This window comes from Mesoplodon bidens, assembly GCF_964165515.1.
Source record: "Mesoplodon bidens genome assembly, chromosome: 11".
Classification (NCBI taxonomy): Eukaryota; Metazoa; Chordata; class Mammalia; order Artiodactyla; family Ziphiidae; genus Mesoplodon; species Mesoplodon bidens.
In genome coordinates, this window is record NC_138167.1 from 39,099,344 (window position 1) to 39,387,701 (window position 288,358).

At 36.0% G+C, this 288,358-nt stretch overlaps 1 pseudogene across 1 annotated transcript; it reads right to left on the minus strand.

The window, feature by feature from the left end:
- Positions 1 to 189,535: 189,535 nt before the first annotated feature.
- On the minus strand, positions 189,536 to 191,011 carry LOC308625719 (small ribosomal subunit protein uS9m-like; annotated as a pseudogene). Its single transcript has 2 exons — positions 190,351 to 191,011; positions 189,536 to 190,118 (listed from the first exon to the last, which is right to left on the minus strand). The product of its transcript is annotated as a small ribosomal subunit protein uS9m-like (transcript).
- Between the last annotated feature and the right edge of the window lie 97,347 nt (positions 191,012 to 288,358).

The window sequence follows — 288,358 nt, forward strand, 5'->3', positions numbered from 1 at the left end:
ATTTAATTATTATTTTAATTTCTAATTCATTAAAAACAATGTTAAGTATCAACATTATATTTATTTTCTATCTGTACATTTTGGTGAGGTATCTGTTCACATATTTTGCTTATTTTTAGGTTGGGTTGTTTGTTTTCTTATTTCTGTGTTTTAAGAAGCATTTTTTAATATTTTAAACACATCCATTATTAGATACATGTTTTGGAAATATTTTCTCCAGTCTGTACTAGTTGTTTTATTCTATTAACAGTTTCTTTCCAGAGCAAACTTTAAAAAAAAGTTTAATAAATTCAGTTTATCAATATTTTATATCTTGTGTTTTTGGTGTTATACTTGAAAACTTATCACCAAACCAAAAATCAAATATATTTTCTCCTATATATGCTTCTAGAAATTTTAGTGTTGCATTTATCATTTAACTCTGTAATACACTCTGAGTTAATTTTTACATCCAGAATATAAAAGACACATGGTCTATGTGTTTATTCTTTCATCAATAACACACTGTCTTACTGTAGCTTTACAGTAAATCTCGGTGTATAATATTTTTTGTACATTTTATACATTGTAGGATAGATTTGCTAATATATAGTTGAAAACTTTTGCATCTATGTTCATGAGCAATATTTGTCTGCTTTTCCTTCCTTGTAATATCCTGATCTGGTGTTCATATTAGGAAAATGTTTGCCTCAAAGAATGAGTGTGGAAGTGTAGTGTTCCCTCTGCTTCTACATTCTGGAAGAGGCTATGGAGAATTGGTATCATTTCTTCCTTAAATATTTGATAAAAGTCACCAGTGACACAAACTGAGACAGATGTTTTATTTTTTTGGAGATTATTAATTTTTTATTTGGTTTCTTTAATAGATAAACAGCTTTTTAGATTATTTATTTGTCCTGTGTGGGTTTTGGTAATTTTTGTTTTTTAAGGAAATGGTCCACTTTATCTAAGAGATCGAATTCTAAGGCATACAGTTTTATAGAGTTCCTTCACTATGCATTTATTGGATCAGTAGTGAAGGTCCCTACTTTATATCTGACATTGGTAATTTATTTATTTTTTCTGCATTAGTGTAGTTAGAGGTTTATCAGTCTTACTGAGCTTTACAAATAACCAGTTTTTTATTTCATTGATTTTCTCTATTTTCTTGTTTTCAAACTAATTTTATATGCTAAATTTTATTATTTCTCTTCTTCTACATGCTTTAGGGGGTAATGGCTCTTTTTTCTCTAGTTTTCTAAGGTAGGAGCTTAGATTATTGATTTTAGATCTTTCTTCTTTTTTAAAATATGTATTCAGTGGTATAAATTACCCTCTAAGCATACCACACATTTTGATAAGTTGTATTTTCACTTTAATTTAGTTTAAAATATTTTGAAATTTGCCTTGAGACTTCTTATTTGACCATGTGTCACTTTGAAATATATTTTTTAATCTCCAAATATTAGGATATTTTCCCATTATTTTTTGTTATTAATTTCTACTTTAATTTCATTGTTGTCAAACATATGTTTTCTATTCCTTTAAATTTGTTAAGATGTGTCTTTCCACCCAAATCTTAACCATTATTACTTCAAATATTTCTTTTCCTCTATTCTGTTTCCTCTGTTGGTATTCCAATTATGCATGTTACATTGGTAGTTTGCCTGGTAACCTCAAATATTTGATGGGTCCAAGGAATATTATTGACTTTAGGTTTCATCTTTTTTCTTGTGATAAATATGGGAGTGATTACTTCCACACCGTTTACATGTCAGAGTTGAAATTGTAAGTCATCTGAAAGTTTTAGGAATCAATAATACAGAAAACTGCACCAACATTTGTACTCCTTTCATTGCACATATTTAGGTGTAGAAGGCCATAATGGCAGGTTAACAAAACTACCACTCTGTCGTTTGAAATTCTTTCAGTATGGTCCAGTAATAGGAGATATTCAAGCAATGGAGATATGCAATCATCAGGGATAATATCCTGTGACCTGAACCTGTTTGGAAAATATTTATTGTCATGAAGAATAGTATTTATGAAAGTTGGGTTAACCTCAAAAGTTACTTAGATTTTCAAGAAACAAAATAATCAAGTGTCAGTACATAGGATTTGATGTAAAAAACAAAACTGTACTTCAAAGATGTGTGGTTTTGGGAAAACTAAACATCCTAATTTGGGTTGAAGTTTTTTTAATAATAAAAGAAGGAAAATAATATAGCTCTTTTTTTGTAGTTTTTGAAAAGGTAGATGGCATGTAGAAATCACTCAATATTAACAATGATGATGATGATGATGGTAGAGTTTCTTTGTCATTGTTTCTGTAGTATTAAGCACAACTCAACTTTAGATGTCACAGTGTCTCCTGTAATGCTCTATGGCCTATTATTAAGCATTGTACAAAATTCAGAAGTAACCTTTAGAGAAAAGGACCAACTCTCACTGGTCTCCTTTGGGAGTGATGATCTAGAGCACATCTGATTGTTAATGTAGCAAATGAGCACAAAAGACTCCAACCAATTAAGTCTGTTTTGTTGACAGAGACTCTCTTGAAGGTTTTCAGAGAACATTTGATTGTGTTTTATTCCAATACAAGTGTGTTAAATCATCTTCCGATAAACAATGACCACTTAGTCACAAGTCTTTGAGAGTTTTCTGAAGCATGGTTCATCTAGTTGAGAGATGTTCATTATTAGACAACTATGTTTTCTTCAGGATTAATAGTGGGTAAGATAGGGGTTTATAATTTCAAGAATCATTGGTGTTTAAGCCTAAATGTCACTTCCTTAGACAAGCCCTCATGAAACTCTAAACTAAATCAAGACCCTGAGTTATACCTTTCAATTTTCATTTCTACCACTTACACAGTTTGCAATTATGTCCCCAAATTAGGTTTTGAAATCTCTTATAGACTAGATATAGTACAGACTTATGCAACTTTAGGACCTATGCTTGTAAAATTTTAAAAAATAGTTATGCAAGGAGATAACCGAGATACTAGCTATTTTGGTCAGGCTTTAGTGGGCTAATGGCTTTCTTATAAGCATAAAATTGGCAGAAATTATGCTGTGTGATTTCTGAGGCTACTTTAGAATAGGCAACGCAGTTTCCAGCTTAGTTTATGCAAACATTCACAGATGGAGCTTTACAAGTAAGCCAAGCCTCATAGAAAAGCCACACATAGGTGCTCCAATCAGTGTACATAGTTTTTAGCCTCTAAGCCTAGGTGCCAAGCATGTAAATGGATGAGACTTCAGATGCTTCCAGCCCTTAGTCATGAGCCACCCCAGCCTTGGAGTCTTTGCAGCTGAGGTTCCAGATATTGTGGAACAGAGCCAAGCTGTCCCCACTATAACCTTTTGAAATCTTTGATCTTCAGAATCTGTGAATGTAACATGTTTGTTGTTTTAAGTCACAAAGTTTGGAGATACTTTGTTACAAAGCAGTAGTAACTGGAACATGGAAAATAATGGAAATATCACAAAGACACTTTAGAATTTGGACAAAGAACTAACTCTATATGAATTTAGGATTCAAATGATGGGCTCTGAATGCACACTCTAATTGCATATAGTAAGAACCATGTAATAAGTGTTCACTGTATCCTAAGACTATGCTAATGACCTTATATGCATATCACATATAATTCTCATAATAACTCTATATTTATGTACTATAACTATCTCTATTTAAAAACAAGAAACAGAAGCTCAGAGAGGTAAAGTAACTTAAATGTCACAGATACAGTAGGCCTCACAGGTGCCAGTGGGATGCTCTGAAGCTGGAATGGCCCTTCAGAATTGTCCCAATTTTGAACAGGGAGAGAGTTCAGCCCTTTATAGCCTGTGTCAACCAATCACAGCATTCAGGCTGCTCCAGAGAATCCTCTTCAATCATAGAGTTGATAAACATGATACACTATTTTATGGTGATAGACATCAGGAGACATCAGGACATCAGTAGAAGGACTGGAAGGACAGACTAAGTATGTTTCTGGTGGTGCTTATATGAGTCTGTTTATTAATCTGGCTTTGGTTACAGGAATGTATTTTGCTTTTGGATATTCACTGAGCTACACACTAAGTTGTAAACATTTTTGTGTGTATTTTTGTACATGAAAATTTTTAAAAATCTGCTATTTGAATCCTGATTACCCATCAAAACAAAGTAGAGTTTATTCTAAGAATGCAAGATAGATTTAAAATTTAAAAATAAATTACTGCCATTCACCAGACTAGCAGAATGGAGGAGAAAAAACCCATATAACCACTTCAGTAGATGTAGTTAAAACAATTGATAAATACTATTATTGGAAAGAATTATTTGATAAGCATTATCTTCTCACTAACAAGAATATTTGGGCCATCTCTTAGATATGTTCTTCTCTATTTGCCTTTCACTCCTGTTTGTCTTCACTCAAGATGCAAATTTCCCAAGAGAAAATCTGATTGGCCTTATTTTGGTTATGTCCACACTTCTCTGACAAGGGTAAAAGAGTTACTCTGGTTCCTGCTGTACAAAAAGTAGGCAAAAATAAGAGATACTCACTTCAATGTTAACTTTAATAAATTTTTATTTAAATAAATCAGTGCACTACCAAGTTCAAAGGTACAGATACATACAACTAAATTTCATATATTCTGAGCTATAAATGGTTCACTGGAATTGGAAAGACAGATTAAGTGAGAAAATTCCTGTATATAAAACAGGAGAGGTAGACAAGAACCAGATCTCAAATGACCTGTTAGCTCATGTAAGTAATATGGATTTAATTATGAAGAAATAGAAAATTATTGAATGTGTAGCATGGCTGAGAAAAAATATAATGAGTGTAATGAACTTTCCAAGGAAAATGAAGCTTAGTTCTATCACCAATACTTTTGAATTGGTAATTCATGGTGCTCTTCATCAACTACATTATAAATGTAATGGTCTTTTAAAACAGAGAGCACATTGTTCACATTTTTTTGTTTTGATGCCTCAAGTTCTATTTTGAGCATCATATCTTGTACCACGTTTCTTTGTGAAATTTTATTTTTTTAATTCTTCTCATGTTCTTTGTGTCAATCATTGAAAATTCAACAGTAATGCTGCTTATTTCAAATAGCCTTTATGCCTTTTCTGCTGCCTTTAATCTGTCGTTGACTAGTAAAAAATATATCAAATCTTCTTATGAGTTATATTTAATATAAGAATCAATATAGCACAAAATGAAGCCATATGAGTAGAATTCAAGACTTTGGTTTGAGGAACTTTGCAACAAAAAATTTTGTTCCTAAACATTTTTTTCTTTTCATGTATTTTCAGAATCATGTAATTTGTTCTGTGGGACTGATATTCACAGAAATCAAATCTGTGTCAAAGTGAGACACTTCTCTATTGAAAAAAAGATTTACACAAGAATAATTATTTCCAAGTTGTTCTGTAGCTGAAATTATGCTTTTTCCTTAAATAGGAGATAAAATGATCTAGTGAAATTAGTACCTGCTTTGGAATCAGAAATATGAATTTAAATCACAGAGCAGATAATTCATTAAGTATGTTAACTTATAGAACTCAATTAATTTGTGAATCTTAATTACTTATCTACAAAGTGGGGCACAATCACTTATGTCACACTGTAAGACTTAAATGATATAACATACCAAAAAACACTACCATAGTGTCTGTTATGTGCCAGGGTAGGTTCTCTTTCCATATATTATTTATGTAAATCATGTATATATTATAGATATATATATATAATTTTTAGGATAGAATCTGATATACATAATCAGGATAGATTCTATTAGCCTAATAATAAAACTTTATGGCACTTTGAGCATGCAAATCACATGAGAAGAAAAAATCATCAGTTCTGTTTGGAGAACGAAACACCAAATCTAATAGTTCTCTTTTTCAGTATTAGGTAGGTATATAATATGTAATTCTTGTTATTCACGATTCTTCAATCACATGAAAATTGGCAATTACTGATTCTTTGTTATAAAGCTCTTCTAGAGATCCTAAAAACTCCAGAATGGTTCAGAATGCCCAGAGCTAGGCAAAAACGATTAACACAGGATGAGGCCCTCGAGTAATTTTAAGGCAAGTTTCCTGAAGACCTGTAATATTCACTCATGCATAGCCATGAGTAGCCAGGGTTTGGCTGCAAGAACACAAATAAACAAAAAACCTAGTCCTTGCTTAGAAGCTTTATGAATAATATCTGGAAAAATAAAAGTTCCTATCAGCATTTCAGGATGGGACCAGTGAAGATAATGATATAGTTGTGAAAAATTCAGAAGATTGTCTTATTTTTTTTGAGAAATGGACCCCAAAAATATGTGAAACTTGGAAAATATTACAACCAATTATTTTAAAAAAAACAGGCTTTGGTTATCAAAATGTCATAATTGTAGGGATTAGAAATCTTTTCTATTCCTGAGGAATTTCAAGATCCATCTAAAGCAATACAAATTGTTCTGATATCATTTTTACAGCCTGCACCATATTATTCATTATTAGGGATTTATATCTGCCCTTGGCTCCTGTCTGAGAATTTCTTTGAATACTTGCTGATCAATTACATTCTTTAGCAATGGGGAAGAAATAATAGGGATGAGATGTGTAACTCAAATCAACTTTTTATTTTTTACTAGTTTTTAACACCTTCCACAGTTCCTGTTGCTAAATAGCCTGAGCTTATACTTAATGCTAAAAATCTGTGCTATCTAGCAGATGTTAACAGAGATGAGAACAGTTAGACTGATGTAAATACAATATTCCCATGCGCCCAGAATCTTATTCCTGAATAGGCTTTAAAGAACATAAATCGAGGGAGTTTTGTCAGTCTATTTCCAAATACAACAGAAGTGTAGACTCTCAGAAATAAAGAATAAAGGTCATAAGTCAACTTGATGTGCCAGACTTGTAGAACCTGCAGGGAAGGTGGTGCCACAGAAGGATGAATTATCCACTCCTCAAACTTGAGGTGATCAATGATCATGTGCACTTTATGTGTGCACTAATCTCTTTGCAAAATGTGTTATTACCTCCAACACAGGAGAGATGTGAATTGACAGGATAAAAGCAATAATCCTAGAAAGTAACAAGAAAAAAATAAGTTATCCTATGTTGAATTGGAATCAAATTGTTGTCAAGACATTTAACATGGAGGAATGTGAAAAAGAGGGAAACAGACTCTACAGTTCAGTGGTTATCCAATGGAATAAGGTTCTGACTGAGCATCAGTAAAGAAGAAGGAAGTGTAACATGCAGAACACAGAAAGCAAGAGAAATCTGTTACACTTCCAAGGAGGCAGAACCTCCCTGAAATTGTGAGGTAGGTAAATGTTTAAGGAATACAGAGAGAGTTACACCTGAATAAACTTTGGATAATTTGTTTGGATAAGATGCTTTGGTATATACATTCTAGATTTTTTTAACCCGAGTTTCCTCATCTGTAAAATAGTGTAGATAACAACACATATTCTTTTCACTTTTTTGTGATAGACAACTGAGATAATGCATGAGAAGATGAAAAAATAGGAGGCAATAGTTATGGAATTGGTGGCAGATGAATAATGTCAGTGTTTTAGTGAAAATGATGTAATGTAGGAGAACACAAATCCCAATACAATTAGATCTGTAATAAAATGAAATATTATTTCCCTAAGTTTTGTATTTAATTTACCAGGATTGTGAACAAAATTTAATCACTAAATCCCTACTATTTTATTGGTCTATGAGCAAATACCATGTTTTTTTGTTTGTTTTGTTTTGGTCACACCTCATGGCTTATGGGATCTTAGTTCCTCAAGTAGGCATTGAATCTGTGGCCCCTGTAGTGGAAGCATGGAGTCCTAACCACTGGACTGCCAGGGAATTCCTAATACCATGTTTTTATGTATCAATTTTTAACTAAAATATGGGCACATTATCACTATTTTTCTACTATTCCTTTTTTTTAAGGTACTAATGGTAAAGCCAGGATCTACCATTACTGAAGGATACCATGTATTTATTTCAAAAAGAAAACTAAATATGGTTGAATGAACAACTAAATTAACTGCCAATTATTAAACATCTAAAATCAACACAAAATCGGGGATTTTACCCATACCTTTTTTGTATTTAACAGTGTAGTATATGTGTGACAGAAAGAGAGAGGGAGAGAGAGAGAGAATAAGTAGGTGTGGCCTCCTTTTTCAGTTGTAATGGACTGTTTTCCATCTGTCATGCCCCAGATTCTGTGTTATCAGCTGAATCAGTCAATAAATTCATATAACAGAATTTGTTGTCTAGCTTAGTTTTACTTCCTTACACACCCTCTTAAAAAGACTGTTGTTATACATCAGTAACCCCTTTCCTGAACAAATACCAAAATGTATACTTTTGTTTTTTACACTGTGGGGGAAAAAGCACATACACAGCATACGCCACACACCATTATTTACTTGGGTTTGGTGTTTTATTTGCCACAAAGCAGTTATCATAAATAACATCCAAGAGAGTACATTCAGCCTTTAATAATATTGTTTTGGGAATACATCACCTAGCACTAAAAATGTCATATAAAATTCATATCCATAACTGTTTACAGAGGGGGAAAAAGAACAGTTGCACTTTGCAACGCTAGCACAATTCTCCAAAACACTGTGAAAGATGCCATGTTCTCTGTCTTTTTCACACTTATTTTTGGTATCTGGAGCTATGTTTCAGGGTTATATTGATTTTCATTCTGGCTGTGGTTGATTAATGTTTCAGGAAGGAGTCAGGTGCATTAGTGCATAGCTGAATAGAAATATCACTGCTTTTTCTCAAGTCAAAGTGGGGCGGGGGTGGGACAAAACCCACCCACCCACTGGTTTTAGCTGGTAATGTGTACACACAATAAAATGAATCTCTAAAATTGACAACCACATGGACTGGTTAACAGGAAGCTCCACATTCTTTTCAACACTGGTTATTGTTATTAATGGCCTGTCAGCAACTTCTGGCAACAAATAAAATGTTAGTGTTTTGAGAGAACATCAGTGATCTTTTTATTTTTTCTTCAGATTTAATCTTTAGGTTAAGTGTGTTCACCTTATAAGTTTGCTTCCCAGAAGGTACATTCTTTAGTAATTGCTTTTCCTTGATAAGGATTTCTCACTCATTACAGGGAAACTGCAAATGTAATAGTTAAGAGACACGATTCCACTGTAGTAACATTTTTCATCCTGACCCTATTCCCAAGGTTAAGAAACTACTCGTCAGTTTAATGTTTTCCATTTGCTTCTTTGCCAGCTGCATGTTTCTATTTTGATAGCTCATTTTCCACCATCCACAATTCCCTTCTTCATATCAGCTTGGCTTTTTTTTTATATGACTGTTACATGATGCTCACAGATTTCTCTGAACCTATTAAATGTCCAACATATTGTCATCCAGATAAACAATCACACCTAATTAATGTGACTTGCAAACTCCCATTCATTTCTGAGAAGGAAATAATATTTTGTAGAAGTAACAGATAGCCATTTAGACCCACTGGTTATTACTGGGTTTGAAATATTACATTTTATTTAAAGAAATGTTAATGATTACAGTGAATGAAAACACATTTAATAAAACAGACTCAGTAATTCAATTTGGTTGTAATCAAAGTTTATCTTAATTTGAATTTTGGAAGAAATCAAAATTTTAAAAATTTTTAGCAGTTCTCACATTTGCTAAAATTATACAGCTTAGATGGAACATGACTAAAACTTTAGCTTAAATGTACGTTTAATACTGCCAAAGGCTAATCAACTTCAGAAAGTCCAGTAGCCATATAATGAGGAACTGATTATGAAACTCTAAATCAATAGAGAATGTCCCTAGTATAAAAGTCAAATGCACTCGTTTACCATACACTTCAGTTCTTTGAAACAATGCCACATGTTAGTTTGCTCCAAATGTGAACCATGTTTTTCTGTTTCCTTGAAATTACTGAAAAGCTTTCATTTCTTACTGCTGACCAAAAAAAAAAAAAAAAGGAGCAAATAATGTAACTTCTTATTCAACTTATTTATATCTAGTCTTAAAATCATATTTCCTATTACATTAGGTCCATTTATTTTCTCTGAAAAAAATCTCTTCTGAAGCCCTGAAGTTTTAATCTGGACTAATTGCTTTCTTGATACATTCCAAAATTCTTTACTTGAATATCTTCTGGGTTTACTGGAATCTCAATCTTCCTCTGTGTTGTTTTTGTTTTTGTTTTGTTTTTTGCATTGTTTTGTTGTGGTTTATTGTCAACTATCTTCCTCTGAAAGGAATATAGGGAAGAAAATTTGTGCTCTTGCATGTCTGAAAATATATTTATTTTGACTTCATGCTTGATTGTTCTTTGGATGGGCATAGAATACATAAATAAATAACATTATTAAAAAGTAATTTAACTTTCCATGTTGCCTCTTTTGTTTCATTGGTCTTTTTAAAATGTTATCATTTCTAAAATGTTATAATCTCAAGAATGTTATACAAACAGAATCATAATCTTTTAGAATGACTTCTCCATTAAGCATAATTCCCTGAAGATTCATCCAGGTTGTTTATGTGTCAATAGGTTGTTCCTTTATATTGCTCAATAGCATTCCATGGTAAATATGTAGCACAGTGTGTTAAACAATTCACTTGCTGAAGGATATCTGGACTGATTTCTTTTTTGCTGTTACAAATAAAGCTGCTTCTAATATTTCCATACAGATTTTTGTGTGTGAACATAAGTTTTTATTTCTCTGGGATAAATGCCCCTGGATGCAAGTGCTGGGTCATATGGTAGCTGTATGTTTAGTGTTTTCATACTCTACCAAACTATACCAAGAATGTCTGTACTATTTTACATTCCCATCAGCAATATGTCAGCAATCTAATGTCCAAATGCTCACCAAAATTTAGTGGTGTCATTATTTTATTACTTTACCCATCCCAATAGATGTGTGATGTCTCATCGTGATTTTAATTTGTATTTCCATAATGAGCTAATGATGTGAAACATCTTTTCACATGCTAATGGTCTTCTATATTTCATCTTCAGTGACAAATATGTTCATTTATTTTGTCCATCTTTATATTGTATTTTTTATGTTGAATTTTGGGATTTTTATATATTCTAGGTATTAGTGCTCTATTGGACACATGGTTTGCAAATATATTCTGTGGCTTTTGTTTTCAGTGTCTTCACATGGGCATTTCAGAGCATTTTTTAAAAAAAATTTTTATAAGATCCAATTTTTAATCAATTTTTCCTTTATGGATTATGCTGCTTTTGTAAGATCTAAGAACTTGTTGCCAGCCCCAGATCAAAAAGATTTTATATTTTTTAATGTTCTATATTTTTATGTATTACTATTCAATCTGTGTTTCATTTAGAGATTTTTCTTGAAGTATAATTGACTTACAATATTATATAAGTTTCAGGTGTACAACATAGTGTTTTGATGTTTTTATACATTACAAAATGATCACCATGATAACTCTGTTAGACAATAGTTCTAGTCTAATAACATACAAAGTTATTACAATATTATTGATTATATTCCCTATACAGTACATTACATCTCTGTGACTTATTTATTCTATAACTGGAAGTTTGTACCTCTTAATAGCCCTCACCTAACTCATTCATCCTTACACACTCCCCTCTGGCAACTACCACTTTGTTCTCTGTATCTATGAGTCTTTTTCTCTTTTGCTATGTTTGTTCCTTTGGTTTTTCGTTTTTGGTTTGTTTTAGATTCCACATATAAGTGAGATCATATTCTCTTATTCACTTTCTGTGTCTGACTTATTTCACTTAGCATAATACCCTCTAGGTCCATCCATATTGTCACAAATGGCAATATTTCATTCTTTTTATGGCTGAGTAATATTCTATCGTATGTATGTACCATATGCACTTGAAATTAAGGTGTATTCTGCTTCTCAATGGACTGTTCCATACATATCTATTAAGTTCATCTGATCTAATGTGTCATTTAATGCCATTATTTCCTTATTGATTTTCTGTCTAGATGATCTATTCATTGATGTAAGTGGGGTGTTAAAGTCCCCTACTATTATGGAGTTACTGTGCATTTTTTTATGTTTGCTAATATTTGCTTTATGTATTTTTGTGCTCCTATGTTGGATGTAGTATATTCTTGTTGGTTTGGTCCCTTTATCATAATGTAATGTCCTTCTTTGTCTCTTATTACATGCAGTCTTTGTTTTAAAGTCTGTATTGTCTGATATAAGTATTGCTACCTCAGATTTCTTTTTATTCCCATTTGTATGGAATAACTTTTTCCATTGGATATACTTTTTGTTTGAGGTATGAGGTTTAAGTTGAGGTTTATTCTTTTTCTTATGTATATCTAATTGTTCCTGGACTATTTGTTGAACAGGATATTTTTCCTCATTTGAATTGTTTTCCAATTTTGTCAAAAATCAGTTGGGTATATTATGTGGATCTATTTCTGCTTCATAGATCTATGTTACCATCCCTCCACCAATAATATACTCTCAATTATTATAGTTATATATTTAGCTTTAATATTGTATAGAGTAATTCTTCCTACTTTATTCTTTATCACAAGATATTTTAGCTATCTTGGGACCTGTGCTTTTCCTTTTAAATTTTAGAACAAATCTGTCCATATCTACACAAAATCTTGCTGGGATTTTGTAGGAGTTGCACTAAACCTATATGCCTACTGGGGAAGAATTGACATCTTTAGTGTGTTGACTCTTCCAATTCATGAACACCATTTATCTCTCCATTCACTTGGGTCTTCTTTGATTTCTTCTGTCATAATTTTGTGATTTTCTGCATTTGTATCTTGTACATGTTTTAAATGTATATCTAAGTATTTAATTTTCTTTGGAGTGATTGTAAGTGGTACAGTATTTATAATTTCTGTTTCCACATATTTACTGTTATTATATAGAAATGCAATTGATATTTGTGTGTTTATCTTGCCTCCTGCAGCCTTGTTAAACTGATGTTTTAGTGCTAGGAATTATTTATAGACTTGTTAGAATTTTTATGTAGACAAATAGATAGATTTATTTCTTAACGTAAAACTGTATGCCTTCTTTTTATTTATTGCTATCACTAGAACTTCCGGTACAATGTTGAACAAGAGTGGAGGGAGAAGACATTCTTGCCTTGTTCCCAGTCTTCAGGGAAAGCATTCAGTCTTTCACCACTAAGTATTATAATAAATGTAGAATTTTTGCAGATCATTTCTTTGCAGTTGAGGTAATTCCACTGTATTCCTAACTGGCTGAGTGTTCTTTCCATGGATAGGTATGGAATTTTGTCCAATTGCTACTGTAACACATCTATTAACTTCTTTGGTTACAACAACACAAATTTATTACCTTACAGTTCTAAATTTCAGAAGTCCTAAAACAATGTGTTGACAGCACCCTGTTCATTCTGAAGAATAGGAAAGAAGCTGTTGCCTTGCATTTCCATCTTCTATAGTCCTCCTGCATTTCTTAGCTCACAGCTATCTCTGTATGTTCAAAATCAGCAGCATAGCATCTTCAGATCTTCCCTCACATTCACTGCTTCTCCCACCTTTGCTTCCATTATCACATCTCATTTTCCAATTCTGACCTTCCTGCCTCTATTGCATAAGAATTCATGTGATTACATTGGTTCTACTCAATAATCTAGGATATCTTTCCAACTCAAAATCCCTAACTTAATCACATCTTCAAAATCCCTTTTGCCATATAAATGAACATATTCACAAGTTTGGGAATTAGGACATGGATATCTTTGGGGGAGGAGACATTATTTTGTCTACTGCAGATCTTATGATTTCTCTCCCTTAGCATGTTGATATAGTGGATTATACTGATTGATTTTGAAATGTTGAAACAGACTTGTATATCTAGGATAAATCTCATTTGGTCAATTTGTATAATTCTTTTTAGATATGATTGGATTCTACTTGCTAATATTTTGTTGAGCATTTTAAGTCTAAGGTCATGAGAAATGTTGGACTGTAGTTTTTGTTTGTGTGTGTGTGTGTGTTGTGTGTGTATGTGTGTGTGTTTTGTCTTGGTCTGGTTTTGATATCAGGATAATAATGCCTCATAAAATGTATTTGGAAGTGTTCCCTCCTTTCCTATTTTCTAAGTTACTGTGTAAAATTTGTATTCATTATTTGAAAGTTTGTTAGAATTCTCCAGTGATACAAAACTCAAATTACAAATTCCTTTGTTGGTACAGACTGCTCAGATCTCTGATTAGTCTTGCTTGAGGTTTGGTAGTTTGTGGTTTTTGAGGAATTGTATGATATTGGGGAAGAGAGAGTTTTTAAATTATGAATTCAATTTACTTAATGGTTTTAGGGTCATCCAAAAATATTTATTTAACATTAGGTGAGTGTGGTAGTTTGTGGGGTCTTTTTCAAGAATTAATCAATTTCATCTATGTTTTGAAATTTATGTATTTAGAACTGTTTTTATTATTCCCTGGTCATCCTTTTTATGACTGCAGGTTCTCTAGAGATATCCTTCATTTTATTCCTAATGCTAGTAATTTGTGTTTTCTTTCTTTTTTTTCACAAGAAGTTTGCCAATTTTATTGGTCTTTTCAAAGAATCAGTCTTTGTTTCAGTGATTTTATCTATTAATTTAATGTTTTCTATTTGATTGATTTCCATTGCTCATTATTTCCTTTCTTCTGCTTCCAATCCTTCTCAAACTCTTCCAAAAATTAAAGAGGAGGGGCACTTCTAAATTTACTTTTCAAGGTCAACATTACCTTGATACCAACGAGGACACTGTTAGAAAAAAAAAGTTACAGACTAATGTCTCTATAGACATAGATGCAAAAATCCTCAACAAAATACTAGCAAACTGAATTAAACAGCATGTAAGAAGGATCACACATAATGATCAAGTGGGACTTATCCCTGGACTGCAGTGATGTCTCAATGTATGCAAATCAATAAATGTGATACACCACATTAACAGAATGCAGGGTGAAAACCATATGAACATCTTGATAGATGCAGAAAAACATTTGACAAAATTTAACATCCTTTCATGATAAAAATTCCCAACAAATTAGGAGGAACATAGCTCAACATCACAAAGTCTTATATATGTCTACAGGTAACATCATACTCAATGATAAAAAACTAAAAGCTTTTCCTCTCAAATCAGGAACAAGACAAAGATGCCTACTCTTGCCACTTCTCTTCAGCATAGTACTGAAAATCTTAGCCAGATAAATCAGGTAAGAAAAAAAGAAGTCAAAGGCATCCAAATGGGAAAGGAAAAAGTAAAATTGTTTCTCTTGAGATCCTAGACTATTTCTGTGGGCTGTGGTTCCAATGACAGTTTGATTTTCTGGCTTTTGCAGTGTTATTTCAAACTGCCTCATTTAACTGGTGCCACCAGGGCCTCCACTGGTCTTTACTGGTGATGCCTGAGAGGACAGAAGGGTTTACTCCAGGTCAGGGTGCCAGATATATCCCAGTAGGGGAGAAATGTGGTTCAATCCTTCAACCATCCAACCCCTCCCCCATTTGCCCCAGTGTCTCTGGGAGAGAGAGGAGAATCTCTGGCCTAAGAGGACAAAGAGGCTTCCTAGTCAGTAGTGAATCTACTACTGTAGTGTATCTCTCGTGTTGGCTCTGCCTACCTTCTTTGATATCTCGTAGTGGAAAAGGGAAGTCTGGAGCCTGGTGGAGGAGAGTGCTTCCCCTGGCTACTTATTTCTGGCAGAGCTCCCAACCTATCCCCCTTTCCATTGGTATTAGGTCGGCATGCTATTGTTAGGAAAACACTCATTCCATCAAGGGAAACAATGAAGCTACCTGAACAGTCTTCTGTTGCTAGGTAGGGGGTCAGTACAAAAACAGGTCTGGGTAGTCTTCTGCTGCCTGGGAGCATACATGACTCCCTGCTGCTGTGCTGTTCCTCCTGTTCTGAATCCCCAAAGCAGCTCACCTTCCTAGCACCTTTCAGAGTTCTCATTTACTTGTCTTTTGTGTCTTTTCCAGGGATAATATAGTTGTGCTTAGCAGGGAGGGTTAGAGGAAAACAGGTCTATACCATCTTTTCCAGGCTGGAAGTCTTCATTTTTTAAAAAAATTCTGTCTTCCCTTGTTACTTTGAAATTTTACTATTTTATGTCTAGGTGAAAATTTAAAAATTTATCGTCATCTACACTGGGTAAACACTCAATGTGAAGGCTCATGTTTCTTTTCAGCAGTGGGAATTTTCCTTCCATCATTTCTTTGTTAACTTTGTCCCATACATTTTACCTATTCTCTTATCCTGGAACTCCTATTACTTGAATATTGGCCCACCTGTATTGATTACTTATGGCTTTTTAATAGTTTTCCCTCTGAGGATTATTATATCTTTATCATTTTGCTACATGTTCTACCATTATATTCAAGCAATTGTATACATTTTTTTCAATTCAGCAACTACATTTTTAATTTCTAAGAATACACTCTTTTTCACCATTTTTCATAACATTATTAAATTATTTCTGTAAGGCAATAACAATATCTTTTCAAAAAGCTCTGAAAACCAATTATAGGTTTTGTTTTTAAATTATTTCCTGTTCCCTGAATTATCTCTGATTTCTTGATGACTTAATTTTTTATTTTCTTTTCTCAGTCTTTCTTTTTTACTCTGTTACTGTTTTGAGTCTTCTCTGCTAAGCATGTAATACATGTCCAGTTACCAAGAAGCTTGCTGATAGTTAACTTGATGTATGAGAGGGGCATTCTCTTCCATTTACAGTGAGTTAGGTTTGCGGTCTATTGCTATGGGCTCTCAAATGCTGAGATGATGAGAACAATAGCAAGTCCCCACTGGTTTATTCAATGCCTTGTAAATTACCTCTACCATTTTTTATCTTGGGGCTGAATGCTGGATTGCATGGTATTTTTCATTTAGATAGTGTATGAAAAGATACAGCTGTTTTCTTAATTAATCCTCAATCAATTTCCTTGTTTTCAGCACCCCTTCTCATCTTGGCCCTCTAACAAACTGCCAAAGAGAAGCCTGGGTCTGCATTTGGCCAGGCAATCTGCATTCATGACGTACTGACATTTCCTCTCTGCTTCATGCATTAGCATTCTCCAGAGTCCAACTACATAAAAATTTAAAAACTCTCATCCACCTGTGAAGACCCTGTTGTTTCTCTTTGTTGTTGTTGCTCCATTCTTTTTCTATTTCTCCTACGTCTATGGAGTGTTGGGTATGCAGTTTAGGGATAATGGGATGTAAATTCTTGTGCTAAGTCTTCCATATTAAATTGCAAGTCTATTCATAACATTTAAGTAGTAAATTACACTTGTTATAAATAAACATTTGCAAGCAGAGAAAATCTCTTGAGCATGATGTTTACCAATAATTTCTAGAAACGGGAGCTGTCTGTTATATTATTATTTCCATGACAACCAAACTGTATTTCCCCAAAGGGTTAAAAAGGGAAAGTATACATTGGATTCTCTTAAGTTCCTGTAGATATTATAATATTTTTAGAGATCTCCTTTTTATCTACCTTGCACCCAAGAATAAAATATTCTTAAATTTCTGAATATTACTTCTTTTCCTGATTTTGTTGTGTTTACTTAAATATTTTTATAGTAAAACTGAAGCATGCAAAAGAGCATCACATTAAACAATTTAAATGATATTTGCTTGACTACCATGTCTATCTATAGGTAAAGCATAAGAAAATTATATTCTTTTTTATATTTATATGTATATATTTTTAAATTAGACCCAGAATGTTTTCTATTATTTGATCTTTCATTGACTAGAAGTGTGAGTTTAAAAAGTCATTTTATTTCCCTGGGTTCAGTTCTTCACGTGGGGAAAGAAGGGACTTTGCTAGACAAGTATATATTTTTCCTAGGATTTTACATTTCATAGAATACATGTTTTAGCCTGTATATGCAACTTATGTTTGGAACATCAGCAGTTACACTGAGGAATTTCTAGTTTCAGTGTTCTACTTTATTTGCTAATATTTAAATATCAATGAAATACTTTGACCATTCTGGCAAAAACCTTTAAATGTTACTTAACTGTTTCATTAACTTCAATAAATGTTATTAAGTCATTTCTATCAAGCCTCTGAAATTATTTTACCAACTGAGCTAAAGGCAGTTTAGAGGCCAACACAATACATAGATCAAATACACACTGGGAACATATGTATTTAAAAAGTACTTGCATGTACTGAAACCACTTTGAATTTATATACGAAGAAATATTACAATGGATGTATTTATTTGGCATGACTGTGTGATAGACATTTAAATGTACCTATTACTTACCCATTCACAGTCTTTTTTCTCTCTAATAGAACTCTGATATTTTCAGGAGTATAATGCACTAAGAAAACCTTCTAGATTCCCACTGAGTTACCTTTGTATAACTGACCCATATATCTGATCAATTAGATATAAGCTTCAGTCTACTGGTGGCACTTCCAAAAAGCTGTTGCTATCCTTAAAAAAAGTATTGGGTTGGCCAAAAGGTTTGTTCAGGTTTTTCTGTAAGATGTTAAATATTAAACTTGGCTGGTACTATTCTTTTGCCCTTCACTTTCTCCCTACTTTTCTTCATTCTTTTATTCTTTTTAAAATAGTTATAGCAGCCATCTTTCATAAGGCAATGAGTAACAGAGTGAGAGTACTGGGAAAGAAAGATAAAATCACCCTTGGAAACTGATTGTGTCATAGAACTATCCATACTAGCTCTTATCTCCTTTATGTCTGAAGTTTTCTGCTACATGAGAAAAATAGATCCCTATTTAGATAAGTCTGTAGTCACGTATTTCCATTATGTGAAGCTGAGTATTTTAATTTCACAGTTTATTCATTTTTCAATTGAATAGACACGTGCTGATTTAATAATATATGAATAGTATAATATAATATTGAATTGATCTATATTTATTGAGAATAAGGGAAGTCAGATGATACATCTGTTCCGCAAATTCAAAGTAACAAAATATTTAAACCTTCTCAGAGAGGTGGCATATGCTTGCTAGGAGGTGTCATTTATAAATGTGGGTAACAGTATTATAGAAGTGGTGAAATTTACATAGAGTTTCAGAAAAAAAGAAAGCTAGACATCTAATAACCCCACAGTTTGACCTGATGGATAAAGAGAAGTTCATTAGTTGGCCTAAATGTACAAGGACATTTAAAGCAGAAGGATCAACATGTCCAAATGTATAAAGACAAAGAGTTACATAATATTTTTAAAGAATGTCAAATAATACAATAATTATAATTTATAAACTCTGAGGACAGTGGAGATATTGTAAATTGAGCCTATCTGTAGCACTTAGCACTGTGCCTGGTATACATAGTAAGCACCTCAAAATTTAATGAAATTAATGAATATATAAATGCATTCATGAAAAATCGCAGAAATTTGGAGTGATAGGGGAGAAAAAGATAGGAAATATATATTCATTCTTGTCTAATGATTACTTTTTTCTTTTTTGTGTCTCTCACAACCAAATTCTTACTATTTACCATGATGAGAATAATTATCTTATGAAGGCTATCTTGCTGTGAATGATAAAACAATATACCCATACGGATTCAACATTAATAAGTGGGTATAATTTATAAGGGATTACTAAACATTTAATATCGGTCATGTTAGATCTTATAGAATTTTGAAAAACAAATGTCAGATAATTGCTTAATTCACTAAGTTAATTACATAAGAATTCAGTATTTTATGCATTTTAAAAATAATTTGGGTGTATCAGTAGTAAGACATATAAATCTGAAACATTTCAAGATGTTGCTTAATGAAGTTATATCTAAGGAATATATGTGTCTAGTACCAGGTCAGATGAGTTATTTAAAATAAATAATTTAGAGATTTGACTTTCTTAATTTATATAAATATTTCCTGCAAGATAAGATATATTCTTAAAAATTAAAATCTGTCTAGCCAATCTCCATTTCATCCTGAATTATAGCTTACTTTTACATCAAGTCATAAAAATTGCATTCTTCCAATTTCTGTTGGTAATCAACTGTGACATTAAATGGCATAAATCTTTGCTCAATTTATTTCCTGCTTCTTCGAAGAAATGAAAATAAAGTACATCTAAAAATGGTGATTATAGCAAGCACAAGATATTATTTTTTGCTAAGTTCTTGGAAGTTTAGATTTGAATTTAAACCTTTCCTGCCATTCATCTGTAGCAATAAAAGAAAACTTGCTTTATTTTTGAACTAAAGATGATAGCTTAAAACTTAAACTTTTTTATTATTTCAGATCAATTTGAAAAGTATCACTCAAATGTAGTCCTGTGTTTTCTAACTTGAACCTCAGGCAATGTCAGTGAACATAACAGCCTAATGTAAGGGAGGCCTGCCTGGCAGCAAGAGCAGATGAGTCCAGACCAATATCTCTGCTGAGACTGACTCAGTCTGTTGCATTGGGCACATTTCTAGACCAATCTATGTCTAAAGTTTTTCTTACCTATGAAAGTTAGATTTTTGATAATAGCTTTTGCAGAGGGATGATCTGTAGATTTGTGACTTAATTTATAGATTACTTTTGAATCTGAAAGATATTTTAAATTACAAATTTTAAAGTAGTTTTTTTAATAAAGAAAAGTTTCAAACACAGCAAAGTGGATAAAGACTACAGTCAAATCCGCAACACATATCCAATGTTCAAAAATTATCAAGATTTCTTCTTCTTTCCATTGTTATTAAAATTTCTTCACTAAAATTTTGAGAAATCTCAAAACTTATATAACCCCGCTCCTATATGTTTCAGTTTGCATTTTAAAAAATATTTATTTTATTTTATTATTTTTATTTTCCTTTTTTTTTTTTTTTGCTGTATCGGGTCTTAGTTGCGGCATGCGGGATCTTCACTGAGGCATGGGGGATCTTCTTCATTGCAGTGCATGGGCTCTTCGTTGCAACATGGGGGTTTTCTCTCTCTAGTTGTGGTGCGCAGGCTCTCCTGTTGAGGCATGCGAGCTCAGTAGTTGTGGGCACGTGGCATGTGGGATCTTAATTCCCCAACCAGGGATAAAACCTGAGTGCCCTGCATTGGAAGGTGGATTCTTTACCACTGGGCCACTGGGGAAGTCCCTCAGTTTGCATTTTTTTAAATAGGCAGTTTGTTACTAAAATGTTCTGCTAATATGTCATGCATACAACAATAAAGTTTGTAATCATCAAATACCCACTTTATTCTAGGACAACCACTAAAAATATATATATAAAAAAGGAGTATAGCTGATATGTTAAGAAAGGAGATAAACTCAAATAATATTTTTAAAATCCTCAATTTAAACCACAGAAGAAAGGAAGATAAAATTGGAACCAAGAGCAAGGGTAAAAAATAGAAAAAAGCAATGCATAGCTTAGATATTAATCCAACTATAACAATAATCACTTTGAATATGAAGGTCTAAATGCACCAATTAGAAAAGAGATTGCCAGAGTGGACCAGAAAACAAGACACAAATATATATTCTCTTCAAGAAACCCACTTTAAAGTTACATATAGATTAAAAGTAAGTAAATAGAGGAAAATATACCATGCTAACACTAATCAGAAGAAAGCAATAGTAGCTGTATTAATTTCAAAACAACAAACTTCAAACTGTGGAAAGTTATCAGGATGAGGAAATGCACTACACGATGATAAAAGACTCAATTCCCCAAGAAGACATACAATCCTTAACATGTATAATATGTACCCAACTGAGAGTCAAAATATATAAGACAAAAAACAATAGAATTGCAAGGAGAAATAGATGAATCTCTAACATACTTCAAGGCTTCAATACCCAACTCTTAGAAGTGAACAAATCCAGCAGACAGAAAATCAGAAAATCAGTAAAGACATAGTGAAACTCAACACCATCAATCAACTGGATGTAATTGACATCTATAGACTACTTCATCCAACAACAGCAGAGTTCACATTGTTCTCAAGCTCACATGGAACATTCAACAAACTAGATCACATTCTGGGTCATAAAATACACCTTGACAATTTAAAAGAATAGAAAATATACAATGTCTGCCCTCAAACCACCATGGAATTAAACTAGAAATCAATAACAAAAGATAACTGGAAACCCCAAAATAAATGGAGATTAAATAACATACTTCTAAATAGTATGAGCCAAAGAAGAAATATCAAGAGAAATTTAAAAGTAAAATTAAAATGAAAACTAAATGAAAATGAAAATACAAATTATCAAAATGTGTGGGATGTAGTAAAAGTATGCATTAAATGCTACATTATAATGATTTTTGTTACCATTTCCATTCCTTTAAGAGAGATGGGAGTAAAAGGTACTGGTGCTATGAAGAGAGGAAACTGCAATGCTTGATGTACAACTAGTCAAGATTTGAATAACATTCTAATCATTCAGGATGGGACAGAAAAACATCAGCACAAGTTGATTTTGAAGGAGAAGTAAGGAAAACCCTGACTAGGTTAAAACAACAAGCAGAAAAGGAGCCAACCACAACACCGTCACAGGTACTTTGAAGAGCTAGCCACAGTATTCATGATGAAGAGGTTCTATAAATGTTACCAGAAAGAAACTCATTAAAGAGGCTAGTAAATAGAATTCAAAACAGACATTGACCTCCAAACCAACTTTATTGCATAGAATTGAAATTCCAGAGGAATATAAAGTGACCAGAGATTGGAGAACCATTTCTCATGCACAATTCTACTATTTCGTTGCTCAAGATAACAAAAGAATTCTTATTTTCAAAACTTAGGACAATGTTCGATATTTAAGTGCCAATACCACATTATTCGGTGATGGCACCTTCAAGATAGTACCAACACAGTTCATTCAGTTATTTACTGTGCATGATGCAGTATTGGGTTATACTATGACATTGATTTATGCACTAACAATGAAAAGGTGAGAAGACACCCAGATGTATATATATGAGAAAGTACTTGCATTTGCACAGGAAACAAATCTTGACATTAACCCTTCTTTGTGTATGATGGATTTCGAGATTGCAAATATGAATGTGATTTGATTACTACTAACAAATGTGCAAGGAAAAAGATGCTTGTTTCACTTTTCACAATCACTGTGGTGAAAAATATGTTCTTTGGGTCTAACACACAAGTATATGACAATGGAAAGTAACACTTGTAAGGGTGCATCCATATTGTTTGGATTTTAATTTGTGCCTTTTGAAGATGTAAATGAAACTTGTGAGTACATTGTGGAGAATGCAGAAGAAAATTTAGATGACCTAATGGATTATGTTGAGAGACTGTATGTCTGTTGAAGTTATGGCAGGGGCAAAAGACCAGAAGCTCCAAGATTTCCACCAGAAACTTGGTATGATTGAATATCATTACCAACAGTAATTACAGAATGGACAAAGCAGAGGAAGGCTGGCATAGCAAATTTCAAAAGCTGATGATACTGCATCCATCATCTTTCAATTTTGAGATTTATTGAAGTGTTAAGAGATGAACAGCAAATGCAATGAACAAGTTATCACTCAGGTTCTTGGTGGCCATATTCAAACATGGCCACCAATTTCATGATGACACAGACAAAATCAAATTTTATAATTGAAATTGTTAACATACATAACAAATGTAAAGCCAGTAATTACATCGATATATATTTGAGAGCAATTCCTCACTGACCTAAGAGTAACCCTGCCAAAATTCATGATGAGGAAGAACAAGAATAAGTGTGAAACCCAAAATTCATCATGAATTACAATAAAAATGATTTAAATAAATTTAAACTTTCAAAAGTTAAATGTTTGTATTATTTAACAAATCATGGACCAAAAGTCTCAATGGATATTTTGGACAGGACCAAATTTCAAGGATCTTTTGGTGAAGTTAAATGTTTAATTATTGAATGAGTCATGGACAAAATGTTTCAATGGATGTTTTAGATGGAACCAAATATCCTATAATGCTAACAAATGTTTAATGAAGAAATTATACCAATTCTCTATAATCTCTTTCAGAGGATAGAAACAGAAGGAATACTTAGGTATTTCCCTAATATCAAAACCAGAGAAAGACATTATAAAAATAAACTGGAGACCAATATCTCTCATGAACATAGACAAAAAATCTTCAACAAAATATTAATATTAGCAAATCAAATCCAACAATGTATAAAAAGAATTATACACTATGAACAAGTGGGATTTATCACAGGTATGTAAGGCTGGTTCAACATTTAAAAATCAATTAATGTAATCCATCATATCAACAGGCAAAAGAAGAAAATCACATGATCATATCAATAAATGCAGAAAAAGTATATGACAGAATCCAAAATCTATACATGAAAAGAACTCTCAGCAACTAGAAGTAGAGGGGAACTTTCTCAACTTGATAAAACATATCTACAAAATACCTATAGCTAACATCATTCTTAATTGTGAGAAACTCAAAGTCTTTCCATTACTATTAGGAACAAGGCAAGGATATCCCCTCTCACTACTTCTTTCAATACTATATTGGAAGTCCTGCAAATGCAATAAGACAAAAAAAGAGAATAAAATGTGTATAGATAGGGAAGGAAGAAATAAAACTGGCTTTGTGTGCAACTTACCTCATCCTCTATTTGGCAAATTTGAAAGACTAGACCAAAAAACTCCTGGAACTAAGAAGTGATTATAAAAATTTTGCAGGATAAAAAGATTAAAAGATAAAAGCCAATCATTTTCCTATATACCAGCAATGTAGAAGTGGCATTTGAAATTAAAGACACAATACTGTTTACATTACCATCCTCCAAAATGAAATACTTAGGTATAAATCTAACAAAATATGTACAAGACCTATATGAGAAAAGCCACAAAATTCTGATGAACAAAATCAAATAACCAGTTCATTTAAAAATGTCCCAGATTATCTCACACATATCTCTTGGAGTTCAAAGTAAGATTCAAAATAAAGTGTATACATTACTTTTAGTTATAATATTTTGTCTCTTTTAACCTAGACTAGTTGGTTATTCTTCCTGTTTTATGCATCGATTGAAGAAATATCGCACTTTCATAAAGACCCATAGCTTTCTATATTATGATAATATTTCTCTCTCAGACTCTAGTGGTATATTTTAAATCTAATTTCCCAGCCTACAAAATCTTTAAATGTTGATGTTATTAGCAATATGGAAGTCCAGCTTATTCCTTCTAGTTTTGAACTGCTCAAAGGACTTCAGCTTACCTGTATCTCAAAGCCCACTCCAGCTCCACCCCATAATATCCTGTGCCTCATTATTTGTCAGAGACATGGGTTGGGATGGTTGAATCAGTGGAGAAGAAATCAAACAAGTTCTCAGAAACAAATCTACTCCTGTTATTTTATTCTAGCCTTTTAACCAGAAAACCTCAACACCACACTTAGAGCCAGTGCTGACTCTTCGAATATGCCATGAGAGTGATGAATCCACTCTGAGTGTCAAGCTGGGGAACTTGACACATGATTGTCTGAGACTTGGTTGCTGAGTTGGAGCAGAATGGCCTTGCTGATGACCTCATTTTGCAATTTATCACATAAACCTCAGCGTTTAGCATTTCAATAAAATATTGGTAATCCAGCTACATAAAAAGTTCTATAAAGAAAAAATATATGTGCCATTCATTTCACAAAGAAAGTCATTTTTCACAATATATAAAGAGCTTGTATATATAAATAAGAGAAAAATCAATAATAATAGAGGAATGAACATAAGCAATAATGAGATTTTTCAAGGAATGAAATGCAAAGGAATTTTAAAGGATAAAACATGCTTATCCTCAATCATAATAAAAAATATAAATTAAAATTACACTGATACAATTTTTTTCTCCTTTAATATTGATAAAGATCAGAAAGCTTGAGAACACATTGTGTTGACAAAGTCTGGGTAAAACAGACTTTCATTTACATTATTGGGGGATGAGAAATAGCAAGCAACTGGAAACCATCTAAATGTGTATCAGTAAGAGAATGGTTAATAAAAACCATTATTTTTATTACCATAAATAAGAGACTGGTTAAATAAATCATGGTCCATCAATGCATTAAAATTCTGTGTAGTTGGTTAATAAACTATAAGAAAGCTTTTCACACAATGAAATGGAGTGATTTCCAACAAATGTTAAGTAAAAGAGTCAAGCTGTACAATAGTATACAATAGTGTATAGTATACTATCAGTTATGTGAAAGAAGAGGATGAGTACATGTATTTATATGCACATTCGGTTATATAAATATAAAATATGTGTGGAAAGTAACCATAGGAAATGATAATAAAAGTTGCATTCAAGGAAAGAAAGTGTATAACTGGAGATCAGGTATGACAAATGGACTTTTTCACTGTTTATTCTTTTATACCTTTTTTTTTTTTTTTTTTTTTTTTTTTGCGGTACGCGGGCCTCTCACTGCTGTGGCCTCTCCCGTTGCGGAGCACAGGCTCCGGACGCGCAGGCTCAGCGGCCATGGCTCACGGACCCAGCCACTCCGCGGCATGTGGGATCTTCCCAGACGGGGGCACGAACCCGCGTCCCCTGCATCGGCAGGCGGACTCTCAACCACTGCGCCACCAGGGAAGCCCTCTTTTATACCTTTTGAATTTGTACTGTGTGAATGTATTACGTCAACAAAAAATACTAATTAAAAAATTTAAAGTTTCAGGTATGATGTGTGGAAGATACAATATACTAGCAGTCATAAATGTTTCATCACATTGTAAATCTATTTATTCAAGCAGGTGTATTCATTTACAATTCTGCCTCCCTCTTCAACATTTAAAGGATACCTTGTGATTACATTCAACCCCCTCACATAATCCAGGATAATGTCCTGATTTTATGGTTAGCTGATTAACACTCTTAATTTCATCAACATAAGCCTCCCTTGTCATGTAACATAACATTTTCATAGCTTCTGGGAACTAGGATGTAGACCTCTTGGTGGGGCCATTATTCTACCTCCTACATTAGGCAACCTCTGGGAAATGCCTCCCCTTTTACACACTTTGCTCTTGTGTAAATGGTGATATTACAACCTCAGAAACAATATAGGCTTGAGCTCTTTCTTCTACGTGGAAGTCTCAATTGTTCTATATTAAATAGCATAAGGTTAGAGTCAAGAGAGGCATAACTACCAACCATAGGGAGGTGTCACCTTCCTAAGATGTGACCTTGAGCCATGTCCTTCAATTTTCTTAGCTTTGATTTCTTACATTCAGTATAAGAATAAAAGTATGTACCTCATGGAAAACTATTTATCCTAGTGAGAAACGTGGAAACAAAGTGCTATTTACACTAAAAGAAAAAAAAACTGGCTCCAAAGAAACATACAGATTAAAAGCTTCTTATCAATAAAAAAAGATCTAATTACTATTGTCAGGATAGTCTTTTATGTAGCACCTGAACACTCAAGAGAGGATACCATCTGCGCAGATTTCAGCTAGATGGTGAAGATAGCCTAGCTGAAATGGCAGCAATAAAATCTGCTTTCCAAATCTTCCTGATTAAATACCCTTAGTGTAAATTCACTCAGAGTTGTTAGGAAAACCACAGAAGTTCATATAATCCTTAAAAATTATTCCTGAAATCTACAAATTGTTTTGAAGTCTCTTCTGTAACCTGACTCAAGTTATACATCCTTAATTGAACTATATTTGTCTGCCTTTTTCAGGGATGTAATTAAATCAGAATGATTCAACTCTCTATGATGACTGAAGAAGCATGTGACTTTAGTTCCTCTCTCCTTTTTAAAAGGTTGTCGGTTTGTCAATGAACTGAAATCTGTGGGGCTGGATTAAGGCAAATAAATCTGACTTCCAAAAGGAAATGTGTTGTCAAATAAACTAGTTGCTTTTGCTAAGTCTTCCTGTAGTGCAAAAATATGCTAAGATATTTCTACCATGTAAGGTTTGCTGATTTTATTACCAATAAAAAATCCTATTCATGGAATTGCTCCATCTTCTTTCCTTCCAGAATCAGAGCTTGATTTGAAAGTATGCCAGTGATTTGGAAACTCAAACTGGGATCAGAATAGGACTGTGAACATGTAGGAATGCCTACCAAATACCTTTAGTAATAATCTTCTTATCTAGTTCATGTGCACAGAAAAGAGTGAGAGGACTCTTCCTTTTTAATCCATTTGGTAAAGGCCTATTTTCCAAACTTTTACTTTCTTATTTTTCTATCACACACACACACACACACACACACACACACACACACACACACACACACACACAGGAAGTTCCACCCTTCTGTCCTTATTAATATATAGTTTTTCAGAAAGATGGACTTTTCCTAAACTGGATTATTATCTCCTCATTGAACCCATTGCCTTTGAACTTGATAATTGTCCTTAAGGTGTGATTATCATGAAAAATAATCCAAACACAGATTCTACAAATGATCTCCATACAAAATCATTTACTACTTTTCATAAACTGAAAGTGCAGTGGTCTGTCTGGTTGTCTTGGCTTCCTTTACCCTCATCCAGTCATTTCTTTTCACTCTGCCTTCAAGTTGAGTTTCATCATGGTCTTGAATCAATTGCGTTCTTAGTCAGTATAGGTGAGGAGATTTTTCCAATATTGAGCAGGCTTCAAAAATAAAGTAAAAATCAACATGTCATGTCTTAATACCAGAAAGCAGGCTTCTGCTTTCCTCCTACATTGTACATGAAAGCCTGAGAAACAGGGTCCCCAGCTTGCCAGTTCTCATGGAAGTCCAGCCCTAAAACCCCATCTGGAGCCTGAGGCCCCACTCTCTGTTCCATTCCTTCTTAGAATTCCATGCTCCTGGCTCTCTCTGTGCCATTTCTTGCTCATATGGGCTGCTTTGTCCTTGTGCAGTTTTGCCTGCTGGTAGCTACCTGTTCCTTCTTATTAAACCCTAACACATCCACTGCTAGTATGAATCACCAAGTCATCTGACATATCTTTCTGGATATCAGCAGCTAAATTGAACTTCATACCTGGCTCACCCTAGTAAACATCACTATTTTCTTAATATCTGACTCCCCTAACCTGACCTATCCCATCACTGACAGAACTTTAAAACACATTTCCGAAAAAACATTGAATCAAGTGTTTCTATTGAATTGTCTAGATAATTGACTAACTTTCCAATTTTAATATATGTCTATTGATGACAACATGGATGCTATGAACAACCTCTAGAATATGTATTAAGAGATCAGTTTCATCCAACATTTGTTCAGAAATACTTAATAATGAGTGCTGCCTGTACTAGCTACTGGAGTTACACAAGAGATATGAAAATGTCCCCGCTTTTAAGAAACTTTGTGCAGTGATACAGATAATATAATAGCAAAACAAATTATCATGATGATTTTTAAGTAGTGGTGTTTTTGTTTGTTTGTTTTTGCGGTACGCGGGCCTCTCACTGTTGTGGCCTCTCCCGTTGCAGAGCACAGGCTCTGGACACGCAGGCTCAGCGGCCATGGCTCACGGGCCCAACCACTCCGCCACATGTGGGATCTTCCCAGACCGGGGCACGAACCCGTGTCCCCTGCATCGGCAGGCGGACTCTCAACCACTGCGCCACCAGGGAAGCCCTAAGTAGTTTTTAATACTATGAAATAACAAAACAGGGAAAGATGAGAGCAACCACTAAGTATTAGCAGTCAACAAAGGCTTGAATGATGGTAAAGCACTAGCTACAGGGCAATCCAGAAAGACTGTTCTAAGGGAGAGAACAGCAAATGCGACATTTCTGAAGGAAGGATTAAAAAACGGTTAGATCATATATGTCATTAAAAAGTTATATCTCAAAATGAGGAAACTGACATTCAGATTGACACAGAATAATTCTAGAAAAGAGCATAAGATTCATTAATATTAAATCTCATTAATAATGTTAAATAAATTCCTTTAAGAAGGGCAAAGAAATTTGGACGTTTTCAGACACACTCAGAATAATTATTGTTCTCAGATGATATTCAGACTTCCAAAGGTCCCTAAAAAGACAGTTTATTGTTGCTATTTTTATCACCTTTTATTTGTATTTTTTTCTTCTTCATTTTGTTCCATAATTAATTTTCTCCCCAGGAAAATGTGCACAACTACTCTGAAATATCAGAATAGGCTTCCATTTCAACAATTCCACATTAAATGTTGTACAGCTGAGGATAATCATGACTAAAGAGAAAGAACCTGATCCGAACTGTAGGGGTCCTCTACTTTACTTGGTCTGTGTGAGCACGGAAGTTTAGAGAGCAATGACTTAGCTTTGTAAATGATTAAACATTGATCATCGTCTTTCATTTCTGACCTACCACCTTGAAACTATTGTACATTTATACTAAATGGACAAGATACTCCAGTGTTATCTTCTTTGAAAGTTCCCTGAGAGAAATGTTTAAATCTAAACTGAACACTATGTCACAGGGGAACGTGTTTGTGAATAGTGGTGGCAGCTGGAGTATCTTTAAAATACAGGCTGCAAGCAATAAATTGCCCTTTCTGTCTGATCACAGCTAACTTAAGTTTATAAGTAGCATTAAGAGATGTTATATTAATTTCATCACAATGGCAAACAAATCTAAGTTCAATTCCAACCTGTGCCACTTCTATACATCTCTAACTATTATCTATCTATTTATCTATCATGATCTATTCATCTACCTTTCAACCTACTGTAAATATTCAGTACTGATCATGACAATCACATTAAAAAATATCTAGTTTAAACACTTTATTTCACAAATGAGAAGAATTCAATGACATGGCCAAGATCATAGGCCTAGCTTATTGGTGATAATCCATAGCCCTCTTAGCCCTTCACAAATTTATCGAGCTAGTCTGATGACTGTCCCCATGAACCCATCAAAAGCATGTGAAGAAATAAATATTTTTCCACTATTTTTTTTCTTTTTGGTGCTGTTTCCTTACATTTGCCTTACTGTAACACAAAGGGTTCTCTTTTTAGTGTTATCACTATTTTCAGGTAAATTCTTGAATTGGGATTATACAGCAATTTAGCTTTCAAAAAACCTCTAATTTGATTTCTCTCTAAATGGATGAGGCAGGTAGAAATTATGCAAAATATTTAAATATATAAAAATAATTTTCATTTATTATCACTCAATAGGTGAACATATTGAGACTTGACAAAGTAAAATGATTCATTTCAAATTGTATGGAAAATTTCAAACTTATACAAAAGTAGAGTATAGTGAATCTCCACATACCAATAACCTTGATTCAGTGATCAGAAAATTATGGCCACTTTTACATATTATGTTCTTCCATCCCCTCCAGATTATTTTGTAGTGTATACTAGGCATATCATCAAATATTAAATAAATATTCATATTTTCTTAATTGTATTATAGATACACATTGCGTAAAACACACACGTGTGTGTATTCATAGCTCTACAGTTTATACATAGGGTAGATACGTGTGATTTGTTGACATGTTGCCTGTATCTATAGGACTGTAGACTATAATTCTTTGCCTTATCTATTATTTTTTTACTTTCTTACAAGATTTTGTTGAAGAAATCAGATTGTTACTACCACTATCTGAATTTTACTCATTTAAGCCTCGTGATATCCTTAAACATTTCTCCTCTGTATTTCCCTCTTGTTAAACAAGAGACTTGGTAAGATTCAGATCTAATCATTTTAGTGAGACTATTTCTAATGTCTATCTGCCTTTCTTTTTGTAATGTTAGCATCCATAGATTATCAATGCTCAAATCCATGAATTTTTAGAGGTTGAAAAATGTTATACTTTAAATCTATCATTATTTCTTCACTTATTGGCTAGAATAATTTCATAAAGATTTCATCAACTATTGCATTATCCCAGTGTAAATATTATGTCAAAAAAGGAAGATTAATATCTATTTTCTTCTGTTAATTCACCAGTTTTAAAATGATGAGTTGCTCTGTAGCATCCTCTGAAAGTAAAATTGAGTTAATTTTTTCCTTTTTGTTAATATGATTAACCTATGGCTTTAATGTACTTTATTCATTTTAACTTCTTGAAGTAATTATTCTTATCGATTCACAGATTTTGCTATCATACTTTATTCTCAGTGGCACTTGAGTTACTTTGCCATAATCTTGTGGTCTTTAAGAGTTTTCTTGTTTTCTAGTATTGTTACTGAAAGTGGGGGTCCGGCTGCTCACTGCTCAAAAGCCAATAAAGAGGCAAGTTGGTGGAAAGGAAAGCTTGCTTTATTTCGGAGGCCGACAACCTCGGGGGTGTGGGGGTGGACTCCTGTCCAAAGGCTGACTCCCCTCCCACTGATTATCTGTGGGCAAGGGCTTTTATAGGTGAAGGGAGTGAGCTACATGGAGAAACAGCACAGTCAGCTCTGGCAGTCATCTTGAAATTGGTGATGTGGTGGTCTGATCAACATCATCCTGATTGTTTTAAGTACAGTTAATCTTCAGTTCCAGGTTTGGTTTGTTTCCATTTCTTTGAGGCCAGTTCTCAGAATTGTCGCAGCTTATGTCATGGCTACAGTCTCTGGTCATCATGTAATTAACTTCTTCCACCTGGTAGGGGTTTTAGTATCTATAAGACAGCTCAAAGGATATGGCTCAGAATATTACCTATAGTGCTTGAAGAGGAACCAAAGGTCCTTGACCTTGCTTAATGACTAAGCTATTATTATTTGGTCTCCTTTGACTGTTTTCCTTTGTTTCTGCATTTTCTCACTTCTCTGATTATACTTATTCTTTGGCTAAAGTTTTTCCACAGACAAAAGGTAGGCTGAGGACATGGTGGGGGCGGTGAAGGACCGTAGTGTCCTGCTCCATTTCAGTATGACAAAATATTCTAAGCTCTTCCTGAATATTTCTGCCCCTGGATATTTAATCAGCTATTTCTTCAGAAAGCCTGGGTTCCTTTTGGTGATAAATAGTATTTAAAACCACAATTTATTTGCCAAAGTGTGCTCACTGCTACTGAGTTGGTCAGTTTCCAGGCTTTTCGGTAATAAAAGCTAGGAAATGTGTGCTTTGGTTAAAATATAGTTTAAGTTCACAGTCTTTCTGATTTCAAATCAAGACTTTGGGATTTTTATTTAGTGGATATATATTTTTGGTTATATTTGGTATGATAGTTTTTAACAATTTAAACCTCTCTCTATTTTCTAGAAACTGCTCAATGTTTACTTATCCTGCCTTAGTTATAGAACTCAGAACTGAGACTCATATAGTAGTTAAATACTTCCTACCACTGCATGTAATAAAAGAAATGGCACAAACTCCCATGTGCTCATTTCTTATTCTGGAATAGTTGGGAAATTCCCCCATGGAGTACCCAAGAGTGCTTGTAATAAATTCTAGTAAATCTTAGTACTTGAATCAGAGCCTGGACCTAGTCAAGCAGAATGCTTTCACTGAGGATTTTACTAAAAATCTTCTTGGAACGTCCTGGACTAAGAAGGCTGTGATTTTAGGATAGAGTAGAGTATTAGTCAGAATATCTTAGTTGTACCTTGTTTCCCAGTTATTCCATTGTCCATATGAAACAGCTTTTCCTGACATGGTTTACATAGTTTGCAGCTGTAGAGTCGTATGCATATGAAGAAACTGAGTATTTATAATACTTGTAGATAAAATAATATCTATCCTATGTTTCTTAGTCTTCAGTATGTAAAAAAGGTATTTATGCAAAGAAGCAAAGAGAATGGAGAAAGCTGGGAAAGATGGAGCTTACCTAGAAAGTATGGAAAATTAAATGTGGAAGAGACTTAAATGATTGTACTGTTCAGTGTTCTAATGCCCAGTTATACATAGAATCGCATAGGGAGCTTAATAAATAAAAATCTATGCCTGAGTTGTACTTTCAGAGCCTCTGGCTGATTTGGAGTAAGATGTGAGTATTTTTAAAGCTCTTCAGATAAATCTAATGTGCAGCCAGAGTTGAGAACCAATAATATACTCCAAGGTATTCATAAGATAATTGAAGCCCAAAGAAGTATATATATATATTGTGAAGAACACACACCTGGTTAAGCAGAGCCAGGTTAAGCAGAGCCAGTCTTATGCACAGGCCCATGTATCTCATAGGCCTGTATCACATGTTACCTCTTGATGGCTTTTTAAATTTCTCTGCTGGGTAAGCTACATTTTTTCCCCATTTTGTATTACTGTTCACATACAGTCATCATGTGTACTAGATACTCATGCAGTGAGTAAGGAAATATTTCCAGTAGGAAACACTGGACTGAACTTGGTGACAGTTCTTTGGCTGATTTCCCCTGGCAGCCCTTCCTATCAGGCTCTGTGTTGGCAGGGTTGTGCATGGAAGCAGCTTCAGAGATAACCAGCTTCTATTAATCAGGCTGTTTCCTACCCTTTACACTGTAGGTGCATCATATTGATAAAAGGCTTTGTACTTCTCAGTCTTCTGTGCATCTCCTGGAAATATATCAGCTCCTGTTAACTTACAGCATGTAATAATAACCAAAAGAAATGACAATCTGTAAGAAATTATGGCATTCTCAGCAAGGATTTTCACAGCTTACAAAAGAAAAACAAAAAGTCTCAACCTGCTCATTTCTTGTGGGCTCTTTTCCTCTTTTTCTATTACCTCTTGCTCTACTTAAATATTTGCATACTGAATGTTATAAAGCATAGGGCCCATATTTGTCATCTTGCTAAAGCGAACTATATATGCTGCAAATATTGGAATATTTTTTGCTAAGAAATCACTTAATTTAACCAAACCTTTACCCCGACAGTTTTCCAGAACTATCTGAAGGATATTTGAACATATTATGTCTTACCGAATTCCCATGGCTTAAGTCCTTGACTAGAATTTTTATTTGATGGAAGTAAAGAGCTGGCAAGTCTCTTTTTTAAAACCAGAAATGGTCTTTTCATTAGCTCTTATGATCTGGGACAAGAAAATTCAGATTTTATGTCTAATTGCATTAAGAAAGATGATTTGAGATCATCCTGTACAATAGGCAAGAGAAAACAGTTTACTAAAGCCAAGGTTGTCATTTGCACCAAACAATAGTTTATGTGTATCTTTTATAGAAATCACTTTGTTCTAAGACAATAGTTCTTATAAACACTAAGTGACTCTAAATCACCTGAGGATCTTATTCAAAGTCTTCTTCTGATTCAGTAGTTTCAGGGTGAGTCTTGAGATTCTGCATGTCTAGCAAGCTCCCAGATGCTCCCTGCACTGCTTGGACACAACACCTTCAGAAACATAGGACCTTCTTGAGTAAGAAGTTAACTTACTAGAATCCTGAGAAAAGGTCACAAAACAAAGATAAATCACTTTGACTGTCAAAGGGAATGTAGTCAAATTTTCCAGCTTGTCTTTTATTAACACTCTTTCAAGCTACCTATACTTATTTGGAGCTTGCAAGACTTCTATTTAAAGAAATATATATATATATATATATATACTATATAAATGATAAAGAAGTGGTAAAACTGGAATGACAGTTTAATAGCTATGGGTTTTTCTTTCTCTTTTTTATGGAGATATAATTGACATATAACATTCTATTAGTTTCAGGTGTACAACATAATGATTATATATATTACATATATAGTGAAATGATCACCACAATGTCTACCTCCACCACCACAGTTACTACTTTTTTTCTTGTGATGAGAATTTTTAATATCTACTCTCCTAGTAGCTTTCATATATGCAATATGGTTTTATTAACTATAGTTTCCATGCTGTATATTATTTATTTTATAAGTGGAAGTTTGTACCTTTTGACCCTGTTTTCTGTATCTGCAAGTCCAGTTTCGTTTTGTTTTTTTAGGTTTTATACATAAGTGAGATCATACAGTATTTGTCTTTCTCTGTCTGAAACAGGTCTTTGCTATAAGTTTTTAAAAGACAGGAAACAACATACTGTTACCTCCTCTCCTTCACCCTTATGATTAGAATCTTCTCTATGTTATAATTATATAAACTTACTAACTGAGAACACAGAGCTTATGTCAATATTTTGCATGTATTTACTTCACAGTGCACTACTTTAAAAAAAAAGCTCATATCATATCTATATGTATAATTCAGGTACACTGAGTCTACATTGCTTTTCCAAATAAAAAGTGAAAATAATATTTTACACCATTTTTTTTCAAGACTATAAACCAGTGGCTCTCTAAAACAATATCAATTTTCCCAAATGCAACACTATTTTAGTGCATTTAACCCCTAAAGTTGTTTCTAGAAACAAATCCTGTTGAGGAGTGGGGAAGTAAGAGATCCAACTGATCTAGGTTTCTTTTTTCTCCCCCCATACTTTCTTCTCTCTCTCTCTCTCTCTCTCTCTCTCTCACACACACACACACACATGCACACATATATACACACAGTTTATACATGCATGGCTTACTCCCCAGTCAAAGTTTCTGTTCACTTTAATTACATCATTTCCTAAATAATCCTTCAACATTTAGAAGGATGGATATTTGGAAGTTCCTGAAATTCCTTATAGAATAAAAAATTGTACTACATCTGTCATGGATGATGCTCTAGCTAAATAGAAATTATTTCCAGTGAGGAAACTAGTAACAGTAAACATGTTCTGATGGTCTTGTGAAAACATGTGATTGTTGAATTAAAGTCTAAAAAAGGGACTCAATCCATATGTCAAGGCCTTTATATAACACATAAAGTCTGCATAAGAAGTAATTAGATTGTGCTTTTTTTTTAATAAATAAAAAGAAAATTACACTTGGAGATTATGCTCCAAGAACATTTAGTTGGATCTAATTAGAGTAATGATCATCTATCAATGTGAAACTGAAAACTTTCTATTAGATTAACAGTTTTATTTTTCCAAACAAAAATACTATGAGATTTGATGCAAACCAATATTATCTGTACCAATAAAGTCTAAAGAAATTGATTTACCAAAACAATGTTAAATATCTTCTGATTTACTTTAAAAATAAATTATGAATATATTTGCTATAGTGAGCAACTCAAAAGAAAAAGAACAAGGAAAGTTATTTATATTTTTAATCTCTGAAAAATGTCTGCCAAGTTTTTGTACTGTGATATACCCTGCTTGGCTGAAATACAAACTCCTTACTAAATGAGCAAAATTCTAGACTTCAGGCCTTAGGATCCTCTATATTGCAGAGCGTTCGAATTTATAACCTGATAATTATAATCACCAATTGAAAAGTAATTAATATATTTTGATAATCATCACTTTAGCCTATCTTAATATGTGAGGGTATAATCTTTATCTTAAAAAATAAATTTTTAGACCCATGGAGTTTTCTTATCTAAGTATCCTAAAATAAGCCAATCTTTCTCTTTGTTTTTTCTTAATGACAGAATGCTAGTTCCATTCCTGCTCTTATGATGTGAGATGAGTACTGATTTTGCAGTGCATGGGACTTTGAAAGACTAAACACAAGGTAAATGATCGGAGATATAGATTACTTACTTTAGTGTAAATCTTAATTTTGAATGGATATCATAGGTTTCATATTTAAAAACAGCAGATAATTGTATTCTAAACAACAAAAAATAAATATAAAGAATAAGATCACTTCCTTTAAAACATTTAACATCTGAGGGAAATCCAAAATTAATATATTTTGTCACAAAAATATTGAATAGCAATGATAAGATACAGAAGAAAATGATAAGCATACAAGAGTCTTGCATTTTGATTACCATTGCACTTGTTTGGTATTCAATATTCTTCATTTTTTAAAGTCAAAGGGAACTGTCACATATACTAGTAGCACAAATGCATGGATAGAAAAGAACACTATATATTTCCAAGAAAACAACTATGAGCAAGAGGAGATATTTATTTGATTTGGCAAAGCTTTTTATAAAAACAATGCTAAGAATTATAAAATCATAAACAAGAATTGAGAAGTGTCTTATTTTAAAAAATGAATATAGTTATCCATGGTACCAACTTAAATAAGATTTGTATGGAATATATTTTTGAGCTAATATGATTTTATTTTTAGAATAGGTTCCAATTATAATAACAAAGCATTTATAAAAGTACTGTGAAGTTTAACTAAAATTAAAATAAGTGGCTGATCTTCATTTATTATTTGATACATAAAGTGAAATAGAAAGGATTAACTGGATATGTTATTGTGTTTGTGGATATTCAACACATGTTTTCTAGCCACAGGAGAATTGAAACTATATAGTAAGGAAAATAATTTTTAAGCTAGAACACTAGTATTATGCATCTAAATTAGTATTTCCCCCTTCAAGATAGTCATCTTGCTTGTCCAAAATATGTTTAATTATTCTATTAAAATTGTTTTCTGTGCCATAAAAACAATTCTATGAATAGAGTGAAAGACAGAAAAATTTTATCCTTTGAGACTGAACTCAATTTTATGGTAATAGTTGAATATAATAAAGCTAATGCTCAAGCGGAGTATTATCATTGAGGACCAAAGATAAGGTATGACTGAAAAGATTGAGGGAATTATTAAATGTGGAGTAGAAATGAGTTCAGAAATCACTTCTAAACAGTGTTGGGAAACTTTCATCAGAGGAAGCACTGATGCTTCCCAAGCACTTAAATTGCTTCCAAAATACCTTCCTTAGTGGATATCACTTATAGGGATATAAATGTTTTGGAATTACATTTTGAGAAACACTTGTATCAGAATCTCATAGAAGCACATGCATTTATAATAATTAATATTTTATTTTTCACTGGAGAGAATAGAACTAATTTTTCATACAAATTATAGAAATGATTTTTTTTCAAAATACTGAATAGAGATAGACAATTATGGCTAGCCTTGCTGCCTATCTCCTAATAGTTCCTCTCAGGATGATATAAAACAACAGAAGAAAAAAGTAATTCTACGTGGGCCCTAATTAAACTCAAAAGCTTTTGCACAGCAAAGGAAACCATAAACAAAATGAAAAGACAACCCACAGAATGGGAGAAAACAAAAAGACAACTGACAGAATGGGAGAAAATATTTGCAAATGATGTGACCTACAAGGGATTAGTCTCCAAAATTTACAAACAGCTCATGGAGCTTAATATCCTCAAAACAAACAACCCAATCAAAAAATGGGCAGAAGACCTAAACAGACATTTCTCCAAAGAAGACATACAGATGGCCAAGAAGCACATGAATAGATGTTCAACGTCGCTAATTATTAGAGAATGCAAATCAAAACTACAATGAGTTATCACCTTACACCAGTCAGAATGGCTATCATCAAAAAATTCACAAACAATAAATGCTGGAGAGGGTGTGGAGAGAAGGGAACCCTCCTAGGCTGTTGGTGGGAATGTAAATTGCTGCAACCACTATGGAGAACAGTATGGAGGTTCCTTAAGAAACTAAAAATATAGCTACCACATGATCTTGCAATCCCATTCCTGGGCATATACCTGAAAACATGGTCCGAAAGTATACATGCACCCCAACGTTCAGTGCAGCGCTGTTTACAATAGCCAAGACATGGAAGCAAACTAAATGTCCATCGACAGAAGAATGGATAAAGAAATGTGGTACATATATACAGTGGAATATTACTCAGCCATTAAAAAGAATGAAATAATGCCATTTGCAGCAACATGGATGGACCTAGAGATTATCATACTGAGTGAAGTAAGTCAGACACAGAAAGACAAATATCATATGATATTGCTTATGTATGGAACCTAAAAAAATGATATAAATGAATTTATTTACAAAACTGAAACAGACTCACAGACTTAGAGAATGAATTTATGGTTACCAGGGGGGAAGGGTGAGGAGGAGGGATAGTTAGGGAGTTTGGGATTGATATGTACATGCTGCTATATTTAAAATGGCTAACCAACAAGGACCTACTGTATAGCACAGGGAACTCTGCTCAATATTCTGTAACAATCTAAGTGGGAAAAGAATTTGAAAAAGAATAGATACATGTATATGTATAACTGAATCACTTTTGTACATCTGAAACTAACACATGGTTAATCAACTGTACTCCAATATAAAATAAAAAGTTAAAAAAAATACTGAATGGAGATAGACAATTATGGCTAGCCTTGCGACCTACCTCCTAATAGTTCCTAAACAACAGAACAAAAAAGTAATTCTACATGGAATAGAGGCCACAGGGAATAAACCTCAAAGTATAATTTATTTAAAAAGCCAGTTTTGCTTTAAGGGGAAGAACATAATTTAAAGAGCCAGATGCAATCTAAAGATTAGACTTTGAGACACATAGATTCCAGGGAAGAAAAAGACAAAAATAAAGGGAGAAGCACCCTTCTAAACTCAGGTATGAAAGGAAAAAGAAGAAATAAGGAAAAAAATTTAAGATCTTATAAGACAGTGAATCAACAAAATAAGAAGATTTACAACCACACCACCAGCAAAATGAACAAGGAAAACCACCAAAGTACTTGGACTTGCTCTTCTGACAGAAAGTGTACCGTAAAACTAGAAATCTTGTAAAATGCCTGAAAATGTTAAAAATGAAAAGTAGGAAAGACAAGTTCATAATAATTACAGAAATTCAAGAACAGCATTTCATACAACTGAGGAATGGCACAATATCAACTGAGGAAAATCCACATCCCTCACCTTGAAAACTCCACGAAACAGGGAAATTTTAAGTCAAGAGTCCAAAGAGAATTATATGTACTTGGACAAGCATTTAATGATATGAAATTACCTTGAATCAGAAATTTACAAATTACAAACAGAACTGGACAAAAATCAGGAAGAGAAGAAAAGATTTAAATGAACTCAGCAAAGAAATATAAAAAAGGCAAAATTAGCTCAGAAATAAATAATAAATTGGGAGTAGCCCAAAGTAGGAAAGGCTCAAGTGATAAATTAATAAAGGGCATTAAAGAAAGGCAGAAAAATAACCAAGCAAAGACAGTGACATAAAGAAAGAAGTAAAAGTGACTGGAGAGAAGGAAGTAGAAAGTGGAAGTGAGAATAATATTGGAAGTAATAAAAATGAAGGGAAGAAAAATATTTAAAGTATCAGAGTCCTTAAAGAACTAAAATAAAACAATGAAATACAGCTATTATTTAAAATTATAATCTAAGAAAACTTGCTAGTAACAAAAAAGAGCTAACAATATAAAGTTCCACTGGGCACCTAAAAAAATTAATCCAAATGATCAATCTGAGATTGATCAGAGTAAATCTTTTAGATTTCAAAGGTAAGGAATAAATCTTCTAAGCCTGCAGACAAAATGTTTAAATAATTAACAAAGGCAAAAGAATTATAATGGCTTTAGGCTTTTCAAAGCAACTTACAGGACTTCTTGCTTCATTACCACCATGTAAAGAACTTGAAGTAAGCTACCTAGTCTGTGGTACTTTGTTATAGCAGCCCTGCAAATTAGTACAACTGTTAGATTTTTAAAAAATGTCATCCTTAATGTAAGAAAGAAGAGGATATAAGAAAATACACATTTATCTTTCCATCTTTGCAAAAGAAGTGCAGGAAAAATAAGTCAGAAAATTAAAAGATTGGTTGCTTAGAGAGGCTGAAGGAAAAGGACAGGAAAGGAAAGTGAAATGAGAATTATTGGAACTGAGAAGGAATAACACTTCTCTTAGTATACATTTTTATATAGCCATAATTCTTAACATTAGAGTACTGCTTCACAAATGCTCAAATAAATAAATAAACAAAACATATAAGAATGATGGGAACAAAGTGGGATAAAAACAATAACAAATGAACTAAACTATGTTGCAAATGAATAACATAACTACACTGATCAAGAAAAGAACTAATATTTTACTTTGAAGAATAGTGTCTTGACTAGACACTGTAAGGCTAGAGAAAAAAGGAACTACAGAAACACTGCAGTCTAGTTAGTAAATTGTTTTCTCACATGGGTATGACCTAGCAATTCTGAAATGTCTTTATGTATAAACTAGAATTGAGGATATAATATGTATATTATATATTATGAACTTAATTTTTTTATGTTTGGAGAAAGAAGTTACTAATAAAGGGAGAAGCCTAGAATAAACTTTGTGTTATTGGATTAGAAACAAAGATAAATAAATTCATGTTTTTAAGTTTATAGACAAATTGATAGAGAAGTAAAATAGAGATGTGTATACATGGATGGATTAATATAGATACTTATAATTCCTAGTTCTGTTCACTGAGAGAGCCTAGATGCAATGCTACTCCAGCAGCAATGAGCACTCATAGCAACCAGGTCTTGCTTTCTTTTTTTTTTTTTTTTTTTGATTAAAGTTTTTTATTTATTTATTTATTTTTTAATTTTTTGCTTTATAACAAATTTAATCAGTTATACATATACATATGTTTCCATATCCCCTCCCTTTTGCGTCTCCCTCCCACCCTCCCTATCCCACCCCTCCAGGCGGTCACAAAGCACCGAGCTGATCTCCCTGTGCTATGCGGCTGCTTCCCACTATCTATCTACCTTACGTTTGGTAGTGTATATATGTCCATGCCGCTCTTTCACTTTGTCACAGCTTACCCTTCCCCCTCCCCATATCCTCAAGTCCATTCTCTAGTAGGTCTGTGTCTTTATTCTTGTCTTACCCCTATGTTCTTCATGACATTATTTTTTCTTAAATTCCATATATATGTGTTAGCATACAGTATTTGTCTTTCTCTTTCTGACTTACTTCACTCTGTATGATAGACTCTAGGTCTATCCACCTCATTACAAATAGCTCAATTTCATTTCTTTTTATGGCTGAGTAATATTCCATTGTATATATGTGCCACATCTTCTTTATCCATTCATCCGATGATGGACACTTAGGTTGTTTCCATCTCCGGGCTATTGTAAATAGGGCTGCTATGAACATTTTGGTACATGTCTCTTTTTGAATTATGGTTTTCTCAGGGTATATGACCAGTAGTGGGATTGCTGGGTCATATGGTAGTTCTATTTGTAGTTTTTTAAGGAACCTCCATACCGTTCTCCATAGCGGCTGTACCAATTCACATTCCCACCAGCAGTGCAAGAGGGTTCCCTTTTTTCCACACCCTCTCCAGCATTTATTGTTTCTAGATTTTTTGATGATGGCCATTCTGACTGGTGTGAGATGATATCTCATTGTAGTTTTGATTTGCATTTCTCTAATGAGTAAAGATGTTGAGCATCCTTTCATGTGTTTGTTGGCAGTCTGTATATCTTCTGTGGAGAAATGTCTATTTAGGTCTTCTGCCCATTTTTGGATTGGGTTGTTTGTTTTTTTGTTATTGAGCTGCATGAGCTCCTTATAAATTTTGGAGATTAATCCTTTGTCAGTTGCTTCATTTGCAAATATTTTCTCCCATTCTGAGGGTTGTCTTTTGGTCTTGTTTATGGTTTCCTTTGCTGTGCAAAAGCTTTTAAGTCTCATTAGGTCCCATGTGTTTATTTTTGTCTTTATTTCCATTTCTCTAGGAGGTGGGTCAAAAAGGATCTTGCTGTGATTTATGTCATAGAGTGTTCTGCCTATGTTTTCCTCTAAGAGTTTGATAGTGTCTGGCCTTACATTTAGGTCTTTAATCCATTTTGAGCTTATTTTTGTGTATGGTGTTAGGGAGTGATCTAATCTCATACTTTTACATGTCCCTATCCAGTTTTCCCAGCACCACTTATTGAAGAGACTGTCCTTTCTCCACTGTACATTCCTGCCTCCTTTATCAAAGATAAGGTGACCATATGTCCGTGGGTTTAACTCTGGGCTTTCTATCCTGTTCCATTGATCTATCTTTCTGTTTTTGTGCCAGTACCATACTGTCTTGATTACTGTAGCTTTGTAGTATAGTCTGAAGTCAGGGAGCCTGATTCCTCCAGCTCCGTTTTTCGTTCTCAAGATTGCTTTGGCTATTCGGGGTCTTTTGTGTTTCCATACAAATTGTGAATTCTTTTGTTCTAGTTCTGTGAAAAATGCCAGTGGTAGTTTGATAGGGATTGCATTGAATCTGTAGATTGCTTTGGGTAGTAGAGTCATTTTCACAATGTTGATTCTTCCAATCCAAGAACATGGTACATCTCTCCATCTATTTGTATCATCTTTAATTTCTTTCATCAGGGTCTTATAATTTTCTGCATACAGGTCTTTTGTCTCCTTAGGGAGGTTTATTCCTAGATATTTTATTCTTTTTGTTGCAATGGTAAATGGGAGTGTTTCCTTGATTTCACTTTCAGATTTTTCATCATTAGTATATAGGAATGCCAGAGATTTCTGTGCATTAATTTTGTATCCTGCTACTTTACCAAATTCATTGATTAGCTCTAGTAGTTTTCTGGTAGCATCTTTAGGATTCTCTATGTATAGTATCATGTCATCTGCAAACAGTGACAGCTTTACTTCTTCTTTTCCAATTTGGATTCCTTTTATTTCCTTTTCTTCTCTGATTGCTGTGGCTAAAACTTCCAAAACTAGGTTGAATAAGAGTGGTGAGAGTGGGCAACCTTGTCTTGTTCCTGATCTTAGTGGAAATGGTTTCAGTTTTTCACCATTGAGGACGATGCTGGCTGTGGGTTTGTCATATATGGCCTTTATTATGTTGAGGAAAGTTCCCTCTATGCCTACTTTCTGCAGGGTGTTTATCATAAATGGGTGTTGAATTTTGTCGAAAGCTTTCTCTGCATCTATTGAGATGATCATATGGTTTTTCTCCTTCAATTTGTTAATATGGTGTATCACATTGATTGATTTGCGTATATTGAAGAATCCCACTTGATCATGGTGTATGATCCTTTTAATGTGCTGTTGGATTCTGTTTGCTAGTATTTTGTTGAGGATTTTTGCATCTATGTTCATCAGTGATATTGGCCTGTAGTTTTCTTTCTTTGTGACATCCTTGTCTGGTTTTGGTATCAAGGTGATGGTGGCCTCGTAGAATGAGTTTGGGAGTGTTCCTCCCTCTGCTATATTTTGGAAGAGTTTCAGAAGGATAGGTGTTAGCTCTTCTCTAAATGCTTGATAGAATTCGCCTGTGAAGCCATCTGGTCCTGGGCTTTTGTTTGTTGGAAGGTTTTTTATCACAGTTTCAATTTCAGTGCTTGTGATTGGTCTGTTCATATTTTCTATTTCTTCCTGATTCAGTCTTGGCAGGTTGTGCATTTCTAAGAATTTGTCCATTTCTTCCAGGTTGTCCATTTTATTGGCATAGAGTTGCTTATAGTAATCTCTCATGATCTTTTGTATTTCTGCAGTGTCAGTTGTTACTTCTCCTTTTTCATTTCTAATTCTATTGATTTGAGTCTTCTCCCTTTTTTTCTTGATGAGTCTGGCTAATGGTTTATCAATTTTGTTTATCTTCTCAAAGAACCAGCTTTTAGTTTTATTGATCTTTGCTATCGTTTCCTTCATTTCTTTTTCATTTATTTCTGATCTGATTTTTATGATTTCTTTCCTTCTGCTAACTTTGGGATGTTTTTGTTCTTCTTTCTCTAATTGCTTTAGGTGCAAGGTTAGGTTGTTTATTCGAGATGTTTCCTGTTTCTTGAGGTGGGATTGTATTGCTATAAACTTCCCTCTTAGAACTGCTTTTGCTGCATCCCATAGGTTTTGGGTCGTCGTGTCTCCATTGTCATTTGTTTCTAGGTATTTTTTAATTTCCTCTTTGATTTCTTCAGTGATCACTTCGTTATTGAGTAGTGTATTGTTTAGCCTCCATGTGTTTGTATCTTTTACAGATCTTTTCCTGTAATTGATATCTAGTCTCATAGCATTGTGGTCGGAAAAGATACTTGATACAATTTCAATTTTCATAAATTTACCAAGGCTTGATTTGTGACCCAAGATATGATCTATCCTGGAGAATGTTCCATGAGCACTTGAGAAAAATGTGTATTCTGTTGTTTTTGGATGGAATGTCCTATAAATATCAATTAAGTCCATCTTGTTTAATGTATCATTTAAAGCTTGTGTTTCCTTATTTATTTTCCTTTTGGGTGATCTGTCCATTGGTGAAAGTGGGGTGTTAAAGTCCCCTACTATGATTGTGTTACTGTCGATTTCTCCTTTTATGGCTGTTAGTATTTGCCTTATGTATTGAGGTGCTCCTATGTTTGGTGCATAAATATTTATAATTGTTATATCTTCTTCTTGGATCGATCCCTTGATCATTAGGTAGTGTCCTTCTTTGTCTCTTCTAGTAGTCTTTATTTTAAAGTCTATTTTGTCTGATATGAGAATTGCTACTCCAGCTTTCTTTTGGTTTCCATTTGCATGGAATATCTTTTTCCATCCCCTTACTTTCAGTCTGTATGTGTCTCTAGGTCTGAAGTGGGTCTCTTGTAGACAGCATATATATGGGTCTTGTTTTTGTATCCATTCAGCCAATCTGTATCTTTTGGTGGGAGCATTTAGTCCATTTACATTTAAGGTAATTATCGATATGTATGTTCCTGTTCCCATTTTCTTAATTGTTTTGGGTTCGTTATTGTAGGTCTTTTACTTCTGTTGTGTTTCTTGCCTAGAGAAGTTCCTTTAGCATTTGTTGTAAAGCTGGTTTGGTGGTGCTGAACTCTCTCAGCTTTTGCTTGTCTGTAAACGTTTTAATTTCTCCATCAAATCTGAATGAGATCCTTGCTGGGTAGAGTAATCTTGGTTGCAGGTTTTTCTCCTTCATCACTTTAATTATGTCCTGCCACTCCCTTCTGGCTTGTAGAGTTTCTGCTGAGAGATCAGCTGTTATCCTGATGGGGATTCCCTTGTGTGTTATTTGTTGTTTTTGCCTTGCTGCTTTTAATATGATTTCTTTGTGTTTAATTTTTGCCAGTTTGATTAATATGTGTCTTGGCGTATTTCTCCTTGGATTTATTCTGTATGGGACTCTCTGTGCCTCCTGAACTTGATTAACTATTTCCTTTCCCATATTAGGGAAGTTTTCAACTATAATCTCTTCAAATATTTTCTCAGTCCCTTTCTTTTTCTCTTCTTCTTCTGGAACCCCTATAATTCGAATGTTGGTGCGTTTAATGTTGTCCCAGAGGTCTCTGAGACTGTCCTCTGTTTTTTTCATTCTTTTTTCTTTATTTTGCTCTGCAGCAGTTATTTCCACTATTTTATCTTCCACCTCACTTATCCGTTCTTCTGCCTCAGTTATTCTGCTATTGATCCCATCTAGAGTATTTTTTATTTCATGTATTGTGTTTTTAATCGATGCTTGATTCATCTTTAGTTCTTCTAGGTCCTTGTTAACTGTTTCTTGCATTTTGTCTATTCTATTTCCAAGATTTTGGATCTTGGAAATAGAATCTTGGATCATCTTTACCATCATTATTCTGAATTCTTTTTCAGGTAGACTGCCTATTACCTCTTCATTTGTTAGGTCTGGTGGGTTTTTATCTTGCTCCTTCTCCTGCTGTGTGTTTTTCTGTCTTCTCATTTTGCTTATGTTACTGTGTTTGGGGTCTCCTTTTTGCAGGCTGCAGGTTCGTAGTTCCCGTTGTTTTTGGTGTCTGTCCCCAGTGGCTAAGGTTGGTTTAGTGGGTTGTGTAAGCTTCCTGGTGGAGGGGACTAGTGCCTGTGTTCTGGTGGATGAGGCTGGATCTTGTCTTTCTGGTGGGCAGGTCCACGTCTGGTGGTGTGTTTTGGGGTGTCTGCAGACTTTTTATGATTTTAGGCCACCTCTCTGCTAATGGGTGGCGTTGTGTTCCTGTCTTGCTAGTTGTTTGGCTTAGGGTGTCCAGCACTGTAGCTTGCTGGTCGTTGAGTGAAGCTGGGTGCTGGTGTTGAGATGGAGATCTCTGGAAGATTTTTGCCGTTTGATATTATGTGGAGCTGGGAGGTCTCTTGTGGACCAGTGTCCTGAAGTTGGCTCTCCCACCTCAGAGGCACAGCACTGACTCCGGGCTCCTCAATTTGGGATGATGTGTTGTCTATTCATGTATTCCACAGATGCAGGGTACATCAAGTTGATTGTGGAGCTTTAATCCGCTGCTTCTGAGGCTGCTGGGAGAGGTTTCCCTTTCTCTTCTTTGTTCTCACAGCTCCTGGGTCTCAGCTTTGGATTTGGCCCCGCCTCTGCGTGTAGGTCGCCGGAGGGCGTCTGTTCTTCGCTCAGACAGGACAGGGTTAAAGAAGCAGCCTCTTCGGGGACTCTGGCTCACTCAGGCCGGGCGGGAGGGAGGGGCACGGAGTGCGGGGCGAGCCTGCAGCGGCAGAGGTCGGCGTGACGTTGCACCAGCCCGAGGCGCGCCGTGCGTTCTCCCAGGGAAGCCGCCCCTGGATCCCGGGACCCCGGCAGTGGCGGGCTGCACAGGCTCCCGGAAGGGCGGTGTGGGCAGTGACCTGCGCTCGCACACAGGCTTCTTGGCGGCGGCAGCAGCAGCCCCAGCGTCCCACGCCCGTCACTGGGCTCCGCGCTTTCAGTCGCGACTCGCGCCCGTCTGTGGAGCCCCTTTAAGCAGCGCTCTTAATCCCCTCTCCTCGCGCACCAGGAAACCAAGAGGGAAGAAAAAGTCTCTTGCCTCTTCGGCAGCTCCAGAGTTTTCCCGGACTCCCTCCCGGCTAGCTGTGGCACATTAGCCCCCTTCAGGCTGAGTTCTCGCCGCCAGCCCCAGTCCTCTCCCTGCGCTCTGACCGAAGCCCGAGCCTCAGCTTCCAGCGCTGCGCGCCCCGGCAGGCAAGCAGACAAGCCTCTCCCAGGTCTTGCTTTCTAAACAGAGTTCTCCAATAAAAAAGAATCAGGGCTCCTAATTATAGCAACAATCAATAGACATTATCTGTAGCAATTATTACTATGATATTTTCCTAAAGATGATTTTCTAGTTCCTTCTTTCTTTCTGCATTTATTAATTGGAAAATTTCTGTAAGCATGCATATTCTCACCCCAGTCATGAGAAAATAACAGACAAATCCAAAATGAGGGACATTTTTACCAAATAACTAACCAGTAACCTTCAAAAGTACCAATCTGATGAAAGGTAAGGAAAGACTGAGAAACTGTCACAGATTGGAGGAGACTAAAGAGACCTAACAAGTAAATGTAATGTGGAATCCTGGATTGGAGTCAAGAGCATAAAAAGGGAATTAGTATGTTGACCTGAAACAAACAGACTGCCAGCAAAAATAGGTTTATTTGAGATCAGCAGAGAATTGCAATTACGGGTCTGCAACCATGGTGAGCCACATGAAAGTCCCTGCAAGGCAAGGGAAGAACACTTTTATAGAGAGGAAAAAGAAGTTGGGAGGGCTATAGTAAATAAAGAGTCCATGGCTTTTCATTGGCTGAGACCTTGCCAGGAAAGAAGAAGAATTTTTATTCTTCCTGTTGGGCTCTGCTATGGTCACATGAGAGCTCCCTCTTCTGGCCTCCTAACTCTATTTAATTGAGGTTTCTGTTTATTGATTTTTATACCATGAAAAAACTGGTGAATTATGAATAAGGTCTATAGTTTAATTAATAACATTGTGCTAATGTTAACTTTCTTGGTTTTGAGTATTTTTGTATTGTTATATAAGATGTTAATGGTAGGGGAAGCTGGTGAAAAATATGAATGAATTCTCTGTACAACTACTGCAAATATTTCTGTAAGTTGAAATTATTTCAAAACAATAGAAATTTAAAATATATAAATTGAATGCCAAATTGGTCTCTGAGAACAGAAATTTAAGGTAGTAGCTCATCTTTCACATAAAGGATAGAAAGTCATTGAAAGTCTTCACTAGAAACAAGGAGTAAATCTTCACTAGAAACAAGGAGAGTAAAGAAATTGTGTTACACACTGTATGGGAGAAGGAATTATGATTATGTGGAGAGGTTAAAAGGCATATTATAATTATCTTTAAATATTTGAAGTGCTGACCAGTGATAATCATTTTGAACTAGTCTATACAATAATGCCTTCAAGGAAGTGTTGATGTAGTTTTAAAGTCCATAATTCCAGTAAGACTCTCACTATTCATTGATATCATCAATTGGTTTTGTGAACCTTACAAGCTGTTCTAGGAATACATGGCTTCCAGTTCTCATTCAATTTGTAATGCAGGCAATGAAATTCTTTACAGAAATTCTGGAACCTACATTAACTCTAAATCCCTTTTAAGGGAAAAAGTTCATGATAAAACCTTTCATCAACAGTATATTGCCTTGCGAATTTTTGTTGTTGCCCAAAAATATTCAGGGATTCCTGAATTATGTGGGAGATTGGACTCAATGACTTATTAAATCTCCTTCCAGCCTACAATTCTGAATTGTGATTTTTTCACTTTAATCACTTTGTGATTTTTTCACGATAATGATGTGAAGAAACATATTCATTAGAAAACCAAACTCAGAATACAGTTTTCTCACATTTTACATATAAGTACACTTTGCTTTTAAATTATGCAAATTTATAACACAATTCTATCCAAGAGTTATGATTCAGTGATAATACATAATCAGGGAATATTCTTGACAACAGAAAATAATAAATTGTAAGCATATTACCTTTAGTGTTAGGCATTTGGTGATTTGTAAATCATTGGCACTAGTATTCCACATAAGCTATATTGAGTATTTGTTTTTAACAGTATTTTTGACAACGTAAACTATTTTGTCTTTTAATGATAGTAGCAAGTAGAATGTTTAGCTTTTTCACTTACTTTGATCTGTGGTGAAAGAATTAGACCCTGAATGCTTCAAGAACCACTATGTTCAGGCACTCTACTATAAACTACCATCTATTTCTCCTCTGGTTCAGTACTTGCCACACATAGATTTGATCAATAGCACCTTCTTTCTTTTCCCACCCTGACAGTGTACACTCAAACTCCACCAATCTTGCATTATCCCTGTCTCTGACACGCCATCCTCAAATCTCTATGGTAATAAAGTAGAGATTTTGTAGCATATATAATTACTTGATTTTGATTTTCAACCCCCATTGCCATTCTCCAAAATGGTAATAAGTCTTGGGCTAATCAGAGAAAGGCAGGTACACAAAATGTAAGCTCACTGCCCTGTCAGAATTCACAAGAGTTAATAGGCACCGGTTTCATGCCCCTTGATGTTTTTTGTATGGATTTTCTGATTCTGCAGTTTGACCCATAACATACTGTAATATTCAGATTATGTGTGAGTTATTAGTAGCTTTTCCCATTCAAGGTTCTTCTTGGCCAAATCTCAACAGGCAGCCTAAACTGGTAAGATTTACTATGGCATCAAGAATATAAATAAGGCCATGCTACACAAAGCAGAACATAATTAGTACCAAAGCCTAGTTCTGCCTGCACATTTACTGTCTATTTGAACTACTGAAAAGTGCTAGACTGGTTCAAATAATCAAGTCCTGCTTGAACTTTCAGTGACCTAATTTCATGGAACAGAATTGTGCTCCAACTATCAGTAAAATATCTTCAGTTGATTTACAAAATATTGATATGGGAAGTGTTATAACTGTTATCAGGAATACTCTGGGACATTTTTCTGTATTTATCCATTCTTCATCTTGTCATTTGTACTCAGTGAGGACAGAAATGCAAAGAGGTTTAGAGATACTTTGGAGAAATATGCAATTTCCGTGGCTAAGCCGAGTTTGAAGCATTTCATTTAAACCAAGTTTGAATTTTTTTAGGGTGGTTTAAAAAAGATTCAAAAGGCTCTTAAAAAAATCAAAGAAAATATTTAGTTCTTATCCTGTGCCAAGTGATTTTCATTATTTTAAAATTTACATAAATAATCCATGCTTATTTTATACAAATTCGGCAAATACAGATAGCAAAAAGGAAAAAATGCACTTATTTTCTCACTCCTAAGAGATAAAAAGTGTTAGAATTTGGGCTTCCCTGGTGGCACAGTGGTTGAGAGTCCGCCTGCCGATGCAGGGGACACGGGTTCGTGCCCCAGTCCGGGAAGATCCCACATGCCGTGGAGCGGCTGGGCCCGTGAGCCATGGCCGCTGAGCCTGTGCATCCGGAGCCTGTTCTCCGCAACGGGAGAGGCCACAACAGTGAGAGGCTCACATACCGCAAAAAAAAAAAAAAAAAGTGTTAGAATTTGATATATATCCAACCAGAATTTTCTAAAAATATAGTACTTAAAAATAGTAAACAGTGTGTTTCATTGGCTACACATTATTCTATCATATACTTTATAATTATAAATAGCTTTTCATTAAGCTTCCTTACAAATATTTGTCTGCTTATCTGATTATTACCTTATTCATAAAATTAGAAAACTTGGATCAGAAGAAAAACATGTTCTAAGGATTTTGACACAAATTAGGCCAACTTCTTAAAAATTATGTAGTGTGAATTTTTCTATTCTCAAATATTCATCATAAATATCTAAAAATCTTTTTATTAAGAAATTCATTTGCTAAGATTTTGCCCATAATTCATCTAGGTGAAATGTTTTATACATATGTATTTGAGCATATGATTTAAAACAATCTATGATAAATTATTAAACATTATTCTCATGAATAAAAAAATTTGGAAAAAGATATATCTCATAAAAGGAGAAAATAGTAAGGAAATGGCATTGACTGAATGACTTTTTTGAGATGGGAACAAAAATAAGTGCTTATATATATTATTCTGTTTTATTTAATTCTCACAATTCAGTATGAGAGATCCATTGCTGTCTTTTTCTTTTCTCTCTTCCAGAAGAGGACAACATGGCACAGTGATTTTAAATAATGAACCATATTAACTTAACAAATTAGTAGTAGAAAAAAAATGTGAACTCATATTTCTATGCCTCCCCCAATTTCTCATTCCTTTGTATTATTCCACAAATGTAATTTTAAGATGCCTTTTTTCTTTATAACAATGAAGGATTTAGAAATCTTTTCATACAGGGAAATTGGAACTTGAATCCTGGAAACTAAGAATATCTAATATCTATCTAAAGCTCTCTCTAAACATCTAAGGGCTAGTCTAAGTAAAACAGAATAATTAAGATATTTCTCAAAGTGTGTTGTGTAAGATGTTAAATCATATCCTAATACAAGTAAAAAAAAATGGGGAAATTCTGAGTTGCACTTGATAGTCATGTTTGTTTGAAGGAAGAGATTACAGAGCCTCTAAATATCCACTATGCTGTGTGAAGATTTCAAAGTGAGAGAAATAATATGAAGAATTTCATGAATGTGTATTTATAAGGAAGGCTGTAGGTCCTGTGCTCCAAGGGGCATACTTTGCTAAAAGCTTTGGTTGTTTAAGTGAATGAGGCTTGTCTAATATTATCAGGTCAAATGAAGGGAGATGGTGCAGGAGCCTTTACGATTATAACCACCAGGCTAAAAACAAATGATCACCCACAGATCCATGCCAACTCCTTCTAGGAATTCATACTGTGTCTGCTGAACTTGCTGTTCTACTTTTCTGCCTCTGCATCCATGAAGAGTAATTTGCCTTTAGTTGGGATATATCTACCTTCTACACAGCCCATCTTTTTTTGCTCTATCCACTTATTTATTTTAGGCTTGATACATCTGATAACATTTTGTTTACCCCTCTTTATTCTCTTTCCTGCCTTTATTTTCATCTTAATCCAGAAATCCCTCTGCCTCTACTCTATTGGTTCCTGCATTACAGTCTCAACCCACTTCTGAACCATATATAAATTTATTCCTGATCCTTCCTAGCTCTCCTACTGTCCTTCTGAATTACTTCAGAATCCTGTATTCTCTCTTACTGCTTTGGCAGACAATTTGTTAAAGTTATGTCAAGTTCTACATTTTGACATCTTTACATACTTAGACAGCACATTACATCCATCTAATTCAATTTTTAAAATACCCCAAATAGCATAAAAAGATTATATATAATCATTAAATTCACCTAAAATTGATTAAGATCATTAAATGCTAAAATAATTCTACCTTTTAAAATATAGCATTACTTTTGGAAATATATATTGTCTTTCTTAGCTTTAAGGTGGCAACACCAGGTTAAAAAAAAAAATGAATACCACACATGCAATTACTTTACCTACAGAAGCTGAAAGCATCAAGAGGCACTCATGATTTCCAATCCTGGAGGAAGTAGGAATAATTCTCACACATTGTTCTTGACTGAACAGCATTATAGTTTGCCACCAGAGCAGTTTTAGAAGTGTCTGGATAAGTGGTCTCCTCGCCTCAGGGTAAGGACCAGGCACACAGCTGATTAACTGAATAGTGAGTCAGGAGCCTAAAGCAAGAAAGGACAAAGTGTAGATTGAGGGGGTGAATAAAAGTTGCATGACTTCACTTGAACAATAGGAGAAACACTAAAATTTTTCAGTATACCCCTCTGATTAGAAGTATAGATACACAATAATTTACATTTCCTTCTGTGAGGAAACAGTCCACTGCTGCAGAACCAAGAATCCAAGGCATGGAAAATATCTCATTAAGACCAAGGGGACTTGATAAGCCATGTATCTCTACTTTCTTCGAGTAGACTTTGACTGGATGTGAAGAATGTAAGTGGAAACCTTGCAGACAATAGCATTAAAATTGTATAATGTGAATTTTTATCTGGCTCTACTACTGTTAGAGTAGTAAAATAAAAGAGTTTATGCTCTGATTTTTCTTTTCTTCTTTTGGCTTATTTACACTATCTTAAAAATACTGTTTAAGAACTTTTCAAGTTACAAATATTAGATCCAAGTACAGATAGTTTACTGCAATTTTATGTGCCCTGAGTTTACTATCCAGACATTCTGCTTTTATGTGCTATTTCTTTGCCTTTTACAAGAACATTTTATCCACTTTATGGAACTGCAATAGTTAGTTCAGTTGTTAGACACTACATACAAACAAATGTTTATGAACAAACAACTTCAGATTATATTTATTTAATGTAAGCATTTATTTTTGTCAAATTGTACATGTAAAATAGGTGTTGATACCTTGAAAATGTAACACGTTTTGTTCTGTTTTTCTTTGTTTTAATTTAGATAGAATTGTTTATTTTTTTAGGAAAAAATAAAAAACATTTTTTAAATTTCTAAAGTTGTTTCTGTGTTTAGAAAGATGAGATAGCATCTCTTACTCATAAATCACAAAAAAACTACGTAATTTAGCCATAAGACTATGTACTTTTTCACCCAATTAAGAAATTAACCATCACAATATTATAACATAAATGTTAGCTACTTCAAAGTAGGAAATGGTGAATAGTAATATATAATGTATGAATAAGATATGATACAAATATACAGCTGGAAAGTTTTCTTGATGATAAGAGATATGAAGAAATAAACTGTCTATACTGAGAAAAAAATTATTGAATTAAAAAAAAAACTCTGCACAATAGGAATTATAGGCAACAAATCCACATTTAGGGACCTAAAGAACTGTTACTAAAGATACATAAATAAATAAATAGTGAGGAAGTAAAGCAATTCACCTAATAGAATGTTTCCAGTTGACCTTTAAGAATTTTCAGACTTGGACTCATCCAACTTTTATGACAAACAAACTTTCCAGTGAATAAAATAATGTTTTGGTTTGACACATGAGTATAATCTTCACATAAAATGTATTCAAATGTTAGATTATTAATAAGGATATTATAAATAAATGAACTTTTAGAATTTATTGTATAGTTGTTGGCATACACTGCTACATTCTCTTAAAAAATTGCACAAAGTATTTCAAGAAAATTAGTGTAAAAGGAAGGTTACAAATACATAGATCCTGATGCCATATGATTGTTTTGTTTACTGTGAAAACAATATCTAAATGTCAAAGAAAATTATAACATACCACTATGGAATGAAAATGAAGATTTCCCAAAATTATAAATAATTCGTTTTGAAAGCATATGCCACATTATATTAAAAAATCCAGTTTCAACAACAGTGTGAAATATGCAAAGATATTGGTAAATATAACCCATTCAGAAAAAAAAATTATCAATAAAAACTGTCCCTGAGGAAGCCCAGATGTTAGATTTACTAAACAAAGACTTTAGATCAGTTATTATTAAATATGCTTAAGGGACTAAAAGAATGTCTGAGAACAATGTCTCACCAAAGATAGAATATCAGTAAAGAAAGAGATAACATTTTAAAAGAACTAAATAGAAATTCTGGAGCTGAAAAGTACAATTGAAATACAAAATTATGGTGGAGGCTAAGCCAATTTCATCTAGCAGAAGAAAACACTCAGTGAATTTGAAAATTGGGCAACAGAGATTGTTCAGTCCATATAACAGAATGAAAAGAGTAATAAAGAAAAATGTATAAATCCTCAGAGATCTGTTGGAGATCATCAAACTTACGAACATAAACATAATTAGAGTTTAAGAAGAAAAGGAGAGAAAGAGACATAAAGAATACTTAAAGATATATTGTCAGGGCTTCCCTGGTGGCGCAGTGGTTGAGTCCGCCTGCCGATGCAGGGGACGTGGGTTCACGCCCCGGTCTGGGAAGATCCCACATGCCACGGAGCGGCTGGGCCCGTGAGCCATGGCCGCTGAGCCTGCGCATCTGGAGCCTGTGCTCCGCAACGGGAGAGGCCACAACAGTGAGAGGCCTGCATACCACAAAAAAAAAAAAAAAAAGATATATTGTCAGAAAACATGTCAAATTTGTTGAAAAACATCAGTAAACACATCCAAGAAGTTCAAAGAATTTGAGACAGGATTCTGACACAAAGAGATCCACACTTGGACACATCATATTCAAACTGTCAGAAACAAAGGACAAAGAATATCTTGAAAACAGTAAGAAAGAAGCAACTCATCATGTACAAACAATCCCCAATAATATTAAAAGCTGATTTCTCTGCAAAACCATGGAGGTCAAGAGGCAGGGATGTTATATACAAAATGTTGAAAAAAAAAGACTGTCAACCAATAATTCCATATTTAGAAAAAGAATCTTTCAAAAATTAAAGAAAAATTACATTTAGAGAAAAGATTAAAACAGAATTCATCATTATCATACCTGGACTATAAGGCAATGGGCACAATAAAACAATGTTCAACATCATTAGGCACTAGAGAAATGCAAATTAAAATCACAATTAGATGTCATTAAAAACCCACTAAGATGCCTATAACCAAAATGACAGATAATAAAAAGTGTTTCTGAGGATGTGGAAAAATTGGAACACTTTTACATTTCTGGTGGCAATATGAAATGGTGCAGCTGCTTTGGAAAACAGTTTGGTAGTTACTCAGAAAACAAAATATAGAGTTACCATATAAGCCTGCAATTCCACTCCTAGGTATATACTCAAGAGAATCAAAAGAATATATGTACACAAAACCTTATTCATAGCAGGATTATTTATGATAGCAAGAGTGGGAAACACCCAAATGTCCATCAATTGATTAATGGGTAAACAACAGTGGTATGTCAACAATATATGGTAATGAAATATTAGCCAAAACAAACAAAAAAGAATGAAGTAATGATTCATGTTACAATGTGGATGAACCTTGAAAACATTATGAAGTGAAAAAAGGCATACAGGAACGACCATGAGTTGTATGATTCTATTCATATGAAAGGTCTAGAATGAGAAAATCCATGGAGAAAGAAAGTGATTAGTGGTTACCAGGGTTTGAGGGGACAGGCAATGGGGAGTGACTACTAATGGGTATTGGATTTTTTCTGGGATAACAAAAAAATTCTGGTATTAGATAGTGGTATGGTTGCACAACTTTGTAAATATATTAAACTCTATCTAATTGATCACTTAAAATAAAAAGTAACTTATGTGAAAGAAAAATTAATAAAAATAATAAAGAAAATCAATCAAATCCAAAGGTTATTAGTTGGAAACATCAATAAAATAGATAAATCTCTAGTCAGACTGACCAAAAAAAAAAAGAAGAAGAAGAAGAAGAGAGAAGAATTGCCAACATCAGGAATGAAGAATGAGACATCACTATGGACTCCACAGACATTAAATAGGATAAAGAGGGATTACTACAAGCAATTATATGCCCATAAACTGGACAATTTAAATTAAAATGCATGAAATTCTTCAAACACAAATACACACAAACTAACTTTCATTTAAGAAGGAATTAAGTATAGTGGACCTTCTTACCAAAACCATGGGTTCTGTATCCCAGGATCAGTCCACAGTGGTTGAATTCATGGGTGCAAACCCACGAGTATGGAGGGCAGATTGTACTAGGCCATTTTATATAAGGGACCTGAGCATTCACAGATTTTGGTATCTGCAGAGGTCCTGGAACCAATCCCCCATGGATACCCAGTGACAATGGTAATCTAAATAGCTCTATATCTATTAGATATATTGAATTATGCCTTAAAACATTCCAAAAATATAAATCCCAGGTCTGGTTTCTTTTAATGGTGAATTGTCCCAAAGTTTGGGAATTCTACTACACATCAATGAAAGAAAAATAACAATTCTACAAAATCTCTTTGAGAAAATAAAAGAGGAAGAAACACTTTGCAACTTTTTTTATAAATCCTTCACTGATAAACCAGATAAAGACATTTCCTGACAACTACTGACCAACATCTCTCATGAATGTAGATTCAAAAATTCTCAACAAAATCTTATTAAATTTAATTCAAGAATACATATAAAAAATAATGTATCACAACTAAACAGATTAATGCTAGGAATGCAAGTCTGGGTCATTAATCAAAAATAAATCAATGAAATTATATTAGTAGACTAAAACAAGAAAAAATATAATTACCTCAATAAATGCAGGAAAAAATGACACATGTCAATATCCATTCATGATTAAAAACTCTCAGTAAGTCAGGAATAGGAGGGAACTTCCGTAACCTACTAAAGTGTGTTTACAAAAACATATAGCTAACTACTTAATGACAAAACACCGAACGCTTTCCCCCAAGGACATTGAACAAGGCAAAGATGTTCTCTCTCATAGGCGCTGCTTAAATTTATACTAGAATTCCTAGTGAAAGCAAGAGAGAAGTAAAAAGAATTTTAAAATACAGATTGTAATGTATTAAAAAAACTGTTTCTATTCACAGATAAAATATTATCTATGTAGAAAATCTTAAAATTTTACAAAATAGCTCCTAAAAATAGTAAGTTTAACAAACTGTCAATATACAAGAATCAATTAAATTACCACGTACCAGCAATCAACAATTTGAATTGGAAATTATCAAAACATTACTATTTACAATAGCATCAAAGCAGTTAAACACTTAGGAACACATTTAACAAAATATGTACAGCATTTCTATGCTGAAAACTATAAAACACTTATGAAAGAAATCAAAAAAGATGTGGAGAGATATATTGTGTTTATGAATTAGAAGATTCAATATTATTAAGATGTGATTTCTCCCAAAATGAAATTTTATTTTAAAAAGCAGTAGTAATAGAACTAATAGAACAGAATAGAGAGCCCAGAAATAGATCCACACAAATATAGATGCATGATTTTTTACAAAGAAACAGAAACAATTTAATGGAGAAAGGATAGTCTTTTCAGCAAATAGTGCTGGAACATTAAATATCTATATATTAAAAAAAAAAAAAACCTCGGAACATACCTCATACCTTATATATAAATTAACTCAAATTGGATAATAATCCTAAATATAAAATTAAAATTCTAGAATTTTTAGAGGAAAATACAGGAGAAAGGATATGGGAGTTTTGGTTTGGCAAAAAAGTTTTTAGATACCACAACAAAAGCATAATCCACTAAAAATATTGATAAATGGCACTTTTCAATATTGAAAACATTCACTCTTCAAGGTACGTTTTTAAGAGAATAAAAAGACAAGCCACAGTTTGGGAGAAAATAATTACATATCACATATATGATAGAGGACTTCCCCCCCCACTATATATGAAGAACTCTTAAAACATAATTTTAAAAAATTTAAATAAGAAAAGATATCTATAAAGACATTTTACCAAAGAAGTAATACGGATGGCAAATATGTGCATCAAAAAATGCTAGATATCTTTAGTCATTATGGAAATCCATATTAAAAATATACCTACTACTACAGTACATGCCTATTTAAATGACTAACATAAAAAAATACTGACAATACTAAGGACTGGTGGGAATAACTGGCACTATCATACATTTCTGGCTAATACAAAATGGTACAACCATTTTGGAAATCTATTTGGCAGTAAATGCAGTTAGCCAAATAACATAAAACTAGCGATCTCACTTTACGGATTCATTCAAGTGGATTAAAAATGTGTATTCACACACACACACAATCTTTATGCAAAAATTCATAGCAGTCTTATTCATATCACCAAAATCTGTAGACAACCTAGTTTTTCTTCAATAAGTGAATGGATAATATTTAGTCCATACATACAATGACATACTTCTCAGCAATAAAAAGGAATGAACTATTAATCTATGCAAAAACATAGATGAAACTTACCTGCATTTTGTTATATGAGAGAAGCTAGTCCCACAAGTTTCGTACTATATTATTATTTTTTACAATAAAAAATAAACAGACAATTTAATCCAGGGAACACACATTCAAAAGTCTGCCAGGGATGCTAAATAATATGTATGAAGTAGGCCAGGTAAGATAGTAAGTGCTGAACTGATTGTATTTATTATAACCCAATTCTTATAAGTATTAAAACACAAACTAGATGTTAACAACAACAAAACAGTATGTCTAATAAAATAACCCCATACACCAAGTCTGCTGAGCTTGGAAAGATTTATCTATATCTCATGTATAAGAGGGGATACTAACTTCAGAAAACAGTCCTTCATTTCCACTCAGGCCAAGATAAAAATCAAAACATGAGAATATTTATGGGAAAACATTTCTCTAAAACATTTTTGACCACCAGGATGAGTTGTCAAAGGAGATTACAGAACATTTTCCCTGAAATGTTTACAACCATTTTAAAACATGGTTCCTAAACCAAACTCTGAGAAATTGCTGTATGTTTATTTCAGCCTTCAAGTTCTATGAATTTGACAATGAGTTGAGATGGTGTAGTCTGCATACTCTGTTGTTTAACCTAAATCAATTCTGATATTGACTTTCTCTAAATATACAACATGCAAGTCAGCATCAAAATCGATAGCACTGGTCACCTGACAAGAAAACATCTGTGAAATCCAGCCCAACATGCATCCTCTCCTTCATTCACAGCACCCTGCCCAAAACACTCACCCTAACACTCTGAATAAATGTGTGCTATTCAAATAATAATTTTTCAAGTGTGAGATCAGTTTGGAATTGACAATTAAAGGAATGTGCAATCCTTCAGGAAATGAAACCATAAGGCCATTTTTTTTTCTATTTGTCAACAAAATGATCATGTATTGGGGTATTTCAGATGGAGGAGCATCATTCATAAAACGTAGATTTGATCCAAACCATGAAACGTTTTTAATGCATTGCATCAAAAATATCAAAGCAACAAGTAGTGGGCTAGGTTTCTGAAAATATTTGACTTTCAGGGAGAGCCTGAATATGTAGATTAATATACAAACACTGTACAAATGCACTATTAATTCTCTGTTTATCCTTTCTTCGCTGTGACTCCTGAAGCAATTGGAGGTATTCACCATAAGTAATCAGATTCTTTGCATAAGGCTGAAGTAACTTAAGTCCATGGGGCCTTGTGTAGCTATTTTTGTTACAAGTTCAAATTACTTATTCTTTGAATAATGACTACCCAGAAAAGAAGTAGCCTTTAAACATCATATACATAAAACTGAGTACCTTTTCTAAATGACATTAGTCAACCTGCAACCCTTTTGTTTTTCTTCTAAAACCTTCTATTACATTTCTTTTCCCTCTGATTCAAGATAAGGATCAAACTTGAAAACTGACAATAATTATACTTGGTGACATTGGAGTGAATTTATATGAGAGTAAGTTCTTTCACGAAGAAAATTCAATGAAATTCAATAAAATACAATTCCTATATTAACTTTAATGAAGCTCTACAAGAGTTCAGATGCTTAGAAGGTTTTTAAAAGAAGGTAAGTTGGATGCCAGCTGGGTTTTTCTCAGCTCAGTCAGATTAAGCAAAGAACACTTGTGCAGCTTTATTAACACACACAATTTAGCAGAGTAACAATGAGGCTTCTCTATTTCATGGGTTGCTTGCTTACTGGTAATATCATTCCTGAGAGACTTCAGGACTTTTAATTATGCTGTGAATAGTTTACAGTATTGAGCTATGGAATGACAATTAAACTGAGGATATTTTATTTGTACGCTGGTTAATTAAATAGGCAACAGCAAGCTAGACTTATAGAAACCTCAGCAGACTTGGTCTGTCGACCATGTGTGAAAATATTTTTTTTCTTTTTAAGTTCAATTAGCAACCCACTGTGCTAAAATGAAACTGAGTCAAAAGTGGGTTTTGAAGTTTTACCTGGGTAGATAAAATGACCCAAGGACTTTTAAATATTCAGTAGATATTCACAGCTCCCAATAAATGCACTCTACCTTTTCAAGTTTATAGTAAATGTATAAATCATGACTCCTGAAAAGTACAACTCATTGTTAACTCACAGTATATCTAAAATAATATAAAAAGAGAGAATGTTTACATGAAGTAATACAATTTTACAGAGCTGTCGAAAAAGCTACTTCCCAGTATTAGAAAGTAATGATAAAATTCTTTAAAATTTGATTATTAAAAACTGATGTAGTTCTGAATATTTTCACATACGTTCAAAGGACATTTTTGAGCCTCTGCTGTATAACTTGTGTCTTGCTAAATGCAACAGATTAGTAAAATTTGATATTTTTTCTTAAGGATCTTTTCCAAATCAAAATTTTGATGATTTGTGATCCTGCATAATATCCTTCAGTCATCTCTTATTATTAAGATAAAGATCAAAATCTTTAGCAAGGCTTACAGGGCTATGGAGGATCCTTGCCCTGCCCACCTATAGTGTCTTATTTACAACACTTTCTTTTTGTGTGCTCACATATGGCCACAATGATCTTTCTTCAATTCCTCAAATGTGCTAGGCTCCTTCTTGATTTAGAGCCTTTGCTCAATCTGTTCCTATTCCCCTGAAGGTTCCCTGTTCCCAGCTCAACTTGAAATTTTCCTTCTCTTTTTTCTTCAATATTTATTACAAATGCTGATGGAAACCTTCACTGAACACCCTAGATTATAATCCCATTAACTTCTCTAGTAATGGATCACGTGACCTGTTGTTGAGCAAGTAATTGGGTATATGAGTCTAGAGTTCTAGGAAGAATCCAGGTTGGAAATATAAATCTGGGGTTAACAGTATTTAAATGTTGTTTAAAGCCACAAGGCTAAATGACATTACACAGTAGTGAGTACAGGCAGAAAAAAAAAAGTATTGGTATACTCCAAGCCTTTATTGCATTTGTCAGTCTTTGTCTTTTAACTGGTGACTTTAATCCATTTCTATTAATTCTTAATATCAATATATTTATATCTGCTTCAATAACATAATGTATCTTACATTTGTCTTGATTTTTTAATATTTTTCATCTTACCTCACTTTAAAAATATTTGGTATCCATATTTTTAGCCTAAGAATAAAATAATTTTCCACATTCTTAAAACTCTTGATATCCACCCAAATTCATCATACTATTACATAGATTTCTAAGACTGGATTTTGATGATTTATTGATAGATAGATGATGATAGATAGATAGACAGACAGATAGATCAGTCTAGATAAATAGATATAGGTATACATATTTTAAGACAGTAATAAATGTTACTAAGGCATCTGTTTGTCTTTTCTTCAGATATCTCCTGAATTGGTGTCTACTTTTATTTATATACTCCATACATAACTGTATTCAATGTAGTTTTTGTGTAGCAAACTTTCTAAAGCTTTGTATAGCCAAGACTATATTATCAAGCACTCTATTTAAATGGAAACTTGTTGGAATAAAATTCTAAATCCTTTTCCTTCAAACACTAGAAATACAGTCCCATCATCTTCTCTCTTTCATGTTTTTTAAGCTATTGTCCATGTCCTTTGTCTTGCTCTTTTATCTGTGGTCTTCTCTTTTTTCTTATAATCATTTTATCTTTGATATTTTAAAATTCACTTTATCTGGAGGACTGAAGTTTTTCCTATCTCTTTGGTGATGCATGAGTCCTTTCAATAGCATAAGATGTCATCAATTTCTTGCTTTGTTTTTATTACAATGCATTTATCTTCATTGTTTTTCAAATATTTTTTCTCTTCATTTTTATTTTTCAATCTTTCTGAGACTCCTATGATCTGCATGTTGCTTTTTATTTTTATTATTCGTATCTCATATGTTTCTCTCTTGAGGTTTATACTTCTATGAAATTTCTGATTCTGATTTCACAATTTTCTAATTGATAGAGCTCTATCAATATTTCTAATATCTCTAATAGAGATACTAGAAAATATCTCTAGCACTATATATTTCATCTGTTGACTTCTTGTTTCAACTCTCATATTTTTCATATCAAATATTTTACTGGTTCTTTGTGATTTTTTTGATAATATATTTCTTTATACAATTTAGTATGATTTTTAAGTTACTATGAAATTCTAGGCCTTTCTTTATTGATATGTCTTCTACCGATACAATTTGTAATACAGTGCACTTTTTTTCTTTTTTTTCCCTGAGGTATATTTGGCAAGTAGAGTTGTATATATGTCAAGTGCACAACATAATAATTTGATGCATATATACACTGTGAAGGGATTAACTAATTAAGGTGATTAACACATGCATCTACAGATTCAGTACAGCCTCTCTCATAATTCCAATGGCATTTTTGACAGAAATCTTTTTTTATATCCTAAAATTTGTATGGAACTACAAAATACCCCAAATAGCCAAAACAATTCTGAGAAAGAAGAACAAAGCTAGAAACATCGCACTTCCTGATTTCAAACTCTATTATGAAGCTGTAGTAATCAAATAATATGTACTGGCATAAAAACAGACAGACCAGTGGAACAGAACACAATGCCAAGAAATAAATCCATGCATACATGGTCAAATAATCTTTGACAAGGGGGCCAAGAACACACATGGGGAAAGCTAAGTCCCTTCAATAAATGGTGTTGGGAAAACTGGATATCCACATGCAAAAGAATGAAACTCCCCAGCAGAAGGCATCAGCACTTGCTTACATGATCCTAGGTCTGAAACCTTCTTACAACAAGGCCATACCCAGGCCTGACTGGGCAACTTTCACTTACCATCAGGTCCCCTGGATCCCACAGGCACCTCTTTTATGCTCCCATATCCCTGATCTTTATCATTTATCACTGTCTTTATCAAATATTTATATAAACCTTACTTTTACTATGTGCCAGTTACTGTTCTAAGTGCTTTACTTAAATCCTCAAAGCAACCTATGAGACAGGGACTACTGTTATAATTCCCACTTTACAGAAAAGAAAACTGAGCCCAGAGAAGTTAAGTCACTTGTGCAAAATCACTGATAAGGGGTAGAGCCAGATTCAAACCTGGGCAGTCTGGCTCCAGAGGCCTCCGTGTTCTTAACTGCAGACTGTGTTAACTCTGTTGTATCTGCCTGTTTTCTTGTCTGGTTCCCCAGTCTGTAAACTTTGTGAGGATAGGGTCAGTGTCAATTTTTTTCACCTTTATCAACATAGTAGTTAGCATAGTGCCAGGCCCTCAGTAAAGAAAGAAACAAAGACAACATACAAATGGTCGACAGGTACATGAAAAGGTATTCAATATCACTAATCATCAGGGCAATGAAAATCAAAACCACAGTGAAATATCACCTCACACCTGTTAGTATGTATATTATTAAAAAGAAAAGAGATAACAAATGCTGGCAAGAATGTGGAAAAAAAGGAACCCATTTGCACTGTTGGTGGGAGTGTAAACTGGTACAGCACTTTGGAAAACAATATGGAGGTTCCTTGAGAAATTAAAACTAGAACTACCATATGATCCAGCACCCCTATTTTTGGGTATTTGAAATGGCATGAAATCATTATCTCAAAGAGATATCGGTATTTCTATGTTCATAGCAGCATTATTCACAATAGCCAAGGTATGGAAACAGTGTCCATCGATGGATGAATGGATAAAGAAATGTAATATATACATATATATTTATATTTATGTATATTTAGTGTAATATATTAATATATATTTAATGTAATATATATATATTTAATGAATATGTATTTAATGTAAGTCTATTCTGCCTTAAAAAAGGAAGGAAATCCTGTCACTTGCAACAACATGGATGAACCTAAAGGGCAATATGCTAGTAAAATAAGCCAGACAGAGAAGGACAAATACTATATGATATCACATATATGTGGAATCTAAAAAAAAAAACAAAAGTCAAATTCATGGAAAAAGAGAGTAGAAAAGTGATTGCTAGGGGTGGGAAATAAGGGGAGGTTGGTAAAAGGGTACAAATTTTCAGTTATAAGATGAATAAGATCTAGGTATCTAATTTTTAAAAATGAAGGAAACTGGAACCCTATCTTACACCACTCACGAAAATTAACTCAAAATGAATTAGACTTAAATGTAAGACCTGAAATTGTAAAACGCCTAGAAGAAAACACAGAGAAAGTGTCCTTTTTTCTTTCCTTTTGAAATAGAGATGCCCTGCAAATATCTTGTAATTGTGTTTTGTGAACTCATTTGCCTCTGGGATGAATGGTTTCTCTATCAAATAATGTATATGCGGGAGGCCAGGCACAGCTCTGGTCAGCCTTCATGAGTTTAAGAGGTAGAGGTGTATGAGTTCAGCCCAACTTGGGGGAGGGAGCCAGCAGTCTTGTGTTTTAGTGTCTCTTCCTAGGACACTGTGAGTTTTAGAGGAATGGGAGATGCAAAGAAAATACCAAATCAGACTGTTGAGGAGCAATAGAGTAAGAGATCAAAAGAGACAGTGATGTTCCAACTGAATGTGGTGCTGATCAAAAAGAAGTAGAGGGCTTCCCTGGTGGCACAGTGGTTGAGAGTCTGCCTGCTGATGCAGGGGACAGGGGTTCGTGCCCCGGTCCGGGAAGATCCCACGTGCCGCGGAGCAGCTGGGCCTGTGAGCCATGGCCGCTGAGCCTATGCTCCGCAACGGGAGAGGCCACAACAGTGAGGAGAGGCCTGCGTACCACAAAAAAAAAAAAAAAAAGAAGAAGTAGAGCAGTAACTAGATGTGGAAGTAGGATGCCAAGATGCTGTTTGTAAATTTAGAGAAATTAAAGTACACACTCCATGTGCCAATATCAAAGTTCTTCTCTGGAATATATGAGTCAGTCATGTTAAGCTTTGTTAATCACTGTATTTTAATTTGTGTTCACAGTATATTCACTATAAATTAACATTGAAGATGTATTTTTTATTTCTAGAAAGATTATCCAATTTTTTAATTTCAAAAATTTTTAATTTTAATTTAAAAAATACACATTTCATAAAAAATAAATGTTAAGCAAGCTCAAAGATACATTCATATTCCCTTTTTACTATAAGATTCTTTTATTACCTATCTATATGAATTTTGTAAATATTAATACCTTTCAGATCCTTATTCTTAGCACCATTCTGACTCTCATGGTTTTTAACAAACTGTTCGAGTAATTTGAGAAGGCAAATCAGAAAATGTGTCAGTGCTTATTTAATTGCCATTCACCTTTAATACATGCTGATATATGCCTGTTTTGATTCTAGTTTAGCATGCTATTAGGAAATAATGGGCTTGTACATATTCATTGTTATAACTGTCCTGTTACAACAACTGGCTAGCAATAATGCCAAAACAAAGATTCATTACAAGTAGGCTAATTTGTTTTAGTAAGTATCTCACTGTGTGACCCCATAATCATTCAATTTGACAGACCAGCTAAAAAGGCCCAATAACTCTCCCACTACACTATTTAATTTTTAGTAAATAAATACCAAGTATGAGAAAGCTTGCCCTCTCTGCCATTACCCCACAAATCATTGTTATTCTTATGTCTAAGTCCTTAAGTCTGTGGGCACAGCCTATGGATAAGTGGGTGTTTGTATGTCTCCAGAATGGCTCTGAAGGCATATATTGATAGAAACAATAATTAGTCAAGCATATTTCCAAAAACATAATTCAAAGTAGAGAACTTGAGCAAGCTTTTTCATGAAACTAGACATATAATTTGTAATATAGATCACCAAGTGTTGTTGTTGTCTTCCCAAAATCACATGGGCAATTCTAAACAATCAGTTCTGAGCTGAGATGTTTTGCATATTTTTCTTTGAAATAAATAAGCAAACTCTACCAAACTAGTTTCATGCTACCAAATAAAAGAATTAAAAAAAGGCAAATTTGGCAATCTAGTAAAATTAAACTTTGTCTTGGGACTAATAAAGGCTTGAGTCCAGAACTTCCCTTGCTACAATTAACTATGTGACCTTAGGCAAATTATCTATTCTCCCAGAGCCTTATTTTTTACCTCTTAAAATACAGTTGCATAATTCAAAGAATTGTGATGATTTATGAAAAGGATTGTGATGATTTAGTCAAGAAAAAAACCTCTAAGAGAGAGCATCTAGTATAGTCCTCGTCACTTGAGAAACGTTAGTGCTTTAAAAAGTTATTATTATGTCCATGTTCAGTGGGATGAATGAAGAGGGAAACAGATAGAATTTGTAAATCTGTAGTTTATCTTTATTTCTCTTCCTCCTCCTCTTCTACTTCTCCTCTTCCTTTCTCTTACTCTCCTTCTACCTCTCTCTCTCCCCCTCCACCCCTCCTGCACAGAATCTACAAAATTTTTCCACATTTGTGGAATTCTCTTCTTTTGATGATATCTATTGCTGCATAGCAATCTCAAAATATAGCAGTTAAACAACAATGTATAGGATCTCTCATGGCTGTGGATTTTGTGGGCTTCCTAGGCTTAGTTGACTAGTTCTTGCTTGTGATTTCTCACCACGTTGCAGTCATGTGTCAGCTGGGACTACAGTGGTCTTAGAGTTTGACTGGGCTGGATATCTAAGAGCTCTCACTCACATGGCTGAGAGTTGAAACTGACTATCAAATGGAAGTTCAACTGAGCCTATCAATCAGGGCATCTACACATGGCTTCTTGGACTTACCACTATATGGTAGTGAGGTTTCAACAACAAATGTTCCAAAAAACTCAAGTGGAAGCTGTAGGGATTTTTTTTTTTTTACCTCCATCACATCTTGTTGATCAAGAATAGGTTACAGAGTCAACCAAATTCAAGAGGAGAACTCTACAGAAGGATATATAAATGGATGGTGGGACAGGTGCCAGATCCCTTTTACCCATCTTGGTGAAAATAACTCCAAAACGTTGAACATGCCAAATCCTTATTTTCTTGGTCACTTGCTGCTAGGACACAGACATATGCCTTAGACTCAGCTGCACACATACAGCTCCTCAGGACTTAGAATCTGTAGCCAATGACACAAGAAAGATGTGTCTATGGAAAGTCATTTCAGGCAGAGGTTTTAACAGTGGCAACATCAATTAGTTCCCAAGGGCAGCAAAGCCTGCATCAGTAACGGTGGTCTCCAAAGAACAAAAAGAAAGGTCAGGGTCACGGCACAAATAGTTGTATCTAGTCTGTGGCAGAGCAGGTTCAGCTTCTCTGTGTCTTGATATTAGATGCGATTTTGTCCTTATGTCTTCTGAGTCTCATCCAGTACGCTTTTTAGTGATTCTTTTTCCCACCAACGATCTTTTAATATAGTTATTTTTTGCTTACTTCAGTCATGCTAATTTTTTACTTCCTGTATTTAAATATTTTGATTGATACAAAAATAATTATGTTAATGAGTTTTTTATTAAGTGAGGCACTTCCGTAAGGTCTAATACTAAACTATGTCATCTGGTCATACTTGAACAATCTCTATAGAGTCAGACATCAATACCTATAGCATTCTAAGATTTAAGGACTTAACAATATAATACTGAATAGTTTTATATTTCACTGAATATATAATAACTATCTGTATGATAGTTAACTTTAGCTTTTCCAGTTTTGCCTTCAAATTTTTTGTTTTTATTTTTAAATATTAAATGTTAGAAGAACCCTGTGAGAAAAACCTGAAGCAGTGCAACTGTTCAGTAAAGTTCTGATAAAATTGAGTCATCTAACCCACCTGCTGAAAGCCAGAACAGAAAAATTCATAGGACTTGGGTTACCAGGAGCAAGGAGTGAGGGCACAAACTGACCAATGGGACTATAATAAGTAAAGCAAATGGAAAATTTCCAGAAAAGATTCATCTTAAAAATATCTGTGGGGCCTCCCTGGTGGCGCAGTGGTTGAGAGTCCGCCTGCCGATGCAGGGGATACGGGTTCGTGCCCCGGTCTGGGAGGATCCCACATGCCGCGGAGCGGCTGGGCCCGTGAGCCATGGCCGCTGGGCCTGCGCGTCTAGAGCCTGTGCTCCGCAACGGGAGAGGCCACAGCAGTGAGAGGCCCACATACCGCAAAAAGAAAAAAAAAAAAAAAAAAAAAAAAAAAAAAAAAAAAAAAAATATCTGTGGCAGGTTACTTATTGGGTACATCAGATTTTTCTCACAGAACTAAAGATGTTAAAATTAGCATAAAGCAGAGTACCAATAACAATGGCATATTGTAATTTTAACTCTTATTCTGATAGTCAAAGAAAAATTAGCAATAATATAAAACCAACCTGGAAAGCACAATTGTATGTAAAATAAAAAGGGGAAAAGGTATTAACAAATACTACCTGGGTTACATAATCAATTGCAGCTAATTCTTAACAAATATCATACAGGAACTGAATATGCCTCATGTCTGAATAAAATTCTAGAGTGCTGAATTTTCCTGACCTTATATTCTTACATGGTTCATTTCTCAATGAATAGACTACTTAGAGTCTCTGTTGAGAATACTTTGTATCAGATGAGCATGTGTGTGTGTGTGTGTGTGTGTGTTAAAGAGGGAGAGGAAGAGAGAGATTGGAAAGAGTTGAGTGTAGGGCTTCCCTGGTGGCGCAGTGGTTGAGAGTCCACCTGACAATGCAGGGGACACAGGTTCATGCCCCGGTCCGGGAAGATCCCACATGCCGCGGAGCGGCTGGGCCCGTGAGCCATGGCCGCTGAGCCTGTGCGTCCGGAGCCTGTGCTCCACAACGGGAGAGGCCACAAGAGTGACAGGCCTGCGTACCGCAAACAAACAAAACAAAACCAAAAATAAAAGAGTTGAGTGTAAAATATTATGAAGAACCAAAATAAATAATGTAAATTTTACTCATGTCAATCCTTTTCTAGTTAGTTCAGTAGCAGGCCATTTACCAAAACATGAATATCAAGGTGTCAATCAAACTTCCAATGAGAGCATAATATATCTCCCAAGAAAACACTTCTAAATGGGTGGTTTTCCCCAAGGAGGTTGTAACTAAGTTTCATGAAGGAGTTCTTCAGTTTTGTTAAAACACCTGAAAATTCATTAGTAAGTGAGAATAAATATCATAGAATATAACATTCATAATATTAACTGAATTAACCTACACCTGACTTCTGAAAAATAAATTATATTCTGAATATTCTTCTATCCCTTAGGGGACAATGACTATGTCATAAACATTTTTTATGTCCTCTATCACTCCCTTCCCAGCACTTCTCTCTTTATTAGGATGACGTATGGTTAGTAAATATCTACAATGGTCACGTTATTAAACAGGTTAAAGAGTAGTTAAAGAAGGCAAGAATGTCTTATCAAGTCATCAGCAGAATATGGATGACTCATGACTCATATCCATAGTCTTTAGAAATTGACTCAGCGATGCTCATGTAGATATTTATTTTAATGAACTTGATTACCATTATAGCAATGTTTCAAATGAACTGGCTAACATAAATGATCAAAACAATCTCATATTTCCAAAATAATTGTCAAATTCCATAAAGATAATAACAGCTATATTAAAACAACAAACCTTGTATATGCCTATAATGAGCCAGATTTTCTACTGAGTTAATTCTTAAGGCAACCTCAATGTCTGGGTATTATTATTAATACCCATCTTATTTATAAGGAGATTAAAAGAAGAGGAGTTAAGAAACTTGCCAAAGATTATGGCACCTCTCCTGACATGGCCTCTGAATGCATTTCTGAGGATTTACTGACTTGAAGTTATCTTAATTTTCAGTCATCATTAAAAGTTGTTCAATTACTTAAAATACAAGCACTGAAGTACGCTTTAGTGATTGAAACAGGGATTCTAACTAGGAAATGAAGTGAAAACAGCACACTTAGAAACAAAAGCCCTATTTTGATTTGAGAATGTGGTGAATCAATGGAATAATGCTTATAATTGTTTGTCCATACTGGAGATTCTCTGATTATGATACTATTATTTCTTACAGAAAGTCAAGAGGGCTCTTTAGTCTAAAAGGGTAGTCTTAAAGGCTTTGCTGTTTATGACATATTTCCTCAGAGAGAAATACTGCATGTTCTATTCTAAAGAAAGACCATAAAATATGAATATTTAAGAGTAGCCCTTTGGGCATTAGCATTTATTCAGTTTGTCTGCCCAGCTCACACAATTTAACTAGATGACAAAATAAGAAATCTTGTTGTAGTGGCATAAACCAGATTATAATTATCTTATCTTTTAACTCAGGGAATATCTGATCATCAGATAATGAGAACAGTACTTAGATTAAGATTTAAGTCAGGTAAGATGTTATATACTCCTTTATTTCTAAATCCACTCATTGTCTTTAAAATGGGAACAAAATTATTCTCCAGTTTTTAGAGCAGTTTTTTATTTTTATTTTTTTACTTTGGTGCTTACCTCACCCCCACCCCATTGCTCCATAATTCACTGATGATGTCCAGCTCAATTCTCCCTTAGGAGTAGTCTGTAAATATTTGAAAATGCCATTAATAGTACAGGAACTTTTTAAAGTAAATAGGTTGAGCTGAAATTACATATCAACACAGTTTACCTAGTTACAATTACCAAGTTTCAAGATTGTTTGAAAAGAAATTTTATCTGATTTTAAATAAAATTTGTCAGTCATGTCCATTCAGCCATTTAATATGTATTAATTGACTACTCTTATTTTCTAGAGGCAAGTGATATAAGAGTGAACAAACGAAGTTCATGCTTCAGTAAAATTACATTCTAGTAGGGGAAGACAAAAAAAACATAATTAAATAGATACAATATATATTTACGATAAAAGCTATGTTGAAAAATTAACAAATTATACAATATAGAGTGATTGGAGGGTTATGCTATTTTAATGCATGTGGTTACTAGAACCCTCTCTAATGTGGTGGCATTTAAGTGGATTTGAATGTAATGAGGACACTGGCCCTCTCGCAAGCCAGGCAGTGTGGGAAAAGCGGGTAAAGTCCTGCCATAGGAGAAGTTTAATGTGCTCAAAGGAGAGCCCTGAGACCCAGGTAGCTGAGTAGCATGAGGTGAGGGGGCAAGTTGTAAAAGATAAGAAGAGTGACTTGAAATTTCATGACTTATATATATATATAACTATAATGGAAAGCAGTGTTTCCAGTGACAGGTAAGAGGGTAACTTTGTAGTTGTAGAATCTCTAAATTGTGGATTGATATCTCTTCCCATCAAGAGGCACATAAGACACCACAAAAACCTCATTATTAGAACATCATAATATGATACGCAGACATCATAATTAAAGTATGACAGGGAGCAAAAGACCAAATGATAATAGATGGATGCTTTGATGTCTGTATAGTTCTCAGACAGAGGTAAGATGTGACTGAATATTCTAATATGACCTCATTCCAGTACTGCTTGTATATTTTTAACCAGTCACCATACCTTCATTTTCCTCCCTCTCAAATGTCACCTTGCACACACCAATTCATCTTTTTAAAGTTTACTTTTTGTAACATCTTTCCTTTGCAGAGCATATGGATAAAGGTTAAGATTTAGAGTGATAAATGCAAACATATTGTTATAAAATATCACTTTAATATTAGGAACCATGAAAATAGCAATAGCAAGATCTTAATATGGTCTAAACACAATTTTAAACATTCTAGTTGGGACCACATCATTTAAATCTCACAACAATTCTATGTAAGTAGTTTTTAAAAACTGTTTGCATACCCATTTTCCAGATGAGGGAACTGAGACAGATTATTCCTTTTTGAAACTGACATAGCTGCTGAGTGACTGGCTTAGAATCTGAACCTGAGCAATCAGGCTTCAGAATCTGCACTTTAACATAATTTATTTTATATTATTATTATATAGTATATACATTATTGACCATATATTATATATTATATCATATCATATTATATCATATATAATACACATATTAACAATCCTTACCAGAGAGCTTACTCTTATCTATTTCAAAACTCATGAGAAATGTCAATATTAATATCATTTTAAAAATGATTATTTCAATATTTCTATACCACACTGAGTAGTATACTGGTATTAATTATTTAGGATGATTCCAGCATTGCAAAAATCATCGTTTTTGCATGTAGGTATCATTATGCTTTCAGGGTAGTATCTTGAGGAGAGATTCTACACAATGGGATTAGAGTGTCTAAAGAGACAAACATATTTAATGCTCTTGATGCATGTGCTGTTTACAGTTTTTTTTTTTCTGGCATCTAAATGTCTGTAAAGCCAGATGATAATTAATAACCACATCTCCTAAGAATTCCAATAATATATTCTGTATGCTAAGGCTCATTATCTGAAGCTGGGCCAGTGTGAGTATTTTGTCATAAGGAAGCAGCAGTGCAGCTGGTAAACATGAAGTCAGCATTTAGGGATGAGTAAAACACTTAAGAGCTTGGAGGAGGGGAGTAAATAATATTCCAAATTGAGAACTTGGTACCTCTCTTCTGATTGTTTTCACTTTAGAAAACATTCACAGTTATACTGTCTGTTACTGGATTATTTTCAAGCCAGCTAGATAAAAATTTAAAGATCAATGTAATTCTAAATTACAAGATTTTAAACAACCTTGTTTTTCTTGGAATGATCACTGTAACAACTAACTGGGGATACTTGATATATTGCCAGAATTATTTTGCATCACTCCGACTAAAGATGGTGGTCTGCATATCCTGGCATACATGTGACAAAAACACATGCCTTTCCAAAATGTCAATGTTAAGTTATTGCTCTTTCCATAATTTTCAATATTTAATGTCTAGTGACTCATGTTGACTGATTTTTGTCATGATATATTATTATATGTGTTAAAAATTAATAGTGGTGCCGTCAGGAAACTTCATGAGGCATTTAACATATGAGCTAATGTTTTCCATAAATATTTCCATGCATTCATATTCACATCTTTACTTATCTCAGATGAAAGCCTATGAAAAAAACTTCATTAAAGCATTATGAAAAAGGTATTTACTGAGAGAAAGATAAAATGATTAATATATAGCAGTCATGGAACACATTTGAACTGATGGTGTTGCCATTAAAAGGAACTATAAACACTGCTTGAAATGATCTTCATTAATGTAACAGCGCCCTCTATGTTCAAGGGTCTACAATAGAGAGGGGAGTGATAATCTTTGAACAGTTAATGAAACCTGACTTTTCCATATCAACTTTTTATACATAATGGTGAAATTAACTTTTTAACTTGTTTGTCAGTTTTATAGTCCACTTCCATAAAGCCACAAGGATACCCATTAAGATTTCATAAGCAGGGCTTCCCTGGTGGCGCAGCGGTTGAGAGTCTGCCTGCCGATGCAGGGGACACGGGTTCGTGCCCCGGTCCAGGAGGATCCCACATGCCGCAGAGCGGCTGGGCCCGTGAGCCATGGCCGCTGGGCCTGCGCGTCTGGAGCCTGTGCTCCACAATGGGAGAGGCCACAACAGTGAGAGGCCCGCGTACCGCAAAAAAAAAAAAAAAAAAAAAGATTTCATAAGCAAAAATAAATAAAATAGAATTTTAAATCCACAGCTGTTCATTTCTTTGGAGAATAGCCACTCACCTATTGTGCTTCTATATCAAAAGCAGAGACGATTTTGAGTGGGAAAATAATACAATTTTAATACCGACAAGTAACATTTGAAAGTCTTCAAAGTAATAGAAGAGGGCTTCCCTGGTGGCGCAGTGGTTGAGAGTCCACCTGCCGATGCAGGGGACATGGGTTCGTGCCCCGGTACGGGAAGATCCCACATGCTGCGGAGCGGCTGGGCCCACGAGCCATGGCCGCTGAGCCTGCGCGTCCAGAGCCTGTGCTCCGCAGTGGGAGAGGCCACAGCAGTGAGAGGCCCGCGTACCGCCCCCCGCCCCCCCAAAAAAGAAAAAGTAATAGAAGAATATTTTAATTTGACAGAAACCATAGCACAAATTATAGGTTTCGTTTATAAGGCAACTTCTTGCAAATTATAATGAAAGCCTGCCTGAATTATACAGAAACCTTCTACAAGGGAGATTTATCCTAGAACTAATACCACAGGAGCGGATGAAATTTACTGTTTTAGAAACTACTCTCTAGAAGGAAGGCTTTACTTCTTCCTCATCCTATAGTATTTATAATGTATCCATAAATCTCCCAATGTAAAGCTTTGGATTATTTAACAAACCTTGCCTTTAAAGGGTTAAAGGCAAGGTAAAAATTAGAATAGAGAAGCCCAGCTTTATTGAGTGCTTACTTAAATAGGACTAGTTCTAAGCGTTTTTATTTGTTTTTATTAGTAATTTAAAATGTTTGATCTTTTAAGATTTCTGTTAGCTTACATTAATTGTTGTAGGTTATAAACATTTATAAATATTGAATTTTCTGATATCAAATGAAATTCATAAAATGGAGGTTTTGATTGATAATTTTTAACTTTTTCATTTAACTGTGATACTAAGTATATTGCTAAAAATAAGAAGAAAAAGAAGGAAAATGTGGACTAAACATATAAAGCTGGAATTTTTCGTAAAGAAAGTGTATCAAATTAGAAATGGGAGTGGCCCTAGGATGTCTAAGAAATATTTAACATTTCTGTTATACACTTTAATTTTTACACAGTTCAAGACATTAAAGTACTATGACAATTTGAAGAAATAATTCTATACTTTTTTCTCCAAGTGTCAAACTTATTTTTCATGATTTATAATATGATGCTACTGAAGTTTGAATGTATAACACTTGAGAGCAAAGATTAGACAGTCCAAGTAAAACAAACTTTAACAGAAGAAAAGTTAAACACAAATATATTCAAATCCAACCCTGTGACTTCCATTAAATGTACTAATAAGCCATGATACAACTAATAAAAAATTAAGCATAGACATGTTAAATATTGTCAGGGGGCTTAAAAATAGAATTTATTCCGAAATTTATGCCTGTCAGATCTAAACATAAAATTGGAACTTTTCAAATCTCCAAATATCTTTTCTTTTTTTTTGCAAGAAAATGAGGGCCTGAAAACAGGGAGTATGAATGCTTATGTTTTTGTTTCAAGAATGTGGTGGAAGAATGAACTGTTTTGCAAATTATAATTATATTCTACCTTTAATATTTAAAAAGTAATTAAATTGTTGAATATATTTTTCTAAAAAACAAAAATGTAATTTTAAAAGTTTGCACTTTATAAACTTAATATAAATTTAAAAACTAAAAAACACACTAAAACCAGAAAATGAGTGAATTTACTTTTTAAGGGTAGAGAAGAAAAATTAAACAACTATTTGAACATTTTTGTTTTAAATACCGTGAAGGAGAAGAAACATTTACATATGAAATATTATAGAGCAAACCTATCTATACAAGAACCAATTGCACAGCACAGAAAAATCAATGAACAACTAGTTACTAAAATAGGTCATCAATTTGGGAAGTTACCATCTTGTAACTTTTTGACTAGATTAGTAGATATTTTGGGGAAAGAGAGATTCACTAACCACTCATCACCATGCTACTCACTATTTAATTGAATGTGACTCTATCCCAGGAATGCTGAAAAGAAAAATGTCCAAAGAGTCAAGGTTTTCATTAGCCAGAATATAGTAATTGTGAATTTAATGGCAAAGGACCTGAAACCACTAAATTCAGTCCCAATTAATAGATTAGGCAGATGTTGGGCACACTTTAAAATCAAGAATGCTTGGATGCAATGACCTGACAAAGATTATGATTCAGAGTCAAGGTTAAATTAGGAAACAAGGGCTAGAAATACAGTGATGAGGATATATAGCACCTGCTCTCCATCTAGTCCCAACTTTACAAAAGAAGCTGGGGTCTAATTGCCTCCTCCATCCAATATATCCCCATCTCTGTCACCAAGACTTCCTTGTTGCTAGATCCTGTGTTCTTAGCTCAGGCAATTATCCCTGTTTGCTTCCTACTCCAGCTCCCTCTATTTGGTCTTTCTTTGTGACAATTTATTATTTATATTGCAACAGATTGCCCTTTCAAAACCATCAATCCAGATAATAAGCTCTATGAGGGAAAGGACCCTGACAGTGACGAATTCACTGCAGTCTGTAGCTCCTAACCCAGGAGCCTGTGCCTGATGCACAGTACACAGAGCAAGCCTCTAATGAATATTGTTGAATGAGTGAGTGAACAAATACAAAACCTACTCATGGCATTCCCTTCAGTGGCACCACATAAATTTCAGCTTTATTAATGCGACCTAGAATGCATTGCACACACAAATCTCATCCTTTTTAATCTCTCGCTCCATGTGCTCCTTTTCCCCACAATGGACTCTATTATCCAAAAGCAATGCACTTCTTTCAGTTCCTCAGAAAAAGAAAGATCTTCATTTTAAGTCCTTTTCACTCACTTTCTCTCAGTCTGGAATATTCCCACACTCCTACTCTCTTTTCCTCTCTAAACTGCCCTTCTTAAGGCTAACACCCACTCATCTCTTGGCCTCAACTGTCAATATATCACTACTGATCCCTCTCTCAAAGCTCCCAGAATACCAAGGACAAATCTCATGTTGAATTTAGCCTAGAGTACAATGCCAGGCACATGGTGTATTCTCAGTCAACGTGTACTGAAAGAAAGAATAAGAAATGTCAATTAATAACTGATCATTTTAAGGTCATTCAGTCATTTTGTAGATCAAAATGAACTCACATTTGCACTTGTTTTGCAAATTTGATTATTGCTCTCATGACAAAATTTCAATTCTTTCTAACCAAGTTTCCAAGATAAAATTGTTGTCTAGGAAAATGATGATCATATCTGGTTCATATATAATAAATCTCAGGTACAAACACTGCAAATATTCAGACATGTATGTAAATTTGTATATATTCATAGTAATTATGGATGCATTTAATAAACCAAAAAATCACTGATTGACAATGTAACAGAATAAGACAAACATGAAACGAGTTATGCAGCCACCTGTGCTGGAATCTTAAGACCTGCCAATTCAATTTTTCCTGTGTTGCATTAGTTACTTCATATCTCTGAGGCTCACTTTCCTCATGCCTAAAATAGAAATAAAAACACCTTGTGGTGTGGTTGGAAGGAATGTACAGAGGCTGAAAGGTTGTAGGTGTTCAAAAATAGGTATCATTATTTCAAAGTCCTTGTGTTGAAATCTCTATCATTGAATGTTGTCAATATTTTAATGGAAAGTTATTAACAAATAAGAGAGAGTATCACTCAAGAATACCATAGTAGATATCTTTATAAACCTGCTGTTTTCCTATTTAAGAAGATAATTAAGACTTGACCATGACTAACTACCTTAGAGATAGGTTTCCTGCCTCTATTGCAAATTAATTTGTGTCACATAAAGTGCACTAAAACATGTATTAAATTAAGTACTCAGTGTCTGGTAATCAATTCATCTGAAAAAAAAGAGTTAAACATTTGTAAGTGTAACATTGATGCCTTTTATAATTTTAATAAGATTAAAATTATGTAATATTATTAGATGGTCCCTCAAACTTTTAACCCTTAATCTTTTACTTAACTGAATTTGCAGTTAAATATCTAGAGTGAGTCTACAGGATTGAAAAACAGTCTCATATTATTCATAGTGTTTAGCTTATCAGATTAATTTGGAATTATTTCTAAAATGTTTCTCATGTGTCAGGCACAATTCTAGGTGCTAAGGATATAACAGTGAACAAAATGGGGAAAAACATCTCTATTCTTATTACAGCTTAAAACAGCACCTATTTATTATCTCAGTTCTGTAGGTCAAGAGTCTGACTTGTGTTGGCTGGGTCCTCTGTTTAGGTTCTCACAAGGATGAAAAAACCAGTCAGCAGGGCAGGGATAGGCTATTATCTGGAGTCTCTGAGAAAGAATTTGCTTCCAAGATCATTAACATTGTTGGCAGAGTTCATTTCCTTGCAGTTGTAGAATTGAGGTCCTCCTTTGCTTATTGGCTCTCCACCAAGAATCACTCTTAGCTCCTTGTGACTGCTTCTTGTATGTGACCCATTCCATCTCCAAAACCAGCAATGGCATATCAAGTTCTCTTAATTCATGTATCTCTGTCTTTCCTTTCTGCTACCAGCCAGAGGAAACTGCTTTAAAATGGCTCGCCTGATTGAGTCAGTTCCACCTGGATGGATGGATAGTCTCTGTCATCTTAAGGTCAACAGTTTTGGGATTTTACTACATTTGCAAAATCCCTTCACAGCATATTAATGTTTGAATAACCACCAGATGGAAATCTTGGGGCAAGAGCATCTTTAGAATTCTGCCTGCCACAACAGACAGTGCTGATATTTAAGAAAATAAGTGAAATACATGTTATGTTAGAGGATGATAAGTGTCATAGAAAAAATAAAGCAAGTAGGATATAATAAGTGCTCACGTGGAAAAGTATTGTAAGCTTATAGTCTATGGTCGGAAACATAAGACATGCCCAGGGAGACCTGGGCTTCTGGAGGTGACAGGCTAAAAGGAACATTGAGATTTCCCCCTGGAGTTTAAAGCAGAAAATAATGGAATAGAGCTGAATTATGTCTGAGAGGAAGAAGGAGGGCGAGATCTTGGCAGGAGCATTTAGCGTTTGGTGACTCTACTCTTAACCCCTATCAATGGCTGTCCATAGGCCAAGGGAAGAGGGGGCATCCTATAAAAAATATAACCTAAGCTATGCCAACTTCAGAAAAGTACAAATAGAAGCTGCACACGTCCTCAGTTGCATCTCCTTCCCACAAACCTAAATGTGGTATTTATTAGTCCAGTTTATGTTATTATACTGATCCTTGAAATAGAAACCATACTTTCAAAACAGTCAAAGGACTCACAAAACAGATAAACTGTACAAAAGCATGGCATGCAAGATAATCTATCTAAGCTCAAATCCCTTTAACACCAGTTTATTCAGACCCGTATGTTTCAAGCTAAAACACAGACCAATTGACCAAATAGTAACCCTGTAGAGACTCATATATTTTAAAGGTATGGCACTGATCTTCCAGCAGCTCCTTATTTTACAAAATCAGTTCAGTCCCTGTGAATACCATCTTATGAGTAATTCTAGTATCCAAAATGCTATAAATAACTTTCCCAGCTTCCCCATTTTGAGACTCCTCATCGGTCCTCACAGTTTGCATTTTTCCTTTGCTGTAGCAAGCTAATAAACCTACCACCAGAGTGACTTGGATGGTCTTAGCAAGCGGAGCCCCAGTGAGACTTGGCCACATCCCTCGTTCAGCTTGACAAGGAGCTCACCTCTGTAACAGTGTGCACATCTGAGATACCTGGAGTCTTCCCCAGCTGAGCCCACCTGCTGGTGAATATGATGTAAGTTTTATGCTTAATCAGAGTTCCAATTATTTCAGAGTCCTCAGCCTTATGTTTTCTTCTCCATTCTGAGAAAAGAATCCCCCAGACTTGTTAGCCATTGGTCAAATGTGCCCACATTTTTCCTTTGCATGGATCTTCCATAGCATTAATTTACCACTAACTGCCAACTCTACCTGTCTATTGTCTGTAAGGATTTATGTCTCTAATAAGGTTCAATAAATGTTTTTCTGTAAAAGGCCAGGTAGTAAATATTTAGGTTCTCTGGGCCAGACAGTCTTCGCTGCAACTACTCGAATCGGTACTGTAGCCGGAAAACAGCAGACAGTATGTAATGAATGCACAAGGCTGTGTTCCAGTAAAACTTTATTTATACAGATGTTGGTCTGAGTTTAACCTTCTGGCTGTAGTTCGCTGACCCCCGTTTATAGGATGAAGTTCAAAGGGCAAGAGACAGATAGAGGTTGGAAAAATTGTCCTCTCAACTGGATTGAAGCTGATGCTTTCAAAATGTCATGTTGCACTTTGAAAACCTTATAAGGACATTCCTCAGTATTGTCTTCATGTTTCTGAGAATATTTTATTTAATTCCCTCTGCCAGGCCAGGGAGCTTCTCTGGGCCACTAGTCTTTGGTGACAACTAATTTTTGGGCCAGTTCTGGAGACACGTGGTTTCAAAACTGTAATCTTTACTGACTATTGCAGTTCTCATGAAGTTTCTTAAATGTGTGTTCCCTCCAGACTAAATATCTGCTTCCTTCATAACTCTTGTTACAGTCTTAACTCATATGCGTATTTCTTTAATCGGCATAATTTCACCAAGGGCAATTTGGAATTGCTGTGACAGTAACAGGAACTTTTGATATGAACAAGGGTGTTCATTTGAAACGCTCCATAAAACAAGGATTCAGTGAATCAGATTTTAAAGTTTCTTACAAGCTACTGGAGCGCAAGTTCTAATTGATACATATTTAGGATTTACATAAATTGAAAATGAAAAAATTCAAGAAATTTAAAAATATGTTTAACTTTTAATGTATTAAAAGTTTTGACTCTTTTAAAGAAAACATTTTTTCTCCCCAAAATAGCTCTGTTACAGGTTGGACAGTAAATTTTTTTCGGTAAAAAAATATTCTAAAATTCTGTGAATTAAGGTAACATCCTTGGTTGTGGTTAGAGATAAAAAGAAATGTGTGATATTCAGAACTTTTTAACATAACTTAGAGTCTTTTAAAATATGATTTATGAACACAGTTTATAATTTGTATTTATTAAAGTTAATTTAGTATATTTCTGATAAATAGAAGGATTTTTTAATTAGTTACTAATATTGGTTTTAAAACAACTCTTTATGTTTTCTTTCTAATTCTATCACAGTACAAATATTCTACCTTGTATAGGACTAAGAATCATGAGTTCCTTATATATTTTGGATATTAACCCCTTATCAGATAGGTGGTGTACAAATATTTTCTCCCATTCTATAAGTTGCCTTTTTATTTTGTGGATCATTTTTTTTCCTATGCAAAAGCTTTTTAGTTTGATGTAGTCCTGCTTATTTAGCATTGCTTTTGTTGCCTGTGCTTTTGTTTTCATATCCATAAAACTATTGCAAAGACCAATGTCAAGGAGCTTGTTACTTTTGCTTTCTTCTAGAAGTTTTGTGGTTTCAGGTCTTACATTTAAGTCTTTAACCCATTTCAAGGTAATTTTTGTGAGTGGTGTGAGATATGGGTTCATTTTCATTCTTTTGCATGTGAATATTCAGTTTTCCCAACACCATTTATTGAAGACTATATTTTCTCCATTGAGTATTAGTCAAAGATCAGTTGACCATATATACATGAGTTTATTTCTGGGCTCTCAATTCTATTCCATTGGTCTATGTGTCTGTTTTTATGTGAGTACCATACTTTTTTGATTACTATAGCTTTGTAATATAGTTTGAAATCCAGAAGTGTGATGCTTCCAGCTTCATTCTTTCTCAGGATTGCTGAGTTATTTGGGGTCTTTTTTGTTACAATACAAATTTTAGAATCATTTTTATCTATTTCTAGAAAAATGCCATTACATTCAATATAAAAAAAATCAAATAACTCAATTTAAAAATAGGCAAATGACTGGAATAGACATTTTTCTTAAGATATTCTAATGGCCAACAGATACATCAAAAGGTGCTCAACGTTACTAATCATGAAGGAAATGCAAATCAAAACTACAATGAGGTATCACCTCACACCTATAAAAATGGCTGTTATCAAAAAGACAAGAGACAAGAAGTGCTGATGAGGATGTGAAGAACAGGGAACACTTGCACACTGTTGGTGAGAATACAAATTGGTACAGAAAACACCATAGAGGTTCCTCAAAAAGCTAAAAATAGAACTACCACATGATCCAGCAATCTCACTTCTGGGTATATATCTGAAGGTAGTTAAATCAGTATCTCAAAGAGGTATCTGCACTCCCATTTTCACTGCAACATTATTTGCAATAGCCAAGACATAAAAACAGCCTAATTGTCCAGCAGTGGATGAATGAGTTGTTTATCTAGGAAGAGATAAAAGTAAAATATTTTGTTTAAAAGAAAGAAAGTTATGGTTGTACTAAAATATGAAAGAAAATAATGAAATATACTTGAAGATACGTAATAAGTGTAGAGTGTATGAACAAAATGTACTTTGTGCACCTGAGCTATAATAAGTGCAAATAACAGTTTAGATAGAAGCAACAAAATGTACTTAAAATTTAACAAAATTGGCTAAATATGATAGGTTTATTCACAAGGAAACAAAAAGACTTGTTACTCCTTTACTGCAAATTTTTAAATTTATAATATGCAAATAAAAACAGAGTAACTAGAATTTGAGTTTTCTCTCTGTTAAATACTGGTTATTCTGTGCCCAAATAACAGAGTTTCCTTTTATCACAAATATAGTTACACATGATGGAAATGTAAACTTTGAGAAAGCTTTTAGTTTCATCTTATACACATTTGAACTTATTGGACCTACACTTAAAATCTGTACATTTCAGTGTATCTGTTAAACCTTAATGAAACAAATCAATCAGTCAATTGATAGATTATATAAACACCTGCGACATAATGCCCTACTTCTTGCCTCATCCTTACCCTGCCTCTGAACTCCAGCCAGTTGTCCTGGCATCTTCTATTCCTGTGACCTTACCCTGAAGAGGTTCTTTGGTACACAGAAGTTCTAGAAACCCTCTGCCCTTATCCATTCTGAATGTTTTGTCCAAGTCACCACAACACATCATTTCAACTTACATGTTTTTAGTAAGACCAGCTAACAAAGCAATATTAAGATAGTCGATGATGAAACAGATTTTCAAGCATTCTTTAATTAAACTTATGTTTGTTTAGGAACTTCATGAGAAGCAGGAAAAATAGATACTTCAGCAATAAAGAGGCTCAGGCTAAGAATGATCAGTGCCTGGGAAAGTGGATAAGGTTGACAGTGCGCAGGAATTTTTGACCACTTCTATAGTTTTTGAGGTTGGGGATAAATAATGTGCATATAAATTAGCCTCTTGGGCTTCCCTGGTGGCGCAGTGGTTAAGAATCTGCCTGCCAATGCAGGGGACATGGGTTCGAGCCCTGGTCCAGGAAGATCCCACATGCCGTGGGGCAACTAAGCCAGTGTGCCACAACTACTGAGCCTGTGCTCTACCGCCCGTGAGCCACAATTACTGAGCCCGTGTGCCACAACTAGTGAAGCCCAAGTCCCTAGAGCCCATGCTCTGCCACAAGAGAAGCCACCGCAATGAGAAGCCCATGCACTGCAACGAAGAGTAGTCCCTGCTTGCCGCAACTATAGAAAGCCTGCAAGCAGCAACGAAGACCCAAAGCAGCCAAAAATAAATAAATAAAATAAATAAATTTTAAAAAATTTCAATGTATAAACAATATCCTTGATTGTCTATTTTTGAGGCATCTTATAGTATGGTTGGAAAATGGAATCCAGTTAAATTCATGGTGTTTAAATGCCTATTCATTGAAATAACTACTGATAATATTTTTTAAAATTTTATTGAAAGAGATCAAAATGTCTTGGGTAAATATGGAGAATTTTGAAAAGAAAAGAAATCTCCTTGGATACAAAGATTATATATTCTCACCACTTCTCCTTGAGATTCTAAATTATTACAGTCTACTGCAGTGGGAAGGATAATAGGCCCATAAAATTAATGAAAGAAATAACTCTGGGAGGAGAAAGAGACATGAGACACGAGCAACAGAACTAGTACTGCACTAGTAGAAAAAAGATGGTTATTCTGGGTCAGAGACCTCACCTAATCCAGTTAGTGGACAAACTTTACTCTGAGGATGTGGCAGTCTGAGTAAATCCAGAGGTTTTTTTAGTTTAGTTTAGTTTTGTTTTTTGTTTTTTGCAGTACGTGGGCCTTTCACTGTTGTGGCCTCTCCCATTGCGGAGCAACAGGCTCTAGACGCACAGGCTCAGAGGCCATGGCTCACGGGCCTAGCCGCTCCGTGGCATGTGGGATCTTCCCGGACCGGGGCACGAACCGGTATCCCCTGCATCGGCAGGCGGACTCTCAACCACTGCGCCACCAGGGAAGCCCCAGAGTTTGTTTTTAATATTAGGAATTTAAGTCAGTTTGGGTATGGGGTGCCACTTGGCTGAGCATCATCCTGAAATGGGGGAAATCATTTTATTTCACATCTTGAAACACTCCTGTCATCTTAGCATCATTTCACACTAGAGAGAGAGGAAATGACCTGTACTGGAAGACTGCCTGCCCGAGGACTTCATCTTGCAACATGGTTGTAGTTCCAACAGATGCTGCAATGTAGGAGCATGGCCAATGGTCCTGAAGCAAACAAATGCCTTAAATCTGTATGGGTTTCAGCTGTCTAAACTTGGCTGTAGTACAAGAGATTCAATGACTCTTCAAAGGGGCTCGTTCTAGGACAAGCTGCTTCTGGGAAGAAACTGAGGAAGCCTCTTAGTTCATGTGAGTTCCTTTCTCAGCATAGTGAGGCAAAAAACAGCAAGACTATCTTTTGGGACACTCTTAAGCATCCACACATTCCTGGACATACTAGGGGAAAAGATACATAACTGGAAAATAGTACTGATCGCTGCACTTTGAGACTCCTTGGGCAGAGGTGGGACATTATTCTTAACCTGATCTGTGAATCAAAACGTTCTAGTAGCTGATAAAACATGGTTTTTACCATACAGCCTTCATGGTTTCATTGTATTTTCTCCATTGTTAAAAGTAAATTTCATTTGACTTTTTTTTCCTCTTCTTTATTGCTATCAAGTTCCCATGGGTACCAGTTGATTAGTGATTAATTGGTGGATGGAAACAGTTCTAAAGATAGACATGCAAATGATATGCATGTAAGTAATTCTAAGGATCAGAAATTTATTAATAGAAGTGATTGTTGTGCAAGTATCATATTTGCACTCATTACAATAATTAGAAAGAAAAAACTGAATGCTTCCAAATTTTTTTATAATGCACTTAGGACCGAAGTAAGAAATAAAATAAAAACCAGCGACTTTAATAATGTAGAACAGGACACAAGTAAACTGTTTTTTCTCTTCCAAGCATATTTTTCGTGGTTCTAGGCAATACCACAAGGGCAATAACACTCTGTCGTTGTCGTTGTTAAACACCCTATTTTATCCCTCTGGGTAAAAATACTCATCTATAATAACAATCAGTGCTTTAGTAATGTGGGAATCTTTGTAATTGTTATGATGATCAGGTAATCACTGTGGTTTCTGCCTTAAATATTTTTGAGGACACTGATTTTTTTTTTCTCTGCACTCTCTAATAGAAAGACATTTGATGCACAATGTTTCTGTTGTAGCCACTCCATAAAAGTAGGATAGATCAACCTATTCAAAATTTGGTTCAGATGTCAAGATGAAAACAGACAACACATATTCACCTATAAGGCATAAAAAACATGATTAATCACAACACTGTAAATCAACTATACTTCAATAAATTTTTTAAAGCATTATTAATGAATTAAGTCTTTCTGGGAAGAACAAAGTGGCATTCAAAGTTGGCCTGAAAATGACTTCAGATAGTAGGGAAAGGAGACCGGTTCATCTTTTATGATGATTAGGGTGGGCCCAGTGTGAGGTTTCCCACAAATCTTGCATGACTTGTGTGGCTTGAACTTGCTGCTGGTGCCAAAAGAGAGAGCAGCCAGGATATCTTATAAGATTGCTCAGATGGGGAGCAAAAGGTGAAGGGGGAGTGGTAAAGCTTGAAATCTGTCAGCGGTCAAACATCAAAAATGGAATTAGACAGTATTTCAATACATCTTGATATTTGATGACTAAAATGTGTCAGGTTTAATTTAATTGAATTTGAACCTGAGGCATTTTGTTGTTCTGTGAGACCTGTAGCCCAGTGCTGACAAGGGAAGTGAAAAGTCCTTAGCATCTCTTACTTAAGAGCCTAACAATATATATTTTAAGAAGTAAAATGAGTGCCCTGGTCACTCTCAATAATATCTAAACTCAGAAAGGATTGAGGAGTATATTGATGAGGACTTGCATAGTGGTTTTGGTATTAGTAGAGATATATGTGCTCTGGAATTATATTTTGAGTATCTGTGAGGCAAGAGTTTCCAAAAACTCTATCCCAAAGGCAGGTTTATTGGCTAAAGAATTGTTGCTGGCATTGACTGGACAAGATAGCCAGCCCATTGACAATGGCCAAAGAGTCTATAAAAACATACAGATGGGGTGTGGGCCAATCCAGTGCTAGGATCACTGACTGAAGTTCTGCCAATTGTACTAGCCCTTGGGTTTCATGGTTGATCAGAGATATTCTGGTTAAGGGGTAAGAAGCAGCAGCTCTCCAGCAAGCTCTATCACATATGAGGATAGTGCTGCCATACTTAAAATATAAAACTCTCTTTGCTATTCACTCAATTCATTCTGTAAGTCTCTCCAAATAGAGGGGTGGGAGAGAGAGTAACCACCTACAGCACAATGTGCCTGACAAAGGAGGCCATTCCCCCTGCAGCCAGGATAGGTCAGAGAACCCAGATTTAGCACTATCTTGTGGGTATCCTTTTTATCTTATCAAGGAGACCTTGGTGGGTGCTGTTTTCATGACCAAGGGCATAATGAGCAGCTGGATATGGAGGTTCATAGGTATAGAGCCTATGTGAGCTCAGTACACAGTCAGAACTGACGATCTAATGGTGTGTAGTGCAGAAGTCCATAGACACTTTATGCTTCGGAAGTCCAAGGGAAATTCATTGACGTCATGGTTGATCCAGTTACTCCAGGAGATATAAGAGGAGGTTACTAAAGCTTCTACAGTAAAGGAGTGTCTGGGAAGCATTAAAGGGAGTGCCTTTTTATTTATTTATTTATTTTTTTTGTGGTATGCGGGCCTCTCACTGTTGTGGCCTCTCCCATTGCGGAGCACAACCTCCTGACGTGCAGGCTCAGCGGCCATGGCTCACGGACCCAGCTGCTCCGCGGCATGTGGGATCTTCCCGGACCGGGGCACGAAACCGTGTCCCCAGCATTGGCAGGCGGACTCTCAACCACTGCACCACCAGGGAAGCCCCAGGGAGTGCCTATTGTATTACAATTTGGATGGATTCTAGAGCGTTTTCTAGTAAAGTACTCCATTCAAAGTGGGCTGATTTGCAAGTAGCTTCATAAATGGATTTATGTAAAATTTATAAATTGAGAAGGTATTACCTTCAGAACACAAAAAGGCCTAAAAGATGTCTAGCTCATGTTAACATCGCTGGTACTGAGCAGGTCAATATTTGTTTCTTGATAGTGTCAGTGACAGAGCAACACTTGACTGACCAAATAATTTTTAGAAATTTAACCAAGATGGTGGGGGCTTGTTCTATGGGTGGGTCAATGACCCATCCCCTTTTGGTAAAGCTCCTTTTTGAGTTTTTGTATGTCCTGAATGAGTTTGTCAAATGAATCTCCTTGGAGAATGATGTCATTGATGTGGTATTATAACTATACTCCTGGAGATAGTTGAATGGAGTTAAATTCTTTTCTATAAAGATTGTTTGAGATGGCAGGGATGTTGAGGTACTCCAAGGTGCATTATATTCCCAAAAGTGCATTATATTTATTTGAACTTAAAGCCAACTGCAGCTGAGAGTCTGTTGAAATAGACACTGAACAGAATATATTAGCCAAATCTATGACTGCAGAGTATTTATTAGTTTCTGCTTGGATGGAGTCAAGAATTTCAATAATATTTAGTATAAGTGACTTAATGGGGGAAACCACAGTATAAAGATTGCTGAAATCCACAAGGAGACTCCATTCATTCTTTCCAAGTTTAAAACCAGGCCAAATTCTGCTGTTAAATGGAGAAATGATAGGGAAAATCACTCCTTATCAAAATAAGTTTTTATAATGGGTTTAAATCCTTGAAGGCCTGTTTTAATTTATATTGAATCATACTGACTATTTTAATTGGGTGGGGACAGGGGAGGTCTATGGCAGATCCCATTTTTGTCAAGCTGATTGTTAAGTGCCAAGACTTAAAAATTTAAATATATTACTCATTGGATCAAAATGTCATGCTCACTATGAGATATTTTAGGGTAATAGGTGCTATGACCATGGGGTATTTTAGGCAAGGCAATAGCTACAATAGTTAAGGTGAGACTTTTAAATTTGGTAACTCCCCCAAGAGAATAGGGGTACCTTATTTAAATTTAGTGGTATCCCAGGTATGAATGTAACTTGAGCTTCAGTATCAGTTAAGGCTATTAAGGTTTGCCATTTGGTGCATTTCAGCCGATGTTAAAGTTAATTCAGAACCTGTGTTGTAGTGGCATAAAAGCCAAATCAGCACTGTTTTATCCTTTTTTTTGTATAAATTATTTTAGCAAATTTTGGATTTTCAAATGGGTCAAATTTGGGGCCTCTTTTATTTTCTTTGTTTCCTTCCTCTATGTCTAGGCAATGACTACTACTTCATCTCCTTTCTTCCCCTCCCCCTCCTTCTTCTTCATCTTCATTACTAGCTCTACTCCGGCGCGGGGGGTGGGATTCTTTCTACTCTGGGTACATTTATAAGTTTCTTCCATCAGAGATCCTTAAATCAATATCATGAGGGGTAGGGGGTTCCCTTGTGGCAGTGTTTGCTTTATATGGTTTAAGGACCCCCAGTTTGAATTAATCCTGTGATTGTGCCATAGGGGTGCCATGGGTATTTTTCCCTAACACCCCAAGAAACAGTATCTTTTCTTTGACCACAGAGGCATAGGCATCAGCAACAGCAGAAGCATTTTGTAGCCATCTGCTTTTAGGAATATGACCTCAACATACAACATGGTGACTATTCTTCCTCCACGCAAGCGAACACCCAATGGAGCAATGTGTTGCAAAGAATATCAGTTTTCCCTCTATGTACTCTATAGAATGGGGGTTTAGACACATAACAGTGGTCACAGGGTAAGAGTTGTTCTCCTGAGCCTAGCATCAGTCATGGCTTATACTGGAATTGAGACACATGATTCAATCTAAGACACAAAGATAGTCTGGGCCAAGACACTCAAGTCAGGGTCACTTTAAGGAGGACCAAGTCCCATACTCCTTCCCTTAAATGTGAATTATTGAAACTTCAAGCATAGTTTTTTAATCTATGCTCAGTAGGACTCAGCAAATACAGCACAGAGAAGCACAGCTCAAAGAAAATGCTTGCCAGAAGGCAGCAAACCAAAGCAAAAATAATGACGACTAGTGATCATTACCTAGACAAACTGCTTACAGTGCCAACTGTTGTAACCAACACACGAAGGTGGGATGGACACTCCACACGGCATTTGGTTCAGGTCTTGAGACTGGTGATGCTAAACACACACACACACACACACACACACACACACACACACACACACACCCCAAGAGGGTATAAAAAAATTTCTTACTTATATAATGAAGCTTTCTGGGATGAGAGCAGGATAACGTCCCAAGATGGTCTAAATGAAGACAAGCTCTGCTTTATGGTCAGGGAGTGGAACTGAGTGAGGGTTGTTATACATGGGCCAGAGATTACATACTTTGAATATCCTATAAGCACAAAAAGAGAGAGCACCCAGACTTACTTTACCAGCTTCACCAAATGTGGAGGAGAAATTGTGGGGCTTGAAAGCTGTCAGGAATCAAACATCAAAAATGAAGTCAGTCTTTATTATAGTTCCAAATGATCCCTGTGGTCTCTGATTATTATTCAATATCTTTGTGAAAGAACATTATGGTAATATTAAATATCTTTTGGGAATAAGGTAGGTAAAAATAAATGCATGCCTATATAACATTAATACTAATATATGACAAAGGCCCAAATTTAAAATTGAAGAACATTAAGAAATGAATGTGGAACACATTAAATGAGACCAAAGCTAAATTAGAATTGTATGTAAAGGAGAGTATAACAATTTAGATTATAATATGAAATGATATACACATGTAATTAAAGTTTCAGTTCCTTTATAAAGAATTATTTTATAGGTTGTACCAAGCTGCATATGATATTACCTTTCAATGTTCATGTAATCAGATTTCATCCTGAATAGCCTAATTTATCTGCTTAAATTATCACACATTAAAATTGAATTTAAATAATTTAGTATTGAATATGTATAAACAGTAAGAGAGGAAAGAGTAGCTATTTATTTCACCACCAAAAAATTAAAGCCAGCTGAAATTCTAAATACCCAGCAAATACTACAATGACCAAAATGACAATATTCAAGATAGAAATAGAAATGTATTTTTTAAACTCACTAAGATTTAGATAACAGTTTACAGTCTGTTAAGCCCCTCTAAACATCTCAGATATACATGAGTCATGTTTTGCACTATACCTTAAATAATATGATCATACATATTACCATCAAACTTACGTTTTAAATGACATTTATTGCAGATAATATTCTCTGAAAAAATGCATTAGAGATTTCCCTCTTTTTAAAGAGGAAAGTAAGTATTAAGGTTAACTAAATATCTGTATGCCTGAGTCTTTGAGGTCAGTAGAAGGAAAAACTAATATTTTGCATAAATTCTGTGTGTCTTTCCTGTCAGTCACACTGACTTCCATATATAATTTTAAATAATTATGAATTATTTTCCCTTTTTATTAATTACAACCATATTTTTGACTATATTGCAATTTTTAAAATTTTAGTACATACTCTTTTAAATGTTCTTCTTGCCTCTAAAGAGAAAATTATGGAGTTAAGAGTTTAAAAATCTATGAGAAACAAAAAAATTGTAAACTATTTATTGAAATAGGGTGCTTTTATTTTGAGGGAAACCTAGGATATTACAATGCTAGAGAAGCTTCAGTATATGTCTAAAAAATTAAATATCCAAGATGTAATTTAAGACATGGATTTATAAAGCTCTAGTTAAATAACTTACTTAGGATTAATGGCTAATTAATTGCAAAATCAGACTTCAACCCTCAAAGAAGTAACTGTAAGATGCCATTGTAATCAAGAGACTAATGAACATCAACTCTTGACTATAAAAGATACAATGTCTACTAATAAAAGTAAACAATTTAATTAGAAATGTGAATTTTTCCATGCAGTTGGTGACCAGTATAAAATAATGGAAAATAAGCTTACATAGACAAAAGCCACTGTACATTAAATACTGTCTGCACAAGAAATGCACTGGAAATAAAACTATAGGAGCAATTTTATCTCTAAAGAAATATCCTCAATTTTGTGTGATAGGATTATTTCAGTGGGTTTTCTAAAGTTTATACTAAATAATCCCTTCTAATAAAATAATAAATATTTTATTATCTTTTGTATGATATCATGTTTACTATGTGTCAGGGGAATGCTTTGGTTTCAATTAACAAAATATGTGACTAATGGTCACATGAAATATAAAGACATTTATTGTTAAATTAATACATCATAAAACTAGATGTTATTTACCCAGCTGTTAAACAATGTATTCAAGGAACTGGGATCTTTCTATGTTAGTGCCTTACTATCTTAAACATGTTGGTTTTTCTTCTTCATGCTATCCTTCTGTTTTATAAAATGGTAACCACAGCTCCACATATGCATTATCAGCAATAATAAAAGGAAAGGGAGGGGGACCTTCAAGGTGGCGGAGGAGTAAGACATGGAAATCACCTTCCTCCCCACAAATACATCAAAAATATATCTACATGTGGAAAAACTTCTACAGGACACCTACTGAATGCTGGCAGAAGACCTCAGACTTCCCAAAAGGCAAGAGACCATTGTTTCAGGGTCCACAAGGAGAAGGGATTCCTTCCCTGTCTGCCCACAGAAGGCAGAGCACAGCCTAGATGAGCTCCAGAGATGGGCGTGAGCCACGGCTATCAGCTCAGACCCCAGAGACAGGCATGAAACACTAATGTTGCTGCTGCAGCCACCAGAAATCCTGTTTGCAAGCACAGGTCGCTACCCACACCCCCCTGGGAGCTTGCGCAGCATGCCACTGCCAGAGTCCCGTGATCCAGGGACAATTCCCCAGGAGAACACGTGGTGCTCCTAAGGCTGTTGCAACATCATGCTGGCCTCTGCGGCCACAGGCTTGCCCCGCATTCCAGTTATAATTACCATGCCCCTCCCTCCCCCTGGCTTGAATGAGCAAGAGCCCCCTAATCAGCCGCTGCTTTACCCCTGTCCTGTCTGGGCGGGAACAGATGCCTGAGGGTGACCTACACACAGAGGTGGGGCCAAAACCAAAGCTGAGCTCCAGGAGCTGTGTGAGCAAAGAAGAGAAAGGAAATTTCTCTGTGCAGCCTCAGGAGCAACAAATTAAATCCTCACAATCAACTTGGTGTACCCTGCATCAATGGAATACCTGAATAGATGATGAATCATCCCAAAATTGAGGTGGTGGTCTTTGGGAGCAACTGGAGGCTTGGGATTTGCTGTCTGCTACTGATTAGTTTCTGATTTTTATGTTTATCTTAGTATAGTCTTAGTATAGTTTTTAGCTCTTGTTATCATTGGTGGATTTGTTTATTGGTTTGGTTGCTCTCTTCTTTTTTTTATTACTATTATTTTTTATTTTAATAATTTGTTTTATTTACTATTTTTGAAATTTTTTTGTCTTTCTTTTTTCTCCCTTTTCTTCTGAGCCATGTGGCTGACAGGGTCTTGATTATCCAGCCTGTTGTCAGGCCTGAGCCTCTGAGGTGGGAGAGTTGAGTTCAGGACATTGGACCACCAGAAACCTCCCAGCTCCACATAATATCAATTGGCAACAGCTCTCCCAGACAGCTCCATCTCAACTCTAAGACCCAGCTCCACCTAAAGGCCAGCAAGCTCCAGTGCTGGATGCCCCATGCCAAACAACTAGCAAGACAGCAACACAACCCCACCCATTAGCAGAGAGGCTTCCAAAAATCATGCTAAGTTCACAGACACCCCAAAACACACTACCAGACGTGACCCTACCCACCAGAAAGACAAGATCCATACCCACCCACCAGAACTCAGGCACCCCTCCTCTCCACCAGGAAGCCTACGCAAGCCACTAAACCAACCTCACCCAATGGGGACAGACACCAAAAACAACGGGAACTATGAACCTGCAGCCTGTGAAAAGGAGACCCCAAACACAGTAAGTTAAAAAACATGAGAAGACAGAGAAATATGCAGTAGATGAAGGAGTAAGGTAAAAATCCACCAGAACAAATAAATGAATAGGAAATAAGCAGTCTACCTGAAAAAGAATTCAGAGTAATGATAGTAAAGATAATCCAAAATCTTGGAAACAGAATGGAGAAAATACAAGAAACATTTAACAAGGGCCTAGAAGAACTAAAGAGCAAACAAACAATGATGAACAACACAGTAAATGAAATTGAAAATTCTCCAGAAGGGATCAATTGCAGAATAACTGTGGCAGAAGAACGGATAAGTGACCTGGAAGAAAAAAATAGTGGAAATATCTACTGCAGAGGAGAATAAGAGAAAAGAATGAAAAGAATTGAGGACAGTCTCAGAGACCTCTGGGACAACATTAAACAGGGGTCCCAGAAGAAGAACAGAAAAAGAAAGGGTCTGAGGAAATATTTGAAGAGATTATAGATGAAAACTTCCCTAACATGGGAAATGAAATAGTCAATCAAGTCCAGGAAGAGCACAGAGTCCCATACAGGATAAATCCAAGGAGAAACGTGCCAAGATACATATTAATTAAACTATCAAAACTTAAATACAAAGCAAAAATTTTAAAAGCAACAAGGGAAAACCAACAAATAACATACAAGGAAATCCTCATAAGGTTAACAGCTGATCTTTCATCGAAACTCTGCAAGCCAGAAGGGAGTGGCAGGACATATTTAAAGTGATGAAAGGGAAAAACCTACAACCAATATTACTATACCTAGTAATTAGAAGTAAAACTGTCACTCTTTGTAGATGACATGATACTATACATAGAGAATCCTAAAGGTGCTACCAGAAAACTACCAGAGCTAATCAATCAATCTGGTAAAATAGCAGGATACAAAATTAATGCACAGAAATCTCTTGCATTTCTATACACTAATGGTGAAAAATCTGAAAGAGAAATTAAGGAAAGACTCCCAGTTACCATTGCAACTAAAAGAATAAAATACTTAGGAATAAACCTACCTAAGGGGACAAATGACATGTATGCAGAAAATTATGACACTGATGAAAGAAATTAAAGATGATACAAACAGATGGAGAGATATACCACATTCTTGTATTGGAAGAATCAATATTGTGAAAATGACTATACTACCCAAAGCAATCTACAGATTCAATGCAATCCCTATCAGACTACCAATGGCATTGTTCACAGAATCAGAACAAAAAAATCTCACCATTTGTGTGGAAACACAAAAGACCCCGAATAGCCAAAGCAATCTTGAGAAAGAAAAACAGAGCTGGAGGAATCAGGCTCCTCGACTTCAGACTATACTACAAAGCTACAGTAATCAAGACAGTATGGTACTGGCACAAAAATAGAAATATAGATCAGTGGAACAGGATAGAAAGCCCAGAGATAACCCATACACCTTATCTTTGATAAAGGAGGCCAGAATATACAATGGAGAAAAGACAGCCTCTTCAATAAGTGGTGCTGGGAAAACTGGACAGCTACATGTAAAAGAATGAAATTAGAACACTCCCTAGCACCATACACAAAAATAAACTCAAAAGAGATTAAAGACCTAATGTAAGGCCAGACACTATAAAACTCTTAGAGGTTTATAGGCAGAACACTGTATGACATAAATCACAGCAAGATCCTTTTTGACCCACCTCCTAGAGAAATGGAAATAAAAACAAAAATAAACAAATGGGACCTAATGAAACTTAAAAGCTTTTGAACAGCAAAGGAAACCATAAACAAGACGAGAAGGCAACCCTCAGAATGGGAGAAAATATTTGCAAGCAAAACAACTGACAAAGGATTAATCCCCTAAATATACAAGCAGCTCATTCAGCTCAGTATCAGAAAAACAACCCAATCCAAAAATGGGCAGAAGATCTGAATAGACATTTCTCTAAAGAAGATTTACAGATTGCCAAGAAACACATGAAAGGATGCTCAACATCACTAATCATTAGAGAAATGCAAATCAAAACTACAATGAGGTATCACCTCAAACCAGTCAGAATGGCCATCATCAAAAATTCTACAAACAATAAATGCTGAAGAGGGTGTGGAGAAGAGGGAATCCTCTTGCACTGTTGGTGGGCATGAAATTGGTATAGCCACTATGGAGAACACTATGAAGTTTCCTTAAAAAAACTGAAAATAGAATTACCATATGACCCAGCAATCCCAATACTAGCCATATACCCTGAGAAAACCATAATTCAAGAAGAGTCATGTACCACAATGTTCACTACAGCACTATTTACAATAGCCAGGACATGGAAGCAACCTAAGTGTCCATCGACAGATTAATGTGTAAAGAAGATGTGCCACATATATACAATGGAATATTACTCAGCCATAAAAAGAAACAAAATTGAGTTATTTGTAGTGATGTAGATGGACCTAAAGTCTGTCATACAGAGTGAAGTAAGTCAGAAAGAGGAAATCAAATGCCGTATGATAGCACATATATATGGAATCCAAAAAAAAAAAAAAAGATTCTAATGAACCTAGGGGCAGGACAGGAATAAAGACACAGACATAAAAAATGGACCTGAGGACATGTGAAGGGGGAAGGGTAAGCTGGGACGAAGTGAGAGAGTAGCATTCACATATATACATTACCAAATGTAAAATAGATAGCTAGTGGGAAGCAGCTGCATCTCACAGGGAGATCAGCTCGGTCTTTGTGACAACCTAGAGGGGTGGGATAGGGAGGGTGGGAGGGAGACGCAAGAGGGAGGAGATATGGGGACATATGTATACATATAGCTGATTCACTTTGTTATACAGCAGAAACTAACACAACATTGTAATGCAGTTATACTCCAATAAAGATGTTTTTAAAAAAAGGAGAAATACCAGCCAGATCGTGAAGTGTTTTATCAATAAAGCAACAGCTTTCTCAGGATCCCATGAACCCCATACTTTCAATGATAACTTATTGGTTATATCTGGGACAAATGGCCATTTTTAACTCAGGAGAAGGTAAGGATGCCACTACAGTTGGAATTAGCAAGAGAGACCCGTTTTGCAAATGGAAGTTGTGCTACCCAACCAGTGGGATCAGCCACATCAAGCAACTTTAGATCACCAGTTTTTCCATAAGGAACTGTGGGAACTGTGACTAGAGAGAACACACCGATTCTTAAAAAGGAATATCTTTCAGTTAATACATTGGGATTATATATATATATATATATATATATATATATATATATATATACACACACACATATATATGTATATATATATAATGTATTTTATACATGTATATACATAGTGTAAATTTTATTTACGTGAAACTTTGATAAAAGTAAACATATATGGAAAATAGGGAAAATCCAATTTCTGCACTACAAGGCCATATGCTACCGTATGGGATAGCAACTGTCATGAGGGGCTGCTTCTATATATCTTTTCCTGAGTTAAAAGCCAAAACGCTTTGACTTCCTTGTTCAAGCAATAAGTGTACTGTTTTTGGTTTGTTTTTTTTTTTTGTTTTTTTTTTTGGTACGTGGGCCTCTCACTGTTGTGGCCTCTCCCGTTGCGGAGCACAGGCTCCGGACTCGCAGGCTCAGCGGCCATGGCTCACGTACCCAGCTGCTCCGCGGCATGTGGGATCTTCCCAGACCAGGGCACGAACCCATGTCCCCTGCATCAGCAGGTGGACTCTCAACCACTGCTCCACCAGGGAAGCCCCTGTATTGGGTTTCGAGTTGTGCTAATTATCATTACTCTTCCCTTCATATAGATTCTGCATAAAGTGAGAAATATATATAGGTTTCAAAGATATTGGTATCAGCTTCGTTGGTAAATCTGGACTGAATAATGCAACTTTCATCAGGGGCTGAATGTTGGACTTCCTCCTACTTCCCCAGTTATATAATCCACTCATATTCATGGAGGATCATAGTGTTATTAAAACTCATTGTAATTAAGAGTTAAAGAGGAAAGGCTCAGGGAGACAGAGAGACAAAGACAGAAGGAGAGGGAACTCAATCTGCCTTAATTAAGATATTTGCTTTCTTGGAGGTTCTGATGTGTGTGAAGAGATTGCCCTTTGTTATTTGAGCAATTCCTCAGTATGCATGTTGATGAGAAGAGTCTTCTCCTACCACAAAACCTGAAAAAAAACCAGATATTTGCTTTACAAATAACCCTGTGTCTGAGGCAAAGGTACTAGTCCTAGACTCCACTAAGCAGATGCCTCTCTCCCAGACACTAAACTGGGGACTAAAGAAACATGGACTGTGTAAAATCCCCGATGGCGGTGGCTGTGGAAACAGCAATTCTTTTCCGGGACAATGATGGTGGTGGCATCAGGATTGGGATTCAGTGTTGAATAGCAGTGGTGACAGCAGTACCAGCATTCAAGCACATTTTTCCATGTAGGAAGAATCAGTATTCTCACTGAACTGACAGTCACATCATTTTGGATATGGTCAGTTGGACCTAACATACTAAATTCCATTCAACACAAATACACAGAAAATAGAAAGGAAGGAAACTCGCTGCCATTAGGGGCACATGTGACAGTTCTTTTTGCAGTTCAGCAATGGAATTTGGAATGAATAGCTTTAGGAGGTAATGGAGAAAGGCTGATGGTAGTCAACACTGAAAATTCCTAAATAGGAAAACTTCTGCTCACTGCATTTTTTAAAAAAGAAAATGAAATAACCACATGAAAGAGAAGTACTGTAAATCTGTTTCCATTTTTCTTCGCTTTCACTGGAAAACAAATATTGTGTTATCCAGTAAAAGGGGAAAAGCTAATGATAATTTAGATCGTTTAAAATTTGAAGTTGCAGAAATATGAGAAGTACGAATGTAATAATTTTATTCAAACACAGTACATAGCTATTATTATAAATTATTAGCTAGACAGTTAAATGAATTGTGGATTATGCAGTAGTGTAATTTTAGAAAAGTAATATTATGAGAAATAACATTTGCATTTTTTCTGACTTCTTATTTGGAAATTTCAGCTATTCTTCTAAATTAGTTTTCTGAATTAGCTTCTTAGGTTTTTAAGGGAAAGAAGAAAAGGATGACAAAGCAGAGAAAACATATGTATATTTTGGATAGTCACAAATCTGTAATTATATTGCATTAGTATATTTTATTATAAAACTCAAATGTTTATAAACCAGTCTTTAAATCATGATGACTTTCCAGGGGACTATATTTATGCAAATAGCCCAGTGCAAATTGTCTTTGACAGCGAAGAGGCAGCCATGACAACATGGCTTTTAGAGGTCAAAGAGCATATATGACATGCTGTATATTGTTAATAGGTATATGGAAGGAAAAAAGTTCCTGACTGGTTTGAAGTATTCATAAAATGCAAGTCTTTTTCAATTAAAAATTAAAGACATGGAATATTTGATGGAAAATATAAATAACAAGAAAGAAAGGGGATGGGAAAGTGAATTATCTATTGATTAAATTAAAATCGATAAGGCATACTGCTAGATGCTCTAAATGTGTTGTATCATCCACACAGAATTCCTATGAAATTTACTCCTATGAAATAGGAGTAAAGAACCCTATTTTTGCAGTTCGGAGAGTTCACGTTCAGAGAGATAAAGTAATTTTCCCAATGCCACATGGTTGGCAAAGGGCAAAGCTAGACTAGAATCATTCAACGTTTGTACATCGGACTAGGACTTTAAAACCAATGACAAAATCTAGAGATACAGACATTATGGAAGAAGAAAAACGATACCAAATAAACGAGATATTCCACAGATATCTGCTCTAAGTAAAAAAAAAAAAAAAAAAAAAGGAAAAGCAAGTAGTCACCTAACTTGAAGTTCCTCCGAAAACACCTGCAACCTCATTACATGCATGCAGCCCAGTTGTGTGGTAAATGTCAGTCATCACAGTTCATTCATTTTGAACATGTAACATCTATACATATACGGCTACACTTAAAACTTAAAAGTTAGAAAAGGCGGACTTCCCTGGTGGTGCAGTGGTTAAGAATATGCCTGCCAGTGCAGGGGACATGGGTTCTAGCCCTGGTCCAGGAAGATCCCACATGTGGCAGAGCAACTAAGCCTGCACACCGACCCTGACGCTGCGCTCTAGAGCCGCGAGCCACAACTACTGAACCTGCATGCCACAACTACTGAAGCCCACACACCTAGAGTCTGTGCTCCACAACAAGAGAAGCCACTGCAATGAGAAGCCCATACACCACAACAAAGAGTAGCCCCTGCTTGCTGCAACTAGAGAAAGCCTGTGTGCAACAATGAAGACCCAACACAGCCAAAAATAAATAAATATTTTTTTTTAAGTTAGAAAAGGCAAAGAAGATTAATGAAAGCATGTTTTATATTTCAAAATGCATTTAAACTTAACAGCTTTATTGAAGTATAATTGATATAAAAAGAACTGTACATATTTAACACACACAATTTAATGAGTTTGGTCATATGTAAACACAATACCATCACAATAATCAAGGTAATAGATATATCCAACACCTCTGAAAGTTTCCTTGGAGAAGTTAGGTGGTAAGAACACTTAATATGAGATCTATCCTCTTAGCAAATTTTGAAAGGCACAATACCACATTGTTAATTATAGGCACTATGTTATACAAGCAGATCTCTAGAACTTATTCATCTAGCATAACTGAAACTATATTCTTTCTAATAGTTCTCTGTTGCCTATGGGACACTGGAGGAAATATTGAAATTCAAGGCTCTGCATTATCTGGTATTTAACTGTCTCACATTATTTCTTATTCTTCATTCCCTCTTGACACAACAATGAATTTTGCACTCCAGCTAGGCTTACAACTTGACTCTACTTGGACTAGTCACTTGCATTTTCATCTCTAAGATCTAAAGCAAAGAGATAGAAGCAACATATCATTAATGTTAAGACTCAGACTTTATATTAAAGGCAATGAGGGGATACTGAGGAGTTCACCTTGCCTCATCAAGAAGAGGAAGATAAATCTTTAAAGGCTTTATATGGTGCCTTATATTTCTTTTGATTCTCTTTTATTTTATTTATTAATTAAAAAAATTTTTTTTCCAGATAAACACAGTCAACTTTATTTTTCAGGCATTTCAAGATAAACATAGTCAAAATGAGCATTCTTACCCTCCTGCTCCTTCTCCCCAGTGTAGCAGCTAAGTTCCCAGGGGCTTTTGGGCTTCATGGTATTGGTGAAGGGCCACTTGGTCCATGATTGTCCTCTGTCCCCTGTTGGGACCCACAAACATGTGTCTCATCTTGGTCATTTGCTCATTGATTCTCTTTTAGCAGTCAGTGAATAAAACACAAATAGCTAATTAAATAGGATATGCTCAATAGTTAACAAGGTCAAAAAATTTTATTTTTATTAGATATCTGAATTCCGAGCCAGAAAAGATAGAATAAAACAGAGACTTCTGAATGTTTTTATCAGCATATTCTTCTTTCTGGGCCTCTGCATTTCAGTTATAAAAATGAGATTATAGTCTATAATTTATTGAATGGTAGCATAATATAGGAAAAAAAATTTCATTGACAATAATGGAAGCTGAAGTTTTCTTAATCCCAATTTAATATGTGTGAACATATTCAATAATTTTCTTAGTTTTTTTATATTGAACATTCTAACAATATAGATAGAAAATAGGATACAATAACTTATTCAGATTAATTAAATTTTAATGTGTCTTAATATTCATGTGTGTATAATGGATTTTCTTTATACTATTAGACACCCGTTTTAAATGAATTATGTCGAGTAATGCCTCTGTGTGCACATTAAATGCTGTATAAATGTCTGGGAAAATCTCGTATTTATACTTTATTTTACTGAGAATTGAAGTATATATTTTGTTTTCTACTCCTGCCTTTCTATTATGGCAATCATTTGGGGTTCTAAATTTGGTTTAATCTCCATGACACCTCCAAATGAAATTTGAGGCTGAAAAATATAGAAATTTTGACACGTGAGTAATTTTTAATAGAAACTTACTTAGAGTTAATTACATTGAGAGGACTAAAAACAGGATTTGTAAAAAAGTGAAAATTACAGCCAAGACTATGACAATAAGGTAAGTATATAAAATATACAGATGATTAAATCCACTAAATTTTCCCTGTGGTCATGTACATGATCATGAGAAGAAAAATGTCAAATTACTTTCCAAGTCGATTCTTAACTCTTCATAAAATAACATTAAAAGTCAGAAATAATATCAATAAGTTACAGTTTATGAACTTGTGTTTATATGTTCCCTTGACTGCATTTGAAGATTGAACTCCCTGAGCACTGCCCTTGAACCCTTTCTCAACAGCTGGTTCTCTGTTGCCCAGGGGAAAACTACTCAACTTCTGACCATTCTGACTTTGAACACTGAGTTTCCTGTATGTTACTTTTGCTGCTTGATTAACAACAAGCATAAGAGATATTTATATAAACTAAGTAATGAGATCATTGTCTCCACAATTCTGGATGTCACCTACCTATATATTTTCCTAATTGAATACTTGAAATTGCTAAATCTTGACACTGCATCTTGTCTCTCCCCATCTGAAACTTGGTTCCTCTGTGGACATATCTCCCTGTTTTGTTTTGTTTTTTAATTCTTGAATGTGGTCTAATGTCAGAACCCACTCCCTCTCACTATTTGCTTGTCATCAGAAATCTCAAGATGTGGGATTATATTTTCTTCAAAGCTAGGTAATATATTTTAAATCACTTTCTTTAAAACATCTATGAAAGAGACACCTTTTGTCTCAGGGTATAAGAAAATGAATATTCAGTAGTTATTTAGAAATGATATTGCTATAGTCTCCAAAGAGTAAAAAGATCATGCTTAGAATCTATGATGAAGCTACTTCTGAATTTTCTAAATTTTCAGACATGACTCATAACTTAGGAGTTTCACTCTTAGATGTTTCTCCATTCTATTAAGTTATTTATCTGAACTAAGATAATATGACCATGAGAAGATATTGAGTTAGTATGTCAAAAATAATGTTAATTCTTATTACTTATAGTTTATTATTTGAATCATTTATTTATAGCAATGCTCTATGTTTAGAAAAAACCATAGGACAAAGTTTTTGTCAACAAGTGTCTTCCAGTCTAGAATGGAGAGGCAAACATAAAAGTAAATAACTTTATAAAGAATTGTGTTCCTTTCTTTATAATAAGTGATTTTACAATGTATTACAATGAAAAATATAGTAGTATCAGCTTTGGGATATACATATATTACAAAAGGATATGTATGTTTCCCTTATTCTTCTCTTTAAATTTTATAATTTAATTGGAATTGCACTAAATATATAAGTAAATTTGAAAAAAAATCACCTCTTCTGCCAAAAGGTTTCTTCACAATTATCTAAATCTACTTTTGATCTCAATCAAATATGAACACAACATAGATATCTTCAATATTCACAGAGTCAAGTTTACCTTCCATTCTTCTTTGCTGAAGAAATCACTTGAAGGTAAACTCTACCAAAATAAGTGTGTTGGACAAGTCATTACCATGGAAATTATGGGAGGATTCACATTAGAGAGGCATGTGAGCCAAGCAGGCTTAGGTGTTGAAGATTAGCCTTGGAACAATGGAGGGGTGAGATGTGTACATTCTAGGCCAAGAGACTAGTGTGTAAGGAACTGCAAGATTATAGCTTTAGCTGACACATAGGGTATGAGATGAGGCTCTGGACAGCAATTTCAGTCAAATGGTGAAGGACCTTACATGCTGTACTAAGGAGTTTCAGTTTTATCCTATGGATACTGAAATCGGTCAGCAAATAAAAGCACACATTTAATAAGAATATAGTACGTACTAGAGATGAGGCAAGGAAATCTAAGTAGGGAATTGGGTAGCTATATAAGTTAAACAATACAAATGACAGGTACCTAGTCCAACATAAGATACAGGAATCATGGAGAAATACAGCTTGGTCGGTCACATGGCTTGATACTAAGGCACTCAGAGACATAGGAACTAGTGTGACTGGCAATGTATATTACACAGACCTTTGAGGATCTGAATAGATTAGTTCTCCTCCCTTGAGCAGGATGTGATAGAAGAAAAGAAATGAATGTCTTAAGGGTCTGAGAAATTAAATCACTCAAATAGTATAAAACTGGAAGACTAGTAGTTATAAGAGACAATATTATTCTCTCACAATTTTAGTCAAGCCAAGAAAATATGTATGGTGTCATTAACATTAAAATTTTTCTCCTTTCTTTTTTTCTAAATTACATGTAAAAATCAAAATTACTTCCTCTCTCTCTGATTGGTTATTAAAAATTAGATGTTAAAAATAAGAGCCATAGTGAAATATTACCTAATAAGTAGCTCACTAACATCAAAAGTACTTCCTCTCTCTCTGATTGGTTATTAAAAATTAGATGTTAAAAATAAGAGCCATAGGGGCCTCCCTGGTGGCGCAGTGGTTGAGAGTCCGCCTGCCGATGCAGGGGATACGGGTTCGTGCCCCGGTCTGGGAGGATCCCATATGCCGCGGAGCGGCTGGGCCCGTGAGCCATGGCCGCTGGGCCTGCGCGTCCGGAGCCTGTGCTCCGCAACGGGAGAGGCCACAACAGTGAGAGGCCCGCATACCGCAAAAAGAAAAAAAAAAAAAAAAAAAAAAAATAAGAGCCATAGTGAAATATTACCTAATAAGTAGCTCACTAACATCAAAAGTATGATTTTAATGCATAAAAATAGATGAATTTCAAACTAGAATTAATGCATAGTATTTTCCCACAAAACAAATATTTTCTCAGTCATGATAACTATCTACAAAAACATGAACAATAAGCATGAGAGAGGCAAGGTTACTCATCCTTTGATTTTCAATAAACCTGACGCAAATATTGTTTTGTGTTCATTCACCTATTCTCAGTATTCAGTTTATCTTTCTTATTCAAAGCAGAAGCTTAACAAAAATGACAGCACCGATGGTGTCATTTTCTTCTTTACAAGTCAAAGTGATAAGCCTTATAAAAGACTGTCACATGCATCCTCTCACCTGTCTGGTACCTTCTGTGCCCCCATCTGCACAGCGCTAATCTGATGACTTGTATTTCCTTGACCTCTTCAAAACCAGACTTTCAGGATTAGTTCAGAGAGGAAACTAGTTATATTTAGGTTATATTTTTAATTGTATAGATATTATATTATCAAATCAGTTTTATGACATAAGATCATGGTATGATGCATAATTTTTTAAACTTAAATTTAAAATATCTTTAACTTTCATGATTAATAGCTACTGGAAGTTTATATACTCTGACCAAAATCTCCCCCATACTCCCACTCTCCAGCACTTGGTTACCATCATTCTACTCTGCTTCTATGAGTTTGGCTGTTTTAAATTCTACATATAAAAGTGATATCACACACAGTATCTCTCTTTCCCTTTCATAGATAGATAGGTAGGTATGTAGATAGATAGATACATAGATACATAGACAGATAGATATACACACCACATCTTCTTTACCATCAAGCTAAGAAAATAAGAACCAAACCAAGGTACTATTTGAACTGAAAACAATCTTCTTTTTCCCTATCCTGTTGAATAAATGCAGATACTACTACATCAATGTCAATTCTATCCTTCCAGATGAGCACTGTTCATATGTCTTATTTCTTCAAAAATTTGCTATAATACAATATTTCTGGAGATTTCAAAGAGTTGTGCATTTTCTCCCAGCTCTGTAATCTGTTATCATTTACACCTGAAAAAGGCTGACATTCTACTCTGTTCCTAACTCTGAATGGATCACACATTCCCTCTTTTCCAAAAGTGCCAATCTTTTCCCTGTATCCTTCAAGTCATAGCTTCAAATATATGCAGATCTGCCTTGGTTCTGACGGTAAAAACAAACAAAAGTAAAAAAATAAAACAACTTTCACTGGAACCCTAATAACTCTTTTTATTTTCTTTCCTCCATTCTTTCAAACAATGGATTTATTTCAGAATGTTTGTCTGCTGATGGTAGTTTCCAAATATTTCTAATTCATTGTCTTTCTCTTGTCTTTCATTCTGACTGCTATATTTACTATATGGCTTAAATAATTTGCTTCAGCATATATTGGGCATGTCATTCAGGGCACCTGCCAGGTCCAAATTATAATAGATATAATTACCCATACACAGCCTCTGTTAAGCCAGAGTTCTCAACTGTGTTTTATCATGCTTGGCAGATGATTGGATTGTGATCAGGAAACTAACCCAACTGAAGATTATTACTAACGTCTACCAACGCATGAGGTTGCTAGAAGCAAAGAGCCAGGCTGTCCATGAATTCATCAACAGGAATTAGGGCTTCCCTGGTGGCGCAGTGGTTGAGAGTCCGCCTGCCGATGCATGGGACACGGGTTCGAGCCTGTGCTCCGCAACAGGAGAGGCCACAGCAGTGAGAGGCCCACGTACCGCAAACAAAACAAAAACAAAAACAGGAATTAGGCTAATTTTCAGAATTCTCATGACTGATTGTCTCTACAACATATGAAGACAGTGGGTCCATTTTATGATTAAAGAATGAAAAAGACACCCAGAAAGAAGCAGAAAATTATGTGAGCAATATACAGACCCCTAGAAAGATTCAAAGGATTGTTGCCAGAGTTTCCTTATGCCTTGGTGATGTTCAAGTGTGATCAATGTGTATCCTCAGGAAGCAATGTGACCATAGACAATACTGAATAATCCCATCTTAAAGAAGAAGCAAATATGATATTTTTATAATTATAATTGTGATTGGGGCTACAGGAAAGAACACAAAGTAGCAGATACAGTGGAAATTGATTTTGCCATCATTTGCCTCAGGAGAGTTTTATCTTGCAGCAGCAACTGACAGTCTCTAAACTCAAAGAATGAGGGAATTTAGATAAATTTTAATAACATTACTAAGTTTTGTTTTGTTTTTTTTTGGCGGTACGCGGGTCTCTCACTGTTTTGGCCTCTCCCGTTGTGGAGCACAGGCTCCAGATGTGCAGGCTCAGCGGCCATGGCTCACGGGCCCAGCCGCTCCGCGGCATGTGGGATCTTCCCGGACCGGGACACGAACCCGCGTCCCCTGCATTGGCAGGCGGACTCTCAACCACTGCGCCACCAGGGGAGCCCATTACTAAGTTTTTATATTGATTATTTTTATAGTTACCTTCTATTTATGGTAACTTAATTTAGTGTTCTATTTATAGTGAGAATGTCATTTCTTTAAAACTCATTTAAGGACCAGACTTTCAGGCTTGGAAGGGTTAAAATTATTGTAAGAATAGAAATAAGATCCTTCTGGCAAAATGGAAATAGGTCAGGAAGGAGCCCAACTCAGTGCGTATGCTTATTCCCAGCTGCAGCAAATTTAATCATAGCGAGGTGGCCAGGTTCTTTAGCAGCTGTAACCAGGACACTGGTAATGGATGTCAGATGATAACAACAGACCATTTGAACTTACAGATTCACTTACCAAGAGGGAATATAACCAGCAATGGCCATCTAGATATTTGGAGGTGGGTTCCCTTCCCCATTCCCTCAAGGTTGGATTGGTTTCACCAACTGCATTCACCAACCAAGACTCTGCTCTAAGCAAGGTGGTTATGTTATCAATGTGGGGGACACAGAATAAGCAAGAAGGCTGGATAACAAGGATGTATGGATTCATTCTTAAGTGCAGTTGAGGCACTACACTGGGAAAATCTAAGGTGGAAATTTGTTTATTTATTCTTTTTTATTATGGAAGCATACACATAAAAGAAGAAAGAATTTTGTAATAATATCATAAAATCCCATGTACCCATCAGCCAGCATCAACAGTTAACACTTAAAGATTTTTCTTTTTTTTGTGTGTGAAAGGTTTAAGCTACCTAGCTTTGTTAATTTTTTTTTTATTTGTGACTTTACTTTTTTAGAGCAGTTGTAGGTTCACAGCAAAATTGAGGGGATGGTACAGAGATTTCTCATATATTCTCGGCTGCTCCCACACATGCATTGCCTCTGCCATTATCAATATCCCCCATAGGAATGATACATTTGTTACCACTGATGCACTGCCATACACATCATAATTCCCCAAAGTCCATAGTTTACATTACAGTTCACTCATGGTGTGGTACATCCTATGGGTTTGGACAAATGTATAATGACATGAATCCATCATTATGGTATCATACGGAGTATTTACACTGCCCCCCAAACCTTCTGTGCTCCACCTATTCATCCTCCTGCAGCCTCAATCCCTAGCAACCAGTGATGTTTTTACTTTGATGTCCTGTAGTTTGAACATGATGATGTAGGAGTTTTTTGTTTTAGGTTTTTGTTTTTGTTTTGCTTTTATCCTGCTTGGTGTTCTCTAAGCTTTCTGGATCTGTGGTTTGGTGTCTGACATTAGTTTGGGGAAATTCTTAGTCATTATTGTTTCAAATATTCCTTCTGTTCCTTTCTTTTCTTTCTGGTACTCCTATTATGTGTATGTTACATCTTTTGTAGTTGACCCACATTCCATAGACATTCCACTCTTTTTTCCTCAGTCTTTGTTCTCTACTCTTTTTGGTTTTGGAAGTTTCTATTGATATGTCCTCTAGCTTAGAGGTTCTTTCTTCACTGTTCTCTTTTACTAATGCGCCCACCAAAGGCATTCTTCATTCCTCTTACAGTGATTTTCATCTCTGGCATTTCTTTTTGGTTCTTTCTTAGGATTGCCATCTCTCTGCTTACATTGCCCATCTTTTTTTACATGTTCTCTTTACCATAACAGCCCTTAGCATGTTAATCATAGTTGTTCTAAATTACCATTTGATAATTCCTACATTCCTACTATGTCTGGTTCTGGTGCCTCTCTGCTCTTCAAATTGTGTTTTCTTTAGCCTTTAGAATGCCTTGTAATTTTTTCTTGATAGCCAAACATGATGTACTGGGTAAAAGAAACTACTGTAAATAGATCTTTAAGGTTTAGGAGGAGAGGAAGCATTCTACAGTACTGTGTTTAGGTCTCAGTCTTCTAATGAGCCTAAGCCTCTACACTGCAAACTTTACAAGTGTTTCTCAGTATTTTTCTCCCCCTTAGGTGGGGGAGGATGGCTAGAATGGGTTGTATTTAGTATTTCTCTTCTTTGTGGTAGGCGAAATATGGCTAGAATTGGGTTTTTCCCATCCCCAGGTCAGTTTAGCTCTGATAATAGTTTTAGGCTCAGGCTAACTAGTTTCCTCTGAGGTCAGGCCATGTTAAGAAGAGTGCTCTGGCGTATTTCAAAATGGTTCCTTTTGCCTCCCCCTGCTGAAAGCAGGAAGGGATATTCTTTGATATTTTCTCTGGGAATTTAGTAGAGCTCCTGTAGGTAAACCTCACAATTTTGTGGGCACCCACTGCCCCCACACCCCTGACCATCCATGGGCTCTCCTGGAATTTTTAACTCTCAGACTTGTCCACACTGAGCCTTCAGCAATTATCAATTACAGTTCAGATTTTCCTACCCCAGCACTGGTTCCTGAGGCAGTTTCTGCTTGTGAATCTGCCCTTGTAAACCTCGACTCCCTGTATTCACCTGTTTCTTCAATCCTGGGGGTCAGTGGATTGCCCTATGTCCTCTCCTCTCTCATGAATTCAAGAAGAATTGTTGATTTTTCAGTCTTTTCAGCTTTCTGTTTGTTGTTAAGTTGAAATGGTGACTTCCAAGGTCCTTATATGCAGAACTGGAAACTCAACCTCTACTTTATTTTTTTACCAAAGCTACAGTTGGATTTGATTGGGATTGATTAGTAGTTACAAGTATTTTCAGCTGTGGTAGGCAGACTTTTAGCGCACCCAAGTTCCTGGCCTTGGTTAGTCAATCAAATACTAACCTAGGTACTGCTGTGAAGGGACTTCAAAGATCTAATTATGAGAAAGAGATTATCTTAGATTAAGTGGGTGGATCCAGTCTAATCACCTGAGCCCTTAAAAGCAGAAAGGTTTCTCAGTCTGGGGTCAAAGAGAAGAGGTAACAGGAGAGATGAGGCAGAAGGGGAAGTCAGTGATTTCATAACACGGAAAGGAGTAAAACTGTTGTTGCTGACTATGAAGATAGAAGTGGCCTCTAAAGCTGGGAATGACCCCCAGGCAAAAGCCAGCAAGTAAATGGGACCTCAGCCCTACAACGACATGGAACTGAACTCTGCCAAAAACCTAGATGAGCTTAGAAGTAGATTCATCCCCAGACCCTCCAGGAAGAATGAAGCCCTGCTGGCAACTGGGTTTCTGACTTGTGAAATCTAGGTAAGAGAACTGAGTCACACTGTACTTGGACATCTAATATACAGAACTGTGAAATAATAAATATGTGTTCTCTTAAGCCACTAAATTTGTCATAATTTATTATGACAACAATAGAAATTTAATACCTCAGATTTATTTCTTTTATAATTTCCCTATCAGCCTTTCACCATTTCCCCATCAGCCTTTCACCAAATGCTTTTATCATTCACTATTGATCATTGCCTAGACCCATTATTTCATTAGAGACTGCAAAATAGTAGTATAACATTTTTATCATTCCTCCCACATTTATTACCTCTAATTTTTTTATGAAGAAGACTTTCTCTTATTAACTATTGGTTATCCAACAGTATAAGGGTACAAAACCAATGCTCCTCCCTTTATTTAACACTTTTCAGAATAATGAGTTAGTGTTCTAGTTGCTGCCTAAAATTCATTTGAATATCATTATGAATTCTAGATTTCTATGTATTTGATGTGTTTTGGTTTGATGAATTCAAAATTTTTCCATCTTTGTCAAACTGCAGACTGTCTTGTTTCCTCTGACATGACTCATTTGTTTTATATATCATTCTTTCTTTCTGGTACAGCAATATAATCACAAGTTAACTTTGCATATTTTCTTCCCCATACCTGGAATCAACCATGTTTCCCCCAAAGAACTCTCATCTTTTTGTAGAAAGTGGTATTTAGAGAATATCACCTAGGTATTAGGTGAGCTCACTGCAACTGAGTTGTTATTGCTTCTTGGACTTAAAGTTGCACAGAGCAAAAAATATTATTCTGTTGGAAAAAAATTATGAGATCCTACTTATATTTTCATTTCAAGTATAAGATTACAAATGTTTTACTTGTTTTATTAACTTATTTTGATATATATGTGTGTGTTATATATATATATAGAGAGAGAGAGAGACAGAGACAGAGAGAGAGACAGAGAGAAGGACAGAGAGAGAGAAAGAGGGAGAGTCAGTCATATACACAGATATCATAAAAGTATAAACCCAGGAAAGTTAACCAGATGGTAAGATTCTTATATATTTATTACCTAAAAACCCCATTCTCAACTCATAACTTTATTCTTTACCAGAAAAATGGAAAAGGAGTTTCCCATAAGCCAGTAATGAAATGTGTCTCTTGTTTGTTAATAAGCATGAGTTTACTTATAATATTCTCTTCATTTGAATCTCTAAATTAGGAAGAACCCAGATTAGAGATGCTACATATGTGTAAATTAGTAATTCATTCTTACTCAGCAGTGATCAATAAACTTCTTAGCAGATGTCTATAAATCATCTTGGAGCCAAATACCAAAAGTTCTCTCCTGGTGATTGTAGTATATAACCCTTAATGTATAAACTGTTCTTCCTTGTCTCAAATAAGGAACAAAAATTGGATGAGAGAAACCATTCTCTCTTCTCTGTGTTCAGTAGATATATTTCAGGTGCACTTTCAAACGAACTAAGCAAAAATATGAATAACTGAAGATGGTTCCATTTGCCTAGACATTGAGTACAAGTTTTACTAGGAAAAGAACACACAGAATGGATATTATACAAAGGTCACCTACAAACACACAACTGTAAATTATAAAATAAGAAGATGGGCTTATTCTTGGGGTTATTTTATGGAATAACATGATACTTTGCTTCAGTGAGTAGTAAAGCGTTCAGGCTTTTCCATGATACACACAAAATAAGTAAAACTATGAAAGCATCTAAATGTCAAGATGCTTTGTTACTCTGCTTTCCATGTTGAATAGGGAAGTCATAATATTAAATACCACTCTCCATCATGCCACAGAACCTCAGATACAAAGACTATTTGTAAGGTAGATATAAAGCAGAGAAATTGGATTCATAAGGGTTGGCAGTGAGAAAGGTTTTCTTCAACTGAATGCTTATAAATATCTTCAAAAATAGACTGTAAAGGCAGAAGTTAAAAGTTATCTTTTAAAAACATTTGCGTTGAGTGAAGTAAGTTAACCTAAGCTTTTCTTTTACTCAGAGAATTATTTTCCATAATTTTACTATTTGTAAAATGGAACAAATTACCTAACAACATAAAAATAAAAATACATCTCAAGATGTCAATAATAAGATTGGGAGAGTGGTAAGAGGGGAGAATAATAAAGTTATCTTCTGGAGGAAGATGAAGATATTTACTAATTTTTGTCAGAAAAATTTATGTTGAAATATAGATTGAAATGTAAACATAACAACTAAATACTAAAATACAATCCATAGATTTCAAACTAATAGAGAAACATAAATGGTAATTATCAACATATATATCAATTAACAGATGGCAAGAAAGGGAGATAAGAGGAAGAAGCAAAGAAGAGGGGCCAGGAACAGATAACACAAAATACAAAGTAAGCACATCAAAAACAAAAGCAAAATGAACAGTTACATAATAAAGATATGAAAAATATGTACTACTAAATATTAAACAAAAGAAAATTGTTAGCAATATTAACATTAGATAAAATGGAATCTAGGTAGAAGGCATTAATAGAGATGAATATTAGCATTGTGTAATAAAAGAAACAAATGGATAAGAATATATTAAAATATTATTGACATCTTGAAGAAATATATGAAGCAAAACCTGTTGAGATTTATATGGAGATACTAACAAACTCACTAATCGTAGTGGGAAATCTTTGTAATACTCTATCAGAAACTTGTGATCAAGTAGATCAGAAATTTAGCCAGGATATAGAAGATTTTGAAAACAAAACAATCTTTCTGGGTACTGTAATCAAGTAGAGATAGTATATTATTATAAAGTACACATTAAACTATTATAAAGATTGATTATATGCTAGGTCACTCCTAAGACTCAACACATTTCAAAGAACTGATATCATACAGTCCATGTTGTTTAACCACACAAAAAAGTTAAAAATCAAATCAGCCACCACATTTTGTATTTTTTTGTATGTAAGAAAGAATAGAGAGAGTATTAAGCCATCATTTCTGAAAGCTGAAAAAGTCTGAATTCACGCGCTGGAAAGGCAATAGAAACAATAAATTGTGCTGCCAAGGGAAAATCAAACATTTTCTAAAAGAAACTAAGATTTAGGTTGCAAATGCCTTTGTGGTTTGCAGTATCAACACTGGGTAATCATAGTGAAGAATTGTATAAAGTATTTTATCCCCAGGTTGAAACTATTGCTGAGTAGAGCTGTTTAAAGAGGGAGGGAATAAATGGTTTTCTCTATTGGTTGCATTAGTCTTTCTATACCATGATTAAGAAATTAGAACCTTGTTTGAACTGTGGATTAAAAATCCTAGGAGGATTCTGATTCTCTTCGGAATTGATGTTGTCTTTAATCTTTTCTCCCCCATTAAAAATGGTTTTGCTTTTTTAACATTGGAAAATACTTCTGCTTATACAGCATAGGAATAACCCTGAAATCCCATGGCATAAATGCTTTCTCCATACTAGAAGAAAGTACGAAATACCAGGAGGAATACAATATCATGAAAAACTGAGAAGAGAAATAAGAAGGAAACAAGAGGAAATCTGATTCTCTCTTTGATAGGAAATAGAAAAAGTTGAAAAGTGCATCCTCACACTCAAACAGATAAATGGCAATCAGAGAATGCATATTAGGAGAACTTTTGTCCTTGGAGTAGAAAATAAAAAATCCTGAAGGTTTGAAAAGCAGAAGTCTTTCTACTGCTAATTATGTATGATGGCACTTTCTTAGTTAAAAGTGACAGCACACTTACATACATAAATGACTGGGAGCTGCTTTTCTGACTGTGAATAGAAGAGCTTATTTTCTGTTCCCTCCACTGAGCCAATTATGCTTTTAACATCAGCTCCCCACGGAGACAGTTAATACATGACAACCTTTCTTGGTCAAGCGTGCCTTATTTAAACAAGTTTCTCTGGAGAGTGTAAATGGTTTGGCATGGAAGTAAGTTAACCAGTGACAGCTCTGTTCCATTTTATAGAATAGCATTAAGAAATGAAAGGAGCATGCATCCAGCTATGAATTTAATAGTTAATTCCTCCAAAAAAAAGTCATTTTAAGCTCCCATTGGAAATGTAACGAAGAGACGTATTAATAAAAATGATGGATAATTGAACACTAATAATCAGTTATTATACACTTGTGGGGTAAATTAGATAACTGCTTGGTCTTGAAAAACATAACTCTTAGACCAGGGACTGAAGTTTTAGTTCTCAATGAAATAATATTATGTGCTACATATTAGTCTAATAATAAAAAAGTTTATTTCCCATTTCTCATTACCAGAAGCAATTTAGGAATGATCTCGTTTAATATTTGAAAAGAAATATGGCATCATAGAATTGGAATGATTGAAAGAGTAACATTAACTCTTCTATGAAGAATGTCTAATCATCTGGGGGAGTATTTCCTAAATGAATCCCATAATACATGAACAAGTATTGAGTAATAAAAATGGTTGTTATGTCCAAATCAGTATGGGGGAAAAATATGTATTCCTGCTTATAGATTCACAATGCTCAGGATCATATTAATGGCATTAAGAAATTCTGTGAAGTAAAGAAACTTTGCCTAAAGAAGCCCAAGCTTGTTTAAAATGAAACAAGCAACTCTTTCTCTCTTTCTTTGTTTTCTTTCTCTGTTTGTCTCTTTATTTCTTTCTTCCTTGCCTCCCTCCCTCTTTCTTTCCTTTCTTTCTTTTTAGAGAAGAGGAGAGGTAGGTTCTTAGAGATCTAGTGTTTTCAGAGTACAGTTTAGAAAAACTGATTTGAGGACTTGGGATTCTTGTCTAGACAGACATTTAATTAGTTACTTGGCTATACATCACCTGAGCAATTTTATTTTGTTTTGGCTCATGTAAATATATATTTAGAATTAAAAAAAATCTGTTTTACATATTTCCCTTTCTTAATCAATTCTCAGTACTTAAAAAAGTTATACCTGTACTTGGAAATGAAATTAATAATAAAGCCCTCTTAGTAAGAATTTGAGTGGAACTTAGGAATTATCTAGTCCCAATATTCATTCATGGATGTGGCAAATGGGTTCCCATTCTACATGGCACCTAGTTATGAATGTTTATAACTCCACATAATTTCTGGATATTATAATGTCTCCATCTTCAATATTCTTGTGTTCTTAAAGTTTTCTTCATATGCTTCTAGGAAAACATATCATAACCCATTAACAGATGATAAACCTTTCAAACATGCTATTAACAGAGAAATCAATCTATAATTTTACTGCAGGGGAATATTTGCAACTCTTGATTATTAGAAGACAGCAACTGCTTCATCCCATGTAAATCTATGAATAGTATACTTAGTATCTTTTTGTAACCATATTTTATAAGTCAATGGAAGATGGGATAGAAAGATACAAGGTCAAGAAAAAAACAAAGTGGGAATCTGGAAGAAGTAAAGTAAAAATAAGGAAAGGAAACAGGTGCTGTGTTTTGCTCATTTGATTTTTTTAAATAGTTTTTGACAGCTGGCTTCACTCACATGGGGTTTTTGGCCAGGGCTAGAATCGATTAACAGGTAAGATTGGCTGCACTGAGGACTGGCTGCCAGTGGATCTAGAGTGAAGTTAAGCTGTGTCCCAAGAGACTGAGTGGCATGGTTCTCATATGTCATATTCCCTTAGGACTCCTCTTTTGATATCAGCTCACACCTGTCAGAATGGCTATCATCAAAAAAACAAGAAATGTGTCAGAGAGGATGGGTAGAAAAGGGAACCCTTGTGCACTGTTGGTGAGGATATAAATTGGTGCAGCCACTATGGAGAACAGTACGGAGTTTCCTCAAAAAATTAAAAATAGAACTACCATACAATCCAGCAATTCCACTCCCGTGTGTTTATCTGAAGTAAACAGAAACACTAATTTCAAAAGATATGTACACACCAATGTTGATTGCAGCATTATTTATAACAGCCAAGATATGAAAGGAATCAAAGTGCCCATGGGCAGATGAATGAATAAAGAAAATGTGACATAGAGGAGGTAGAGATAGAGACACAGACAGAAATATTACTCAGCTGTAAAAAAAGAATGAAATCTTGCCATTTGCAACAGCATGGATGGACCTGAAGGGTATTATGTTCAGTGAAATAAGAGAAAAAACAAATACTGTACATTTTCACTTATATGTGGAATCTAAAAAACACATGAACAAATATGACAAAACAGAAACAGACTTGCAGATAGAGAAAACAAACTAGTGGTTGCCAGAGGGGAGAGGGGTAGGAGGAGGGGCAAAAGAGGGGATTAAGAAGTATAAACCTCTAGTTATAAAATAGGCAAGTCACAGGGATTCAATGCACAGCACAAGGAATATAGCCAATACTTTATAATAACTTTGTGTGGTTTGTGAGCTATAAAAATACTGAACTCACTGTGTGGTACACCTGAAACTAACATAATATTGTAAGTCAATAATAAATAAATAAATGTTGGGTCTATTTATGACCACAGGAAGGTTGAAGATCTGTTGAATCTTCAATTATTAAAACACAGAGGAACTTTTCCTAATAGAGACAGTTAAAGATACACTACATAGCATATTTGTTATACTATTTGATACTAAGCTTCAGTATCAAATATATAGCATATTTAAAACCAAGTAAGAGGACTTGATTACTTACTGAACTACCAAGATATCAATTAGCAGATATTTATTGATTCTCTTTTTTATGCTCAGCAAAAACCTAAACATGATAAGTCAATAGAAAAGGATACAACATCTAGAATTGCTTTTTTGACATCCCTCTCACTCCTAAAAAATAAAAATGATGACTCATTGGATGCTTTATTTTAATTATATTAAGCTTGAAAATTACTTTGGGGAAAAACAGACATCTTTAAAATATTGGAAATGTTTTGACATTCAGGAACGTGGTATCTCTCTTCCTTTATTCATTCTTCCCCAAGGTCCCTTAGGTATTTCTTGCAGCTCATTTTAAAACATTTTTGTTCAGTTTACTTCTAGCACATAGTTATTTCTATTGTGAATAAAATCCTTATTTTATGACTTTTAAATTTAGATATTAATGGATAGTGTTTTCAAACATGACTGCATTCTCAAACCCAGTTGCACATTAAAAACTCTGAAACGTGGCCCATTTGAACTCCTGCCATACAAATTATTTGTTGCTCACAACTAAATTTGTAATTACTTTTTCTCTAGTTGAGGGATGGTCTAAATTCTTCATTTATTTTCTTGTTTTCAGTAAACAGACTTGTATCTGTAAATAAAAGCCAGCACACAAGTTTGTCTTTTAGTTTCTAAAATGTAAAAATATAAACAAACAGAAAACTTCCATAAAATCAGATGATGAAATTTGTATTGTCCATGGCAGCAACATTGGAAATAAAGCAAATATTTGCTCATTTTTATGTAAAGTCCATTCTCATATTTCATTTGGAAATATGAACACATTTTGTTTCTTTCATTTTATTTCCCCTTCTGTTTTTGAAAAGCAGATTGTATCTTGCCCAATACAAGGATATCTGACTGTTTAGAAGTAAGGGATTGTTGTAATCTCCGGATGTTGCTAATATTCTTTTGTGGTCATCCTTCATTCTCCCAGAATGAGGAAAATACTATTCAGTCTTTCTGTGATTTCATCATCAATGTTGGCCAAATACAGAACCATTAAATCAAAACTTTTAGGAGGGGGGCAACAGACATCGATATATTTTTTTTCCAAGTTCCTTAGGTGATATTAACATGCAGTGAGAGAACAACTGTTGTAAGGTTACTAACCAGTTATATACAAAATATCTTGGAGCGTTTTTTAAAAAAACCACAAAACCTCATATTCTGTTGAGATTTTTAAAAGTGGTTGACTTAATTCTCATGTGCTCATCTTCTAACTTTTAGGAGCAAATGATACTAAGCACCCACTATCATCAAAATAAGCATTCCTTACTGTAAGTTAACATTATCTCCATCTACCATCCTCTTTTTGCATAGGGAAGAGCCCCAGTGTCCAATCGCCTGGCAAAGAATAGGAAATCATTATAAATATATGTGTTGTATTACTTTGCTGTATGTTTTTATTTTTTAAATTCAGACATATATTTTCTTATTTAGTTGCCCCTGAAACACAGGTTTATAAGATGATTTTTTAGGGTAAAGAATATACTCAGTATTCATCAGGCAAAATAAAGTTAATTGGTCCCTAGAGAAGTTATTTTCCAATAGCACTGTTCTCATAAGCACAAGATTTTAACCTACTGACTTACTAACGAAGGACTTATGATTCCATATCACATATATAACACCTTTGCACACAATGTCTTTGTAGAGGGAGGTGGGGCTATTGCTATGGGGATGAGATAAATTTGAGGAGTACACTGATACTGAATTTTGACACAAGATTATCTAGTTTCTCTAGCTCTGCTTGGAACAGTATTAGAAAGAACACATTAAACATACATGGCAGGACAAATTTTCAAGTATTGATAACTGCTGAGCTGAGCTGCTGTAGAATGTCAGAGCTATGGTGGGAAATCAGAAAATCAACAAGGGATCTCTTCCATTTCCAGGACATCCCTCTGGAATACCAAGAAAAGCACTGAAATGTTAATATCAGGGTAAAATAAACATTTGTTTCCTTCAACAAACAATCAATGAGTAATAGTTCTATCTCAGTGGCTATATGTGATGTTAAAAAAATAGCAGAATAAGTCCATGATTTATATCCTCAGAGTGCTTACATTTTAATATATGAAACAGACAAATTATGACAATATGGCATGTATGTGCCATAATAAGGGACATGCACACCAAGAGCTATGGGAACACAGCAGAGGAAACCACTAACTGCTAGAAGAAGTTGCCATGGAGATTATTTTGTGAATTAAATAGCCATTAAACTCTTTTAAGTCCCCTTCAATTTCTTCTTTGCTATAGCATTCATCTGTGTTGATCATTTCTCTCTCCTAACAGTTATAGTGATTCTTAAAATCTGTACAGACCCCATAAGACTCCTTGGCTTAGATCTTTCACTCTTCCAGATTTTCTGCCATCTTAGACCACTTACTGTGATTTGCATATTTTCCTCCTCAGTCTATTCCTTAAATTCCTTAAGATTAGGCCCATTGAACACTCTGTCCTTGGATTGCTTTTTACTCCCTATTTTTTCTTTATAATCCCTTGGTTACTTATGCCTTCTACTCTACCAAATTATCTCACTCCACTCCTCTCTTCAGGTACCAGATAATACTAAATCTGTCTCAGGATATGTTTTATAAGATATAAAGTTTCTTTTGATGGTAGAACACAACACACTGACACTCTAATGGATGAAAGGCAGAATTTTGTTACTTATAGCTCCAAGAGAGAAGGCTGCCAGGCAGGGCCCCTCAGGGAGTTCCACCTGGGGGCACAGTAGCAGCAAGCCAGAGCTGTAGGGGGAAGCTTGTGAACAGCAAGAAGGGTAGGACTAACTGGGTTTCACGGGCTCCCTGAGGATTGCCTAATTAGAATAAATTCTTGGGCTCAGGGACTCAGTGGCTTTCCTAGTCGTCTGACCTGCCTCCAGGGTGATTAGGGGAGGTGCACAGTGGCACAGTGTGTGAGAACCTGATAAGGGAAGTGGTTGAGGCGTAAACTTCCTCAGCTGCTCAAGAAGGGGAACTGATCAGTCTCTAGCCTGGGCCTCACGACTGTGTCCTGAGGAAGAATTTAGGAGACAGCCATGTCAGCAAGATGGTGGAATAGGAGGCCCCAGGTCTTGTCTGCTCCCACCCTCCCATCCAGTGACAAAACCAATGATTTACGAACTATCCATAGATGAATGTAGCTCTGGGAGAACTCCAGAGTGCGGATGACAAGCTGCAGCAACCCAGTGGAACACAGGGACCAGAGATGACAGCAATTTAAAGATTTTTATATCAATTTAAATATAGCAGAGCAAATGCATGAAATCGATAAACTAACATGTAAAATATTAAAGTAGGGGAAATATGATAAAAGGATACAATGCAAAAGGTAAAGATTATAAACATGACAGTAGGATTAGATATTGAGGAAAGAATTAAGATTTAAGAGGTTAATATAAGAGGATTAAAACATCTGCATATTTAAGACAACAGCAGGTAAACTACAAGGTTAAAGAGAAAATGGGAAACAAATAATGACTACATAAGTATAAATCAGGGAAATTAAGATGCATCAAAAACAATATTATGGTCCTGAGTTTCCTATATTTTGTGTTTTGCTGTGTCATTAATTTTCAAAAAATTTTGGCCATTCTTTGTTCAGATATTTCTTCTGCTCTATTCTCTTTTCTCCTTCTGCTATTCCAATCATGTTTATGCTAACCCTTTTGAAATTGTCTCATAATTCTTTATTAAAAAAAATTTTTTTTTATTTGTCTGAGTTTTCTCCTTCAAAGTCTTTTCTAGGCTGTATTTCTACTCTGGTACTTTTTTCCTTTCTCCTGCTTCCCCCTCTCCCAGTAGCTTTCAAATTCTTTGCTTTCTCATGTTCTGGGGACCATAAATTACCCCTCTATTATGAAGAATAATCCAACTCTGCCCCAGCTCTTGCCTCAAATGTACATACATTCAAACTAGCCTGGATCTTGAGTAAAAAGTAAATTTAACATCACAACCTTGTATACACACACACACACACACACACACACACATGACACACAAGAGGATGTAATAAATTAACTGTCTCTAGGCAGTAGGATTATTGATGTATTTTCTTCCTTCACACATTCCAATAATTTCTAAGTTTTCTGCACAGAGCATGTATTACTTCTGTAAAAGGAAATGCAAACAGTAGAAAAAAAAAAAAGCTCAGTTCATGTTTTGCCTCTTTTAGGAAACCTTTCTTGTCCTATAATCCTTTGATGTTCTCTTCCCAATTTTGTTTTGTTTTGTTTTTAATTATTGTTTTCTTTTTGCATTTCAGTTAGAGAAATTTCTATTGTTTCTTCAAGCTCAAATATAATTAACTCCACCATGCCAAATGTGTTGATGAGCCCATAAAAGGCACTCTGTAATTTATGTTACATTGTTTTTGACTTCTAGAACTTGCTTTTGATTCATTCTGAGTGTCCACATTTTTGCTTACATTACCCATCTATTCTTGCATGTTGTCTATTTTTCCATTAGAGCCCTTAACATAATCAATGTTATTTTAAATTCTCTATCTGATAATTCCAGCATCTGTGCAATATCTGAATCTGTTTGATATTATTTTGTCTCTTCAAACTGTGTTTTTTCTTGCCTCCTAGAATAACTTGTACTTTTTTGTTGAAAACCAGACATAATGTATCAAGGTAGTAGAAACTGAGGTAAATAGGCCATCAGCATGAGGTTTTATCTGGCTAATAGTTGGGCAGTGTTTAATGTTTGCTGTAACTCTTAGTGCCATAGTTTCAATTTCTTCCATTGTCCTTGTCAATATACTCTCTGTTGTTTTGGGGTTTCCCTAAGAGCCCCTCCTCAGGTAGTATCTGTGTCTTGCTGTCTCTTAGCTGCATATTAAGAGTTAAGCTGAGCTGCTATGCTAGGTGTAAGAGTAGTCACTTAAGACAATAAGCCAAAACAAAGTTAAGTCAAATCTTTACTCCCTTACTGCAATAGTATAAAAAAGAGGCTAGGGCCTCCCTGGTGGCGCAGTGGTTGAGAGTCCACCTGCCGATGCAGGGGATACGGGTTCGTGCCCCGGTCCGGGAGGATCCCATATGCCGCGGAGCGGCTGGGCCCGTGAGCCATGGCCGCTGAGCCTGCGCATCCGGAGCCTGTGCTCCGCAAGGGGAGAGGCCACAACAGTGAGAGGCCCGCGTACCGCAAAATAAAAAAAAATAAAAAAAATAAAAAGAGGCTAAACAACGTACACTTCAGTGTACAACTCTTTGCACCTCCTTTAAATTTATCCTATTTTATTCTTTTCAATGTTATCAGAAATGGATATTTTTCTTAATTTCCTTTCAGATTGTTCATTGCTAGCATACAAAAATACAAATGATTTTTATGTTTAGATTTTGTATCCTTACCAAATTTGTTTATTACTTCTAACAGTTTTTCTAAGGGTGGATTCTTTAGAATTTCTCACATATAAGATCATGTCATCTGCAAATAGAGATAGGTTTACTTCTTCCTTTCCAATTTGGAAGTTTTTTTTTATTTCTTTGTCTTCCCTAATTTCTCTATCTATCATTTCTAGTACAATGCTGAGTAGAAGACACAAAAGTGGGTATTCTTATCTTACTCCTGTTTTTAGGGAGAAACCTTTCAGTCTTTCGCCACTGAATATGATGCTGGCTGTGGTATGCTCATAAATGCTCTTTTTTAGTTTGAGGAAGTTCCCTTCTATATCTAGTTTATTAAGTGTTTTTATCAGGAAAATGTTGGATTTTATCAAATGCTTCTCTGTATCAGTTAAGATGATCATGGGTTTTTTGTTGTTGTTTTATAACCTTCAATTATATTAATGTTGTGTATTACACTGATTTTCGTATTTTGAACCACCTTGCATTCCTGGGATAAATCCCACTAGGTTAAGGGGTATAATTATTTTAATATGCACTGTATTTGGCTTGCTAGTATTTTGTTAAGGATTTTTGCTTATATGCATAAGGGGTATTGGTCTGTAGTTTTGTTGTTGTTGTTGTCTGCTTATTTTCCTGTTATATCTTTGTCAGGCTTTGGTATCAGAGCAATGAGTTGAGATGTATTCCCTCCTTTCATGTTTTATGGAAGAGTCTGAGAAGATTTATTGTTAACTCTTTAAATGATTGGTAGAATTCAACAATGAAGCCATCTGTTCCTGCACTTTTCTTTGTTGGAAGATTTTATAATTGCTAGTTCAATCTAATCACCTGCTAAAAGTCTTTTTATATTCCTATTTCATCTTTAATCTATTTTGGTACTTTGTCCATTTCTAAAATATTTCCTTTTCATTAAGATCATCTAATTTGTTGATATGCCATTATTCATAGTACTTTCTTATAATTCTTTTTATTTCTGAAAGATGGTAATAATATTCCCACTTTCATTTCTGATTCTGGTAATCTGAGTCTTGTCTCTTTATTCCTTAGTCAATATATCTAAAGGTTTGTCAACTTTGTTGATCTCTTCAAAGTATAAATTTTTGGATTCATTGATTTTTATCTATTGTTTTCCTTTTCTCTGTTTTTTTTTATCACTACTCTAAACTTTATTATTTCCTTCATTCTGCTAAAACTTTCCCTCTAAGCACTGCTTTTACTACTTTCCATACATTTGGTATATTGTAGTGTTGCTTACATTCATCTCAAAGTATTTTCTAATTTCCCTTATGATTTATTATTTGCCCCATTGGATGTTTAAGGGAATGTTGTTTAATTTCCACATATTTGTGATTTTCCCACTTTTCCTTCTGTTTTTGATTGCCAGTTTTATTGCATTGTGGTTAAAGAAGAGCTTTGGATAATTTCAATCTGTTTAAATTTGTTGAGACTTGTTTTATGACCTAACATATGGTCTATACTGGAGAATGTTTCATGTGCACTTGAGAAAAAATTTTATGCTGCTTTTCTAGAGTAGAAAGTTTCATGTAAGTCGGTTAACTTAATTGATGTAGTGTTATCCAAGTACTCTGTTTCCTTACTGACATTCTGTCTGGATGTTCTATCCATTACTGAAAGTGGGATATTGAAGTCTCCAAATATTGTAGGGGTGCCTATTTTCCCTTTGGTTTGTTAATGTTTACATTATGTATTTTGGAATTCTATTTTTGGTGCATTTTTAAAATCTTCTTGATGAATTGATCATATTATCAGTAGATAATGTCCTTATCTGTCCCTTGTAAAATTTTATTCTTGTAAAATTTTTTTTTTTTTTTTTTTTGAGGTACGCGGGCCTCTCATTGTCGTGGTCTCTCCCATTGTGGAGCACAGGCTCAGCGGCCATGGCTCATGGGCCCAGCCGCTCCGCAGCACATGGGATCTTCCCAGACCAGGGCACGAACCTGTGTCCCCTGCATCGGCAGGCAGACTCTCAACCACTGCGCCACCAGGGAAGCCCTAAAATTTTGTTTTTTAATTAATTAATTCATTAATTTTGGCTGCATTGGGTCTTTGTTGCTGCGTGCGGGCTTTCTCTAGTTGCGGCAAGTGGGGGCTACTCTTCATTGTTGTGGTGTACAGGCTTCTCATCCTGGTGGCTTCTCTTCTTGTGGAGCATGGGCTCTAGGTGTGTGGCTTCAGTAGTTGTGGCACGTAGGCTCTACAGCGCAGGCTCAGTAGTTGTGGCACATGGGATTAGTTACTCGGCTGCATGTGGGATCTTCCCAGACCAGGGCTCGAACCCGTGTCCCCTGCATTGGCAGGTGGACTCATAACCACTGCGCCACCAGGGAAGTCTTTGTCTGTTAAGTATGCCTGTGCTTCTTAAGTGAAAATTCATGTTAATGTCTCCTATGAATGGCCCATACTTTCTTTTTCTTTACATGCTTCATGGATTTTTGTCATGGAAACTTTGAATATTATATGTGGAAACTCTGAAAATTAGATTCCTCCATCCTTCTCAGGTTTTGTTTTATTGTTTGCTGTGGGTTGTAGTTGTTTGTTATTTAATTGACTTTTCTAAATATTATAAAATCTGTATTTCTTGTTGTGTGTAGTCTCTAAAGTCTCTGTTCCTTTAGTTTGTGGTCAGCTAATGTTTTGACAGAGATTTCCTTAAATAATATGGGGGAAGGAAGGAAAGAAGGAACAAAGGAAGAAGGAAAGGAAAGGAAAGGAGAGGAAAGGAAAGGAAAGGAAAGGAAAAAAACTTTCCTAGTTTTGGGAGATTGACTCTATGTTGAGGTACTAAACACTTACCCAGGCTGTTTAAACTTTGCCTTAGCTTCACTTCTGGCTTGTGCTGAGCCTAAAGATCAAGAAGAGGTGAAAACTTCAGTGTAAGAGGAAGTAAAATGCCCAAGTTAATATGCCTCAAAGATTTCCTACCATTTTTAAGTTGCCTTTTTCTTGATTCTATGTTTGCTGGGTTTCTGTAAACCTTTGACTTTTTCCAGAATTCTGTCAAAGTTGATTCCAATAGTTTTTGTTTATTTTTTTCTGTGTCACTGAAGGGACAAGCCCTTGGGTGTACCTATTTTGTCATTTCACTGATGTTACCACCCTGTTTATTTACTATTAAACAGAAACTCAGAAAGGTATTCTAGAGATGATCAAATACATTTATAGATTTTTCCCCCGTGGGCAGAGTCTTGTTATAGATGCTGTTTAGAAGAGGAGACAGAGGTAGAAAATTAATTTACGTGGTACGATTTTATTTATTTTCTGTTCCTGTGTAAGAAAGGAACATTAGCATCTCCATCTGTGTGTTTGTCTGTTTACCCTTTCAGCTGCATTTAAGTTTTTGCCTCATTATTTTGAAGCTCTGTTGTTATATACATACACATTTAAGAACGGTATACTTTGAGAATTTTCCCTTTGGCATTATGTAATACTTATCATTATCCCTGGTAATATTCCTTGTTGTTAATTCTTAAATTAACTCTGCCTAGACTTAACTATAAACACTCCAGCTTGTTTGGGATAGAGTTTGCATGGTTGATCTTCTTCTACCCTTTTTCTTTTAACCTATGTATGTCTTTATATTGAAAGTGTTTTTTATTTTATTTTATATTTTGTAGATGGCATATAGTTGGGTCTTAATTTTTAATCCAGTTTGAAATTTTCTGTCTTTTAACTGGTGTGTATAGACCATGGACACTAATGTCATTATTGGTATGGTGATATGTACCATATTGCTAGCTATTTTCCATTTTTTCCATATATTTTTTCTTTATAGTCTACCTTCTCTTGGATGATTAAGACTTTTTACATTTTATTTTAGCTTCTCCATTGACCTAGTATTTATATATTTCAAAATTCTTCTGTGTTCATCTATATTTTTAATATATAGTTTAATTAATATGAATCTACCTTAAATCAGTAGTATGCTGCTTTACTTGCTTAACCCAATTATGACAGTGTTTCCAATTCCTTCCTCTCATTCTATGGGCTATTACTGGCATATATTTTACTTTTCCACATGCTACAAACACAAAATATATTGCAATAATTTTGCTTTAGAGAGGGAATAATCTTTTAGAGCAAAAAAAGGTTTTTAATGATGTTTACCTTTATTTATTCCATATCTGTATTCTTATCACCTCCCCAGTACTCATCTGAGCCTAGAACTTATTCCTACCCTTCGTCCAGGTGGTGTAACATTTTCTTCACATTTTTCCTTCCTGTAACTGCAATGCATTTTCATCAGTGCCTAAATGTGACTATATTTTTGCCATCTATCCACAAATTAAGGCTTTAGTTCTATAGAGAAAGTAGGACATGGGGTCCAGGTAGAGTTTTCTGCTTCTTCCACAATGCTTCCATTTAACTTTTTCCAGTTCTGCATAATGAGGAGACATTTTTTGAACTCTCCTGATATTTTTAGTGAGCAACTGGTGGAGCACATTAAAAAAAAAAAAAAGCCCATAGAAGGTTGTAGACTTTCATTATTTTTATGGTCCCTGGGGTTTGCTATCTCTCAGCAGTGCACACTAAGCTGGCCTTCACCAGTTCACCTATCACACCCTAGCTTAACATTCCTTATCCATGTCCAGATGTGCCTTGCCCAAGTAAGCACATCCTCACACTTTGTCTCTATTTTAAGGAACCTATCTCTTTTTAGATTATAGCATCAGTTTCCCTGTAATTTTAGCACTTCAGTGGGTTCATAAAAAGTCACGAACTTGATGTTTTATAGTTAGCAGTAGCCTTCTTTCAAGCTATGCCCCAGAATGACACCAAAATACTATTTTTAAAGCAAAAGTTACTCAAATAGTTTTTACTAACAAATCTCCTTATACTCTACCATTGACTATTCCATGTTTTGACCTCCTTTGTGACCTCCATCAAAACAGATATGGACATTTTATTTTTATATGTTTATATGTTTGTCTCCACTGTATGTCCATCAGTATTAAGAAACACAAGTTCTATGGCCCCTTAGCACCTGGAAAAGCAACTGAAATATAGTAGAAACTTAAATGTTTATTGACTGAATAAACAAACTAGAATTGTAATAAATACTTGGTGGCACAATATATATGTATGTTAAAACATCATGAGGTACACCTTAAAAAAGTGTACCGTTAAGTAGATTTTAGTATATCAATAGAGTTGTGCAACTATGGCCATGTCTAATTTTAGAACATTTTCAACACCCCAGTAGTTTCTCATTTCCTTCTCTTCCAGACTCTGCAAACCCTAAATCTACTTTCTGTCTCTATGGATTTACCCATTCTGGAAATTTTATATAATGGAATCATACAATATGTGGCCTTTTGTGACTGACTTCTTTCAATCATCATGTTTTCAAGATTTGTCCATGTTGTAGCATGTATCAGTGCTTCATCTTTTTATTGCCAAATAATATTCTATGGTATGGACATACCACTTTCATTTAAAAAAACAACTTGGTGGCAGAGAACTCAAAATTGTAAACTCTGAAAAAATCTTGGAGCACAGATTTTCTGTCTGGTTAATTAGGAAAGATGTGATAGCCAAAATTTCAGAGTAGGTGATTAAGATAGAACTTGGAAACATTAACAATTATATATAAATATAGGGCTGAATTGATGCTTACCACTTCTATCATATTTTTTATCCTTTTGTGAATAATCATTCTTAGTGAAAATTTTGTTGTGGATTCCAAGAGAGAGTGAGAATATTAGAATAATTTATTGCAAACTAAATTAATACAATAGAAGTAGGGAAAATAGCACAGGTAGAAAGCAGCAAGCACTGGCTGGTGATTCAAAAATATACTCAAACATTATTGTTTTAATTACCATCTACTGATTGTGACATTGATGCTTTAATACATCAATCAGTTTCCCAATAGTTTATTACTGGTGTCTTTTATGAATCAGCTGTTGCCACAATATCCTACGTATCAACAATGAAAAAAATCTCAAAATCTCAATAACTAACAAAACAAATATTTACTTTCATGCTCGAGGGATTCCAGGTTGATGGTGGTTCAACTAACCTGAGCTGGATTGACTGGGCGAGTATGGACACCAGGAGTCCAACTAAATTCAAATCTGTTCCATATTTCTTCATTCCACAGTCTAGGCTGAGGAGGTGGTGTTTACCTAGGGTATGTTCTTCTAAAGGCAGGTTACAAGTGTCAGAAAGAAAAACAAATCCTCAAACTAAGATAAAGTTACTTGTATCAAATATTCTAATATTCCATTGGCTGAAAAAGTCACATGGCCAAGCAAAAGACCAATAGGGTAGAGAAATAAATGCTGTCTCCTTTGTCAGGATAAATAATTTTCTAACAGGAAGAAAATAAAGAATTTGGAATAATAATCTAATCTCCCACTGTTCTTTTACAAGCTTGTCTTCACACTTTTCATTCCAACATTATCCTTAGTTCACATACAATTTATTGAATTTAGTTTATGAGGCCAAAGTAAATAGATTTATAGATAAACTAAATTTTTACATGGGATAGATCTCTACATAATGGCAGGAGAGCAGTAGATCCTACAAACTCATTTATTCTACTTCTACTTTTATTTATTTATTTTTGGGAGTACACAAAACCATCTGAGCCACTTGGTTTTGCCAAGTAAATCCAGAATTAAGCAATAGTCAAAGTATAATAAATATATCATTTGAAAATTGCTTATAAACTACAGGGTAAAAGGGGCTCTGTTGTATATTTTAAAAATAGCCCCAGCTTCTCCATTGTTTCAGAAGTTCCTGCAGATAATATAGTTTCCTCTCTTCCTTTCTAATCACATCAAAATTTTTTTTTTTACCATGAAGGCCCAGTTAGCTTTCTAATAAAAGTCCCAGCAAAATTCTACTCCTACTCCAAATGTAACATATAATGTCTGATCTCTCCACTGTTGTCTCAGTTTGAGACTATCCTTCAACCCTAAACTTTTTTTTCTTTTTTAAAAACCATTTTATTATCTTTTTTTCAAATTTATTAAGGTATAAATGACAAACAAAATTGTAAGATATTTAAAGTATATGAAGTGTTGATTTCATATACATACACATTGTGAAAGGATTACTCCCTTAATTAACATATCCATCACTTCATATATTTACCTTTTTTTGAGGGGGGAGGGGGCATGAGAACATTTAAGTTCTACTCTCTTGGCAAATTTTATTTATTTACTTACTTATTTATTTAGGCACGCCCCGCATCTTGTGGAATCTTAGTTCCCCCATCAATGATTTAACCCCAGCCCTCGGCAGTGAGAGCATGGAGTCTTAACCACTGGACCACCAGGGAATTCCCCTTGGCAAATTTTAATTACTCAATACAGTGTTATTGATTATTCCTCTCAATTGATCCTTCCTCAGTGATAATATCTTGAATGGTCTCTCTGCCCTTCTCTGATCAGTATCTTGGATATTTGCTCCACTCCATCTCTTCTCTGTACTGTGCATAGAGTTAGAAGAAAGCTCTTCAGAATGCATACTCTCATTTCCTATTGGAATGGGTATATCAGCACTGTTTGTGTTACGAGTAGCAGTTTGATTCAAACTAGTTCCAATAATAAAAGTAGTTTATAATCTCACATAACTAAAGATCTCAATAGCATGTCAGTTTTCACACATAATTTGAATCCTGGGTTCACAGTAGCACCAAGGTCCCTGGTCCACCTGTCTGAAAATATCTTGACTACCCTCCTCTTTAATTTGCTTCATCTCCTGTTTGTCTGCTTCCTTGCCAAGGTTATGGTTAAACAAATGACTCTCAGAATTCCAGGATAAAGTCCATATAGCATACTGCCCAGAGGAAAAGAAAAACTCTTGGCCCAGTGTTCCAAACAAGTGTATGTACATTTTCTTTAATTAGATCGGTTTAGAGGCAAATGCCCATTCTCTGAACCAATCATTATGGTCAAGAAGATAGAATGGAACAACATATTTAGATTAGGTTTTGGGTCCCAACCCTGGAACTATGAAGTCAGTTTACCAAAAACTAAATGGATTCTCAAATGGAAATTAGAAGATATTGAGAACAATTGATTTAAAAAAATGTATCCTGATTTGGTAACAACTGTGTACAAACACAGTGAACAAAACTGCTCTTTTCTAACAAGAATTCAGGGGAAAGACCTAATTGGGACTTGCTTAGCAGCTTTTAGCTAAACGTTAGAAGTACACATTCTGATTTCTTGACTAGTATCTCCAAATATATGTTCTACTCAGCCCCAATTCTTCAAGAAATATATAGTTACTCTATGAAAAAATGAGAAAAGTTGTTTGATGTTTAAATAATATTAGGATATTCACTTAATAAAACTAAATGAGTCCTTGTAAATCTCCCTAAAATCAGTATAAAATTAATACTAATTTTAAATAATTACTGAAATAATATTTTACATAGCATAACCCACAATATTTAATTACGGGAGCCTTTTTCTAGAATGATATCACTAGATTAATTTCTGAGAAAAATACCTAGATTGTTGCGTTTCTAAACCCATGTGCTAGCTTGGCTAGGTAAGCCAGCTGAGCGCTTTTCTCTCCCCTTTCTGACTTCTTTCGCCCAGGAAGCAGCCCAGTGCACACTCCCTAGATACCTCCACAAACTGCACTCTGAATAACGGACCATGCATTTATCATTTTTCTGATACTGAATACATTTGATTTTTCTAATCATGATTAATTACATCAAGGAGTCCTTCATGTGCACAAACTTCAATTTACCCTCCTCACTGAAATTATTGAATTTGCATCCAAGATCAAGGTGCTAGCATTTGTTTTTAGTGAAACCTCTCTTCCCGGCTTACAGAGGGCTGACTTCTCACTGTGTTCTCACGTGGCTTTCCTCTGCATGGAGATAGAGAGAGAGGAAGAAAGAGAGAGACAGAGACAGAGACAAGAGAGAAAGATCTCTGATGTCTCTTCCTCTCCTTATGATGACACCAGTCCTTTCAGGTTAAGGTCCCACCCGTATGACCTCACTTAACCTTTATTACTTCCTTATAGGTCTTATCTCCAAGTACAATCACAATGAGGATTTGGGCTTCCACACATGAAATTTGGGAGGACACAACTCAATTAATAACAAATTATACATGAGAGCCAAAATATAATGGCTAAAGTAAGATCATTCAATTTCCCAAGCATAATGCATGTCTGCAAAATAATAATTGATACAGGTTTTTTCGTCTTATTCCTCTAATAGCTCTAGGGTATATTGACTAGGTTGGTGACACTGAGAAACACTATCTATATTTCACCCAGCATGAAGAGAAGGGGAAGGGACCAGAACATTACTTCCCTTTAAGAATTTTATCCAGAATTTCATATATTAGTTTTGCTTATGTTCCATTGGCCAAGACTGCTTTACTTAAAAGTTGAAGAAGCATTTCCTACTAAACAATCTCACATAAAAATTAGAGCCCAAAATCAAAAATGTTTAAGAAGAAAAAAGAATTCCTGTCTTCCTGGTTAAATGACAGTGAACTACAAGAGCCTCCAAACTTTCCATTATGAATATCTATGAAGACACAGAATTATAGGGTCATCATTTAAGAACTCTATAAACTATGTGGAAAAAAATGTCATAAGCTAATATTCAAATTGACCTTCTACCAACTGGACCATTATTGGGAAAGAAGATTCAGACTCTAGCACACAGTAACACGTGCTGTACTTTCTACTGGGAAATTATGTCCTAACAGTGTAGATCCTGCTCTGGCAGAGATTCAGGCACTAGGCCAGAACCAAGTAATAAGTGCTAAGGGGAAAAATGGAGCAAGAAAGGAAGATTGATGTGTGTCTGTGTGTGTGTGTGATTTACTATTTCTGCTTTCCAGTCTCAAAATGTCATTGCCGTCTTTGTCACCTTTAACATTTTATGCCTGTTTAAAGTCTCTTTATTTACATTTTAGTGTAGTTTCAGGAGAGTGGAAGTAAACATATGTGTTCAATCCTACAGGTTGAAACCAGTTTGTATTACAGTTGGATAAATTATTTATATAAAGAAAATAATTGTACTTATCACTAGAAAGTGAATATTACATGACTGCCAAATTTTGCATTGACCATTTGTTTTCAGCTCCTTCTCTGTCAAATCAAAATACAAAATACAGGTATGAACAAGAATAAACTTAAATGGGGGATCTAAACAATAATGGTTCAAAAAAATGGGGACTCCAATGTATGTAAAAGAAGCCATGTAATATCTGTTCTGATTCACTCTTTCTAGCAACACTAGAAACAAAGTAACTTATAGCAGAGCTTAGGAATTTGCATATTGAATAAACAAAAATATTATTGAAGAAAGTAGTAGAATCATGTTAAAAATCTATTTGCCTGGACTACCAATTACTATATGAGAAAATAAATGCTCGTGAGTGGAAGTACATGAAAGTAAATGTGGGTTACTTGGGTTCTTGCAAATTTTAGGCAACCTACACATTAAGAAACAGAAAATGTGTTTTTGAGGAGACTGCAAGGAACACGTCAGTGATTGAAATGAGCTTCATTGGACAGATTGAAATGGGCATGTACTTTGTTCTAAGTGATCGTTTCTATGTATTAATAAAAATACTTTTTTGTAATTTTACTGGAATAATATAATTACAGCTGGAATGTTAGGTTTCTAAACAAAAAAAAAACAAAAAATGTTGCTTTTAGGGAAAAAAAATGAATGTGAGCATTTAGTTTTTCCACATCAAAACTGGTGAGGTTAAAGGAATCACTGCTATTTATAAAACAGAGAACGTCTGTTTTGGTCTACCCTTCTTGTAGATCAGTTGATTGTCAGATTATCTGCTTGACTTTAGCCACATCCTCAACAGAATCAGCAGAAACTTTGTTCTGCAAAGGGAGTTGCAAGACAAATAAAAGTCAGTTTCCATATCCATTTTCTCAACATGGATACAATTTATGTTTTTCCTTTTGCTTAGCAAGCAGTTGTGCTATGAATTCTATCTTGAGAATTTTGGTGGTAATGAAACATTGCTGTAATTTAAAATGAGCCGAGCATGTATAAAAATGAGAAGAAATCTGTCTTTCTTGGCTCACTGAGACTATTTTTTTAAATCCAGTTGAAATATGTATGACTTCCCTGAGCTCTGGCATAATTCATCATTTAAAAAAGTCAATATAGAAGATTTTATTTTCAATTAGTAAACATTTATCTGCCAAAGAGCTAGACATTCTTGATTTCTCTATTACGTTTTAGAATATTTTACGATATAAGAATATGCAACCGTCTGTCTTTATATAACTATACATTAAATAAATTGTCAGCTAATATCCTGACATACAGATTTTTAGATCATTATATCAGGCAAATAGTAGATGCTCAGTAAATGCTGTTTTATTTTTATTGCTCAAGATTTTTTCCAGTCATACTCCACATGAAGTATCTGATAAGAAAATATGAACTGTTTCCATTTTTAAATTAATATTTATATATCTTAAAAGGATATAGAGAAATATTGCCTGAATGAAAATAACATCACAAAAAGCAAATTGCTTCCTAACTATGTGTTGCAATTCATCCAGCAATATATTGATCTCAAAAAGAAAGTGTGGGAAATGGTAGTCAATAACATAAAGCTATAAAAACTTTACAGAGAAAACAATATGAAGAAAATCTAAATTTTTAAATTTGTTTTACCTGATTATTTTAGACCATAATAGACCATTCTTATAACACTAATAACTTTAATCAAAAGTTTCACCAGAGATTACATGAAAGCAATTATTAGCGACATGTTCCATCAACATTCTCCTAAATATTTTGTAGTTTTAACATAGGCATAAAGCTCTTATTCTATCGATATATAAGAATAAAGATAAAATAATAAAAACAAAACTGTAGAGGAAATGTATATAATAAATCTGAAAACAAACACTAGATCATAAACGTATGGGGTTTATTTCTTCAAGGGCAGCTTTCGTAGGAAGATTTCAAAAGTTCATAAAGCTTTTAGAGGTTCTGAGGCAGTGTTTTCTACAAAATGTTTGTTCAAAGAGAATTAATGCCACTGGTCATTTCATAATGCCCTGGCCTGTCCAGAAAACTGTGTAATAGCTCACTGTAGAAGCTGTCAAAATATGATGAAATACTGTATATTCCACCAAGTCAAGAATCACACCAGCCCTTCTCTATTATGTACACAGCATGACAAAAATGCGTAATAGCCACAGAAGAAGCAAGAATGTGGGAAAAGTGAGCACACGCATACTGGTGGTTAGAATTTAAATCCATAAAGTGTTTTGAAAGGTACTTTTGCAGTACCTAACGGATTTTAAAACTTTGTACATTTGAGAGGGGAATTTGACATCTAGAAATCTAAACCCCAGAAATACAAGTTCACAAATATTCTAAAGAATGTTCATTGCCGATTTGTTTTTAAACGCTAAATACTGCAAATGACCCAACTGTTGATTAAGAGATGTATAGTTCCATAATATATGGTATATCCATACTGTGGGAGGCTATGGAGCCATTAAGAAAAATGAAGTAGGCCTGTATGCACAGACACGGAAATATCACCAAAACTTAGTGATTGAAATATGAGTTGCCAAAAGGTGCATATACCGTGATCTCACGTAGGTCAAAAAAAAAAAAAAAGAGCTATGTACGTTGTCTGCTTACATGTAAATGTATATAAATGCACAGCAAAAGAATATATACCAAGCTCTTGAGTGGTAACATTAAGGATGAAAGCAGGCCTGGGGAGAGGAAGAAAAGACTTGCACAATTTACTCTTTATATTTGTGCACTTTAAATCTTTTGTAGAAAGAATATATTTATTTATTAGTTGTATAATAAGCAAGGACTATATTTTAAAGCCAAATATGAATAATATTTGGAGTTTCCCTTGTTTTTATAGTATTGACATAAGCAATAAGAAGCTACCATTTAACAGAAGGCTGAATCTCTACTAGCTAATTCCTTTCCCATTGGATAATTAAAAATAATTTATTTTCTCTAGGTATTTCTACCTTTCTGCCTGCTACTTATCCATTTAACTCAAATTAAGAACAGCCAATATATATACATCACTTTTAAGAGTTAGAATCCTCATACACAGACTCAAAGATTTTATAATTACCTTCACTACTCCCTTTAATAATATATTCACCAGCAGTCAGATAATTTTTTAATTTATTTAATACAGATCATTTAGGAAAACATTCATACTAAAGGAATTATCCAAAACTGGTTATTTTTCTTTTACCTACAAACCACGTTGAACAGGCACAGTGTGAAAAATGTAGTTGTCACGGCCTGACTGAGGCATTACACTCCTGACCACTTCATTTCAGTATCTAAAATCCGGGAATATTTTCTTCCCATTATGATCTAATGTAGCTTAAGCCCTGTCATTACATACACAGTAAAGATGGAAAAATAATATTCTTGTCCAAACCACATTAATTCGTTTTAAAACCAAAATCGATGGTGTCACGTGAGGCATCTTGAAATTAATTTCCTAGGGTGCATTTGAATTGTATGGAAGATGCACTCTGCCTTTGGCTCCATTAGAACAATATTCTGTTCAGCTCCCGTTTTATTACTGATATCTATATACGATACTTAAAAAGAAATGGAAAGGCAAATTTGCCAATAAGAAGCAACAAAAAGATGCTTATGGCAAGGAGGTTGATTAAGTTTGCATCCATATCATGCCACATTGTTTTTTTGTTTTATTATTAAATGCCCTATTTAATCCATAGTCTCAGAAAAGTCTTTAAACCATTTTGTGACCATGCATAAGACGTTTCTAAGATAGAATAATTTGAATGAGATGTTCTGGACAATAGGCTGAATCCCTACTAGCTAATTCCCACTGGAGAACTGAAAATAGCTTGTTTTCTCTAGGTAATTCTGCCTGCTAATTACCCATTCAATTCAACTTAAGAGCAGTCAAGACCTATATAAAAAAGGGTCACTCAAAGTGACTTGTTTCTCTAGAATGGTAGTAAAAACTACTCTTCCTTAACATATAAGATTAGAATTTCCTTCAGACACACATTTGGTCAGAGTCAATATATAATTATAGGACACATGGGAAAATCACATCTTAAAGTATCTGATAAAATGTAATATTCATTACTATATGGTCAAAGTAAAATTTTAATAATTAAGAGGTGCTTGTTACTAACAACCATCTCAGCCATGTGTTGAATATTTATTTTGTGTTATGTGCCAGTGCTTCTTCCATCTTTACTTTTGTACTTTTCTTGTCCATAATTACCTAAGAAATGCTTTTAAATCAAGTGCTTAGCAACTCTCCAGACAGATTTAAACCATATGTACTTCCTGGCATTTGAAGCAATATTCAAGAATTTAGAGGAAAGGCCAAAGTCCTACAGATAATCCTGTGACTCCGGACCATCTCATTTTTCTTTTGTTTTCTTCCTCATCTGTAAAATAATAGGGAGAACTTGACATTATCTAAGATTGCACTTAACTCTAACAATATATGTTTCTAATTTCCCTTCCTCTTTATATCCTTTCAGACTTCCACAGAGTAGACAATATGTCAATCCAAGGAATATTTATTCAAACCAAGTGGTTGTGTATGTTGTATATGTGATAACTCAGAGCCTTTGGCAAGATTTTAGACAAATTCCAATTATTTGTCCAACAATTATCATCTTGTAAATATTAGAAATATCATGATCACCAATTAGTATAAAAATATGTGATTATGGTTATTCAAGTTTAGAGAATATCCTGTATACTCTGTTTCTTCACGTTACTTAAGGGTAATTTATAAATTGTGGGCCCTTAATAGATAAGCCAAGAAACATGTTCATAGATATTTTTATAATAAAAATCTGAAAATCAATAGCCATTGCCTCCAAATTTTGTAATATAGGGACTACTTTGTCTTTCCTATCAGTAACTGGGATAAGCCAATGCAATCTAAGACTAGAAAACAGGTCTCAATAGAAAAAAACTATGCATGTGATCAGGGCAGTCATACCCTTTCCCACAGCTTGACCAAATTTTAGGCCGGCTTCTTCCTGTCTCTAGGCCCCTGACCTCCTTTTCCTTAGAGTTTTACTTTAAAAAACTTGTCAGTGCAATCTCTTTCTCTGCTTCTTTGAAATGTATGTAAATCTTCTCCAAGCTTCTTGCCAGTTTACAACCCAGGAATGCTTTTCTTAAGGTTCAGAGTCATCCTTTTATTATTATTATTAAAGTACAGTTGATTTATAATATGTTTCAGGTGTACAACATAGTGATTCAATATTTTTGTAGATTATCCTCTGTTTAAATTTATTACAGAATAATGGTTATATTCCCCTGCACTGTACAATACATCCTTGTTGCTTATTTATTTCATACATAGTAGTTTGTACCTCTTAATCCCCTACCCTTATTATGCCCCTCCTTTCTTCCCTCTCCCCACTAGTAACCACTAGTTTGTTTTCTATATCTGTGAGTCTGTTTGTGTTTTGTTATATTTATTCATTTGTTTTATTTTTTAGATTTCACATATGTGACAACACAGAGTATTTGTCTTTCTCAGTCTGACTTATTTCACTAAGTATAATACCCTCTAAGTCCATCCACATTGCGCAAATGGCAGAATTTCTTTTTCTTTCATGGATGAGTAATATTTCATTGTGTGTGTGTGTGTGTGTGTGTGTGTGTGTATATATATAACATCCTCTTTATCCACTCATCTGTTGATGGACACTTAGGTTGCTTCCATATCTTGCCTATTGTAAATAATGAGATATCACCTCACACCTATCAGAATGGCTATCATAAAAAAGTCTACAAATAACAAGTGTTGGTGAGGATGTGGAGAAAAGGGAACCCTCTTGCACTGTTGGTGGGAATGTAAATTTGTGCAGCCACTATGGAAAACAGTATGGAGGTTCCTCAAAAAACTGAAAATAGAACTACCATTTGATCCAGCAATTCCACTCCTGGATATATAACCAAAGAAAAGGAAAACACTAATTTGAAAGGATACGTGTACCCCAGTGTTCTGAGAGCAATCATTTGAAATGTAAACATGGAGGAAGACAGCACCCCTATCACTCAGTTTCTGTGGAAGGTTGTAGCCTAACTTCTGTGAGTACCTTACTCCAATTTGTAAAACTACTTCCTGTCATGAGGATACAAGAAAGTTTACTTTTCCTTTGAGTAAAGTGAATTAGCAAACACAGATGGCCGAGGATCATCCCTCCACTCCAGCTCTTAAAATCTCTCCAAACTTTTGTTTCAGGAAGTCGAGTTCAGTCTCTCTTGCCTGTTTAACTTTGGTGCAATTTTTGCTTTGATGCATGAAAACCATAGTGAGTTAAGGAAAAATGTATCAAATTTGTTCAATTTGGGTACTTATAAAAAAACTCCAAAAAATCATAATCATAATTTTGAGGATGCATTGTAACCTATTTCAATCATGTCCTTATAAAGTTGTTCAGGTAGGCTTACCTTAAAACAAATATTTTAAATAATTTTGAATTAACATCTGTTGGAGACAAATTTCACATTGCAGTTAAATTATTTTTCTTTATATCGACATCTCAGGCGTTAGAATTAATACAATTCTGAGCTTATATTCTGTTGATTTAGGATGCACAGTAAATGGTTTCTTGCTTGTAAGAACTTGTATTTTAATAGAAAGGACAAATATTGATTTAGAGAGAATTACTAAAAGCCCATACGAGAAGAGTGAGACAAGACTGAAGGTGAAGCTGAATGTTGCTTACATGCAGGCTTGGTGCATTATGTTTATAACAAAGAATAGGAGAATGTGTCCATAAAATAGCGAAAGAACATTAATAGAAAATTCATAATACATGATCTTAAGTACAATTCAATAAATGTAATGCTCTTTAGTGCTTTTTTCACCTCAGATTACTTGTTCTTTAAACAATGGTTAGAATTATCTTTTAACAGCTAAAGATGAAAGAAGCTACCATGCAAAAGAGAAAAGATTGAAAGAACAAGGAAACAGACAATAGCACTTCAGATGAGGAGTGATGTGATTGGAGTGTTCTTATATATTATCGAGGAGACATACAAGAATGAAGAATAAAAGGACACTGTGGATTTCTTTTTAAATTTGTTTTTAAAATCTCACATGGTTTCACCTCCATGTATATCATAGAACTAGCAGGCATCTTTTTATCTCTTACCTTCTCAGGTCTCTTTACAACTTTTCTTTTACTTTAAAAGAGAGAGACAGAGCTTCCCTGGTGGTGCAGTGGTTGAGAATCCGCCTGCCGATGCAGCCGACACGGGTTCGTGCCTGGATCCACGAGGATCCCACATGCCGTGGAGCGGCTGGGCCCGTGAGCCATGGCCGCCGAGCCTGTGCGTCCAGAGCCTGTGCTCCACAACAAAAAGAGAGAGAGAGAGATAGTTAACAAAAAATATTTATTATTCTAGATCAAAGTATATTTACACAACATCAAAAGTTAGCATGAATTAAATGGTTGTTTAGGTATCACATAAATTTCACCTGAGATATAGGCTCATTAAAACAATTAAGAAACTTGTCACCTATTCATTATGTCACTCTTTAATTCATGTCTAGTTGTTCCAACTCTTTTTGAATTGATGCACTAGTTCCATTGTCCACTTGAAAACTGAAAAAAAAAAAGTCAACAAAGCAGAAAGTGATCATGGTAACTAGACAAATGAAGCAGAATTCATAAAAATTAACTAGCTCTGGTACTAAGCAAAATTATGAATAACTTGCTTCTGTTTTAGCACACTACCATGGGCAGCTTTTATCATTATTTAGGATAATCAGATTGTGTTTGGATAAATTCTTTAGCCAAATAAGCTACCAATAGAATTTCTTTCCATAAGTGATTGGTCTGTGGGAATCTGCGGAACTGGGGTTTAAAACAACAACAAAACATCTCTGAAGAATTAATTTGACAAATATTTTCTTATAATTTTTTTGTGCATCCCATACTGTTTTACATTTGGTGCAATCTAATAAATAAAAAAATCGTAGTCTCAACACCTGAAGAAAATTTAAGAGTAATTTTGTCCAACAACTTCTCCGCACTTAAGCCTACTCTAGCATTGATGATTTTCCTGTCTTGGCTCAATTCCTAAAAATGTATCACTTACCAAAAACAGTCTCACCGTCTGAGACAGCCAGTGATGCTTAAAGAAGTCATGTTTAGCTGCCCCTTAATATATCTGATTGTCATTTATGCTTACTGGTTTAATTCTACCCACAGAAACCAAACATAGAACACATCAAATTCCTATTTTATTTAACAGCTGTCTAAACACTTAGAGACCTTTATATGATGACCAAGTAACAATTACAAGAGAGAAATTATATACCATTTAAAATGTATGCTTCCTTTTCTTGGATATTTTTGGGTTTTAATAATCTAATCATTCTTAAAACAAGTGTGACCCAAAACCGCTGGGTCCCAGAGAGGAGCCTGTGAGATCAAAGCTATTTTTATAACAATACTAAAATATCTTTTCTCCTTTTGTACCGATGGTGCAGAAGCAATGGTGGATAATACTGTTAACACCTAAGCAGTGTTAGCTTAGGTGAATCGAGACAGTGGCACCAGACTTACCAGTAGTCATTGATTTATTCATCGTCATACATTCTCTGTTAAAAAAAAAAAAAACCTAAATTGGAAAATAATTTGAAAAAGGATAGATACATGTATATGTATAAATGAATCACTTTGTTGTACATCTGAAAGTAACACAGCATTATTAATCAATTATACTCCAATATAAAATAAAAAGTTAAAAATAATCCACTTCACTTAAAAATAATCTTAATGAAGAAGATTCACAGTGTTGCCATACCTCAACTCTTGTGAATGTGTCTTTCTTCATAATCTGTGTGATAAAATGGGAAGCATGCATAAAATGCTTTGGAAGCACTTGGCAATTGCTTGATTTGCAGGTGGAACTAGCCACTTTCTTGATTCAACACCATTTTTACTTGAATGAACAACTGACAGACAAAAGATGATTATTTGGAATTGGGTATTTGCCCAATTTTCTCAAAACTGATGAAGTGAAGCTGTTCAAAAATACGTGATATTTGTTTAGCCTTCAACTGAAAATTAAAAACTTGTATCTGCTACCATGAACTTGTTATCCTCCCAATACTTAATGATGTTTCTGGAAAGGCCAGTATGGGATAACACAGTGAACCAATATTTTCCAAATGACCAGTGGCTGATGACGCAAAATTATACCTGAGAAAAAGATTCACCAAAGTGCAAAATAGACAAATGAATCATAACATAACTGTGTATGACAATTTCATTGATATGGGATCAGATCTCACACTGTACCTAACTTTTAAGAAACTACTCCTTGTTGATTTTTGGTAGAGCATCAAAAGGGAGACTATCCACAATTACCTGCAAATACTCCTTCCATTTTCCTACTTCATATCTATGTGAGACTGTATTTGCTTTACAAATGTTAACAAAAGTAACATATCACAAAAGCTTAAATTCAGAAGAAGACATAAAAATCCAGCTATCTCCTGTTCAGACAGACTTTAAGGACAAGATTTGCAAAATGAAAAAAAATGCCACTCTTCCACAATTTTTTTGTTCGTTCATTTTGGAAAATAAATTTATCAAAAAAAATGTTATTTACATAACACATAATGGGCTTGTTTTGGGTATTTTTAAATGAATAGATAAATGTTTTAAATTTTTTGTTTTAATTTCTAATGTGATAAATATTGAATGACATAACCTATGCAAATTAAATCCCTTTGAGGTTCTTGGTAATTTTTAAGAGCAGCTAGATGTCCTGCCACCAAAATGTTCGAGAGCCATTGATCTAAGCTCACTTACTCTTTCCATGTTTATCTCTTGTTGCAAACTTCCATCATACTACCTATTCAGCTCAATTAAGTTATATTAGTTCCTTGAAATTGCCGTGCTCTTTCATTATCTGGCCTTTTCTTTTGCTCTGTAGTACTATCATTCTTTTATTTTTGCCTGTTTTCTCTTTTGCTTCAGATTCTAACTTTAACATTACCTTTTTCCAGAAGCCTGTTCTCTTCTATCTTATGACCGCCTCCTCTATTTCACTTATAAGAGCACTTATCCTACTGTATTTAATTACATGTTACATTGGCTGTCTCCATGCTAAATGTCTCACTGTTTATGCCTAAATCCCTAGAGTTTAAGAATAACTAACATTCATTGAGCCCTTTGCCCAGGCACTGCTTGACATTTTACATATAGTATTTCATTTAATTCTGACATCAAGCTTATTAGACAAATATCCATATTCTCCTTTATTAAGGACAAATTAGCAGAGAAGTTAATAATAAGTAGTTCAAATCACATTGTCAGCAAATATCAAAGCTGAGACTCAAACTGCATTTGCTCACCCATTATAATAAACTCTCCTCAGTATCTGGCACTTAGTGAGCATTCAACAAACATTTGTTGCATAGATTTTCTATCAAAGATATTTTCTGTCCTTGGATTAATTTCCTGGATAGCACAATATTATATATTTGCTTACAAAGTCATTATTTAAATAAATATTTTTGCTATTAAATAAGAAAAATGAAACCCATGGACTAATAAAATTTTAAATATTTATATAAGTACTTTATTTCTTGGAATCAGTAAAATATTATTTAGCTTTAAGACTGACAAGAAAAAATAGAAATTATTGTACTATTGAAGAAGTCTTCCTGGGGTGGTATCTAGAAAAAAATATTCATAAACATACTCAATTTTATTGTCCTCAGAGTCACCTAATACTACAAGTAGAACTGTGAAACACCTCATAAATTCCTTTTATTCTCATTCTAAAGAACAGTTTTCAAATAAATGAGTGTAAAGTCCACTGACCATAAACTATGCTCAAGAATAATTAATTTGAAAATTTGGTATGCTATTATAGAAGGAATAAAATTGCCAGGTTTAAATAAAATAGTTACCCATTTGATATCCCTTGATTCAGCCTTATTTGGTAGTCCAAACATTATTTAACATTTCAAATTGAGACTGAAAACTAACCATAGACAGATGTACATTCTTTTCCATACTCCCTGGTGTCAGTTCATTTTGCCAGAGCATCTATTACATTTTCAGCATCACCATGATCTGGAGATGAAAGGGATGAAATTTAAGTTATGTAAAAGTAACCAAATCTAAAGGCAATTTATAGGACAATGAAAAATTTGTGATCTGGATATGAAGACAATACTGAATTGCAGACACGTCCTGGAGTAGAGAAACTGGGATTCTACGTAGAACTGATAGTCAATGGACCCCTTGGACCAAAGTCATATTAAATGAAATGTGTTAAGTAAATATTCTTGTGGAACACCATTCAACTCCACATTTGCATGTGGACACATATAGAATAATGAGGCTTTAAAAATAACCTAAAGAATCTCCCTTTAGTTCTTGCATACTTTATATTGTGACAACTCTTAAAATGTATATAGAAGAAAGAATGTAAGGTGTGGAAGACAGAAAAGCCAATAAAGTGTGTGTTAATTAATTGGTTATCTCTGTAGAAAACTAAGGCTCGGTCTCACTGGGGAAACTATGAGGAAACTACATAGAACACAACTCAGAATTGACCCTTCTTCCCTGGGGATAAAAAGGCTGGCTGAACTATATACCAACTCTTGTTCCATATTTGTTCAGGAATGACCCAGGGGGCTTTAACTACCTTGAATCTCAGGTTGCAGCAGTGCAATGCCAAGCAGCCTTCTGCAGCTAAGGAGAAAGCCACAAGGTAGCAAGGCATAGAGGCTGCACTATGTACATTTAATATGGCACTCAGACCAGGTGAATGAACAGTATACCGTAGCTGTGCTGAATTCAGGTGGGACAATGAAATTTAGCATGGTGCATCCAAGCACAGATCACCAGTTTTATCATTTGAATCTTCTTGCATCTTATATTCACTTCACTCTAGTGCTGACTCTTCTAAGTGGTACTGTTTGCAACCTCTAAAAATAAGATTTGTTGGGCTTCCCTGGTGGCGCAGTGGTTGAGAGTCCGCCTGCCGATGCAGGGGACATGGGTTCATGCCCCGGTCCGGGAAGATCCCACATGCCATGGAGCGGCTGGGCCCGTGAGCCATGGCCGCTGAGCCTGCGTGTCCGGAGCCTGTGCCTCGCAACGGGAGAGGCCAAAACAGTGAGAGGTCCACGTACTGCAAAAAATAAATAAATAAATAAAATAAGATTTGTTTACAATAGAGTTAAGAAAACAAGCTATAGTTCCTATTTGCTGCTAGTACAGAGGTTATAATTGATATTCATCATCTTTTTCATCTACCCACTCTAGATTTCCTTCACTCTTGGCCAGCATGTCAGCTGGAGTAAGTTGCTTATCTGGTTGGTTCACCATACTTTGGGCATCAGAGTCCTTGGTGCCCTTTGCCTTGTCAGGTTAGGTTTCAGCAATTGTCCATGCACTATTGTCAAAAGTCATTAAAGTTCCAAGAGATGCCCAGTGGAACTCTTACAATGTACCCTGATGGAGGCACCCCATCTGGTGACCAGGACCTGCAATCCAGGAGAGCCTAGGGTTGCATGGGCACGAAGTTCAAATCTGCAAAGTCACTGAGAGTGATGATGATAGGAGCCAATCCTACTTCCACAACTTGGTTTGGGATTAATTTATTCTGACTGTTAGGCAAGTGTGCCATTTATATGTTTTCATCCAATGTCTGTACTCCTTCATGAAAAACAGCAACCCAGCCTTACGTGTTGTCATCCCCAGGCTTGTTGTTGGATCCAAAGTGGTTTTTTTGCAGGATCCTTTGTCAGTAGTCAAATTTTCTGTAAAGAATCACAGTTATTCTAGCCAAAGTAATGTATGCAGGAAGATTTGCCTTCCTGTATTGAGTGGATGAATATCCCAGCAAGATCAAAACTTTGTCACCTCGACAGTGAAAGGGTTCGGAAATAATCAGTGGGGTTCCAATTACCTGGCTAGATCATTGAAAGATGTTACCATATCTGAAACTCAGCATTTGCCTGTCTTTTTATGGTTCAGGAATTCAGGAACAGCTAGATCAGCCTTAGTGAGAGGGAATCCATGTTGTGATGTTTGTGCATAACTTCCATTTATGCTTCCGTAGCTGCTCCATAAAACGCAACATTTAAACTTTTCTTAACACTTAAAACAATCACAGAAAGAATGAAACTTTGAAAGTCATAATATTCCTTCCAAATGTTACCTTTTAGTTTTAGAAATTAAAATATATATGAATAAAAAGGTCATCGTAAGTAAAAGGCAATGAAATGGGATTTACTCAAGATTTATTTGACCTTTCAGTTGAAAAGATAATTTCTGAAAGCAGGTATATTTTCATCTACTTTCTAAATATTTTAAATTAAAATTACTCTTTTTACCTTAGCCAGAATTGCAGTGAAAACCAAAGAGTTCTACTCAAGAAAAGATTTAAGTTCATCTGTATTTTAAAAATTCAGTTACAGACTAAAATCAGGATTATTCTTCAGGAAGCAGTCTGGAAGTTTCATCACACATCAAGGCTGTATTTACACATATCAGATATTCTGTAGTATTTTAAGCAAAAGGTTTTTTTAAATGCTTATTATCAGCCAATATCATCTGCCGGAGGGATGATTTGTTATGTACCAAAATTCAAAATATTTTATCACATACATTGGCAATTTGTCAAAGATGTTATCTATATATTTTTTCATCACTCTCTATTGAAAATATGAAGTAAAATGATATTATAGAAATGGAAAATTACTATCATCAATAGATAGTGAAAATACATATTGGAATTAGATGCATGGATGCCAAATGAAGATGCAGAGAAGTGTTCCCCTTATTGAATTAAAAGCCTCTACTTTTCTTCCTATTTGATTTTTTTAAGACTTAATTTTTTTAGAGGAACAAACTTGAGAGGGAAATACAGAGATTTCTCATATACCCCCGGCTCCACACATGCATAGCCTCCCCCACCATCAACAATAGAATGTTACATTTTTATACCAAGGATGAACCTACATTGACACAACATAATCACCCAAAGTCCATAGTTTACCTTCCCATTCACCCTTCATGTTGTACAGTTTATAAGTTTCGGCAAATGTATAATGACATATATCCATCATTATAATATCACACAGAATATTTTCACTTACCTAAAAATCCTCTGTGCTTTGCTTATTCATCTTTACCCACTCCTCCACCCCTCATCCACCCTGATCTTTTTTCTGTCTCCATAGTTTTGTCTTTTCCAGAACAACATATAATCAGAAACATACAGAGTATAGCCTTTTCAGATTGATTTCTTTGACTTAGTAAAATGCATTTAAGATTCCTCCATGTCTTTTCACAGCTTGCTAGGAAGAGCCTCTACTTTTAAAATCTTTGTCAGATTCACAAAACACAATATAGCTTCATCCATGTACAAGCTCAAGTTAACACTGGAGAAATATAGGTACCCAATTGTAAATTACTGAAGTCAGGACGTATATTGATCTGGTCCATCACTGTATATCCAGGGGTTAGCAATGCCTGATCCAGAGAAAGTTATTTATATACACACATGTTGAATGAATGCATCTAAATTAAAAATGTGATTGCCTCAGTTAACTATGGGTCATTTATACAACTCAAATCCAATATGTGAACCAAGCAGAGGGAATCTGTACTTTAAACACAGAAATCTTTGGGTTTATGGGAGACTTCTGCATCCTCTTTCCTCCTCAGTAGTGCTTTCACCAGCATGAGAATACCCCTCATCATGTGTTCAGCACACCCTGGGACAAAGAACTAGACATATTTTTCTAAAACCATTGCAGTGGTCTTGAAGACGTGGATCTTGCACTTCTAAAACTCATTGTTCTTTACTCCATATTTTGCCACAGGTAGGAACCCAAGTGGACTAGACCTAGCATTCTGACAAGATTTTCACATCTTCCTTATCCAACTTTGAAGAACTGATAAAATTGCAGCTATATTGTCTGTGGCCGGTTGTAGTCAATAAAGTGGTCTCCCATAAAGCATCTCAATTTCTTCTCATGGCAGTCTTTTGAAATGGGCACAGAGGAGAATACTACGTGCAATTTCTAGTGAAATTAAAGCTTTGAGAGCTGAATTCACATGTACAAATTTGTACATTTACCAAGTGGCATAGTATTCTTACTTCAGGGTACATATGCCACTATGTGACTTAAATAAACTTGTTTATTTCTTCTTTATTAAAAAAATGAAGAAAAAGTTTTATATGGAGAAAAGTTCCTTGGACGAGAATGGATTTTGGGGTAGGAGGAAAAGGAACTATGACATTTAAAAAGAACACTTAATCTAAAGCAAACTTTTGCTATTTCTACCAGCAAGAGCAGCTTTGAGTTAAAGTAAATAAAGACAACATTTTACTTAGAGTAAGAACAAAAGTATAGATTTTGGATTTCTCCGTGGACAGAAGTTTGTAGCTCTTACAGTGATGACAGCTTGTCTTGGCAAAATGATACCTTTTGGCTAAGACAATGCACAACTATTTTCATGAAAAATTTAGCATAAAAATGTATGTCTCCCCAAATTTGAAACCATTTAAAAATTGAGGAGGCAACAGGAATAGTAATGAATTGTGGAAATAAAACTACATCAAAAATCTGACTGGTAACTGGCTTAATTACATACTCAGTCACTAGTAACTCTTCTTATGTGACTCAAAGCCAATTACTTCACCTCCAGGAGTGTGAAATAAGTAACGTTGATTAGATGACCCCTAAGCTTTCAACCAATGCTCACATTCTATGATTTTAACTCATGGAAAGTATTTATTGGGTCACTGAGAAAACATAGCTTTAATGTTATTTGTTTTGCATTATCATTATTTTGAAGAAAAGTTTGTAATGAATCTTAATAAATGCATTCCAACTTGATGATTTCAAGCCTGTCTTTTAGAGAATTTTAGAAATCAAAGGATATGTGTATGACTTCCTTTCACATGAAAACTTTAGAATTTGATTAGAACAATGTGTAGATGATTATATTCTAATATTCACAGTTATGAAGCTTGGATATCTTCACTACAATTCCTTAGAAAAATATCTGAAAATAAAGAAATATAATGATAGATATTAGGACTTAAACTAACAGAAAATTTAGCTTCAATACACTTGCTACACCATTGAATCTCATTTAGCCACATATTCATCCTGAGTCAATAAAAAAGAGTGGGTACTTGCCTTGATGGAACACAACAAGCTGTCATGGAGGAGATGAGATATCAGTGTAATTCCCATTAAGGAAACACATATCTATAGCTTCTCTTGGACAGTTTTTCAGTATTTTGCTCTGACTTCCTCAGGTGAACAGCTATACGCTAAAAACACAAGGATTCTAGAGGTGGTAGAGTTGTAGATGAATATTCTGAGCAGCTTTATTTCATGAAAAACTAGAAAGAGTATGAATGTCCATTAAGAAATGAATAGATAAACAAATTGTGATATATCTCCACAATGGCATACCACTCAAGAAGAAAAAAAAAAAGGAAATGAACTATGATACACACAACTCAAAATAATTATGCTGAATGAAAAAAACCTAGGCAAAAAAAAAGTACATACTATTTGATACCATTTATATAAAACCACAAAATGTAAACTAGTCTAAATTTACAGAATTCAGATCAGTGAAAGCTTGGGTGTGGAGGGCTAGAGCAAGCGGGAGAAATTACGAAGAGGCAGAAGAAAACTTTTGAGAGTAATACATATATGTATTATCTTAATTTTGGTGATGGTTTCATGGATGTATATAGATGTCAAAAGTTATCAAAGTACACTGTAAATATTGATACATGCTGTTTATTGTATGTCAGTTATATCTCAATAAGTCTGTTTTTAAAAACTCTGTGGAAGAATACGTTACCAAATAAGTTCCAAATATATTCATGTAATCAATAGTTAAGGATATATATAGGGTTCACCCCTTTGGGGGAAAAATTTAGGGCAGAATTCCAACTTTTGCATTTATTTTTAGCATATACATTGCATGATACATTCAAGGTTTTAAAAACACTCCTAAGTACAAACCAAGGAGCTGCATGCTATATGTAATATTCATTTTAATACTTGAACTTATTTTTATTGCATTGAGATACACCATTCAAATTATTCAAACTGGTGCTACTGAGTAAGGATTTCAATACTACCATGTCCCATCTGGGGGGATTTAATAGACTATTAGGGAGCAAGTTGAGTGTTTCTTCTTAATTTAGGCTTCTCCACAGGCTCATACTTTGTACCCCATTTTTGCTCATTTTTATGCTCTGAATAAACCCTCATTTTTATCTCAGTCCCAGTAACTAGTGTCTTACTTTTGTGTTCTGTAATAAAGTACTCCCTTCTTTTATTACAAAAGCCACATCTTGCAGAAAACCAGACCATCGGACACTTTTAAGAGGACAGCTTCCTTTCTCTGAACCACCACACACTAACCAGCTACCTCCCCCCCCAACTTTATTGAAATATAATCAACAAATAAAATTGTATAAATTCAACGTGTACACATGATGATTTGATGTATAATTGTGAAATGATTACCATGGTAAAGTTAGTTAACACATCCATCACCTCACATAGTTACCTTTTTTGTATGTGTTTGGTGAGAGCATTTAAGATCTACTCCTTTAGTAAATTTCAAATATAAAATACAGTATCGTTGGGCTTCCCTGGCGGCGCAGTGGTTGAGAGTCTGCCTGCCAATGCAGGGGACACGGGTTCGTGCCCCGGTCCGGGAAGATCCCACATGCCGCGGAGCAGCTGGGCCCGTGAGCCATGGCCACTGAGCCTGCGCGTCCGGAGCCTGTGCTCTGCAACGGGAGAGGCCACAACAGTGAGAGGCCCGCGTACCACAAAAAAAAAAAAAAAAAAAATACAGTATCGTTAACTATAGTCACCATACATTATATTAGATCCTGAAAATTTATGCACCTTATAACTGAAGATTTATATCCTTTGGCCAACATCTCCCATTTCCTCCCGCTCTCAGGCCCTGGCAACCACCGTTCTACTCTCTGTCTCTATGAGTTCAACTTTTTTAGATTCCACATGTAAATGAGATCATACAGTGTTTGTCTTTCTTTGTCTGACATGTCATATAGCATAATGCTCTCAAGGTTCATCCATATTGTTGCAAATGGCAGAATAAATTATAGATGATAGATGACAGATAGATAGATGATAGAAAGAAACATGGATATCTATCTATCTATATATATATATATCCCCACATTTTCTTTATCCATTCATGTGTTGATGGATACTTAAGTTGTTTCCATATCTTGGCTATTGTGAATAATGCTGCAGTGAACATGAGGGTACAAATATCTGCTTGAGATACTCATTTTATTTCCTTCAGATATATAACCAAAGTGGAATTACTGGATCATATACAAGTCAACTACTTTTGAGTTTGCTGTCCCTTGGTTGTTTTGGAGTCCCACATGTGTTTTTACTATCTGCAGGGTCAGTGTCTACTCTTTGACCATTACTGCTTCTTCTACAGAGCTTTCTGGTCTAAGGGTCTGGTCTACCACACTGGTGATTAAGCCCCAATTTTTCTAATATAAGGAATGTAAATAATAATGTAGTATAGTTTCCTATTTACAAAGCAGAATTTTCTAACAAGATTCTACAGCATTGTGTGGAAAAGGCAATATATCTCTTGCCAGGCATTGCCTTAATCCCAGAATAAATGACTTGAAAATATGCCTGTTCCCGATATTGATTAATTACCATATTTTCAGAGTAACTCAGAGAGTTCCAGTGAGCATTAAATGGAACAATGTAAAAGGAAGTGATGTTTTATTTTTTCCTACTTTTTATTTCTGATATCATATATTCCACTTAGCTTCCACTTCTTCAGAATCTTCTAACCAGAAGATTATGGAAGATATGGACTGCCTACCTGTGAGCATGACTCCTGGCTAGCAAAAAATTATAGGAAAATCTTACTGAACTAAAACTTTGACTTAGTAAGTATTCAGATCCTAAGCTTCATGGTCCCTCAAAATCCTCTGTTCCCTTCATTCACTCCTTTAGTTTCTTGAGATCTTCTGGTCTTTGTCCATCTACCATGCACTGCCATCTCTCTCTGTGAAACTGATATGCCAGCTGACATTCTGATTCACCCACAGCCAAGTGCTATCCAGGGGTGCTCCTAAAATACTGTAGTGCTATGTAATTTCTTGTCTCAGAGCTATCGAATCATCGCTTTGCTTTGGAGTGCCAGTCCAAACCTCAGACCCCTGAATTTGAAATCTGTAACACCCAAAGAAAACACTACTAATCGAATACTGTAAAATAAATCTCAGAGAACTGACCCAGAAATGAACACCAAGAATACAGTTTCTAGATTCAAACCTGAACTATGGAAATTTAGGTTCAGGACTTATTGATGTAATATAGAAATTGAGAATCAGAAGAGATGCTCTGTATCTAGATCAGTGGTTCTGAATTCTGGCAACATAGAAGAATTACACACAGAGCATCTTTACTAGGCTGATGCCTAGGCTCTGCCCCTGACCAACTGAAACAGAATCACGAGGGATCATTACATAGTATTTGCAGTCTTAAAAATCTCCCCGTTCTTTCTGAATTGAGAACGACAGATCTATAGTAAGATCCACCTACTAACATACTAAGGTATAAAGAAATGAAAGAATATTCAGTTGCCACTATTCAAGTATGAATACACTGTATCTTCAGCAATGCTTCTTTCCTGAATTCCTGATCATTCTTCCTCATGGTGAAGTAGATTGGATACCTAAGAACTCCCTTCTTCATTAAAGGCTAGCAATTTGTTTTCTTTCCCCTGATTTCATTCCTTGCCTCTCTTAAGTTTACTAAAGCCAAAGAAAGTAGATTCTTTCTAATCTAAGTGAGCTTCTAATCAGAGTTCATCCTCATTCCTAAACCTCATTACTAAAATTGCCACTCTAGAAAGGGGAAGAAAGTGAGAGAGAACTAGGCAAGAGAACAAGAGAGAGAGAGAAAGAGAGAAGAATTAAACTGAGACAGGGGGGACCTGTGTACCTTCTCTCTTTTCCTCAAAAGCCTGGTATGTAGTCATGTACCATGTGTTCTTCATTTGTGACAGATCAACTCACTGTAGGAGATCTGAGTGAAGTGAGAGTAGGTGGCCAAAAAGAACCATCCAAATGTGAATGTATTTACCTTTTCCCAATACTTTAACGTTTAACTGACATTTATAAGGTCAAAAAAGTACTTCATAAGGCATAAGATTCAATTCACTAATCTCTAAGTGGCATTTACCAGACCTATGATGACAAACATACCTGCTTTCAAGTTTCAAAGTTCCTTTGTCTCTCACTGTTGCTACATGACTTTGTATCATTCTTTACTGGGAAGCCTAAGCCATTCAGTATGAGTTCCTTGGACTTCCTGCTCCTTCCTCTCAGGTTTATTTAATCTCTTTTTTTTTTCATTCTCTTTTCCAGTGTTCATATATGTTTGATTCTAGTCTTTCCCTCATCTGCCACAACCCTAATAACCTCTTCTTTTAATTTTTACTCTCTGTTGCTTTCTTATGTTTTAGTTAAGAGGGCATTGAAGTTCTATTTGACCTAATTTGAACTTATTAGATCAACATGAGTGACGGTGTTATGAACACTCAACTTGTAAACACTAGGATGTTGGGACAAGCCACCAAAAGGCATATGTGTCCAGGATTTAGTGAACTTAATTCTCAAAATGGGACTTAAAACTGAAAATAATGTAACTGGTAGCCCTGAAAATTTGTATGATTCCCTGAGGGAAAAGACAACATAGGTAGATTGAAAAAGCTTGCATCTCTCTAATCCCTCCACCAACTTTGAGCATTCAAATAAAATAATGCATACATTAGTAAAAGAATTAATAGTGAAATGGACAGCACACACACACCTGCCACTGTCCTGTCCCAAAGGTGCACTATCAGAAGCATTCAACAAAACTGGAAAAAATGGTAAAGGGATGGTAGCAGTGTCAAGCACTCATGTGGAAGGGAGGAGAGCAACCACATGGAGTAACTGTAAGAACATCCTGGTAGATGTGCAGGATTAAATAAAATCATCTATGAAATGCAGGTTCCATTTGTAATAGGATATTAATGCTTAAGAGTTAGAAAATAGACTCTAGGTCAGATAAAGGAATCAGAAACAATCTATGTTCATCTTTCTCTATCTCCCCACCAGGAGTATAGCATAAGTTTAGCACCCAATACCAGACATTAAAAATGGAAAAGAAGCCTATGTCTTAGGTGTAGTGGTAGTGGTGGTAGCAGTAATTACTAAAATTTATTGAGTGCTTACTGTATGCTCAGCACTGTTCAAAATGCTTTCAATGAAATCACTCTTTGAACTCCAGCTGTCTTATGAGTAGGTACCATTAACTCCATGTTACAGATAAGGAAACTGATGGACAGAGTAGTTTAATAGTTGGCCCATATTTCCACAGCTAGCAAGTAGATTTAGAATTTGGTCATAGACCATCTGCCCTAGAATGTGGGCATATAACCACTGCCCATGCCCCCATTGTTCCCAGGCCTCATTTCTGGTCAGAATTCTCTGTAGATGCAGACATTCCTGTGTTGGGATTACTGCAGCTGACCATGTGGGTTGTGTTAGAGGTACACATGACAATGCACATGATGTGGGAGAATCAAATGAGAGCTGGATCTCAGTGAAGACCTGAACAGTGAGGATGTTTCAACAGCAGCATCCTTACCTCAGGGAGAGGTTCACGTCTCTTCAATGTTCTATTTGTCTGCCTTAGAGGAGGGAAGCTTCTTGCTTCACTGTTTTTCCTTACAGCAGAAATTACAGCAGAAATGGTTGGCTTATTTCCCATTATTTCTTTTTCTCTAAAGACTCAGAAAATTAGTTATTGACTTAACTACTGTAATTTGCTTAAAGTGAAAATGATTAATAAACATTTAAGATTCCACCAGATTTTATTTTCAGTCCACTGAGAAGCTTTTCTCTAAATGAGATTTCAGAATTTTAAATTCTTAACCAAATTATACAGTGAAATAGGTATTGCTTGTTCCCTTGAAAATATGCACTCACTAATAGTATTCTGTTAAAATACCTGATATGTTAACATACCTAGGTGGCTTATCATTATTTAAAAATTATTTTGAACATCATTAATTTCATTTTTCTTAATATATTCTCCATTATAGTAAGATACAAATATATACAGCTTCTTTCTGTTCTTACTGAGTGACAGCCATCAAAAGGATCATCCATTAAAAATAGAAGAGGTGTTAAAAAAATAAAATAAAATAAAATGGCAGATATGTGATTAAACATATCTCAGAGTCATTTCACAAGCACCCACAATTACATAAACTAAAATAAGAAAAGAAGTTTTGAGTCATTCTACTGACTAATATTTTACAATCTCATTTAATCTAATCACAAATTAAATACCTTTAGTGAAATCTTATTAAATGAATTGCTCTTTTGTAAAATTATACATCTAATTGCTATAACCTCTAGAAAAAATATTTTCTGAGTTCTAACTACATCAAATAGATATCAAGCACTTCCACCTTAGCTTCAAATTAGTTTTTTTTTTTTTTTTTAAACAGCCGCTCCGCGGCATGTGGAATCTTCCTGGACCGGGACACGAACCCGTGTCCCCGCATTGACAGGCGGACTCTCAACCACTGCACCACCAGGGAAGCCCCAAATAAGTTTTAAAAGGAGGAAATTAAAAATAAGTTTGTCTTATTGAAATTAAAATGAAATAGCAATTAATACATTACCTCATTATAATTCATAATAAAATTATTTATTTCACTAACAAAGAAGTTGTAGGAATAGTAACTATGATTATTCTATTTTCCTGATTTAAAACATGAAATATTTTCAAGGTTTACTGAAGACTTTAAAATCTCAATATATGAGGAGTGTAGGTGATTATATTTTGGATACATTTCTAAAAATTAATTTCTCTATCTTAAAGGTAAGTTTTTAAACCCAGTTATGTCTTTAGGTTAATTAACTCACATGATATTGCTGATATTTTATGACCCATAAAACATCACTTTTATGTGATTCAATGTAACATATATGACTGAAATGCTTACTATTATTTATGCCAATATTTTAAGGTCTAATTTTGATTCTTTCCTATATCCTTAATTTTCTCTTCTGCTACACTGCCTATTTTTTCCTTTGATTTTTTTTCACTTCTCTCAATTCTTCTAATAGCTATATAAAAGAGTTTTTAATACAATAGCACATTACAATTATTGATCCATTTAAGATTCTACATAATCTTCTAATTAAGAATTATTATTATCTCCATTTAACAGATGAGAAAACTGAGGTAAAGAGGGATTAAGTATCTGCCTGATTCATACAGCCATTAAATTGTGGAGCCATGTACACCCATAGTCTAGCTCCATATCCTGTGTTCATTATCATTCCACTCTGTTGATTTCCCTTTTTAAGATACTTGTCTGAATTATGATGCCTCCTCAATTTGTCATTAATATCAGGAATCTAATATTCTTTGCTCGGATCAATATTTTAATTTCTTCTCTGACATTTTTTCATTCATTTATTTACTCTTTTCTGGAGTCAGATTTTCACATGCAGTTTTCTATACCACCTCGCCTTGACTTTAGATATATGGTGTACATTATATCTATATGGGCCTCCTTCCTGTTTGCACTGTTTATTGTAGTAGGGAAGAAATCTGCCACATGAGGTAAACTATAAATCCATGAAATTCCATACAAGTTTTCTTTTTTGGAATCAGCAATGTTTGCTCTTGGAGGGTCCACCTCAGCTAATTAATTTCCAAATGGTTAAAAGCATCTCTCCTGCAACTCTTTATTTCTAGAACTAACCTTTCCAAAGGTCAGTGTATAAATGAGATTCTGTCACGATTTCTTCTGATTTTTCATAGTCTACATCATTTTCTCAGGAATAGCTGTTGATATTGAACCTTGTTAAATTGCTTCAGTTTTCTAGATATCTATGATTTCTTCTAATTTTTCATAGTCTACATCATTTTCTCAGGAATGGCTGTTGGTGATGAACCTTGTTAAATTGATTCAGTTTGCTAGATATCTATTGTGACTATATTTCCAAGAGTAATCAAATATTTTTTGCTATTTTTCAGATTTCTTGTGATTACTTTAGCTGCCTTCTAGAAGGAGCTGGTATGATAGTTGTCATCCTTTTGACAAATGCAGAAATAATGGCCTGAACATGTAGTATTCCCAGAACATAACCCTCTTATTTCTCTACATTTTGTAAAAGGAACTTGGATACTCCTGTTTCCAAGATTGTTTGATTTAGCCAGATATAAATCATTAAGCTCAAAGTCACCAATTCCCTTTCCATATAAATTTACCCAGACTATTTATCCCTCATGCCCCAGTAATCTCTTAATCATAGTTATTCTCATACCTGTATCATTTTATTTGGATGGCACCGTTAAATTCCCTAGATTTGGGGTTGTGGTATTAAAAAAAATGCTCATAGACCTTTACTATATAAAGGTTAGAATAATGTCAGTGACAACTATTTAGGTAAGCCTTCAGTTCTTAAAACATGATATACTTATCCTATTTTCCTGAAGCTAAGAGAGGTAAACAGAAATAATATGGCTGATTATCTAATATGAATTTTTGTTAACAACAATATCTGTATTTATGAAATATAAATACCTACTATACTAACTGCTTTTTAGTAGATATTTTGTAGTTAGTTTTGCATTAAACTTTCTCAACAACACTAAGACATAAGTTCCATATTTTTCCCCATTTTTCTGATGAAGTTGAATAAAGCAGTTTGGGTTTGGTAGGTGCAAACTATTACAGTTAGAATGGGTAAACAACAAGGTCCTAAATGTATAGCACAGGGAACTAGATTCAGTACCCTGTGATAAACCATAATGGAAAAGAGTACAAAAAAAAGAATGTATATATGTGTATAACTGAGTCACTTTTCTGTATAGCAGAGATTGGCACAGCACTGTAAATCAACTATACTTCAATGAATTAAAAAAAAAAAAAAGCTAATAGGGGAGAGTTCTTAGTAGAAGCACTTTGATCCCAGGCTCTCTGATTCCAAAGTTCATGATCATGTGTTCTCCCCATGAATCCATTTGGTTAAGAGATAACATAAGCCCAGATATTTTGTTTCATAATACATGTCTCTTCCTACTCTATCAACTGCTAAATAAATGTTGCTTACAGAAATAATAAGAAAGTGATGTTTGCCTAGGACACTAGGCATAAACATTATAGTCATTTAGATATAGGCAAAAGGCAAGGGCTTTAGAGTAGAATTAACCTACATTCATTTTGGCTCCAGTTATGTGCTATGCATTCTTGGGCAACCTCTCTGAGCCTCCACTACATCATGTGCACAAAGGAGCACAAGGCTGCTTTTCCAAATCCTAGGTTGTTTTTTATAAATGTAAAATTCCTGGCAAAATTCCTGGCACATAGCAGGTACGCAATTTAAGACAATTTAACGCACCTAGTCCAGCACCCATTACTTAGCAGGTATAAATGTGTTAGTTATCTTAATATGAGCCCAGACTGAAAATCTCCACTCACAGTAGCACTGAGCACCCTAATTCTATTTGCATACCATTAAGAAATTATAATTTAAGTGATAATTAGTGTAAAGACAAGTAAAATTTTGCTAATGGAAATAAGTCAAGAATGGCAAAGATATTTACAACAGGAAAAAGTCCTGTAGGGAAAGTAAATAAACAAGATTTCCACTTAAGTATTTTAATTAGTTGTGTCATTGATGCAACAATTTTACTATGTTACCAATATGTGTATTTATGTGTAATATTAGTATGTGTATATATAATAACTTATGAAAACTTTTTAGAAGTTTATCACTATAGCAGATGATTGTGAACTTAAACAGGAACAGGAACTTTTTTGATCAGATATCTTCAATACATAACCTTCAGAATATACTCCTGACTGGATTCAACAATAAGCTATCTGGGAAACTTGACTGCTTTCTCTTTTTGACATTAAAATGCAGAGAAATAGAATGAAAAGAGCACAGGCAATAGTTCTCAATCTTAGCTTTTGTTAAAACCATCTGGGCAGCTTTTAAAGCATGCATTTGGAGCTCCTACTGCAAACATGTTGAATGAGTATTCCCAAGTATGTCGTCCAGCATCTTAATTTCTTTTATGCTCCAAATGTGTTTCTTATGTGTAGCCAGGAATGGGAAATCCTGAATGAAGGTGTTGAAACAGAACATTCTGTGATTCAGTCCTAGGTCTATCATTTCTATGTAGCATAGTACATTTGAAAATTAATAGCAATAACTCCTGATTCAAAGAGTTGCTATAAAAATTGGACATAAATGTACCTGGATCATATGATACAGATAAAGATATCATTCTCTCTTGATTAACAGTGGTGAAAGTACTTCTTGGTTCTGGGCCCTAAGGAAATCAGTTGGCATGTCTGACAATATAGACCCTTTACTCTTTTTAGTCTGTCACCCAATAGAACTCTGCAATACTTTTATGTGTATATGCTCCCAGTAAAGAATAGGTAGTGGTTAAGACTTCATCTTCCAATGCAGGGGATGTGGGTTCAATCCCTGGTAGCGGAGCTAAGATCCCACATGCCTCATGGCCAAAAAACCAAAACATAAAACAGAAGCAGATTGGTTCAAGATGGCAGAGTAGAAGGACATGCTCTCACTCCCTCTAGCAAGAGCACCGGAATCACAACTAACTGCTGAACAATCACTGACAGGAAGACACTGGAACTCACCAAAAAAGATACCCCACGTCCAAAGACAAAGGAGAAGCCACAATGAGACGGTAGGAGGAGTGCAATCACAATAAAATCAAATCCCATAAGCACTGGGTGGGTGACTCACAAACTGGAGAACAATTATACCACACAAGTCCACCCACTGGAGTGAAGGTTCTGAGCCCCACATCAGGCTTCCCAACCTGGGAGTCCAGCAAAGAGAGGAGGAATTCCTAGAGAATCAGACTTTGAAGGCTAGTGGGATTTGATTGCAGGACTTTGACAGGACTGTGGGAAAAAGAGACTCCACTCTTAGAGGGCAAACACAAAGTAGTGTGCACATCGGGACCCAGGGAAAGGAGCAGTGACCCCATAGGAGACTGAACCAGACCTACCTGCTAGTGTTGGAGGGTCTCCTGAAGAGGCAGGGGTGGCTGTGTCTCACTGAGAGGACAAGGACACTGGCAGCAGAAGTTCTGGGAAGTACTCCTTGGCGTGAGTCCTCCCAGAGCCCACCAATTTTTAAGAAAAGCATCTTTTCTGACCACTAAGCTATGAGACTAGAAATCAATTACAGGGAAAAAAACGTAAAAAACACAAACATATGGAGGCTAAACAATACGTTACTAAATAACCAAGAGGTCACTGAAGAAATCAAAGAGGAAATCAAAAAATACCTAGAGACAAATGACAATGAAAACACAACAATCCAAAACCTATGGGAGGCAGCAAAAGCAGTTCTAAGGGGGAAGTTTATATCAATACAAGCCTATCTGAAGAAACAAGAAAACTCTCAGATAAACAGTCTAACGTTACACCTAAAGAACTAGAGAAAGAAGAACAAACAAAACCCAAAGTTAGCAGAAGGAAAGAAATCATAAAGATCAGAGCAGAAATAAATGAAATAGAAACAACGAAAACAATAGCAAAGATCAATAAAACTAAAAGCTGGTTCTTTGAGAAGATAAACAGAATTGATAAACCATTAGCCAGACTCATCAAGAAAAAGAAGGAGGGCTTCCCTGGTGGTGCAGTGGTTGAGAGTCTGCCTGCCGATGCAGGGGAAACAAGTTCGTGTCCCGGTCTGGGAAGATCCCGCATGCCGCAGAGCGGCAGGGCCTGTGAGCCATGGCCGCTGAGCCTGCGCGACCAGAGCCTGTGCTCCGTAACAGAAGAGGCCACAACAGTGAGAGTCCCACATACTGCAAAAAAAAAAAAAAAAAAAAAAAAAAAAGAGAGAGAGAGAGGACTTAAATCAATTAAATTAGAAATGAAAAAGGAGAAGTTACAACAGATACCGCAGAAATACAAAACATCCTAAGAGACTACTACAAGCAACTCTATGCCAATAAAATGGACAGCCTGGAAGAAATGGACAAATTCTTAGAAAGGTATAACCTTCCAAGACTGAACCAGGAAGAAACATAAAATATGAACAGACCAATCACAAGTAATGAAATTGAAACTGTGATTAAAAATCTTCCAACAAACAAAAGCCCAGGATCAGATGGCTTCACAGGTGAATTCTATCAAACATTTAGAGAAGAGCTAATAACCATCCTTCTCAAACTCTTCCAAAAAATTGCAGAGGAAGGAACACTCCCAAATTCATTCTATGAGGCCACCATCATCCTGCTACCAAAACCAGACCCAGACCAATATCACTGATGAATATAGATGCAAAAATCCTCAACAAAATACTAGCAAACAGAATCCAACAACACATTAAAAGGATCATACACCATGATCAAGTGGGATTTATCCCAGGGATGCAAGGATTCTTCAATATATGCAAAACAATCAATGTGATACACCATATTAACAAATTGAAGAATAAAAACCATATGATCATCTCAATAGATGCAGAAAAAGCTTTTGACAAAATTCAACACCCATTTATGATAAAAAACTCTCCAGAAAGTGGGCATACAGGGAACCTACCTCAACATCATAAAGGCCATATACGACCAACCCATAGCAAACAACATTCTCAATGGTGAAAAACTGAAAGCATTACCTCTAAGATCAGGAACAAGACAAGGATGTCCACTCTCACCACTATTATTCAACATGGTTTTGGAAGTCCTAGCCCTGACAATCAGAGAAGAAAAAAGAAATAAAAGGAATACAAATCGGAAAAGAAGTATTCCAATGTCACTGTTTGCAGATGACATAATATTATACATAGAGAATCCTAAAGATGCCATAAGAAAACTACTAGAGCTAATCAAAGAATTTCGTAAAGTTGCAGGACACAAAATTAATGCACAGAAATCTCTTGAATTCCTATACACTAATGATGAAAAATCTGAAACAGAAATTAAGGAAACACTCCCAGTTACCACTGCAACAAAGAGAATAAAATACCTAGGAATAAACCTACCTAGGGAGACAAAAGACCTGTATGCAGAAAACTATAAGACACTGATGAAAGAAATTACAAGATGATACCAACAGTTGGAGAGATATACCATGCTCTTGGATTGGAAGAATCAATATTGTGAAAATGACTATAGTACCCAAAGCAATCTACAGATTCAATGCAATCCCTATCAAATTACCAATGGCATTTTTTACAGAACTAGAAAAAAAAATCTTAAGATTCATATGGAGACACAAATGACCCCGAGTAGTCAAAGCAATTTTGAGGGAAAAAAACGGAGCTGGAGGAATCAGACTCCCTGACTTCAGACTATACTGCAAAGCTACAGTAAGCAAGACAATATGGTACTGGCACAAAAACAGAAATATAGATCAATGGAACAGGATAGAAAGCCCAGAGATAAACCCACTCAGCTATGGTCAACTAATCTATGACAAAGGAGGCAAGGATATACAATAGAGAAAAGACAGTCTCTTCAATAAGTGGTGCTGGGAAAACTGGACAGCTACATGTAAAAGAATGAAATTAGAATACTCCCTTACACCATACACAAAAATAAACTCAAAAAGGATTAGAGACCTAAATGTAAGACTGGATACTATAAAACTCTTAGAGGAAAACATAGGAAGAACACTCTCTGACATAAATCACAGCAAGATCTTTTTTGATCCACCTCCTAGAGTAATGGAAATAAAAACAAAAATAAACAAGTGGGACCTAATGAAACTGAAAAGCTTTTGCACAGCAAAGGAAACCATAAACAAGACGAAAAGACAACCCTCAGAATGGGAGAAAATATTTGCAAATGAATCAATGGACGAAGGATTAATCTCCAAAATATATAAACAGCTCAAGCAGCTCAATATTAAAAAAACAAAGAACCCAATCCAAAAATGGGTGGAAGACCTAAATAGGCATTTCTCCAAAGAAGACATACAGATGGCCAAGAAGCACATGAAAAGCTACTCAACATCACTAATTATTAGAAAAATGCAAATCAAAACTACAATGAGGTATCACCTCATACCAGTTAGAATGGCCTTCATCAGAAAATCTAGAAATAACAAATGCTGGAGTGGGTGTGGAGGAATGGGAACCCTCTGGCACTGTTGGTGGGAATGTAAATTGATACAGCCACTATGGAGAACAGTATGGAGGTTCCTTAAAACACTAAAAATAGAGTTACCATATGACCCAGCAATCCCACTACTGGGCATATACCCTGAGAAAACCATAATTCAAAAAGACACATGCATCCCAGTGTTCATTGCAGCAGTATTTACAATAGCCAGGACATGGAAGTAACCTAAATGCTCATCGACAGATGAATGGATAAAGAAGATGTGGTACATATATACAATGGAATGTTACTCAGCCATAAAAATGAACAAAATTGGGTCATTTGTAGAGATGTGGATGAATCTAGAGACTGTCATACAGAGTGAAGTAAGTCAGAAAGAGAAAAACAAATATCGTATATTAATGCATATATGTGGAACCTAGAAAAATGGTACAGATGAACTGATATTCAGGGTAAAAATTGAGACACAGATGTAGAGAACAAACATATGGACACCAAGAGGAGAAAGCAGCGGGGGTGGTGGGGGTGGTGGTGTGATGAATTGGGAGATTGGGATTGACATGTATACACTAACATGTATAAAATGGATAACTAATAAGAACCTGCTGTATAAAAAAATAAATAACATAAAATTCAAAACTTCAAAAAAAACCCCAACAGAAGCAATATTGTAACAAATTCAATAAGGACTTTAAAAATGGTCCACATCAAAAAAATCTAAAATAAAAAAGAATAGGCAGTGGTCTGATAGTGATAGAAGGTAAAAAATAATCACATTTATTGAGCACAGTTCCATAATTATTTCTTATCACAAGTTGTGGAATCATCCTGCTGTAATAATTTCATGATTCCTTACCTCTAATTCCTCTCTGGCTCATTCAGCCACCAAGATTTTACTAGCCAATGAAGAAATAGCATGAACCAGATCATACTATGCTTTTTCAATTCAGAGGAAGAGTATATTGCAGAACTCTTTAGTTGCAGAATTGTTTAGTTTCAGGTTTCTAGATAACAAATTAATTCTTGTTTGATTAAGGAGTTCAATAAATGGAGCCATGCACTGGTCTGGTTAAAGATTTTCAGAAATGAACAGATTCTGTTCTTTAGAGAATTAGTATTTATATTTTTCCCTAAGTATGGAGATTGAAATACATCAAAAACATATATTCCAAAGGAATATTCCAATAGAAAACTATGCCTCATGGGATGTTTATTACAATATTATGGTAAAATACTAGAAAAAATTCAACAACAGGGGATTGGTTGATTAAATCACGGTATGACTCAATGACTATTTAACTCTTTGGATGGAAATTGCTTCTTGCTAACCCCACAGTGGTGACACTCTCAGAGAACCCAGGTAACACATGACACTTCACCTCTACTCCTTGCCATGCTTTATTGTGGTATACTGCCTAGATGGTCATACCATTTCTTTTAGGACTGAAGCATTCATTCCTTCAGCTGCTGGGAGTATTGGTTGCTAATTACTCTCTGACAAGTCCCACCCCGAGGACTGTTTACCAAATGTTAGGTATGGTGGTGCCAAAGCTGGCTCTCTTGCGTCAATCCAAAACAACTCTGAAGGGTTATCTTAGCTCCAGAATTCCCTCTAGGATTCACTGAAGCCTTCTTTGCAGCCCAGATTCCCTCTCTGCCTACTCAGCTCCCCACAGATGTCGTCCAAGAGCATTTCCCAAATCACATTTCCTGATTGCAAATCTCTCTCTCAGACTCTGCTACTCAGGGAACAAGACCACCAACTTGCCTGCAATGGACACCTCGTCAGCTGTACTGATGCAACTCTCTCTCCTCCAGTTTTGGGATTCACTTACTAGAACTTGGAAATCATAGCTTAAATATTTTTTCATATTAAAATATATATATATGTATCTCCATACTTAGAGCTTTACTTGTACTTTCATTTTCTAATAAATCAAATTTGAATTTAAACTATATAGAACCAATAATTTAGGAGGATCATTAAGTAGAAACAAAAATGGGTTTATCTTAGTTCAATCCCTAGTCAAGTTGATGCCCTAAAATTAGTTTAGCTAATCTATTTTAATGAGCTCTTAATTGGTCTTTCTGCCCCAATTATTTTTTCTCTCCAATCAATTTAATGCAGTGCTAAGATAGTAATAGTCATTTAATATACACCACAAAACTTGTCAGCTCAAAAACTGCAGTGATTCTAGTTATTATTTTTAAATGTATATCTCAGAAATAACAAACAAACAAAAAAACCCCAAAACTTGCAGTGGTCCCAAATTGCCCCAGGAGTGTAAAATAAACTCTATATTATTCAACAATCTGGCCCCAACCTAACTTTTCTAACCTCATATACATTTTGGTCTATTTTTTTGTCTCTTGCTAATGATCTTCCTTTTCCTCACTTCTAATTTCATGCTTTTTGTTTTTCTACAATTTCTTTTCCATATCCCCAAAGGGGTAACCTATCTGTTAGAATGAAGGTCAAATGACACGGGTTTTTGTAGTCTTACTATAACTCCCTGGCCAGAGTAAACTTTTGCTTAATTCAAGTACCACATTTTATATCTGTACCTCTTTCATCAGCTATCACGTTCTTCCTTAGATCAAGACAATAGAGATAAGGAAATTCCCTGACAGTCCAGTGGTTAGGACTCTGTGTTTTCACTGCTGTGGCCCGGGTTCAAGCCCTGGTGTGGGACCTAAGATCCCACAAGTCTCGCAGCACAGCCAGAAATAAAGACAACATAGTTAATGCTTATTTATCTCTGCATCTGTCACTGTGCCTTCTTATAAAAAGTGCTCAAAAATATTTTTAAATAAATCATAGAAAATGAGAAGTTGGAAGACACCATAGCATACTTGACACACAATTTTTTTTCTATCACTGAAACACCCTTGAAAAATTTAGAACTGTTTCACTGAGTCAACACTTACTGTTTATTCTTATTAACAAAAACTGCTTTTTACTTGCTGACTAAACCTTATGTACTAGTTATAACCCATTAATAACATGTTTGCTTCAATACACTGCAGCAATCATCTACAAGAATATAGTCCTAGCGATTTCTACTGCCCACGTCTTATACCACGTACACAGATGCAGGTCTGAGGTGTCATTTTGCTGATGGTAAAACAAATCAATCAGAATAATTTATGTGTTTGGAGTTTACATTGGTGTATCAACAATCCAACTGCAATTGAGCCAGATTATGAAACATCCAGTTGCTGACAGAGTATGTTAAAAAACTCAAAGAGATTTACATCTAACAAATTAGATATTTCAATTTTCTGAAGGAAATGGGAAAGATTTTTTCTCAGTTGCTGTTCCTGTAAAACTGCAGAAACAAGGAGAAAAAAGGTGAGCTTCAGCATTTTTGGCTTGTCAGTTGAAAATATTAGTATTAGTATTAGTATTAGTATTAGTACTAGTATTACCTGCTTAAGGAACCTCTTAGCATTCTTCTGGCATCAACTTAGATTATTTATCCATGATGGGGTAGCTGAGAGGGAGACAGAGTGTTAAGTTTTAAAAGGATAATATCAGATAAGTTTGCCTTCAAATATAAAGACATTCTTTACATTAAATTTATAAATGGGAATAATTTATTGTGAGCCAAGCATGGTCCTAAAAATTTTCCATGTTTATCATACTTAAGCTTCACAGTTACCTTATAAAATAGGATAGGTATATATGCCCAGGTTAATACTATCCACTAGCATGGAGCACAGCTAAACTTTATATTCAGCAAATTTATTCCAGGGCACACATACTCAACCTTTATGCAATACCATCTTTTAAAAAAATTTATATAGTTGATTTACAATGTTGTGTTAGTTTCAGGTGTACAGTAAAGTGATTCAGTTATACATATATATAAATATGTGTTCCTTTCTTACATTCTAGGTTATTACAAGATAATGAGTTATACAGTAGGTCCTTGTTGGTTATCTATTTTATATATAGCAGTGTATATATTTTAATCTCAAACTCCTAATTTATCCTTCTCTTCCCCTCCCCTTTGGTAACCATACTTTTGTTTTCTATGTCTGTGAATATATTTCTCTTTTATCAATAAGTTCATTTATATCCTTCTTTTTAGATTCCACATAGAAGCAATATCATATGATATTTATCTTTGTCTGGCTTACTTCACTTAATATGATAATCTCTAGGTCCATCCATGTTGCTACAAATGGCATTATTTCATTCTTCTTTATGGCTGGGTAATATTCCATTGTATATATATACCTTCTTTATCCATTCATCTGTCGATTGACACTTAGGTTGCTTTCATGTCTTGACTTTTGTAAACAGTGCTGCTAAGGTATTTTTTTTTTTTTTTGGCGGTATGTGGGCCTCCCGCTGCTGTGGCCTCTCCCGCCGCGGAGCACAGGCTCCGGACGCGCAGGCCCAGCGGCCATGGCTTACGGGCCCAGCCGCTCCATGGCATGCGGGATCTTCCCGGACCGGGGCACGAACCCGCGTCCCCTGCATCGGCAGGCAGACCCCCAACCACTGCGCCACCAGGGAAGCCCCTGCTATGGTATTTTTGAATTATGCTTTTCTCTGGATATTTGCCCAGGAGTGGGATTGCTGGATCATATGGTAACTATCTTTAGTTTTTTAAGGAACCTCCATACTGTACCAATTTACCTTCCCATCAATAGTGCAGGAGGAAATACTGTCTTTTGAAGAATTAAAGTATTTAAGGAAAATATGATCTGTACCCCTCATTTAAGAATTCTGGATGATCTAAACAATGATGTACTATAAATTAATAAATACTACTTTGCTTTATCTTTAAATACATGAACATTATGTGAAGAAGCATACTTGTTTATCTCAATAATAAATGGGTTGATACTTAAAAGAATTGATTTGTTTTACACTATGTAAATAAATCAATCATATATTTTCTTGAGCAAGAGAAAAAATATTTTTGAATGTGAAGCAAATCATTGTTGACACTTTATCTTGCTCCTTTATATCACCAACACTTGAAAGGAAATATTCATACAATCTTTTATGGGAATTAAAATGTACAGTAGGGAGAAGGTTAACTAAATGCTCTAAATAAATATTATACATATTTAGAGTGCTGCTATAGGACAACTTAATGTTCATTATATTGAACAAAAATATTGAAAACAAAAATAAAACATTCCCAAGAAAAGGTAAATGTTTTGTGGCCAGTCCTATGATTGCCATAACTTTTTTTTTCACTTGAGATCATTTGCTATTTCTATTCATGAGGCATAAAAGCCAATCAGAAAGCAACGTCCAAAAGCTGTGGCAGCCTCATTGGTCTGCAGACACAAAAACTGGATTTCAGAGCTAGTAAGGAAGTCAAGAATCATAGGTCAATATCTCAGACAATGTAGACTGCATAAAAGTGTATCCAATATTCTATGTGCTATTTCTTTTTTTTTTTTTTTGCGGTATGCGGGCCTCTCACTGTTGTGGCCTCTCCCGTTGCGGAGCACAGGCTCCGGATGCGCAGGCTCAGCGGCCATGGCTCACGGGCCCAGCCGCTCCGCGGCATATGGGATCCTCCCGGACCGGGGCACGAACCCGTATCCCCTGCATCGGCAGGCGGACTCTCAACCACTGCGCCACCAGGGAGGCCCTATGTGCTATTTCTAATTTCTGATTCCTAAGCTGTGCACGCAGGTGGTGAAAGACTTTTATATTTGTTAAAGAAATTTAGTCTATTGCTAAAAGAAAAAAAAAAAAAACCTGTAGAGCAAACTCTAGACCCAGATGGCTTCACTACTGAAGTAACTTTCATTGTGCTGCCCTTTCCCATGCTACAGCGGTGTCACTGAGAAGTGGCTGAATGGCTAGGGATGATATTCTGCACAAATCTTACAGTGATGTGGCCACATGCCCATGAATTCTAACCTGTGGAATGGAAGCAGGTTTACTTTACTTTGCCTTTACTTTCTAGCCCAGTGCATAATGCCCTCACACCCAAGCCATTTATTATTAATGAGATAAATAAGTATTCACCTTCACATAGTGTTCATGTAATTAAAGACACACTCTATCCATTGACTTTACACTAAAAAAGATCAATCATTTGTGCATTTTGTCTTGGGAAATTATTCATGTATCAGAGACAGATTTGAGCATATTCTAAACCAAAGGGAAGAGAGATTGAAGTGGTGGTCAGTGTTTCTGAAAGAGCAGCAGGCGCTGAGAGGCTAAAAGGCCTCTTCATAGGCAGGAGATGTAGAGGAGACAGATGCAAAAACACAGAGAAAATCAGGGGTAGGGAGAAAGGAGGTAAAGTACCTCAAACATTGTAGTAAAGTAGGAGGCAAAGCCATTTGCTAAAGCCAGGGGTAGGTTAGAAGGCTGAGACTGAGAAGCCTGGTGAAGATTTGGGACAAGTGTTCCAGTAAGTAAGAGAATATTAATTAGAGATAAATAAAAGGAGTAATAAATAATGAGGTAGTCAAATGAAGCTAAGTGGCCACACCTGCTAAAACTAAAGAACAGTGATGAACCAGGAAAATGGAGAGGAAAGAAACTGGCAACACCAATTCAGTATCAGTGGTAAGAGAGGAAATGTCAAAGTTTCTGGAACACTGGCTGATAGAGCATTAGACACATGTATAAACCAGCATGAAAGAAATAGAAACAACATGTCAGGTTTTTGTCAAAGAAAGACAAGGTAAAATTTCAAAATCTAGTTAAGGACACAAGACTTACATATGTTGTTAACAGGCAAGTTAAGTAAAAATATGTGAATAAGAATAAATGATCATGTTGTAAATCTCAAACAAAATGTTTTGGGGAATAATTAAGGTGAATGAGCTTGAATAGAAGAAGTTTCTCGAAGAAGATGAAGTTCAAGCCGAGTTTTGGAAAAGAGGAGAGGGGTGGGCAAAACAAAGATTCCCAGCTGGCAGAGGTATAGAGGAAACTGAGATAGGAAGGAATTGTCAGAGCTCTTGAGTGAGCCTTGGTTTCAAGCTTCCCTGAGGGTCCCCGTATGCAGCTCTCTGCCAAGCAAAAGACTAGCCGGGGTCAAAGAGAAAGAGGAAGAGAAAGAGAAGGTAAGTATCTCCGCTTGAGTCCCAAGGGGCAGCCCAGTGAGCGCGCTCACCTGCAAGAATGGAAAAGTGTATCTGTGTTAGAACTAAATCACTCCTGTCAGATAGAAATGCCTCATTTGCCTATACAGAATAAATCAACCTTGTTAAAGCTGGCTGCTGGTTTAATTCAACTGTGGAAACTGAATGAAGCTCCAACCAAACAATAACTTCCTTCTCTGGACCCAGCTCCCACAGCCAAACAAACAAACAATAAGAAATGTCAAAAGCTTGTTCATTTTGAAAAAGCCCTACAAGCACTGTCCTGTCAGAAATTAGGGGACAGCAGCCATTCATCCTTCAGGAAAGGTAATTTTGAATTCATTTCAGTAGTTGCCTGAAATTAAGTTTAACTGCAGAAAATTCTTCAGTTGACCTACAGCTGATCTTTTACTTTGTCTTTAATTCAATTGCTCAGAAAGTAAACCAGTCCATCTGAATTGCTGGAATGAGAGCAAAGCTTTAAAAATAAGAAAAAATCAGAAGCAAAAACAAGCAAAAAAGTGTCAAAGCCATCTGCTTGGGGAATATCAGAACTGATGCAGGTAAATAATTAAAACAGTTTGAGTGGCCTTTTTTTTTTCCACACAAAAAGAAAATTTCAGGACCACATGGTATAGAAGTATCACATATGGAAACTAATTAAAACCTTGTCAAAGGAAGCTTGTCATCTCCTATACTTCAGTAAGTGAACAAGAAAATAGGACAAGATTGTTACAGAAATGGGCAAAATAATTTACTTTAAAATTTGTCCTTCTTTAAGAGAACACATCTCAGGAACCCAAGTTGCTTATCTTGGGGATGTTACAGTTTTTTTGATCAGAAACAAATGCAAGTTTGGACTAAGCTCATCCAGAATCTAAAGTATAGAAGAATTTAAATGTGCTATTACATGGCATCTGAAGCTCATGTCATCAAATCATTGCATTAACATAAAACAAAACAAAACATGCAAACAAATAAAAAGTCAAGGAGCCTCATTCCAGAGGTGTATGAAATACAGATGAAGTGGCTCAGAATTGAGATTGAGGTTACCTGAGTTCAGTTCTTAGCTCACTGAGTTTTGGTTACGTGGTCAGTCAGGACTTGTCATTATCCCTACCCCACCCATGAGCCTCAATGGATTATTTTAAATTGTACATTCCACTCCACTTCCATAGTCCCCTGGAGATGTTGGTACACCTAGTTAAATATATTTTATTGAACTGACTTTAGCAAGGTGCAAATTTCATATTAACCATCATCTGCTTATCCCACAACACCCCCAACATATACATGTACTCTCTCTTCCTCCTTTGTTTTGTTAAATTTAGATGTCTCTCATAGATTCTTTTCTTTTAAGTTTACTAATAATTTTATTTTTATGAAATCCAAAAATCAAGCAAAATTGACCTAAATTAATAGATATTAAAATGTTGATTAGTTACAGAGAGCAGGGACTAACTGAAAGGGGTATGAGTTAATTTTCTGGGAATGGATAAATTTAATGTCTTGTTTGGGGTTTCAGTTACATAGGTATATGTATTTGTCAAACTCAGCAAATATTAAAATCTATGCATTTCACTCAGGAAAAAACAAACAAGTATGTCCAAATACCATGCGTTCAGCACATGAAAATATGTAGGCATACCTCAGAGAAATTGCAAGTTCAGTTCCAGACTACCATCATAAGGCAAATATAAAGACAAGCCTGTGAATAATTATCCTCACCTTTCTACCCGGACATTCCCTAATTCTCAGACTGAGAAAGGATTTTATTAGGCCCACCCCGAACAAGGTGCTTAGATGTATGATCACGAGTTATCCTAAGAATAACCCTGTTCGGTGTGGACTATTATTATCCTAATGTAACAGATAAGAACAATGATGATGGAGAGAATACCTGACTTGCCAGAAGTCACACAGCCAGAAAGTGACACAGCTGGTACTAAAACTCTATGTATCTTTCTCAAGTGCCTGCATAGGTAAGTGTTATGCTGTAGGGTCTAATCTGAAAAGAAACAACCTTATATAAATGGAAGGGTCCTCATTTGTGAAGAGTTTACCCTAAGATCAACAACCCTTGTCCAGAATCTGGAGCTGTATTTGCTTTTGGAAGTGAATTGTTTGGTCCTAAAATGGTTCTGAAATATTTCTTATGGAAAGACTTGTAAAATAAATCAAAAGAAGAATGTGTAACTAATGAAAGAATCTGGGAAGGGAATTCAGCTGCCGTTAATCAGTTGGAATGTTAAAAGTTACTGAACAGTAAAAATTACAATATTGATTTTTTAACACAGTATAACAGGTATTTCAAATACTGGTATAAAAGAAATCTTTGGTAAGATGATTAAAAACCGTCATACATATCTATACACTCATGCCTGTCAAATTGCAAGACTCCCCATAAAAATATCTTTACACTCTCACTTGGCAAACTATTTCATTTTAAAATTATTCTAGGAAAATAATTTGATTTCCTTTTTGTCCCCAAATATAAATCTACACAGATCATTAAAGTCCTTTTAATCTTGCTTAATCTGATTATAGCGTTACTCAGCACTATGTGAGTTTTTACAAATTTATAAGGTGACAGTATATGTACCTCCCTTCTTCCCTCCTTAAGTCTACACTTATAGTATCTCCTCTAAGTGGATACAGACTGGAAAATGTCGCAAAGTAAGACACTTAGATGCCACCGTATGATTTTATGTGGAGCCTACGAGAGTTGCCACCTACACACATGAGCTCAGTATATAGCAATCAAGATTCAGAGATGAACTTTTGGTCCAGGTATCCAGCACGATAAAATCAGGATTTTAGATCTGAAACTTACCTTGCTTTAGATCCCTTGTAATGTTTACCATAGTTCTCTGCTCATTTGGGAAATATTTACTGATTTAATGAATAAAGCAATGTATTCTGTAGGAGAGCTGATAGCTTTGCAAACAGTAAGAATTTTCTTTTTTTCTTTTTTTAATTTATTTTTGGCTGCTTTGGGTCTACTTGCTGTGCGTGGGCTTTCTTTAGTTGTGGTGAGCGGGGGCTACTCTCTGTTGTGCTGCGTGTGCTTCTCATTGCAGTGGCTTCTCTTGTTGCAGAGCACAGGCTCTAGGTGTGGCACTCGGACTCAGTAATTGTGGCTTGAGGGCTCCAGAGCACAGGCTCAGTAGTTGTGGCACACGGGCTTAGTTGCTCCAAGGCATGTGGGATCTTCCTGGACAAGGGCTCGAACCCGTGTCCCCTGCACTGGCAGGTGGATTCTTAACCACTGTGCCACCAGGGAAGTCCAGCAAGAGCTTTCCCCCCCCCCCCACCGCTCTATGAGAACATGCTGGAGTCAGGGAATTCTCTCTCCATTAAAGAAAAGGACTAACCAAAGATAATAGGGATGCATCTCAGCTTTTTGACTCTGAGAGGACCATTGCTAGCACCTTCTGATTGTAAAAGTGACTGTAAAACACACTCAATTGCCTCTTGACCTCTTATCCAGACTAAATAATCTTCATTGTGCATGGATATCTGGCTCTTTCCACTGGCTACTAGAATTAAGCATAGTTCCCTATGTTCTACAGTAGGTCCTTGTGTTTGACTTACATTCTTTTTTTATATACTTTTTTTTAACATCTTCATTGGAGTATAATTGCTTTACATTGTTGTGTTATTTGCTGCTGTATAACAAAGTGAATCAGCTATACATATACATATATCCCCATATCCCCTCCTTCTTGTGTTTCCCTCCCACCCTCCCTATTCCACCCCTCTAGGTGGTCGCAAAGCATCGAGCTGATCTCCCTGTGCTATGTGGCTGCCTCCCACTAGCTATCTATTTTACATTTGGTAGTGTATACAAGTCCATGCCACTCTCTCACTTTGTCCCAGCTCACCCTTCCCCCTCCACGTGTCCTCAAGTCCATTCTCTACATCTGCATCTTTATTCCTGTCCTGCCCCTAGGTTATTCAGAACCATTTTTTTTTTTAGAATCCATATAAATGTGTTAGCATATGGTATTTGTTTTTCTCTTTCTGACTTACTTCACTCTGTATGACAGACTTTAGGCCATCCACCTCACTACAAATAACTCAGTTTCGTTTCTTTTTATTGCTGAGTAATATTCCATTGTATATGTGTATCACATCTTCACTATCCATTCATCTATCGATGGACACTTAGGTTGCTTCCATGTCCTGTCTACTGTAAATAGTGCTGCAATGAACACCGTGGTACGTGACTCTTTTTGAATTATGGTTTTCTCAGGGTATATGCTTAGTAGTGGGATTGCTGGGTCATATGGTAGTTCTATTTTTAGTTTTTTAAGGAACCTCTATACTGTTCTCCATAGTGGCTGTATCAATTTACATTCCCACCAACAGTGCAAGAAGGGTCCCTTTTCTCCACACCCTCTCTAGCATTTAATGTGTGAAGATTTTTTATGATGGCCTTTCTGACTGGTGTGAGGTGCTACCTCATTGTAGTTTTGATTTGCATTTCTCTAATGATTAGTAATGTTGAACATCCTTTCATGTGTGTGTTGGCAATCTGTATATTTTCTTTGGAGAAATGTCTGTTTAGATCTCTGCCCAGTTTTGGATTGGGTTGTTTGTTTTTTTGATACTGAGCTGCATGAGCTGCTTGTATATTTTGGAGATTAATCCTTTGTCAGCTGCATCATTTGCAAATATTTTCTCCCATTCTGAGGGTTGTCTTTTCCTCTTGTTTATGGTTTCCTTTGCTGTGCAAAAGCTTTGAAGTTTCATTAGGTACCATTTGTTTATTTTTGTTTTTATTTCCATTTCTTTAGGAGATGGGTCAAAAAGGATCTTGCTGTGATTTACGTCAAAGAGTGTTCTGCCTATGTTTTCCTCTAAGAGTAAAAAAACTTGGTGTTGATGAACCTAGGGGCAATATGGGAGTAGAGACACAGAAGTAGAGAATGGACTTGAGGCACGGGGAGGGGAGAAGGGTAAGCTGGGACGAAGTGAGAGAGTAGCATTGACATATATACACTATCGAATGTAAAAGAGATAGGTAGTGGGAAGCAGCTGCATCACACAGGGAGATCAGCTCAGTGCTTTATGACCACCTAAAGGAGTGGGGTAGGGAGGGTGGAGGGAGGTGCAAGAGGGAGGGGATATATGTATACGTACAGCTGATTCACTTTGTTATACAGCAGCAACACAACATTGTAACACAATTATACTCCAATAAAGATGTTAAAAAAAAAAAAAAAGAAATCCCATGTGCAGCAATGAAGACCCAAGACAGCCAAAAAAAAAAAAAAAGTCATTAAACCAAACACATCGGCATAAGAAATATATCACAACTTAGACTTCTAGGTTGAATGCAACAAAATAAGAACAAAAAGATGAGTTTTTAGTTGGAGGAGCATATTTTGGTGCCTTTATATCCAGCAGCTACCTGTGCTGCCTCCTCTTGCTCTACCTGACTCTCACTCAGAATTTAATTTTCTAGTGTTTAGCTTACTTTCCACACAAAACTTCACTCAGATTTTTCAAGTTGGCACTTTCAACATTTTACTATTTGTTAGTTTTATTCTTCCATTTTTTGTTTTAACAAACACTCTCTTACTTCTCAGAGAAGTATAAAAAAATAGCTTTCTCTACTTTTGGTTGAAAATCTTTTGAATTTCTCTTTTTGATCTCCATCAAGGAAGTTGTTAAACACTTACTAGTGAGTTCCTATAAGTTCGTAATCACAGTTTCTTTAACTCAGACATGACTATCTTGCTCTTGATCTCTTCTTTCCGACTTTTGGAACTGAACATATTAGCTTGAATAAATGAATATGTCATTTTTCTATCTTACTTTTCAAGACCATTGATGTGATAGATATCAGAATGAAATACTTTCTTTCATTTTCTACATTATTCTGATAAAGAGGGCAGAAAGGTAAAACTGTCTTTGAATGGAATCCAGTGTCTCATGAGTATTCAGGACTTAGAGTAGCTGACATTGGCAAGGATTGTGGAATGAAGAGCATCGATGATAGGTCTATAATAAAAATGTGGTTTTATCAGAGAAGACATTCTGCTTGCCTTGCTTCCTTTATCTGACATCTAATCAAACTGGAACCAGATTACACCAGGAAAAAATTGTATTTGTAGCATGGACGCCATCCTTTTCTATAGCCTGAAAAGTGGTCATGATTCCTAGCTGGCTACATCTTTTTCTTTGTGGAGTTAATTATCCCACTTATAGTGTATCTTCTAGGAAATTAACACCATAAATAATACTTGGGTGTTCATATGAATTTTGTCCAAGTAATGATTAAGAACTATAATTTTCCATTGACTTGAAGGTTATATAAAGGTCAGGAAAATAAAATAGCTTCTCTTTGCTGAGACTTCTACTATACAAAGAGCCTAAGAAATAGACCTTATATTTCCTCATGTTTTATTTTTCAAAAGCATCGCTAGTATGAAAAACAAATGTAATGGACTAAGACATTATTACCTTATTACTATCAATGATAATGGAAATAATGGAACTAATATTTTACATTTTGATACTTCTGAGTTTGTGGAAATTTTCCCATGCCTCATTTGTATCTCACAAAAACTTTATCTTATAGGCTGCATTTTGAAGGGGGAAAAGTCCTAAAACTTACTGAATGCTTATGTTGTGTTGGCATATTTGGGGTATTTGCAAGTATATTACCTTTAATCCTTTAAACAATCCAGCAGTTTCAATTTATAGATTAAGAAAATGAGGCATAAAAATATTAAGTAATTTTTTTCCTGAATATACGGAAAGTAAGTGAAACTCATTCATTCATATACCCAGCTCTCTACTTACGATTCCACTTGGATATGTTTGCATTATCTCAAACTTTACATGTCCCAACTTTAATTCTTTACTGTCACTATCAAATCTGTGCTTCTTCATTTCTCCCTTCTTGGTAAATGGCAACACCATCCTCCCAGTTGCTCAACTCAAAAATATTGGAATCATAAATATTTTCTTTTATTTTCCCACATTCCACACCAAATTCATCAGCAAATACTATTAGTTCTACCATATTTATCCTGGATCAAACAATTCTCATCAATTCTACTTAGAACACTTTGCTCTAACCATCATCATCACTCACCAGAACCATTTTAAATAGTCTCTCAAGTGGCCTCTTTGGGGCTTCCCTGGTGGCGCAGTGGTTGAGAGTCCGCCTGCCGATGCAGGGGACACAGGTTCGAGCCCTGGTCTGGGAAGATCCCACATGCCGCGGAGCGGTTAGGCCCGTGAGCCATGGCCGCTGAGTCTGCGCATCCGGAGCCTGTGCTCCGCAACAGGAGAGGCCACAACAGTGAGAGGCCCACGTACCGCAAAAAAAAAAAAAAAAAAAAAAAGTGGCCTCTTTAATTCTATACTAACTCTCTCCATAGCCTACTCTTTACAAAGCAGACAGAGTGCTCTTTTGAGAAAGTAAATCATATTATGTCACTTTTGTGCTCACAACCCTGCAATAGCTTGCTCCTTCACTCAAAGTGTTAGCCATGGTTTTAAAGGTCCTACAGACCTGTCACCTGCTCTTCTCTTTTCACTCTCTCATAGCCCCACCCCACGTGCCCTGGAAGTCCTCCTTGACCAAGCCAAGCACACAATGCTTCATGCCATTTGAGAATCCCTCTTACTGGATGGCTCTTCTCTTAGATATCCACCGTGGCACCACATTTCATCAGGTATCTGATCAAATGAAATCTTATCAAAAATACTTTAATCTATTTTTTAAATAGCGTCCCAGTTACTCTCCCCTTCTAAGCTTTAATTTCTCCTTAGCACATTATCAACTGATATGAATTTATTTATTTTGTTGTATCATCAATCTTATGTTATTAGCATGGCATCTCCAAGAGAGTGCTGACCTTGGTTTGGCTCATTGCTGTATCTCTAGTGCAGAAAACAGTGTCTGGAACAGAGTAGACACTCGATGAATATTTGAAATAGCCACACATTCAACAAATATTTACTAAGTCTCAAACATAGTAGATACTCAATGAATATTTGAAATAGCCACACATTCAACAAATATTTACTAAGTCTCAGAAATGTGGTAGCCACAATCTTCTGAAAGATTTAAATCTAGTAGATAAAAATAAACATTGATCTTGTAAGAGCACTGAGTGATAAAATCAAGGCTCACACAATGGGTATGGAAGCAAGCAACAGGTAGGCATAGCCTACCATGAGATATCTGGGAAAAGGTCTCCTAGATTGACTATAGGTATGATGTAGATAGGCATAAAGGAAGACGGCAAGCAAGAGAATTCTAAGACATAGAATATCAAGTGCAAAACCCACCAAATATGGTGAAAACAAGCAAAGCTCATTTGAAAAAGTTAAAGAATTTGTAAATGGAGCAATGAAGCACATTGAACCAGAAAGTGATAGTGAAAAATAAAGCTAGAGAATATGTGCTTCATGCATTAATCTTTTTCCTAAAACAATGGGATCTGTATAGACTAGAGACTTTTCAAAGGTCAGTCTAAAATATGAAGATTGGGTTAAAATATGAAGTACAGATGTGGAAATATAATTTAGGAAGCAATGGCAATAATACAGTATGGTAGCAATGAATATGGAAAAAAACAGTGGACCCTAAAGAAATGCTCTTGATTAAAATGACAGCCTTTTTTTTTTTTTTTTTTTTTTTTTTGCGGTACGCGGGCCTCTCACTGTTGCGGCCTCTCCTGTTGCGGAGCACAGGCTCCGGACGCGCAGGCTCAGCGGCCATGGCTCACGGGCCCAGCCGCTCCGCGGCATGTGGGATCTTCCCGGACACGGGCACGAACCCGTGTCCCCTGCATTGGCAGGCAGACTGTCAACCACTGCGCCACCAGGGAAGCCCAAAATGACAGCTTTTATTTGAGACACTAAAAAAAGTTTTGTAGATGGATAGTTGTGATGGTTGTGCAGCAATGTGAATGTATTTATTGCCACTGAACTGTACACTTAAAAACTGTTAAAATGGTAACATTTTATGTTATACATATTTTATAAGAATAAAAAATTTAAAATAAAATCCTGCAAGTATTTTTTAAAAGCCAGCTTTTAGTTTTTATTAGAAGTGGGGAGTAAGAGGCTATCTAGTTAAGTGTGATTCATAGAATTCCAGTTTAAACAGTTAGATGGGGCCACTTTTGAGATGATTTTGATAAGTAAGTGGAAATGTCAAGAAGACAGGCATATATGGAAATGTGAAGCCCAGAAAAGAGATCTGGACTGAAAATAACAATATAAGAATTGTTGACATGGAGATGGTAATTGAAGCCTTTGGAATAAATGGGATTGCTATAGCAGAGTATGTAAGAGAGAATCAAACAGGAATGTAAAGAAAAGGATATAGAAACCAGAAGGATATTTAACAGAAGGATAGTGTTTTGAGGAGAGAGAAGTTAGGTAAAATTATGCTGAGAGACCATACAAGATAGTATCTAAAAAACGTCTTTTTATTCGGTGACAAAGAGAACACTGGTGATTTTAATAAAAGCACTTTGAGTGGAGTAATAACGGTCTAAAATGGAATGGGTTGGAAAGTGAATGGGAAGTGAAAAAAACAGAGGAAAAGCATTTTAGAATATACCCCTTAAGAAGTTGTTATAAAAGGGAACACAAACTAGGCAGCACCTGGATTACTAGAGGAAATCAAGGGGGCACATTTTTTTTTTTTAGGATAGGAGAGATTTAAGCATGTGTAAATTTCGTACAAAGGTACCTGTAGAAAGACAAAGTTTCAGATAAAAAGAGAGTGCTCTGGATTGATACTCAAGATTTTAAAAAGAGAATTAGATTCAGGTCATAGCTAACCTAGGAGGGACCACCGTCTTCATTATAGTAGGAGGAAAGGATGTTTTCATAGAACTGGGACTAATCAAACGGATTTTTGTTTGTTTCTCACAAACCCATAGTTATTTTTATAGGATAATCAGCATCTTCTGTGAGAAAAATATTCTGTGATACCCAAAATAATATTATTTAAATACTTAGAATTTTACCAAAATATTTTATTTGGTGGCTTCTGTTTAACTTACCTTTTGGATGACTGCTATTTTACTTCCAGACAGGTAGGGCAGTTACCTGTTCTCTGAACAGGCCATCCACTTGTGTGTCTTGGTGTCTATTTACTTTGCCAGACCAAATCTTGATTTCCTTTGTGAAAGCTGAGAGATTTTTGCTAGGGAACCAAAATGGAAGAAAATACAGTCTTGCAGAGATTCCGTAAGAGATAGAAACATAAATAGATGATTATAACCCAGTGTGAAAAATGCTGGCATGAGGGAAGTATTTTCACTATAATACCATATATTATTAAAAATTTGAACTCCTGAAGTATAGAACATGCCTCATTTATCTTTGCAACCTCTTTAGCACAATAACTATTATGTACATCCAAAGAATTCAGAAATAATTATTGAACTACTGAATAATTGAACACATTGGTGCAAGCTCTATATTTCTAAATAATGTCATTAATGCAGTAAGAGCCTAAAGGTTTTTTGTCACAATTCCATTTTAATTTTTTTTTTGAACTATCAATTATCCCTAGGTAAGGACCACTAGGAAGACTAAATTTGCTAAGAAGGCAATTAATTTCAGTGCTCAAAATCTCAGTAGACCATGTACCTTTACAAAAGACTACACTTTTTATTTTAATCCTAAATACATGGCTCCTATCTACACTGTGCTACTTCTCTGCTTCTCTAAGATAGCAATACATTTTAAAGGCTAATGATAGAGATCAGAGTATTTTAAAATACTAATAATTATGTTACATTTCAAAATGTACTTAATGTATACCTAATATTAATTTTGAAAGACTAATGCTCTGTGGTTGTGTACTGAAGCAGTTTATAAGTCCAGAAAAAACTTGATAAAAATTTCATTGCTTGAAGTTCATCTGAAGCTCAGATATATAGAGCATTTACATTTAGAGACTGATAGGAGAAAATACCTTGCATAAAATCCCTATATTTAAATGACCAGTTCAAAGTATTTAGAGAAACAGACTCAATCATTGTTCTTACTCTAAAAGACTGAGGACATTTGATGGATGATAATATTGATTGATTGAGTTCTGACTATACTTCTGATTTCAAGGTGAAAGGTCCTAGAGTGTGGAATTTCCTCTATGTTGAGTTAAGCAAGATACACAGGGTGGAAGATCCTATAGAGAGTTAATGAAATGTATAATAAAAATATGGTTGAACATAATCTTCAGAAGTAATTTCACATTTCTGTGGACTTCTATCCCTATACAGTTTGCCTATCCATTTTATTTCTTTTTTGAAACACGGGCTTAACACGACTTCTCTGCTGGTGATTATCACACTTAAGCACAAATTATAGAGAATCTTTGACTCCAAAATTAACTTTTTAGTTATTTTTTAAAATTTCTTTTGGCCTTATATTTTAGACATTGAGAAACAAGATAGCATGATGGTTGAAGGGAGATCCTGGAAACCAATTGTTTGGGTTCAAATTCCAGCTCTGCCACTTATTTTATGACTTTCAACAAGTATTTCAACCTCTCTGTGATTTGGCTTCCTCATCTGTAAAATAACGGTAGTAATTTTCTATTTCGGGGTAATTAGAAGAATTAAATAAATTAGAAGATTTAAATAAACACAAGAAGAATTCCAGATCCACAGCTAACGCTCACCATGCATGAAGTGTATTGTCACTATGGTCTTTGAGCAAATGGTTTTGGACCATTCTAAACACTTTATCTACATTTTCCTGGTTTGATTGTAGCAATTCTAGTACATGGTAACAGACAATCAACACTAGATTCAACTTAGAAATATAAAACAAGCACACACAAAAAATAAAATTGATGAAAATATTCTGGCAAACTTTTGCTTAATAATTGATGCAGCAATAGTCTCTTGGGCACACCTGCTACCATAATATGTTTAGAGAATAAAACTATATAAGATCTTTGAATTGCAATTTCCACTATTTCAAGTTACAAATTACTTCATCTCTGACACTTGTCACATTCTATGCATTATGTCTTATTAGGCCACTACCATAGACTGCCAAGTAGGAAGGAAAAATATTCAGTTATTTTTTCTCAAAAGGATTATAGCAAAGTAAATCTTTGCCATTTGCAGAGTAAAATATATATCTCACTACAGTGCCAGGAGAGCATTCATACCTGGCCATTCACTCTATGTAATTAGGAATGGATCCAAGAAAAAAAAGTCAAATAATATGAGTTTAAAGAATTTTTAAAAACTTAGTCAAACTTTCACAAGTTTGGTGGTAGATTTTTTTTCTCTTTGTGATGTCAGGAATTACCGTAATAATTTACATTTATTTTTGAAGATTAACACTGGTCCAGGCACAGTGCTAACCACTTTACATTAATTACTTTTTTAATCCTTAGTATAACAATGTTATGTGGTACAGTTGTTATCCCTCACTGAATTAATGAAGCACCCAAAGCTTAGAGAAGCTAAGAGATTTGACCAAGATTATCTAACTAATAAGTAGCTAATAAGCAGACAAGGTTAAATTCTCAGTGGTTTGTCTCTAGGACCTATGTTCTTAAACTTTATGCTATGCTGCCTCTTCAACTATTTATTAACAATAGTCAAACCTCGATTTTTTTCTTTAATATAAAATTATTTTTATTCTAATATTCTGAAAATTCTTGATTTGAGTACAGAGATTTCATGTTCCTCAGATTATGTAATCTGATCCCAGACTAACTGAATTCAAATCCTAGTTTTGCTACTGAACACTTTTTGATCTTTGAGTCAATTTATTTAAAGTTTAGGAGCTTCAGTTTGCTCATCTGTAAAATAAGTGCAATCATCATGCTTCATACAATTCTTGTAAATTTTAAATGAATTAATATATACAAATCATATAGACAAGTGCATGGAAAAAAGAAAAATTCAATTAATATTAGCTATTATTACTATTAGCAAAAAGCAAGAGCTTGGACTCAGAATGTTAATATATTAATTAAACTTAGGTTTGGCAGTGAGTAGCAGAAAACTCAAAACGACTGTGGCTTTAAAAAGACAAAAGTATTTCTGTTTCATGTAAAAGTTTGGAGATAATCATTTCAAGGCTGATGTACCTTCTGTGTCAAGAACCCAGCTTATTCTCTCTTGTTGTTCTGCTAGCTATGTTGTCTGTTGCTCCACTCAACTCATAGTCAACTTTGGCTTGACCGTATCCAGCCACATCCATCTGTGTTCAAGTCAGCAGAGAAAAGGAGAGGCTAAAAAAAGAAGAGATAAAAGGTACAAACTAACTCTTAAGTTTCCCAGAAGCTGACACATATAACTTGATCTGACATACTTTTGGTTAGAACTTAACAACAAGACGCTACTAACAGCAAGGAAAGCTGAGAAACAAAGTCTTTATTGTAGGCATGCATGAAGGGACAAGCATTTGGGGGGGCCTGTCTAGGTTTTTCTTAAGGAGCTAAAAAAATGAAAGGGAGGGGCTTGAACTTTGTTTCAGTGTTGGCTGGAAACTTGTTTTTCCTAATATATCACTTTCCATAACAATGGACTTATTAGGAAATATTACATGTCTTATTTACCCTCTTTTATATTTTTAATACTATCCTCTGCCCTAGTTACATGTTTTCTCCTATTTTCTCTGTGTTTTTTTGTTTGTTTGTTTGTTTTTTGTTTTGTTTTGTTTTGTTTTTGCGGTACGCGGGCCTCTCACTGTTGTGACCTCTCCCGTTGCGGAGCACAGGCTCTGGACGCGCAGGCTCAGCGGCCATGGCTCACGGGCCCAGCCGCTCCACGGAATGTGAGATCTTCCTGGACCGGGGCACGAACCTGTGTCCCCTGCATCGGCAGGCGGACTCTCAACCACTGCGCCACCAGGGAAGCCCCATCTCTCTGTTTTGTTTTTGAAGTAGAAAAGCAAAATGCAAGATTTCTCAGTGTGAGTAGTACTATTTCTGGTATAACACATAATGGAGAACCATAAGTCTCTCTACTTTAAAATCTCTTGTTCTCTAAGGTAAATTCATTTGGTGATTAAAAAAACCACATATTTTTGCTACATGCAAATATCTTTGGAGAAATATGGGAAATAAATTAATATTTTTCTACAACCACTGCATGTCCTGTTGGAGTGCTTAGATAGTTCACCAAAATAATGGACAAAGTATTGACTTTTTAGCTAACGTTGTTTCTTGATCCATTTAAAAGATCAAACTTTTGTTTCTGGTAAATAAAACTGTATAAATTGTGTAGTCCACAGGCAATCTCTAAAAATGGTATTTCTTTACATTTTAAACTTGATATTGGTCTATATATTGGAAAAGTATGGAAAGCACAGGAAAAAGAGTAAATTTATGGTGGAGAAACCTGACAAAGACTACCATTTATTAAAATATATGTGGCAATTCTCCTTTTAAAATATTACTGGCTTTAAACTTAGGCAACTCTCTAGAAGATAGTCAATAGAATAACATTTTTTACAAATAAGGATATCAGTCGTGCAAATGCTACAAAAGCCATAAAAACAGATTAGTTTTGGAGAAGGCAGATGTCTACACAGTGTTTCTGCTGCTCATCCAGAGATAACCTGAGAAGTAAAAGAAAAGAAATCCAGACTCCTCTTGGCCCTGAATTATTCTTGGTCATTATAGTTGAAGGGGAATTCTAAAAGTCACCCAAGATAATGTGCAGGTTTCTCTTGGTAGAAAGGTCTCCTGAAAAATAACTTTAATTGATCACAGAACAACTATATTTGACGTCTGATTACCTGTTTAAAATCTACCTATCCAGAACTGAAAAGATTTTGCTTGTTTATTTGTTCATTATACTTCCCCTATCTCTTCCATAGAAGGATCAATAATAAATAAATACTACTTAAAAAAATATTACAAGCGTTAGGAAAAATGGACCCATTATTGATAAATGAACTTCCTGTTTAAGAAATAACTTCCTGTTAAGAATTCCTGAAACTTGGGGCTTCCTTGGTGGCGCAGTGGTTAAGAATCTGCCTGCCAATGCAGGAGACACGGGTTTGAGCCCTGGTCTGGGAAGATCTCACACGCCGTGGAGCAACTAAGCCTGTGTGCCACAACTACTGAGCCTGCGCTCTAGAGCCCATGCTCTGTAACAAGAGAAGCCACCACAATGAGAAGCCCGCGCACCACAATGAAGAGTAGCCCCCGCTTGCCACAACTAGAGAAAGCCCATGTGTAGCAACAAAGACCCAACACAGCCAAAAACAAACAAACAAACAAATAAATAAATAAATTTATTTAAAAAAAAAAGAATTACTGAAACTTGTATCTCCAGCATTGTTTGGAAGGTGGTTTTTGTTTTTGGTGGCTTGTGTACAGCAGAGATATTAAATAATTCTGACATGGCTCAATTTGTGCTCTGTCACATAATAGGACTGTGTCACCTTTGCCATGTTACATCTCTCTAAACCTCAGTTTCCTCCTCTGTAAAAGGAGGGAAGTAAAACTTACCTCGTGTGATTATTGTGAAGTATAAATAATATGATGGATGTAAAGTTATTTTTATAGTTCTAGGCATAAAATTGCTGTTCAGTAACTAATCACTTGAAATAGTACAAGTATATCAAAAGTTGACATTTTCAAATCATTCTAGAAAATGAAAAGGAAATAATGATTTTACTTCTGCCTCATCCCTTACCTATAAGGATAGGAGTCCATATATTTCTTAGGTTGGGAATTGCTTATTTTTGAGAATGAAGTCCTTTTTAAAATCAAAACATTTGCAGATTCCCATACCAAAATTATTTTATAGACATTAATCATGACATTATTTGACCATGATCTGTATTTGGACAATACTTTTAAATATATTTGTAATTTATTAATCTGAAAGGCATCTGTTTACACTTTAAAAACTATAATATACATATATGCAAGACCTAATATTCCTTCAGTCTAGGGGAAAAAATTGAGGTATATATGGATTTTTGCATGTATTCTGTGCAATACGAGCAAGATTTCAATGAGTACATGTCCCTCTGCTCTGGATCCACTGATTTAAACTAAATCTTTTGACTAATTAAAAATATAAAGTCCAAGGTATAACTGTATTATCCTAAACAATGCCATACACTATCTATGTGAAAAAGACTTGCTTTTTTCACTGTTGTTGTTTGCATGCACTGATACTGATAACCTATCCTGGTGTCATCCTTCTAGTATCTTTGTTAAAAAATATATGAGACAAAGCCTGATTATCAGCCTTTGAAATATTCTGCATTATATAAAAGACTCAGGAAAATCAAAGTAGCAGGGAATTGCATTAAGATGAAACAAATCAAGGTTTGACACAAGATATATGCAATGTAAGAGAGTAAATAAACTCTCCAGCTCTAGGCACTGTTGAATGAAGATTAGGATTTGTGACAGATACTGATGGTCATAGGTATCTCTGCTATGCCTAGCCTTGTAAAACAGGACATCTATATATGGTCCATATTGCCTGTCAATCCTTTTAGAGGGCCATAGACTATAAACTCAGAGCCTGGTGCTGCTGAGGCTTATGAGGTATCTATAACAGCATTACACAACCAGCCATAATGACTACTTGGCACATATAAATATACAAATGGTGCCTGCCCTGGAAGAACTTACAATTTTCTTAATCTGATGAAACAGGAAATAGAATTTAAAAATTAATTACATTTTGATTGTATCTTTGAGCTTCTCGTTTTTATGTTCTCTGCCAACTACACCCAAAAAATACTGTTAATGGAAATAAGGTGGTCTGGTTTGAAATCTGAGAATAGAAGCTACATCTACCCTGAGGATGGGGATTGGCAAAATAAAATGTCAGTTTGGAGGTAGATCTTGCAGAATGTGAGCAGAGCAATCAAGGGTGCACATATATTAGTCCTTGTCACACAGAGTGTGGCTGCTTCATGGTGAAGACACTTCCTCTAATCTCACATAGACTCACACCAGGTTCTGTAGCCTGTCCCTGGAACCCTATTATCCATGGAAGGCAAAGGAGACCAAAATGTGAAGGAGAATCATTTCAGGCACAAGTTACAATAACAGTGATACTTTCCCACAGTGGATTTTTCAACAGTCTGGATTCTCCTGACATTCTGGCATTCTGTCCTGGGCTAGTTAGACAGGGAGAGCCACCTCAGTCACTTGGTAACAGAAGGAAGTTGGCAGGTCTGAGACATTCAGAAATTACCTTCTTTTTCAGCCAAAGGAAAGAAAAAAAAAAAAAGATGAAAGTATAGATTAGCTGTTGTGCTGTTAAGTTGCACCTTGAATTTGACCCTAGGCAGGTGATCTGGGGAAATAGAAATAGTAATACTATAGATGGAAAGTACCATGGGAGGACAAAGAAGACAGGGTTAAATTTCAAGGGAAGAAGTCTGTGAAGACAGCAGTAGAGAGAGAGGCAGGGTAGGAGTGAGCCCCGTAGGACACTGATGACTTCCCAATCTTTCTCCTTGGATCTGTGCCTTGCCAACTGGACATTCCCTCCTGAATAAGCCACAGAATAAACCACAGGATTTATCCTCTAAGATAAGTCACAGCACATTGCATGTGAGTTGTAATTGAATGCTTACCAGCCATCCTCTCAGTTGCACTGAGCATCTCTGAGTCTTACTGATCTCTGTATCCTCAGTGCCCAAGACTGTGTTTAATGCTTTGAAAATTCTCAACAAGTAGTTGTGGAATATGTAAAGTATTAAACTGATGAAAGGGTAGTTTAAAAAAATCCTGCTTTCTCATTTCTCAAATATATTTTTTAAACCAATTTGACACCAAAATTTACTTTTACTCATTAAGGTTATGAGCACAGACATTCTGGCATTCCAGCATGTTCGAATTAAAAATGTAAATATCTCATTCTCCAATTGCAGAGACCACTATGCCTGCAGAGGCCTGTACACTACAATGAATGGGTTTTTCAATTTGCATACTAAGATTGCAAAACTAATAGTTCTTATTTCTGCCAATTTTCCTGAACTCTTTCAAGTTACAGAGATTTTGCAAAAAAAAAAAAGAAAAGAAAAATTGTATTTACTACAATTTAAGGGAGCACTTGGAAATCTGATTTGGCAGGAACCTATAAAAGTCATAGACTAGAAATATACAAACATAGCAATATCTTTTTTTTGTTGAATCTATAGATTTATAGGCATTTTCAAATGAGAAACTTTAAATGAATTGTGGATTTCCAAATGTTAGCTATATGTAAAGTAATTTTTTCACATATACGTAGCATCTTTATAAAAAAAAAAAAGTCAAACTCAGAAACAGAGAGTGGAATGGTGGCTGCCAGGGGCTGGGGGAGGGGATTGGCCTGTTGTCTTCCACAGAGACTCGGCTGAGCTCCTGACAAAGACACTCCACGGACTTCATTCTTCTCAACAAGCACTATCATCCCTCAGTTTTGAAAAATATGTTGTAACAACTGCTATCTGGGAAAACGACAGAGTTAGGGGGAGTGAGTCCAAGTCCGTCATTAAGTTAGCAGTGTGGCTCTGGTGGGTCAGATCTGTGGGGCTGGGCCTTTCCGTCCGCAAAAGGCGGTCTCTTGATTGGATTTTTCTGAATGCTCCTTTCAGGTCTCTCTTCTGAAAAAGTTTTAAAAGTAAAGCAGCAGAACAAAGCTAAACAGTTTTAAATAATTATTTTTAGAAGGTAACCTTTACGACATTGCATTTTAGAATAAATCGTCTCACAACTCCAACGTCTGATGGTGCCGCTTCACCCCGGCCAGCAACTCTCTCCTGCGCGTCTGCCACATGCCAGGTGAACAGCGTCCCTCTCCTTTCCCGCCCAGAACACTCAGCGCTTCTTCCAGGTGAACTTCCTGGGGGCTCCCTCCTGGCCTGGCTTCTTCCGCTCTCTGACACGGGGATCAGCAGTAACCAGTCCCGCTTGGCGCATCCACTCGACCTCTTCCTCGGTGACAAAGCTGCACAAGGCTCTCGCAGTCTGCAAGCGGATGGCCTGCGCCTGCGCCTGCCCCGCCCCACCCCGACGCCGTGCAGGTCATGTGGTGTTCTCCAAGCCGGTTGAGGAAGTGGAAAGGGCACGTCGGCTGTTCTCTGTCCTGAGTCACCGGAAAGTAGAGCAGGTAGTCGACCCCATTTACTTCTATCCTCCCACTTCCATGGTCATAAACAGCCACGTCCGCCTTTGCAGTCTTTCTGTTACCTTGGCCTGTGCTGAAAGCCATACCCTTCTCGTCGTACTGCAAAGGCTCAATCAGCGTCTTTTTCGATTGAACGGTTACACTCCTAAGGAGCCTGCTCACAAATTCTTCTTCAGCCGCGTCAGACGGCAACGCCAATAACTTTTCCAGCAGCCGAATGAACTCTGCGTAATCTTGACCTGACAGTTTTTCCACTAACGTTTCTTCCAGTTCCTTCTTTTTTGTCTTTTTTTTTTTTTTTTTTTTGCGGTATGCGGGCCTCTCACTGTTGTGGCCTCTCCCGTTGCAGAGCACAGGCTCCGGACGCGCAGGCTCAGTGGCCATGGCTCACGGGCCCAGCTGCTCCGCGGCATGTGGGATCTTCCCAGACCGGGGCATGAACCCGTGTCCCCTGCATTGGCAGGCGGACTCTCAACCACTGCGCCACCACGGAAGCCCCCAGTTCCTTCTTAATCAGCCATCTGCTGCCAATCGGGTCTTTGGCTTTATGGCTTTAGTTTTTTCTGAAAACAGACCTTTGGCTCTCACCTGGTCTTGACGGTTTTCTACATCTGGTAGCTTTCCATATGCTCCGTGCATTAATGAATAATATGACTGTCTGCTAGTATAAAAGAGAAAATGAAATGGGCGGCCATCTTCTCCCCACTGGATTGCTCTTTGTTTTGGAAAAATCTCTTCAGGATGCTTCATTATTGGTCGGGCTCGCTTATCAGACAAACCACTGGGAAAAAGGTAAGCAATCGCTCTATCAATATCCTCTTGGGTAAAAGTTTCTGGATCTTCTCCCATCATGTTGGCTAAGTGCCTCTTTCCTATGTTGAATTCTTCAATCTGCTTTTTAGTAAAATCCACTGTATAAGTTTCACGTCTTAAGGCTGCAACATTTTTCCTTGTTGTTACAACTGTGGTGTGTCTTAGCCTTGATATCTGGCATCCGGGACTTCTCTGCAGCTTAGCAGCGGCGGCTTTCCAGATGCCCTGTCCCCGGGCAAAGCTAACCCTACCCCAAGAAAGAGCCGGTACAAAGCGGCTGCGCCGCAGGACACACGGACAGCCGCCTTGTTGGCTGCAGGAGGCACGGGCAGTAGGACGAAAAGCCATCTCATCTAATTATTACATGGCCACAACTTATCACTACTTAACGCTTCCCTGTGCTCCCATTTTTCCACAATGACATCTCTCATATTGTTTCAGATTCCCTTGACTCTAGGTTTAATTCACTTATTCTGCCCAAGTAGGCAAGGTATTGTCTCACCACTGCAGAGGAGCTAAATTGGGATGGTAAATATTCAACGAACTTAGACCTCATTAATAATACTAAAATGTTTTCGTTATAATTCTGCTTCACTAATAAAAGTTTGAGAGATAAATAGTTAATAATAAATATTAACATGACTATTTAATTAATATTAATATATGAATCACAGAGGACAATCCATTCTACCTAGGCTAAAATTATGACAATAACAAATAATTGCACAATAAGGGATCATTTACTTCCCTATATTATGAACTCTAAAATACTCAGGCTTCAAAGTATACTGTAAAGTACTCACATTTGGAAATGTAATCCTTGGAAAAACCATGGCCTTGTACTATTCCTTCTTCTAATCCATAGATGAGACCTATGAAACCAGTTGAAATGTTTTCATAATAACGTATTTTTAAATTATCCCTTGTCTTCTCTCTTCTGTGTATTAAGTATTCTCGTTTGTCTTTCAGTCAGAATCCAAAAATTGTTCACCTTGATGTCATTCAAGCTTTACCAAGGAGTGCTTTATCATATCCCCAAAAGACAAGCAAAGGAGCAATTATTCATACATAATAGGTGTTGTACAGGGAAGCACTAATTGTTATGTAAAGTTTCCACCTCTTTCCTGACAAAGCAATGTCCTAAGCAGCTGTGGAATATAGCACATACTATTTAAATGTATTTACCCTAGAATTTCATTTCACCACATAAAAATAAAACAAACTTACATCATTTGTCACTACAACTTTGATTGCATGTATACTTTCTTTTACTAATAATTCATCTCAAAGTTCATTGCTTAAGGTTGGAATAATGGGGACAAAACTGAGGAATTAAATGAAAAGCAGAATTCTACATGATAGTATTATCAACTATAGATATTGCTTTGAACTTTTCTCAGTACAAAACACTGGATCATAAAAAACATCTCCAGGTTAGGTATCAGTTTCAAAATACTATCAAACATCATCCACCTGTATTCAGTTAAACCAAATGTTAAACACGAAATGATATATAGTATTCAAGAGAAATAAGACACCACTTTTCGACAAAAAGAAAAATGTGCATAAAGTCGAATGTTACGTTTCATTAGTTCATGTTCTTTTCAGTCATCAATTGATCTTTTGTAAAAACTAATAAAGTATGAACTGAAAAGAATATCAAACATTCTTAGGAACAGTAGTGACATGTTCAGTAAATAAAATTGCTTTAGGTGGTTTTTCTGAATAGAGATATTCACAGAAAGAGTGGCCCAAGCTCATTTGTTGCCAGTGGGCTGTATGATACAGGAGCTGTCATACGTTGCATAGTTAAAAGTTTTTCAAATTCATGGACTTCTAATAAGATTGTAACCTTCAAACAACATTTAAAATAAATTCCACTTTTCCCACAATTTATCATTTTCTAGAAAATGTAGTCACACAAAAAGGATTTTATTAGAAGGGTTCCGTTGAAATAGAGATGTTGTAGACTTTGGGAGAAGAAGAAAAAGACCAAGTTTGAAACAATAATAATATCCCTCAGGTCAGGCATTGCCTGTCAGTTAATGAATAACTGGGTTAGAGAACCCCAAGGCAAAGCCTATTCCTTAAATAGCATCGTGTATAGCTGATAAGGGTTTTCATATTGACATTTTCTGTAGTTTCCCACTGGTCTCTTTTTAAAGCTATGGGTCCTATTGATCCACATCCCTGTGTTCCCTTTTAGATGTTCTTCTCAAGAAATATGCTTTCATAGATTCGTAAATGTGTGCACAAAGAGAAAAACATGACCTCAGGAAAATATCATGGGGCAACAGTAATAGGTCTTATGCAAGATGTCTGCCATTCTCTGGAGAATGAGGATTGAATGTGGAGAGGGTAGGGAGAGATGCAGTAAGTCTGCATTTCTAAACCCATAATTAAAGAGGATATGTTTCACAAATAGTGGCATTTTTAAACCTTCCTGTATTATTTCTTAAAAAGGATTGGGGGTTAATTGAATGTGGGGCTTTGGGCCCCATGCCAGCTGTTCTCATTATCATATTTTCATATTTTTAATTAGTTGCAAAGAGTTACAAGCAAGCTTTCTCCAAATATTTGGAACAGTTTACCATGGGGGCTAATTTATTGGTAAAATCTGGAAGCCACTAAAGAAGCTGGTGGTCTAGTATAATTTAAAATCGTTCTAAACTCCTCATATTCTAGAATATGAGAATTATATATGTAAAAGGAAGTTCTTAGGTTATTGCAGCTAAATACTCATTTTCAGAAGGGCAAGTTGAGCTGCTGAGTGATTGACTTCCCTAAGGTTAGAAATGCAAATATACCACTCAAAGCAATTCACAGATATCAGTTGGTAGAGGGATTGTTTGTGCATTATTGTTAAAAGTTCAAATCATTTTTTAAGACTCAAAGATGGGATCTGGTTGGAAGGTAAGTGCCCATTATCTAAGACCTTACTCTTTATGCACAGAAACAAAGGTAAGGAGCAAAGTAAAAGATTAGACATGCCCAAAAACTGGCCCCGGGGTGTGGAGACAGGAAGACTTATACACAGATTTTTAAGCTGGTTAGGAATATCCTTTTTACCAGACCATTGTTTCCCACAATACGTCCCATCTCAACTGTTGCCTTGAGGTATCTGGCAAATAATCCATCAAATAATACATACATATGTAAATATATAAATGCATATGCACATACACATACATAAATAAATAGATATTTTAAATATGTTTATAAACCCATACTCAAATGAGTTTAAGAATGCTACCCCTTCTAGGAGATTGCCACTGAAATATTAATGAAAACCTCTGAGAATTCCTGCAGTTATAAAGCCTTTGTGAACTCAGAAAAAAAGAACCTCCCCTCCCCCTCCAGGCCTGTACACACATATTTTAGTCTGTTGTACTTACTGTTTCTTTAGCTTATGCCGACCTGGGAATGCTTTTTGTTATGTCCATAATCATTCTGTAGAAATAGTGTCCCAAAAAACATATTTGGGAAAATAATGTCTTAAGTGTTCACCTTCATGCATGGAACAATTTGGGATGGAGAAATGAAGAGATAAAGTGAACAAATGCAATGAACACCATACATTCTGCTTCTTTCTTCCGTATTAGCCCTTCTCAGCAAGCAATTCTCTGGGGTTTTTTTAAATTATTTTATTTCATTTATTTTTGGCTGCATTGGGTCTTTGTTGCTGTGCGCAGGCTTTCTCTAGCTGTGGCGAGCGGGGGCTACTCTTCGTTGCAGTAAGCGGGCTTCGCATTGCAGTGGCTTCTCTTGTTGTGGAGCACGGGCTCTAGGCACACGGGCTTCAGTAGTTGTGGCACGTGGGCTCAGTAGTTGTGGCTCGTGGGCTCTAGAGCTCAGGCTCGGTAGTTGTGGCACACGGGCTTAGTTGCTCCGTGGCATGTAGGATCTTCCTGGACCAGGGCTTGAACCCGTGTCCCCTGCATTGGCAGGCGGATTCGGGGAAGTCCACAATTCTCTTTTTTGAGAGATCCCATCAGCTGGTTCAGAAACCTTTCTTAGAGTTTGCTCACTCTACGCAGCCTAGGAGGCGGTATAGCGCAACAATTAGTGTGGATAAAGAGAAAAACCAACATGGCTGACTGATAGAATTGCATTTCTAAGCCTTGAGTTTCTCATGAAGGTTGAAATGTATGTATAGAATTTTTAGAGATTGCCTTGTGCCCTACACAATTTAAAGTAATTATAGAAAAGATTGTTTCTACAATTCATTAGAAAAGATGGTTGTGAAGATTAAATGAGATACTACATGCAATGTTCTTAGCACCAGTGCCTTACACAAAACACTCATTAACTATTTGGGCTGATAATAGGAATGTCCATCACAAGCTAAGGTGCTGAACATAGTCAGTTTTCCCATTTTCATTAAAACAACTCCGTTTCTTTCTTGACACCCCCTACCCCACCCCAGTACCAATCTGCCAGGATGACAGGGCATTTGACTTCACTTGATATCCATGGTTTAGTTTCCATTGTGTTGCCCAGTCCCAAAGTTTAATCCTGTTCAGATGCTTGGAAGGGAGTTCAGCAGCTGAAGGTATCTGGTGCTTGGTTTGCCTTTTACACAGGCTGCTATTAAAATGTCCATTATTCTATTTCTCCATGCTCCTTCAATTCCAATGTTTCTAGTGAAGCTTCTATGTAGTCCATGGGACTTGGACATGACTATATCGCTACCTACATGCCAAATATAGGACATGGGAATCCCATCTGGCCTGCCATATCTTATAATCATCACTTGGGTCTTTCCACTTCCATTGTACCATCACTGGGCAGCAGGCTACAAGAACGAATAGCTCTCAGAACTCCCAAATGTCTCAGTCTGTCTTTGCTCTTTTTTTCTCTCTCTTTCTTCATAGACAAGGGAAAAAACATCTCTTGCTAATTAATCTGTTGGAGACTGATTTCTATCCTCCCAGTTTCCTGCCAGGATAGTTTTTCCATGTCTACGACTTTTCTCTGGTGTTTGAAATCAAAATAATAAAATAGGGAAACTTAAAGGTAAAGTTGATTTTCTACCCTGCCTCCTCCCAACGTACTTTACTACCCGAATTATTTGTCCTAATTATTCTGGGAAGGTGCTGATATAATCAGAAACTCTTTGGAGCTATGACTAGTTCTAACCCAGACATACCTTTGTTCTCAACTACGCAGAGATAAGTTCTATCCAGTCCTCTAGCCTTGTCCAAGCTCCTCCTCAGCTCTTTGTGTTTACCTATTTATCTACTCGCTTCATCCCTACTGGACTGTGTTCTTTTTCAATCCTGGAATTATCTTCCCACTTCACTTCACCCTTAGGTTTCTTGTTCTGTTGTCATTATTCATCTTTTGGTGGGAAGTACCAATCAGCCCTGACAGAAGAGTTCCATGGGGCTAAAGATGACTGCAGCTATCTCATAAAATGGATCACCAGAGAAAACAAAAATGAGGCATCATGTAGAGATAAAAACACAGAGGAAAGCCAGAAAGTATAGTCCAGGTAGGTTTCCAAAATGAACTAGGCCAAATGAGCATATGACAAGCTAGGAAGGATAGGGAATCAGGGTCCCAGAGCTGAGAAAAGAAGATACGGGAGTAGACATGAATAAGCTGGTCATAACTTGCGCCAACTTTCTAAGACAAAGTGCGACATCCAACATTAATTTTTATGTTCTAGTAACTGCATGTTATATGGGCAGGGGCCTCCTTAGTTTCAATGTGTTTAAAAATGGTGATTAGGCATTAAATCTATGATAAAGTTCATATCAGTACAATAAGAAATGTCACCTACTACCAAAGGAAAATGCAAAAGATGATCCCAGAGGTTGTAGGCAGGTATTTGCTTTTTCCCTCATGCAATGTCCTGCATTTGTTTATCCACTTTAATATACCACCGTCACATCCAGTGTTAGCAACTTATGTGAGGTGGGTCTTACAGAGTCTGAAAACTCATCCTGGTGGTGGAGTTTAGCCTATTTATATAATATAGCCCAAGTAGTTAGTTTTATACCCAGATATTTATAACTCTTGCTATTAATAAATTTTACAAGCTGCAGAATAACAGGAAGGAGCTAAAACCATAGTTCTAGGAAGTCCCTCTTGTTTATTTATTCAGCGTTTTGGATTTGGTGCCTAGAAGTTAATCTTCAGGAATCCACCTTATAGAAAGGCACATTTACCTTTACACAGACTAAACCCCAAGGGATAAGTATGACATTTTCATGAAAGTGACAACAATCTCCAGGCTGATGTGAGAGATATGATGAACAAATTTTATCACCATTTTGCTCTAAAGGGTTTTGCTTTTCCTTTTATTTTTGTTTCTTGACTGTTAGGTGATTAGAAAAAAATTCTTTGTGCCTTAGGGTATCCTTATACACCTGGTCTTTTTCACAAAGAATTGTACCTCATTGATATAATTAGGTTTAAAGAAAACAAATTGCTATTTGTTTTCTATTTAGCCCATCTGGAATTTATTTGATTGGTTGATTTGATTTGTTTTTTCCCTTTTTATTTCACATTAACTGAGGTTTTGTTTTTTTTTAATCTATTTTATTTCCTCTTGGTTTTTAGTTATGCATGTTTGTTATATTATTTAGTGGTAGTCTAGGACTCATAATATGAATTCTTAACTTACAACAGTGTACTAAGAGTTATGCATTCATTTGTAATGGAAGAACCTAACAATAGTATTCTTTCACTTACCCTGGTCCCATATTTTGAGCTAGTTTTGTCTCACATTGTACTTCTACATATCTTATAAAAAGCCACAATTTATATTTTTGACTTAAGAAATGAAGTTAGAAAAATGTGTTTTGTATGTATTGATATATTTTCAATTTGTGATACAGTTCATTGTTTTGTGTAACTCTATTTAACTTCATTTTCCTTTGATTTAAATTTCTTTAATATGTCTTATAGAGTTCTATTGGTGAAAAGTTCTCTCAGCTTTTGTTTTTATCTGAAAATATCTCTTTTCCTTTCATTATGTCTATGTTGTACAGATAATTCTAGGTTGACAGTTTCTTCTTCTTTCAGTACTTTAAAGAAGGCTTTTGCTTTGTTCTAGTTTGCTCTATTTCTAATAAATAAATGATCATGCTAATTGTTGATTCTCTGTATATTGTACATTTATTTTAATTCTCTGGCTGTATTTAAGCTTTTATCTCTATTTTTATTTTCAAGCAATGTAACTACAATATCCCATGCATTTTTTTAATATAAGACTTGGGGACAATGAGCCTTTTGGATCTTTGAATTGAAACTTTTCCACAAATTTGAAAAAATTTCAGCCATTAATTATTTAAATATATTTCTTTTTCAATTTCTTTTCTCCTAAAACTTCAATTAATTATGTTTGACCACATAATATTGTCCATAGGTCACTGAGGCTTTGTTTATTTTTTTAACCATCTTTCTTCCTGTGCTTTTAGTTTGGATGCTTGCTTGAATTCTACTTCCATGGACTGTATGTACTTCATAAACTGCCTTTAAACAGAAAACCTGGACGATCACGGGCCTTACTTTGTGTGTTTCCCTTCTCTCAGGAATTAGTCATGCATTGCCTATTGTCCAATGGCTGAAAAGAACTGTGTAGTAATGCATCAAACTATGCAAATATCATCTTACAATTCTATAGATGGGAAGTCCAGTACAGGTATCACTGGGCTAAAATCAAGATGATGACATGACTGTGTTTCTTCTTGAAACTGTAGTATTTCTTATGTTTTCCAGTTTCTAGAGACTGCACAAAATCCTTGACTCACAGCTCCCTTTCTTCCTCTTCAAATCCAGCAAGTGCAGGTCAGCTCCTTGTCACCTCATGTCTCTCTTCTTTTTTCTTCTACCTCATCATGTTGACCCATTGGAGAAAGTTTCTCCACATTTACGAACTCATGTAATTAGATCGGGTCCACTCTGATAATCCAGGATAATCTTCCATCTCAAGGTAACTTTAATCACCTGTATCCATATCTTTATAATTACAACTGCCAAGTTTTAGATATCAGTAACATTCGCAGGTCCTGGTAATTAGGGCATGGACATCTTCAGGCTCATTATTCTGGACCTCAAAAATATATATGTCCATTCACGTGTAAAATACATTTACTTCCTCCCAAGGTCCCCAAAAGTCTCACCCACTACAGCATCAACTCAAATTTCCAAATCATAACTAAATCTAAAGAACTCAAAAGTCCCAATTCTCATTGTCTGTAACATCCAAATTAGGAATGGGTGAGACTTTGGGTGTGATCCATTCTGGGGCACAATTCCTCTCCATCCGTTGGACCGTGAAACTAAAGAAATAAGTTTTCTGTCCCAAATACAATGATGGGACAGGACGGTGATAACAGTTATAGACATGCTGGTTCAAAAAGGGAGATAATTAAAGAAAAAGCAGTCAATGTTCACAATTAAGTTAAAAATCTACCAGGCAAATTCCATTAGGTTTCAAAATTTGGAATAACCCTCTCTGGGCTTGAAATTCTCTTCTCTGGGCTTGAAACTCTGCTCTCTAGGTTCATGTCTCTGCTCCCTAAGATGTCCTTCCTTTTCCACTTGCAGCTGAGTAGCTTTATTAGCCTGTTACCTATCTGTAGAATTTGGGAGAATCTGGCAACTTTTTTCACTCACTAATGTTTCTTTCCTTTTGGTGCAAGGTGGTAGTATTTCTGATGATATACAATTCTCAAGAACTTTCTGGATCTCCCATGTACATCCTGGGGATTCACTCGATTAGATAAGGGACTCATCCACTGAACTTTCCTAGATAATTCCCTCTGTATTTTTGGTTTCTTCTGAGATGACTGAGAGGACCTATGAGTCATACCACTAATCTCTTCAAAGGGCCATTTGTGTGAATAAATACTCTGACTTTTTGTGTTTTCAAAATCATTAAGGAAAAGTTGAACAAAGCCTTTCTTTTTCTTAAGAGTATTCTTTTTCTTTTCTGATAGTACATCTTTTAACTTTAGCATCTTCTGCATCTGGGTGGGCTGAGAAATTCCCAAATCACCAAGTCCTGGTTCCATTTTAATAGTTTTACCCTCACTTTATTTCTATCATCATGAATTTTACTATAAGCAGCAAGAAAGAAAACATGACCCGCCTTTAACACTTTGCTTGGAAATCTCAGCTAACTAGCATTAATTTGTTGCTTAAAAATCCTGCAGGACACAATTCCACTAAGTTTTCTGCCACTATCTAACAAGTATCCTCTTTCCTCCAGGTTCCAACAACATGTTCCTTACTTCCTTCTGAGATTTCACCAGAAATGCTTTAATGTCCATGAAACTGACAGTCATCTCATGATTATTTAGGCTTCCTCTAGAATGATATATGTTTTCTCTGTAATGCTCCTCACTTTCTTTTGAGTCCTCACTAGCTGTCATTAATGTCCACATTTCTACCAACAGTCTGTTCAAGGCCATCTAAGCTTTTTCTATCATGTTCCACAACATTTTCCCAGCCTCTGCCCACTGCCTAATTCCAAAGCCAGATTGCATTTTTAGGTGTTTGTTACAGCAGCACTCTTCTCCCAGGTATCAAATTCTGTATTAGCATTCTGCTGCTACTGTAACAAATTACTACTTACTTAGTGGCTTAAGCAGTACAAATATATTATTGTACAGTTCTCCAGGTCAGAAATCTGACATGAGTCTCACTGGACTAACGTCCACAAATCAGCAGGCCTGTGTTTCTTTGTAGAGGTGTAGGGGGACAATCCATTACCTTGCCTTTTCAAGCATTCCTAGAGATTGCCAGCATCTCTTGGTTCATAGCTCCTCTCCTTCACGCTCCAAGAATCAACTATAGGTTGTGTCTTTCTTGCATCACATCTCTCTTCCTTCTCCTTCTGTCTCATCTCTCTAACGCAGCTTAGAAAGTTCTCCACATTTTAAGGATTCATATAATTAGATTGGGCCCACCAGATAATCCAAAAGGATAATATTCTTACTCAAGGCGCACATCTTGATCTATTCACATCTGCACATCCCCTTCTTGTCATGTAAGGTTACATATTTACAGGTTCTGGGGCTTAGGGTCTGGATATCTTTATGGAATCATTATTCTGCCTATCACAACTTGTTTCCTAATATTTCTGTGCCTTTTATAGTTATTTGCAGCAGAAGAGCTGGTCTGTTACTAGGTATTCCATCATGACCATCATGTAAAGGAAGCAAAGAAATTTGTGGAATAGTTTTATGTGACATAAAACTAAACTCATGGTTTGAAAATTAAAGACATTATTTTAGTTTTAAAAGGAATGCCTTGTCCTTATAGTCAAATATAATTTCATTTCACTTGTTTATCATTTTACATATTTGGATATTATTTTGAGAATGTTATATTTTATAAATTTGAAAAACATATATGTTAATATATCTCACTTCATCAACAAAGACTGAAATAATGAGAATCCAAAAATGTAAAAGTCTTTAAAGTTAGCATAATTGCAAAGCAGAGGAATAAGGAATGATTATAAGCTATGTTTATGTTGATGCTACATGACATTATTCTGTATACCAATAGACAGAGATATTCGCCATTTCTGTCATGATCTGTTTTGAATTACATAAGTTTTAAATTATGCAAAGACTTTGGCAAGGCAGACTTTTGAATAAAATGTAACTGCCTCATATGAGTAAAACATTTTTTATCAAGATTATTGCTAAAGATGTTACAGAAAACATCTGAAACATAAAGTTAAACATAAATAAAATGTAAAATTATTTTATAAAATCATAACAAATTTTTGCATTGAAACTGTTTCAAGTGTTTGATTAGTGAATTGGAGTAGAGGGAAAGAAGCAAAAACTCCTTAAGAAACATGTGGAAAGGTAGAGAAGGGAAGCTAATATAAAAGTTTGCATTGGCTAAAAAATTAGGAAATGTTAGCACATTAATACCTACATATGTCTAAAAGATATATACAAGATAGCAAAGGGCAGAAATATAAAAGTATCAGTCCAATTAGTGGTGGAGTTAAAACATATTTTCTTATATTGAAAAAGCTAAATGAACTTGGAAAATCATCATGAAATAACAAAAATAGAAAGCCTTAGTTATCTTAAACATATAGCATAATTTCTGTCCAAAAATATTCTGGAATTATTCTTAATGATATTTGCAAACATTAAGGTGTTTTACTAAATTACAGAATAAATATCATACTCTGGATTTTTAGAAATTGTAAACGAAGTAGTAGGAGTGGCAAAAGGCAAGAGAATAAACTATTAATTGTTGCCCTTGACGTGTAGTTAATAATGCTTTATTTAAGTATGTAGAGTTTTATGATTTACAAAATATGTTCATAATCCTTTTTTTTAACACCTTTATGAGCTAGCAAAGGAAAGAAACAGTTTAGTAGGAATTAAAGTTTACAGAGGACTGTTTTTCTTTGCTTCTAGTTCCATTTTAAACTTTTAATTCTTTGCTTTCAAATTCTGATACTATTTGACAGAAGGAAAACTGAAGGAAATGTTCCTTGCCCTACTTTCTAAAATGATGCAAGGATAGAATCAGAAATGAACTTAACATAATTAATCAAATGAATGCAAAAGCAACAAAGAACAGAACATGTCAGTATTACCGAACAGCGTATTTTGTGGAATCAAGGTATGGCAGGTAAAATTTATGACAAACTTGTCTGTGTATGCCAAAGAAATCTCTTACCTGTGTTAAACTTGAGACCACCTAAACACTTAAGATATTATAGAATTCAATTTCAGGTTTTAATTAAGAAGCTCAATGTTTTCCTTCAAAGTCTGTGCTAGCAAGCTATGTAACTCCTTAGAGAGTGACTGGATTATGTATTTTTGGAGAACAGGGATAAAGGATATAATGTGTAAAATAAGTTAACCTAATTACAATTACTTGGGTTAAATCCATGAACCCATGCTATATTTTAGCAGAGCCGATTCTCCAGGAAATTTTAATCTGACGAAGTTCCTCTAAGGAATTATCCTTATCCTGGGTTTGATCCAGATTTAGGAAAGGAGCTGTGTTTTATCTTTCCTCTTGCTTTTTTTCCCCCATTCTTGCTACAAATTTTCGTATAAGTAATGATCATGGCTATACAATGAAGCTTTTGGTGTTGAAATAGTTCAAAGGGCCATGATTGGGAAGTTGGAAAGAAGGAAGAGGTGACTCCATGTAATGTCATAAAACATCATAAACACCATAATATGAAGCTCTACGAAGAATGATACTGAAAGATTCCTCTTCCCTCCACACCTCCTGCTGGCCCCTCATGAGAGGACTTGTCTTATTACAGTAGCATTTGATTTCAGACCGATTTCAATTTTAAGAGGAGGAAATAAATAAAAATCTTTTTAAAAAGTGAAGAAAATTAATATTTAAGTGTATATTCCCATATGTTGGGAAAATATACTTTGATGTCACTGCAAAGTGATCTCAATAAAATCATTCAATTTGGGGAGTGTTCCATCCTGCTCAGATAGCAAACCAGGTAGGGATTTGTGTCCCTTTCACCTAAAGACTTCACTACAGGATCAGAGGGAGTGTTTCTACCAAGTTTCCTAAACATGCACATTAAAAAACAAGACTAAAACTTCCATTACACTGGATACTTTAATCCAAATTCAGTCTACATCATCACATGTGTTTGTTTGTTTGTTTTTCCAGCAAGAGTCCAGCAAATTGAATATCCTGTTGACATTATGTCAATATATTTTAACTTGTGCTCTTTGGGAAAAGACAAAAATTTATAAAAATTATTTTTACTTATCTTTAAATATATAATATCTCCAAATGAAATAATGTTAATATTCATACAAGAACCTAAATCATGATAAAAAGTTACTGATTTTAAAATTACCCATTTCCTGAGTTTACTGAATTTGCAATATAAAGTTATTCTGTCCTTAACTCTGAGATCAGCTTCTTTATGATGGCTTCATGCAAATGGAGGTACATTCATATCTTTGCTGTGACATCACTAGTTTAAAATATTTATGGGCTTATGTATTGGTACTATACTAAAACCTGAACACAATATGTGTATATATATGTATATATATACATATATATATAATGTATCCTTATGCATAAACTTATAAACAAAGAATTTTAATGTAAAAGAAGTAAAGTAAATAAATCTCACCAAATGACACTATAAAGAGCTATTCAGAATCATAAAATTCTACATATGTATCTCTGCTGATGACTGCACATAAGACCTTATTCTAGATTTGACATATACTTTTCTTTGGTACTGAGATCATCCAAACTATACATGGTGCTATAGCCAGGTAGTTCAGAGAATGAAGCTCTGAAGTGAAGCAGCCAAGAATAACCAACCACACAGCAGGAGGCTCTAGTGGCAACACTGCTTTCTTCACTCAGCAGTGAGGATGGTCAAGTTTGAATGCAAGAAGCTTCACATCTACTACATCAGCTCAGCTAGCTGGTTTTTTAACTGTACTTGAAAGGAAAAATACTGCCCCCTACCCCAACCCAGATGAGACCACCTCCTCACTTTGATCAAGTCTGTATCTAAGCATCCTTTGAATTTCCCTGACTGAAGGATCCTAGTGAGGAGTCCAGCCCCAGGCCAAAATTCTATGCGTGATTTTTCAGGCCCAATCGTTGGCAATTACAAAGGCTTTACCTGGCAGACCTCACAGGGGAAAGCTTCCCTTTCCACACCTGACTTGGTGGATAAGCAGCAAACTGCAGTCTCTGAAGGGAGTCGCAGTCAAGGACTCAGGAACCCCTGGCTGGCCTTGCTCATATTCATATCTGCATTCTTGGTCCAGACACCTTCTTTCGGATCCCACTTTATCTGGGTACTTAGCAGAGGCCTGCCTCAGGCACCTCTTCTGAAATCTCCTTATTGGAGGAAAGGGGGGAAGGGAAACCTGAAGACAGTTTTCTTCACTCTGAGTCAGAACTCAGTACTTCTCCACTCCTAGCTCTTTCTCCTTGCCCTCCCTTCTCCCCCACTAGCTTCATACAACTGCAGGAATGTTTTGTTTAGGGCTCTCTCAACAGTGGGACATCCCCTATATCTATACTGTCCACCTGGTCATTGACCTGTGTGCCATTCTTGAAGGAAAATGGAAGGAGGGGAGGCAGGGAAGTTGGTGCTTTCTCTGGTTTAGACTTTGATTATGTTATTGCAGTAAGAGATCAAAGGCTTGACTGTTCCTTTTATTTTTGACTTGTTGCTTTAGTCAACCATTTCTACATCTGGCAGCACAGCTCTCTGCAGCTCAGCTGAGCTCCTGCCTGGCATCTAGAACTTAGATACAAGAGAGGCTAACAATTCAAATTTCCAGGGTTTTATCATAGCAAAATGGATGACTAATGTGGGAAATTGCCAACATGTAGGAAGCATATTCTAAAGTGCTAGGTAGATACTAATGAAAGTAATAATGTTTAAAAATATGACTTATTAAGCATCTATTGTGAATAATACACCACAGTGGCAGATATAAACAGCCTGTATGTCATTCCTCACTGTACCCCTTGATGTTGTTCTTAGTTTTATGACCACTTACGTGTAAGCAAAATGGAATTCAGAGAGGCTAACTACCAAAGTTAGAGTTAGTTTCAGAATTAGAGTTTGAATAAATTCTCTTATTCAAAGCCCTTATTTTTCTTCTGCTTTACTGCAATATAGCTATCTTTCTAATACATATATGTACAACAATATTTGTTTAATTAAATTAAAATATTAATATTTTTGATAGAAGCTGAGCTTCAGGGCTAGTATAAAATTAGCTCTCCTGCTTTTCTTCAAAAATTAATTAGACTATCTTGCCCAAGTTTCAGCAGCCTGTTTTTCGTGGCTTAATGTTATTTAGTGTTTCTTATTTTATTATAGAATCTTTTGTTTTACAGGATCTGAAGCTAAGACATAAAATAGAGGGGCCTTGGAGTGTCAGATATGTCTTAATTCTGAATCATTAAGTCAGTCAGCCAGTCAATTAAAAAAAAAACAATAATAAAGTGGAAAAAAATAGTAGGGGAGAAAAGGTCAGGAACATTTTTTTTTCCTTTACTAGTGTACTTGTTTCTGCAAATGGTCTCAATGAATCATTTCAAAATTGAACAAGAAACAGATGTCAGTTAATTAGAGAGTTGAGTTTAATGACATGGTTGCATAGGTATGGCACACAAAACATCTGTGTTCTAGTATTAACATTAATTTAATTTCTTTACAGGAATCATTTACATTTTTCTTCATTTTCAATAAATTGTTTTTCACCACATAAAATAACATTGTAGTCATGAAATTGTTGCCATCTAAATAGACCACTGTGAGGCTGACTCTACAGCCATCACTAGGTAAGTTCTGTATTCTCATAGGGAACCGTATACAGAAATAACAAGTGACAGTTGATTAATTCTAAATGATGTAGACATTATATTTTTTGTGCCACGTGAGGCTATTTAAGGATTAGTAGGATTAATAAGTCATACCATATGCAACTGTAAAATGTCAGTTTAGGATCTGAGCTTTTTCAGATTTCACTTTACTTTCCCCTTGTACCATTACACTTGTGAAGCACAAAGTAAGAGCCAGACTAATGCCTGATGCCTAAGCAATTTATTTGGGTGAATAATGCAGTTTTTACTCTCATTAATCTAACTTTAAATATATATATATATGCATATATATATTTATTGAATATTTACCATGTGTCAGACCCCGAATGAAGTACTTTAAATATAATATTTCATTTGGCCCTGTAATAGTCCCATGAGACAGTTGTGACTATCCCATGTGTAAATGAGGAAACTAAAGTTTAGTAAGGTTATAGTAAATTACCAAGAGTCACAACGTTAGCAAGTGACAAAGCTGAGTTAAAAACAAAGACTTGTCTTATCTTAGCATTTGCTCTTAGCCTCTCGGTCCACTGCCTTTGAGAAATTTTCTCTGCTCCTAGCAGAGGTCAGTATAGGCATAACTCATTTTATTACTATTGCACTTTGCAGATGTTGTATTTTTCACAAATTGAAGTCTATTTGTGCCATTTTTTCAACAGCATTTGCTTACTTCATGTCTGTGTGTCACATTTGGTAATTCTTGCAATATTTCAAAATTTTTTCATTATTATTATATTTGGTATGGAGATCTGTGATCAATGAATTTTGATGTTACTATTGTAATTATTTTGGGGTGTCATGTATTATTTAAAGGCTGTAGGATTTGCAGAATGGTAAATAAGCTTTGGCTTCAACTTAACATCACCAGCTGCATTAGACCCTAACAAGAGAGTCAGCCTGCTCTTTGAAGCTAGGTGTTGACTTCTCTCTAGCTATGAAAGTCCTGGATGGCATCTTCTTCCAATATAAGAATGACAGCACATCTGTTTGCAGCATGGTTTATTGAATATTTTAAGCTCACTGTTGAGTCCTACTCCTTCTTTCAATGGCTACTGCCCATTGACAATGAACCTGGTTGCCCAAGAGCTTTGATGGAGATGTACAATGAGATTCATATTGTTTTCATGCCTGCTAACACAACACCTGTTCATGAATAAAGGAGTCATTTCAACTTTCAAGTCTTATTATTTTAGAAATACATTTCATAAGGCTATAGCTACAATAGATAGTGATTCCTGTAATGAATCTGGGCAAAGTCAATTGAAAACCTTCTGGAAAGGATTCACCATTCTAGATGCCATTAAGGATATTTGTGACTCATGGGAAGAGGTCAAAATATCAACATTAACAGAAGTTCGAAAGAAGTTGATTTCAGCCTTCATGGATGACTTGGAGGGGTTCAAGACTTCAGTGGAGGAAGTAACTGCAGATGTGGTGGAAATAGCAAGAGAACTAGGATTAGAAGTGGAGCCTGACGATGTGAATGAATTGCTGCAATCTCATGATAAAACTTGAATGGATGAGAAGTTGCTTGTTACAGATGAACAAAGAAAGTGGTTTCTTGAGATGGAATCTACTCCTGGTGAAGATGCTATGAAGATTGTAGAGTATTACATAAAATTAGTTGATAAAACAGTGGCAGGGTTTGAGAGGATTGACTCCAATTTCAAAGGAAGTTCTACTGTGGGTAAAAATGTTGTCAAACAACACTGCATGCTACAGAGAAATCATTGGTGAAAGGAAGAGTCAATTGATGTGGCAAACTTCATTCTTATCTTACTATAGGAAGCTGCCACAGCTGCCCCAACATTCAGTTGACCTGATCAGTCAGCAGCCATCAACACTGAGGTAAGATCCTCCACCAACAGAAGGAATACAACTCACTAAAGGTTCAGATGATGGTTAGTAATTTTTAGCAATAAAGTATTTTTAAATTAAGTCGTGTACTTTTTTTAGACAACGCTGTTGTACACTTAATAGACTACAGTACAATGTAAACATGATTTTTATATGCACAACTCTTTGCAAATAGAAAGTTGTTTCAACCAGCAGAATTCCCTCTCTTTGGGGCATTGGAATCCCAGTTTTCAGGAACTACACTGAGGACCTAATCACCAGGAAAGTGACCAAGGCTGCATTTTTAACTCTGAGGTATGCCTGTATATGGGACAGTTCCTATCTACATCTCTTCTTTTAGTTACACAAGTCCATTAACTATAGAATTCAGGACTAGTCAACTTACTTTCTTAGGATATTCCAGAGTCATTGTTTGGATCTAATTTTCAATACATGTTTGATGAGAAGTTGGGCCAGCATCAGCATTTTCAAAAGAGCTGCTAAAATTCAAGGGAAATGTATATAGGACAGACACTGGGGCCTAAACCAAGCGTCCCCACATTCAGACTAAAACACCCTCTACTCTAAGGAGGGAGTGATGGTAACTTACTAGCAGCCCCTTGAATAGGCACCTAAGGAAAGTAAAATACTCTCCAGAGTCAAGAGGAGTGCTAGAGAAAGTGTCTTTAAAATGCAGACATATTGCTGTGAGGAGGAGAGTTAAAAATGCAGTCTTGGTCACACACACAAACACACACAAAACAGCACATACTGATAATTATATTTATATGAAATTATATAAAAGGCAAAGTGACCATTGATCAGTAATCACTGGTGGTCAAGAGTTGAGGGACAGTATTGACTCTTAAAGAACTCAAGGAAGGAAATAGTCTGGAAATAGTCTACATGTTGACTATAGTGAAGATTACATGACTATGTACATTAGCCAAAACTCATCAAGCTACATTTAACTTTAAAATGAGTGAATCTTATTGTAAAATTTCTGTTGTAAATTATACTGAAGTAAAGCTGTTGAAAAAATACTGTGTATTAAAGTCACTTGAAATAATGTTTTTCTTTTCTGATTATGCCACCAACTTTGTATATAAAAAGGTCTGTTTTTTTCCATGTTTTCAATTTTTCATGAATTTTGTTTTCTCCCTTTTTGGTTTCACTTTGATTCTTCTTAAGTTAGGAAATGCATTTATGTGAGTTCAGAATGAAAACTCTGAAACAATTTACATTCACAGAAGCCTTGCTTCTATGTGCATCTTTCACAATGTTTCCCCTCCCACCTGAAGGTTAGAATTAATATTGATTTTTGGGTTTTCTAGTCCATCATTCCTTTTAGAATACATAAACATCCCCCCTATTACTTAATAAGCCCATCCTTTGTTACTTAAAAGGTAGAATACTACCAACAATATCAGCACTTTGATATTTTCACTTAATAAGATATGCTGTAAATTACTCCATATAAGTGTACAGAAATGTTTCTTATCTCTTTTTACCTTCTATGGTACAAGGATTAGCCTCATGTAGGGGGACTGGAGACAGTACGTAGAATAAACTTGCTAATTGCTACATAGGTTTCAAATGAGAGACTGGATAAGAAAGAAGGACATACTAGCTTATTTTATTATTTTTTATGTTAGGTAACAAATATGACAAATGTACAACACACATGTATTAATATAAATAAAATAATTAGAATGCAGCTAAAATTCTTTCTAAATGCTAAAATATAAAACATGGGTAAGTATACTTTTTGTCCAGTAATCTAACTACTAGAAATGTATTCAAAATATACAGTTGGCAAAAATACAAAATGACTTTTGTGTGAGGCTAATTTTTGTGCCATTAATTGTGATAGCAGAAGACTGAATGCAACCTAAAATTCCATTGATAGAGCAGGGATGGAGTCCCATATATGGTGAAAAGGGGTAGAAAATGTTGCCATACACTTATATGGAGAAATCTATAGCATATCCCTCTCTTGCAATTCTTTTTGCCAAACCAATCAGTGTAGTGCATCTTCTTGTAATATGACCAAGGAAAACATGCAAAATATTAGTTCCTATTGGAATGTCATGCAAAGTCTTTGAGATCCTGAGTACCTAGACTGAATAATCCCTTCACTGAGCATTATGAATAGTCTCAATATATTTTATCCATTAATTAAGTAACTTACTTATTCACTTAATAATCATATAATGTAATACTGAACAGAACTCAGACTTTAGCTCTATCTGTCCATTTTATAGATGAAAAATGTAAGGACTGAGGGTTGTACCACATTTCTATAATATTTTAATTTAAGAATCATGTCTATAAGGAATAGGCCATATCTTTTTTTTTTAACTTTTTTGAGGTATGCACATGAAACACTAGATCCTTGAAAAGCTGGGAAGTCAAACTTTAAAAAACCACCTTGCAACATATATATAAGTGTCCTACAATTAATGCCCTACAAGTAATATATGTTCTATAAATAGTGTTTTACTTCTCCATTTTTCTCCTTTAATCATCTCTTCCTTCTACTCACCTCTTTTGTTTTAAATTCTGATGGTGTTTTTGATTAAATGTGAGTTACTGCTTTAGGTTCCTTCATTTCTTAGTGGTGCAACTGGTTTCCATAAACTTTGGTGCTACAATTTTTCTACCTTATATCTTATCTTCACTGTATCAGGAATTCTAAGATTGTCTCTTTATTCAACTAATCCATGATTGAAAAGTTTTAGGCGGTCCCATCTCACAAAAGGACAGAGCAGCCTGGCTGCACTTTCTTAAAAGAAGATACAGGGGCTTCCCTGGTGGCGCAATGGTTGAGAGTCCGCCTGCCGATGCAAGAGACGTGGGTTCGTGTCCCGGTCCAGGAAGATCCCACATGCCGCAGAGTGGCTGGGCCCGTGAGCCATGGCCACTGAGCCTGTGCGTCCGGAGCCTGTGCTCCGCAACGGGAGAGGCCACAGCAGTGAGAGGCCCGCATACAAAAAAAAAAAAAAGATACACATTATCAATAATATTTCCTTATGTCTTATTGCCCCTGGGCTGCCTACATCGGAGTGCTGACTTGGCCTATGACCTTTTCTCATAAAATATATTCCTTATAGAAATATAACATTTCTGGTATTATAGTATTTATGAATCCAAATCTGGCACAAATTCACCTTAGAGATGTACTTAACTCATGATTATGAGCGGGGAAAAAAATGTGAAAACATGAGAAAATGGATAACAATATAGCATTTAATCATAAGACACTATTTATTGGTTGCAGGAGAATCTTAGCATCCTAATTAAAGTATTGGGTTGGCCGAAAAGTTCATTTGGGTTTTTCCATAACATCTTAACAACTTACGGAAAAACCCAAAAGAACTTTTTGGCCAACCCAATATTTTAAGTCTCCTGCAAGCTTACAGTAGGACCACATTCATGCCTGGGATAAGACTTTAGCCAACATGTAACATAGATTCAAACAAATATCTGGGATCAAAATGCACTACCCTACTTACTGCCTTCTTTTACACTTAGTTTGAATTGTCTACTTTCTCCCTTCTCAGGGGGAAAGGTAGGTGATATAGTGGTAACCCTGCTAGCACTTTTTGGCAACTCAGTGAGCACAGAGTGACAGTCTTCTGTATTAAGTGTGAAGGCTTTGCAATTGGGAGTGTGGTTTACTAAGGACATTTGTGACACTGTGGATTATGTGTGGAGCATCAACTTAGTCCCCAAGATACTGTAAAATTAATACTTGTTTTACAAAGACACCTGGACACCAAAGCCAATTTGTGTGAGCACTGCATTTCTTGTATTATTCTGCTATGCTATTTTTGCCTTTGCTATAAATAGCATCACATATGAATGGCAGTTTCATAGTCTAAAAAAGTTTGAGCATTTTTTGCATCTATTTAATGCATTCGTATAAGTTTCAAAGCATGAGGAATTGACAATGTAATTACATCTTGCTTTACGCATAATGTAAAGATAATTTACTTGGTACATCTACTTTATGTATCTAAATCCCTTAATAATCAATGATGGATCATCAAAAAGCAGATATAAAATAATTTATAATTATCATAAGGAAAAACTTAAGAAAATGATTTTAGAAATGAAAAGGTTTACATTAAAAAGAACTAAAACATTTTCTAAAATGAATCGCTGTGTTTTATCAAGATAGAATTTCAAAAAGACAGTTGGAGATTAAGATGTATTTTGCTTTCGAAGTAGGATCTTCTCTTTCAGAGATTTCTATGATTGCTTGCCTGACTCTCTATAACTTCCTAATATATCACAAAAGACATTTTCAGGGGTTTTTACCCATTAACTCTTCATCTTGACCCTGTTACTGCTCAAGGAATATCTGTTTATTGCTATTAATAGTTTCTAGGCTTTAATGATAAAACCTATCTCAGTGACTCAATACATAGATTTCTAAATTATAAATCGGTTCCTCTGAATCTTAACTGAAAATTTGGCAGTATCCTAGAGATAGGGGTAGTATTTCCAAATCAGGGCAAAGTTTGATCCTCATCTATACACATTTGCTAGGAAGGCAGATGCTTTCCACAAACTCATCTAGATGAAAAGTTGATCTATTTGGCTATTAGGAAGAGCAATGGTAAGCATACTTACTTATATTCTGTTTTATAAATGGACAAAATAACTAGCAGACAATAGAAATACAGTCTATTTAATTCATTTAAATTCTAATAGTCATCACATTATTTTTAAATAAACTAAATTTAAAACATTTAAAATTTGGTGATTTCCAAATTTTTTTAGTATCATCAAATTTAAGTGAGAACTACATAAAAGCAGATTAATCTAACAAATATTTAGCACCTATTATTTGCTAGATATTGCTTGATATATAGATTATGTACAAAGACTTGTATATTAGTTTCATTTTTTTTCTTGCAATAATGCTGGATTAAAAACAGAACTCCAAGATCTCAGAGGATTACATCAAGAAAGTTTATTTCATATTCATAGTATTTAGATAGGTTGGTTGCAGTTTTGGATAGACTCAGATTGGCTTAGCTGGATGAGGTGGGACTCCAGACTCTGGGTTAGGGACTATCTCCATAGAGCTGTATTCCTGGATTCAGGTCAAAAGATTAATGGTGTTGGGCTGCCTGCAATGGGTTGTCTACAATGTTGTGCTTGCCCAGCTTCAAAACCAAAGCAAGAGCCCAGAGTCAGCAACAGAGACATCAGTGGGATCAATGGTTTAATGGATAGGGGGATCTTACATGTCTGAAGCAAGGTCGTGGAATGATGACACCACCCCACTGTGTGTGGCCAACCATGAGGGGAAGAATGTGGCAGCAGTCTTTGCTTGTGGGGGAGGGCAGGTGTGACCAGTTATAGGAGGAATTGATGTCATGTTGGCTCATCGGTTACCTGGGAAACCAGCAGAAGGGCACACTCCTTACTGCCCCTTTGATAAGCATAGTGGAAAGTTCTGATCTAAAGCTAGAACAATCACTAGCTAGGGCCTGGGGCAAGTATGCAGGAAGGTCAGTCATGTGAGTAGGGTGTAGGTGAAGCAGGCACTGGTTGAGTATGGAATGTACAGAGAGCAAGAGAACAGCCATCTTGAGTGCCTGACCATACAAAAGCCTACCTGCTCTCCTAATGGGGGGGAAGGAATAAGGTCTCTGAGTCTTGGTGGACACTTGCCATGCTTCTTAAGGCCTTAGATGACTGACCAAGTGTCATTTCCACATTCCATTACTTAAAGTAAGTCATGTGGCCAAGTCTGAAGTCAATAGTTTGGAAAAGTATATTCCAGCAACAGGGAAGCAATGGCAGAGAGTGGTAAGGATGCAAGAATTGTGGTAAAATAATACAATCTGTCACTCCTTGAAACAACTCTATCAGTTCTCAGGGAAACAGAAACTTGAATATCTTCTGTTTGTCTCAGTGAAAATACAAATATGTCAAGGTAAAAATGGATGTAGGGAACAATGCTCATCAAGTCAGTGTTTCTAAACCCTGGCTACACATTAGAATCACCTGGAGAGATGTTTGTTTGTTTGTTGTAATACCAAGTCACAGGCTTATTCCCAAAGACTTGCATTTAATTATTCTAAGGTGGGGCTCAGGCGCTATTTTTTTAAAAGCTCTTCAGATGATTTTAAAGTGTAGCCAGGTTTTGAAAGCCACCAAGATACATTTCTCAGAATGTGCTTATATTAACAATATCTTTTATTAATAATAATTTATTAACAATGTCTTCAAACTCAGGTTTGAAAACTCAGATGTTGTTTAGAAAGTCAATTCAATCAGATAAGGATGGTTTTGATGAAATCAGCTCTCACTTTCCTTACAGCCAAGTATACTCTCTAAATTATGGCTACTGTTTTGACTGAAATCTAAGTGGTTTTTGTTTTTTGGGTTTTTTTCCCAAGTTTTTTTGGAAGCACCTGCATGGCTTGCAGGATCTTGGTTCCCTGACCAGGGATTGAACCCGGGCCCTCGGCAGTGAAACATGGAGTCCTGATCACTGGACCACTAGGGAATTCCCAGATCTAAGTGGTCTTGGATAGACAGTTTTCTGTGGTCACCAGGTAGACACAGAATATGCAATATTCTTCCTCTTGGTATTTGGAAAAAACAAGTTGTTTTGCACTCAGCAACAGGGCAAAGATGTCAGAAAGGAAAGATTGTGCTGTTCATTTTTTTCTGTAAGTTTTCCTCCTTTTAGTGCCCCAGTCTACCTAACATCCCCACTTCACCATTGATCCACATTTCCAATCACTTCTCATGACATCTAGGCCCTCTTAACTATGACCTGATTTATAGGACTCAAGACTTTTTTATTGGTTTTTATTCTCAGCATAAAGTATAGAATCCTTTCTGAGTACAACTATATTATTACAAAAGATGCAGACCTAGAATAGGAAAAGAAAAATTATGTAGGGGAGGAAAACTTTTCCTTCTTCCCTTCTTGATTCTTTGGCTGGCCAAAGATTACATTGACATAAGGTAGATTAACAGGAGAAAAAAAATATTTAAATTTTGTACACATGGGAGATCATAGAAATATGAGACTCAAAGAAGTGACCAAAGTAGACAGTTTTATACCTTTTAGACAAAGAAACAATAAATTTGTGAGAACTTGACAAGAAAAAGAAGTTTGGGCTTGGAATAATAAATTAGTAAAGAAGTAACAAGCTTTGTTTACACAGTGTACTCAGCCCTGAATTCACTATCTCTAGTGATAAGGATGTCTCTCTACCTCCTGGTACAGGGAGGGTACCTTTCACATGTGAGATTTATTTCCTGCTTTCAGGAGGACAGAAGAGGGTTAGTGTCCTTTTTGTGCTGGCTGCTTCTTAGTAACTTTAATTCAAAATAATCAATATGCCAAAGTGGCATATTTTGGGACATCCTGCCCTGAACCCTATCAATTACATCATAAGTTGCTTCTCTGAATTTTTCAGACTTGGTTTCTATACCTCTGGTTTGTTACCTGTTCAATAACGGCCTTTGAAAAACTGTTTCTGCTTTCTTACTTAAATTTGACTCGTTTCTTTTTGCAGCCAATCTACTGTATTGGAATTCTGCTATCCTCTTCTCTGTATAGCATTCATTTATGCTAAGCCTTAAAAAAACAAATGAATATGTTCTCTCTTCCTTTGCTCCAAAAGACAAATAGTCTCAACACTCATTTGTAGTTGTTTGGGTGTTTTTTTTTTGGTTGGTTGGTTTGTTGGTTTGTTTTTTACTTTCTCCCCAGTGATTAGCTCTGCACGTCAATGGGAACCGAAAGGCAAACCCTAGAGCAAATGTTCACTGCGTCTTTTAAGTAGAAAACTAAAGATAGAATTCCACCTCTGAGATTATCTTGAATCTCCAATGTGAGGGGAATATAAGTGAGTACTATATTATCTCGTGAGGTGAGGGCTATGCAGATTTCATAAACCTCTTCAGACATCCAAGCTTCTTTCTCCACTGAGCCACAAAGATATAAGCAGTTACCCAATTGGATTATTTTTACTAGTTGTGAAGAAAACAGGTTTAATGCTTGTTGAAATGTTGTGTGCTATCTACCAAGCTGCCCTTGGAGGGGATCAGAGTTCCCCCGTAAAATGCAATTATATGTTCCCATTGCCTCAGAGAACTTTTCCTAGCTCCATCTCAGGCTCATCCTCTTCCCTTTAGAATCTATTTCTTACCTGAGTACTCACTGTATGGCCTTAACTATAGCTGGAGCCCAAGGGAGAACAGGAGAACAAGGGCTTTGAAAGTACATTTACACTCTGTAGCAATTACTCATCAGGTCCTACCCACCCCCACTCCCCCACGGGTCTTCAGGGCTTTTTCTAGAAGATATTTTAATGAGTCACTCTTCTTCAATATGACACCAGGGAACAAGAGACCAGCCTTCTGATGTCGGGGAGGAGCCCACACTCTGCCTAAGGAGCATAGGTTTGGTGGTTCTGACCAGCCCTTTTGCCAAAAGATTGCAGAGCCCAGAGCAAGATACAAATAGAGGCCCTTACATTTAAAAGTTATAAAGCAAGCTAACAAACCGTTACATAAAATATGTCCTATCCTCCTACCTTGACTAATGTATCTTTATAACAATATGGACGACCAGATTTGAACTTAGAAGTTTGCAGACTGTTTGGATTTCCTTGGTTGTGTGGGAAGAGTCAGTACTGGGGCACAGACCCTTGAACTCAGCTTAGGGTAATTTAGATAGGGAATTCAAGGGTTCCCAGGACCCAGAGCTAGCCTAGAAGGGGAGGAGGCATGGACTCAAGATAGATCCACCCCTTCCTTAGCCCCTTAACCTCTATGGAGAGGTGTAGCCAGAAGAGAGCCAGAGCTGAATCCTCTAAATTGCAGGGCTGGGACCAGAGGCTAAAACATGAAACTGAAAGGGATTTTTTTCTGCAGAATAAAAAGAGGAGTTTTGGGCCTCTACAGAAATTTGGGTAAGACAGGGTGAAACCAAGTGGGGCTCTGTGGGGCTCCCAGGCACTGAAACCGAGTGGAGCCTGGACACAGAGACCTCCTTTTGTCCCCCATATCTTAATAGGCAAGACTCCAGCCTCCATGGCCTTCCCTGAGTTCCAAAGGGTGGATTTGAACAGTTGCTAATCAAGGGTGGAGCAGCCAAGAAACCACCTGAGGTGAGATTAAAGGGGCCAGAGAAGCTCATCAAGATTAAGACCACCTGAGAGATGAAGGGAGTGGAAGCCCTGCTCACACCCTAATCTTGTCAGAGACCCCACCTTTGAACCACTGTTATAAAACCCTTCATCACACCCTCTGGGGTGGAGACACATAGTTTTTTTTTTTAGGACAGAAGCCCGGTGTGTTCCCCTTTGCCTAGCAAAGCAATAAAGCTATCCTTTCCTACTTCACCTAAAACTCTGTCTCCGGGATTTGATTTGTAGCAAAGCAGATAAGCCGAGGGGAAGTTAAAGAGAAGAACCAGAAGATGATAAGTAAGAATCAGAAGCTAAGTGAGGATGGTCAAAGATTCTCTCCTTGAGCAAACTTGAGTTAGGCTCTCCTGAGTCCCCTTTTGACTAGACCTCATCTTTGTTCTCTGTTCTTGGTCCACTTAGTCTAGTTTTAGCAAGAATCCTGCTCAGGCAGTTTAATGAAAAATCCCCCATCCTGATATCTGATCAAATTCCTCTTGCCCCATCCGATGTCTTATCACCCTGGCCTGCCTTCAGCAAAACCTCCTATTGAGTAGGTCTAGCAAGAATCCCTCTGGACATTTCCTCTTAGCAATTTTTTATCCACTGACCCCACGCCACCCTATTCCTTGTCCATAAATCTCCACTTGTCCTTGTTGTATTAGGAGTTGAGTCCAATCTCTCTCTCCTAATGCAAAACTTCAATTACATAAAGCCCCTCTGGAATAAAATCTTCTTTACTATCTTTAACAAGAGAGGAACACACTGAGTAGTAGAGAAGTATATGAATCCAAATGTGAACAAGGAGGACGAAGCAGATTTTGAGGCAGAACTACTTACAGTGTATGAATGTGAGGTTCCCTACCTACTCTTAGTCATACAGTGTATTATCAAACTGCTTAATCTCATCCATGTGAAAGTCTTCTTTTTTTTTAATTAATTAATTTATTTTTGGCTGTATTGGGTCTTCATTGCTGCACGCGGGCTTTCTCTAGTTTCATGGGGGCTTCTCTTCATTGTGGTGCGTGGGCTTCTCATTGTGGTGGCTGCTCTTGTTGCAGAGCATGGACTCTAGGTGCACTGGCTTCAGTAGTTGTGGCACACGGGCTCAGTAGTTGTGGTGCATGGGCTTAGTTGCTCCATGGCATGTGGGATCTTCCCTGGCCAGGGCTCTAACCCGTGTCCCCTGAATTGGCAGGCAGGTTCTTAACCATTGGGCCACCAGGGAAGTCCCCTGAAAGTCTTCTTATTTTAGTTTTTACATTACATTAAAATGGATGAGGTTGAGTGTTTTTTCATATTTTTTTAATTGGTTGAGATCATTTTTTCCAGTTTTATTAAGGTGTAACTGACAAAAATTATATATATATACAAAAAATTATATATATATATTATATTAAGGTGTACAACGTGATGATTTGATCTATATATGCATTGTTAAATGAGTACCATAAAAGTTAATTAACACATCCATCACCTCACACAGTTATCTTTTTTGAGAGTGATGAGAACACTTAAGATTTACTCTTTTAGCAAATTTCAAGTATACAACAGTACTATTTAACTGTAGTCACCATGCTGTACATAGATTCCCCAGAATGTACTCATAACTGAAAGTCTGTACCCTTTGACCACCATCTCCCCATTTCCCCTACAGTCCAGCATCTAGCAACCACCATTCTACTTTCTGGTTCTATAACTTTACTCATGCCAAACTCATTTCTATCAAAAAATGAACTACTGCTGTGCCTGCCCTGTTTTATCACTTTCTGGATTTGATAACCCAGCTCATGATGGACCTCAAGCCACTTAGTCACTTTGTGTCTTATGATCAGGTACTCAGTCTCTACCAGGGCTTAGTAGCACTCAAGGAGCTGCAGAAAGCATGATCTATGCTGTGACTCTTGCCAAAGACCAAACAGCATCATTATCCACCAAGGATCCTAACACCACTGGATCTGCCAATTATAGTGGCAGAGCAGATGCACTGCAGCCTAGACCCACTGTCTTTCTCTATACACAAATCAAAGCTGTAAGCCTCTCATGTTACCTAACCAATGATTTGAAGTGCTTTTCTAAAATTCTCTTTGTAATGCCTCAAAAATCTAAAGAGGCCCAAGGAGCTGAACCTTTTCATAGAGGAAAAAAGTGACAAAGTATGAACAACTTGTACTTTAGCTTAGAGCGGCTAACTCAGCTACTAGAGTACTGGACCCTAAAACTTACTAATGTGGCAGATCCTTGACTCTTTAAGGGCTTAAATCCCATCTTCTGACATGTAAGTATTTTATTGGCACATCTAGAGTACTTGCCTCTTCTTTCTCATCAGATTCAGTTCATAGGCTGTCATCAGTATAATGAGCTAGTACAATATGCGTGGAGCATCAAAATAATTGACATCCCAGTAGACTATATCACGACAGAGAGGAAGAGAGTCAGCATATCCTTGGGGCAGGGCAGGAACTGAGGGCTGCCATTGCTTTATGCAAAGGCAAAATGCTCCTGATTTTCCCTACTGAAGGAGATCAAGAAGAAAACATTTGCCAGATCAATGACCACATACCAAGTGTCAGAGGCTTTAACGATCTGCTCAAATAAAAGTATAAACATTCAACATGGCAGCTGAAATTGGGGCTACCAACTGGTTAAATTTATGGCTTTCAATACTCATTGACCATTCATTCATCTCATTTTTGGAAGGATTATAAAGGCTAATTAAGTAATGATATCAAAACCCCTGCCATTTCTTCCCAGAGGCATTATTGCTTTTGATTTACTATCTTGGCAGGGGCAGGATAGTTTCCAGTAGTTTCTGGGGCTTCCACTTGGCATTTCATACAATAATGTCTCATTTCTTTAGTCAGGTAACCAATGTAATTATTCTGCCAGTTGCTAAATACATCAGTTCCAAGTACACATTCCAGGACTGGGGTAACAATCACATAGTGTCTGTGGAAATTCTTAGAAACGTTATAAGATAGATTTACCCAACACTTTATTTCCACCTGACCTCCATAATCTCTTATTTTAGTTGATGTTTTGGTTTCCCAGGTATCAATGTTAGATCACACAGATCTGCAAATAACCACAAGTCTTAAGGGGGAAGGATTTTTATTGTATATATTCAGAAGCATTGTAGGATCCTTCCTCAAGGCTTCCAGGATTCTCCTTCAATCAATGGACTCTGGGTTTGTGATTTTAATTTGAACTGGCCTGGGCAAAGGACCACAATTTTCCATTCCAGCAGCTTTTTTGAGTTTTTATCATCTATTAACACCCTTGTCAGTGGTCCATCTTTCTTAACCCAAGGAACATCATATCTTATCAGTTAACACCCAAAAATACTTGGGAGACAGTCTCCTAGAATGTACTATGTTTTATTTTGTTTGTTACATATGGGGAGAAAGACACATACCAAATACAAGAAAGGTCTTCAATAATTTTAAAAGATACAGTCCTCTTAATTATGAGGCTATGGTGTTGAATAACATCCCAACACTACAGTCATGTTGGTTTGAAAGAAGTTGAGGGTTAAACTGATGAAAAAGCACACATAGACTATGTTTACAAATTTCATGTATCATTGAAGTGAGCAAACGTAGCAGAATTTGGTGGTTTTAAAAAGATTAGACTATCATTAGCATATGATGAAGATGTGTGAATATACATGGATTAGAAAGACAGAAATGAACACAATGTGTACAGAGTAAGCAAGAAATCTATTTGCATTTTAAAATATTGATTAACATGTAATTAAGAAACGTAAACTATAAAAATTTGTTTAAAAAATACATTCATCTGTTATTTTATAGTATGTACATTTTACACAATCTGCCAAATTCAAGAATTATTATCATGCTCATCTTGAACATAATTAATATCAAATATATAAGATAGAAGTTTAAGAACAATTCACATTATAAGAGCATTTTTCTCACAACCCTAAATCATGGATATTTGTAAAACTGAAACTAAGACCTAAACTTAAATAATACTGTGTTTTATTCTCTTTAAATAATTTACTTGTGTTAAATTTATCTACTCTTCATAGAAGTCCTATGAAGTAAATACTACCATTGTTTCCATTAAAGGTGAGGAAACTGAGAAAAACAAAGATTAAATACTTGCACAATGTCATAAGGCTAGGAGATGGCAAAGCTAGATTTGAAACTTTCTGATTTTCTTAATTACTGCATGGTATCACCCTAAATATCAACTCTATGCAGTGTTCAGTGCTAGCAACCACAGACAGTGAAGCATGAGAACTCAAGTTTACTGAGAACACACTAAATGTGTGTGTCAGTTTGCTAATACTCTTACCAATCTCATGAGGTAAGTACAATGAGGAAAGAGAGGCTCAAGGAATTCAGGTGATTTTCCCAAGATCACAGAGCTAAAAAGTAGTAAATCCTCTACCCAAGTCCATAACCTTTGTAATTTCCACTAACCGAAGAGGAAATCAATGAGGGAAATAATATTTCTTGAGCCTTGGTTTTGTACAACTCTGTGCCACTGGTTGGGGACATTAAAGTGCAGTCTTTGTTCTAAGGAGTTCACTTTTGTGTAAAGCAACTACGTACATATAAAAACAATGAAGAAAGTTTTGTTTCCATATTAGAAAAAAATTAAATTAGTCATTTAGCTCCAAATTATTTTACAGACAGGAAAACTCAGATTAATTAGCTTAATCAGGTCACAAAAATAACAGCAACAGAACAAGGATAACCAACAGCCCAGAACTTTTGACTTCCCATCCAGCCCTTTCTTTGTTGCCATATGCTTTTTCTCTGCCAGTGGAATGGCACAAACAGTAAAGTTGTGGTTCAGATGAGGGAGAAAGTACTGTAGGCTGGAATAGTTGACTCAGTTTCTATTCAAGATCCTATTTCAGAAGATGGTATTTTGGACATCAGCCAGTTCATTAGAAGAAACAAGGATTGGATTTATTTAAAAGCAAATATGAAAATATCAACATCTCTTTCATAATTGTGCGGATGCAATTGATTTTGCTGCAGTGCTATGTCCATACCAATTGACATCCAATATCATCTGTAATATGTGTAGTGACATAAGAACTATATATTATTTACACAAATTTAAAAAGTAGGGGCGGGCTTCCCTGGTGGCGCAGTGGTTGAGAGTCCGCCTGCCAGTGCAGGGGACACGGGTTCGTGCCCCGGTCCGGGAAGATGCCACATGCCGCGGAGCAGCTGGGCCCGTGAGCCATGGCCGCTGAGCCTGCGCGTCCGGAGCCTGTGCTCCACAACGGGAGAGGCCACAACAGTGAGAGGCCCGCGTACCGCAAAAAAAAAAAAAAAAAAGTAGGGGCCTTAGACATTAGAAGTGATGGCAATTGAACATGGCAACTTTGGAGATACTTGTTTATTATGATTCCAAAATAATAGTTCAGGGTTCTTGTAGCCTCCCTGTTAAATAATGGCTTGGACAGCTCAACAGCAGAACTTTGTTCCATTTGGCTAAAAATTTTCTTCCCAAACCATCTGGGCTGGCAGGTGTTCATCATCAGATCTGGGTTGCTATGAGACTGGAACTTGCTAATGCTAATGAGGTATAGAGACAGAAACCTAAATTTTGCTCATTTGAAACAACCTTATATTTTCCCTCTGCTGGAAATACCAGCAACACCTTATGACATTCCAAAATGCAAAATTGGTAATGAAGTTTCCCAAGGAGAACATTCTAGTGATCAAAAATGATAGAGTAAATTGATGGCAATGTGTGTTTGTTTTCATTTTAAACACTGTATGAATCTTAATGCTTTCCCTCTTTCTTGGTAGAGAGCAAGTCCCCAGTCTGTATATAATTTTAGGGTGATTGGGCAGGAGAAGAAGAGTAGCATCTTTCTATCGCGTGAGAGATGTATTCCTGTCCTGACAGGAAGGAAAGTCAAGTCATTTGCATATGATTGCCATAATGAAATTTAAAGTATGCCGAAGAAAACACACATTAAACAACAGTTATAGAAAGATGTGATCAATCTAGTGGTTCCCTTAGTTTTAGTGGTCAGGTAGCATTACATGAAATTCATCCTGATGGTCACAAAAAGGCAGACAGTCTATACACAGGGCAGGGTTGTAGAAAATGTAGAACTGATACTCAAAGTGACCTTGAAAAACTAGAGAAATGGCTTTACGATAATATGATGACAATTAAACGAAGTTTAAATCGTACATTTCGAGGCCAGGATTACTCTTTAGATCTACGAGAGCAGACAAGTTACTGATCAGAAAGATACCTGGAGTCGTGCTGGATCCCATGATGAACATGGACAGATAAAAAGTGTTGGCATGTCAAATGCATTAGTAAGAGTGATGTTCAGTGTTTTCATTTTTTCAACATTTTGTTACTATGTTGGGTACAGTTTGTGTCACTGTGTTAGCACTACAGAGGAGAAGGGCACCCAATGGGTTGATGAAAATGGCAGTTTTTAAACTGTCTATTGTTGTGCCTGTTTTTTTCAGAGTGACTCAGGGATTGCTGGGAGCAGGTGGGCAGGAAGGAGGGACAAGTGAATAAATAGCTCCTGATCCATTATTTCAGCTTTAATAAAAGCTCAACTTGTGTCAGTTTTGTATATCAAAGTTCTGTATAATGTTTGGCTTCAAAGGGGAGGAGAGAGGGCTTGATTGCTAAAAAAGGAAAAAAAGGAACTCTGAAAGCCATCAAATTAAAGCATAGACACAAAGATATGCTTAAAATAAATTCTGTTAAAAACTCTGTTAAAAGCTAATGGTAAAAAAAAAAAAAAAAAAAAAAAGCTAATGGTAAAGAACAAAATGACATAGATTCTGCTATTGAATTGTACTATGAAATAAAATATTGTGTTGTGCTTTATGAAAAATACCTAATATTAAAGAAAAAGATACTAGGGGTTTATGTGTGTGTGTATTTGTGTTTTGCAGAACTGATCTAAACACACAAGAAATGTCTACTGCGTTAACAAGGACAGAGAGACTCAACAACGCGAAAGGAATGGAGGTAAATATTGCTTAATAAATTATTTGGAAAATTATTTTATATGCTTCCATTTGATAATGATAATATTATAATAAGGTTACTTTGTATAATTACTGTGCTGTAGAAGATTTGCATTCATTATCTCAACTGTTCTTTACAAAAGTCCTATAATTTAAGTGTTTAATCCGCATTTCAGAGATGTGGACAGCAAGGCCTGTAGTGGTTTAGTAATTATCTTCAGTCTGCAAAGTTAGTAACTGACAGTTACTGTAAAACTTCAAACCTTGCAGTTTCCCCATTGTACAACCTACTTTTTCATAAGTTGGAAAGTTCGTAAATGTCATGTAAGATGGTTCTAGAAATCAAATGTATAATAAAAGAAACAGTGGTGTTTCTTTTGTGTGTTTTCCCTCTAAACATGCATAATCCAGTCACCACCTTAACAGGTATGGTGTGACCCAAGTAAATACTATTTACATTTTTCAATAGTTAATTTAAATCCTCATCTAAGAGTGAGAATTGTTTTCATTCATTTTAGAGTTTCATCTGGAGAGCTGAATTTCTGAAGCAGCAGAGGTATTATTAGTATAATTCCAAACTGAGTATTGAAATTCTGGTACAATCTTACTCTTCCACTGATGTTTGAAAATATATGTTAAAACAAATGGTTTCTGTGAGCTCTTTAATAATAATGAAGTAGATTGATCTCTATGGGGTCAAGCTCATAAGAAACATGTAAGTAATTTATTTTTCTCTAGCAAGGAAACCTGCTCCAACAGAAGGAAAATCAAGATAGCATGTTACATTCAATTGGAAAACCGCTGGATACCTGGCTTGTGTTAAGAATGTCTTTCTCCTAGGCAACCGAGAAGAACCTGCTGATTCCTTGAGAGTTCTTTGCCTTGCTAGAGTTCCTTTATTGATCATCAGATACACGGGGATGCTGCTGGTTACAAAAATACAGTCAACCACTTAAAATTTTTTCCTCTGTAAAGTAAAATTATATAGCCTGAATCTATGAATGAACAACTAGGTAGAATGATAACACACTCCTACCAGTTCCAACCCTTGTTCAATCCTAGTGTCAATTTGCAGGTGTGTAAGTGTACCTCTCTTCATCCTCCTGAATTACCAACTTAATTAAAGATGCATATGTTTCTCCATTCATTCACAAAGAACTGTCAAATATCGACATGGCGTTTAACTGTCATTTGTTCCAGCTACCATCTACCATGTATGCCTGAAATTTACAGCCACTCTATGTTGCAAAGAGGTCCTCAGACTTTTTCCAATCGTATCATCTGTGCTGCTAATGTCCATATGCCTGGCTGATGTGGCTTTGTGGTTGGGAGTTATGAGCAATTCCCAAAGGTGTATCTCTGATGTGCCATATTATTGTGCTACCTATTCCAAGAAGTGCAAGTCTGGAATATTCCACCCTATTCACACTGTTGGTTCCTTTGTTCTGTCTTGTTTCCCTGTTTCTTCTAGATAGTTTCAGATTTTTAAAGCATGGCAGGATGCTTGGAAACCTCCAAAAACAGAAGAAATGATTCCCACCCTACATATTTCTGTAAGACAGATCCTTGTGGGTATTAAGGGAACTAAATGTCTAGGTTGTAAAATTTAAAACTGGTAACATAATCATGTTGTTCATAGTTTGGGTTATCCTCTGAACTAAAACTGAATATTACAGAGACAGAAGATCTGACAAACGATCATAAAAATCTTAAAAATTACTTGGTTGAAGGAGATTCCATATTTTTTTTATTTCTCAAAGCAATAAGCAAAGTAACAGTTTGGGTAAAAAATTAAAGAAACAATAAATAATAAAATAACCTCCCTTTTTAAAAAACAACAAAAAGAGAGTCTTTTTAACAATATGTTAATGTTTATTGAGAAATATGTTCAGATCATTCTTGGGTTAGCTTGTTGTTTTACATAAAGAAACAAATTTTTCATCCGTTTAATATAGTTTAAATTTCCAAATGCCACGTACATCCTGTCATTTGCAGAAGAAATCTATGTGCACTAGACTACCTCTATTGTTAAACCCACCCCCCCACCCCCATGCTTTAAAACAGATTTTTAACAGGAAGCTATCTGCTGTCCCATGTTCACAACTATGGCTCATTTTGTTTTAAAAAATTGGAAAGACTGTTACAGAGCTAATTAGTCAACTGGCTATCATTAGTGTTGTAGAGTCTCTTGCCAGTTTGAATTTTATAAATTAAATTATTATAATGATTCCAGCTCACTTACTACCAGGCATTTGGCATGATTAAACCATGTTTGGCCCACCTTAGCAATTAACTTATTCTCCATATATAGTGTTTTTATCCAGTTTCTACAAAAGAAGGTAAAAAGAAGATTGGAAAGCCAACCAAATCCAAATCATGGCATAGATAACTAACTAAAGTACATTGGAAACCATCTGGTGTTTCATGTTTTAATCAGAAACATCTCACGTCAGACTGTAATGCTTGATGAATTTTAAATGTATTCCACGGTATCACCCATTTAGTATTGGTAGTAACTGCTGTATTTGTAAGGAAGATCCTCAAAGAGCAGGGGACTATGATTGAAAATAAAACAAAAAATATATACAGTATAATATTAAACTTTTCTTTTCTTTTTTTGTTTCTTTTTTTAATGTATATACAGTTGTTTGGGGGATTTTTTAAAAATTTTATTTTATTTATTTTTTTATACAGCACGTTCTTATTAGTTAACCATTTTATACATATTAGTGTATATATGTCAATCCCAATCTCCCAATTCATCACACCACCACCCCACCACCACTTTCCTGCCTTGGTGTCCATATGTTTGTTCTCTACATCTGTGTCTCAATTTCTGCCCTGCGAACTGGTTCATCTGTACAATTTTTCTAGGTTCTACATATATGTGTTAATACATGATATTTGTTTTCCTCTTTCTGACTTACTTCACTCTGTATGACAGTCTCTAGATCCATCCACATCTCAACAAATGACCCAATTTCGTTCCTTTTTATGGCTGAGTAATATTCCATTGTATATATGTACCACATATTCTTTATCCATTCATCTGTCGATGGGCATTTAGGTTGCTTCCATGTCCTGGCTATTGTAAATAGTGCTGCAGTGAACATTGGGGTGCATGTATCTTTTTGAATTATGGTTTGCTCCAGGTATATGCCCAGTGGTGAGATTGCTGAGTCATATGGTAATTCTACACTTAGTTTTTTAAGGAACCTCCATACTGTTCTCCATAGTGGCTGTATCAATTTACATTCCCACCAACAGTGCAAGAGGGTTCCCTTTTCTCCACACCCTCTCCAGCATTTGTTGTTTGTAGATTTTCTGATGGTGCCCATTCTAATAGTTGTGAGGTGATACCTCATTGTAGTTTTGATTTGCATTTCTCTAATAATTAGTGATGTTGAACAGCTTTTCATGTGCTTCTTGGCCATCTGTATGTCTTCTTTGGAGAAATGCCTATTTAGGTCCTCTGCCCATTTTTGGATTGGGTTGTTTGTTTTTTTAATATTGAGCTGCTTGAGCTGTTTATATATTTTGGAGATTAATCCTTCGTTCATTGATTCGTTTGCAAATATTTTCTCCCATTCTGAGGGTTGTCTTTTCGTCTTGTTTATGGTTTCCTTTGCTGTGCAAAAGCTTTTAAGTTTCATTAGGTCCCATTTGTTTATTTTTGTTTTTAATTTCCATTACTCTAGGAGGTGGATCAAAAAAGTGATTTATGTCAAGGAGTGTTCTTCCTATGTTTTCCTCTAAGAGTTTTATAGTGTCTGGTCTTACATTTAGATCTCTAATCCCTTTTGAGTTTATTTTTGTGTATGGTGTTAGGGAGTGTTCTAATTTCATTCTTTTACATGTAGCTGTCCAGTTTTCCCAGCACCACTTATTGAAGAGACTGTCTTTTCTCAATTGTATGTCCTTGCCTCCTTTGTCATAGATTAGTTGACCATAGGTGCATGGGTTTATCTCTGGGTTTTCTATCCTGTTCCATTGATCTATATTTCTGTTTTTGTGCCAGTACCATATTCTCTTGCTTACTGTAGCTTTGTAGTATGGTCTGAAGTCAGGGAGTCTGATTCCTCCAGCTCCATTTTTTTCCCCTCAAGACTGCTTTTGCTATTCGGGGTCTTTTTTGTCTCCATACAAATTTTAAGATTTTTTGTTCTAGTTCTGTAAAAAATGCCATTGGTAATTTGATAGGAATTGCATTGAATCTGTAGATTGCTTTGGGTAGTATAGTCATTTCCACAATATTGATTCTTCCAATCCAAGAACATGGTATATCTCTCCATCTGTTGGTATCATCTTTAATTTCTTTCATCAGTGTCTTATAGTTTTCTGCATACAGGTCTTTTACCTCCTTAGTTAGGTTTATTCCTAGGTATTTTATTCTTTTTGTTGCAATGTTGAATGGGAGTGTTTCCTTAATTTCTGTTTCAGATTTTTCATCATTAGTGTATAGGAATGCAAGAGATTTCTGTGCATTAATTTTGTATCCTGCAACTTTACCAAATTCACTGATTAGCTCTAGTAGTTTTCTGGTGGCATCTTTAGGATTATCTATGTATAGTATCATGTCTTCTGCAACGAGTGACAATTTTACTTCTTCTTCTCTGATTTGTATTCCTATTTCTTTTTCTTCTCTGCCGTGGCGAGGACTTCCAAAACTATTTTGAATAATAGTGGTGAGAGTGGACATCCTTGTCTTGTTCCTGATTTTAGAGGAAATGCTTTCAGTTTTTCACCATTGAGAATGATGTCTGCTGTGGGTTTGCCATATATGGCCTTTATGATGTTGAGGTAGGTTTCCTCTGTGCCCACTTTCTGGAGAGTTTTTATCATAAATGGGTGTTGAATTTTGTCAAAAGCTCTTTCTGCCTCTATTGAGATGATCATATGGTTTCTATTCTTCAGTTTGTTAATATGGTGTATCACATTGATTGTTTTGCGTATATTGAAGAATCCTTGCATCCCTGAGATAAATCCCACTTGATTATGGTGTATGATCCTTTTAATGTGTTGTTGGATTCTGTTTGCTAGTTTTTTGTTGAGGATTTTTGCATCTATATTCATCAGTGATATTGGTCTGTAATTTTCTTTTTTGTAATATCTTTGTCTGATTTTGGTGTCAGGGTGATGGTGGCCTCGTAGAATGAGTTTGGGAGTGTTCCTTCCTCTGCAATTTTTTGGAAGAGTTTGAGAAGGATGGGTGTTAAGTCTTCTCTAAATGTTTGATAGAATTCACCTGTGAAGCCATCTGGTCCTGGATTTTTGTTTCTTGGAAGATTTTTAATCACAGTTTCAATTTCACTACTTGTGATTGATCTGTTCATATTTTCTATTTCTTCCTGGTTCAGTCTCAGAAGGTTATACCTTTCTAAGAATTTGTCCGTTTCTTCCAGGTTTTCTATTTTTTTGGCATAGAGTTGCTTGTAGTAGTCTTTTATGATGCTTTGTATTTCTGCAGTGTCCATTTTAACATCTTTTTCATTTCTAATTTTATTGAGTTGAGTCCTCTCCCTCTTTTTCTTGATGAGTCTGGCTAAAGGTTTATCAATTTTGTTTATCTTCTCAAAAAACCAGCTTTTAGTTTTATTGACCTTTGCTATTTTTTTCTTTGTTTCTATTTCACTTATTTCTTCTCTGATCTTTATGATTTCTTTCTTTCTACTAACTTTGAGTTTTGTTTGTTCTTCTTTCTCTAGTTCCTTTAGGTGGAAGGTTAGATTGTTTTTGAGATTTTTCTGTTTCTTGAGGTAGGATTGTAAACTTCCCTCTTAGAACTGCTTTTGCTGCATCCTATAGGTTTTGGAATATCGTGTTTTTGTTGTTATCTGTCTCTAGATATTTTTTGATTTCCTCTTTGATTTCTTCAGTGATCTCTTGGTTATTTAGTAACGTATTCTTTAGCCTCCATGTGTTTGTGTTTTTTACATTTTTTTCCTTGTAATTGATTTCTAATCTCATAGCGTTTTGGTCAGAAAAGATGCTTGATATGATTTCAATTTTCTTAAATTTACCAAGGCTTCATTTGTGACCCACAATGTGATCGATCCTGGAGAGTGTTCCATGTGCACTTCAGAAGAGTGTAATCTTCTATTTTTGGATGGAATGTCCTATAAATATCAATGAACTCTATCTGGTCTATTGTGTCATTTAAAGCTTGTGTTTCCTTATTAATTTTCTGTCTGGATTATCTGTCCATTGGTGTAAGTGAGGTGTTAAAGTCTCCCACTATTATTGTGTTGCTGTCGATTTCCTCTTTTATAGCTGTTAGCAGTTGCCTTATATATTGAGGTGCTCCTATTGTTGGGTGCATATATATTTATAATTGTTATATCTTCTTTTTGGATTGATCCCTTGATCATTATGTAGTGTCCTTTGTCCCTTGTAACATTCTTTATTTTAAAGTCTAGTTTATATGTTATGAGTATTGCTACTCCACCTTTCTTTTGATTTCCATTTGCATGGAATATCTTTTTCCATCCCCTCAGTTTCAGTCTGTATGTGTCCCTATGTCTGAAGTGGGTCTCTTGCAGACAGCATATATATGGGTCTTGTTTTTGTATCCATTCAGCTAGCCTGTGTCTTTTGGTTGGAGCATTTAATCCATTTACATTTAAGGTAATTGTCGATATGTATATTCCTGTTACCATTTTCTTAATTGTTTTTGTAGGTCCTTTCCTTCTCTTGTGTTTCCCACTTAGAGGAGTTCCTTTAGTATTTGTTGTAGCACTGGTTTCGTGGTGCTGAATTCTCTTAGGTTTTACTTGTCAGTAAATCTTTTGATTTCTCCATCAAATCTGAATGAGACCATTGCCGGGTAAAGTAAGCTTGGTTGTAGGTTCTTCCCTTTCATTACTTTAAATATATCATGCCACCCCCTTCTGGCTTGTAGAGTTTCTGCTGAGAAATCAGCTGCTAACCTTATGGGAGTTCCCTTGTATGTTATTTGTCCTTTTTCCCTTGTTGCTTTTAATAATTTTTCTTTGGCTTTAATCTTTGTCAGTTTGATTACTATGTGTCAGTGTGTTTTCCTCAGGTTTATCCTGCCTGGGACTCTGCACTTCCTGGACTTAGATCGCTGTTTGCTTTCTCACGTTAGGGAAGTTTTCGACTCTAATGTCTTCCAATATTTTGTCAGGTCCTTTCTCTCTCTCTTCTCCTTCTGGGACCTCTGTAATACATATGTTTGTGGGTTTAATGTTGTCCCAGAGGTCTGTTAAGCTGTCTTCATTTCTTTTCATTCTTTTTTCTTTATTCTCCTCCACAGCGGTGAATTCCACCATTGTGTCTTCCAGGTCACTTATCTGTTCTTCTGCCTCAGTTATTCTGCTATTGATTCTTTCTGTTGTATTTTTCATTTCAGTTATTGTATTGTTCATCTCTTTGTCCTTTTTTTGTTGTTGTTCTTTAATTCTTCTAGGTCTTTTTTAAGCATTTCTTGCATCTTCTAGATCTTGCCTCCATTCTTTTTCCGAGTTCCTGGATCATCTTCACTATCATTATTCTGAATTCTTTTTCTGGACAGTTGCCTATCTCCACTTCATTTAATTGTTTTTCTGGGGTTTCATCTTGTTCCTTCATCTGATACAGAGTCCTCTGCCTTTTCATTTTGCCTATCTTTCTGTGAATGTGGTTTTCATTCCACAGGCTGCAGAATTGTAGTTCTTCTTGCTTCTTCTGTCTGCCCTCTGGTGGATGAGGCTATCTGAGAGGCTTGTGCAAGCTTCCTGATGGGAGGGACTGGTATTGGGTTGAGCTGGGTTTTGCTCTGGTGGGCAGAACTCAGTTAAACATAATCCAATTGTCTGCTGATTGGTGGGGCTGGGTTTCCTCCCTTTTGGGTTGTTTGGCCTGAGACAACCCAGCACTGGAGCCTACCTGGGCTCTTTGGTGTGGCTAATGGCGGACTGTGGGAGGGTTTACACCAAGGAGTACTTCCCAGAACTTCTGTTGCCAGTGTTCTTTTCCCCGTGGTGAGCCACAGCCACCCCCCCACCTCTGCAGCAGACCTTCCAACACTAGCAGGTACGTCTAGTTCAGTTTCCTATGGGGTCACTGTTCTTTCCCCTGGATCCTGATGCACACACTACTTTGTGTGTGCTCTCCAATAGTGGAGTCTCTGTTTCCCCCAATCCTGTCAAAGTCCTGCAATCAAATCCTACTAGCCTTCAAAGTCTGATTCTCTAGGAATTCCTTCTCCCATTTCCAGACCCCCAGGTTGGGAAGCCTGACATGGGACTCACTACCTTCACTCCAGTGGGTGGACTTCTGTGGTATAAGTGTTCTCCAGTTTGTGATTCACCCATCCAGCGGTTATAGGATTTGATTTTATTGTGATTGTGTCCCTCTTACTGTCTCATTGCGGCTTCTCCTTTGTCTTTGGATGTGGGGTATCTTTTTTGGTGTCTTCCTGTCAATGATTGTTCAGCAGTTAGTTGTGATCCTGGTGCTCTTGCAAGAGGGAGTGAGCGCACGTCCTTCTACTCCATCGTCTTGAACCTAATGAGATATCTTGAGGAAAAGATTAACTAGAAAAACTGAGCTGAATAGAGAATGATTTTTCCACATCGTGATTCTGAACATGGCACTTTCCAGCTTAAAGCCTTCACTTATTTCTTATTTCCTAGGACAGGGGCAACAAACTTTTTCTTAAAAGGTTTAGAAAATAAATGCTTTTGTGAACCATTTGTAGCCATAAATAATAATACCTAAACAAATAGGCATAGGTATGTTCCAATAAATCTTTATACATATATATATATATATATACTCTTTATATATATATGTATATATATGCTCTTTATATATAAAGAGTATGGCCTGAATTGCCTGAATTTGACTCACAAGCCATAGTTCTATGACCCCTGACCTAGGAAAACAGACAGATTTGCACATCTCCATTTACTTATTTCCAGCCTCTTCTCCTTTGTTCACACAACTTTCTCTGCCTGAGAGTTTCTTTCCTTGTGAGTAACTGTCAAATAACTACTGATGTCTCCAATCTAAATATATGGGTCTTTAATTTGGGGTTGCCTTTCTTCATCCTCTCCTTATCTACCCTCTAGTAGAATAAACTCCTTATTTTTCATTCTTTCCGAAACATTTTGTCAAGGACCTACTATATGTTCTCCACGTTTTGGATACTCCAGTGAACAAAATAGAGATACCTGCTATTTGCAGTGTCCATTCTGGGGGAGGATTACAAACAATAAAACATTGTCAAAACATTAAAATAAGTAAATAGATCATGTTGCATGTTAGATGGTCAACATTATTATGAGAAAATAAACAAATAGAGCATTATAGGGAAAATAGGGAATATGTGTAGAAAAGGGGCAGTTTGCTGTATTAAACTGAGTTCTCAGCATAAGCCTCACTGAGAAAGTGCGACTTGAGAAAATATTTGAAAAAGAGAGAAAATGTAGCAGATATCCTTTCTTTTCCTGTAAGATGCAGTCCCCATATTTCTTTTTTTTTTTAATTTATTTTACTAAAGTATAGTTGGTTTACAATGTTGTGTTAGTTTCTTCTGTACAGCAAAGTGATTCAGTTATACATATATATACATTCTTTTTCATATTATCTTCCATTATGATTTGTCACAGGATATTGAATATAGTTCCCTGTGCTGTACAGTAGGACCTTTTTTTTAAAATTATTATTATTATTATTTTTTAGATGTTGGGGGTAGGAGTTTATTAATTAATTTATTTATTTTTGGCTGTGCTGGGTCTTCGTTTCTGTGCGAGGGCTTTCTCTAGTTGTGGCAAGTGGGGGCCACTCTTCATCGCGGTGCGCGGGCCTCTCACTGTCGCGGCCTCTCTTGTTGAGGAGCACAGGCTCCAGATGCGCAGGCTCAGTAGTTGTGGCTCACGGGCCCAGTTGCTCCGCGGCATGTGGGATCCTCCCAGACCAGGGCTCGAACCTGTGTCCCCTGCATTAGCAGGCAGATTCTCAACCACTGCGCCACCGGGGAAGCCCCAGTAGGACCTTTTTGTTTACCCATTCTATATATAATAGTTTGCATCTGCTAATCCCAAGCTCCCAATCCTTCCCTCCCCCCACCCGCCCTCCCCCTTGGCAATGACAGGTCTGTTCTCTAAGTCTGTGAGTCTGTTTCTGTTTCATTGATAAGTTCATTTGTGTCATATTTTAGATTCCACAGGTGAGTGAAGCAGATATCTTTTTTTTTTTCTAGAGCAGAGGCATACAAGCTTTTATTCATCTACTCCAATGTATATTAGGTTTTGTTTGTTTCTTTGTTTTTTTTTTTTTTTTTTTCCGCGGTACGCGGGCCTCCCACAGCTGTGGCCTCTCCCGCTGCAGAGCACAGGCTCCGGACGTGCAGGCCCAGCGGCCATTGCTCACGGGCCCAGCCGCTCCACGGCACGTGGGATCTTCCCGGACCAGGGCACGAACCCGCATCCCCTGCATCGGCAGGCGGACTCTCAACCACTGCGCCACCAGGAAAGCCCCAGATATCTTTTTTATAGAGAGAGCTATGAGAGCAAACACCATAAGATAAGACTAGCCAGTGTGAATGGACACAGTAAGTAAGGAGGGGAGTAAGCAGAGATGAATGTAGAGAGAATAGGAGTTGGGACTAGATCCTGTGGGGTCTCATATACCATTACAAGCACCATGACTTTTACTTTGAATGAAAGTGGGAGCCATCAATGAGCCTGGGAGTGATATGACCTGGCTTATGTTTTAGAGGGATTATTTTTGACTACTGTCCTGAGAAGGGATTGCAACAGGGCAAAGGCAGAGGTGGATGTGGTGATGTTAGTGACAAGGCTCCTTCAATAATCCAGTCAAGGGATAATGTGGATCTGACCAAGGAGGCAGCAGTGGAGGTGTTGAGAAGCATGGAGATTCTGGATTTTAAAATTCTTCCTTTGAACCCTCCTACACTGTTGAAAGAATGTAAATTGGAGCAGCCATTATGGAAAACAGTCTGGAAGTTCCTTAAAAAACTAAAAATAGTGTTATCATAAGATCCAGCAATCCCACTCCTGGGCATATATCCGAAAAGAAGAAAACTCTAATTCTAAAAGATACATGCACCCCAGTGTTCATAGCAGCACTATTCACAATAGCTAAGACATGGAAGCAACCTAAATGTCCATCACCAGAGGAATGGATAAAGAAGATGTGATACATATATATAATGGAGTATTACTCACCCACAAAAAAGAGTGAAATAGTGACATTTGCAGCAACATGGATAGACCTAGAGAACATCATACTAAGTGAAGTAAGTCAGACAATGACAAATATTATATGATATCACTTATATGTGGAATTTTAAAAATAATACAAATGACTCTATATACAAAACAGAAACAGACTCACAGACATAGAAAAGAAACTTATGGTTACCAAAGTGGAAAAGGAGGGGGAGGGATAAATCAGTAGTATGGGATTAACAGATACAAACTACATAAAATAGATAAGAAACAAAGACCTACTGTGTAACACAGGGAACAATATTCAGTATCTTGTAATAACCTGTAATGGGAAATAATCTGAAAAAATATATATATATATAAAACAATCACTTTGCTGTACACCTGAAACTAACACAATATTGTAACTCAACTATGTCAATAAAAAAGATAAAAGTTAAAAAATAAAATAAAATTCTCCTTTTGCATTTTGCATATATTTGCATCAAAATGCCTTTTAAAGTATTTCTAATTATTTAGATAAATTTCTGTGTCACCCATTTCAGACCATTGGAAAGTAACATCCCTATTTGTATTTCTAAGGCTTAATTCATTATTTATTAAATAATCCAGTAAATATTTAATAACTATCTAGATAAATGAATAAAGGAATGAATGAGTCAGCCAATCAAGCAATGAATTTGAAAAATAAGCATTTTTCAAAAAAAAATTAAAAGATATGTTTAAATAACAGGGATATAAAACAAAAGTGCAATGATGAATTGTCACTAGAAGTAAATTAATTATAATGTGGCTAATTAGCACACAATGTAAAAATGTGATTTTTGTTTGTTACTGTTGCTTTTTCTTCATTTTTGTGACCTTCTCTATGTCCCTAAGTCTCTCCCTTTTCTCTCTTAATTAATCACTTTAGTTCATTCCAACTCTCTGTCTTACTCATTCCTATGTTCCAGCATTTTTTCCTCATTCTCTCATCAGTTTCAGAATTAATGGGATAATGGAAGTTGCCCCTTGGGAATTCCCTGGCAGTCCAGTGGTTAGGACTCTGTGCTTCCACTGCAGAGGGCCTGGGTTAGATCCCTGGTTGGGGAACTAAGATCCCCAAAGCTGAGAGGGGGCCAAAAAAAAAAAAAAAAAGGAAATTGCCCCTAGTCGTGACTCAGACTACTGTGTGTGAACTCTACTGATTAAGTTGTACCATGTCCTTAAACCACAGAATGCTCTTGATGTCTGTTAGGGAAAAAAATCATCTTTTTCCTCTTCAATATACCTACTCATTAAAAAGAAAAAGATGTTCTCTAAAGAAAAAATAAGAAATCTCCCCTGTATGTCTCCAATATCTATTATATCATGAGCCCCATGGTTTGCGTTTGGGAAACTGTGATGCAAAAATCATTTCTATCAAATATTTTTGGAGATGCTAAATATCTCCTTCAACCCACCCTCCAAAAAGTCTCCATCTATAGGAAAACCAAGTAAGATCTAGACATACTTTTTTCAGAAGATTATCTAAAACAGAGGTCCCCAACAACCCCTGTGGCCTTGGACCGGTAGTGGCCACGGCCTGTTAGGAATTGGGCCGCACAGCAGGAGGTGAGCGGCTGGTGAGGGAAGCTTCATCTGCCGCTCCCCATCACTCCCCGTCGCTCGCATTATCGCTGAACCATACCCCCAACCTGTGGAAAAATTGTCTTCCACAAAACCTGTCCCTGGTGCCAAAAAGGTTGGGGACCGCTGATCTAAAATCATAAATTTCTTAATAACTACAGAATTGCCAGGTGTGAATCACTGTAGGGCCTATTCATTTCAGGATCTTTGCTGCTTCAGGTTCTGCCCTCAACTTATTAATGCATTTGTGAGGTAAAGTGTAGAACATTTACAGTTGTGGGTTGTTTTCATAGAACTATTGCATTTATTTCAAATATGTTTAATACTTTCTTCTCCATTATAAAAAGACAGTCCCCAAATAAATTGGATTACCTGGATAAAAGAAAAGCAATTGAATTAGAGTTATTTTTATTTTATTTTATTTTTTTTTCTTTTTGTGGTATGCGGGCCTCTCACTGTTGTGGCCTCTCCCGTTGCGGAGCACAGGCTCCGGACGCGCAGGCCCAGCGGCCACGGCTCACGGGCCCAGCCGCTCCGCGGCATATGGGATCCTCCCAGACCGGGGCACGAACCCGTATCCCCTGCATCAGCAGGCGGACTCTCAACCACTGCGCCACCAGGGAGGCCCTGAATTAGAGTTATTTTTAAAGGGCATTTGAAGAAACACTATACTTCATTCTTCTGTATAGAGATGAGCAGATTTCTATAAAGGCTGATTAGCCCATCTAAGGATTTACATCATTGGATTGAGGTGCAAACTGTTCATTTTGCTGCATTTCAGCAGAGTATGTATAAAACTGGATGTCCTTTCTCTTTGCAAACCATGGGTTCCCAAAAGCGAGCGTGACTCTAGCAGGATCTGAATTGAAAGAAACAGGAAAACTAGAGCTATAAAGGTTCTGCTACAACATTCTCTAGCTTCTTTTATAAACTGTTCAGTTTTAGATTTCTAACCACAGTAAACACATTTACTGCAGCCAGGATCTAGGTTGTTGTTGTAGGAAGGTAGTTTTCTGGGGTATTTGCATAAATTCCCTTCTACGAAGAACATGGAGAAAACCTAGGTGAAAATATTTTCTTGAGTGTATTGCTGGTCCCTAGTTTGAAGCAAAAGAGAAAATCACCCTCATTTGTCATCCAGTTTCTTTGATGCAAAGTCATTTTATTTATTTATTTTTTAACTCACAACGTGACCCAGCAGAGGATCTTAAGACAAAGAATCAAAGATCTTAGTTCAGGCTTTAGCTCTGCTATAATCAAGTTTTGTTGCTTCAGATAAAGTCCCTTTACCTCTGTGTTCCAGTTTCCTCATTTATAAGGCTGTAATCAACACTGACCTTGTCTGCTTCTGAGAAGTAATATGTTAACCAAATAAATATTTGTGTGAAATATCTTTGAGGAGATACAGGAAACTAAAATAACCCACTTCCCAAACTTGGAATAACTATATTCACATGTATTTTGTCTTTCAGCCGATGCCTTGAGGACCCACATACTTTGTTTATCAGGGAGAAATGCTTTTGACTGTAAGTATTAATATCCAAATAGAAGCTGTTTAAATCAGAGGGGCATTTATTGTTCATTTAAAATGAAGTCTGGAGGTTCAGTGGTTCAGTAAAGGCCACCAGCTTTCTTTTCGTTGTGAATTATTCTTAGGGTGTAAGCTTTTTCATCCACATGTCTGTTATCATCTCCTCTTCTCCAGTAATAAATGCCTGGCTAAGGAACAGATATCATCATGTACCTGTGTAAGGCTGGGAAGCATTGGCTAGGGGAAGAGATCCAGCTCTCTTGTTCCTGAACTATTCATCTAGAAATTACCTTTTCCAGAAACTCCCCCTATCAGATATCCTCTGACATCAACTTCCAGATCTACCTTATATTGCCACCTCTGCAGTGAGAGAGAGCTATCTTTACAGCATGTAAGATGGGAAGCCTGCAAAGGATAAATGGGTGAGAAATGCCTTCGGGATAACCAACCAATAACATCCGCTGCACCTTAACTAAAAGTTCAATACATCTTCTTGAGAACATAACCCCACAGCCTACGGTTGCTGCTGTACATTCACACTCTTATGTGATTCTATTTTTTGTTTAAGCAGCTATAACAAGGTGAACTTAGTGGTCCAGGTCCCTGCCCAAGTTTCATTTGGGGCATGAAGGTTATGAGTTGATTTTTAGCTGTGACCCCCAGTCTTATTGTTCCCCCAAAAGTAAACACCATTCTGTGGAGATGAAAGCATCAGTCCCACCCTGTTAGGTAACGAATTCTTGTCAATAAAATCTTTGACCCTCTTTTTCAGATGAGGTCACTAGTCTGGTCTCTACTATTTCTTTGGAATGATTTTATTGTTAGAGCCTCATTGGCTTGCATTCGCTAAACCAGTCAGAAAGCAAAAGGTGGCATTATAAGATTATCTCCTGTATCCATTTGTCCTTAAATATAAACTTAAAGATGTCTCCCTACTTATTCTTCTCTGAAGAAATATAATCTTAATCAAGGTGAATTTGTTGCCTTCTCGCAAGGCAACGCAGGTGGTAATAATTCTCTCCCTATCACCCACTCCCTCAAAATGAAGTCATTCCTATTGCATCCAGGCATCCTATTACTCATTATATTCTTATTAAACCACTATCTTTTTGCATTATTGACACAACTTAGAGTAAAGGAACTCACTTCTGATCAGTCATTGAAACCAAAGGGGCTCCTTCCTCTCCTCATTTTGCCCTTCAGAATCCAATAAGAGGCAGAATGACTCTATCCATAAGCACCTGGCTGTGGAATTGTTCGCTGTCTCAGAAGGAGTTCTAAAAGTAGCGTTGAGGAAGCTGGGATGGGAACCACAAGGAATAGCAATTAGATTCTGCAACTCACATAGAAGCCTCTGGTGTACTTGATTAACCTTGAGAGGCTCTAGGAAATGTTTCTAGAATAATAAAACAAAACATATTGAGCCTTGCATACTGAATCCAAGGATCACATTCCTAAGCCAGTTATGAAACATCTGGGGAAAAAAATTAGGAGAGCTGTTTTCCATTTTTTTACAAAAACAATTCATTACTTCCCTCATAGAGGAGTTGGACTGAAATTCGCAAGGGATAGTGGGAAGCAGGGTCTCTACATATGTCACGGGGGACCCCCCCCCAGTCCTATTATTTATTTATTTATTTATGGCTGTGTTGGGTCTTCGTTGCTGCTCGCAGGCTTTCTCTAGTTGGCGGCGAGCAGGGGCTACTCTTTGTTGTGGTGCACAGGCTTCCCATTGTGGTGGCTTCTCTTGTTGTGGAGCACGGGCTCTAGGTGCGTGGGCTCAGTAGTTGTGGCTTGCAGGCTCTAGGTGCGCAGGCTCAGTAGTTGTGGCGCACGGGCTTATTTGCTCCGTGGCATGTGTGAGCTTCCCAGACAAGGGCTTAAGCTCTTGTCAGGTGGGCACGGTTAAGAACCATTGGCAGGTAGGTTCTTAACCACTGCACCACCAGGGGAGTCCCACCAGTCCCATTTTAAGGAAAGTACTACCAGACCTTGATTCTATTCTGTTGATGCAGAAAGCCTTTTGCCTTCTTCCTGACATCATTCTCCCCAATCTAACTCAGTGGTGGCAAGGGCAAGTTTACTTCCCTGACTCTTCTACCCCTAACACTATTTCTTCCTCATAGCAGGAATTCAATAAATAATAGCTTAATAAAATATGAATTTATAATATTTTAAAATGTAATATTTACATAATATAGAAATATTCTGTTGAGTAAATACACGAGTGAGAGTGGCAGTTTGACCATGCAATGGGATATGTGGGGTGGGGCACACTGGGGCAAGCAAAGAGGCCTCAAATTCCAAATATAGCTCACGTGGAAGAAGAAATTTAGCTTCCAATCCTATAAGGAAGCAGGATGCCAAAGAAAGGTGACCTACCTTAAAGGCACAGATAGCCTGACAGTAAGAGGTGAAGGAAGATGAGAGGTGCTTCCAATGACATTAGAGTTGAAAGAGTTTCCTGAGGCATATAGAGAGTCTGTGTCTAAAATAAATGAGATGCTTGATGGATTTGATATTCATTGGAAACCTCTGGGAAAACATTTCAAGTAGTTTGCTTTCCAAACCTTTTTCTTGGTAAAGTAAAGAGTGGAGATGCGTCGCCTAAAACCCAAGCAACTTGCTTCCCTTGGCAGCAAAGTCAATCTCTATTCATAGAATGGGCATGTTCCTGAGCCTTAGCAATTTATGTTTCTTTTATTCTCAGAACACATATCAGCCCAGCGAGTCTCAGTGCATGTGCTTGACATATTTTAATGTTATATTGCAAAATAAAACACTCTTTCTCTTCATGTGCCCTGAGTTTTCAGATGGGAGTTCTTACATTGCAAACCCATTGGTCAAGTATAGCTCCTGTGCTCATAGACCCTCGTCTCCTTTTATGTGCTACACATTTAACAACAATGACACACGCAGTCCCCTCGTAGTAGTAATAAGTTCCTGCTAAATAATTCACATACTAAGAGCTAACATAAAGTTTTGAATATCTTTTGTCATTATGTATTGGGTTGGCCAAAAATTTCTTTCAGGTTTTTCCATAATACATTTCCTAGGGTAATCTATGGGAAATTCCAGATGGATTAGCACCAGTTTCCTTAATAAAACTATTACTTCTCATGTCATCTGTACCTAGCCAAAATGAAAATATTTCAAATGAAAACATCCTTACTAAGGATATGGTGAAATATATCACCGCAAACTCATGTCACATTGTTTTCAAATGAAATAACAGAAAAAGAAATAAGAAACCAAAAATTTAATCTAGTTCTATATATATATATATATATATATATATATATATATATATATATATATATATTTCCTTTTAAATATGAAATTTAAAAACCATTGCTTAGGGACTACCCAGGCGGTCCAGTGGTTAAGACTTCACCTTCCAGTGCAGGGGGTGAGGGCTCCATCCCTGGTTGGGGAGCTAAGATCCCACATGCCTCGCGGCCAAAAAACCAAAACATAAAACAGGAGCAGTATTGTAACAAATTCAGTAAAGACTTAAAAAATGATCCACATCAAAAAACTCTTTAAAAAAAGAAAACAAACAAACCATTGTCTACTTTAGGCACATTTTGGAAGATTTCTCTCAATTGTATCAGGTTAATTCCTACACATTGTTTTAGATGAGACATATTATTTTTCCTACATTTTTTAAAGATTTCTGTTTAGATTAATTGTTAAAATATTGTAGCACCCTGATAGTCTAAAAATATTAAGATATAATCACTGTTTTTTTTTTTTAATTTTTGTAGACACAAAGACTTTTCCCTTACCTGATCTTCAGTTTCTTCAAGGGTACATGAGATATTTTAAATAGAGGATACTTAAGATCTTTCCCTATTCTAAGAATCAATGTCTAATTTACATTACAAGGAAAGAAAGATATGAGATTTTTCTGTGAAACTTCATTGTTCTTATTTCTCAGCATCACCTTTACTAACTGTGACAGCTAGTTTTCAAAGATACCCACTCTTGTGAACTACACTCTCCTGTGAACTTCTTTTAATCAGTAGAATGTGGTAGCGGTGATAATGTGTGACTGCCAATGCTAAGTCATAAGAAACAAAGGCTACGATCTGGATACACTAGAACACTTGCTCTGGGGAAGCCAGCAGCCAGGTAAATAATTCAACTACAGTGATGTTGCAGTGCTCTGAGGAGGCCCTAGCTTGTCATGTTGAAAAGCTACACGGAAAGCAAAAGACATCCAGTCAGTTCCCACGTTGGCTGAGGACCAGCCTTGTGAGTGAAGGAGCCATCATGGATATTCACCTCATTGGACCTTCAAGGTGTTTCTTGTTGCAGTTGCAGTCTTTCTGCAACTCTATGAGAGATCTGAGCCCAATCAACCAACTGTAAGAGATAAATGATAAGTAACAAAAATCTGGTGGGTGGTTTTGTTACATAGCAATAGATAAAAGAAATACCAACTACATTTTTAATCTATGGTCTCCATTAAAGTCCTCACCTATCACAGTGACACAATTTTCCTCTCGTATATTGATCTTTTTCCTTCTATTTTTTTCCCATAATGATAAGCCTCACATTTTGAAAGGCACATTAAAAAGGTAGCCTGTTGGATAGTAAATATCCTGTACAATGGTATCAAAAAACCTGGTTTCTAATCCCCATTTTACAAAGTAGTTGACTTTTCCTATGACTTTAAACAAGTCATTGCCTACTTTTTCTGCATCTCACTGTATACAGTTTATGTAATTAAAACAATTTATTTCATTGAAGTAGTTAATAATGCCAAGAAACAACAACAAAACTGGGAATGGAAAAACTGTAAATTCTACTATGAAAGACAGTTTTCCATAACAGAAAAACCTAAGGCCTCTGCTCCCTCCCAGAATTTTTCATGATCTAGTTGATACTCATACGGCTCATATTTATATCAGCCATCTCCTCGTTTAAAAAAATGGTAAGAAAAAAAAATGACCTTATGTTTATCTCAAATGTTAATGTCACATTTAATTACATAGATAAGAAGTTATATCTGATTCTGTGCTTAATATTAAAAATTCTTATCTAAGTAATGGTATTAGAAAAAATAGCATGTTTTTTTAGTTACTGTATTGTGCACATTTAGTTAAGACCAACTTTTCAAAGTCCTGTCCTGTCTTGCTCACCCACAGCCTTTGGGAAACAGAGGAAAGATCTGAAACGTGTGAAGGATGGTCAGTTCAATGTTTAGAAAGAAGGGAGAATTGCAGTGTTTGCAAAGAAATAAGCAAAAATAGCACCCAGAAGATGGACAGAGTAGGTTGCTGGAGCTAAAGAAAATGCCTGGAGTTTCCCTCTGGGTCTGGTTGCCTAGATTTTAAGACTTCCCTTACTGGGTCATCAGTTTCTTGAAGAAATAATAAAAGCATCTAGACCACAAAATATAAACTATTTTGTTATGATAATGCAGGTGTGAGTTTGCATTTTGAGTAGCATGATTGATTCAATTGGATAAAGTGATGGTGAAGTGGACTAGCTGATCCCATTTGTGATGGTTTATAAAATCCAGAAGCATGACCTCCTGACCTCACAAAAAGAGAAGGGCTGAGGTTCATTATAGGCATAGACCGTCTTAGCAACACAGGATCTCCAAAAATGCTAACCACTGCTAAAAACAATGGTTTCTCAACTCAGACTAGACAAGTACATTACTACCAACTGCAAAGACAAATCCTATCCCTTTTCCTCTCCATTAGCATGCCCAGCCTGCCATAGGGAAGGTTTTAGTAGTGCCCTTCCTGCCCCCTGCTCTGGGCTGAGCGATGTATGGCTACAACAACATGCATGCATGTGTGCTCAGCCTGAAAGAGTGTGGTCCTTGTCACCATTCACCATAATGATAAAATAACCTAAAACATTTCTTACTGGGTAGCTATGTAACTTCCCTACCATCCTCAGAATATGAGAACTCAAGGAACTTCTCCCTCCGGGTGGAATCCGTCCCTGTACTGAGCTTCCATATGACACTCATCAGGCTCCATATAGTGGGTGAAATCCACTTCTCTCCACATTGTCCCATCCTAGTCAGGAACTACTGGGCACCACTGCACTTTAAGAACAAGTTACAGAATGTAGGTTAAACAGCTAAATTGTCATTGGAAAGAGAAATGTATGTGGAAGAAGAGATTTATTACCCAATTCACGTAAATATTGAATTGATTTTTGACAGGTGGAAAAAAATGAAGTGAATGGTTTTTAGTAATCGAAACTAGAATATAAAAATGCATACAGGGCTTCCCTGGTGGCACAGTGGTTGAGAGTCCGCCTGCCGATGCAGGGGACACGGGTCCCGGTCCGGGAGGATCCCACATGCCGCGGAGCGGCTGGGCCCATGAGCCATGGCCGCTGAGCCTGTGCGTCCGGAGCCCATGCTCCGCAACGGGAGAGGCCACAACAGTGAGAGGCCCGCGTACCGCAAAAAAAAAAAAATGCATACAGCAGTTTTTCCCATGAGTTTTTTGGGAGGAAGGAGGGAAGGGTTTTACTGAAATATATGTCTGGTGATACATATATTTAAATCTATGTGCTAGTATTTCTATTTTTAACCTCTCAATGTAGGTTAAAGCTTTATATTTTCTCACTCTTTAATGGCTATTAAATGAGTCTGTTCTCAAACACCAAGGATAATAATTTTATAGAGTACAAGACAAAAGAGTTCCTGTCAGTTGCTCTCTGAATATTAACAGACTAAGTTTATTGCTAGATTACATGATTAAAACAAGAGATTTTAATAACCATCAAAAGCATAAAAGTTATGCTTATATGTCTGCTGGTGTAAATTTATATTTGTTCAACACAGAGAGTGTTTCTATATTTACAGATAGATAGAGGAAGAAAAGTAAAAACTTCTTCCAAACTAGCATTGTTTGTTTGCAAAAGTACCTGAAGTCAAAATAGAAGACACAGATTTTTATGTCTTACAACTAAGATACTTCATAGTATTTGCATAGAATGGTGTTCCCCAAACTGTCCTTGGGTACTCATACTTTTACTTGAAAAAAATAAAAAGTACTAATCAAACAGTTGCTTGAAGGATTTGAGAAACACCAGATTTTTATAGGCTCTCACAGCCTTTAAAATACTAATGTGAGGGGCTTCCCTGGTGGCACAGTGGTTGAGAATCTGCCTGCCAATGCAGGGGACACGGGTTCGAGCCCTGGGCTGGGAAGATCCCACATGCCATGGAGCAACTAAGCCCGTGAGCCACAACTACTGAGCCTGCGCATCTGGAGCCTGTGCTCCTCAACAAGAGAGGCCGCGACAGTGAGAGGCCCGCGCACCGCGATGAAGAGTGGCCCCCGCTTGCCACAACTAGAGAAAGCCCTCGCACAGAAAGGAAGACCCAACACAGCCAAAAATAAATAAATAAATAAATTAAAAAAAAATACTAATGTGAATGGGGAATCTCCAAAAGAGGCATGTAATATACAGAGTTTGCTAAATATATTTGACCACAAAACCTTTGGGTATGTGTGAGTGTGTTTGTGTATTGAACATTTGTTAACAGATAAAAGAAGTAGTTTTCTGACTTCACAGCTTGGAGGAAAATGCTGGTGTATAATATGATTTATGGAACCACAATTCATTTCACACGCAGACACAAACACAGGTACATACACAAAACTCCCTAATATCAGAGTAACTACATATATAAAAGCAGTAGTTCTTGAATTAAATAATTCATAAAAATTATTGGACTATCTGTTTTTAAAATTGTAGTTTTAGAGGCCCTTATAAATAGACATTCTGATTCAGTCTTTGGAAGGGTTCAGAAACCTCTATTTTTAATAAGTACTCTAGGTAATTCTAATACAGAGCCCCATGTGTCTTACTTAGAGAAACACTGATCAAACTTTATATTTCTAATAAGTTTATTTTTTTGGTATGTGTGTGTGTGTATCTGTGTATCACAGCCCCATATTATAAAGTTAATAAAGATCAAATGTACAAATGTACATTTTAACAAAATGTATTGTTAAATTTAGGCAAAGGAAGCATTCTTCTCCTCATTTATTTTCCCATCTCTCTCTACAACTGTTGAGGAATAGTAGAGCTCTTATTGGCTGGTATGTTTTATTGGTCATTATTCCTGATTAAATATTGAGTGCATCTAGGCTTGGTCTTTTAATGCCTCCTAGGACACCTCTGCCAAAAAGGAGCAGCCCCAGGCAGTCATCAAAAAATCTCTTCCTGGCCCATTTATCACAAATCCTCACCTCTGGAATTGGGTGAGGAGGAAGAGAAGAGAGAGAGAAAAGTAAAGGATTAACCATTTGTGAACCATTGATCCCTCCTCAGCTTGATGTCCCTCTTTTTCCCTCCCCCACTGAGTATCAGAGATACTCAATCAGCATTAGAGAAATTTCCATCATGGTTGTAGAATTCAACTACCCCCACCCCCACCCCAGTGTGTTCAATACACTAGGGGATTAGGTTTATCAGTGAACAGCAACAGAGGAAGGATGGCCCTCATCATTTGGGGAATGGTTCATCTCTCTGAATTGAAGGGAAAGAAAATATAAATGAATTAACCACATATCCAAAGGCTACATATAACCAAAGACATATGCACCTTGGATGGGAGAGCCAATTTTGTCCAGAAATTTTAGAGGGACATCAGGAGGTTGAGCTATTATTGAATGTTTAAAATAAACAATGAACTATTGTTCAGAGATCATTTAGTGCACTGGGAGTTGTAGAAGGCAAACTAAAGAGAATAGAATACAGACAATTTTTTTTTAATTGAAGTATAACCGACATACAACATTACATTAGTTTCGGGTGTACAACATAATGATTCGGTATTTGAATATATTGTGAAATGATCATCACAGTAAGTTCAATTAACATCTGTCACCATACATAGTTACAAAATTTTTTTTCTTGTGATGAAAACTTTTAAGATTTCCTCTCTTGGCAACTTCAGATATACAATACAGTATTATTAACTACAGTCGCCATGCTGTTCATTACATCCCCAGGAGTTATTTGTTTTACAAGTGAAAGTTTGTACCTTTTGACCCCCTTCACCCGTTTCACCCTTTGCCTGTGGCAACCACAAATCTGTTCTCCATATCTATGAGCATGGTGCTTTTTGTTTGTTTGTTTGTGTTTGTTTTTAAGATTCCCCATATGAGTAAGATCATATGGTATTTGTCTTTCTCTGTCTGACTTATTGCACTTAGCATAATGCCCTCCCAGTTCATCCATGCTGTCACAAATTGAAAGTTTCATTCTGTGTTATGGCTAAGTAATATTCCATTGTGTGTGTGTATATATATATATATATATATATATATATATATATATATATATATATATATATATATATGTAACATTTCTTTGTCCGTTCATCCATCGATGGACACTTAGGTTGTTTCCATGTCTTGGCTGTTGTAAATAATGCTGCAGTGAACATAGTGGTGCATATATCTTTTCAAATTAGTGTTTTCTTTTTCTTCGAACAAATACCCAGAAGTTGGATTGCTGGATCATATGATAGTTCCATTTTTAATTTTTAAAGGAATCTCCATACTGTTTTCCATAGTGGTTGGACCACTGTGGAAGTTTTTAATATTTGTAATAATTTGATTTTATGCTAAAAGTCAATGCAAGGTTTCTGGGACAGGGATCAAAGTTATTATAACTTACAGCAATAACTATGCCAGTTTCCCACATCCTGTGCTCCGCAGGTGAAACTCTGAGAGCCAGAGTCACACCTGCACAGATAGGGTCTGTTCTGCAGGGCAGAACTCCTAAAATGAAATCTGGGCATTTATATAAGTTACAAGTTGCCCTCTGTCTTTGTGAGAGAGGGAGTAAATCTTCTCATTCTCTAGTTATTTGCCTTCCATTGGAATGTAAATAACTGGCTGCCAAGCTCCAGGTTTCATTTCCCTTTGAAACATAAACACATAGGGAGAGAACTCTAACTTCCTCCAGAGATTTCTAGCTTTTCAACCACCCTTTAACTTCCAAGCCTCGTCCTTTAACCCAGGCTCTAACAATGTTTGATCAGAAAGTCCTAACTATGTATAAACATTAAAACATTCACTTCCTGATGATGACTATTTCTACTGGAAATGGCTAACCACTCATTTGACAATCTGAAATCCACAACTTTCATTATACCAGCATCGTTCTTGCTGGAATCGAGCCAATGGTCACCTTTCTGTCTTTATTTACTCAATTTTAGAGTTGTTCTCCCAGGTACCCCAAGCTCAACAAGCCCAGTTCCTAAAGTCATAATTTACTTTCCAAAATCTGCTCCCTATTCATCATCCTTTACTTCAGTAAATAGCATCACAATCCACCCAGGTGCTCAGGCCAAAAAACTGTATGTTACATTGACACCAGCATCTTCCTTACCACCAATAAAACACCAACTTTCTCAACTACAGCCATGCCTCTACATCTCCATTCAAACCACCTACATTTTTTGAGTGTCTACTGCAAAAGCATCCCAACTAATCCATTGCTTTTATCCTGAATCCATTCTGCAACTCAAGTAATATTTACAGAGCAATTTTTATGTCACTCACCTAAAACCCTTTATGGCACCCCACTGCCTTTAGGAAGTTAACTCATTGTCAGATTGCACTAGCACAGCCCCTTGAGATCTAGATAAAAATGAGATACTCAACATTTCATCATCTTTCTTGACTTTTTATTTCATCTTTTCCTCTGTTGACCTCAGTCTGTGCCACATTAATCATAATATAAAACTCAGCCTCTTCTTCAGATTTTGAAACTAAACATTACTCACAAGAACCACTGAGAAGCAATATAGTACAATAATTAAGAGCAGAAGTTCTAGAAGTAAGCTTTCTGAATTTAAATTTACCTCTTTACTTTCCATGTGTATGGCCTTGGACAAATTTATTACTCTTTCTGTGCCAGAGCTTCCTTATATGTAAATGAAGATAACAATACACATAAGTTTGCTATGATGAATAAATTAATTAGTACATGCAAAGTATTTAGAATTGATTTTGACACATAGTAAATATTCAATAAATGTCAGCTATTTTGTTTATTGCCATAGCTTACAGACATATTTTGCTTAGTATGTGCTGTTTTAAAAAAAAGATATAGATAGATGGATAGATGGATAGATATAGATAGATACATTTTGCCCTGAGGTAGCCATAGTCCCCAATGCATCTAATTATTTTATTTCTGTCTTAGCCAGCCTTATTCATATATATTACTTCCCTGGTTCCTGGTTTTCATCTTCCGATATTGGATGTTACTTGAGATTTTTTGGAGAGGCTGCAGAAGGGTTTACATCAGAGCAATGCAGACAAATTTTAATGGAAGAGCAAGCTACAGAGCTCCTAGAATTTCACCTTATCCCACACTCTTATCATCTCATTGGTCCCTCTCTTTATCTCCCCCTCCAGTATCTCATTTTCTTCCTATACTAATCTAGAAAGTCCCAATTATTCTTCTATTATGCAGAGAAACATCCCATCAGTAATCCCGCTCATTTTAGAGGATCCTTTTCTTGTGGCCATCCCTCTCCAGGTGGTGAGGAATCTACAGGGCCACTGGACCTTGCCCACTTGGAGCCAGCAGTCTTCCTTTAGATGGCGCTCTGGGTACTCAGGGCTTAAGAATTCCCTGCCCAAAGTTCCCAAGCTCATTTCAGGGCTTGGGTAGGTTTTTTTTCCCTAGGATGTCACATGAATATCTAAACTTGGAGTGTCTGCATGCTTTCATACAGGATTCCTCCTAGTATGGGTAGGAAAAATGTGAGATAGTTTGAGAATTGAAAGTTAGGCCGAAATATTGGCTCTCTCTGTGCCATCAGATTCCAGTACAGAATTCCCAGAAGTCCAAGAATTCTAACTTCAAACCTGTTTCTCCAACTTATTGTGAAGATATATTTCTCAAGGTAGCATGATAGAACATATTTTTTACCAGTTTGTTAGCTTGATTTATAATTTTTAAATATCTAGACATATGGTATGTAAGTGTCCATTTGATCTCTTGATGTGGAGCCTGCAAATGTTAAGCTCTGGCCTTCACCCCACCTCTTTTAAGTCTTGGCCCCAACCAACACAGAGGTCCCTGAGGTAGTGGGGAGAATTGCCTTCTACTCCAAGAACTTTTCAAAGTTTTGTTTTGTGTTTTTATTTCAAACAAGGACTTTTTTAATACATAAATTTATTTATTGGCTGCGTTGGGTCTTCGTTGCTACACGCGGGCTTTCTCTGGTTGTGGTGAGCGGGGGCTACTCTTCGTGTGGTGTGCAGGCTTCTCATTGCAGTGGCTTCTGTTGCAGAGCACGGGCTCTAGGCATGCAGGCTTCAGTAGTTGCGGCACGTGGGCTCAGCAGTTGTGGCTCTCGGGCTCTAGAGCATAGGCTCAATAGTTGTGGCGCACAGGCTTGCTTGCTCCACGGCATGTGGGATCTTCCCGGACCAGGGCTCAAACCGGTGTCCCCAGCATTGGCAAGCAGATTCTTAACCACTGCGCCTCCAGGGAAGTCCAAAAGAAGGACATTTTTATGCCTACTTGAATTTCTTTTTTTTTTAAATGGAAGTGTACTTGATTTACAATGTTGTGTCAATTTCTGCTGTACAGCAAAGTGATTGTTACATATATATATATTCTTTTCCATTGTGGTTTATTACAGGATATTGAATATACTTCCCTGTGCTATACAGTAGGACCTTGTTGTTTATCTGCTCTATATATAATAGTTTGCATCTGCTAATGCCAAACTCCCAATCCAACCTTCCCCTCCGCCACCCCCTTCCCCTTGGCAAACACAAGTCTGTTCTCTATGTCTTTTAAAATTTCTGATGTTAACTTTTAGGTAATAAACTATTTTCAGGTCATTTTTACACATTGAAGACCCAAATCTGAAACACAGGCTGTAGAGGTCTGTGTACTTGGTCATCTATCAATATGTAATTTACAATCCTAGTTTCATACCACTTTCCTCCTCGTTCTCACTATCCTGGCCATGCTAAGCATTGCTCAGCAACTTAAACACAGCATACTCTTACCTGCCTCAGGGCCTTTGGGCTGTTATTTCTATTTGAATTATTCTTCCCCTCCTTTTACTTATCCTACTTAAACCCACTCATACTTATGGGCTTTGCTTAAATGTACTTTTCTCAGGAAAATCTTCTGAGATTAGGTTAAGGTTTGTTCTTGTTTCCTTCTCCCTTGCTCCCTTATAGTCTCATTCAACTTAATCCCACAATTAACTACTGTCTGCTTATTTCTCTACTAGAGTGAATCCATGCCTGTTTGTACATCAGGTTATTTCCAGTTTCTAGAGCATTTCCTTCCACATAAGAAGCCTTCAGTAAATATGTGTTGACAGACTTGCTAGCAACTCAATGTTTTGCAAGTTTATATAATAATAAATATATCCCTATAGCCTAGTAATTGTGAAAGGCTGATGTGCAGAACGCTTTATCATGAATTATACATTCCAACTGTGAAATTTCTTCCTAAGTAATTCCATTCAGGTAACAAGAATAATTATTTGAGGATTTTAAACTCATGGAGCCCTGCAGAGAGTTTGTTTCACAATATTATCTTCACTTAAAAACAATTTTGGCTTTCTCTTCCTGAAATGTTTCAGTACGATGTGCAAGTGAATTATAAAAAAAAAAAAAATCTTCAGTTATTCAGAAACACACTGTGGGGCTGTAGACCAAATTTGCCCTCTTTATATTATTCTTTCACTGACTTTACCTTGATTTATTGTAGTTCAACCGAATCCTTATATCTTATCAATTTTGTGATCCAGTTCGCGTAATTTTTTTTTTTTTTTGGTACGCGGGCCTCTCACTGTTGTGGCCTCTCCCGTTGCGGAGCACAGGCTCCAGACGCGCAGGCTCAGCGGCCATGGCTCATGGGCCCAGCCGCTCCGCAGCATGTGGGATCTTCCCGGACCGGGGCACGAACCCATGTCCCTTGCATCAGCAGGCGGACTCCCAACCACTGCGCCACCAGGGAAGCCCCAGTTCGCATAATTTTTATAAAATAAAGTCATGTCATTGGTTAAACTCATTGTCATCAATAGCTCAGGAATGCCTGCCCCATCTTTGGGGAATAAATCCTGAGGATGGATGAATTTTTCAGGGGCTGACTTTCTTTGAAAAGCACTAACATCATGGTTTTTCCATTTTTGTCATTAAAGAAAGGAAAGGACATAACTGTATGTTGACTGTATATGTTAACTATGTGTTAACTATGTGTACATGCATATGTTAACATGCTTTACTACCTGCAGCCCAGGGAGTTACAAAGTATTCTGAGAAGCTCTCTGAGGTAGAAAGAGAAAGCAGACTGTACATATAGTCCATGTATAAATATGGTCTTGGTTTAGGCTGCTGCAACAGAATGCCAAAGACTGGCTAATTTAAACAACATCTGGGGCTTTAACAGCTGACTCAGCAATGTGGACAGACCCCATGCTAGTGATGATAATACCACGTGGTTTATGCCCATTTGTCCTCACAAACTAGTGGCTGATACAGATGCAGAGGCAGTTTACAAGGGGGGTATGTGATTTGTTGGAGATATGAGAATGGTGTTCCTGAGATGCAATGAATGGAGTAGCATCTAATTTGGGGAGAAGAAAGCAAGGTTTAACAAAGAAAGGGGAAATGTGTCTGAAGAATGGTGAGAAGTGGAGTGGCTGCCATAAAGAATACACAGGCACATGGCACTGGGGTGGATGGAGTAACTGGAACCTGAGAGGTAGGCGGGGTCCAACTGGGAAGAGCATGCTCCTCACCCAGGCTTTCTCCCATTCCCGAATGCGTGCACGCGCGAATGCACACACACATACACACGCACACACGTGGTATCTTACCTGTTTAATCTCCTTAAATACGCCCCTGTTCCTTTCTTCCAAAAAATCTCAGAATCAGAAGGATGGAATATCTTCCAATCATAAGACAGTACATCATTTGTGCTACAGAGTTTTCTAGGTATGCCTGATTTTATCCTTGTGGTATAATTTCACATGTTCCGCTATCCCCACATATTTCTATTAGCTGGTAGTTACATCTAGAGACTTAGTTTAATTCTGTTTTTGTTTTGTGAGGGTTGTTCCCCCCCACCCAGATCATATCAGGAGGCACATAATGTGCAAGTTTTCCTCTTTTAGTGATGTTAACATAGTTTTGAGCATTTAGGCTAATGAGGGCTAAATTATTAGCCTAAATCTTCCATTAAAATGTTCTGTATCAATCTTTCTCCTAATGTTTTAGCATCCACTGATGTTCATAAGCCAGCTCCATTATTTCATTAAGTAAAAGTCTTATTTATTAAGTGCCAAAGATCAGTCTACATTGACTTACTTCAAGGAAATTTTTAGGTGGGTTTCTAAGGACTATGTATGCAGGCAAACACTGCAGTGTTTAATTAATAGCCAACCTCCCAGCTCTTGCCTAATGGACTTTTATTCTTTTGTTAATGTAATGGAGTTTGAGTTACTTTTTAATGACCTTACACGATCGACTCTTCCCATTAGAGAGCAACATTCTTTGCTGTACATTATTTTTATGCATCTATAATACAATTTGTGTTTTGAGAGCACTTTATATTTTGCCTTTCATTATCTAGCTATTATTTTGTAATTCTGCTTTCATACAAGGCAAAGCATACAACCAGATAAATGAACAAATCAGAAGGCAGCCCACAGTTCAGTTGAGGAAGACACAAAAATTCAAATGAAAGCAAGCTTATTGAATAATTTCAACTAGTGATAAGCTACAAAGAAAATGAAATATGTTGATATGATGAAAGTTAATTTAGAGATAGCTAGGGTAGTCACAGAAGCTCCCTCTGAAGGAGGCACAATTGAGTTGAAACCTAAATTGAAAAGGAGTTGGTCATGCAAAGAGCATCAGACGAGCATCTCAGGCAGAGAGAACCATTGCAAAGAGCCTAAAGAAAGAATGAGTTTAGCCAAGACGTGGAAACAATCCAAGCACCCATAAAAAGACAACTGGCTTAAGAAGATGTGGTACATATATACAATGGAATATTACTCAGCAATAAAAAAGAGTGAAATAGTGACACTTGCAGCAACATGGATGGGCCTACAGAATATCATACAAAGTGAAGTAAGTCAGACAGAGAAAGACAAATATTATATATCACTTATATGTGGAATTTTAAAAATAATAAAAATAAATCTATATACAAAGCAGAAACAGACTCATAGACATAGAAAACAAACTTATGGTTACCAAAGGGGAAAGAGAAGGGGGGGCGGTAAATTAGTAGTATGGGATTAACAGATACAAACTACTATACATAAAATACATAAGCCACAAGGATTTACTGTATAGCACAGGGAACTATATTCAATGTCTTGTAATAACCTATAATGCAAAATAATCTGCATTTCTGTACACCTGAAACTAACACACTATTGTAAATCAACTATACTAAAATTAAAAAAAAAAGGAATGAGTTTGTTTTCTTTGAAAACCTGAGAAAAGATCAGTGTGTATTATTCTTAGTGAGGGGTAGAATCGTATAAAATAAGGCATCATTAGTGGGTAAGGGTCACATTATATAGGTCTTTCAGTGGGGGCCTTGATAAAGAATTTGAACTTTATTTGAACCATCACGAAAGTTAATTGTGAGGTTCAACTACAGTGGTCACATGATCTTATTTACGGTTGCTAAATGACTAATGGTGATATTTAGAGAAAGGATCTGGGAGAGTTAAAGGGCAAGAGTGGAATTAGAATGACCTAGGAGAAGATCATTGCATTATTCCAGGGAAGAGATTGGATGGAGCCAGTGGAGAGGAAAATACTACTTTAGAAAACAGTAATATTATTCTTGTTTGAAGACAGGACTGGAGAGAAAACGGAAGTGAAAATAGTATTTGTTATGACATTGGTTTCAAGGGATATATTTTAATGTCATGATAGAAGCAAGATTTGTGTTTAAATAAATTTAAAGACTCTCAGGTTAAACAATCCTAAAGATACGATTTTAATTTTAAGATATTTATTATATTTTTTCCTATAGGACCTCCTGGGGACTTTATTTTGCTTATGTGTATTATGACTTTGAGTGGGGAGTTGGTTAGTTATGTTTTGTTCTAAATTTTCTAAAATTCTTTGATAATGAGCACAACTTCTAAGACACTGATTTCCAAGACACTTTTTCAACTTTGGGAAATACTTAGATACATCATCTCTCAGGATTTCCTTTTCTCAAGATTATGTTAATATCATTTGTCTAATAAATGAATTAAGTGTGGGTGTCGAAGGCACAATATAGTCAAGACTTGTCAATATGATCATTGAGAAGGAAGAAGCTATGGCTCTTGCCCTCTGGGAACTTGAAATCTAGTTACTTTGGGCTCTTCAAAGTTATTCCCCCACCCCAGATCCTTCCAGGGATACTTTTCATCCATCCCGTATTCTGGCATTATCACTGTCTGAATAACATGTAGCCAGTAGTTAATTATCTTAACAAAATGGCAAGGGCCTAGGGTACAACTCAAACTTGTCAAATATTAACATTCCGAGACAGATCATATCTGTTGTGAACATCCCCATCAACAGCTTCAAAGCTAAGGAAGTGACTTTATTAGGCCTTTTCAAAACTAGATGGTGAGGTTAAAAGAAAAAAAAAATTAAGAAAATCAATACTTCGTTTTTACACACTGGCCTACAGTCAGACAACAGAGGCTTCAATCTCTGAGTCAAACTTAATCAGAATCTCTAATGTCACTCACCTTCTCAGTGAGCAGAACTGAGGTAATAGACCTGCAGCTCCCATTTAGTCAAACACTTTGATTCGTCTTGTCTACGTGCCCAGCTCAGCATTCAAAAGACACATCACCACTAACAAGTTCTTATAGCCTCTCGTCCATCTTCAAAGGGAATAATTGTTTTCCTCTGAGAGAAAATTCATACACAGTGTATTGTCTGCAGAAAATGAATCACTGTGACACATCCCAGAAATGGGAAGATAAGGACAGATTATAAACTTATAGATTCAGCTTGAAGCATGGCCTCTAGTTATAAAATGATGCCTAGGAGGGCTGATGAGCAATGGCAAGATCCTGAGTGTCAATGACAGCTGCAGTCAAACATAAAGTGGGCCAGAGGATGAGATACAGCTGTGGGGCTGAGGCATCTGTAGGATAATCCATTCATCTATTCCAGACATTCTCCAAGTGTGGTCCAGAACCAGCAGCGTCAGCATCACCTAGGAACATATAAGAAGGGCACATTCTCGCTCCCAGCCACCTCCCCACCGCTGTAGACTCATTGAAAGAGAAACTGTATGGGTGGAGCCCAGGGATTGGTATTTTAACGCTCCAGGTGATTCTCATACCCTCTCAAATCGGGGAACGATTGATCTATCTGAATCATTACAACAATTTGCATGGTAATATCGTCTTTTTTCAGGAAATCCTCCCATAAAAAAAATTCCTGTACCATTTCATATGCCTTGTCTGCATATGGCAATAGCCTAATCCTATGGAGAAAATGAAAGAACATTAATGAAAGGCAGCCAGAAAAGAGGCATCAGCCTCAGTTGTCAAGCTAACTTATGTATGCAAGCAGTGACGTGATGAGCAAGGGTCACTGATTAGCAGATTTGGCCACCACTGCACACAATTGCAGGGTCAGAAGCATCATCTTCATTGGCAAGGAGCCAAACAAATAATTTCTTTCTTTTTTTTTTTTTTTGCGGTACGCGGGCCTCTCACTGTTGTGGCCTCTCCCATTGCGGAGAACAGGCTCAGCAGCCATGGCTCACAGGCCCAGCCGCTCTGTGGCATGTGGGATCTTCCCAGACCGGGGCACGAACCCGTGTCCCCTGCATCGGCAAGTGGACTCTCAACCACTGCGCTACCAGGGAAGCCCTAAACAAATAATTTCTTAATTAAAATGCCTGTTATGTACCTAAACAAAATGAACCACTGGTATTTAATTTATCATTATGAAAAGTCCTATCAACTATGAAATGTGGAAAATACATCAAATCAAATCCTGAGCCATTTTTCAACAAAGAACAGTAATAAGACACCATGGGAAGCTTGTTGGTAATAGAGGGGGTGTTTCATAAGGGCCTGCTGAAGAAGATTTATGTTTTCAAAATGCAGGTACAAGAGAGAGCGCCTGTTTAGCTACCATAGGAAATCCATTAGGAATATGCTGAATAGCAGCCAAAGAGAGAAACCTGTGACAAAATGACCAACTCAAGCAAAACATATTTAGGTTTAGAATCTCTGAAATGTTTATCCCACCCCCAAATATCCCCTACTTTCAGCTCTGTCTGTGGCTCCGGGCTCCATCATCAGGTGACTCTACTTCTGCTACTCAGTTCTATCCAGAAGAGACCACAGCTGAGCTCGTCCTGTCCAATCAGCAGCTGCCTGCTTATCTGACCAGAACAGCTCTGTGGGGCAAAGTTCCTCTCCCTGAGATAAGCAGTCCCTTCCATTCTGGGAAACAAATTGGCTCTGGAAAAGTAGTGTGTGCAGAGCAACATTACAAGGAAAATAGAAAGAGAAGCTGGAGTGGGGCATGGTAGAGAAAAGGGATAAAGGTGGAAGGAGAAATGATTAGGAGAAGTAATTAAAGAGATAAAGCAGAGGGACAAAAGGGAAAACAAAATTATTATCACTCAAACTTAGAAAGATCAGACAGTATTTAAATATTTGCAAACCAAGTATCTTTCCTGCAAACAACAACAAATGGAAAGCTGATACTCTGTATCAACAATAGCTCCCCATGTATGAAAACAGTTTCCCTATACAGTTCAGTACAAATACAAATTATCTCTTCAAATACAAATTATCTCTTTGTATTGATTTCTATCAGCCTTTTAAAATTTCTTATACTGAAAGTGTAACAAATCAGGCCTGTGGTTAAGGATACCTTAGCAGCATAGTTCAATTTTGGCAGCTAATTTTTAAGCCATATATTACAGGAAAAATTCAACTATAAGTCAGACCTGATCTAAGTAGCTGGAGTTGAATGAGTTTATCCTCCAAACATTTATTTTTCATTGAAAAATAAGGTGACCAATTATCGTTGAGTCTTATAGCTCTAGGAGGCCTTTCTCATTCAGTTTCGTGATCCATAAAATGGATCCCAGTTCATCACTTTAATTGACTGCAGAGATAGCACTGCACTCAGATGAGTTCATCAGGATTGAGTTGTGGGGGAAAATATCACATTTCTATTAAAAAATGCATTTCCAAATTTCCTCTTATTTTTGAAAATAGTCCACTAAGCAACACTTAAATAATTTTAAAAGAGTACAATAATGTTAAATATATATATATATATATATATATATATTTTTTTTTTTTTTTTTTTTTTTTTTTTTTTTGCTGTACGGAGGCCTATCACTGCTGTGGCCTCTCCCGCCACGGAGCACAGGCTCTGGATGCAGAGGCTCAGCGGCCATGGCTCACGGGCCCAGCCGCTCCGTGGCATGTGGGATCCTCCTGGACCGGGGCACGAACCCATATCCCCTGCATCGGCAGGCGGACTCTAAACCACTGCGCCACCAGGGAAGCCCAATGTTAAATATTTTAAATGCCAATTCATAGTAATTATAATGGATCTTCTTCAGTACTAGGGAAATCTAGCAAATAATCTCAGAAAAAGAAGAATCTGCCTCATTATACCCTTTATTTGTTTTATTTTACCACAGATGTTAGAATTTGGCAGCTATCTTATCACAACCTTATTTTTTGTCATAAATAAATTACAGGAGGCTAAAACTCATAATTGTGATTAATTTTAATTAAGGTGTGAAAACTTCTGAAGCTTTCTACTTAGTATATATTAATTGCATTATCTTTGTTTTTCACAAATGTTCTGTATATGAAAATGTATTATTCTCATGCCATACGCTAGTAGTAACATTATAAAAGAAGCCAAACAATCTTAAATAAAAATACATATATAGGGCTTCCCTGGTGGCGCAGTGGTTGTGGGTCCGCCTGCGATGCTGGGGACACGGGTTCGTGCCCCGGTCTGGGAGGATCCCACATGCTGCGGAGCAGCTGGGCCCATGAGCCATGGCCGCTGAGCCTGCGCATCAAGTGCGTGTGCTCCACAACGGGAGAGGCCGCAACAGTGAGAGGCCCGCGTACCGCAAAAAAAAAAAAAAAAAAAAAAAAAAAAAAAAGTAGGAATCAATCAATACCATCAAGAAAGTAGAAAAATACAGAATTGGAGAAAAGATTTTCAAATCACATAACTGATAAAAGACTTGTGTCTGGAATATGTGAAGAACTTTTACAACTCGATAATAAAAAAATAATAAATAACGCAGTTAAAAACGGGCAAAATATCTGGATAGGCATTTCTCTAGAAAGATATACAAATGGCCAATAATCATAAACCACAATAAGATACCACTTCACAACCACTAGGATGGTTATGATAGAAAAGACAGATACTTAGGATAAAAAAAAAAATAACAAAACAACCCCACACTTTATCAAGTGTTGGCAAGGATGTGGAGAAATTGGAACCCTCATACATTGCTGGTAGGAATATAAAGTGGTGCAGTTACTTTAGAGAACAATTTGGCACTTCCTCAAAATATTAACCATAGAGTTACCATAGGTTCTAGCAATTACACTTTTAGGTAATACCCCCCAAAATTGAAAACATATGCTCACATCTAAACTTGTATATGAATATTCATAAAAACTATCCTCATAATAGCCAAAAAGTAGAAATAACCCAAATACGAATCAAGTGATGAATGGGTAAAAAGTGGTGAAATGAAGAGATGTTGGTCAAAGAGTACAAACTCTCAGTGAAAAAAAATGAATAAATTCTGAGGATCTAATGTAGAGTATGGTGATTATAGTTAAAAGTACCAAATTGTACACTTGTAAGTTGCTATGAAAATGGATCTTAAGTGTTTTCACCATAGCAACAACAACAAATGGTAATTATGTGAGGTGAAATATGCGTTAACAACCTTATTATGATAAGTTCATAATATATGTGTGTATCAAATCATTCAATTGTACACCTTAAACTTATACAATGGCATATGTCAATTATAGTTCTATAAATCTGGAAAGGAAAATCCTAAAAAAAAATAGGGAGTAACAGTTTTGGGGGTGATAAAAGTAGTAGAAAATCTAAATTTAATTTTGGTAATGATTGAAAAACTCTGTGAATATACAGAATAATAACATTGAACTCTACATTTTTAATGGTTGAATTGCATGGTATGTGAATTATGTCTCAATAAAGCTGCTTTAAAAAAAAAACTCACGCATTAGGACATAACAAATAAAACAGTTATATTTCCTCAAGTGCTCACAGATCAGTTATATTCTCTGCCCTCTGGGAAAGTACATAGGAAGTTAAATTGTAATCAAAAGGCTACTTGATAGATACAGATTTAGAACAAAGAATTCTGGTAATCTAAGTAAGCCCCTGGCACTTATCTTTGATTAAGGAAATAGACCTGCCTGCCAAAGGGTTTAGTATCTGGGCCCCTTTGCCTAGTCAGACTTTCCCAGATGCCCAGAATAAAATACAGTATAATTCTTCTTTCTCACTTTTCTGACTTTTGTACTGTTTACTGACAGTTCCATAGAAAAAGTTTTATTTAATGCAGTTTGCTACTACCATAGCATACACCAGAGTTTCAGATACAGTTGACAACATGGGTTTGAACTGTATGAGTCCACTTACTCATGGATTTTTTGTTTGTTTGTTTCTATAGCAATACTACAGTATTACACGATCCATGGTTGAATTCATGGACTTGGAACCTCAGATAGGGAGGAACCGTGTATACAGAAGATTGATTGTAAATTATCCTTGGGTTTTCACTTCCCGGAGGTGCCCCTGAGCCCTGCATTGTTCAAGGGTCAACTGTATCCTCCAAAAGACAGACTTAACCTGAGGCTATGCACTGATTCATTGATTAGAAGCAGTTTCCTAGTCATCCAATTGTCAGGATGCTATGAGATCCTGAACTTTGAACAGAGAATCAACTTTACCTTGTTGACTTAAGCCTAGTGCTTATTTGATACAGAGCATTGCCTCTCAAAATATCACTTTGAAGATTATTTAGATGCGCTGCTAAGAAATGGTACAGATTTAGTTCTTCTGAGATGGCCTTAATACTTCCCTACTTTCCCAAGCACCTTCTTTCCAACCTTGTGTTAGAGTTGGTCATCAAGAGGATGTGCCTGCTAATTGACCCAGAGCTGGACTCAGGCAATCAGAGGCCCCTCCCTCCCCCCCCACCCCGTCTCTGGAATTATGTTCTGTCCACCGTGCCCACACTAGGAGCTGTTCCAAGGACACAGCCTTGAGAGATTAAGGTGTGTGGAGACCATCTGGACAGTACATGACTGACAAGTTAAGACTTCTGTATAAACTTTAAAGATCCCGGTGACGGGTTCGAAAATTTACTTGTCTCGTGGCTGCCCAAGACAAGCCTGGTATGTAAGCTCCTGTGCTTGTTAAACCTTCCCCATACCAGTCTGAAATGGTCTGTCTCTTTATTCCCTTTCTCCTTGCTCTCCAGTGCACAGGGAGCAGTTTCCAATTTCACCTTAGAAGCTCCAGAGGTTTCCAACCAACACCTTAGCTCTACCTTCACCCCCTTTGCATCCCTGTCTCATCCAGCATTCAGATGCGTATTCTGCCATTCACAGTCATACAGAGGAATGAACCAATTCCTTTGCATTGAATGGGTACGAGAAGGCACATTACGTACACGTGACAGACTACAGCAGGAACAAGATGTTTGCTTCTCTTGAGCCATTTGTGAAATGTTAAACTCAACTGAGGAGTATTCTTAAGCTGTTCCATTGTTTCTGAAAACTGACCCAGTTAGTGCAGTCAGAAAACTAGTAAATTCTGGCTTCCTCACAAAGGGTGCTGGTGACATGAAAATGGAGCGACTAGGAATGACCTAGCTGGAAAAGCCTGCAGTGAGTTATAGAAACAATCGGTATTTGCTTTCTGATAGTTGGTAACTGCATTGCAGTATTTTAAATAAATTTTCTGCAGCTGCAGTCAATAATCCCGAGAAAGCCTAATGGACATAAGAGGATACATCCTCCTCTGTGGAAACCACAGATTTTGTTTTTTTCTCCTCCAGGTACTTGCCTGCAGGGGATGATGGTAACTGTTCTGCATTATTCTCTATAATAGCTTTATGATTTTGCAGACTATACTTACAAAAGTAAAACACAGTTCTTGAAAATGTGCTAGGTAGCTGCTTGCCTCTGTTATCTCATTCTTATCCTTTAATTAAAAAATCATTGTAAAGACCAGTTACTTCTCATGGTTTTTTTTTTTTTTTTTTTTTTTTGCGGTACGCGGGCCTCTCACCGTTGTGGCCTCCCCCGTTGCGGAGGACAGGCTCCGGACACGCAGGCTCAGCGGCCATGGCTCACGGGCCCAGCCGCTCCGCGGCATGTGGGATCTTCCCGGACCGGGGCACGAACCCATAGTCCCCTGCATCGGCAGGCGGACTCTCAACCACTGCGCCACCAGGGAAGCCCACTTCTCATGTTTTTAATAGAAGTGTTCCTTTCAAAGACTGCAGGATGAGGTGATAACCGAATGGGCTAAAAATTCAAGGGAGACCAGTTTGAGGAGTCTCCACAAACATACCATGTAAGGCAGAAACTAGGGGTTGCAACACAGGACAAGACCAGAGATTTGAGCGTCTGAAATCTCTTCAATTTTAAAAAATGTGCCTGTCAGGAAATTCAGCACTAATTGAAGGACCGGCTACCTGCCAGAAGGGCAAATGGATCTCATGTACACTTAGTCCTAGGTCCAAACTAAGTCTAAGATCACGGGAGACTCTAAAGCAGCAGGAGAATTTCAAATGACAAGGTTCTAATAAATGGGGAAACTTTAAGGGCTTAGAGCAACAGGTATGACCATAGTGGGAGTTCAAAAGTCTTAGAGACCAGTGCATGGAACCCTAAAATTCAGGGACAGAAATAAAGCGCCAGGGTCATACTTGGAACTCACCTTTGATTTATCTTCCTTTTTTTTGTTAACCATAGCTAATGGGTCACCAAGTTCTATCACTTAGAACTTAAAAACGCTTCTGTCCATCACTGCCCATATCATTCCTCTCAGTCACTACAAAAGCCTCGCTACAGGTTTCCCTATCTCCTGCTCTACCTTCTTCTAACCTGTTCTCCACACTGCATAAAAGTGATCTTTCTCCATTAGGAATTCCTCTTCATACATTTACCAATGGCTTCCCATTGCCTTTAGAATGAAATGCCAAACTCTCGCATGGCTTTCAGAGTTGGCTAGCCTTGACTCTGATGAATCTGTCACAACTCCTTGTCCCTCAGCCACAGTTAAGCATGCTGCTGCTTCCAGAGGAGCCCTGGTCTCTCAGGTCTAATTAGCTTTGTACATTTTATTGCCCTTCACCCACCTCCACTTAACCTAGTCGATTCCAACCTGTTCCTTGAAATTAAACTCAGGCTTCACTTAGCATGGGAAAATACTTTGTTATTCTCTCATCTTCCTTCCCAAGTCTGAATTTTCTTATGTGTTGCCATTTTTATGTTCAAATCTATTAAGTACTGTATTGTATGTAATGGTTTATTGCTCTATCCTACCCACTATTCTGTGTGGTCAGAGTGTTTTTTATTTATCACCTGCCATATCTAGTGCAGGGATGGTAAGTATGTTTCAACTTGCAATCCGACTCCCAGGCAGTAACTAGCTATCTAAGACAGTGTGTTGAGATGATTACTCTAGCAAAAGTGACATGGTTGATTAATGATGTCTGTCTTGGGCACTGGTTGTAGGAATAACAACATGCATATCATACATTTGGTCTTTCTAGCCTACGTTACCTAATGCACTCAGTTTTTGGTGAATGAGTTAATGAAAAATGCAAGCATTAAGAAAGAGAAACTAAAATTGTATAGGACTAAAAGCAAAACTGGGTTAATGTTGGCCCAAGAGCATTAAGCTTCTTCATGTCTGTGGACGGGATTGGTATTGGAATCTAGAGGAGACTGAATCAATATATTTTGATTATGTAGCTATAGACCTTCAGGATAGAGCACAAAGAATCTGTTCCTAATGTGCTGACTCCAGATTAAAAGAAAGATTTATCATAGCTAGCCAGTGACTTTCACTAAGACTGAAGACTTTTGAATCGAATGATAAAGCTTCTTGAGAATCTATTGAAGAGACAGATTTCTAGAATAATCACAGTGATCTTGAGTGTCTTCATAAAGCTAAACTGTTGGAATTGTGGGTGTGGCTACGTGAGGATGAAGGATGATTACTATAACCTTAATAGACGCAATGCAATATTAAGACAAGTTTCAATGATCTTTATAGATTAAATTTATAGAATTAGCAATATCAAAGATCATGGTTTAAAATTAGAATTCAAAGGAACTTTGTTATATCTTTTTCTCCAGAGAAGATACCACCTCATTAGTGGGAGTGCTTCATAAGAAGGCAATTTGGGTGCTTCTGTAACTATAATAAATATCCCTTGGATAATATGCCAGCTTGCCTCAACTTGTTTTCACAGATAGAATATTTTTTTTTAAAGATGTTTGGTTCCTCCCAAGAAGGTTTAATGCTAACCTTCAAGCCTTAGATTGCATCTTTCAACATTCTGTGATCTATCTGGAAAGTTTATAGCTTATAGAAATGGTTGTGATTAGTAAGATATTCAAAGGAGAGATACATGCACACACATACACACACATATTTGTTTATTTAGTTAAGATACTATAGATTGCAAGCTCCCTCTTATCTTAAGTTTCTCTTTTTATGGTAACAGTATTCAGTTAGTCCAAAACTGTAATATGTTATGGAAACAATAATTAAGTGTTCTTTATACATATGTACCTTCAAGAGCTTGATAATATACATGACTGGTCTAGCTGATCTTGTGCTCTCAATATAGACTTTAGTTTAATTATACCACTTCAGTTTCTGTTACTAAATGATGAGTATAAAAAGTGGAGAAAAGAACCTAAAAGATTATACCATCCATAGTGGAAAAGCTGGAGAGGCATGAAAACTTGGATCACACCAATTTAGTTCAAGAAGCAACTACTGTGATTGACATAAGGGTACAAAGATAAATAAGCTTTTTATTTTGTCCCTACGTAGCTATAGGATTTAGAAAAATTCACTTTACATTTCTGGGCTTTTTTCTGCTTATTTGAAAAATTATGGTGTTGGGATAGGATAACTAACTTTTAATGACTTTTTTGTTCTTAAATGCTTAGAATCTCATCAGTCACTTGACTGACTAATATATAGCCTTATGAATATTACTCATCAATATTTTGGATTGGTTGTTATTGAGTCACAAAGTTTTCCAGAATTCTCAAGTTATGTTAAAAAAAAAAGAAACAGAATAAAGCACATGAGGTCAATTAAAAATGTATGCTACAGAATGAGTTTGTACATTCATTATCAACTCAGCCTTAAAAATAAAAATCAAGGCACAGGCAGATATATTACAGAAAGACCTGATGGGTACAAATTTAAAATAAAGTTGAATTGCCTGATCATTTTTGCTTATGCAGTGGAGTAGACATTTGTCTTGTTTGTAGGGAAGGGCTGCTTCTTAGAATCTTAACCCTTATCCTCTAAGGATAGAGGGAGGCAGAGACCACTTGAAACCACAGAATTTTAAATTGCCTGATACTTGCTTTGTCAGTCTCCCCTAAAGCTGGCCAGAGCTCATGGAAAATCAATTTGGAGACCAGCAGTACAACTTCAGAGGAGATGTACACATTCCTGGGAATTCAGGGGATGAGTCCTGCAGTGGCAGCCTGTGGGCAGCTCAGGAGGTGGCCAAGCCCCTACCTGTGGAGGGCAGGGCTCAGTGTTCATAGCAGGAGGGCCTCACAGAACTGGTTTCCTGATATTTGACTGTGGATGTTGCTCTGTCTGCCATATTATTGACGATTTTCCATGTTTTGGCCTTCCCGGTGAGACTGTAAATTACTCAGTATTCTTTCCATAATTTTTTTTTTCACTGCCTTAATGGATTGGAACCAGTTTATGATGCCTGCAAATAATATGTTAGAGTATATATGGTTACAGACACTTGTGCAATAATTTTCCGCCTTAATTTTGTAATTCTTTAGAGTATTTACAGGTCTTAAACATGAATTGACAAAAATAGATTGATCATAGAAGATATCTATTTTAAAGCATGCATCTATACAATAGTGTGTTTAGGATGCTGAATTGCACACTATTTTCTTAATGTGTGACATTGGGCAGGTTTATTAACTTCCCTAAAAATCAGTTATCTCATCTATAAAAAAAAGGACAAAAATTCTATTTACCTCAAAAGATTGTGTTTAGAATTAAATTAAAAATATATACATCAAATACTAAGCAAAGTGCTTGGTTCAGGTAAACAATAAATATGATCTACTATTTTTAATAAATATATTCTAATTCATATTTTAGTAGAAAAAGTATACTTTGGGGAATTACTTTGAAATTTAAATTTTGTTTCTGCTTCATTCTAATAATATAACATTGACATTTTTGTTTAATCTCTCAGTCTCAGTTATCTTTTTTTAAAAGTAATTAATTAATATATTTATTTATTTTTGGCTTTGTTGAGTTGTCATTGCAGCATGCAGGCTTTCTCTAGTTGCAGTGAGCGGGGTCTCCTCTTCATTGTGGTGCAGGGGCTTCTCATTGTGGTGGATTCTCTTGTTGCGGAGCACAGGCTCTAGGCGCACAAGCTTCAGTAGTTGTGGCTCGCGGGCTCTAGAGCGCAGGCTCAGTAGCTGTGGTGCACGGGTTTAGTTGCTTCGTGGCATGTGGGATCTTCCTGGACCAGGGCTCGAAACTGTGTCCCCTCCATCGGCAGGCAGATTCTTAACCACTGCGCCACCAGGGAAGTCCCAGTCTCAGTTATCTTAACATTGAAAAAAAATTTTTTAAGTACCTCATTGAATTGTTCTACAGACTTGTATGTGTGAAATAACCCAGACAAACGGTTAAAGAAGAAATTTTAGAAGCTACCTATTTTATGTAATATCTTTGGAACATTGCATTTAGTCTTTACAACACTCAATTTTATGAAAATAAGACTGCAGCTCATAGAGATTTAAATGAATGCCTGGAGCCACGCAGGAGCACCTGGAGTCAAACCCACGTCCACAAACCTTTGCAACTTCCAGTTCCTAATTCATGTGTGAGACACATGGTTAGCACTGAATATATTTTAGTTCCTATCCTGTTTTCCCCTTAACTTAAACAAATGTAGTGTTTATTCAAAAAAAAAAAAAAGGAAAAAACTGCTTGGTCAATTAAAATAAATGGAGGCAATTGGTCTCTTTTGTCCTCTCTGCCCAGTGACGAAACCACCCAAGCTTGTTAGAGGCAGTGTCATAGGGACATTTACACTCACTCCAGAAGGACTTTTCCTTCACTTCTGGCCTTATGATGTCTCTGGCTTCCATTTACTTACCTGTATAATGGGCTGCTACTGGAGTTTTTATAAGGAATGAAGGAAATAAATATCAACTGTAAGTAGATTAAAAATAAAGGCCATTAATTTCCTTTCATCAGAGGAAAAGAATGCACAGTTGGAACCTCAACCCAACTAAAATGGTATCTAATTCAGCCAGACCTGGAGCATCAGCAGAAACTGTGAACACCAGCCATAGTAAACAAACCCTCAGGCTAGGTTTCTGCAGCTATCATGAAATTGGATCAAAACTCAGTATGTTGTTTGGTTTTCTATGGTTTGTCAATGCAGCAAAAATGTAAAACCAAGACCAGACAGTCTGGCTTCATTGCCAGTATGGCATTAAGACAAGAGTTGGCAGGATAAATCCACCTAATTCATGTCTTAGTTTCAATTATCCGAGGATACATTTACATGCATTTGTACAAAAATGCCTAATTTTTCTGCTGCAATTTGTTTTTTGTTAGGTATTCAATTTGTCTATTTTTATAGAGCCAAAAAAAAGACCATTCTGCAATTGTGCTCTGCTTATTATGACATATATGTTTTACTGTTTTCTTTAGACAATGTTTAGAAACGTGTTCTGCGTAATAAACTTAAAAGAAATTAAAATATTTGATTTCTTACTTATTATCCATTTAACCTCTTAAATGATAAATCTTGGAGTCATCCTTGACTTACCATCCCCCAAATCTAAATAAGCATTGAGCTCTGCTGTTTCCATGTACTAAATACTTTTCAAATTTGTTCCCTTCTAGTTTAACTGCACAGCCTAATTTCAAGCTCTTACTGTCTCTTGAAACTACAGCTTTCTATGAGCTCCTCTACATCCAATCTTGGGTTTCCCAGATCCAGTCTACACACAATTTATGGAATAATCTATCCAAATGCAAATCTGACCATGTCATTCCCAGGTTTAAAACGTACAACTAGCTCCACCTAGCCCTTAGCCTAAAGCTAAATCTCCTTAACAGGCAAAAACCAAAAAGCAAGCCACCACAATTTAACCTCTTCCTGCCTATCCAACCTCACCTCATGCATGACATGTCGTAGATTTTATACTCAAGCGACAAAGAACAACTTGCAATTCTGTAGACATGCTAAACTAGTTCTCACTTCTGTGTCTTTGTGCGTGCTATAGCCTACCCAGCTAGATCTTTGGTCTAGCAAATGCTTGTCATCCTATAAGACTTAGCTTCGGCATTATCTCCTCCAAGTTTTCCTGACATATTTCTCACCACCAGGATGGTTAGGTGTTTCTATAGTGTCTTATGCATGTCTTTGTAAATACCATTTTCTCAATAAAAACAATCAGTTAGCAAGTCTGCTTCCCCATACTATTCTGAGAGCTTATTTAGAGCAGAGGATGTAAGTTCATCATCGTTGATCTCAGCACCTAGCACAATGTTTCGCATGATGCCTAGGAGATGTTCGAAATATATTTGATTGAATGAATATACTCATGTCACAATGTGTGCCATAATGTGTTTGACTAAATGAATATACTCATGTCATAATGTTTTCTGGTCAATTATAAATACTTCCTGAAATTTCTCACATTTATTAGCTGATTCATACTTTGCTTCAAATCCAATGTGAAACCATCACTGTCACAGAAGACTTAACAGAGTTATACATAAATGGAGAGGGACCCCTTGAGAGCTTGCCTTGCAATGAACATTCCTAGAGGTGATTTGGATGAATTTTTTATAGTGAGTTCTTTGAACTTTGGGGAATTTTTACGATTAAGTAATTTAAGTCAAGTTTAAATATGTCCCCACCAAATTCTCTGGCAAGTGTAATGTGATCTTGCTAACAGCGAAAAAACAAGAGACTGAATCTGTGTTGTCTTGGACATTAGGAAGAAAGTATCCTTTCTCAAACAGAATGCATAATGAATAAGAGACAGATAAAGGGAATAATTCAAGAGACTATTCAGAAAGCACAGACTTCATACCATGACATAATGATCTGTTCTCATGTAAATACGTTCATTGCAATGAAAAAAAGAATAACCTTTTTCTTTTCTGAGTTCAGAGTTCTCCAGCAATGGATGAACACTTATTCATTAGCTGATTAATGATGAAAGCTCACTTTTTACTAATAGTGTGTAAAGGCAAAACTCAGACCTTTGCATATATACTGTGTTCAGCATTATGTGCTGAAGGAAATAAAAAATCAAAGCAAATTAGCGAAGCAGAAAGAGATTTCAAAGAATCGCATTATCTGTAGCAGTTCTGGGAGTAGTTCTGCTTTTTTTGTGTCCATCTATTCCACATTTACTGGAGGAAGTCTATGTGAAAAGCACTTGGGGCGCTGGGGGGAACAAACAGGATGAACAATAACAGAGCAAAGGAGCACTGCATAGATGCTGGTGATGGCTGTAAGTGCTTTACATGAATTAACTCATTAACACTCTCCACAGCCCTAAGAGGTATGCACTATTATCCCCAAATTACTTATGTGGAAACTAAGATGCAAATAACTTAAATAACTTGCCCATTTTTCACACAGCTTGCTCTCTGCCTGCAGTGTCTGCGCTGTGGGTAAAATGCAGGGAGAAGAATAGACATCATTCCACAAATGTCATTCATGAGAATAAAAATATTACAAGCATGATCTAATGAGTGATATTCACATTTCCCTTTGTCATCGCGTTATCTATAGCATGAAGAAAAGTGCTTGGTATATAGGAGGCACCCAGTATTTACTGTTTGAATTAGTTGAACAAAAACATTGTTTTTAAAGGTTCAGAAAGAGGAAAGGAAATGGGAAGAGAAATAATATTTATTGACTAGCCTTCTGTGGGATAGGCACCATTACTACCCAACTGCTAGTTTGATGTGATGTTATAAATAAGAATTCTGGCCCTAGACTAGCTGGCTTCAAATCCTAGCTCTGCCACCTTCTAGTTTGCATGGACTTAGGGACACTTACTTTTTCTGTGCCTCACTGTTCTCCTCTGTAAAATGGGAATAATACTGGCAACTACTCAGTGGATTAGCATGAGGATTAAATGAGTGAATAAGGCAAAATGCTTATTAGAATAGTACTTTTGCAGTGTTAGTTATTATTGCTATTAGTTAAATTTCATTATTACCGCATTCAATACCCTATTTTAGTGTCTGGAAAAGGGTCCAAATCAGCTCCACCTTGGACGTTTCTGCCCTTTAATAAATGCTAAAGGAATGCAGAAACAAAAGAGGAGGGTTCAAGGAAATCAGCAGGGAGAAGGAAGAAGGGGCGTGAACACAGGAATAACTCGGGCAGATGAAGGCATGGGAGAAAAAAATCACGGATGCCAAAGGGCAGAGATTATTGTGAGAAACAATACATGGAAAGGTTTACTTGAGAGAAATTCAGCCCAGTCATTAATCAGTTTAATCTCATTCCAATCTATCGATCTTCTGAGGGAAAAGCAAACCAAAGAAAACACACAATTAAAAAAATTATACATTTATTTATTAGGTTGCGCCAGGTCTTAGTTTCAGCTCGCCAGCTCCTTAGTCGCGGCACGTGAACTCTTAGTTGAGGCATGTGCATGGGATCTAGTTCCCTGACCAGGGATTGAACCTGGGCGGCCTGCATTGGGAGTGTGGAGTCTTAACCACTGCGACACCGGGGAAGTCCCAGAAGATATACAATTTGAAACGTGATACCTTTACTTATATAACTCTAGTTTCTCATATGTTAAAGAGCCTTTGCACTTCCATTGACCATAAGAATATCTGTTTTTATCCAGACTAATATATATTTTCCTTGACAAGTGACACAAGCTCCTACAGTCCCAGGTTCCTTGTGTTCAGCTTAATTCTGAGAGCGATAGTGGTCTAATGGCATATTAGAGCTTATCTGTTTAATGGTCTGTTGAGGGAAACACACTGGCCTTAATGCAGGGCCCAGTGAATTGGAGTGTGCCTTCTTCTACATGACATTGAAATTGGAAGTCCTCAACAGAGCAGCAGAGTAATCAACGGTCTCTGAAAACGGCCGGCCCTTTAATTCTCAGCAATGATCCCTCTGGATCAGAACTCAAGCAAAATGGGACAATTGTGCAGGGAAGCCTGACTTGAATGCTATGTGCCTTATTCTACAGACAGGCAGGCCAAATGATGGTTCATTTGGCATCTCTTCCCAGGCCTTAATTTTTTATTTTAAAATGCCAGTTATAATAGAAAGTATTTTTTTGTGCTGTAATGTTTCTGTCTGGGGAGAATTGTGTAATGGAGATGCTCTGGCCATCTATAAAGGATTCTGAGGGTAAAAGCATTCAGGCCCTAAGCTCTTAGCAAACATATTTGTTCCATATGGTAAAACAAAATATTCTTGTATCCTATCTCCAAACTAGGTTTATATCATACCTGAATCAGAGAAAAAGAGGCACATTAAATAATAATCATGTGCTCAGTTTCAGGATGTTAGACTCTTACTGTTGACCTTTATGTGGTAGCCTGTTTATGAAAGCAAATCATGGAGAATGAAGTCAGCAAATTCGGCTGCTATGGGAGGAGGAAAAAGGCTTCAGACTTAAGCAAGAGGCTATGGTAAAAGCAGCTTACTGCATAAATATATTTAGTAAGTAAGACAGTGAACTGGAAAACCAAATTAGTATCTTTAATATCATAATCTAGGGCTTAGTGGGAAATGCTTAAAGAGAAATCTCACTGAACTAGTAGAGCACTTTGTTACAGAGGGCAATCCAATTGAACATGGGGGAGATTTTTTCCTAGTTCGAAAATACATAGAACAGAGTTACAAGACAGAATAAAGCTTCCACAACTCTTGACTAAGGATATTTGGGAGATAAACTGTCTACAAGAGTAAATTTAAATTGCAAGAATGTCAATTCTCTGCTTTTTATCCAAAGCAGGAAAGAGAGACATGTCAAGACAATGTACGCATTTAAGTATAAAATATTAAAATGCTATTCTTATTATTTGCAAACCCAAGCATGAGATTAAAACACTGTATGTATTTCCAGTTACTTGCCTGACAAGTTCTTAAAATGGATTTTTTGCCAAAGGGAGGATGGAGACTCTATTAAATTGGAAGTTGAAAACGGGTAAAGGATCATCGAATGTTGAGGAAAAAAAAAAAGTTGTGTATCATGTTTATCATGAATAAAGCTTAAGCAGTTCTTATTAGAAAGATAATTCCAGTACTAGAGTCTATTATGTAAGTGGAAAGTGCCTTCTCTGATTTTAGGATTTCTAGGTGAGGTATGGTATTTGTCAATCTCAGAGAGCCTGCATTGTCCTGTGGGCTTAGCAACAGGATCCAAGAGAGGACAATAAACCGTGTGGACATTACCTCTAGGGAAAGAAAGAGAGGAGCAATATGTCAGAGCCAGAGAGAAATTCATGGCTACTGAGATCTCAAGGCCAGATGATGAAAAGAGAAGAGAATATGAGACTGCTACGTGCAAAGACAATAAGTTCCAAAAATAAGGCATGTGGCCAAAAGTGAAAGATCAAGAACAGGCAAAAAAAAGTCAGAAGAAAGTGAGAAGTGGGAGTATGTGTGTATGGAGAACTTCAAAGGAGTCCATAACTGAAGCGATTCTGATGCCCTTTCTCCATGGATGGACTTCCTGACTTTACACTCTCCCTCAAATAGGCCTGGTCTTTGGTACACAAAGATCGCAAATGCAACTAAACACCACCATGAATGAGGGACCGGAAAGTGGCAGGATGCTATGGTAACTGCTGAATCAAGTAGACAAGTCATTCATTCAGTAAAGATAATGCATGAAAAAGAATAAGCATAGCACATGGCATATGTTCTCAGTAAAAGATAGTAGACATATTTTTTCATTGTTACTAGTATTACATTAGTATTAGAATTATTATTACCACTTTTATTAATTGCCAAATTCTGGTCCTAGACAGTCAACTCTTGAGACCAAAGACTATGGTTTATTTGTTCATATTTATCCCTTTAGCACCTAGCATTGTAACCCGACGCCCCAAAATATGCCACATTGGCATAAGGATTGTTTTGAGCTAAAGGCAATTGAGAAGAAGTAGATATGAGAAAAGCTCTGTGTCCTCTCTCAGTCTGCCAAAAAGCAGGGCATAAATTAACAAAGGTGTCCCTTCTCCCCTCTGTGCCATTAGGAACAAAGGTTAATCCTCACTGACACCTTTAGACCCTATCAGCCTGGAGAAGGCACCAGAGGAATCTACATAATAAACTTTACTAACTAGCCTGTATCTCTGCCCCTGGAAGCCTGAGACTGCTTTCCTTTGTCTTGTCATTTCTCCACAAATTTATTATGCTTTGTTTAAAGTGCTATATAAGCTGGGATTTTAAACCACCCCAGGGGAGTTACTAATTTTCATCTGGGTATCTCCCAAGTATACATGAGGTATAGATGTTGTTAATCTGTCTTTTATTACAGGGGTCTCAGCCAAGAATTCAGAAGGGTAGAGGGAGAATTATTTTCCTCCCCTATAAGCCACATAGCGGACTGGCATTCAATAGATGCTTACTAAATGAAGACATGAATAATAGCAAGATGAGATACAGAACTCTGCGTAAAGCTATAGCCCTAGTGCTTTTAGGAAGCTAAAGTCAGTGCTTTAGTAGAAATCTGCATGGGGGAGTCTCAGATCACAGAAGAGCAGTAGTTAACCCAGGGACGTTTCTCAAAGGAAGAGAACCCTGACCCAAATTTGGAATCCTGTGAAGATAGAGGTAGAGGAGGATAAAAGTGGCATAAAAAAGGATCTTCCTTGGTAGGCAGTACCATATAGACAAAGGCATAGATTGAAAGAAGACCATGACTTGCTGGTTCAAGGTAATGCAAGTGACTTGCTAGAGCTCTATCTTAGTTTATTCTAAGTTCTAAGTTTACAATAGCTTATTCTGAACACTTCCTTTATCATGGAAAATACTTTTCTCAGTGAGTCCAGAATTACAGTGGTTCAGGAACTAGATTGGGGAAAGTCAGAAAATATACATGTAGGCATGTATAGATGGATGGATGGATGGATGGATAGATGAATGGGTAGATAGATAGATCACCCCTTTGATAATTTTTTTTTTTTTTTTTTGCGGTACGCGGGCCTCTCACTGTTGTGGCCTCTCCCGTTGCGGACCACAGGCTCCTGCCGCGCAGGCTCAGCAGCCATGGCTCATGGGCCCAGCCGCTCCACGGCATGTGGGATCTTCCTGGACTGGGGCACGAACCCGTGTCCCCTGCACTGGCAGGCGGACTCTCAACCACTGTGCCACCAGGGAAGCCCACTAATTTTTGAAATGAGAAAAAAATGTATATAGGTGGGAACTTTATAAAACATTTGTGGAATCAAGAATTCTGAATTGGCCTAAGAATTTTATGTCAGAAATTGTTTCCTTTTCCATTTTATAATGTAACACTGTGGAGAAGAGAAGAAGGCAAGCTGGAGAGGAGACTGAGAAGACATACTTAATACCTTTAATGTCAATACCAATAAAAATTATGAAACTGTGTTTCTGAATTTGTGTCAGAAAGTATATAATCAAATACCTTCCCCCAAATTCAAAAGATTCTGCCTCTCTAAGATTAGGGCACTGATACGAATTAGCAGATGAGGAAAGAAAAAGCTTTCATTACTAGTAACAATTAATGATTAGACAAAAATAGTTGTTTGTGACTTAAACAACAACCCATTAAAATTAAGTTGAAAGCTGTCCTTACTCTGGGATTGATGTCAGGGAGAAAGCAGGTACATCAGTGGCCCAGGAGGCTCTGTGAAATTGTGACAAGGTGACGCCTCCAGGTGGGCCTAGCTTTGAGGAGGGCACAGAGCTTCATCAGTGGAGTGTGGGATGGGTTTCAGCACACATGTCTTCTCTCCCATGGGTACAAGACGTGAACGTTACAGAACCCAAAAGTAGGTGGGGAGAGATGCTCCTCCATCTTTCCTAATAGTAGTGATTAGGTGAAATTCCTAAGAGCCACCATAGTAGTGCCAGTCCTGAGCACTGGCCATGAAAGTTTAAAACAATAACTCTCCAGGACCTCAAGGAAAGACTCATCCATAAAGAATGGAAGCTAGCTTGGATACACAGGAAAGAGAGGAAAGGGAAACCTGGCTACCATTTAACTTTTGTAATTAGTTACCATTCAGACTGGCATCCAAGCTCCTGGGTGTCAGAGGTGGTACCAAGGGCTGCTGACCAAGTATAGCCTTGCAGGGCTGTAGCCAAGTGTTACGCTCGATATACATGGTTCATAATCAAGGAGACATTACAAAGAAACAATTATTAAAGATGCATAGGTGAGAGAAATGTGATTTCTTCTTGTGTGTACTCAGCACGAAGTTGGAAGGATACTGGTTCTGATATTTAGTTCTCCAGGACACTGAACCCAGGGGCTGCTAGAAACCAACTGTTGGGCCATACTCTCAAGAATGTCCTTGATTAGAAAAACAACGATTAGCCTCTTTCTAAATATGTGTTTCTTTGTTTCTCCATATCCTTAGGAACTGGTCTCAATTGGAGGAAAGAATCGAAGAAAATGTAGTAAGAGTTAGGGCTTTTATTTTTAGAATATAGTATGTTGGTGGGGCCACAGAATACAAAAAGAAAAGTGAGTTGAAAAACATTAACAGGAGGGGCTTCCCTGGTGGCACAGTGGTTGAGAGTCCGCTTGCCGATGCAGGGGACACGGGTTCGTGCCCCAGTCCGGGAGGATCCCACATGCCGCGGAGCGGCTGGGCCCGTGGGCCGTGGCTGCTGGTCCTGTGCGTCCGGAGCCTGTGCTCTGCAGCGGGAGAGGCCACAGCAGTGAGGGGCCCGCGTACCGCAGAAAAAAAAAAAAAAAAACATTAACAGGAGCAAATCCACTATGTGTCAGACATAAGATTACACAATGAAAATACAAAAGTTAGTGGGATACTGACCCTTCTCTACAGAGCTGCATGATCTGCAGCAGCAGATAAAATCGACTTCCATAGACTGCACACTCTCTAAGTACCAAGCAGTGTGACACTACTTTAGATACACATGTGCTTTAATCCTTAAACCACCCAATGAGAGAGGTATTTAATCACTGCTTTTGCAAAGAAGAAATTGAGGATGAGAGAACTTTAAATAACTTGTTCGGCATGTAAGAGATGGAGCTGGGATTCAAACCCAACATATCTGACGACAGATTTTCTTCTTTATTACTATCCTATATAAGTTTGAGCCTTCTTCTTATATTAACCTTCTAATACTTGGGTTTATATTATGACAATTATTGGTGCTAATTTTATTATTAGACTATTGCTTTGAATGGAGTTTGCACCCACCAGCTAGAAAATTAATATAAAAGCACATAGGATATTGCATTTATTATTACTTGACCTCTGTATAACCATTGTTAATGAACTTGTCAGAATATCCTCCAAGTTCAACTATTAAATCTTAATTTTAAAAGTTAGATACAATCTTAGAGCTAGAGAGAAATATACAAGGTGATGTTCCAGCTTTTATTCATGCCAATGAATATAAATAATCCAGTGTTTTTAAAGGGCAAATCTGAGTGAATGGGTGCTCAAAAAATAAGTTTACTAACATGAAGTTTAACTTTGAAACTCCTGCTTTTTTGGTTAATACACCTAGGAGAGATTTGAAAGTGATCAATAGTTATTTGTTTTTACTATAGCATAACATTTAAAAAAAACCCTTTCAAGTGGTGGATGAGTTTATTTTTTAATTATGTTTCAAACACAACATGCTTTATAATGACATTATTTAACATCTGAGTGCCAGCAGTTTACCTTCTGTTGTGTGAAGAGAGGAAGGCATGATTTTTTTGGCTTCCAATCAACAATAAAGTGTGAGGGAGTACAACAGATGCTGAATATTTAGTCGTGCAGTTTGAGGATTGAGCCATGATGTGACTGTCCTAGATAAACAGGCTGAGTACCTATGTGCAAGCACATTTCAAATGATATTTTCCCCACATCTTTTCCAGGATGTGAAAAGGCAGAATCTGAAACGTAAGGCAGAACAGTAGTGGGAAGAAGTGATATCAAGACCACAGCTAGTCTGTTTAATTTCTGCGACACTTTGCCTATAATCCTTTCCTTCTCTGTTACTGCATACCACAGTTTAGAAGGCTATGCCTCCTTATTTTACAAGGAACAAAGCAGATGGAGTGGTATTCTTCAATGTAGCCTTAAGTGGATGTTTTACAAAATCTGAGTTTATGATAAAGGGAGAAATGGGCTCTCTTTCATATATTTAAGCCTCCTGTTGAGACAAAGAAGCAAAATTATAGGATCTCAGGATTTGAAGTTCCCTCGTCTGTTAACCTACTAGGTTTATGGATGAGAGGACTGAAGTCTAGATTGTTGAGAGCCAGTAGGGGAGTCTAGTTTTGTGGTTTCTTGTGTAGCTTTCCTGAATATTTCCAATAGGGCTTTCTGTACATTCCAATTCCAGCTCATTAAAAGCAATGGAAACTGTAAAGTATTTGCTAGCATAATGAGGAATTTCCCTCCAGTCCTAAAGTAGGCTCTCCTTAAACAATATATGGAATACTCAGAGTTTTCTTTACGAGATTCCTGTCTTCCTTCACTCCTCATGTTTATGTTAAATGTAGCAAGACCTTTTTGGCACCAATATATTTGATTTTAACCCAGGTGCATGCAACCAAGAGATGGTTTGTGAGGTCAGAGACCTGACAGAGATTTGTATTCTCTAGAAGAAATTCTTAAGGGTCATGATTCATCTGCTTAACCTCCCCAACTTTCCTCTACCTCTTTACTCAAATTAAATGTTACAAAATGCAGATGGTGTCAGTTAGAAGTAAATTATAGTTTGAATACTTTGTATTTGGGGGGCAATTTTTTGTTTAGTTATTTATTATGCCCTATTGTTTCACATTTAATTAGCTACATATGACATACACATATAATATTACAAACATATGAGGTCTAATGTGACAATTTTTGAAGATGAGGCGTCAGAGAGGAGGATTCTAGGTGTAGGCCTCTGGGAAATTTTGATGAGGGTAATGATGAGGAATTTAAATCTTATGTGTCATTTTACTGTAGTAATGAAACAGGAGACACAAAATCACCTGTTTCTACAATGAAAGTTACTTAAAAACACGTTTTACATGGGTTGGTAATTCAAGTCTTCCCTTTCCATTGTACATTGTCTATGGAAAACAACTTTCAAATACACTAATATTTCCACCAAATTCACAGCCATTTGATAAATAAAGGTGCTGATCATTTTAAACAACTATTGGAATCCCAAAACAAATAGAATAAAAGCTTAGATTTGAAAGGCATCGGAAATAGTTTACTTAGTAACAGCAAAACTTATTGCCCAGAAAAGGAAAACTAATAATGCCGGCATGTAAACTGAGAAAGAGTAAAATGCTATGACAAGATACAATATGATAACATGGAAAGGTTCCACTTTGAAATAGTAAATCAGTTGATGTACTGATGGTGCGTCACATCATGCTGGAAAGGTTGGATATAATAAACTGAAAAACAGCTTCTCTCTCCATGTTGATGAGTCAACAGATTTCACCAATAAATGTCATGCTATAGCATTTGTAAGATTTGTAAATGATGTTGAAATTCAAGAAAACCTTTTCTGTTGCAAAGAACTGCATGAAAGAAGCAAAGGCAAGATATATTTAAAGTTTCATAAACAAAAGATTCGTCTTGGAGGAATTGGGTTGGCATCTGTATTGTTAGTGTCCATCCAATGACTGACCTCATGAAACATTTCAACTCCTGTAAAATAATGTCACAACGCGCTGCTTTCTTCACAGATAGGTGCTGATATTCTTGGAAATGAGATTTTTTAACATGTGGATGAGGATACAAAAATGGTTAACTTTATTAAACAATGGCTGTTCCCTTGGGAATGCTGTAAAAACCCTGCAAAAACCTGGAAAAGAACTCAGAACTCTCCTGCTGCTGACAGCTATCTGTTGGTTTAGCAGCAGACGAATTCTTACCAGAATGTTTGAGTTGAAAGGTAAATTGCAGATGTTGCTGAGTGTTTTGAAGATGAAGAATGCCTACAAAAACCTGTCTGCTCAGCACACAATTTTATCATAGAAATCAGTTGAACAAGCCCCTATAAGGCTCTTCAGAAAATGTTTTGACTTCAAGTGATGAGAGTCTCAGATTTAAAAGAAAACGAAATCTTTTGAAAAATTGTGTTGCAAAAGGAAATTTTGAAATGTTTCCACTGCCTCTTGGTCCCAAGAGTGAGGAGAGATATTGGTAGCTCTCAAGTTTTTTTGAAAACTCTCTGGAGGAGCCACAGTATAAAAGAGCAGCATCACCCCCAGAACCTACTATCCCTGTAAGTGCTTAACGTGGTGACAACCCTTTCTTTGAATCTTCTCAGCCTGGGAACTTTACTTGGAGAAAAGAGGAAGAAATTGTGAACTGCTGTCTGATCATACATTTAAGGTGAAATTTATCAATCTGTCCCAAGACAAGATCTCAACTTCTGTGAACGGAGAATAACTTGCTACTCATAGGAAAGCGCTGAACAATTTACTGTAGTTTTCAACCCTTACATGGGGGAGCAAGTTTATTTTTTTTGTTCTGTTTTGTTTTGTTTTTGTTTTTGGAGCAGAGAAAGGTTTATTCCAAGGGCCACTTAAGGAGAAGGGGAGGCTCATGCTCAAAAGACCTGAACTCTGCAAGTTTATTCTTAATAAGAACCAAAAGTTAAGATAGAAATAATCTCCTGTCAGTTGAAAATGAGATCTTTGTGTACTTATCTCGTTTCATTCTGCAACAATAAATAAATAAATAAATAAATAAAGTAAGGGTTTCTTAGCAAAGAGGTAAATTAATTATTTTTGGTTTAAAAATAATGCTTATATATTTGTGTATGTGTGTGTTTCTACAGAAGATATTTAAAAACACATTAATTGTATAACCACTGGACCTATATTTGAGCTTGGTATGTCACTCAATGGAAAAAAATTTTTTTTCAGAGTCATAAAAAGTTTGGTCTAACATTAAATTTTTGTTTATATTGCTTTGAAAAAAAGGTTTTAGTAGACCTACTATTAATTATTTCCCACTAATTTTCCTGTTGTAAATCACATAAATTAAAATATATCTTTACCTTTAATTTAAATTTACCTTTAAAAATATGAAATTTCATTTTGATTGAAGCCAGTTGTTTCATAGAAATGTATTATGTTTTATTTATGACAAAAAGAAGATAATTTCATAAATAACAAGCAAGGTCTAAATACCTGATTTCTTCCTCAGGAAACTTAGACTATAAACGTCACTTTTAGTTTTAAATAGAGGGAAAATAAACTCCTCTTGCACATACCAGATATCTCATTAGCATCTCATACATAGAAATCTATGATAAGACTTTTAGGCCTACTTGGATAAGGTTAAATAAAAATTAAATAGGAAATATAAAAACAAAGAACAAAAACTGAAATTTCCTCTACCTATACTACTGACTTGCATTAAAGTTGGTATCTTCTGTGGAGAAGGGGGAAGTAAACAAAAAGAGTAGGTTACAAAGACAAAAACATTTTTTTTCAAAGGAAAATGACTATGCTCTACTCAAAACAGCACTGGTTCATATACATATAAATTTTTCATTGTTGTGATTCTTCTGAGGCCACCACAATGGGTTCAAAGTAGTGGAATATGCAATGTACAATAAAAATTAAAAAGTCACAGAATAGAAAAAAAGGGATGGAAGCGAATGGTCCAGCTATATACCAATAGACAGCAAGTGTTTGTTGCAGGGATTAAAAGGAACCTAAAATGCTCCATAATCTCTGTCCTGGAGGTGAGTGCTGCAAGTGTTAGTGTTTTACCATCAATCAGATATTTTTCATAGTCATTAATTAATGAGTATAAGTTTGCCTTTGGTGACAGTAAGATTAAAGGAATCAAATATATTAAACACAGGGTTTCTTCGTCATCTGTTTTATATCCCCCCAAATTTTACAGTTTACAGAATGTTTTAGCCTTAAAAAAATAGTTTTGTAAATGATAACACATTAAAATATGTACTTTTCACTTTTTCAAGCTAAAGATTTCAATTAGCAAAATTAGTGTGACTCTAATTCTAAATATATTCCAAAGCTCATGTTTTTTTTAAAATGACATTGATAGAGTATAAAGCTATTAATTCTTTGAAAATTGGCAGCAATGAGATTTTTGTTAGAGTCAAACAGAAGTAAAATGAAAGAAATAGTATAATGAGGATATTATCCAAGACCCATTTGATCTGTGGTTAGAGAGTGTGTTTTAAAAAAAAAAGTGAGAGTTCTGAAGAATATGAAACTTAATGTGATTAATTAGGAAAAGTAATCCTGGCAGTATTAATAATTCTTATATCCTGGATAATGAACTGACACCATGAACACAATTTCCCCTTGATGAGCTTAGAATTTAATATTTTCTTTCAAAGGGAAAAAAGCAAAGCAAAGCAAATAGATTTAACCATTGAAAGTTGGGGTCAATGAGGCATTAGCTCATTGAAATACAAAGTATTTCAGTTCTTCTCCTTTGGTTTTGATAATACTGATTACATTTCCTCAGTTAAGATCTTATTTTTTCCTGCAAAAAAAACCTTAAAGGTTGATAAAATTAAAAATTTTCACCTAACTGTTAAAGGCTCTATAAAAAATGTTTGAATTTATATAGACAACTCATTTGTATTCTGAAACAATAAGTGTGGTAAGGACAATTGCAGTTGTAAGATCACTTTCTTCAGTCCCACCATATGATTTCAATTTAAAAAATAACCTTTGATTATCATCTCCCCGGAAGTGCCTCCTGCCCAAGATTTTCCACAAACTGTGCAGTTTGGGGAGCATATAATCAGAGTGATATACCTATAATTTCCAAAAGAAACCTCTAACATAAATTTGAAGTCAATTTATTTATTTAGTTTAGAAAACTGATTTTGGTATGGAGTTCCAGCCCTGACTTCTTCCCAGAACCCCAGGTTCATGGGTCACTCACTTGACCTGTTGACATGGGTGTCTAATGACCTAAAAAGGGGATGCAGATAAAACAGAATTTTTTTTAATTGAAAAAATTTATCATATAACATTGTATATATTTAAGTTGTACAACATGTTACTTTGGTATATTTACATATTGTAATATCTTTGCCATTGTAGTGATATTTATCACATTACATAATTATAATACAATGTCATTGTCTGTATTCATTATACTGGGCATTAAATCTATGACTTAATTACTACTCATTCCAAGTTTGTCTCCTTACAAGCCATCAGTCTTATCCTCTCACCCCTCCATCCCCTGGTAACTACCATTTTATACTCTATAAAACGAAATTCTTAATTTCTATACCAACCTCCTTCAATCCTGTACTTCACTCAGTCTTTCCAATTGGGTAGCAAATGGTGTCGTTCTTTTGCTTAAGTCAGTCACCAAGGAGTCTTAATTGATTTCTTATCTTTTAATTTTTTATCACTTATTTTTTATCACTATGAGCAGGTCCTATTGGGTTCTGTCTCCAAAACATATCTGATTACTTCTCCTCATCCCTTTAACTTCTTCCTCAGTCAAGCCACCATCATCTCTTGCCTCGTTACTGTAATGGCCTTCTGTATTCTCAACAGGCTGTTCTTTGCATAGTGGTCAAAGTAGTATTTTAAAACAAAAATATAATTATGGTATACCCCTCTTACTAGCTTCTGGCATCTGACTCTGTTTAACTCTGACCTGATCTCATGCTATGCCCCACCTCACTCACTGGGAGGGACCAACCCAAACCATCAAATATTAGGTAACCATCCAATTATTCTCTATTTTATAACCATAACAGTATTTTTTGTGGTACAATATTATTATTCATATGATGTTTTATTGCTAATTTATTTACTTACATATTTATTGACCTGATCATAAGATTTACAAGAGCAGACAACTTGTCTTATTATCATCATACTACCCTTAACACTTACAATAGTACCAAATACAAAGTAAGTGTTTAATAAATATTTCATGAATAATGTGTAAATGAATAAGACATATTGGTAATATGTTTTACCTTGCTGACTCACTACTGTTTTCAGGGCTATATATCACAATATTACATAACATAATTATACTTTTTAAAAATTTACTTTGTACTGGGTGAATACATGAGATCATGAACTAAGACTTAAAATTAGAAATTTTGTAAGCTGTACTCCCCCCGGACTCCTAATAATTTTACTTCTATTTCTTTTATCTTAAGTACTTGTATTATAAATTTATTTATTATATTTTGGGTTTTTGTCTATCTTACCCAGTTATAATATATACTCCATATGGTTAGAAATTTTGTCCATTTGTTTACAATTGAAATATTTTGCCATTTGAAATACTGCCTGGTACATATAGACGTCCAATAAACATTTGTTGATAAATGAATATTTGATCACCTTAATTTTCTAAGTTCTTGATAAGCAAGGAGTTATTTCAAAGTGCATGAGATAAATGGTGTTCTAGGAACTTCCCTGGTGGTCCAGTGGCTAAGACTCCATGCTCCCAATGCAGAGGCCCTGGGTTAGATCCCTGGTCAGGGAGCTAGATCCCACATGCCATAACTAAAGATCCCTCATGCAGCAACGAAGATCCCACACATGGCAATGAATATTCTGCGTGCTGCAACTAAGACCTGATGCAGCCAAATAAATAAGTAAATAAATAATTTTTAAAAATGGTTTTCAGTATTTATACTCTAATATTTCAGCAATAATACATAGTTAATATGGAACACAATTTTTGGATAAAGATGTAAATGATGTAGAAAAAAGAGGCAGAGCCTTTGTATTTAAACTTATCATAGTATATAAACTAGGCTAGAGCTCTCCTAAAATGTGTTGAAAGAGATACAGACCCTCTAAAAACTTCCTGAAAAATTCTGAACCTCTCTGTAATAGTTAATTAACTAATGAAGGAAATCACTCTTTCAGTAAACTAAAATTATTTAATTTTCTTAAGTGTAGTTTTCTCTACTGGCAACTGAGTTACACAATGATGCTGTAACTAATTTTATGGTATCTTATTCATTGAAATGTCATATATTGGTCTGAACTATTTTAAGCATATACTTAAATTCTTACTTTAAAATTATCCACATGCCTGAATTAGATCTGTTATTAGAAAACTCTACTTTGTGCACCTGAGTTAGCAGTGCCATTGAGAAAGTACACTATTTTTTTTGGAATGTTTCATGATAAGCAACTCACTGTTCTGTATTATTATGAGTCATTTAAGAATTTCAGCATTACCTAGAAAATACATTTGGACTTGCAATAAATAAATATTCATCTGTCACCTACTTTTTGCAAGTTCTCTGCAGGTACAATAAGGAATATAAACAATCCATAAACCATATTTCCTGCACTCTTATAACTTGTAATCTGCAGTGACCACATATAAATTTAACTAACTGCAATAAAAGACAATATGTCAATTGTTACCCATAGGTGGTGCAGAAAACAAGTTTTGTAAGATATAGAAGAGGTGAGATAACTCCTAGAAGAGGAAATAAAGGAGGCTTAATAAGAGAGGTGGCCTCTGAGCTGGGCTTCAGATGGTAAGTGTCAATAAAATAGGAGTAGAAAAACCAAGACCAGAAATATAAGCAAAAGAGTTGAACTGGTCAAAATTAACATGACTGGATTGATTGTGAGTGGACTCATCTTGGCAAAAGTGACAGGTTTCTACAGAAAAATTCAAGAAAGGTAATTTAGAGATGGATGACTTGAATGACATAAGAACCTTTCTTTGTTTTTTGTTTTCTTTGGTACGTGGGCCTCTCACTGTTGTGGCCTCTCCTGTTGCGGAGTACAGGCTCCGGACACGCAGGCTCAGCGGCCATGGCTCACAGGTCCAGCCGCTCCGTGGCATGTGAGATCTTCCTGGACCGGGGTACGAACCCGTGTCCCCTGCATCGGCAGGCGGACTCTCAACCACTGCGCCACCAGGGAAGCCCAATAAGAACCTTTGATAATAGACTGGTTGTGAGTTAATAAAGGCCTTTACTAAAAATATTGGTAATGTTAATGGAAAAGAATATTATATATTTTTTTCTCTTGATTCCATATCTGTTTCTGGATGGACTTAATCAAAATATTCCTGGAACTTGAAATCTATGCTCATCCTCCCTGAATCCAATTCAGCAAGTCTGAATAAGTGAAATGAGTTTCATAAACTTGATATGAACTCATTAACTTCGTCAGTGAAGGTGTGAAAGGCTGCAGTCTTACTTTTCCCAGCCAAGTGCGTTGTCTATAATAAAACACCTATCACTTCAGGGATTTTAAATTAGCAAGCCATCTGGCAGTAAAGAAAATTAATGAGGACAGCATTACTCATGAGAGAGGGCTTGAGTTTGACTCAGAGGGCTAAACAGCATTGAGGATGATCTGATTATTTTTTTTGTTAAAGTTTTAGTTCTTACTAAAGTGTCACACACCTAAGGTCATATTTTTTAATAGATTTCTCTATTGTAAAACCAAATATATACATATAAAAATAGGTAAGTGATTATGAATTAGATGTAAACCCCATTGATTAGTTCAGGTCACAACAGTACCATGTGAAGTTCTCATCAAGTGTTCAGATTCATTCTTATCAGGAAGAACCTGGTAAGGCCCAGGACCACACTATTAAAATCACTTGTCTGCAATATCCTCTTAATATGACACCCCTGATGACCCAGGCCTATGACTGTTTAAGAAAAACAAAACCAAACCTAGTGTTGGTGAAGGTGGGAGGGTTCACTCACTGCTAGCTGATAAAAAGGTGATTGATTTAGTCTTTCAGAGAAGCAATTTGGCCATGTTATTAAAAACAACGTGTTTCTAACTTTTCACCTATTAGTCTCATTGTAGATTTGTCCACGTAATAATAATTAACTAATTAAACTAAAAAAAAAATCCCGATCATCTACGAGTAGGTCAATAAATCATGGCATATTTGTAGGCTGAAATACTATTTTCAGGTTTATGACAGGAGTTTTGATGTTGGACAAGGAATAAAGGTCCAGTATTTGATCTTCACATTCACAGAGTCTGAAATGTGGACTTTTTACTTTATATCCACATGGCATAAATACCATCCTAGATTTACATATACAGAATTGAAATATAGATAGCATACAATTTTAAACTTCTTTCACACTACCTGATGGAAATTCTTGGATGGTAGGCTTGCAAGTAATATTTCTATATATTTTTGTAATATCCAAATTTTCTATGGTGAATATATATCACTTTATAAATAGGAAAGCAAGCAATAAATGCTGTATTTTTTTTAAAAAAACACTGAGGAGATAAGAAGCTCACAGTTACTCTGCTCAATCCATTTTAGTTTTGTACACAAAGCACAGCAGTGTAGGACAACTAATAATAAACATCTTAACACAAATGACAGATGGACTTTTTCTCCAACACTAAAATTCTTCCTGAGTGTCCAACTTATGTAAAACTCTTTATTCCTGTGAAATAATCATACTTTGCTATTCTTTGTCCTATTTGGCTTCCCAGACACCTAAGTTCATTGTTATGTGCAATCTACCACGTATACATAACCTTGTTTTCCAAAGTTAAATCAAAATTGTCTTAGTTTGAGTTCTCCCATAAACAGGACCTGAGACACAAATTTTGGTACAGGTATTTCACTTGGGAGTACATTCCAGAAAGTTGTTACAGGGAAATGTGACATGAAGTAGGAAAAGCCAATAAAAGGCACATTCTCGAGGTCACAGTTGTAGGCAACAGGTGCTCAACTCAGCCAGGTCTGCCTATAAATATACAAAGTGTCTCCAAACAGTGTCCATAGAGAGGATGGCTAGGGTAATTACGCTTCAGATCCCAAACTCTCCAACATGAGCGCTACTGTACTGCCAGGCAATGCCTGCATGTGAGCTGAGTCGGCTTCTTCATCTTCAGTGAAAATTACAGGACAGAAATGCAGTAAGACGAATGGCTCATGTTGGAGGATGGGGTGCTGTCAGCACACACAGGAATGTCTGTCACCCCTGCAACTGAAAGTGGGAACAGGGGTAAGAGGATATATTTCAGGCCAGCAAAAGCATCTGCTCCAACCCACCCTTACACCACGAAGATCTACTTGTAACCCACATTAATTATACTCTGTCAATTACTCTTTAAGGTGGCAACCAATTACATTCTCTTAATAAGACTAAGCAATTAGATTAGTGACACAAGCTCCAGTACCCATTGCCGCAGCTTTCTTTGAGGCCGTAAATAATGATTATTATTTACGGGCATCCTCTATGTTGCCCTTTCTAGGTTGTTCTTACCTTTGTCCAGCACTGCAGCTGTTCTAGGTATTTGTCCAGTCAGATGATGGAGCGCTTCTTCCTTGAGGAGTCTGAGACTTTGGTTGCCTTTTTCCTATCAATGTTTGGTTGCTGACAAATGATCTATTAAGTCTCCATATCCTAGGTGGCCTGATTCAGTTCTTTATTCCTGAAGGTTGTGAGCATGCGGCTGTTTTGCTTTTGTCAAGCTGTGGAAGATGTA